At 44.3% G+C, this 204,751-nt stretch overlaps 6 protein-coding genes and 1 non-coding gene across 27 annotated transcripts; 4 read left to right on the top strand and 3 right to left on the bottom strand.

Annotated features, from left to right (window-relative positions):
- Positions 1-7,916: 7,916 nt before the first annotated feature.
- On the bottom strand, positions 7,917-102,824 carry BRAP (BRCA1 associated protein). Of its 7 annotated transcripts, none has more exons than XM_078060960.1 (14): positions 102,642-102,824; positions 90,738-90,802; positions 64,999-65,106; positions 35,154-35,315; positions 34,245-34,443; positions 32,768-32,957; positions 27,580-27,693; positions 25,787-25,935; positions 21,601-21,676; positions 21,004-21,142; positions 20,520-20,629; positions 17,419-17,508; positions 12,795-12,898; positions 7,917-10,340 (listed from the first exon to the last, which is right to left on the bottom strand). In XM_078060960.1, the coding sequence occupies exons 3-14, from the start codon at positions 65,066-65,068 to the stop codon at positions 9,977-9,979; spliced, it is 1,767 nt and encodes a 588-aa protein (XP_077917086.1). In that variant the 5' UTR covers positions 65,069-65,106; positions 90,738-90,802; positions 102,642-102,824; the 3' UTR covers positions 7,917-9,976. The 7 variants fall into 7 exon arrangements, with proteins under 7 accessions (XP_077917086.1, XP_077917085.1, XP_077917087.1 ...); XM_078060959.1 differs by lacking the exon at positions 102,642-102,824 and adding an exon at positions 93,350-93,904; XM_078060961.1 differs by lacking the exon at positions 102,642-102,824 and adding an exon at positions 92,618-92,918.
- On the top strand, positions 38,002-75,779 carry ACAD10 (acyl-CoA dehydrogenase family member 10). Of its 4 annotated transcripts, XM_078060955.1 has the most exons (13): positions 38,005-38,286; positions 42,298-42,497; positions 46,606-46,754; positions 48,735-48,929; positions 53,244-53,402; positions 54,109-54,268; positions 55,468-55,609; positions 59,434-59,502; positions 60,899-61,080; positions 65,459-65,609; positions 66,664-66,815; positions 68,288-68,461; positions 75,075-75,779. In XM_078060955.1, exons 1-13 carry the CDS (start codon positions 38,261-38,263, stop codon positions 75,242-75,244), a joined length of 1,929 nt encoding a protein of 642 aa, XP_077917081.1. In that variant the 5' UTR covers positions 38,005-38,260; the 3' UTR covers positions 75,245-75,779. The 4 variants fall into 4 exon arrangements, with proteins under 4 accessions (XP_077917084.1, XP_077917083.1, XP_077917082.1 ...); XM_078060958.1 differs by lacking the exon at positions 75,075-75,779 and having other exon boundaries at positions 38,002-38,286; positions 66,664-66,885; positions 68,288-68,431; XM_078060957.1 differs by lacking the exon at positions 68,288-68,461 and having other exon boundaries at positions 38,003-38,286.
- Positions 93,049-122,014, top strand: ALDH2 (aldehyde dehydrogenase 2 family member). Its single transcript, XM_036076617.2, has 13 exons — positions 93,049-93,255; positions 102,820-102,924; positions 105,245-105,385; positions 106,481-106,560; positions 108,875-108,986; positions 109,548-109,676; positions 110,108-110,221; positions 112,052-112,154; positions 112,722-112,906; positions 115,948-116,112; positions 117,793-117,950; positions 119,095-119,209; positions 121,590-122,014. The coding sequence occupies exons 1-13, from the start codon at positions 93,130-93,132 to the stop codon at positions 121,620-121,622; spliced, it is 1,566 nt and encodes a 521-aa protein (XP_035932510.2). The 5' UTR covers positions 93,049-93,129; the 3' UTR covers positions 121,623-122,014.
- On the bottom strand, positions 106,640-151,158 carry LOC118525750 (uncharacterized). Of its 7 annotated transcripts, XR_013443505.1 has the most exons (4): positions 150,681-150,896; positions 123,039-123,133; positions 110,307-110,621; positions 106,640-109,214 (listed from the first exon to the last, which is right to left on the bottom strand). XR_013443505.1 is itself a non-coding variant. In XM_036076627.2 (3 exons), exons 1-3 carry the CDS (start codon positions 151,156-151,158, stop codon positions 148,988-148,990), a joined length of 576 nt encoding a protein of 191 aa, XP_035932520.2. In that variant the 3' UTR covers positions 148,904-148,987. The 7 variants fall into 7 exon arrangements, 1 of the variants encoding a protein (XP_035932520.2); XR_004912291.2 differs by lacking the exon at positions 110,307-110,621; XR_004912293.2 differs by lacking the exon at positions 106,640-109,214 and having other exon boundaries at positions 110,229-110,621.
- On the bottom strand, positions 115,574-115,671 carry LOC118525763 (U6 spliceosomal RNA). Its single transcript, XR_004912303.1, has one exon. It is a non-coding gene; the product is annotated as a U6 spliceosomal RNA (small nuclear RNA).
- A 233-nt stretch (positions 151,159-151,391) lies between the features above and the next one.
- On the top strand, positions 151,392-186,981 carry MAPKAPK5 (MAPK activated protein kinase 5). Of its 6 annotated transcripts, XM_036076623.2 has the most exons (15): positions 151,392-151,660; positions 157,245-157,337; positions 163,727-163,800; positions 164,510-164,585; positions 165,165-165,262; positions 166,977-167,085; positions 168,825-168,914; positions 169,662-169,757; positions 176,550-176,630; positions 179,817-180,004; positions 182,028-182,148; positions 184,598-184,728; positions 184,994-185,115; positions 186,088-186,192; positions 186,530-186,981. In XM_036076623.2, exons 5-15 carry the CDS (start codon positions 165,177-165,179, stop codon positions 186,622-186,624), a joined length of 1,224 nt encoding a protein of 407 aa, XP_035932516.1. In that variant the 5' UTR covers positions 151,392-151,660; positions 157,245-157,337; positions 163,727-163,800; positions 164,510-164,585; positions 165,165-165,176; the 3' UTR covers positions 186,625-186,981. The 6 variants fall into 6 exon arrangements, with proteins under 6 accessions (XP_035932516.1, XP_035932513.1, XP_035932512.1 ...); XM_036076620.2 differs by lacking the exon at positions 157,245-157,337 and having other exon boundaries at positions 184,994-185,109; XM_036076619.2 differs by lacking the exon at positions 157,245-157,337.
- A 4,367-nt stretch (positions 186,982-191,348) lies between these two features.
- On the top strand, positions 191,349-194,583 carry LOC144379758 (disintegrin and metalloproteinase domain-containing protein 1a-like). Its single transcript, XM_078060116.1, has one exon. It carries the CDS (start codon positions 191,839-191,841, stop codon positions 194,581-194,583), a length of 2,745 nt encoding a protein of 914 aa, XP_077916242.1. The 5' UTR covers positions 191,349-191,838.
- Positions 194,584-204,751: the final 10,168 nt, after the last annotated feature.

Below are 204,751 nucleotides of genomic sequence, written 5' to 3'. Positions count from 1 at the left end.
ACTGTCTGGATATTCACCCTCTTTGAGTTTCTGGGGTGGTGAGGTCCATCCCCAGTCTTGGGAGATGAACCATGGTTGGCCTCATGGAAAGTGAGGGAAAGTCTCTTGGAGGGCTTCTGGACCAGGCCTTTGGTGAGGCTGTTGAGCCGCTCATTTCACCAATCCAGAAGTGGACCTACCTCCATTCTCGCCGCGTGAGATAAGCCCCTCATCATGTTCAGTTGGGATTCTGTTCCTTGTACCTGAAGGCATCTCACAGATACATTCCTCTACGACAGAATTTGCTCAAGGCAGTTTTCTCCACACGGGCTTTAGTGCTCCCAAGACAGAGGCCCCAGGGCAGGCCAGCCCACTCTGTCCTTCCAAGGTCCATCTCGATTGCCACCTTGTCCCTAAAGCCATTCCTGGCACGCTCAGTCACAATCACCCTGCCCCCTCCCGAACGCCTCAGACACTGGGAGCATTCTTCCCGTTGCCGTCCCCACTCACTCGGCAAGTGTTGGTTAAAGCCCCGCACATTCTAGGGGAGGTGCCAGGAGCTGGCATCATACAGCTGAGGTCGCCCCTTGCCCGCCTTCAGTCATGCACAGCGTGCTTGGCCTTTGTCCTTTCCCTCCTTCCTTCACTCCTTCCAACAGCCCAGCGCTGAGGGGCTTCTCTGGGCCAGGCCTTGTGAAGATGAAGGAAAATGGGCCCCACCTTCAAAATGCGGATCATCTAGCCAGGAGACAGTGACAGAGATAAGCACAGGGGCCACTAACACAGGTTGGGGGCAAGCAGGGGTGGCGAAAACGCTGACATGGACACCACAATTGGTGCCCACTGAGCTAAGCTAAGCACCAGTTCCTTTAATCCTCCCACAAATCTTCCGAGGGGCAGCTATTACTACTATCTCCATTTTGGAGATGAAATCACTGCTCAGAAATGTCACATAACTTCCCCGAGATCACTCAGCCAGGCAGGAGCAGAGCTGGGGTTCGAACCCGGGCCCCGGGCACAAACCTCTGCCCCGCACTGCCTGTCCAGGCTCGGAGGCAGACTTGCCAGATCTCAGTCGGCAAGGAGAGACCTTGAGCACATCCTTCCCGCACGGCCTCAGACAGAACCACCCCCGTAGCACCTGGATCTCAGACTTTCAGCCTCCAGAGCGCAAGACGGCGCGTTTCTGTTGTTTGAGCCATTCAGTTTGTGGCACTTTGTTATGGCGGTGCTAGCAGACGAATGCACCGTGTAGGTCTCAAGGGGGCTGGGAGGTAGTGAGAGGGAGGGAGAGAGCTGTGAGATGAGCCTGGAAAGGTAGGTGGGCCAGATCACGCAAGACCTTGTAGGCCGAGGCAAGACTTTGGGTTTTACTCTAAGATCCGGGAAAATCACAGATGGGCTTTATTACTGCCATAAGTGGGGGTGTCAAGAATGATTTGGAAGGGGGCAGGAGTAATGGTGGAAAGACCAGCAAGGAAGCCACTGCAACTATCCAGGGGAGTGAAGATTGTGGCTTGGACAGAGTGGGTTCTGCAGAGACCTGGGGGGCGAGGGGGGGGGAGGCTGCCGAAGCGGGGGAGGGGAAAGAGGGCGGAGTCAAGGGTGATGCCCAGCTTCTGGCTTGAGTTACTGGATGGATGAGGATGGTTCTTATTCTGAGACAAAAGACCAGAGCTGGGGGTAGAGACAGATTTGTGGGGGGAGAACGGAAGTGTTCCTTTCAAACGTATGAAGGTACATGTATGCACAACATCCCAACAGAGACGCTGAGCAAGCAGACGGATCTGGGAATCTGGAGCTCAGAGCAGGGTCTAGGCCACAGCTAGAAATCTGGGCACGGGATTTCAGGGCATCGAGATGGTCTTTCTCACCTAGAGAGAGAGGAGAAGGAAGACGGAGGCCGGGACTCATCCCTGAGGAGCCGTCTCCTTCTGAGGGCTGGTGGAGATGACCAGGAATGCCTCATGGCTGCTGGTGTGCAGACAACCACAGCCTGGGGAGGCCAGGCTCGTCCCGGAGACGGGGAGGGCCCTCAGGAGGACACGACGCTTAGGCAGGTGGACTGCAGGAGGAGGAAACGGCCGGGGAAGGTAGCAGCCGTCAAGCTGTCAGAGGGAACGGAAGCAAAGCCCCGTGGGTCAGTGTCCTAGGGTAACAAAGATCCACAAACCGGGGACTTAGAACAAAGAGAAGTTGACTCTCTTATAGTTCTGGAGGCTGAAAATCCGAAGGAAGCCCTTTTTGTACACAATCAACCACGGAGGCATCTGTGACTACCCTCCTTAAAGCAGCCCTTCCCTCCTGCCCCGACACTGTTTCTTCCTAGCACTTACGTTTTCTGAAATTTCATACAATTTCGTTTGTTTGTTTGAAAGGCAGAAATGCTTGGGACTGTTGTATCCGCTGCCCCCGAATCCTGACAGGGTCTGGCACTTAGTAGGCCCTCAAGCAATTACTGAGTAAACAAATAAACCATATAGAAACAATAAGCCTAGAAAACACTAGAAGAAACGCCCCAGAGTGTTAATGGTTTCCTCTGTTGAAATAAGACTGCTTTTACTTTTCCTCTATTTTCCTGCTTTAAAAATAAAACATCCTATTTTGCGGGGGGGGGGGGGGGAGATGGAAATGCTCTACATCTTGATTTGGGTGGTGATTACACAGACGTGGACAACTGTCAAAACTCATCCAACTGAACGCTTGAGACCTACACATTCTGTTATATGCTAATTATATTTAAAAAATAAACATATAAATAATATATGTGTATATCTCAAAATACAATGCTCTTGCAATTACCTTATAGCATTTAAAATATATAATTGTAAATAGGATAGTAGGTATTGTATCTGTATTCTAAATTAAATTTGACTTGTTATAATATTAAAAAAAAGAAGAAAAAGAAAAAGGTTTTGGATGACCTTTACATGCCGACACACCGACCAGTCCATACCTGCCAACTTAACACTGCTTCGTAACATCCCCCGGTAGTTTATAAAAATTTTGTTCTAGGCTTTCTCTCTCCATTTATTCTGTAATAAACTGAAGCCACAAGCTAAGCTGATCCCTCTAGAATCTGAAGTTTCCAGTTAGCCTGTTTATTCCTGTTTGTGCCTCTGGGGGCAGTAACTGAGTCTACACTCTCAAAGACAAGACTCCTTAGAGTCTAGATAGTTTTGTTCCAGAAGCAACTTTTCTAGCTGGGGAAAGCACCCTGGCTTCCATGAGGCTCTATATAAAAGAACTGAGATGTCAGCTTAAATGGTTAGTGTGGACTGGGCCCCAAGCCTCCCCGGGGTGAAGGGGCCACAACAGGCAATCAGAATGAAGTGATTTTCCAAAGCCAGCCCTTGGGGTGGTGCGGGGGGGACCACTGGAGTGGTTTTCTTCCTCCTTCTGTATCAGCTCTGGCTCAGGCCCCGCTGAAGTGGGAGAGGAGACAGAAGTCAGAAAGTTCCATGAGGAGAAGGGGAGGCTTGCAGAAGGTGGGTGTACACGACTGCTTTACTCACACCAGAGTGGTCTCAACTCCGTGCTCTGCTCCTTTCCCAAAGCAACCACAAAACGGGGACTTGGGAGCTGTGTCCTTTCTGTCCCCATGTCCCAGGGTTAGGGGGGCCAGTTGAGCGGAGTGGCCAGGAGCCCAGATTTTGGACTCAGGCAATGCTGGTATGGAGCAGTGCCCTTATCAGGGATCCGTGATGCGACCTCAGCCAGTCCTGACTTAACTCCTGCTGGGTCTCGTTTCTCAGTTTGTACGGTGGGGTGGCTCCACCTACCTCACAGGCTGGCATGGAGGACTGAACAGAACAACACATGGAAAGTACTCAGCACAGGAACTGTGGTCCGGTCAGCAGGAATTCAACAAATATGAACTAGCCCTTGGAATCAGACGCATCAAAACAGGGCAGAACTTGCTCCCGTCTCTAACGCTCAGCCAGTGGACGAGAATTCTCTAATTCTGCGCTTCTAATTCTCTCTTGGCTTTGGGTCCTACCAAAGAAAACAGAGGTTCTGGGTCTGCCCCTCTGGATTGCCTACTTGGGGGTAACTGGTGCTGGAAAAAAGCTCTCTCCTGGGGATGTTCTTCTACGTTGTTCCAAGTCAATTTAGGTTCACAGAGGCTAACAGTAACTCAATCGGGGTTCTTAGCGTCCATTACCCCCCTTCTCACAAGAATGTTATCTCGGCAGGTGAAAAGAAAACTGTTTTTTTTTTAAGAGTTCACCAAAAAGCCCTCTCCCGAGGAGGGCTCGGAGAGGAGAGAGGCAGGGCTAGGTGGAGGCTCCACTTCTGGGGATTATTCTGGTTCTGAAAAGCAGTGGAACATTCTTATTTATAAGAGTGAGGGGAAAGGGGGCCGTGGGGAGAGGGGAACCGAGCACATAGAAAGAAAGTGAGAAGGGAGAGCTTTAGCGTTACTCTGGCCAAACAGAGCTAGGAATCTCGCCAAAGGGAGAGTGCACGATTGGCGGCAGCTGAGAGAGCATGTATGGACTTTGAGGAAAGCTTCTGGGCCTCAGCACGGGGCCTCCTCCGTCGGGGCCAGGAGAGTTCTGGCAGCAGCCCCCCGGCCCAGCATGTTCCCACATAATTGAAGTCGAATGTGCTTGGGGGGAGGGTGGATAGAGGAGGCCTCCGAGTTCCTGGCTGCAGAACCTCAGCGTTCTGCAGTTGGCCCTATTTGGGATCAAAGCCAGTTAGTGTTGATTTTCTGCAGCATGGAAACACATGCGACGAAGCTGTTTTCCTGAGGCATGCATTTTGAAAAGAGGATTTTAATTTTTTTCCCCAAGGACAGGTGGGGCTGGGAGGTGGGGGGGGTTGTGACGTGGCTCTTCTATTGCTGTCTCTTCTGCAAACGGTTTTGGGCTCATAGTTTCCGTGTGAGCACAAACGAATCAGTTAGGATGTGTGAATGGGCATGGCCACGATTTAAGGCGAAGTCTTTCACAAAAGATAATTCCTGGAAAATGCTGCTGGAGGACCCTCTGGCTGTGTGTGATAAGTCACAATTTGTTTGCTCTCCGCTGGAGTGTTTCCAGGAGAGCAGCTCTCTTGTTCCTCCTAAAATTTTCCATGGACTCTCCTTCACTTCTCGGTCTTTCTCTGTGATCTTGTTCTTCTGCCCCCGAAATTAGTTTGTGTTCCTTCTTCTCAGTTAGCACCAGTCTTTTGGGGCTAACCATTATGTTAGTGATGCAAAGTGACACTGTCTAGTCTCTCAAGTGGTGGGGACACATCCTTTTAATGGCACTCGACTGTGCCCAGCCCTCTAGGGAAAGTCTGGACTCTTGGCCCATTGGGCCATACCCAAGGGATTGAGAATCTACAATCACAAATCAATTCGGCTGGAGGGGTCTCAGGGCACCCTTCCCTTTTAAATAAGGAAATGGACATACAGGCAGATATGGTCTGGGACCTTTGGCTCCTTCCAGACAAAAGATGGCAAAAGACATCTCCACAGAGGCCAGGTCAGTACTGCTTCTCCTATTCGGCATTTATGATCAGTGCTATAGCTCAGCTTTTATCTTTTGAGAAGAATTTCACCATCAGTCGTATTATACTAGGATACCAAGCTCTCTGCATTTATTTCAAGGCTGGATCTGAAAGTTTTGGGTCAGGGGATTTAGAACACGGTCTGAAAAAAGGCAAAGCAGCTTTAGTTCACTTAGAGCACTTGGTAATTAGCCTTGGAGTAACAAATGTCATCTGCACCAGCACTGCTCCGTGCCAAGTACCAAAACCACATTTTCCAGATGATTCCAGTGAGAAGTTTCTGACCCGAAGCAATTCAACATTGGGCCCCAAAGACCACAATCATCTTTTATAAAACAACAGATTGTTCATCTCTCCCCGGCCTTCTTTAGTGAGCAAGAATACAAAATCCAGATTAAGAACCAACTGCAGAGCCCCCTTCACGCTCGCCTAAGCTTCCAGAATTACAGTAAGAGATTGCTCCATGTTCATGAAAAGTATACTAGCTAAAATGATCCTGAGATAGTTTTGGCTTCTGGGAATGCAGCTTTAAAAAAAATGAATGTCTAACAGAACCTAATAGTGTTAAGTGCCTGAGCATTCCAGGGAGGGCACGAGTCCCAGGGAGGCAGGGTAAAAACGGTTACCAGGAAGTGGTAAATGGTTACCATTACCTTTAAACGATGAAAAGAAGGCATAAAGGAGTTGATTATGACATTAATCAGGATAAAGAGGCCACAAGCCCTCCCCATGCCCCCCACCAAAGAGGGTAAAAAATAAAAGTTTTATATATAAACTTCCTTGAGGTCTCCCAATGCACCAATGCAAAAATACTTGTTTGCTCCAGGCTGAGGGCAGTGTAGTGTTTGGAGGGGTGGGGGTGGGGGTGGGGGTGGGGAATGAATTTCGGGCTGCACAGGATGAGACGCTGGGCTTTGGCTCTGGGGCAAAATGGGGCGGGGAGGTTCCTGAAGGGAAAGGCTTTTCTTCCTATTACTACTTTACTCTTTCCTGTCATTTAAAAATTTTAACTTTAAAAGCTACATCTGGGGGCACCTGGGTGGCTCAGTCGTTAAGCGTCTGCCTTCGGCTCAGGACATGATTCCAGGTCCTGGGATCGAGCCCCGCATCGGGCTCCCTGCTCCGCGGGAAGCCTGCTTCTCCTTCTCCCACTCCCCCTGCTTGTGTTCCCTCTCTCGCTGTCTCTCTCTCTCTGTCAAATAAATAAATAAAATCTTTAAAAAATAAAAAATAAAAAATAAAAGCTACATCTGGGGGCGCCTGGATGGTCAGTAGGTGGTGTCCGGCTCGCAGTTTCAGCTCAGGTCATGATCTCAGGGTCCTGGGATCCAGCCCCAGTCAGGCTCCGTGCTCAGCAGTGAGTCTGCTTGAGGGTTCTCTCCCTGCGCCCCATCCCCCCACACGCATGCTCTCTCGCAAATAAATCTTAAAAAAAAAAAAGCTACATCTGTTGGTGTAGACACTATGCAGATATTCTAGGACTCCCACTTCAAGAACCTTCACAGACAAGAATGAAAAGGGCTGGCTCGAAGCAGAAGCCTGTCAGAGAACACTTGGTGGCTTCCTAAACTCACTTAAGGTGAGAGCCAGGTCTCTGAGCAGTGTAGACATCCCCCAGCACAATGAAGGAGCAGGAACTGGGTCGTGAGAGACTCCTGCAAAATTTCCCTTCCGCTGCCAAGAAAGAAATTAACGCAGCAGAATTCACTGCGGCAGTTAATTCAGCTTTTTCCTGGAGAAGACGAAATCTCTTTCCTCAAATGTGAGAGCGACTTTCCTTTTTTACCATTGACTTCATCACGTGAGCCCGTCGGCCACCAGCCCAAGCAACGTGGCAGAGTGCACAGCAGCCAAATCTTAAGGATAGTATTTGTAATTTGTGTATCCCGACTGTACCAGGAGAGGGGTTTCCAAGTGATGACAGAAGGTTGTTCATTTGTGATTTGCCAAGCTCTCCACACTCTACTGGCTGGCTGTGTGGTTTCCTACCCTCGCGCTGAGGACAACCTCCCCGAGCAAGCCTGGAGCTGGGAGTTGGGAGTTGGTTCAGGGCTTTGTCTGACCCCGTGTATCCTAACCAGTCCCATCTGGGATGGTTTCAAAAAGGAAAACGATCTCAGCTTGCAATAGGGCCTGGGAAAAAGTCTCCAGTGTGTAAATTGATTGCTTTCCATTTGCAAAAGAGTTGTGGGCTGAGTGTCAGCCTATCCCGATCCTCCAAATTGAGATAATTTTCCTTATTCTACTTTTTATTAGTTTGGGAAGTTGGAGCAAAGGGGTGGAGAGATGAATAATCTAGCTGCTCACTCTATTGTTGAGGCGATGATTTTTAATGCTTCTTTTAAATCCAGGTCATGACACTTTCTTAGGTTATTTAGATACAAGCTCCCGAGCAAATGTCAATCAGAGAGACACAAATTTCACACAGGGCAGAATCATTTCAAAGTTTGGTTGTTTTAATGCAATTTCATTGTTCAAGGTAGTACGGATATATTAAGTGGTTCATTTCCATCCTGAAGAAAACACGAACAGTTTCTACCTTATGTAATTTTGTCAAATTCAAACATGACTCTTTGACCTTTCTCAAAGACAGTTTCTTAATGTATCTTGATAAGATTCTTTATGTCTGGAAAAAAATGTTTAAACCTTCAAGTAGTTTGGAAACATCTGCCTATTTGCTCATTCCTCTGGGCACAGCCTTTCAGAGCACTTAGCCCACCTGTACTGAAGCTCTCTGTTCTCCCAGCTGGTGGTAGGGCTGCTTGATGGAGGTGATCATGGGAAAATGAGGAGCGAGCAAGCTTTGTCAACTACTTCTAATTCTCTTAATTAGTATGCTACGATCCACCCCAGCTTCTGCAAGGTCAGACATGCAAGACAAGTACTTGGCCAAAAAAGCAGGATTCTAACTAGTGTAAAAATAGATTTTAAATAAAATAGAATCTCTATAGGAAAGAGAATTAGGTTATGCTTTACATTCCCACTCTTGCTTTAAGATATCTGTATATATAAGTCCAAGGGGGACTTGTAGAGTTGGTCTGCCCTAAGTAAAAATTGAGAATGTCTGAGTACATTCATTTTGCAAAGTTACAGGTGAGGTTTTTTGGGAAATGCTACAGCACATCCCACAAAAATGGATGGTGATTAACAATACAGTTTGTGCGCTAACAAGTAACATATAAGACACTTAGGCCAAAGGGGATGACGTCTAGCCATAGGCTAAAAAACAATTCTAAAATGTGATCATTTGAAAACTCTGGCTAATTCTAAAGCAGAAAACAAACCCCATCATTTAACGGCATGTCTTGTTAACCTATCCAGCTACCTCTTTTGGAAGCTTAAATTCCAACACGGGTCTTACTTTAAGTTTGCTCAATTACTTCGTAGTATGAATTACTTGACGTTAAGGTTTCTAGAGAAAGTACACAGCCCCTCTGTTGGCTCACAACAAGCATTGCATGACTCTTTTAAAGGGGCTCTGTTAAAATTCTAATTTTCGGATTTAGAAACAGCCTTTGGTTGTATCTTGAAAGCATCATTGAAAATCTGCCCAAGCTCCCTCTAGCCGCAACCTGAACATGCAGCCCGATCTTTTGTAAACATTCAGAAAACACTGATCCCAGCAAAATACACAATCAGCTAGTCAGAGGCCTCACTCTGCATTTTCACATGGATGATAAATCTGCCTGCTGATTCTTGCTAGATGCTAGGAAATCCACTCTGAGAGTTGGGTCTTAGAGTAACCCTTCAGCCTCCTCCTTACTTGAGGTTCATAATGTGGTGTGGAGTCATCGAAAACAAAGTAGAAGCGCCACCATTTTTCCTACACTGGGTCCGCTCAGCCTGGGCGGGTTGTTTGTTTTTCCGAGCTAGCCCTGGAGCAAGAGATGGCTGCTGGTGACAGGCTAGTGACTAAAGGTTTACTGGCCCAGCCTCTTTTCCTGTGACCTTCAACCAATTCTTCAATTCCCAGACTGCAGGGAGGGAGGACAATGACAGGAGACTAACGCTAGGGAATTTTCGTAAATCCTCAGCGGCCAGTGCAAACCTCTCTTGAAAGCAGCTGCTATGACCTCAGGTAACGTGACCTCTGAGGTTGCCAAAAAAAAAAAAAAAAGTGACGTCTTGAACCGACCCCAGAACTGAATGTCAAATCCACCGACTCAATAAATACAATGGAAAACTGCAGAGCAGAGCTGGGGCTTCTGTCAAGTAGCAAGGCAAAACGGTCATCAGAATGTCTGAGGTTAGTGAACTCCTATGGTGGGAAACAGCGGCCACACCTTAAGCCCCGGCCCACTCCCATCAGCTCTCCTCGCCACGGCCACTGGCCCTCCAGGTACTACAGCGCACGCCGGCCAAGAAAAGATCCGAACAACGGCGGCTCCGTCCTCACTTGTACTTATTCAAGGTCCACCCTCACACGTAGCTGAAGCCCCAGCACACCCTCGCCGCGCCAGGGAGAACAGTCTCAGGGACACCTGTTTCCCAGAGGTCACTTGCCCCTCTTGCTGCGGCCTTTCCTGGAGGGCAGCTTCCCACTGCTGCCCGAAGAGGGGGGGCTGGAGGCTGAGGCCACGGCAATGTTGATCTGTCCCTCCTGGATTTCCTGCCGGGTCTCAGCAGGCAGGTGGTTGATCTTCTGCTGTGTCTCCAGGTAGAACATGACGTCACGCAGTTGCTCCTGGATCTCGGTGATCTGCAGATCCTTCTGGTCGCAGGTCTCCTTCAACACCCTCTCCTCCTCCTTCAGCTTGTTCTGCAGGAGGACTTGGTTGGCTCGCAAACACTTGTTCATTTCCTGCTCCTCTTTGAGCTCTGTGGTGAGTTTGGCCACTTTCGTGTTTAGTTGGGTGCACCTTTTACAAAACAAAGGAAGAAAAAAGCATGATTTTCAATTGCTGACACGGTCCCCTTTCTGCTCTGGGACTGAACAGAGGCACTGTGATCTCAGAATCCATTTAGGGACTGGACTCCTCCCCCGTGCGGTGGAAGGAGACTGGTTTGCTGCCATTGCAACAGCTTTACAAAGCAAGGATTTTGCTCGAGTTAACAGCATGGCTTCAGGACAATTTTTCTAAGCATCAGGCATTTTTCAATTGCAGAAACGATTCTGCGATTCATGGTAAAACTACTGCTTCTCTGTTTTGCAGTCTCTGGTTAAATAGGTGGCTTAGAGATAACAGCTACGATAAAGAAGTTATGAGGAAAAGTGACATTCTCAGAGAGTCAAGTGCTCTGACCTCACTGCATTCGCTGGAGGAGAGTTTCCAAGGATAGGGAGTGCCCTATTCTTGATGCTCAATCTTACTCATAAGTAAAGAATTACAAATTAAAACACCATTTGGGATACCATTTTTATGTATCAGAATGCCAAAGAGCTCAGACGTGGGGAAAGAGGAACTTCCATACATTGGCACTGGAACAGGAACTGCTACAAACTCTCTGGAAGTCAATTTGGCAATACCTATAAAAATCAAAATTTTACATGCCCTCTGCCACACCTATTCTAGGAATTTATCCTACAGAATATATCCCACAGAATATATTTCAGACTACACTGAAAGAAACATGGAGAAAAATGCTCATTGCAACAGAGTTTATAGTAGTCCAAGACTTGAGACAACTTAAACATCCATCAATAGGGAACTGGTTAAAATTATTATGGGACCTCCAGACAATGGAATACTGTGCAACCTTTATGAAGATCAAGATAGATCTAGATGTACCAATATGAAAAAAACAAAACAAAACCTCCAAAACAGAATATTTACCAAACAGAATACCTAATATTATTCTTTTTTTTTTTAGAAAAAAGATTATGTATGTGAGGTGTGAGCAAAAGATTTGGAAGAGTAAATATTCACTGGTACCATTAATTAATAATGGTAACCTCTAGATAGATAGCATGATCTACAGGGTGGAAAAAACCTTCCAGTTTTAATTCTTTCATATAATTTGTTAGGGAGCTGAAAGTATAGGAGAATATTTTAATTTCTCTTAATGCCGTAGTGTTGTTTTTACAGAAGTTTAAAACAAACAAACAAAAACCCTTGGATGCCTGGCTGCCTCAAGAGCACGTAACTCTTGATCTCAGGGTTGTGAGTTTGAGCCCCCATGTTGGGTGCAGAGATTGCTTACAAACAAAATGTTTAAAAGAAAACAAACAAACAAAACAAAAAAACTTTGGTGAAGAGTGTTGTGGGTGAAGAAAAAATTTTGAAACAGATAGTAGTGACAGTAGCAGGATGTTGTGAATGCCACTTAACGTCACTGACATATTTTATGTTATATAGATTTTGCCACAATACAAAAAAAAAAAACAAAACTATTAAAATAACCCCTGCTTTTGAATAGGGGGAAAACAGGTGAAGGGTAAATGGGAACTCTTTGCACTATCTTGGTAGCCTCTGTAAATCTGAATTTCTACCAGAATAAAGGTTTATTAAAAAACAAAACAAAACAACATTTAAAGCTATCCTCCTTAAATTTATTTTTTATCTGTTTGTCCAGAAGTAAAAAATCAGTTATTTTTGTGGGTATACTTAAACTAGAAAGTAATTTCAATCAGCAGCAACTATCTTCCCCTAACAGTAGTAGAATACATTTTTGCCACGCTGTTTTTGAGCTTTTCGCACCATATTCAACAAGTTTGGCCTTTAATTCCTGTCTAAGGCCAGAGTACACACCGTCTCCGCCTTAGACAGTCATTCTCCTAACTGAGAGTTCTCAGCCACATGGCTTAGAGAAACTGCAGCTCTGAGCACAAGGCAGTTGCTTTCTAGAGGCAAAAATGAAAGATATTTGCACATACAATAAGCAAAGACGTCAGGGGAGAGTGCTGCATTCCACATGGCACCCACCTGGCATGAAACGCTATGTATTTTTTTTACTTTTTTATTGTTATGTTAATCACCATACATTACATCATTAGTTTTTGATGTAGTGTTCCATGATTCATTGTTTGTGCATAACACCCAGTGCTCCATGCAGAACGTGCCCTCTTTAATACCCATCACCAGGCTAACCCATCCTCCCACCCCCCTCTCCTCTAGAACCCTCAGTTTGTTTTTCAGAGTCCATTGTCTCTCATGGTTCGTCTCCCCCTCCGATTTCCCCCCCTTCATTCTTCCAAAACGCTATAGTTTTTAATAAACGGAAAGTCACAGTAAGTTTGCTCCATATATAGGCAGACCCCTGAAAACCCAGTGATAGACACATTTGGAAAGTGTTTCCACCAGAATGAAGGAGATTACCTGTTTATGAGCCTGTTACAATGAAAAAGCTAATTAAAAGAGACCAATTACACCTACTTTCTTTCCACAGACTGCTTTTCTTTTAGGAGATCATTTAGTCTATGCTCCAGATTATCACATTTCTCAATTGTTTCTTTAAATTTGGTCTTCATGTTGTTAATCTGGAAGAGCAAACAGAGGTCAGTTTCACTTCACAGAGGCATAGTTGTGTGGTCTCTGGGGCTAACTTCACCACTGTTTCTTCAATCACCTGTCTATAACTTTGACAAACCAAACTAAGAAAAGGTGAGACGATCATTTGAAAGAATTTCTGTAATGGAAATAAACATTCTGAGAAATCCTTTCCCCCCCCTTATTGTTTTTGTCTATACCAGAGTGATCAGGAGCAGCTGAATGTCAAGCAGAAGACTCAAAAGTGAAGGAAGAGCTTCAGGCAGCAGAGCAGGAGATGGTCTGTCAGAGCCCAGACCAGAGCCTCCTCTTCTTAACTCATCATTTTATTTCCTCCTGAGATCACATTCCAAAAATTACTATTGAAATAATCTAACAAACTAATTTAATCCAAGAAAATGGTGATAACCGATTTTAACTGTTCGGGCCCCTCCCCCAAACTCTTTATTAATTTTCTCATGTACCACAAAGCCACATGGAACATAAGCAGTTCTTGTTTTGAGTTAATTTGTAAGTGCAATATAGAGAGAACAAATTCATGTCACATTGTCTTAGCAATTGAAGAGAATTTTAGTATATGTGCTGCCGAAGCGAGCACGCAATTGAAGAGAATTTTAAAATTCTGGTGTATTCTATGTCGGAAACCAAGAGCCTTTGGAAGTCTAGCTAAGTAGATGCTGGATTCACCCAGGTGTGACGATCTACGCAACTGAGAAATGCCTCAGCCCTACTGGGGTAAGGACACAGGGCGAAGATTAGATGGGAAGGAGAAGTAGGGAGGCTGGGTGGATCATGAGGCAGTAATAACAGGAACTGACAGGGACTGAGAATTTAAATTCTATGGCCCACATACCAGCCAGGTGTTTTGTAAGCAGTATCTCCTTTATACCTTATAAGAAGCTGGAGACTTCGATGTGGCAACCTTTTACAGAAACAGGCTTACAGAAAGGTGAGGCAATCTGCCCAAGGTCACCCAACTAGAGCATGGTGGGTCCAGGACTGGACACCCAAATCTGGATGCAGAGCCAAGTTCTAAACCTCCCTGTACTACACTGCAGGTCACAGCTGTACAGCAAAGGAAAAATGACCCTTGGCACATATAAACTCTTAGCATTGTCCTTCATGTTAGAAAAAGGGCCACTGCTTTTCATACTTTCTTTTAAAAACTTGCCACATGGCCTACCTAACAGATTTCTAACAGCACTGTTTTGTTTTGTGTTTTTAATAATAAGAAAATAACTGTAGAAATTAACTTTATAGCCAACTTCTGTTAAGTTGGAAGAACACGCAATTAGAGGAAGATTCCTCTATGTCATGAAAATAAAAATAGCTTAAGGGCACCTGGGTGGCTCAGTCGGTTAAGCGACTGCCTTCAGCTCAGGTCATGATCCCAGGGTCCTGGGATCGAGTCCCGCGTCGGGCTCCCTGCTCTGCGGGGAGCCTGCTTCTCCCTCTCCCACTCCCCCTGCTTGTGTTCCCTCTCTCACTGTGTCTCTCTCTGTCAAATAAATAAAATCTTAAAAAAAAAAAAATAAAATAAAATAAAAGACCATTAGTTCCTTTGTACGTTTTCTCCTAAACTGACTCCTGTTAGTTTAGAGAAATTGGAAAGGACGAAAACGAGTATCAAAAGGAACCAAACTGTGTATGTTTTGCTCACTGAAGATACTTAGGCCAAATGCACTTAAATCAAGATGAAAACCAAGTAACCCCAAAAAACTCTTTACAATTGCTATACACAAATGTTACAATGGTTTAAATCAGTGCTTTTTAAAACCTTTCTATGAGCCCACAATAAGAAACATTCAATGTAAGTATACACACACAACTGACGCCAAGAGCTTCACAAAACAGTATTAAATATGGCAGTGCGCTGATATTTTATACCCATCCTATCCTGTTTCATAAAAATGCCAGCTGCACTCTACCAAACTCATTTCACGATCCACAGCTGGAAAAATACTGATTTACATGGAGCTCCAGGTCCAATGAGAAAAGATGGATCTTTAGGGGAATTCACTTGTCCTGACTGCCTGCTCTATGTTCTTCCTACAAAGCCCCACTAAAACGAGAACCTTTGAGTGGGCATGAGCTTCTAGAACAGACTCTCACACACTACAGTAATCGCACTACCTAAGGCATGGTGGGTGGTAGGGGCAGGAACCGTATTGTAACAAGTCCACAATGAGGCCCATGAACAAGAATCTGTCAGTGAACCCAGGGTCTATTACTGTTCCTCCCTGCACATGGTCTCCTGCTGGAGGTGCCACTGGACAGAGGACTGATCAGAAGGAGGATAGTGGCAGGAACAAAAAGCCTGCATCATCCGTTAACTTATGGATAAGCAACATTTGATATTAGAAAACAAAACCTTTTCAAGCCCTTCCAGCTTTTATGTAGGGCTGCCCTTGCCTCCATCTTACCCCTACGTAAAAGGAAACAAAAGTTTCACTGCTTAGCTTTCCTGCCCCTTGACTTACTTTTCATGGGTATTTGTTAGGGAATGCAGATAATCCTAAAGAATCTGAAAAGGCGGAGAGGACCCTAAGCTTAGCTCTCAAGGGTCTGTGTGAAGCACTTTAGGTACAACCCCTGTGCAAAAACCCATTACTGAGGCTGCGCAGAGTTGCCAATGTTCCTCCCTGAGACTTCATAACTTGACACCAAGTGGCAGCGACTCGTGCTCTGCCTCCTGAGTGCTGTGGGAGGCACGTCCTTCCCATACGTACTCCAATTAAGCCCTATGCAGAACTAGTCCATCAAGCGACCCTGAGTGCCTCTGGAAAGGCACTTTCATCACTTGGAACATTCTTCTATCAACTACATCAAGAACTTTTAACTAAAGATCATGTTAAAGCTGGTGTTAAGCCTTAATTTTAGAGGCCTGATTTCTCCTCATTTGTAGGCATATCCAGAAACTGGGGCCAAAGGGCCTGGCCAATGTGTAAGCCTGACCCTGCTTAATTCCAGGGTAATCCTAGCTACCGCACAGATGAGACCCAAGCCTGGCTCTGCAGTCCTTATCTGAAGGTCTAGTTATTGCCGGGGACTCACAAAGTTACTAAAATAATCATTAAAAAAAATTTAAAAGCCTGTATTTAATACTAAGAGGATCAGTGAATTACGAACACTGTCCCTAGAACCTGAGAAAGGTTCTTGGAGCTCCCATTATACACGAATCCTCGGGAGCTCACTAGTTTCCAGACTCCCTACTTTGGAACTGGCAGGGTTCCTTGCACGTGCAGGAGACAATGGGAAAAGCAAGCAAATGAAGCTCTGTGCCCTCCATCTGGGTTTCCACCAAAATCACAGTGCTTTTCTCTTTCACCTGTTGGGAGTAGTGAATTGGCATCTTCTTTAAAGGATTTTGTTAAAATCCAAAAACCTCGGGGCGCCTGGGTGGCTCAGTCGTTAAGCGTCTGCCTTTGGCTCAGGTCATGATCCCAGGGTCCTGGGATCGAGCCCCACATCACGCTCCCTGCTCGGCAGGAAGCCTGCGTCTCCCTCTCCCACTCCCCTGCTTGTGTTCCCTCTCTCGCTGTGTCTCTCTGTCAGATAAATAAATAAAATCTTTAAAAAAAAAAAAAAATCCAAAAACCTCTGCCCTAGATAAACAAGGAACCACGGGAATCACCGAAGCTCTAGCACCTCTGCCTTCGTTTCTTCTCTGCAATTTCGAAGAGCTCGGCACCATCTTGCTGCCGCAGAAGCCCACACGTAGCTCCTCAAAGCAGCTGTTCCCAAGCTGACAAACCAACTGGCTGACTCAAATTACAGGCCCTCGTGTACATACTTCTATTTTTTTTAATGGAATTGCACAAGGCACTAGAAAACCTGATCGAAGTTAACAAACAAATCTCTCCCCAATCGAAAATACCAAAATACTCAAGTCTTTAAATCCAAGTTTTCTTTTTTTAGGGTATATATCAGATATTTCATTTCTTCCTCATATATTTAGTGTAATATCGAGCTCAGCATACAATTTTAATCCACTCGTCTTGATTTACTGACCCTAGGTGAGAATATATGTTGGCTTCCCTCCCCTTCTTAAATAATGCTCAGTTGGCTGCATTTGCAACAGCATATTTTTGTCTCTTCCTTCTCCTCTTTTTGACTAATTTCATTCTTATTGTGGTCTAGAATTTCTTGTTGCCTGATACTGCCTTCAGGGGCTAAGTCTGTAATATAATGATGATTCATGTTTTTAACCACTTCTCTCTGGAATTCTGATCTAAAGTTAGATTACTGGGGTGAGCCAACTGATTCCAAATTCTTGTTTTCTTTCTTCTCTCTGTGCACTGCATCTCCCCCCCCCACCCCGCCCCGGCTTTACTGAGATATAACTGACATATAACAAAGATTTCTTTTTAGAGGCAAAACAATTCTCTATCTCTGTATCAGACTAAGGAAGATTTCAGCATTCCTCTTTTCTTGTATCCTGCCTTCTCCCACCCCAACATCAGATAGCCCTGCCATGTGGCACGTCAGCAGCACCAAACCAAAAACTTACTTCCTCTGCTGTGTCCTTCTCTATCCGAACTATCTTGTTTTCCCAGTAGATTCGCTGAGATTCCAGCTGGCTTGTTAGTAAATATGAATACTAGAAACATAGAGAACAGACACCAAAACATAAATCACTGTAGTTTCTTAAATTCAATTAAAACCCAACTTTTAATCACCTACAGAAGAGTATGTGTAACCATCAGAATGTGTATTATCTCTTGGTTACACTCTCTCAACAAACCAGGGGAATACAGAGATGTCAATTACACTCCTGTCCTGGGGCTTACCATCTAGTCTGGACAAGCAAGCAGAGAAATGTACATTAACAAAGAAGTTTCTGGGGGCGCCTGGGTGGCTCAGTTGTTAAGCGTCTGCCTTCGGCTCAGGTCACGATCCCGGGGTCCTGGGATTGAGCCCCGCGTTGGCCTCCCTGCTCAGCGGGAAGCCTGCTTCTCCCTCTCCCACTCCCCCTGCTTGTGTTCCCTCTCTCGCTGTGTCTCTTTCTGTCAAATAAAATCTTTAACAAACAAACAAACAAACAAACAAATAAGTTTCTGTTCAAGCTACCTTTAAGAACCACAGGTTTTTAAATCAAAGTATAATTCAAATCAGCTCACCCCCCTCCGGGAAGCTGTCCCTGTCCTTCCCAGCCTTGGATTAAGCGGTCCTCTCAGCTCATTAACAGCACTTAATCACCAGGTCTCCCTGACTAGACTACCAACTCGTTGAAAGTGAGGGTTCCACCTTTGTTTCTGTGGCCCCAGTGCCTGGCACATGCTGGATGTCAAGAAATGTTTACTACCGGGGCGCCTGGGTGGCTCAGTTGGTTAAGCGACTGCCTTCGGCTCAGGTCATGATCCTGGAGTCCCGGGATCGGGTCCCGCATCGGGCTCCCTGCTCAGCAGGGAGTCTGCTTCTCCCTCTGACCCTCCCCCCTCTCATGCTCTCTCTATCTCATTCTCTCTCTCAAATAAATAAATAAAATCTTTAAAAAAAAAAAAAAAAGAAATGTTTACTACCTGACTGCATGAATGAAGGAACAGTGCCTTGTAACTACAGAGAAAGGACAGATGGCTTACAGCAGTAGGGTCTGGCAAGACTTCTGAGAGAAGGAGAGATTTGGGAGTGCTTTCGACAGATAGAAGGGGACAGGTAAAGACAGAGATCTGATTCCAGAGAACCCAGATGTGAGCTGTGGACGTTCAGGATCTCTTCAAGATGAAGGAGTCACATCAATGAGGCAAGGGTGCATGGTATGGACAGATGGAGTCTTTTTTTTTTTTTTTTTTAAAGATTTTATTTACTCATTTGACAGAAAGAGACACAGCAAGAGAGGAACACAAGCAGGGGGAGTGGGAGAGGGAGAAGCAGGCTTCCCGCCGAGCAGGGAGCCCGATGCGGGGCTCAATCCCAGGACCCTGGGATCATGACCTGAGCCGAAGGCAGACGCCCAACGACTGAGCCACCCAGGAGCCCCGGACAGATGGAGTCTTATGGAAGGCTCTGGGGTATTATATTGAGAAATGTGGGCCATGGAGTGGCAACATCACATCTGCATTTCAGAAAGACCATTCTAAGAGACTAAAAGAGACCTGAATGTGTTTGTAAACTAGAGAAGAGAACGAAGGTGCAAGAGAGAGAAAGGCCAGATGGGGGAACGTGTGTGTGCCACTGGAATGGGCACGGGGGCTGACCAATGCTGCACTCCCAGCACCAGGAAGACTGGCCGACAGACAGCAGCCCTTGATAAACATTTGTTGAATGAATATAGTTAGAGTTAATATGGAAGGGTTGCTTATTCTAGAAACAATGTAGAAGGTTTAAACTTTTTTTCATATTAATACAATTAAGAGTAAGAACATCAGCTTTATTTTAGATCCTTCTACTGAGTCTATTAGACCATAGAAGTCTGGAGATGAGCAAGTTTTCAAATTTCCTTCCAAGGTTAAGTTGTTTGTTTTTTTTAAGATTTTACTTATTTATTTGAGAGAGACAGAGAGGGAGAGAGAGAGCACCAGCAGGGGGAGGAGCAGAGGGAAAGGGGGGCAAGCAGACTCCATGCTGAGCGCAGAGCCCGACCCGGGGCTCAATCTCACTCAACCGACTGCTTTCGGCTCAGGTCATGATCCCAGGGTCCTGGGACTGAGCCCTGCATTGGGCCCCTTGCTCAGCAGGGAGTCTGTTTCTCCCTCTCCCTCTGTCGCTCCCCCTGCTTGTGCTCGCTTGTTCTGTCAAATAAATTTTTAAAAATCTTAAAAAAAATAAATGAAAAACAAAAACAAGACTTGTGTTAAACTTCTCCTTCATTAATGTAAAATTTACAGTACAATAATTTTATAGTAGATGGGATTTATTGCTACAGTGAAAAATCAGATTGTGCTACTTTTGTTGTTTCTTCAACTATATGCATACCCCCAAATGGCTTTATGTATATAAGCATCAAATTCATAAAATACATACTTTGAGTATGCAAATATCTAATTCATAAAATGTCTTAAGATACAAGAAAGCTTCCCGGACATGGAAGGATGCTACTAGGGTTTCCTCATTCTGAACTGCTCAATTTCCAAATGCTACTGGAATGCCATCAGGCAGATTCTTAACTTCCAGTTTTACTGCAGCCAGAGGACCACCTTAGTATTGAGCTTGAGAAAATGAGGAACATCACACATTCAAAATAATGAGGCACGGTGAGCCTTAGACTTTCAAAGAAGATAATCAGACAGAATAAAAAAAAAAAAAAATATATATATATATATTTAAGATTTTATTTATTTATTTGACAGAGAGAGACAGTGAGAGAGGGAACACAAGCAGGGGGAGTGGGAGAGGGAGAAGCAGGCTTCCTGCTGAGCAGGGAGCCCGATATGGGGCTCGATCCCAGGACCCTGGGATCATGACCTGAGCCGAAGGCAGATGCTTAACAACTGAGCCACCAGGCGCCCCCAGAATAAAAATATTTTAATAATTCTTTGCAGCAATGATAGAACTTTACATAGTTGACATACAGAGTAAATGGCAAAATTAAAAGCCCAAGCCACTTTTTAAATTAGGACAATAAAAAGCAGTAAAAAAAGGTACTTAGTAATTACTAATAATGTATCTTACCTCTAACTGTAAGGCATCTATTTTCTCTTCCTGGCAAGTATCACCCTCACATTCATACTGTACTATTTTTCCATCTGTTTTACTTGCAACCAGTCGATGAACATAGTTATCTGAAGAAAAGAATGAACGCATCAAACAAGGCTTGTTTCTTCACAATGGAAAGGGTCTCCATACACTTTTAACTTTGACAAAATTTTTGTTTTTACGTGTTCTAAATTAAATGCTTTGCAATACTTCTGTACAAGTGGGCTAAATCATTTGAATTTAAGCAAGAGTGAGAGGGCAAGTATGGAAGTGTTAACTCTCTTTATAATGTGCCAATTCAGGCCATTTGTAGAAAATAGTGCCCTACGGGGCACCGTGAGAATTTGAGTTTGCCACAGCTGTCAGGAAGATTTCAAGCTGGGAGAGAAAGTGGAGAGGTTCCGAGGGAGAGATGTTCATGCAGAATGAATCCAAATTAGAACACGAGAACAGTGTTCACCTCCAGCATAGTCCCAGACTCGATGGTTGGTGAGCTGCATGGCGTACGTGTGCTGCGTTTCCTCGAAGTGCTTATAAGCATGTCGACTTACATACCGTCCACATCCTATGTGGCCACATATTAAACAAATCCACAGGTTCTGCCAGAGAGAAGGTAAGATCTTCATTAGTTAGACAAAAACATATGATCTGGCTCACTCAGAGCGGGAAGGTGCCTGACACAGAATGAAGCTGAGTTGTTTCTACAGGAGTTTTGAAAAAACGTATGTTTAAAACCCCAAAAGCAAGGATGCTTTTATGGGTCAATCATTTTCTCGTTCTGGGTTTTAAGGAACTCCAGGTAAACAGTAAGACAAATATTCACAATTTATCAGCAAAAGTCTAGTCCTTTTCAAAAAAACAAAGAACGGAAAGCAGAGAGTATTTTGCTGAGGAATGTAAAATAATTTATACTTCTTGCCCAACCCTAGACAAAAAGAAAAAAAAAAGAATCAGCCTGAAAAGAATCAAAAAGAATTTAAGCCACACGGGGCAGAAGCAAACCCCAGACCGCGAAAGCTGAGCTCACTCCTCTTTCCCAGCGGCCGCCGGCACTTACTTCCTGCACACCGCACTCGAAGCACTTGTTCTCTTCCACGGGCTCTGGCGTTTGGCAGTACCGGCACACGGGACACCTGTCCGGGACCCCAAGTGAGAATGGAGCAGATGAAATACAAGAGATAGCTGTTACAGAACCAAAAGTCAAAACTGCATTTTAAATCTTCAGTCTCTTAACATGCTATGTGTTTATCATAACTAATGATAACATGCGAAAAACACTTGCAAGTTACTCTCAAATGAAATGAAAAAAATACAAAATCTTGATAAAGGAAGAAGAAAAGGAAGGAGTCTGGATCCGCTTCATGCCTTCTTCCATTCTTCTGCCTAAAGCTTAATCAAAGAACTAAATATGTACAAGTTAGAATTAGGGACTTGAGATAAGTTATTAATTTTATGTCCAGTTATCCATAAGGTATTTTTACGTCAAAAAATCTACCTTATTTCCCAAAGATCTAAATCACTCAAGATGTACTCTGTCTTCTCTGGGTTGCTCCCAAGAGTTAAAACTAAAATCTGTAATAAATTTCACCAAAAAGAAGTTACTATTGGAACGGACAGGGCCTGTTACCACACAATGAACATGTGGAAGAGGATACAAGTACCAAGTACTCAAGTGTCAATTTACAAAAAGTCAATTAAAATGGCACTGAAGGCAAACTCACAGAAACAGAGTAGAAAGGCAGATGGGATACCAGGGTCTGGGGGAGGCAGCAATCCGGAGATGTTGGTCAAAGGTTACAAGGTTTCAATTATGCAAGATGAATCAATTCTGGAGAACTGGTGTTCATCAGTGTGACTATAGCTGACAATATTATATTGTTTTTGAAATTTGCTTAGAATAGAGACTTTGGGTGTTCTTACCACACACACACACATGCACACACACACACACAAGGAAAATGGTAAAGGTGTGAGGTAAGATATGTTTATTGACTTGGTTGTGAACATTTCATAATGTGTATGTATAATGAGTCATCAGGTTGTACATTTTAAATATATACAGTTTTTTTAAGATTTCATTTTTAAATAATCTCTACCCCCAATGTGGGTCTCGAACTCATGACCCCGAGATCAAGAGTCGCACACTCTACAGAATGAGCCAGCCAGGCGCCCCTAAATATATACAATTTTTTGGTGATCAATTACACTTCAATAAACCTGGGGGGAAAAGGCCATTAAAAAATCCATTAATGCCTTTCTGTTATACTCAAGACAAAATAACACTAAGTACCAGTCATGAATATTTCTGTCAGGTGGGCAAAAATGATAGAAAGTAGGTTATAACTGAAGCTAATTATGAACTGGCACTAAGAAGAAAGAATGCTTAAGACATAACTAATATCCATTTGTTACCCAACTGAGTAAATAAAACCAAGAAAAGAAAATTAGCAGGAAGAACATGAATTTCTTATCACAGATAATATCAAAGAGAAGCCAGACATGCACCCCAATGTTGACAGCAGCATTACCAACAACAGCCAAATTACGGAAGCAGTGTCCATTAACAGATGAATGGATAAATAAGATGGGGCATATATATATACAATGGTATATTACTCAGCCACCGAAAAGAATGAAATCTTGCCATTTGCAACAATGTGGATGAAGCTAGTGAGTATAATGCTAAGCAAAATAAGTCAGTTAGAGAAAGACAAATACCATATGACTTCACTCATATGTGAAATTTAACAAACAAGCAAAGGGAAAAGACAGAGAGTGAGAGACGAACGAAGAAACAGACTCCTAACCACAGAGAACACACTGATGGTAACAGAGGGGAGGGGTGTGGGGGCATGGGTGAACGAGACGGCGGGATGAAGGAGGACACTTGTGATGAGCACAGGGTGATATATGGAAGTGTTGAATCACTATATTGCACACCTGAAACTAATGTAACACTGTATGTTAACTAACTGGAATTTAAATAAAAACTTAAAAAAAAAGCTGGAAGACAAACGAAGAAACCAGGAATGGCAGCTGTAGTGAGCAGCAAGCTGTCTTGTTGAAGGTACAAACTAGCTCTGTGTCATCCCTTTGGTCTGTGTGGCAGCTGTGGTAGTGGTTGGATAAAAATACATGAATTCTGAAATCTTATTTCCTACATTATGCCAAAATGATCTTTCTGAAATGTAAGTATGATCCTGAGAATAAAAAAAGGAAAAAAAATTACAAAAATCACCTTATTTCTACTATACACATAGTATTCTATGACATACCATCTCACTGATTAAAAGATAATTAACAGTTTATTAAATGCTTCCTTCTCCTTAAAAATAAAGTTTGAGTTGTCATCTTATTTTCTTGAGGAGGTATTTGGGGGAAAACTTCCCAAAATGTCCTTCTCTGACATCTCCATGTGTCAAAAAACTACCCTTCAGGACTGCATACCAATGCTGCCTCCCGCCATGCAGCCCTTCTTGACTACCCCCACTGGGGAAGCCATCTCTATTTCCCTCCGGTTTCTACCTTGAATTGTATGCACTTATGTAAGCTCCCTTGGCTGACTGAACTTCCCTGAGGAGGATCTATGTTTGATGCTCTCCCATCAGCACCAGCACTATACGGTGCGTGTACTGAGGCTCAAAACATATTTGCTGAAGAAACTATGTGTTTTTGAGGCTAGCCACCACCAGGTTTGTCCATTTAGAGGGTTGAATTCTAGTCCCAGTGCTGGCCTTCTCTGCAGGACAGCTATTTTTTCATTTCTGGGTCTCAGTTACCTCCTCTGTAAAATGAGGAAGCTGGACAATATGGTCCCCTAAACTTCTAACTTTAAAATGCTATGCTTCTGGGGCAGTTAATTTGCCCTGAGAGTAAAACTGGGGTGGTAGGGAACAAAGAAGTGTCCAAAACTTAAGTGGTGTAGCAGATGGACACAAGATACAGATAAACACTTTATGGAATGCATATACCTTAGCGTGGCTTTCTTCAAGGCAAATTTAAACCTGGACAATTCTTTGAAGAGCCCCCACATGATACCCCAGAACTGACTGAGGACCCTCTAGAATTGGGGCAAGATTCTTGTCAAGCTAAACAGGCTAGAAAAACCCAGGGTTTACTGATCTGCTCAAGAGTATTTTCTGAGCTCCTACTATGTGCCAGGTCTCCTGCTAAGGGTGAGGGCACAGCAGTGAGCAAGCCAGACAAGGTCCCTGCTCTGTGAAAGCTGGCATTCTTCTGGTCATTTGGGGGTAGACAACAGATTCCTGTGGATGTTCACCTTTCTCATTTCTGGGCTTTGGCATGTGATCTTTCCCTTCCCATGAACACCCCGGCCCTCACACTGCCTTCTCTCAGGTCCCCCTTTCCCTGGCTAATGCCTCCTCATCCTCCTGGAGACTGCACTTCTCAGGCGGCCCTGGCTATCTCAGGGCCCTTGTTCTCCAATCGTAATGCTGCACACTGCTCCTTTGTAACCCCTGTTACGGCCACGACTGCGTATTTATTTGTGTGATTATTTGATTCTGTGTCTTCCTCTCTGTAGTGGGAGACCCAGGTCAGCGTCTTGATTTACTTTTCTAGCTAAGTCCTACAGCACAGTTTACAAAGGGAGGAACAACCCTTGATTTAAAAAAACAAAAACCAAGGTACAGCTTACACCTCGGTCCTTTGCCTGTGCAACGCCGCCGTACACGTAAGGCCTCTACTGCAGTGGGAAACAGGACAGTGTAGGCATACGGGTGCTTCATGCCTACTGGCTGCTATTACCACCGGCCACTGAGTCATCAGCAACATGCTAAGTCTGAAATGTTAGACTACCATAGCCCACATGGTAAGAAAGCCAAAGTAAATGGTAAACATCCAGGGCAGGTGATAAATGAGATTTTAGACCTAAATTTCCTTTGGGTAGAAGAGCCTCAAAGCTCAGCTTTACCTTTTTTTTTTTTTTCCCCTCATCCTCTGGTTCTTGGAAGCAACAATTCATGCTGCTTTTGGAAATCCCACATAGATTCTGAATCAGCATACTAAGAAGGACGTGGTCTAAGAATGCTAACTGATTCCCACATGAACTAGTGAAGAAAAATGGAAGACCCTTCCATGTGACCTCTTCACTGTCATGGTGCCCAGGTGTATAAAGTCAAGCACTTGGAATGGTTCATTTTTGGTGGTGGCTATTTTTAATTCTGGGAAAGGGTAATAATGGGCTTTGACAGGGTGGGGGTAAGATTAGCTCCTACACTCACGTGGTGTCGTCCCAGCGCTGCAGGCACTGGCTGTGGAAGCTGTGGTTACATAACGTGGTGAGGATGCCATTCACGGACTCGTCCATGCGCTCCAGACACACCGTGCACTTGGGGAGCTCGGTCAGGTCCATCACGGGGAGGCTGGCACCCTACAGGGAAACACCTCACATAAGCTTCACTCTTCATCCACGGTTCTAATATATGTTTTTAACACTAGCTTTCCTGCTGCTTTTTGACTCTTGGCAGGATGCTCTCAACATTTTTGATCTGTGCAAATAATTTAAATTGGTAAGATGTTCATCCATACAACAAATACTGACTGAGCACCTTCTATATTCCCAGCGCTGTGCAAGGCACTGGGGATAGGCTCGCGAATAAGCCAACAAAGATACTTGCCCTCACGGAGCTGATACTCTGGAAGGGGAGACTGCTACCAAAAGCTTAACAGAGAATAAAAAAAAAACAACTCAGAGAATCAAAGCATTACCAGACTCCTGGCTCTACTTTTAAGGCTCTGTAACTATAACAGAACACAAATGAATAAAAGCAGAACAGGAATGGAACAGAATGATTTTTCCACAGAGTAAGTTAAAACTTAATGCTTCCTACTAAGTGATAATGGTATCAACAACACTGATTTATTCATTCATTTAACACACACTTATTGTGTCCTTACTATGTGTGCCAGACACCGTTCTAGGTGTAGCACAATGGTGAGCAAAGCAGATGCGCTAAGTCCGAAACAACTGAGGGCCTTGTCCTCACAGAGCTTATAATCTGCTAGAGAGAGACGAAAGTCAAATTTTTTAAATTACCAGTGCTCATAAGTGCTATGAAAGAAAAGTATAGGAAGCTATAACAGGGGGTCAAGAAAGGTACCCCCGCACCACCCCCGGGACAGTGACGTCTGACTTGAGCCCTGCCAGCTGTAAAATGAGCAGGAATTACTGACGCAAAGGTGGGGAGGCATGCACACAAGGACATGCTGAGAAAAATCACATTTATCTATGGTCCCTGAAGAGTAGCTTTTCACAGGCACTCTTTCAAGAAGCCATGTTCATTTAGAGAAAAGAATCTCTAAAACTGGCACAAAGAAAGCCTGATTTTATCATTTGTCAATTTTTATTTTACCTAATCTAATGATAGAACAATCAAATGAGAACTTATTTCCATCAAGCTGATTTCAAAGAAAAAGACCTTTAGGTCTACTTTAAAATAAAGAAAATCTTAAAAATATAACAGAGCTGAATCTCCTACTTTATAAAATGATTTAAGTGAACACATTTTGTAGGAAAAGGTCCCACAGAAGGTGGCAAATCAGAGCAATTACAGATTGTTATCCAAACAGAATTAAAAATTAGGACAGGGATTAAGGGTTGATATTTAAAGTAAAAATGCTTCTTTTAGGTTCCAGGCCATGTTTCATGGATCTGGAATAGATGAACACTCAATTTCAATAACACAGATAATTTTTTTTTAATATTTTGGGATACTTTTCAAAAATTGAGATAAAATTCATTTAATATAAAATCTGCCATGTTTAACTATACAATTCAGTGGGTTTTAATATATTCACAAGGTTGTACAACCCTCACCACTAATTCTAGAACATCCCTATCACCCCAAAAAGAAATCTCGTCCTCACTGCAGTCACTCCTCATTCCTCTCGTCCCCCAGCCCCTGGCAACCACTAATCTGCCTTCTATCTCGATGGATTGGCATACTCTGGACATTTCCATAGATAAATCTTAACATTCAACCTTATGACATTCACAAGAATGATGCACACTTACATCTTCAGATTTCAGTACTTCAGCCCTTTCCACATACACAAGCTGGCAAACATCATCTTCTATGGAGTTGAACTGGCGGCCATTGCACGCCATATAAAAACTATCTGCATCGGCCTAGGTATACCAATGGATAAAAAGAAAAAATTGAGAGAAATATCCTGAAAATATGCTTTTTATTCAAGATGCATAGCTTCAATTATTCTCTTCATCAGCATTTAAAATTTATACTTAGAGGAGAGAAAGCAACTGCCAAAAGTACCATCTAGGGAAGCAGGTTCATTAGGTGAGTCAAACTCTGCAAGTCAATATCCTGCATCTCTACAATGTTTCCTGATCCATGACAGTCTCACTTAAACCAGCAGAAGCTGCCCAACTGCAATAAGCTGACAGCCAATACGACTTTAGTATTCAACCAGCAATGGTCATCAGTTCCCTTGATATCAATATTTTTTTCCTCGAATCAGCACTTTCTCAGCAGCTGAAAGCAAACACTTATTTTTGCAAAGCTTAGAACTCAATCATAACGGACAATTGTTGGGAATGATTTCTTTTTAAAAAACATCAGCATGTATGTTAGAGAGAATAAAGGACTAGAGGTACCGGTATGGAGTGAAAAGCCAACTCCTTTTCTTCAATAAACCAAATAATAATAATATATCACAGATAAGGAAGTTTTAAACAACCTAGTAATATCGAAAGCAAAACCCTTGGCCTAGATCAAGAGGTCCAAGATGAACCAATCTTTAAAATACTAATGGTCTTGTTCCTTGGAGTAGAAAATAAGAGACAGGGGAAACAGTCCCCTGTAGATAAAACTGAAAGTTCACCTGTGCATTTGTGAATACGAACACAAGTAAATCCAACCTTTTAGTACAGCCTTAGTAGAAAGTGTTAACAAAGAGATGATTCCAGTTTTTAAACTTGGCAATTTTGAGGGGCAGCTGGGAGGCCAAGGTTTGTCTAGATTTCATTCCCACATGGACAGTAACCCAAACACAGGAAGTTGTGTGCTTTGGCCCTACCAACGTATACAAGCTGCATGGGGGGAGGAAGGGTGTTCTGTAAAAGGAAATGCCACATTGTCAACCTCTAGAAGAGTTTCAAGTCCGTACAGGTAAAAAAAAAAAAGTCTTGCTTGTCTACCCTCATAGGATTCTGAACCTTACAGCAAAATCTTGTGAGCTTCTCAGTAGCTTTGAATTTCACTCCAATGATATAATTCAAGTGTGGATTCTTGATTATTTATATTTTCTCAATATGACCAAATGAGCTAAGCAGCTGAGGAAAGATGATCAATTCTGAACCCAATTTTGTTTTGTTTTGGAGGGCGGGGGCGGGGGCTTCCTTTTCAGGAAACAACCTGTATAGGGGATAGTGTATTTTAACTTCAAACTGTTAAGAGCCAGTTAATAAATCTCTTTAATACTAAGAGGAGGCAAACTAAATTGGCTTCCCCCATTCTTCAAGAGCAATGCCTTTTTCTTGAAATGCTTTGGGTGAGTAAGCAGCACAGTGAGCAAATGGATTTGTGTACTGAAGAAGTGACCATCCGGAAGGAGGGCCACCAGGAGCTGGCTGCACCTGCGGCAGCTGAGGAGAGGCCGACCCCTCCTCAGACCTCCAGCTCTGTAAATGCTTGCTAAGCAAGCACACTTCCTCAGAGGAAGGGACAAAGTCTGTGATTCTGAGCAGATGACAGAATCTAGTCAACACCAGATAAATGGCTCTTTTCTTGGGGGACTTGTTTATCTATGACAAAGAAATGTATTTTTTGAACACATGGATCTCTGTCTTTAAAATCTCTGTATTGGAAATGTAGCTTGTCTGAATATTTACTGAGCACCCAGCATCTGCCAGGCACTGTGCTATGCGCTAGGACTAGAGGACAGAACAAAATACACATGGTTCCTACTTCAACCCACTACTGAAATGCACAAAACAAAAGCCTAAAGCTAACTGCAAAAAACATAGAACAGCTCTTTTATTTAAAATGCTTGCATTGTATAGAGCCCAACATTTTAAGAAACACTGTTTTTTTTTTTTTTTTTTGTCTTTTGTTCTAATTGTCCTCTTCCCAGGATAAACTCAGAAAAAGAAAAATCCATTATGATCAATGTTCCTTTACTGTCACAGTGATCAACTATAGTGTCAAGAACATGTTTTTACTTCTCAAAAGAGGGTCTCCTGGCCTGTCCTAAGCATGCGAGTGACTCAAGGAACTACTTGAGTCACTGAACCCCCTCCTCCCTTCTTGTGTCCCGATGAATTATAATTCCTTACCCAAAGACTAAGTTTCTTGAGGGTCACAGTACAACTGTGTAGTATCACATTAGAACACCTACAGCACTGGGGCGCCTGGGTGGCTCAGTCTTCAAGCATCTGCCTTCGGCTCAGGTCATGATCCCAGGGTCCTGGGATCGAGCCCCGCATCGGGCTCCCTGCTCGGCGGGAAGCCTGCTTCTCCCTCTCCCACTCCCCCTGCTTGTGTTCCCTCTCTCGCTGTGTCTCTCTGTCAAATAAATAAAATCTTAAAAAAAAAAAACAAAAAACAAAAAACGAAAACCCACCTACAGCATAAAGCTGAGGCCAACAGAAATTCCAGAGCTTATAGGAGATACAGAGAAGGATTACTCTTTATAAAAATTGGTGAAAAAAAGAAAGGAAAAAGAATATGGTCAGCTGCCAAGGCCATGGAGTCAGGCTGCATGGGTTTGAAATTTAATTCAAACACTTATTAGTTGTGTGGCTTTGGGCAAGTGACTTATCCATGCTTGTTTCCTCAATTATAAAAGTGAAAGTAACAACACCTACCTCACGGCATTGTTGAGAGGACTCAAGGAGCCAACGCATGAAAAGCACTTAACAGGCCTGGCATCTAGTAAGTGCTCAATAGTTGGTACCTATTTGAGCCTATTTTTTTTTTTCATTAGGGCCCAGTATTAACAACTTCAAGTCTTATGCTAGGAGGGTGTTTTTAGACCTTAGAAAATCGGACAGGATAAGCCTCAGACCCTAAGATCCAGCATTAGCAATAAATAAGACAACTCATGATTCCCAGGTCGAGGGTTCTATCCCCATGGGGAAGAGCTAGCAGACTGTTTCATAGTCTCAAAACTAACATCCATGAACTTGTACAACCTGCATTTGGTCAAAAGACAGGAGGTGGAGAGACTGCAGAAAAAGCCATTAACAGTAATAGAAAAGTCCCGCAGCATTACCTGCACACTATGAAGGGTGGCCTTTGGTACAGTTTGTGGGTTTAGCAGACTTTAGACCATTTAAAAAGTCTAAACATTTTTCCCCAATCTGTTTTTTTATTTAAATTCAATTAGCGAACTTATAATACATCATTAGTTTTTGATGTAATGTTCAATGGTTCATTATCCCCAATCTGTTTCAGTGACTCTTCCTGTGTCACTTGCTGACTGCCCTTAACTGTTAAGTAGAAACTATAACTGAAATATTGCCATTACACAATTTCTTGCCAAGTGATTATCTCCCACACTTTTATCCACTCCTACTGGAAGAAGAGTATGCCCTAGGATTAAAAGTGAGGGCTCAAATCCCAGCTCAGTCACTGAGGGCAAATCACTAACCTCTCTGCAGTCAGTTTCCTCATTTGTAAAACAAGGATAATAACAGTACTTACTTCAAAGGGTTGTGGTGAGGACTACATGAGATAATGCACATTAAGCACTTAGCAGAGAGTGGTATAGCATAAGCAGTCAGTAAGATTGCAAATTATCATCATTATCCTTGATATTACATGTGCTACCAGATTTAAAAGGTACCACTTGCCCACTGTTTGCAAAGCTCCTCAGTGACCTTGGAAGGTCTCTTGACAGTTAGTGAACACAGCTGTTTAAGTGCTTTTCCATTCTAATTGTCAACGTGTGAAGTCTAAGTCTGCGTGCAGGAAAGTTCAAACATATTTTAAATGTCTCATCTCAATGGCAGGGTATTTTGTAAAGGTTAAAGATAACAATTGTGTACCCTCTTGTACACAGAACGCTACACTAAGGGTTCCCTTTCTGTGGCCCATGGAATAGGCACAAACATAATCCAACTCTCACTTCTCTTAATTTCCTCCCCCTGGCCAACGAATGACTGCTATTGCTGTCAACTCTAGATTTCTGCAAGGAGGAAGGAGATGACAAGTGGGCCTCGTGTCATGGGCTCCCTTTCACCCACAAATTTTGGTAACAGGTCAGAGGCATGGCAAACGATCTAAAGGCGCACCCACTCTTTGCCAATCTGCAAGCTAGAACTGCTTATCTGGGCCAAATTCAGGAAGGCTGTTTACCAAGGAGGTGAGAAAGAAGTAACTTTTGACAAAGCTGCATTTCAAAACCTAATGAATGGACAAATAAAACAGGCCATTAAAAACACAAAACCAACCAAAAAACCCACCATAAACCAAAACCTACAGATAGGATGGCTCTTTAACAATCTGGGTAATAGCTAAAGCTTATCTCACTCTTATACTCATACAGAAATATGTGTATTATTAAGAATGAATATGTAAGACCAAGAGACTACCTTCCTAACATCTTTAGAACTGAGGCACACGGAAAATGCTGCTTAATGTGACAAGTGAAATAAAGCCAATGTCAAAACTTTCTTAAATCAAAAAGTATCTGTAATAATATGCAACTAATTTTTAAAACTGAAAATATCACCATCCTTTCACTGTTTCTGTCTCTCTGTTGCAGTGATGTCCAATCAGAACTCTTAAAGCATCTTTAATACTTTAAGGAACGTCCCCAAATCCCTCATCACCAAAATTAAAAGTATTAAACAGATCTTATTCTCTAAAATGTGCCAAGGAATGTCTTTTAAAAAGAGAATGAAAGAAGCAGGGGCACAGTGTTATAAGGACAGATGATAATACGGTGTCAATTTCAAAAAGTTTGGGGACTACTACTCTACTGGAATAGTGACTACTGGATAACCAAATACACACAACCCTAGATTTCATACCCAATCCACTTTATAAAAACATTATGGGTACGAGTTAGCGTTGTGTGTCTGCTAACAAATTTAGAAAAATTTCTAGAATTACAATACCCTAGAAGACAGGTATATCAAGAATCTTAAGTGCAAAATGTAAATCACACACAGCTAGCATCACACAGTTTCAAAAACACAGTTTCTGTGGCAAAGAGATTTTTAATATCTTAACTTTTACCTGTGCACTAAACTTTATCAGCACCATATATTGATTTGGAGTAGAGTCTCTGATGATTTTCATTTGTTCAATTACTTCATTAAATGGGGCGACAAACTTCATAAGGTCATGACTGGTCATTGTAGCAGGGACTGTGAGAATACACAGCATGGCACTGCGCCTCACATCTTCTTTTAAGGAGGTCATCTTACTAATAAGACAATAATTAGACTGTCTTGAATGGATGAGGTATGGTTAGTTCAGACAACACTAATTAGACAACTTTTATGTCCAAGAAAATAGAAAAAAAAAAACCTTGTTATACTTCACAGATTGATTTATACAGAGTGTTATAATACCTGAAAACCCACACGACCTGATTAATGCAGAATACCTTCAACATGTCTGCAACAGAGCTTAAGGTAAGCTGTGCAACAGTCTCGATTACACCCACCACTGAAATTTTACTGAAATATTTAACCTTCAGTTAAAGGCTTACTACAGTTATAAATCAGTGGTTTGTTTTATTCTCATTAGCTTTTTAATAATAAATTCTCATTAGGTAACTCAGAAGCACAACTCTATGTTTTTACTTTTTTTTTGCCCTTAAGTTTTAAAATCACTATTCTGGAAGTTAAAGAAAACTGCCCCCACAAAGGCAGAGAGGCAGCCACAGTATGACTCAATCTACAAGTTAATGGGCAACTCTAACTATGCACTTCTCTCAAGGGGTCTAGAAGAGGAGTGTTCTAAATATAAGAAAGAGAATTCAGAACTATGAAGATGTGATTCTGAAGATTACAGAAAGTGCTGTTGGGTTAGAATAGCTGGAATAGAGGAAAAAGAAAAAACCTCCCACAATCTAATTTGCTTTTGAAATGCTGCAAACTTACTTCAACAGGTGTGATCCCAAAAGGCGACCTGAGTATTCACTGTTTCCCAGTGGGGACCTAGCAAACACGTTAGGAGGATAGGCTTTAAAGAGATCAGCTACCAATTATCCAATGGGCTGAAGACCCAGCTTATAGATTATCCAGCCAAATGCTTCCTTCCTTTGGCTTCTTTTAAGTTTTGTGTGGACCACAAAAAAGATTAGAAGAGATGATGAAATTGTAGTCCATTAACAGACTTAACAGCTTTTTTAGTAAAGATTTGAGGGGATATGAGACTGCAATGATGTTATGAATCATTTATATATTTTTTTTCCTTTTTATCTTCCTTCCTTTTAATTTTCCAATCATCTTGCATGCCTGCCTTCTCAGGGAATATTTTCTTAGGTATTTTCTCAGTGTATCTACATGTTTCTTTTCTAAGAAGCTTTAACCCAATCTCTAAGATTAACCAAATATAAAACATCTAAGAATTCTCTAACATACAATATATGAAAAGTATTATCCTTCTGAAGCTTAAAATATCCACTGCTCCTCAGGGCAAGAAATATTTCACTGCCCTGAGACAAAAAAACAGACCAGTTCAAAAGGAAAAGGGTTTTTCTTACTTTGTCTTGTATAGATGCATAATACCATGAACTATTTCAACTGATGGGTTTCCACTAAAGAACGAAATCTGGTCTGGAAGCTGTTTGGATGGAGAATCGGGAGCAGCATTTATGCATTCTATACTTTGATCTTTACTCTTCTGTGCAGTGGGAGATGCTTCTGAAGACTTCCTTTCTTCCATTGTGGCTTTCAGCTCATCTTTCACAAATCAAAAAATTAGCAGATTATAAACTGATAGGAAATATGTGGAAGGATTCTAATTAGGTTAAAATTTTAAGTCAGAAAAATAAACTTCAACAGAGAAATTGTAACGTATTGCATTAAGAACCATATTTTACAGAACAGCCAAGTTTTAAGGGCATCTAAATTTGAAAGCAATCTTTGTCTCATAAAAATTTCAATAATACCCACAGAAACTTAAGGATGGCTCTTACATTTGGCAGTACCATAATAAAAGCAGATGTCTTCCATCATGTACTCTTAAATGGGACACTCAGGGCTATTAACTTGGAAAACCAAACCTACTAGTTCTAATCACCTCCACGCTGGAGATATAGTACACAACCAGGCTCTCAGTTGGAGTGAGCTGGCAGTGTGTGTATGGGCGGGGCGGGGGGGGGGGCGGCGGAGACACAACATGCTTATCTGGATTTATTCGTGATCTGCCACTAACCTAGATGGTAAGTAGCTCTCCTCACTGAATAAAGTTGTCGACCCACCTAGTTAGTATTAATTTAGGAGAAATATTTGGAGACGCCGAAGTGTGGCTTGACAACCTCATGTAAGGCACACAGGTAGTGAAAGATAAAAGTATGTTAGAGGTCAAAATCATGGGCTCATGGAATAACATGTGTAAGACAGGTAACCAGGGGCTTATGTTACACGAGTCTTGGGTTTTAGAAGCATACCTGGATTGGACTTCATGGTCTCAATGATCATATCTGTCATTTCTCGACGGCCAAGATGCTGATGTATGATTGCTGCTTTCTCCCCTGGTGACTTCCCTTCTAAAGAGGCTACAGCTGAGGCTAGTGTCTTCTTTTTGATCTTCTCATCAGACATTTCCCCAGCTAAGGAACACATGAATGATTAATATCTGATAATAAAACAAGTTCTCCACTTTCAATGTATCCATCGATAAGCTTCCCTTTTCTCTCTGCTGCCCTCCTCCAAGATAATATGATGCCTTTGCATCTCTCACTCACCTCTGGGGCTCCTCAGTGCCCAGCAGACAGTCAATAAACACCCAGTGCAATAAATTCAGAAATGCAGGGTTGTTCTAGTGAAATCATGCGTTTTTAAAGCAAATCACTGAGAATAAGAGCTTTAGAGAAGGTTCAACAGTGATTATGTCCGTATTGAACCAACATTTTAAGTAATCTCTGGTAAAGTGAGACTGTGCTGAGATCCAAATGAAGGTCTCGGGTCCATTAATAAAAATTCAAAAACCTTTAGCAGTAGTCTTCTTAAACACCCTGGGTTAGCCTCATGCCATGAATCATACCATGAAAATCTGTGATCACAGTCTTAAATCAATGAAACACACAAAAATGGAAAAGGAACTTCGAGACTCGATTGAAATACTCTGAACGTAAGTTCTATCAGAGCAGGAACCAGGCCTGTTCTGCCGACCACTGTACCCCCAGCACTTACCCCACAGTGCCTAGCACACCCTGGAAGGTCTTCAGTAGATCAAGGACTGACCTGTGTAGAGGTGTATTCGTGCCTAATGTCAATTTAGCTGACTTTCACAACTTAGGGATCACTTGTAGTTTTTGAAAGGTGCTTGTAACCCATTAAATCATATTCAATTTTTAATCTGCAGCTCCAAAATTCACACACTCAGGGGAGTTTCTTTTCTTTTTAAATTTTTTTTTTCAAGATTTTATCCATTTATTAAAGAGAGAGAGACAAAGTGAGAGAAGGAACACAAGCAGGGGGAGTGGGAGAGGGAGAAGCAGGCCTCCCACTGAGCAGGGAGCCCAATGCGGGCCCAATCCCAGGACCCGGGGATCATGACCCGAGCAGAAGGCAGAGCAGGCAGAGCGGGAGGCAGACGCTTAACGACTGAGCCACCCAGGCCCCCCTCAGGGGAGTTTCTAAGGACACCATCTCTACCTGCCCCAGGCCCCCTCCCCAAACCAAAAATATCCTCGTGATAGCTTTCCAAACTCTTCCTTTCCTTCACAGCTCTTTTCATGGATGTAATTCCACATTTATTCTGTAATTATTTAATTCACCTGTCTACCTCATTGAGCGGCCGGTGCCATTAAAGCAGGGACCATGTCTGATTCTGCAAACAACTAAAGTTCCAGCAGAGAGTGAGCATTCAGTAATTACTTCTTGAATAAATGTTATTGTTAGGAAATTGCTTAAGGTCCAAGGAACACAATCATAGCTGCATTCCCCACGAAGGAGGCTGTGTGTGGCTGTAATGAACAGCTCAGACTCTCAAGTCTAGCTCTGAGTTAGAATCCCAGTTTCACCACTTACAGGACAATCGTGGGCAAGTCATTTAATCACTGGGCTTCAGTTTCCTAACCTGTAAAAGGCGCGTACATTTACCTAACAGGGTTGTTGCGAAGAATTAAAGAAGATAATACACACGGGGCACCTGGGCGGCTCAGTTGTTAAGCATCTGCTTTCGGCTCAGGTCATGATCCCAGGGTCCTGGGATCGAGCCCGGCATCAGGCTCCCTGCTCAGCTGGGAAGCCTGCTTCTCCCTCTCCCACTCCCCCTGCTTGTGTTCCCTCTCTCGCTATCTCTCTCTGTCAATAAATAAATAAATAAGATCTTTAAAAAAAAAAAGAAGAAAATACACACAAAGTGTTTAGTACAGTGCTGCGACACAGAAAGTGTACAAACTTTAGCTATAGTTACCACTGTAGTTGCAGGCGCCTAAAGAGAAATTCTTCCAAAGAGGAACGATTTAATTAAACCACGAACCGTCAGCATCTCTGGGATCCAGTCGCTGCCCTCACAAAGCCTGGAGGAGAGCAACTTACACAACTTGACTCTAACCCAGGGTGGAGAGGGCGACGCGCCAGGTATAAACAGAGTGCCCGTGGGAAGGCACAAGGAGGGAGGGACCGGGAAGGGCTTCCCAGAGATGACATCCGAGAGGCCTATTTAGGATGGACGGAATGAGACGAATCTCAGCCACCTCTCAGCTTCTTCCTGACACAAAGGCCCTCGCCGCCGCCTTTCCCCGGGCGCGTACTTTGGGAGGGCGAGCCTCCCGGGCCCAGGCGCGGGGCCAGACGCAAGGCTGCGAGGCCGCGGGACTCACCGGCGGCGCTGAAGCCGAAGCCGGAGGGGACGGACGAGTGTTCCGCAAGCTCCAGTCGGATGACAACCAGTGACACACTCATAGGGCAGGCGCTGGCCGGCGCGGGCCCCGGCGGGCTCAGGCGAGGCTGGAAGGCGAGCTGAGAGGCCGAGCGGCCCAGGGTCGGCAGCGCTGCCACCGCCTCAGCGCCGCCGCCGCTGCCTCGGTAGCAGCAGCTCCGCGCGCAACCCTGCGAGCCACAACAGCCCTCACTTCCGCCTCCCGGCCGCCGTCGTCGACCCGCGAGGTTACGCGTGCGCGGAGCAGCGCGCGCTCCGATTGGATAGGGTGGCGGCCACGTGACTGGCGTAGCGACGCCGAGGTGAGTCTGCGCTCCCCGGACGGGAATCTTGAGGAGGTCGGGGAGGAGGAAGCTTACGGAGGTTGCAGGCTCCGGGTGCCCTTTTAGGCCGATCGGTGGGTTTGCGCCCAGGCCCGAGTTTACCTCTCTTGGAGGCCTTACCCTCAGGCTGCTTCCCGACGGCGAGGGGTCTCCGGGTCGGCGAGGTCTCCGAATTGTCCGAGGAACCGTGCCCTCTGGCGAGCTCTTGCCCCTTTGTTGTGTTTGACCCCTCGCTCTAGCGCTGGAGGGGTTGCTTTGTGTTAGCCACACTTTACAGATAGGTACGCCAAAGCGCAGAGAGGTGTCTTCGCCTCTCTGAAGGCCCTTGAGGAACAGGGACTCGATGGCACTGTTTCTGACGATGTCGAGGTAGGGCGGTGGGCTGGTTAAGCGCACGGTGTCGGGAGTTAAATCTGGGCCCTGCTCCCCGCTCCGTAAGTTCACAAATGTTTACTGCGAGCCTAAGCACTGTTGGGGTGGTGGGGATATTTTCGTGAATGAGATAAGCACACAGTTCCTGCTCTAATGGAGTCGACCTTGATCGGTTGTGTGACCTTGAGCTAGGTTTTTGACAAAAGTGGGATAATATACAGCCATGAGCATGAAATAGAGCCTGTGGCTCTACATATATCATTTTTTCTTAGATTCAGCTTTCTTTCCAGTATGTCAGACTGCTTTTAGCATATAGAGAGCCACAGTCAATACCTAAATGTCGCACACATGACAGGATGCTATTCCAATCATATGCTATAAGGATTTCTAGGATGCGTCACAGCACATCCTGGACTACATATGCATATAACATAACCACATGCTATATGTGTATATAGCTTGTGACTGCATCTTATGAAATATGTTTCAATACACACTGTTTATATCTCCCAAGTGGTGACAACCAAAAATGTACCCAGACCTTGCCAAATGTCCCCTTGGGACCAAAATCACACCCTGTTGAGAATCGCTGATGCATATGCCATATTCACATAGTATATGCATATAACCTATGAGACCTCATGAACTTTTTATAGTATACTACAATAGTAGATAACATTTTTATTTCTCTTTTTTTTTTTTTTAGAGAAGGAGGGGGGAGCATAGGGAGAGCGAGAGAGAGAATCTTAAGCAGGCTCCACGCCCAGCAGCAGAGCGCGACGCAGGGCTTGATCTCACAACCCTGAGACTGTGACCTGAGCTGAAATCAAGAGTCAGATGCTAAACAACTAAGCCACCCAGGTGCCACAGTAGTAGATAACATTTAATAGTGTGCCAGGTACTAACTTGAGTGCTTTACATACTTTATTTCATGTAATAGTAACTTTATGAGACTGGTATATAATTACTCCCATTTACAGAGGGAGGAGGAACCTGAGTCTCAGAGAAACTTGCTCAGGATCTCACACTTAGTAAGTGGCAGAGCTAGAATTCAAACCCAAGCAATCTGATTCCAGAGCCACACTCAACCTTTTTACTAAACCATCTTCTTTTTTCTTTTTTTTTTAAAGATTTTATTCATTTATTTGACAGAGAGAGAGATAGCGAGAGCAGGAACACAAGCAGGGGGAGCGAGGGAGAAGCGGGCTCCCCGCTCAGCAGGGAGCCCGATGTGGGGCTCGATCCCAGGACTCTGGGATCATGACCTGAGCTGAAGGCAGACGCTTAATGACTGAGCCACCCAGGCGCCCCTAAACCATCTTCTTAATACGTGACAACACACTGTGCATATTTATAAAACCATAAATTAAGTAGCAAGGCTACATTATCATACTAATCTCATTATTCTGAAAGAAGACAAATATTCTCTATGGTACAGAAGGAACATGCTAGTTCCAGAGAATAGTTAATGATGGGCAAGTTGGGCTTGTTACCGTTTTCTGTGGCTATCAACAACTAAACCTGTCCCCTGCCTTGCCCTATTTTCTGATTCATCTATTCATCCTTCCAACTCATTTATACTGAGCATCTGCTGTGTGTCTAGATGCAGTGCTAGGCCCCAGGGGGATGGGTATACACAAAGATGAAATATATACAAAGATGAAAAGATAAGATAGGCCTTGCTTTAAGGAGTTTACAATTATAGGAGCAGATAAGCATGAAAACAGTTACTGTGTAATGGAGTAAATGCTCTAGTGAAGGTATGGAGAAGAAGCAATAGGAGTTTAAGAAAAAAAAAAGTAGTACCAGAGCCTGCCTGGAAAAGAAAAAGCCTCAGGGTGCCTGGCCGGCTCAGTCAGTAGAACATGAGACTCTTGAGTTCAAGCCCCATGTTGGGTGTGGAGCCTACTTAAAAAAATAAAAATAAACAAAAAAAATGCTAAAAGCCTCTCGAGAGGACGTAAAGGTAAAGCTGAGGCTGTGATGTAAAAATGAGTGAAGTGTACAGCAGATGAAGTGGGAAAAGCTGTCACAGTGCACAGCTCCCAGAGCCTGGAGGTGGGAGAAACAGTGTTTTGCCACTCTGAACAGAGTGTTGGGAAGTGGCTAGAACAGAACCATCATCTCTAGTTGGAAGGAATAAGCAAGCTGGTCATGGGAGCATTGCCCACTCATCCATTAGTACCCTCAGTTGAGATGCAAGCCAGCCCTTCAGGCCCCAGAGACGCTTTTCATCGCCGTTAAGCCCTGACACAAAGTTTTTGAGGCTTTTAGAAGCCTATAAATAAACTCCTTCCATTATAAACTCTGGCCTTGGTGTGGGAACATAAGTAAAACTGAAAATGCAAATCAACCTTTAAGTTTTTCATTTCAACCCCCTCTCCCAGTTCTGCAAATTTCCAATTATATGAAAAAAACACTGTATCATCTCAAGGATTTACTGCTTGAGAACCCTTTCTTTAGAGTCTTCTATGGCTTACTGAATCCTGATGGCCACACTGAAGTGACTCCCATAAACTTATAGGCTGTCTTCCCAAACTATGTTGTCCAAACCCGATTTTTAGTAAGCTTTGAAGCTATAGAAATCACACAAAAAGTGCAAAGATTTTCATACAGACCTGACTGCAAATAGCATTTGCTTTCATTAATTTGTTTTTACCCCAGCTTTTTACTTCAGAGATACAGAAAAGTTGAAAGAATAGTACAGTGAATGATCTCTCACATACTCTTCATCATATGCCCTTCACCTAGATTGACTAAACATCTTGCCACATTTGGTTTATCTCTATCCCTGTATATAGGTATATGTCTATATACATATGTGTGTGTTGTGTGTGTGGGGGATGGTTTTTTTTTTTTAACTTTCTGAGAGTGTTGAGAAAAGAGACAAAGGGAGAACAGTTAGGAGGCTGTTGGTGTGATGGAGGCACCATCCGTACCAGGAGGAGGTCAGTACTGGGCATTCTGGGAGTATACAGGAGAGACTTCTCATCTGTCTTTTCTGGTAGCCAAAGGGGGTTTCCTGAAGTGATAGGTAAACTACAACCTAAAGGACAATTTGGAATTAGCCAGGTAACAGGTGGAAGGGAGCAGTCCAGGGCAAGGCAACAGCACAGGCAAAGGCATGGTAGCTGGAGGAGAACATCATGTGTTTAAAGAAGCTGCATATAGATTTGTGTGTCCACAGCATCCAGATTAAGGTGAAAAAAGAGGGAGAGTTGCTGCCAAGAGTAGGGGGCAGATCTTAGAGGGCCTCTTGAGACAGGCTAAGGAACAGAGTTTATCTTGAGGGCAGTGGGGAGCCATTGAAAGTTTTACTTTTTTTTTTTTAAGATTTTATTTATTTAATTGACAGAGACAGCGAGAGAGGTAACACAAGCAGGGGGAGCGGGAGAGGGAGAAGCAGGTTTCTCCTGAGCAGGGAGCCCGATGCGGGGCTCGATCCCAGGACCCTGGGATCATGACCTGAGCTGAAGGCAGACGCTTAACCACCTGAGCCACCCAAGCGCCCCGCCATTGAAAGTTTTAAATGGCGTTAGGATGTGGCCAAATTTGCAGTTTTGAAGGAGCAGTCTTAACTCTGCTTGAAGAGTGGAGAAAGAATGAGAAGGAGTTTGAGAAGAGGCACGGGGATCCGTTAGGAGGCTTATTGCAGTGATCTGTGGGCAAGATAATCTGGGTAGTAAGTGGAGAGAGGTCAATGGCGATTTTCAGGAGGAAGACGACAGCACAGAGCACATGGAATTGAGGTGGCCAGGTGGGGGACTGAGAGAAGTCAGGAGTGAACCCCAGATTTCTAGCTTGAGCAGCTAGCTGAATGGTGGAACCCTTTACTAGGCTAAGGAGCTTAGAAAACAGAGTAGTCCGGGAGGGTTCAATTCTGGTTGTGGTTTGAAGGGTCTGCGGGAGATAGTGGAGATGTCCGGTTGGCATGCCTGAGCTTCCGGATGGAGGTCTGGATTGGAGGCAGTGAAGGCAAGCTGTGCCCTGTGTCTTCTTCTCGTGCAGTGTTGGCCCCAACATGTGCATAAGGCAGCTTTTCCAGTCCTCACATCTCCAGTGCGCTTGGAGGGTAGCCTTCCTGAAACACATCCAGGGCAGGCACCAGCCAGCCAGGCGATGGGCACATTCTGGAGGCGGCACCTACAGAGCGGTGATTTTTGACATGGGTGGAGTTCTCATTCCTTCTCCAGGGAGAGTGGCCGCAGGTGAGCTCTACATTCTGTTTCACTTTTGGAGACTAGGGTCGGGGTAGGGGGAATGCAGTGTGTAAGGGGAGGCTGAGAGGAACATTTGGGCAGCTCTGCTGTGAGTACCCTTCATTTCCAGTTTCACTTCATGGTCTGTCTTCGCTGCTTCGCCTCCTACCATCACATTCTCATTCCAGCCAGCAGGAAGGAAAAAAGGCCCAAGAGCTGACCTACTATGGTGGCTGGTTGGGCAGTTCTCCATGCTAAGCCAACCCAAGTACAGGTTTTATATGCCCCTGAGTAAACATTTCCTATTGACCTGAAACATGAAACAGTTATTTTACCAGCAAAAATGAGTTTGTTTGGGAATAGCAAAAGAACTGCAGTTTGGGACAAGCAAGCTATGGCCAATACCATAGGCTAGTCTCACAAAGGAGAGGAACATTATTTTATGGAGAAAGAAGAGGAAATTAGGGCTTGTTTTGAACAGAAGTCCACTGGAGAAAGGCAGGAGCTCAGGGTGATGATGATTTCTCATCAGCCGAGTTGCTGGGGTAGTGAGTTCAGCATACATCTTTCTCCTGTTGAGGCCAGGAAGTGATGATCCTTTCCCATTGGAGATTCTGTAACTGACAGAGTTGGAAGGGCGCGAGAGCTCCCCCTTCTGGCCTCCTGGCTTCATTTCTGCGAGGATTCCCTTCTCACCTGACCCAGCTGAGCAAGCGGACTTGGAGAGCAGTTTTTTACCTCCCAACTGCAGCTGGGCCCTCATCCTCTCTATTCCTCTGCTCATATTCCTCTGGCATTTACTGCGGGGCTGTTCTGACCTCCCCAGCAGTCATCCTATTCCCCCCGCCACAAACCTTCATCCTTGGCCAACAGCTGAAACTCCTCTTTTTACCGAAAACAAAGATTACTGGACAGGAGTTTTCTCAACTTTCTCCAGAATATCTCGAGAACCTATTCGCTTCACTCACTCCTGTCTGCCTCGGCCCAGATTTCGATCCCTATCTTCCCCCACCTGCACCATCCCAGGAGCCTCCTAACTCCTCTGTCTCTGCCTCCTGGCACTCTGGGTTTTGTGCCACCTTCCACGCTGCCCCCAGAATTACCTTTCTGAAATATAGATCTTATCCCCTCACTCCCTTGCTTCAAATCCTTGAGTGCCTGTGCTTTGTCCCTTAGATTAAGTCCAGAAGTTTTTGCTTGGTATCCGAAGGCCTCTTGCAAATTAGCCCTCACGTCCTTTTGTCGCAGCTTTGCCCATGTTTCAGCTGCCGTGGACTACTTGATGTTCTTTAAACTTGCCAAACACATTTACACTCTTGTGTCTTTGCAAGTTCTCTCCCCTCTGCTGGCAGCTACCCTTCCCCACCCCCTCTACCTGTTCAAATCCTACTGGTACTTTTGATGGTAAGTTAAGCAGTGTAGGGACACCTGGGTGGCTCAGTCTGTTAAGCGTCTGTCTTTGGCTCAGGTCATGATCCTGGGGTCCTGGAATTGAGTCCTGCATCGGGCTCCTTGCTCAGTGGGGAGCCTGCTTCTCCCTCTACCTGCCTCTCGCCCTGCTTGTGCAGGATATTTCTCTCTCTCTCTGACAGATAAATAAATAAAATCTTTTAAAAAAAAGTTAAGCACAGTGCCTGGAGTCTTGTGTACTCAGTACATCTTGTGGTGGTTGTTAGTATTGATTTTAAGACTTCTCTTCTGTGAAGGCTTCTCTGACCTCCTCCCTGGGTAGAGTGTCCCCGGCTGGCATGTTCCCACATCGGTTTACCTCTGCCAAGGTGTGTCTGAGTTAGCAAACTTTTTCTGTAAAGGGCTAAGTAGGCTTTGCAAGCCATACCATCTCTGTCACAACTGTTCAGTTTTGCTGTTGTGGCAAGAAAACAGTGACAGACAGTAATAAATGAATGGGTGTCATTGTGTTCTAATAAAACTTTACTTACAAAAACAGATTTGGTTCCCAGGCCATATTTTGCATATCCTTGGTCTAGTTTATTTTTGTTTATTTTTTTTTAAGATTTTATTTATTTATTTGACAGAGAGAGAGTCAGCAAGAGAGGGAACACAAGCGGGGGAGTGGGAGAGGGAGAAGCAGGCTTCCTGCTGAGCAGGGAGCCTGATATGGGGCTCAATCCCAGGACCCTGGGATCATGACCTGAGCCGAAGGCAGACGCTTAACGACTGAGCCACCCAGGCGCCCCAAAGCTTTGTTGTTGTTTTTTTAAGATTTTATTTGACAGAGAGAGAGAGAGAGAGAGAGAGCAGGCAGAGGGAGAGGGAGGAGAAGGGAGCCTGTTGCTTGATCCCAGGGCTTGATCCCAGGACCCTGGGATCACGACCTGAGCCAAAGGCAGACGCTTAACGACTGAGCCACCCAGGCACCCCCTCCTTGGTCTAGTTTATACATCTGTGTAGTATTCCATTATATGGATGTACCATAGTTGATTTAACATTTATTATACATTTAAGTTTCTGGTTCTTTTTTTTTTAAGATTTTATTTGTTTGAGAGAGAGAGAGAGAGAACAAGTGGTAGGAGGGGCAGAGGGAGGGCTCCGCAGGGAACCCAACTCTGGACTTGATCCCAAGATCCCGAGATCATGACCTGAGCCTAAGGCAGACACTTAACCAACTGAGCCACCCAGGCACCCTCTGATTCTTTTGATTACAAGCAATTCTGCACAGCCTTATACATATTCTTTGCTGACTTATAGATCTATCTGTGGGAGAAATTCCTAGAAAGTGGAATTACTATATCAGATACACATTTAAAATTTTGCTATCCATAGAGGTTGTACTTTTTTCCACTCTCATCAACAGTATATGAGAGTACCAGTTTCCTTATGTGCTTGCCAACTCTCAGACCATAAAAAATGTTACACACTTGGGGCGCCTGGGTGGCTCACATGGTTAAGCATCTGCCTTCGGCTCAGGTCATGATCCTAGGGTCCTGGGATCGAGTCCTACATCGGGCTCCCTGCTGGGCGGGGAGCCTGCTTCTTCCTCTGCTTCTGCCTCTCTCTCTCTCTCTGACTCTCATGAATAAATAAATAAAACATTAAAAAAAATGTTACACACTTTAGTTCTCAAATTAAACAAGTATGATTATTTGGATTGAGCTTTAAAAGTCTTGCTATTCTCGGGGCACCTGGGTGGCTCAGTCTGTTAAGCATTGACTCTTGGTTTTGGCTCAGGTCATGATCTCACAGTGGTAGGATTGAGCCCCTCATCGGGCTCCGTGGAGTCAGCTTAAGATTCTTTCTCTCTCACCCTTAGCCCCTCCCCACTCTCCTGTGTTCATGCTTTCTCTCTCAGAAAAAAAAAAAAAAAAGTCTTGCTATTCTCGAAAGATATAGATCAGATTAGTAACATCGATTATTTCTGAAGGTTGAGATTGCTTGTCATTTTACTTTCTTTTTTTACACTTTCTATAGTCAGATATTTTCAGTGCACAAGCCCTACTTTATCAAAACAAGAAAAAATGTGTAAAGATTATGTCTTAGAAATAATTATGATTACCTTACATATTTTTGCCCCATAGCAGCTATATTTTAGAAAGAAAAAACAACCTTGTACAAGAAAAAGCAGCCCCTGTCTAAAGGTTCCCAGTGTACACGAATGTTGATCCATTCACTGACTGAGCTTCTTGTGGATAGAAATTTTCTTTAGTCCACAAAGACGGCATCCTCCAAGCGAACGTTCCCGTGTACCACCAGCCCCACTGCCATCCAGGATTACTACAGTTTACAAAATGACAGGCTTGTTTGCAAGTGCTGCCAGAATCCAGCTTATTACGCATGTATTTCCTTACCACATGACAGGACCGTGTGAGTGAGCCAGCTAATGAGAGACCCAGGAAGAAAATGCATAACGCAGTGTCCAGAGTCACGTCAAGCAGGTGGTAAGGACCTGACACTTAGCAGCTGCATCCCCTCGGTATCACTGTTGCCTTGGAGGCTTAAGGCTGAGATTTTGCATTTCCTGAATTTCTTCAGATTCCCAGCAGAATCCACCTGGCACCCCAGCAGTGCCTCGGGGACTGGTTCAGTAATTCCCCAGGGCTTCCCAAAGCCCAGCCATCTGCCAATGTTCTTCACTCATTGCATATTTTACTTCCTATAGAATGGGAGCTACAAAATCATATCCCTCCTGGAACTATACGGAAGGCCTGGATCTTAGGTGGCGAAAATGGGCCCTGGATGAAACTTATGAGGGGAAAGATAACAACAGAGGATTTCTTGCAAGAATTTGGGAGACTTTGCTCTGACATTGTGAGTGATAAACACATTTGAATTTACATACTCTTTTTCCCAAATGGGTGGATGCCATACTCACCCATTAAGTTGATTAAGCTGCAAATAAAAAAGTAAAAACCTAATAATCTATTGTAAGTTTTTTTGTGTTTTTTTGTAATATATCAAGTTTTTATTTATTTTGTTTGGTTTGGTCAGTTGGTTTTTTTCAAGTTTTTGTTTAAATTTTAGTTGGTTAACATATAGTGTAATATTAGTTTCAGGAGAATTTAGTGATTCATCACTTGCATATAACACCCAGTGCTCATCACAAGTGCCCTCCTTAACACCCATCACCCATTTATGTTACAAGTTTTTAATGTATTTCTTCCATCCCCAGGTACTCAACTTTAGCTACATATATGAATATGTAAAAGTATTCTTTACTAAGCTTCTCCATCAGCTGCTGTTCATCTGTAATAGGAGCTGTCTGCATAACGGCTTTGATTAGAAAGCTTATTTAAAGCAATAATAAGGGGTGCCTGGGTGGCACAGTTGGTTAAGCGTCCAGCTCTTGGTTTTGGCTCAGGTCATGATCTCAGGGTCCTGGGATCGAGCCCTGCATTGGGCTCCGTGCTCAGCGTGGAGTCTGCTTGAGATTCTCTCTCTCCCTCTGCCTCTGCCCCTCCTGCTCATGTTGTCTCTCTTCTCTCTCAAATAAATAAATTTTTAAAAATTTTTTTTAATTAAAAAAAATAAAGCAATAATAATATTGAACGTTTTCTCTGTACTATGCATTGTTCTAAGTTCTTTTTTTTTTTTTAAGATTTTATTTATTTGAGTGAGAGAGACAGAGATCATGAGAGCAAGCACTAGTGGGGAGGAGAGAGAGAAGCAGGCTCCCTGCCAAGCAGGGAGCCCGACACAGGGCTTGATCCCAGGACCCCGGAATCATGACCTGAGCTGAAGGCAGCTGCTTAACTGACTGAGCTACCCAGGTGCCCCTGTTCTAAGTTCTTTATTTACATTAACTCAAGTGTAAACTTCACAGTAATCCTACTAAAATATGATTTAAAATATAGTAAACAAAGTTCTGTGGATCCAGTGGTGGTAATGGTTGCACAATAACAAATGTACTTAATACCACCCAACTACACACTTAAAGTGGTTAAAATAGTAAATGTTATGTTATGTATATTTTACTACAATTTCGAATATATATGTAAAACATTGTGCTAAATGAAAGAAAGAAGCTGGTCAAAAAAGACCACATACTGTATGATTCCATTTATATGAAATGCCCAGAATAGGGAAATCTATAGGAAAAGAAAGTAAATTACTGATTTTCTAGGACTGAGAGTACTGGGAAGTGAGGGGTGGGATGGGTAATGACTGCCAGTATATATGGGGTTTCTTTTCAGGGTGATGAAAATGGTCTAAAATTGATTGTGGTGATGGTCACACAACTTTGTGAACATATTAAAAACTGAATCATACAATTTATGGGTGAACTGTGCGGTATGTGAATTGTATTTCGATGAAGCTGTTCTACAATGTGTGTGTGTGTGTGTGTGTGATCGTGTAAAATCGCAGACTTGCCTTTGCAGATTTTGAAATATGATGAGTTTTCAAAACCTGCGTAGGTTGAATTTAAAAATGAAAAATGGGTCCGAAACTGAAGTTCATAGTGGTGATGCTCAGGCAATAGAAAATCATTACATGTCTTCCGGATCATTAAGAATTAAATTAGATCTGCTTCGTGTACTTTTGGGGTTGATACTTTTGAAGATTGCCAATCCATGAGTGAAATAAGGAATTCATTTAAGTGGAATATTGATATAAATAGCTCCATTCCCTCACCAGAGGCGCTCGAAGTCAGTCCTTACAACCCTGTACACAAAGTTCTGCACAAGGGCCAAAGGAGAATTCCTTTAGGTAGCAATATTTTCTCTGTTGGTGATAAGCGGTTCCTCCTCCTCTTAATTATTGTTGGTACTGCTCTTCCCTCCCCACTTTTAGGCGAAGACTTCTGTACCTGTGGCCTCCTTTTTCTCTCTGCTGACCAGTGAGCAAGCGGCACAGCAGTTCCCAGTGATGACTGAGGCCATAACTCAAATTCGGGCAAAAGGCCTTCGGACTGCAGTCTTGAGCAATAATTTTTATCTCGCCAACGGGAAAAGCTTTTTGCCCCTGGACCGGAAACAGTTTGATGTGGTAAGCTTAAAGTGATCCAAACAATCAAAACAGTCTCTGTCCTTGCTTCCAGATGCATCATTAAACGCGGCCTTTTAGCAGGTCTTGAGTGAATGGGTTTTCTTATTCAGACGAACTTGACTAAATTAGGTTTAGACATAACAGGATGAAAAGAGGACTTTTATTTTATTTTTTATTTTTTATTTTTTTAAGATTTTATTTATTTATTTCACAGAGAGAGAGATAGCGAGAGCAGGAACACAAGCGGGGGAGTGGGAGAGGGAGAAGCAGGCTTCCCAATGAGCAGGGAGCCTGATATGGGGCTCGATCCCAGGACCCTGGGACCATGACCTGAGCCGAAGGCAGACGCTTAACAACTGAGCCACCCGGGCGCCCGAAAAGAGGACTTTTAAAAGGTTGCTGACCTCTCAGCAAAGTCCAGTATTTCTGGGGCTTGATAACTGGTTGAAATCTCAGCTTTAGAGACTCTTTCACATTCTGAATTTGAACCTTATTCCTCACATAACACACAAATTTCTATTGGCCCTCACATCTTAAAGGGCCTGTTGACCTTTTCTCTTCAAAGACCAACCCTGTTGGGGCGCCTGGCTGGCTCAGTTGGAAGGGTGTGCGAATACTGATCCCAGAGTCATGAGTTCGAGCCCCATGTTGGGTGTAGAGATTAAATAAATAAATATATTTTTTAAAGATTTTATTTATTTATTTGTGGGGGGGAGAGAGCACAAGCAGGGGGTGCCGCAGGCGGAGGGAGAAGCAGGCTCCCTGCTGAGCAAGGAGTCCAATGTGGGACTCGATCCCAGGACCCTGGGATCATGACCTGAGCTGAAGGCAGACACTTAACTGACTAAGCCACCCAGGCGTCCCTAAATAAATATTTTTAAAAAAGATAAAAAGCGGCGGGGGCACCTAGGTGACTCAGTTGGCTAAGCATCTGACTTGATTTTGGCTCAGGTCATGATCTCAGGGTTGTGAGATCAAGCCCCTGCTTAAGATGATTCTCTCTCCCTCTCCCTTTGCCCCTCCCCCCTCAAAAAAAGAAAAAAAGACCAATGATGTTGCCCTCTATTCTGTGGCATTAATCCTGAGACCAGTGCTGTCTAACAAAACTTACTGCAGTAATGGAAGTGCCCAGTATGGTTGCTACTGGTCACATAACGCACTTGAAGTGTGGATAGTATCACTGAAGAACTGAATTTTATTTCGTTTTTATTAGTTTAAATGTAAATAATCACATATGGCTGGTGGTTACTGTATTGGATAGCCTGGTGCTAGACTACCCAACTACACTGAGCACATACTGAGATGGTCCTCTGTGCCAAGAGGTTACTGTAGCTATAAAGGATTCCCCACTTCCCCAAGAGAAAATAGATCATCATCCTGGGGTAGGTAGGAATTCGTTATAGATGACCTGCTTAAACTTCAGTTAGAATATAAATTCTTACGGAGCAACGTTACTGTGTGTGGGGCGCTGGCTAGGCGTGAAGGGTTACTGTGTCAAATGTCACAGGCAATCCTGGCCCTCTGGAGGACGCGCTTGCTGTGTTTCAAGTGCTCAGTCACCACATGTGGCTAGCGGCTACTGTATTGGACAGCGCAGACACAGCATTGCCATCACTGCAGAAGGTTCTATTGGACAGTGCTATTTTAGAACATAAAATCTAGTAGAATTGACAGGCAGAAATTCAGAGCACAAAGGCTGGAAATTAACCTCCCAGCCTAGTGCTGTTTTCACCTTCCACATCTTCCTTCCTTCTTGTAGAAAGCCCATCAGAGATAGAGTCCTCTCCCCTCTGGACACCTTGCCTGGCCCCCACCTGCTTTGATTGTTGGTTTCCCCGCAGTACACACACAGACATCTTCCAGGCTCCCTCCCCACGAGCGTTTGGAACCTCAGCCAGATTCAGTCTTGTCTCTGCAACTTGCAAACCATGGACCGTGCTTTGCTGCCTTGAACCTCAGTTTCCTCATCTCTAATTCAGGAAGAGCAATTTCTTTGTTGTAGGGTAGCTGTGTGCACCCCACAGAGTAATGCATGCAAAGCTCCCTGCATGGTCCTGGCACGTGGCAGTTATTTTCAGAGATTCCTTCCATCCAGTGCAGCTATAGGAATGATATCTTCATCTGGACAACTGAAGCTGGTCAGGCTCACACTGAGCCCTCCAAATGAGGCTACAATTGAAAAGACCTATGAGCTTCTTGAAAAAAATGGACATGTTTATTTAGACTTCACAGGCTTTCTGGCATGTGCTTTCCAGCAGGTTTTCTGGTGGGTTTTCATATTTTAGGTCTGCAGGAGACCTGGAGTTTTAAAAATATTTCTTCAAGGCCAACGGTGTAGGTTTTTGTTCTCTAAAGCTCTAAGGCTATGTACAGATATACGTGCATGCGCGCACACACGTTTGATGGAATAGTGTAAGCAATCCTATAATCTCTGTCAACATTAGAGGCTGAACTCTTCAGTGTTATAGGAATCTGTCTCAGCTTTAAAAATTTTTTTCATCTAATTTTTTAATTAAAAAATTACTACATTGTTTTTATTGTTAAAACCCACATAACATAAAATTTACCATAACTATTTTTTTTAAAGATTTTATTTATTTATTTGAGAGAGAGACAGAGATAACGAGAGAGAGCACGAGTGGGGAGGAGAGGGAGAAGCAGACTCACCGCCAAGCAGGGAGCCCCACGTGGGGCTCGATCCCAGGACCCTGGGATCATTAACTGAGCCGAAGGCAGACGCTTAACCGACTGAGCCACTCAGGCGCCCCCATCATAACTATTTTTAAGTGTTCAGTTCAGTAGCATTAAGTATATTCACATTGTTATGAAATAAATCTCCAGAACTTTTTCAAGTTGCAAAATAGAACAGAAAGAAAAGACCAGGGATCTTATCAAACTTAAATCTGAAGAATTTTTTCACTTCCCCAACGCAGTGACTCTCAGCGTAGTGGCTTCTGAGAGATGTCTGCTCATGAGAACTTGGCCCTGTCCCCTGGGTTCGCCGCCCCCTCTCATCTGTCTCAGCCAGCACAGCCTCCCCTGCAGCACGGACCCTGGTCTGTGTCTGAAACACCCCTTGCTATGCACTATTAATGTCTTCACTATAGGGAGTTTGTCTTTTTTAGCTCATTCAGGTGCATAAGTAGAGAGTCCAATGTATTTAGGACATTTATTTACCTGAAAGGGCAGCTCTCACCCAACCTTGAATAATGCAGCCTGGAGTAGGGGGAGGGGCCCCCAGGTTTGTCCTTGGTCTTGGAGAGAGTGAGTCTTTCCAGGAGGGAGCAGGGATTGACATCTGTTCTCAGGGTAGACCAGAGGGTAGCGGGTCTAAGCCTCTGTGGCCATTTTAGGCCCACTTTCTTGGAGATGAAGCCCCGGGGACAGTGTGAGGACCTGCAGGGTTGCCTGGCACTGGAACAGCTTTTGCAGGGGGCTCCCGCACCCCCGGCAGCACCCCCCCCAGTTCCGGATCACATACATGGTTGAAGCAAGGTTGTCAGGACACAAGGGAGCTCTTTGCGTGAAAGGGATAGTAATTCTTTGCCACGAACAGTCTCTTTGGCATCCATCCTACGATGGGATTTATCTAAGTTGAGCATGGCTGTTTTGTGTTTTAACTTCTGAAACATGAACGTTAAGGTCATGCGTCTTTGGTAGTAGTAACCAGTGCCTTCTTTTTTTTTTTTTTTTTTTTTAAAGATTTTATTTATTTATTTGACAGAGAGAGAGACAGCGAGAGAGGGAACACAAGCAGGGGGAGTGGGAGAGGGAGAAGCAGACTTCCCGCAGAGCAGGGAGCCCGATGTGGGGCTCGATCCCAGGACCCTGGGATCATGACCTGAGCCGAAGGCAGACGCTTAACGACTGAGCCACCCAGGCGCCCTAACCAGTGCCTTCTTTCTGAAAAATCGGTGAAGTACTTTTCCTAAAGCTGAAATGTGCCGCTCTTCTGTGTAGGCACAACATCTAACATCAGTGAAATGCTTTGTCATTTTGGAACTCGCTCAACTTTCATTTAAAGTTCTCAACAACCACTACAATAGGTAAGATAGCTATTAGTATCCCCACGTTACTGATGAGGACACCGTGTCTGAACCAGAACTCTGGTTTTCTGAGCTTGCCCCTAGGTAGTAATGCAGTATTTCCACATCCAACTTGAAAAAGCAGCAACATTTGACGTCGTAACACTCTTAAGTTACTTGTTATAACAAATCTCAACTGTCCTTATAGTATTCTTTTCAAAAACTATGGCAGTACGCATGTGGGAGCACCGCCTTTTAGAGCCACCTCTCATTCCTGTCCCTCGCTCAGGTCGTGGAATCCTGCCTAGAAGGTCTCTGTAAGCCAGACCCCAGGATCTACAAGCTGTGCTTGGAGCGGCTCGGCCTGCAGCCTTCTGAGTCCATTTTTCTGGACGATCTTGAACTGAATATAAAAGCAGCCGCCAGCCTTGGCATTCACACCATTCAGGTAACGGGCACAATTTTGTGACCCCCGGCTGTGCACCAGGCCCTGGCCTAAGCATTTCTCTATAGTCCTGCTCACAATCATAGTTGTGTTTAGTGGTTTTCCCCCATGCTGCTGTAGTCTCATTTTTTTATTAATTAGGAAATTTATGTGACGAGCCACTCGCATTTTCAAAGGGAAGTAGGACAAACACATACTAAGAAGGCAGTTTGAGAACAGAATTACACAAGGAGGGTGGCTGGCAGGCTGAAGACATTTGGGAGGGTTGTTCTAGTGACGCTGTTCTGGGTGGGGAGCCAGCAGCTAGCAGCCACACGGACCACCCGGGTCGTGCCTTTGAAGAGTGAGAAGCCACATGAAAGGAGACCTCTGACTGGCTTCCCATGTTGGCGTTTTCATGATGAGGCAGCTGATGGGCCGTCGGGACAGGGTGGCACAGCATTCTGCCCTCCTGGCGTGAAGGAGCATCATGGACTCTTAACTGACACTCTTCCAGCAGAGAGCGTTTAATGTGGTCAGGAATTAAATGGGAAGAGGAAGCTCATCCTACAGCTTCCTCGTTAGCTGAACATCCTGGCCTCCAAAGCCCTTGCTCAGAGACCTGACTTCTTGGTTATCTCCCCCTAAAGAACTACCCTTTTAGAGAACAGACAGGAGGCCAGGTCAGGGTTGACTGGTGATTGATGTTCAATATTCTCTTTGAAACCAGGTTGATGACCCAGAGACTGCCGTAAAGGAATTAGAAACCCTTTTGGGCTTTACATTGAGAATGGTTATTCCAAACACTAGCCCTGTGAGAAAGACAGTGGAGATTCCACGAGATTCCTTGGAGAAGTACCTCAAAGACTTACTGGGGACCCAAAGCACAGGTATTTACATGATTGTATTTTGCTGACTCTCTCAAGGCTCAGCTTTCAGTCTGGTTCTCCCTTTCAAACCCCAGTGGAATATGCTGGAGACAGAGGCTGTGTGGTGAGGAAAACAGCCACTGGGCTCAGTGGATCCGAGTGCAGCCTTCAGTCTTGCCTGGGAAAAAGCATTAACCCCAAAAGGTCACGCGCTCCCTCTTCCACCCGAGAGTGTGGTGTCGCAGGGATCCCCCCTGGGACCTGGAGCCGGTGGTGTGTGCCCAGGGATGCTGGACTGTGTCTAATTGTTTTGAGATGACAGCCTGGTTTGTGAAGGTGACTTAAGAAGCTGCCTGAGTTGACAATGGGACAAGTTGTCTCCATCTCTTCAAAGGTCCCTCTTTCATTCTTTGAATTTCAGCCTCAGAAAAACAGCTGCCTCGGGGGCTTTTGAAGACATTTCCACCTGGTGGTAAAGTCTTGCCTCCACCCGTTAAATCCTTGAAAAAGACTTTTTGTGTGGAGCTTCACAGCTCTGCTCTCCAGGGACTGGATTGTTCTTAGGGCCTCTTGTACCGCCAAGGGGCCCTTTTGGAGCAGGCCAGCGAACTCAGGCCGACTCCCATTGCCTGTTCTCTGACCATGTGAGACAAATCTATGTCCGTAGTTCAGTCTTGTTGTGAAGCTGAGGGTTAATTAGGATGTTCCTGGGCGGGAGCCATAGAGTTCAGCCCACTGGGGTGGGAGAGCGCGTCTTGGGAAAGCACTGTGGTTCAGGCTCTCGGCCTCTGCAGAAGCTCCTTTCAGCCGTCATGCCAGTGTGAGGCGTGCTTTGGCCAAGTACGGGCTGAGGGACACACAGGGGCACTTTTCATGCTCAGGCTTAAAGCATATTCCATTTGCATGAGGGGCTGCCATGACCGTGCTTGTGCCTGATAGACAGAACCAAAAAGCTTTTCTTCGCAGAACAGGAGTTGGCAAGAGGGACAAAACTGGACACCTGTACAAAGTGAGAATGTGGTAGAAACGGAGTGGCCTTTGCCACACGGTAGTGGACCTGAGTTGGGGGGTATGCCTGGCACTCAGTCACTTCTGGTGCCGAGGAGGTGCATCCCAAATCAGAATGTTCTGCATCCCAAATGTGGTACTCGTTAGAAAGCAGGAATGCCCCGCTCTGTCCTTCAGAACTGTTTTCGTTTTCTTGGTTTTCAAACTCGCAGGCCCATTGGAACTCCTCCAGTTTGATCATGGGCAGTCCAATCCAACCTACTACATCAGGCTCGGCAACCACCAGCTGGTTCTGAGGAGGAAACCCCCGGGGACCCTCGTTCCATCCAGCCATGCAGTGGAGAGGGAGTTCAGGTAACTTCTCAGAGCTGGGGCGCCCTCAACCCCCAGCCTCCACAGCTCAGCCCCAAACTGACAAGCCCGCACCCTGTAAGAGACCATGACACATTTAAATCTGCAAGTGTGAACTTCCAAAATTATTTCCAATAAGAACATGTAACCTAATTTTATTCAGAAGTTTGTTTTCTCTTTTCTATACCTAAACCTCTAGAAAACCAGCCTTTTTTGGGAACCTCTGGGTGAAAAAAGGCATTTCTGAAATACTCATTAGTCTTACCCTTGAGTCTTAAAGACTTTAAGACCTTTAGTCTTATATTCAGTGGGGTTGAGGCCAAAACGAGTATGGCCACGAGGGGATAGTTGTTGAAACTGGGCGGTGGGCATGTGGGGTTTTTCATATGAACCTCTCTATGGAGGTATCTTTGAAATTTTCCATAATAAAATGTGTACAAGAATAAATGTATTACAACCCCTCCCAACCCCTTTGCAAATAGGAAAATTTAAACATAGTAGGTTGAAAAAAACCTAGCTCCAAACTCTTTGAGAATGAGATGAAAATTCTGGATGGGCTCCAGTGGGGGCGCCTACCGTCCTGGAAGCCTTTCTCTTCCTCTGCTCCCTTCTCCCTCCCAGCCCCGGATCCCCTGCAGGAGTGTTGCAGAGTAGTAAGGGAAATATGATGTCATCCCTTGGCCCCTTCTTGTTCTCACTGTTTACTGTCTGTCCTTTGGACTTTTTAGTTCCTGGAATCTGACTTCTCCAAGTGTTGTGGGCACTGGTGACTGATGGTTATGAAGCCTTAGGGGGTCATCAGAGGAGAAAACCTGTAGCTATTTCTGAGCATTTATATCTGTGCCCATGCAGGAGCAGGTCTGGATTTACAGGAAGGAAACCGTAAAAGTGTGAAGCCCCCCACTCTGTTCTTATGCATCCTGCTTGTGAACGCTCTCTGACCATTCCCAGAGGCACTATGGAATTCTGGGGCGCTACAGTGACACTCCAAAAATCCAGGAATGCAGAGAATTTCCATTTTAGGAAAGGAATAAAATGTGCATTCGAAGATGAAATCTAATATGGTATCTGCTTGTAAAATGCCAAATGTAAATTTGAACAATTTGGGGAATTTTGGAAAATAGCATGACACACTTTATTAAAAACCTCAGAGTAGTCACACTTTTAGATCTAATAATTCCAGTTAGAGGAATCTCTCTTTAAAAAGTAATTCTCGGGGTGCCTGGGTGGCTCAGCCATTAGGTGTCTGCCTTCGGCTTGGGTCATGATCCCGGGGTCATGATCGAGCCCTTCATCGGGCTCCCTGCTCAGCAGGAGGTCTGCTTCTCCCTCTCCACTCCCCCTGCTTGTGTTCCCTCTCTTGCTGTGTCTCTCTCTCTGTCAAATAAATAAATAAAATCTTTAAAAAAAAATTCTCAAATGGGAAAACAGCTTTATGCATTAATACGGCCACCACAATGTTGTTTATAATAAAAAATTGGAAACACCCTAATGGTACAATAATCAGGAAGTGATTAAACCTTAGCATATCTACTTGTTGCAACAATGACAACAAAAGTAACAGCCGACATTTACTGAGTGTATAGTATGCGCCAGGCACTATAATAAATGCTTTGGATGTATTGTTAACCCAAAGCATTATCACAACAACTCATAATATCTTACTGTTATGATCCCCATTTTACTGGAAAGGAAATTGAGGCTTAAAGACATTAAGCAACATCCCCCGGGATACACAACTAGCATGTGAGTGGCAGAGTTTGGCCTCACACCCTTGGGCAGTAGGATTCCACAGCCCAGCCTTAATGATTGTGCTGTTACTGCAGCCAACAAAAGTACACTTAAATAACACAAAAATGTTAAAATTGTAATAAAAACAGATACAGACCACATATAGTACTATCCTAACTACATTTTGTATTTTTTTTAGTACTCCCTACACCCAACATGGGACTCAGACCCACAACCCCAAGATCACAAGTTGCACACTCCACCGACTGAGCTAGCAGGCTTCCCTATGTTTTGTTTTGTTTTGTTTTGTTTTGTTTTTTTTAAAGATTTTATTTATTCACTCGAGACACAGGGATACAGAGAGAGAGAGAGAGAGAGCACGAGCAGGGGGAGAGGCAGAGAAAGAAGCAGGCTCCCCACTGAGCCAGGAGCCGGACGTGGGGCTCGATCCCAGGACCCTGGGATCATGACCCGAGCCGAAGGCAGATGCTTAACCATCTGAGCCACCCAGGCGCCCCTGTTTTGTTTTGTTTTTTAAGATTTTATTTATTTGTTTGACAGAGAGACAGAGCACAAGCAGGGGGAGTGGCAGGCTGAGGGAGAAGCAGGCTCCTGGCTGAGCAGGGAGCCTGATGTGGGACTCGATCCCAGAACCCTGGGATCATGACCTGAGCCGAAGGCAGACGTCCAACCAACTGAGCCACCCAGGCTCCTCCCTTCACTATTTTTTTTTTAAAAAGACTTCTGGGGGCGCCTGGGTGGCTCAGTCGTTAAGCGTCTGCCTTCGGCTCAGGTCATGATCCTAGAGTCCTGGGATCGAGCCCCGCATCAGGCTCCCTGCTCCGCAGGAAGCCTGCTTCTCCCTCTCCCACTCCCCCTGCTTGTGTTCCCTCTCTCACTGTGTCTCTCTCTGTCAAATAAACAAATAAAATCTTTAAAAAAAAAAAAAATAAAATAAAATAAAAAGACTTCTGCACTGAAACAAAAATACTAGAAAGGAACACACCAAAATATTTACCATGTTGGGGTAGCATGTTACTGTTCTTCAGCTGCAAGTGACAGACACCCACCTAGACTGACTGAAGTGTTTTGTTTTGTTTTTGAAAAGGAGAGGTAAAATGTATTGGCTTCATAATTTAAATCTTTCAGGCATGACTAGATTCAGGGGCCCAAATAATATCAGGACCCATTCATTCTCTCTCTCCCTCCATCTCTCCACTCCTTTTTCCTCTATAACCTTAGTGAATGTTCCAGCATACCTCCTGAGATTGACTCACTGGGCCAATATGAACAATCGTCTGGGGTCAGGAGGATGCATTGTTCAGATTGGCCGAATCTGGGTCTTGTGCCCATCCTTGGAACCAGGGATTGGGTCAGTCCCACCCAAACCATGTGGACTGACAGTAGCTACAGAGAGCCGTTTCCCAAAGGAAAGCCCAGGGATTATTATCAGAACATGAAGTAGGGAAAGGGACACCAGGCAGGCAAAAGCAGGAGCCAAATACTGGTGATATGACTGAGTAGTTACTTTTCTATTTAAAACATTTAAAAATTTCCTCCTTGGGGGCGCCTTGGGTGACTCAGTCAGTTAAGCATCTGACTCTTGATTTCTGCTCAGGTCATGATCTCAGGGTCATGAGATGGAGCCCCAAGTCAGGCTCCACCACAGAGTCTGCTTGGGATTCTCTCTGTCTCTCTCCCTCTGCCCCTTTCCCTGCTTTCTCTCATGCATGCTCTCTCTCAAATTAAAAAAATAAAATTTTAAAAAAGAAAAAAAAAAAGAATGTCTCCTGTGGACAGCATATAGTTAGGTCTTGCTTTTCTATGCAGTATGACAATCTCTATCTCAATTAAAATGTTTAGTCTAATTAATGTAATGTAACTATTGATGTTTGAATTAGTTCTATAATTTTGCTATTTGTTTTTTGTTTTTCCCATCTGTTTTTTGTTTTTCTTGCCTATTTCGGGGTCAGTTGAATATTTTTTAGAGTTCTGTTTTAATTTCTGCAAGTACTGATTTTAATTCAGAAAAATAGTTTCAAGAAAATCTCATCAATTCAGCCAGCGTTGTTGCTCATTTCTCTTTGTTCCGGCAGGATAATGAAAGCCCTTGCCAATGGTGGAGTGCCTGTCCCCAAAGTTCTTGGCCTCTGTGAAGATTCAGGGTAATGTTCAGATTTCTTTCTTTCATTACATATTCAAACTACAGAAGAGAAACGCCCATATAGTAGCTCAAATCCCAGTTTGTTAAAGTGAAGACAAATAAAATTTGGGTGAGAGAGAACAGAGATTTTATAGCAACCTCCCCTGGAAGTTCACAGAACTTTAAGTTATCCTGAAAGATAAAGAAATGCCTGCTTTTGTGAAAATTGGTAGAAAACATTTTTTTATCTTTTAAAAAATTTATATCCATCTAGTTTCATGTTGCTTGTTTTTGTTAATTTTTTATTGTGGTCCTTTTTTTTTTTTTAAGATTTTATTTATTTATTTGACAGAGAGAGACAGCGAGAGAGGGAACACAAGCAGGGGGGAGTGTGAGAGGGAGAAGCAGACTTCCTGCCGGGCAGGGAGCCCGATGCCAGGCTTGATCCCAGGACCCTGGAACCATGATCTGAGCCAAAGGCAGACACTTAACGACTGAGCCACCCAGGCGCCCCAGGATAAACAGTTTTAATGGTAGCCTTTTTAAAACAACGTTTTAGAATAGGAAACTGGTTTCTAATAATGACTAAAGAATGGATTAATGACATTTTGGTGTGTCACCTTAATATTACAGGGTGGTATATGTGTCACTCACACTACCAGATAATGATAGAAATAACATCAATAAGAAGAAGGGATATTTATTGAAGCCTCATTGGAACCAGGCAATCCATGTATATTTGCTCCCCTAATTCTTAAAACAACCCTTTGAAGTTTTACAGATTAAAACAACAAAACCCAGAAAGGGTTAGTAAGTCTCTCATGATCACACTGCTAGGAAGGGGCAGAGATGGGATTTAAACCTGGTTCTGTATGGCTCCGAAGTCCCCCTCTCAACATGCTGCTTTCCTCCATTATCACACTTAATCTCCATTCCCGTGGCTTCCACGAGTGGACCAAACAGAAGAGAAACATGCTGGCAAAAACGTATAGACAGGGCTGTGTGTGTGGATTGGTTTGGGGATGGGGTACTTCTAACCCTCTGTGCTGATGTATGAAGGAAAGGAAATGTCCAGCACTCTGGGTCTGAACTCCTTCCCCAGCACTTGGAGCAAACACACAGAAAGAGCAATGCTGGGGCACCTGAGTAGCCCAGTCTGTTGAGTGGCTGGCTCTTTTCAGCTCAGGTCATGATCTCAGGGTCCTGGGATTGAGCCCCACGTTGGGCTCCACATTCAGTGGGGAGTCTGCTTGAGGATTCTCTCTCTCTCTCTCTCTGTCCCTCCCCCTTCTCTCTCATGTGCACACGCTCTCTAAAATAAATAATCTTAAAAAAAAAAAAAAAAAGCAATGCCATGACTAACAGCCTGCCATATTATGAGCTGGACCACTGAAACCCCCTGTCTGTGTCCTTCCCAGGGTCATTGGCACTCCCTTCTATGTAATGGAATACTGCCCAGGCCTCATCTACAGAGACCCCTCTCTGCCAGGCTTGGAGCCCAGCCAGAGGCGGGCCATATACACTGCCATGAACAGAGTCTTGTGCAAAATTCACAGTGTGGACCTCAAGGCTGCAGGCCTAGAAGACTATGGGAAACACGGTGAGCAAGAGGCCATTTGTCTTTTGTGCTGATGAGTTCCTCATTGGTGCCCCTGTTTTCAGGATTTGCATCATGTCAGGGTATTAATGCACCTAGTGTTTGCTAAATGTGAGGTGGGCTTCTTAGCCCCCTACTTGGAAATCCAGTTTCATTTTAATGGAGGTGTCATTTACCTAGATATATTATCCTTGGATACGTCCCTTCACGGCCTACAGAATCTCTCTTCCCTGCAACTTTGATCTTGCTGGACCATTTCAGTCTTTATTTTTTCTGGTACTGGCCAAGAGTATTTAAGATACCTTCTTCTGTTGTTCACTCTTTCCCCTAAATATTCTTTCAACAGGGGATAGACTTTTAAAATGCCATTATGCCAAGGTATTTTGTTTGTAGAGTTTGTTTCTGCTTGTTTTTTTACTGTCTGAGAGTTCCAGTTGTTCTTCATCCTCATTGTTAGTGTCGTTCTTTCTTTCTTGCTTTCTTTCTTTCTTTCTTTCTTTCTCTTTCTTTCTAAGTCAGGTGTATTGAAGTGTAGCAGTCTATAAATGTGACAGACACACACAATTTTAAAACCACCATCACCAACTGTCTCCATGCACAAACTTTAGCATGAGCCAAAGAATTTCACTTTTTCTGCCCTGCAAAGCTCAAGAGTATTTGACTCTTGACCAGTATGTATTCTTGGCTATAGTCAAAAAGAATCCCCCAGCTAAGCTGTGTTTTTTTCTTTCTCTGCTTTTAACCAAAACGTGTTTTCTGTAGGACCACATCAGAGGCTGTAGTATGTCTCCTGTGTACATCACCTTCCTGCCATTTCTGCCAAGTCACCTAAAGCCCCACCTCTCCACAGGCACATTAGCTGAGTCCCCACAAGTAATCAGTTTGAAACACTTTGCTACCACAGAGAAAGCTTGCTGACTTCCCAGCCCAAACTGGGGGGTTCTCCCCATCCCTTTAAGTACAGCCAGATCCATGCCATCCCCCCCTCCATATTCTAACCTGTTGACTAGAGATACCAACTCTAGTAGTAACCTCCACCTCATTTGGAAATAAAAATTTATTTGTTGTTTATCTGAAATTCACATTTAACTGGGTATCCCGTATTTTATCTGGCAGACCTAGTCACCAGTAAAAAGGCCAGTAGGCAAAGACAACACATGTTGTCCATATTGATCCATTTTTTCAAGATGGAAAGAGCACTGGAGCAGAAGTTGGATGCTAATTTGTCAGGGACGTTGGGCAAGTCACCTTACTTTGTCATCGTTTTCTCAATAGTAAAGGTTGGGTTAAAAAAACCGTCCTTTGCTGCCATGGCTACCCCAGTGCTTTGAATGAAGATGAAGCCTCAGGCAGATGCAGTGATGGGCAGTGTGACATCCTGTCCTGGAGAGACAACAGCTTATGGAAGTCCCTCCCATGTGCTGTCTGAGTGGATCCTTTGCCTTTTATTTTTAAAGTAGACTGTTTTGATGCTCTTTCCACTGACCTCTTAGCACAAAGAGGCAGAGCAGAAATCCGATGTGATTTCATGTGACCCAAGGGCCACTGGCCGTGTTTTGAGCCTAATAGCATACAGCAGCTTCATCATGCTTCACGTTCACTGATCCAGCTACAGAGGCATCAGATCTTCCTTTTCAAGAAACCTGCAATTTCTCTGGTGGTGTCAGGGATCCAGCTGCTGGGCAGGGCATTGGCTATAAATAGCTACTACCTTTGTGCAAAGGGTGGCATATTTAAATAAATTTACATATTCAGATACATTTAAATATTTGCTTGCACAAGTGAGTATCTCCAAGAAACTGGTCACATGGGTTGCCTTTGGGTAAGAAGAGCTGAGTGGCTGGGCAGAGGGTGGGAGAAAGACTACTGTACATCCTTCTGTCACTTTATTCCAAGCCATGGGAATGTATTATCTATTCAAGAGTACACATTTGCATTTATTAAAAAAAAAGAGAGATTGCACACAAACATGATTTCTAATTAAGAGGGACTTTTGACAAAGATCCTTTAGGTACAGTCCAGTTACCATAAAGAACCTTTCTACCACCAATGACCTGCAGGGAGCACATAATCCTCTTTTCTTATCCCAGAGGGGCAGTCTGCTGGAGGAAGGATGTTTCGGTGCCTTGGCGGCCTGATAGACCAGTGGCCAATAGAGCCAGAGACACAGGGGCAGCCGTGTCTGTTTCCCGTGAGAAAGGAATGTGTGCAGCGCTAGTTGGTGTGTTTGGGGTGGAAGCTCCCAAATCCATATAGATTTTCCTGAAAGGCTCCTTTCACAAAGGCTCAACTCCTGTGTATGGTTTTTTTTTTTTTAAAGATTTCTTTATTTCGACAGAAAGAGAGAGTGTGCATGTGTGCCTGTGAGCTGGGGGAGGGGCAGAGGGAGACAGAGAGAATCCTTAAGCAGACTCCTCACTGACTGTGGATCTCCAGGCAAGGCTCGATCCCACGACCCTGAGATCATGACCTAAGTCAAAACCAGGAGTCATACGTTTAACCAACTGAGCCACCCAGGCTCCCTGGCTCAGCTCCTGTGGTTTTTGGATTTGACTTATTATTATAATAATTTTCAAACTTACAGAAATGTGAAATAGTACAATGAATAACTATATGCCCACTACTATATGGTTAACTTTTGCCATATTCGCTTCTCTCTTTCCCTCTCCCTCTGTTTCTCTCTTTCTTTAAATATATATATGTGTTTAAATATATAATAATATATATATGTATTTAACAATAATATATATTTAACAAAGTTGTAGAGACCCTAACACTTGACTCCTAAATACTTCAGTAGGCATTTCCTAAAAATAAGGACATTCCCCCATACCATTATCGCATCCAAGAAAATTTACAATTTTCCCTGAATATCTAAAACCCAGTCCATATTCAGATCCATTTCATCAGTTATCCTGTTATATCTTTTTTTAAAAAGATTTATTTATTTATTTTAGAGAGAGAGAGAGAGAGTGGTGGGGAGGGGCAGAGGGAGAGAATCTCAAGTAGACTCCACACTGAGCGTGGAGCCCGATGTGGGGCTTAATCTCAGGATCCTGAGATCATGACCTGAGCCAAAATCAAGAGTCAGATGCTTAACTGACTGAGCCACCCAGGTGCCCCTCCCCTTATATCTTTTATAAATGAATTTTTTCCCCCGATAAATCGGGATCTGATCAAGGAATCTAGAACAGTCCCTGCACAACCTGTTTTTTTCAATGAATTTTTTAACAGACCAAGTCAGTGGTTTATATATTTGTCTTGATTATTTCCTATGGTTTCATTTACTTCTGTCTTCTGTTTCCTATGATTCTGAAAACTAGAAGTTACGTCTAAAGGCTTGATTTGTTTTGGATTACATTCCTGTGGACTTTGACCTCCACTTCTCATGGCCCAACTAGATCTTGCAAAGGACAGGTGTCTAGACGTTCCAGCTGTGCAGCGGACTCCACAGAAGGAGCTTGATCTCTCTAATCTTGTCTTCAAACCCTTCAGCCTCTGGGGCCCATTTTTCTCTCAGCTGAGGGATGGAGGCTTGGCTTAGAGCCAGGGAGCTGACACGTTTATTAATTATATTAACAGTGACAATAATTGTCAGTTGACAATAATCAGGACAATAATAATGGCCACCATTCATTGAGTGGCCGTCTGTGCAGCTCAGTATTTGGCCTGTTACGTATGGATTTTGGTTAGCCTTCACAACAGTCCTATGGAATTTAGGTGTCAGTACATTCATACAGAAGAAGCAAGGGAGGCTTGGAGAGGTTAAATCAACTGAAGACCCTGACTGAGCCGAGCTGACTTCAGAACTTCTTCCAGCGTCCCGTCCCAGATATAACTCAAAAGTTTCTCAATGGTGGTATCTCTTGGGTTTCTTAGCAAACAACTGAATAATGATACAAATGCTCATGTAGTACTTACTCATGCCAGGAACATCTCCAGGGGCTTTACATATTTTATCCTCCCAACAACTCTCTGAGGAGCATCTCATTGATGAAGAAAAACCGAGGTACAGAGATGTTAAGTGACCTGTCAGAGATCACAAAGATAGAGAATGGCAGAACTGGGAATCATACCCAGGCAGTTTGGTCCCAGAGTCCATGCATTTAGCCAACCACTGTTGTTCAGCCAAAACGGGATTTCTTAAAGGCTGCTAGGAAGCTCGTAGGAAGTCTGAGAGGGCCAAGGATCAGGTTTTCGGGCCTTGTGGCTGGGAACAACACCCGCATCACACTGATCCAGCCACGGTGGCGGGAGCATCCTGTGAGAAACTCATAGGTCATCAGAAGAGCATTATCAGGGCTTTCACTGTTTTGGTTACTTTCTGGAACCTTTGGAGGATGTTAGAGTGGCATACCTGTTCGAATTCTCTTTCCCTCAGGGGACTATATTCCACGGCAGGTGCAAACCTGGATTCAGCAGTATCGAGCCTCAGAAACCAGCACCATCCCCGCGATGGAGAGGCTTATCCAGTGGCTGCCCCACCATCTTCCCAGGCGACAGAATACGACGGTGGTGCATGGGGACTTCAGGTAAGCATGACTATGAGGAGGGGTGAATATCTAGATGTGAAAAATGATGGCCAGGGCAGTTGAAGAGGGAATTAAGCAGCTGGCCTGAGCCCAATTTACAGTTGAGGAGGATTCCCTTTACAAAGGATCTACGTGTGCATGACCTTCTAAGGCAGGGTCTCTCCACCTTGGCCTGTGGACATTTGGGGCCAGATAATTCGTTATGACTGGGGGCTGTCCTGTTGCCCCCAGGTTTGAAAGTGCACACAGGTGCTCCAGTTACTATGACCACATAAAAATCTCCCAAATCGCACGGCTACAAACAACGACAGAAGTTGTTGTGCTCACGAATCTGCGGTCTGGGGACAGGATCACTTGTTTCAGCTGGGGTGGCTGTCAGGCTGGGCGCTGGGATCTCCTGGAGGGTTGCTCCTGTGCCTGGCCCTGGGGCAGAGAAGACTGAACAGCTGGGCCTTGGGCCTCTCTCTGTCTCTTTGTGGTCCCCACACGGTCTCTCCAGCATAGCGGCTTCTGGGTATCTGGACTGCTTCCCTGGGGGCTCAGAGCTGCAAAGGTGTGTGTTCCAAGAGAGCGCTGTTTGGGAGCTGATGCCCTTTTCTGAGCGAGGCTCTGGAGTCACTTGGCATCACTTCCACCTGCGTTATAATTGTTAGAAGCCTACTGCTTCAGGCAGCAAAGACTTAGACTCTTCCTTCTGTGGAAGGAGTGTCCAAGAACTTGCAGACCTGTTTTAAACCCATCACAGGGAAGGAGGGATTACCAGAACCCAGAGAGGATCGCTATGTGGAGAGGGCTACCTGACCGAAACTGGCCCCTCGGAGAGGAATACAGCGTCCCTCAGCCATCTGCCCCCTTCCCCGTCTCCTGCTGGTGTCCTCATTGGCTGAGCCCACTGGAGCCAGAGGGCAGGGGAGCTCGTGGACAGGGGCACCGAGGGGCTAAGGGGGTGCGGAGTGCATTTGGAGGGGCAAATGGAAGACACCCAGCACAGAACACGCCCCAGTGCTCAGTTTTCCTTAGAGCTGTCTCTCCATTCCTTCTGTGGCTTATTCAGGTTGGACAACCTGCTGTTCCATCCAGAGAAGGCTGAGGTACTTGCTGTCCTTGACTGGGAGCTCTCTACCTTAGGCGACCCCCTTGCGGACGTGGCCTTCAGCTGCCTGGCTCACTACCTGCCATCCAGTTTTCCCGGTTCCCTGCTGCGAGGTAGGAACTGCTCAGGGGCAAGGAGGAGGGAACGAGGCAGCTCCATTCTCAGAACACCCGAGGCACAAAGGTAGCGGTGATGGCTGTTGGTGTGGGCGCATGAAATTGAGGTCCTGGTGGTTTGGGTGGAAAATGTACTTGGAATGCATTCCTATCAGTGCGGGGAGATGGTAGGGTGTATTTTAAGTGAGAAGGATGTGTGCACAGACCCCTCTTATGTTTTTACACAACTAATTTCTATTTAATTTTCTAAATTAAAAATACAAGTTTATTTTAAAATGTTGGAGCCAACAGATAACAAAAGGAAAAGTTAAAGTCGTGGATAGACCCAGACATGACCATTGCCAACATTTTCATCTTTCTGTGTGTGTACATACGTTTGTTTAAATGAAAACGCGATTCTATGATTTTGTGGCCAGCCTTTTCTCAATTATGTATTTTGGACATGCTTTCATGCCATTAAGTATTTTTTCTACAGCATCATTTTTAATCATGGAATAGGATTTTATTGAATAGAATTAACTTAAGACATTTGATTATATTTGGATATTTAATTTGTTTCTGATTTCTTTTATATTACTTCCCCCCAACCCTCACAAAAAAGGCAGTGAACATCTTTGTAGGAATAACTTCGCCTATATTATAAGGTGTATCCTGGACAAAGTCCTAGGAACAAAATGTGTTACATGCTTCTAAGCCATGAGAAGGTTACAAATGAAGCAAATCAGTAAAAATGTTTATTTGTTGTAATTATTTTTTTCATAATTTGGCAGGATCTTTTTTTTTTTAAAGTAGGCTCCACGCCCAGCATGGAGCCCAGTGTGGGTCTTGAACTCACGACCCTGAGATCAAGACCTGAGCTGAGATCAAGAGTTGGATGCTTAACCAACTGAGCCATCCAGGTGCCCCGGGATCAGGATTTTTCTTTCAGTACCATTTTTTATCAAATGGCTGATGGAAAATAATATGCATCCACCCTGAACTATGGTCCAGATGGAAATGGAGGCCTCTTATTCCTTCCTTTACTGCCAATTTATTTTTTTTAAAGATTTTATTTATTCATAAGAGAGAGAGAGAGCAAGAGAGCATGAGCAAGGGGGGAGGGGCAGAGGGAGAGGGAGAAGCAGACGCCCCGCTGAGCAGGGAGCCCATGCGGGACTCAATCCCAGGATGCTGGGATCATGACCTGAGCCGAAGGCAGACGCTTAACCAACTGAGCCACCCAGGCGCCCTGCCTTTACTGCCAATTTAGTCTGAAACTTTGGAGGGCCAATTTGTGAATAGCTTCAAGCCGGGATCCCAGCCTTATGAGGGCAGAAGAGCTGCTGAAATAAGGAGTTGAGCCTGTGAACTAGCTGTGAAGCTCATTGCCAAGGGAGGAAATGATTTTCATAATTTAGATCCCTGCGGCCACAGGGGGGTGGGGAGGTCACTGACTGCCCACCCAGAGATGGCTCTGTCTGTCGCCTCAGGTTTGCGTGACTGTGATTTCACTCAGCTGGGCATCCCTACCGCAGAGGAGTATTTCAGGATGTACTGCCATCACTTGGAGATCCCTCCCCCTGAGGACTGGAACTTTTACATGGCTTTCTCCTTTTTCCGCATGGCTGCAACCCTGCAAGGAGTCTACAAGCGCTCGCTCCCAGGTAATGCTGCCTCAGGGTCGGAATCACAGCCACGCAGCTTCTCCCCCTAGGAACCCCCCTGTGGCCACAGAGGCTTTGGAGGGACCAGTTTGCCAGAATTCTACAAGATTCAGTTAATTCAACCATCTGTCATTAATGGCACATATATATATTCTTTAAAACATTTAAACTTTTAAAAATTATTTTTAAGAGTTATTTATTCATTAGAGAGAGAGAGCGAGCATGTGCAAGTGGAGGGAAGGGCAGAGGGAGAGAGAGAATCTCAAGCAGAATCCCCACTGAGCACAGAGCCCGACTTGAGGCTCGAGCTCACGACCCATGAGATCATGACCTGAACCTAAATCACAAGTCGGAAGCTCAACCGATGGAGCCACCCACATGCCCAAACATTTAAAAAAGTATTAACATAACATACAAAAAAATTAAAGTAAAAACCTACATAAGAATTAAATCATAAAGAAAAATACAAAATCATTTTCCTTTCTTCTCAGTATCATTTCTTAAAGATAAATACTACCATTAATGGGCCCCCCATTTTTTTCTGTGTATCTATCTTATCTCTAAGGTTTTTTTTAAGATTTTATTTATTTATTTATTTATTTATTTATTTATTTATTTATTTGCCAGGGAGAGAGAGAGCACAAGCAGGGGGAGCAGGAGAGGGAGAGGGAGAAGCAGGCTCCCGGCAGAGCAAGGAGCCTGATGCTGGGCTCCATCTCAGGACTGTGGGATCGTGACCTGAGCCAAAGGCAGACGCTTAACCAACTGAGCCACCCAGGCGTCCCTCTCTCTCTCTAAGTTTTACAAAAATGTGATCAGCCTACATGCATTTTTTGTACCTTGATTTTAAAATTTTTTATGCTTAAGAATTCCTATGAAATATTTGTGTATGTATACATATAGGATATGATGTGTGTACATATAGGATATACACATATATATGATTATCATATATATACTTTACAACAACATAAGATACATTCCTTGCTTTTTTTTTGCACTTAACAATATTTCATAGAGACCTTTCCACATGAGTATGTGCAGATATACATCATTCTTTTTGATTTCTATAGTATGTTCCATTGTATGGATGTAGCGTAATTTATTTAACCCATTCTCCTAATGACATATTTTTGGATTGTTTGCACATTTTTGCAATCACAAATGGTGGTTGGTGAACATCCTTTTTCACACGTGTGAATATACCTGAAGGATAAATTCCCAGAATTAGAATTGCTAAGTTAAACTATGTGCATTTTAAAATTTGTAATGTCGCCAAATTGCCCAGTAAGAGGATTGCTGAAGGAGAAAAAAGATAATGTTTTCTTAGATGGTGCTTCTCCATACATGGGAAAATGCTTTATTGAACTAGCTGGGAGTTAGTTCTACGTTATATCTTGTTCATCTGAACTTCTGGGAAGAAAAGTTAAGTGTCGACAGTTGAGTCGGATATGTATATATAAACGAACGTATCACCTACAGAGTGTTTACGTATATATATACACACACACATATGTATATATATGAGAGTATGGCACAATCTTACTGGTTTTAATTCTAGATCTTATAGGAGAGTAAATCAAATAATCTCTCTCCTAAATTAGTTAAGAAGATAGAAGGCAGGGGCGCCTGGGTGGCTCAGTCCGTTAAGCGGCTGCTTTCGGCTCAGGTCATGATCCTGGGGTCTTGGGATCGAGCCCCACATCCGGCTCCCTGCTCAGCAGAGAGCCTGTTTCTCCCTCTCCATCTACCTGTCACTCTGCCTACTTGTGCTCTCTCTCTGTCAAATAAATAAATAAAATCTTTAAAAAAAAAAAAAGAAGATAGAAGGCAGATTACAGTTTGCTTCCTATGTGGAAAGGAAGACGGGCAGAAAGAAAGCACATAGAACCTGCCAGAAAGTCCTAGAAATGGTGGCTATCCTAGTAGCATTCTGTACTCCCAGTTTTCCCCATGTCATAATCTCTAAATTCCATTTCCACCAAAAGGAACTGGGACTTCTTAGAGAAGTGACTGTGTTCAGGTCAAGGGCAGGACGTCTGCAGGTGAGCCTGGAGCACTTGTCATACCAGTAGGCGAGGGAGCTGTGGAAGACGACTGGGGTCACATCTACTGCACCCAGGAGTCAGCCTGAACAGGCCCCCACGTGCTAACGACAGGATACACTGAGCACCAGTAAGGATGGAGAGAAATGGATGGAAACCCATCAAGTGTGTTTACATCCATGAGTAAAGAGCAACACTTTTAAAAGAGTCAAAATCTCATTGGTGGCTTTGGAGCACACCAGGGAACCAACCCATTATTCTAAAAATTGATAAATAAAGGAGAAAAAAAATCAAGGATTTATCCTGCCTTTCGTATACAAGTTCTAGGTCAGGCTAACCAAGTAACTGATGAGCGAAAGCTTCTCTCTAGGGAAGCATCCCAGACAGAATGACAGAATTAACAGATCACCAATTATCCACCCCTAATACATTAATGGATCTGGAAAATAAGCATCAATGGTGCTAACATCAGCAAGAGAGAGACGGCCAGACATTACGTACCTCCCGGTGCTTCTCCCAAAAGTCAGACCTGGATCTGACCGAGTCTGTAGTGCTAACTACCACCTCACAGGAAATAGGGTTCAGAGGAGCATGTTAAACAGGACCCCTGGGGCACAGCTGCTCACCAAGTCCAGATTCGGGGATACTTCACAGATTCTTCAACAAATGAATGTCAGGGGGGAAGAGAAAAGATGAAAATGGAACCTGCAGATCAAAAGGGACTTAAGGGGCACCTGGGTGGCTCAGTCGGTTGAGTGTCCAGCATCTGACTCTTGGTTTCAGCTCAGGTCATGATCTCAGGGTCGTGAGATCAAGTACCAAGCACCCACATAGGGCTCCACGCTCAAGGGGAAGTCTGCCTCAGGTTCTCTTTCTCCCTCTCCCTCTACTCCTCCTTCCTCCTTTCTGGCGCTCTCTCTCTCTCTCTCTCCCCGTAAAATCAATCAATCAATCAATCAATCAATCTTAAAAAAGGGGGTAGATTTAAAAGACACATCAGCGGGGCGCCTGGGTGGCTCAGATGGTTAAGCGTCTGCCTTCGGCTCAGGTCATGATCTCAGGGTCCCTGGGATCGAGTCCCGCATCGGGCTCCCTGCTCCTTGGGAGCCTGCTTCTCCCTCTGCCTCTCTCTCTCTGTCTCTAATGAATAAATAAATAAAATCTTAAAAAAAAAAAAAAAAGACACATCAGCGGGGCGCCTGGGTGGCTCAGTTGGTTAAGCGACTGCCTTCGGCTCAGGTCATGATCCTGGAGTCCCGGGATCGAGTCCCGCATCGGGCTCCCTGCTCAGCAGGGAGTCTGCTTCTCCCTCTCCCGCTCCCCCCTCTTGTGCTCTCTCTCTCTCTCTCAAATAAATAAATAAATAAATCTTTAAAAAAAATAAATAAATAAAAGACATATCAGCCATTATAGCATTTGAATCTTTAGATCCCTATTTGAAAAAACAAATTATAAAAAAATTTTTTTATGAGAGGCGCCTGGGTGGCTCAGATGGTTAAGCGTCTGCCTTCGGCTCAGGTCATGATCTCAGGCGCCTGGGATCGAGCCCTGCATCGGGCTCCCTGCTTGGCGGGGAGCCTGCTTCTCCCTCTCCCTCTACTGTTCCCCCTGCTTGTGCTCTCTTGCTCTCTGTCAAATAAATAAAATCTTCAAAAAAAAATTTTTTTTATGAGATAGTGAAATTTGAATTCTAACTGGACAGTTGATGACATCAAAGAGGCATAGTTTTTTTTTTTTTTTTAAGATTTTGTTTATTTATTTGACAGAGAGAGACACAGCGAGAGAGGGAACAGAAGCAGGGGGAGTGGCAGAAGGAGAAGCAGGCTTCCTGCCGAGCAGGGAGCCCGACGCGGGGCTTGATCCCAGGACCCTGGGATCATGACCTGAGCTGAAGGCAGACGCTTAACGACTGAGCCACCCAGGTGCCCCTCAAGGAGGCATAGTTAACTTTTTTAAGCATGATGATGGTGTTGTGTGTTTTTAAGTCTTTGTTATTAGACATAAATGAAGTATTCATAGATTTACATCTATGATGCGATGTTTGGGATTTACTTCAGAAAAACCCAGGGCAGTGAGGATGGGGATGACAGAGAATGAAACAAGATTGGCCATGCTCTGATGATGGTTGAAGCTGAATGATAGACACTTGCAGATTCATTATACTCTTTGCTCCAGTTGTGTGTGTCTTTGAAATTCTCCAAAATGAAATGTGATTAGAAAGAAACCCAGCAGTAGGTTTGCTAGTACGCAGGAACGTCTTAGCTTTGAGGTCGTCAACACCCCAAGCCTGGTGGCAGCATGTGGACCTCAGCCAGGTTCCCATATTCTAACGAGAAAGGCAGTTGCAGTCGGGGAATTGATCATTCATTCACTAGTATCTGAACCTCTACTAAGCCAGGTACTGTGCCGGGTGATACTAGCAAAATACAAAGTTGTGAGCAAAACAGTGTCCAGAGAAAATCAGCATCCAGAGGATTTCCAGTTTAACGTTCTCTGATCTGATAATAGAGGTCTCAATAAGCAGGAATTCTTGGAAACCATATTTTCCCTTCCCCCAGGCAGCATTAGCTCTAACCACCCTTTCCTAATTTGTGTTAGGGCTTTGCAATGAAAGCTAACCAGAAATATTTAATTAAGAGAGGGCTGCTGGGTCCATGAGGTACCAAACAGGCCTGACTATCTGTAGACATTTTCTAGGGGACCACTGTGTTCTCACTGGATCCTGCTTCTGTGCCTGGGGATAGGCTGAGTAGATTCTGAATTATCCATTCTGGAATCTCTACACCCATAAACTGCATTGGATTGTCCCCAATTAACTATCAGGACACCACTTGACAGTTTCAGGATCCTGTGTGCCACGCGAGTGGCTTCACGCTCCTCTTGTGCTCCGTCCTCAGTGTGCATGTGGCTCCAGGAAGGGGGCTGTCTGGTTCCTGACTGCCCCCCCACCCCCGGGGCCCGGCTCCGTACCTAGCACCGAGCAGGTGCTGAGTAAAGACTTGTCCAGTGGCCTGCATTCCCTGCTGTGTAGCAGATGGATCTGGTTCCTCATTTGTAAGGAATAGCATAGTATCTTTAACACCAAACTTGCGTGAAAATGGCTCTCGTGGGAAACTGACCACAGCAGGGGCCAGGAGAAAAGCAGGCCTCCGCAAAGATCCATTTATTGATACAAAGAGAATGAGGAAAACACAGTCTCTTTAGAATGTGGAAAGGTGGGGTGCCTGGGTGGCTCAGTCATTAAGCGTCTCTCTTGGGCTCAGGTCATGATCTCAGGGTCCTGGGATCGAGCCCCGCATCGGGCTCCCTGCTTGGCGGGAAGCCTGCTTCTCCCTCTCCCACTCCCCCTGCTTGTGTTCCCTTTCTCACTTTCTCTCTGTCAAATAGATAAATATAATCTTTAAAAAAAAATATTTAGAATGTGGAAAGGCTAAAAATAACCTAGGAGAGCTGGCTGTAAAGAAGCTCACGATAAGGACACAATACACACACTTCATGGGTGGATGTCAGATGCAGTCCACCGAATCCCAAAAGCCGCGCTGAAAGACTACACGCCCTATGATGTATATACTTCTGTGACATTCCAGGAAAGACCAACTACAGAAATAGAGATCCAAAAAAAAGATTAAAAAAAAAAAAAAGAAATAGATTAGTGTTGCCAGAGGCTGGGGCAAAGGATTGAGTTTACAAAGGGACACCACGGAAATTTGGGGATGATGGGCATATTTTGTATCTTGATGACAGTGCTGGTTACCTGACAAAACTCAGAATTGTACACTTTTATAAAGAGGGTGTATATACACTATACCTCAATTTTTTAAAAAATGTACATGAAGGGGCGCCTGGGTGGCTCAGTCAGTTAGGTGCCCAACTCTTGGTTTCAGCTCAGGTCATGATCTCAGGGTTGTGGGATGGAGCCCCGTGTGGACTCCCTGCTCAGCGGGGAGTCTGCTTCCCCTCTCCCTCTGTCTCCCCTCCCCTTGCACGCATGCATGTGCTAGAATACGTGCACACTTGCTCTTTTTCTCTGAAATAAATAAATCTTAAAAAATTTTTACATTAAAAAAATCCTTCTCCAAAAATGCCTTGATGCATGTATTTAAAAAAGAAGGGAGCAGTGATCTGTGCAGAGCGGGGTCCAGAGACCAGCCACTAATCTGGTCCCCAGTGACCCTGTAACAGTTTTGCAGCAGGGACAGTTTAGGGTAGTGCAGGGCTCTCAATAGCCCACTGGTGACAGCAGAAGCGACCGGGGGTCTTCCTGATTTCATTAGTTTCTTTAGAGGGGAGGAGCAGGGAGCAGTCCAGCTGAGCTTGACTCCTGGCTCCCAGCCCACTGATGGAAGCGTGGGCACGCCTCCTCTCTAAGACCCAGATCCTTGTCCGTAAAGTGGGGAATAAAACCGTCGTCGTGCTTCAGGAATTCAGTGAGCTATAATCATACACGCAGAGCACTTAGCACCATGTCTGGAACGTGGCAAGTGCTCAGCAAATGATAGTCGCTGCTAATAGCATTATTAGGAAGGGTTGTTTGGGAGTAATCACTGTTTTTCTTTGCTTCTGCTTAGGGCAAGCAAGCTTGGCAGCCGCCGAACAAAATGAAAAGCTGACTGAATATATGTCTAACCTGGCCTGGGATTTTGCAGTCAAAGAAGGGTTCCGGGTTTTCAAAGAGATGCCAGCCACAAAACCACTAGTGAGGTCCTGCCACACTCAGGCTGGTCACAGCCCCTGCTGAGCACCCCCCGCGCGAGCAGTTACATCGTCTTCGCAGACTCCTCCCCAGCTCAGGCCTCAAAGGGAGCTCTGGTTATCTGTCCAGAGGGCCTTTCCCCACCACTCGGGGCTGTACCTGTGACTGCAGCACCCCACTGCGTCAGAGCTGTGGACTCACCAAGCCTCAGTGGGGGACGCACCCCTTCCCTGCCGGTGGAACACCTCAACGGAGAGTTGGTAAGATGTCATCAACACGGCAGAACCTCAGCTCCCTGACTGGACACATCTGTTCCCCTCGGAGGCAGGGAAGAGATGGGAGGGCCGAGGTGAATTATCTTTGCTTTCCATCGTTGTCGGGAAGAGCCAGCTCTAAGATGCCTCAGTTTTCACTTCATGGCTCTTTCTGTGAGACCGTGTCCTCGCCGGGTAACTCAGCCCCGGCCGAGGACCTGCCACGTCTGTGGTTCGTGCCCCGGGACACGTGGGCTCGTTATTTTATGCATATTTGTATTATGTCAATTTGAAGCCATGTGAAATAAAATGCATCAGTTCATAAAGTCTCTCTTTAAGAATCCGTAATGTCAAAGCCAGAGGGCTAGAGCCCACTGCCAGCTGTTGACAGACAGGGACACCACGTTAGTGATAATGGAAATTCCTTCTGTTCTTTGTCAGGAGGAGTCGTGGCTTGTGTGAGTTTTTAAGTTATTTGAGATCTTCAGGAGGAGCACACATTTTGCCTATGATGCAGCCACCACCTACTTTTTTTTTTTTTTTTTTTTTTTTACTTGGTTATTTCTTTTTTTTTTTTTTTTTTTTTAATTTTTTTTATTGTTATGTTAATCCCCCTACATTACATCATTAGTTTTAGATATAGTGTTCCATGATTCATTGTTTGTGCATAACACCCAGTGCTCCATGCAGAACGTGCCCTCCTCAATACCCATCACCAGGCTAACCCATCCTCCCAACCCCCTCCCCTCTAGAACCCTCAGTTTGTTTTTCAGAGTCCATCGTCTCTCATGGTTCTTCTCCCCCTCCGATTTCCCCCCCTTCATTCTTCCCCTCCTGCTACATTCTTCTTCTTCTTTTTTTCTTTCTTAACATATATTGCATTATTTGTTTCAGAGGTACAGATCTGAGATTCAACAGTCTTGCACCACCTACTTTTTAATAAAATGGCATTATCACTTTTTTCTGGTTACAAGCCGATTGCAAAATAACCAAAGCTCAAACATGACAAGAGTATAAAAAAGAGTTCATGACATAGAAAGACTTCTGTAAAATTCTCTGCTCTCTGAAATAATTACTGTCAACAGCTTGGTGTATTAGGCTCCCAGCTGCTTTTCTCTATTACATACTAACATATTCCTATGTTGTAATGGGATTGTTGTATACATTCGCATCTCCCACTTGCTTAGTTAATTTAATGACACATCAGCACCTGGAGATGGGACTGTCCAGGGTTTTCGCAGTATGGGTGTACGTAATTTGTCTATCCTCCCCTTGGCTGAGGGACACCGAGGGTGTCTCATTTGGCAGGCTACATCATTCTGGATCACTTAAGCAACAAAGGACATTAGCTAGCTGCTGACATGGACAGGGAGGCTGAAGACCCAGCTTTAGAAGTCAAGCAAAGACAGGCCACAGGGAGTGTGGCCAAGGCTATCACAAGAGCAGCTGGCTGGGAGGTTCTTTGGGAAGCTTCCTCAGGACTCTGGAGTTTGAGATGGGAATTTTCAGAGGGCAGGGGATCCGGGGAGTAGGTCCCAAGGCCATGCCTTCATTGCCACGAAGCAGGGAGAAGGAGGGCATGTCTGGCCCCCTTCACATTCTGCAGTAGGAGACTCTGCCTTGATCCCATCAAAATTTATATAGTGAGGGAGTCCTCCAGCATAAGAAGGTGATTTGGGGTGCCTGGGTGGCTTAGTCGGTTAAGCGTCCGACTCATGATCTCAGCTCAGGTCTTGATCTCAGGGCCATGAGTTCAAGCCCTGAGTTGGGCTCCACGCTGGGCATGGAGCCTACTAAGAAAGAAAGAAAGAGAGAGAGAAAGAAAAAGAAGAAGGTGGTCTGGGTCCTGTGCAAGCAAGGTGCATTGAATGTTCTTACGCATTTCTATGTACATTTACTGTTTCTCGACAGGATAAATTCTTTTAAGTAAAAATACTGGTCCAAGAATGAGACCATTTAATGTTTTAATAAATGTTGCCAAGGTTTTTAAAAAGATTTTTAAATTTTTAAGTAATCTCTACACCCAACATGGGGCTCAAACTCACAACCCTGAGATCAAGAGTCACACACTCCACCAACTGAGCCAGCCAGGCGCCCAAATATTGCCAAGTTTTGATCAGGAAGGTGCTTACTAATTTATGCCCCCATCAGTAATGCGTGAATTGCTCTTCCCACCACTGCTTCCCACCAGCATACTTCATCCTCGCGCATGTAATGTAAGCTGGTCAAGGGCACAGAAGCACTAGAAAAGGAAACACTCATGCAAACACCTCCAGACTCTAAAAGGAATGCCGAGGCAAAACCTAGAGTAGGGATCTTTCTACTTCCAGTTATATCTGAATGGGAACATGATGATAAGTAAGATTTGTGGGTAAAGTGGTGAAACTGTAGCTCATGGCTTTTATCCCAAGTGTCATTACTCCCATAAATAGGAAGATGAATTTGGCCATTTCCGGTGCATTTCACAAATCCTGTGAGGTATGCCTTGTTAACCTCAATTTAAAGGAAAAGAAACGGATTTGTCCAGAGATTTGTCCAGCTAGGAATACTAGCGTCTGGATTCCTGTCCAGAGCTCCTGGGTTCAAATTCTGTGGGTTCCCCACACATACACAAGGACATAATTAGATCCATTTCCTTAATTCTGCCTCTTCAGAACTCCCTTGCTTCTTACTCCCCAGCCCCCAGCCTACTTTATTTGTTCCAATTAATCTGCCCTTTCGCTCCTTGGTCATTGCATTCAGAGCTACTGAGCTTAATACAAACGGTGAGACCAGTGCATGTACTGATACTGAAAATACGTCATTAGACCAGGCCCGATAATCGGTGTAAAAGTCAGGCTAGCTGGACCCCTCCCCGTAAGAAGAAGTGACGGTGATTATATTCATGATCACTAACATTTAGTGCAGCCGTCGGCTTCTGTGTCAGACACTTCATATTCCCTGTGTCATCTCATTTAACCCTTAAAACAGCCCAGTCAGGTGGGCGTTGTGGACCCTCCTTAGGTCTTTGGGCTGCCTAGGGTTCGGTCCCCTTTCTCGGTGGCAGCATCCCAGTTTCATCTGGGGGCACTCCTTTCCCCCCTTTGGATACAGTGGCCAAATTTTCAGGGTGCCAGTCCAGCCCTCCTTGGCCAAGAAGTGGGCACATGCACCAAGCGAGGCCAGCCAGACTGTCCGGAATTGGGAGAGTGAACAGTATTTTCAAGAAGAAACATTGGCATTCACTCATTCCTCAGGAGGACTGCTGAGCGTCCTGTCCCCTGTGATCCTCTAGGGTGTCTGTTTCAGAGCCTCATTCTCTAACCTGAGCTCCTGAGAACCTTTCCATTCAGTTCCTTTTTTCCTGTTAGTTAGCGACACTTGGTGTTTACTGCTACAACTCAGTAGTCCTGACTGATGGATGGGTAGTTATGTCCCGTTTCACAGATGAAGAAACTGATCAAATATCTTGCCCGGCAGGTATGTCAGGAATGGTGCTAAACTGGATAATCTGAACGAAGGCCCGAGCTCCTGACCCTCAGGCTAGACTTCCTAGTTACCTGGCTAGGAGCTACATTTAGAAATCTGGGGTTACTTGTCCCCTCAGTAGGGAAGCTGGTTCGGGGGTCTGCTTGTGCACCATATCAAAGCGGCTGAGGCTGCCGCCACATGTACTGGGCCTGGTTCCTATCAGGCACGCTAACGGATCCTTCAGTCCCCTGTGTTCACGGCGCATGTTCTAGAAGATTCATTACAACCCTAGTAATGCTAACAACGGTGGAGGGTGGGGTATGTGGGGTGTCTGGGATATGGAGACTGCAGGGAGTGAACCGACAGCCACCATCACAGCTAGGACCCCACACCCCAGGCCTCCTCGTGCTCACCCCACCCACAAATCTGCAGGCTTTCTCTCCAGCCCGATGATGCTGACTCACATCATTATTTTTGGCACACACTTCGTTTCTGGCTCTCTACTTTCCTCCTTCCAATCCCTTTCATGATTTTCCATAGGCCAAAATAAAAAATCATCCACTGTAGTTCCCTGACTTATTTTTCCTGGAGAAAGCCAAGGCTGAAAGACTTTGGAAGCTTTTCCTACCCTTGGAGACGGATTCTGAGATAAAAATACGGAGCAGGACTGACCAACATTGAGTGTGCACATTTGTGTGAACTCCTGGGCATGTCTGTATGCTCCCGAGTTTCCTCCTTTACAATTATCCTGAGCGTGCAAGGATATACTAGTTCTCTGCAAGAACACCAGTCCCCCTCCTATGTTTCGGGCTTCCCTCTGGCTTCACTGGCTGCAGGAACACATCCGAACTCAAACTGCTCATGAGGGAGGACGGCTTCCAGCAGCTGGCTGGAGCCAGAGCAAGAAAGCAGCTCAGGATGGGAGTCTTCCAGAAAAGATGGGAGCCATGCGAGTCATGGGCCTGGCTGGCTTCTGTGAGTCTTTGGCCCCCCAGTTCCAGTTGGTTTTCTTTCAACAAAGGAGGTTCATGGCTGGGCTTTGGGAAGAATCTTCAGGAAGGTATCAGAGGGCAATGTGACTTGGAAGGAGCTCTGGCTCATGCTTTCAAGGTATTTGAAATTTTGAATATGGACACGGGAGTCACTGTAATGCCTCCTCTCCTTTTCAGATCTTTAATTGTTCTGCACCAGATTTGGGGAACATGAAGCTTCTGGTGCAATACGGCCCAGGAGCAAAAGGCCCACTGGCTGATTCTGTTGCCAGAGGGAGAGGCCAGCTCCCATTCGGCTAGGACTTCGCCCCCCCTGCACCTCGCTTGGGACACCACCCACTGGAGCTCCTCCTCATCAGGCCGGACCCCTGTGGGGCCCCTCCAGGCTCTGCTGGACAGGGAGCCGGGAGTGACGGGCCCTGGCCAGCTCTAGGCCGATGTGATCTCACTCAGGTCGCCTCATCAGTTGCCACCAACCTGAGTCTTCCATCTGAGAGAAGAGCTTCTACATCACAGTCACCAGGGGTGGATCTCAGGCATTCGGCCTGACATTCATTTTTCCATGACACTTCCCTGGGTCTGTGTTGATAAGCATGTCTCTCTCTCTGCCCTGCTGTTACCTGGGAAACAGGATGCAGAGAAGATTCTGTCTCTGTGCTCCCAACAGAGGCAGCAGAGCCCAGGAGAACCGGAGGTCCTACGTGGGTCACCAGATGCATCACACATGTGACGCGCTGGGAACCTCTCCTTCACTGTCCCACTGTCTTCAGTGGGCCCCGGGCATCCCCGCTGGAAAGGCAGAAGGTCACCTGTCAGTGGCTTCCCCCTCCCGTGAGATCACGTGTGCAACAGCACAGGGGCCCAGTGAGAATCCTGCCCTCCGTCCTACATTCACTCTGCAGGGCCCTCCCTAAGTGCTGTGTGGACCTCACCTCCGCAGGAGGTACGGATCATCGCACCCATCCAACAGAGCAGGAAACTAGGACTGAGAAGCTAGCCCCCTGCCCACACGTAGGGAACCGAGAACGCAGGGTTGGCCTGATTCTGAAGCCTGTGCCCCTTACGTTGACGGCGCCTGTGGGAAGAGCAGAACGGGCTGCCAGCGTTAATGTAGCGGTTTTCAGCCTCTTGTCTCTACATTATATTTTCAACTCTACGTGGTACTTTTTTGAAACAATTGCTCTTATGATGTTGGATTCATTCCTCACGGGGACAAAACCCAGCAGCTCTCATTTCTAGTCAGGAGCCCGCGTGCACTCATCTGATTACGTGAGGTCTTAGCTCCATCTGCCTGCTGGCTGTGGCTTTCCTGGGCCCGACTGCGTCTGTGAAGAGAGCTCATGGCTCCGGCGGCAGATGAGAGGGCCTGCCTCTCTCCTTTCCTCTCCATCCTGGATCCTCGCTGCCAGCTTGGTGTGTTTAGGGGAGAAACAGACCCACAGGCCCCCAGCCACTGGCAGCATCGTGCTCTCGGTTCCCATGGATACTCCGGGGACGAAAATCATCCAGGCTGTGACAGCGGACGGGCTGGAGGACGCTCCGGGGTAGCATCCCAGGAATGGCTCACCTCTGTGTGTGGCTCTGGGCCTGGGCAAGTGGCTCTGGGCAGTCCTTGTTCTGGATCGGGGTGCAAAACCTCCGTGAATATGATGACATTGGGAGGGCCACATGCTCCTGCATTTGATTTCCATACATGAGTATCAACCACAAGGCAAATTTCAGACAGGTATTTTTATACTTTCTTTTTTCTCTTCTGAACTTAGAAGATAAGCAAGAATCTGTGAGATGAGGAGGCCACGCAAGACAGAAGCAGGAGGCGGGACGTGCACTGCAAACTTTCTCTTCTAGATCCCAGTAGACAGCTGACCTCCAGGCTTGGAGCCCCTCCCACACGGGCTCTTTCTCTCTGCTAACAGCGTTCACGTTTTTATTTTCAGTGTTTCCAAAGGATCACTACGGTGTTAAAGTCACATCCCACCAAGGAGTTTCGGTTCAAGGTAGAGTCATCATGTTTTAGAAAACAAATGGCAAAATATTCATTTAACACAGCAAATCAGTGATTTATTTTCCATCTTTAATAGGCTCCTTCCTGCCCTCCCTTCCCCGTCAACCATGTCCCAGACAGAAGGCTGAGTAAAGGGCAGCAATATTGGCACAGGTGACCTGAACTGTTGCAAGGGATAAACACATCCAAGGGAAACAGGTAGACAGACTGCTCAGCGGGAATCTTTTGGGTGTTTCAGCAGCCCTGGTGAAGTCCTGTTTGAGCAGATAGGTGTACTCGAGGAGAACATGGTCTGGGTCCCTGGCCGAGGCTTCAAGATCGCCCAGGGCAGACTGGATCCCAGCAGGATCCACCAATGCATATGGCTGACTGGATCATCAGGGAGGGTCCTGGTGCTCGGAAAGCCCGCTGAGTGCTTCTCCTTGTGCCTGCTCTGACCTGGAGCCACCTGTCTGTTTTGCCTTTGGACCTCAAATCCTAACCATTTTCTGAGAGCACTTAGCAGGTGAAGCAAGATGATATTCTTGCCAAGAAGCTGTGTCCCTGTCTTTGCTTTGCATCTGTTACTTGGTGAAATCTGAAATTCAGAGCAGAATGAGTCTCCCTCTGTCGAGGTGATCAGAAGGAAAAGGCCAGCCTCTATGGCAAGAGGGGGCAAAGTTCCAAGGTCCAAAAGGCCATGGGCTGCTGAGGACCACTTCTGCTACTGGCTCATCTTTAAACATCAGCTACCAGAGAGAACCCACATTGGTGGCTTTTGTACCTGGGATTCTAGAGTCTAGCCCTATACCACCCTCCTTCCCCAGCATGTCCACAGAGACTTTATTCTTTGATCCCCTGAAAGGTTGGAAGCCCATGCAAAAGAAAGCTATATTATTTGACAGAGAGAGACCGTGCGTGCACAAGCAGGGGGAGCAGCGAGTGCCTGGCTCAGAATGGCTCTCTTCCTGGAGATGTCCCCTGACAGCTGCGTGATAATGAAGGTTCTGGAAGACTTCAGCTGGAACCATACCTGCTGTCCACTCTGCTAGGTGACTTCTGCCACCGGGAGATCTCTAGGTTAAGATTTGGGAAGGAGGCATGATTGAATGGTTAGGCTGGGACCGAGCCCTGCATCAGGCTCCCTGCTCAGTGGGGAATCTGTTTCTCCCTCTCTCTCTGCTGCTCCCCCTGCTTGTGCACGCACGGTCTCTCTCTGTCAAATAAATAAATAAAATCTTAAAAAAATAATAACGTAAAAACTGATGAGTTTAGAAAGTGGTGTGATACGACTTGAGTTTTAAAAAGATCTTTCTGTTCTCCAAAGTTCACCAGAATAAAAAAAGAATAAAGGAGGATTACAGCTGGCTTAAAGTTCCCTAACATTGCACACAGCTCTAAAAGAACCACCTATGAAATTAAAAAAAGAGAGAGAGAAAAGAAAAGGAAGTGGGGGCAGAGCCTTAAGAAGCTACAGAGCAAAGGATCCGGAGAATATAGGAGATCTAACCTGGTCCTAATCTGATGTTTTTTCTACCTCCAACAAACAGTTGATGTTTCTGATAAGCCAAATGTATTAACAAATGGGATGATGCTCTCAGCATTGTGCTTCTCTGAAATGCGAGTCAGTTGTGGTTGCGGGTGCACGCTTGGGCATGAACAAGCTTGGTGGTAATGATCTTGCCTAACCAGTTTTATTTGTGAAACACTAAACATCTTGCCACCATCCTTACATGGCTGGACCGACCTGTCTTCTTCTTAGCTGTGGGAAAGGGAGCAACATGTGATCAGAACATGCTAACGATTTTTCCTTCTCACAGGAATATTCTATCCCAAAGCAACTGAACGTTCGCACATTCCTCTGTTCCTCTCTTGACAAGCATTGGAGGCTGGATTTCTGTAGGGCTGAACCCTCCCCAGTGATCCTGTGACAGTCAAACGTCCACAAGGTTCCATCAGGAGTGAGGACTCTGGTGGGGGCTTTCAGCCCTTCCCGTTCTCCCAGCTCCTCATTCTCCCTGCAGCAACTTGTGGGCATGGCATCCACAAGCTGCCCATGCTCCCCTAAGCCCTGATTTCAGATACTATCAGATACTTCCAGAATAATCCTATAGAGGCTGAAAGAAAGACTGAATCCCAGACAACTTGCCTGGCTGGGCCCCCTCAAGACAACAGCCGGAAATGATCTCAAAGAACATTCTCCACCACATACCCCCATCTCAGAGTTTCCACTGGTAGCTCAGAGATGCCCATTGCCTGTCAGCACCGAGGGCTGCAGAGCTGCCCAGGGATAAGTGGGCAGGCCAGGAACACAGCCTGCCCTTCTGCAGTCATAGTGAAACGTTGTGTCAGCCCAGGGCTGAAACAATGGTTGAACATCTCTGAGACATGTTAGTTGGTATTTATACTGCCTTCTGTGCTGCCAGATGGCTACAGACTTGTGCCCTATGTCACCCTTGCTCATGTGTGTGAGCGTCAGAGCACACGGATGGCGGCGTCTCAGACTCCAGCAACCTGGGGTCCAGATCTGTGATCGTCTATCTGTTGGACAAGTACTCTGGGAGCAGTGTCTTTTAACCAAGATGGCTGAGTAGAGAAATGGCTTCTGGGAATTCTGTATCCTATCAGCACTAGATAGATAACACAAGGTAAAGAGCTGTCAAAGAGAAAGGCAGACGCTAATTACATTGGGAAGGACAGACATTAATCAATAATGTACTACTGCAATAGGGCAGAGGGCTCAGCATAAACTGACCTCAACCGCCATTTTTATAGTGAGCATTTTCAAGGGAAGGAGGGGTGGTGGGGGTTGTACAGGGAATTTCCTGCTGATCTACCAAAAGTAGGAAGTGGGGGCTGGTCCATGTGAAGCCCATTTGGGTTTGCTAACTGGCACTTGCTTATTGAAGTTGGGCTTGAGCCTCCCAGAGACTGGGAGACAAGTGCCCTTTCTTGGGGTGTTGGCTGCAACAGAATACCTTTTTTGGAGCAGCCTTGAATTGTCTCACGCAGCACTTTCCTGGGGGCTGAGGTCATTATAGGGATGTAGCCTTGAGTTGCTAGAAACTATGTTGCTGTGTTTTCAAATCTTTTGATGTGGTGGTGCGGGGGTGGAGGGTAGGCTAAATAAATCTTTTGTGCTGAGAGTCTGCAGTTTTTACAGGCCAAGTTTGAGGGCCACTCAAGAAGAAAGCTCAGAGGAGCCGGGCAGAATTTGGTTAAAGAGAGAATCTTTGTCAGCTACGGATCTGGATTTAAATAATAGCCCTGGGTTTGAATCCTGGCTCCATGACAGACTAGCTGGGCGATGTTGGAAGCCATTTTTCATCTGGTAGAGTTGGTTTCCTCATCTGAGAAATGGGGAGAACAGCACTTCCCCTCCAGGACTGTTGGGGGATTAGATGAGACGATGCACTGCACAGCTTGTAAGAAGCCCGTGGTATACGTGTGTGTTTCGTCTGTGGCTGGAGTCCAGAGGGGGCTAAAGAGCAGGCTGCGCTTCAGTTGATTTAGGCCTGCAGGGGCTCCAGAGTCAAGGCCCAGCTGGGACCAGCTAAGACTGCAACATTTCTCAGACTGTAATGTCCAAAGGAATCACCTGGGGATCTGGTTAAAATGCAGAGTGTAATTCAGGAAGTCTGACAATGCTGCTTGTTCGGGGACCCCATCTGGAGAAGCAAGGGTGAAGCACGTGGCTAGACTCCCCTCACTTGACCCCTGGGAGTGAGGCTGCACCACCACCAGATAGAATAATCGCTACTGGGTATTTAGTACATACTAGGTGCAAGAACCATCCATATATTATTTGAACCCTTACAATAATTGGCCGCTACTTTTTCTCTGCCCATTTTAGAGGTGAGGAGACTGAAGTTCAAAGAGACTTGTTTAAGGTCAATGAATTCGAACCTAAATTCGGGGACTGCAGAGCTCTTTCCACTGTGAGGCATGGATTTTTATGATCTCTGTGGGGCTTCCTGAGAGGTGCTGATTGCCTCACCTAGAAACGGAGGAGGAAAAGGAAGCCCCATTTAGTCTAAGAGGAGCATGTCCTGCCATAAAGAAAGTATATGAATTTTTCCCAATGATTCTACTTTCAAAGCTGGGTAGTTTTGGGAATACGTCCTTACCATGCCTTTCAGGGGCAACCAGCATGGAGCAGAGGGGTCTGCTCTGCGAGCATGGCTGCACGTGTGGCGTGGTGAGCTAGCCGTATGTGCAAATAAGGAGGGCAGCCTGGGCCCAGGGCTGCACCACATTTCCTCCTGCTTCTGAGGCAGAGTAGCTTCCTGTTTATTTATTTTTTATTTTTTTAAAAGGTTTTTATTTTTATTTGACAGAGAGAGAGAGAGCACAAGCAGGGTGAGGGGCAGGCAGAGGGAGAGGGAGAAGCAGGCTCCCTGCTGAGCAAAGAGCCCGATGTGGGACTCGATGCCAGGACCCTGGGATCATGACCCGAGCTGAAGGCAGCCACTTAACCGACTGAGCCACCCAGGCACCCCAGAGTATCTTCCTGTTTAAATGTTGCTTTGGGGGCTCCTGGGTGGCTCAGTCAGTTGAACGTCTGACTCCTGATTTCTGTTCAGGTTACGATCTCAGGGTCATGGGATCGAGCCCCATGTCAGGTTCCACATTCAACAGGGAGTCTGCTTGGGATTCTCTCTCTCCCTCTGCCCCCCCATCCCCTGCTGTCTCTCTCTCTAAATAAATAAATGTTCCTTCGAATTGCCTACCTCACATCTACTGTTTGGGTGGAAAAGAAAAAGCTTCCACTAGATAGAGTCAGTGTCCCAGGATGGATGGGTACTAACTAACCAAATACCTAAAATCTCACCATTCAGTGACTCCAAAGGACACCTTAGTTACCACCTGTTTTAGAGAGCAGGTGGAACTAGATTATTTTCAACATGAAAACACACAATTGGGCTCTAACCAGGAAATGTTGTGGAGTATTGCAAAGCTCAGAGTGTATCTGTCTTCTCAGAGCAAGTGAAAGGATTCTTGCTCAACTTGCTGCTTCTCCCAATGATCTCAGCTCAGTGGCAGGACAACACTAATTCATGTCCAAGTGTTCACATCTCTCCCTGCCGCATCGTGCTAAAAAGAAAGATCATTGTGCTTGCTTCCTTCCTCCCCCTGCTTCACTCTTCTGCCCTTTAAAGATACTTTGCTTTTGTCAGCTCAATTCCTGGCAATGAGTCCACAGACAAAGTGCAATGGAGAGCAAGAGAGAAAGATGAATCTAGAGAAAAAGAGAATTTTTTTTTTTTTTAAATAAGAACGAAGACTTAAGAGCAAGAAAACGAATTGAAAGAAAGAAAAAAAAGACCAACACACACTGTCAGGGAGAAATCTAGGTGGAGAGTTAAATTTTAGTTAATGCTCTGGACAGACTGAGCCACATGGAGGCACAAGTATATTAGGGTTTCAGCACATCCAGTTGATTTTGGTCTGTAGTGCTTGGATGACTCGAAATTGAAGACTGTCTGAAAGCAGCTGCCAAAGGCTAATATGGATATGGAAGACTTCCCTGGAGGATGGGATTTGGCCAGAATCTTGATAGGTAAGATTTCTTTAAGCAGAGAGGGTAGGATGGACCTGGGGAGGATGGGTCCCCAAGACGAAGAGACCACGGGCAGGAAAGCTGCTGGTGAGAGCTGGTGAGCACCACAGATGAACAAACTAAAATAAATAAATCTGTGAACCAATGTGTACTCTATACCAAGACACGCAACCATGCATGCTGGCAGGGACCCAAGCACGTTGCTGCCCACTCTCTCAATGTATATGAATGTCTGTAAGCTAACGAATTTCTCCTTCCTCTCCCCACAACCAAATTTATGGCTTCCCCTTCTTGGCGAACAGCACAGGGTAGAAACATCAGCACCATCTTCCAGCTCTCCTTCACTTTGATCTCCCACAGCAAACCATCAATTCTACCTCTATGTGCTCCCTCCCAGCCAACCCCATTGCTTTCAATGAGGCCCTCGTCATCTCTCATGTCAGATCTCTGCAACTGGCTTGTCTCCTCTCTACAACCAATATTCTATGTCGTCTCCAGAGGATCCCTCAAAGCACATATGCAAACTTGTCACTTCCAGGCTTAAATATCTTGGTTAAGAGAAATGATAAAAATGATACTACAGGGGCTCCTGGGTGGCTCAGTCGTTAAGCATCTGCCTTCGGCTCAGGTCATGATCCCAGGGTCCTGGGATCGAGCCCCACATCTCCCCCACTTGTGCTCTCTCTCTCTCTCAATCAAATAAATAAATAAATAAATAAATAAATAAATAAATAAAATCTTTAAAATAAAAAATATGATACTACAAATGATAGTACAAGACTTACAAGAAAGCTACAGTGATCAAAACAGCCTCATACTGGGACATAAAGAGACAGATTCAGGAAACAGAATATAGTTCAGAAATACTCAACTACTTAAGGGCACTTAGTATACTAAAAGATGGCTTTTCATATTGGGGGGGAGACGAATTAATGAATAAGTGGTGTTAGGTACCCTGAGAAACATCTAAAAAAAAAAAAAAGAATCAGATCTCTAAATCTTTCCTTCTACCAAAATTAATAAAAGAATCACATTTTATAGTTTAAAATGCAAGCAATAAAAATACTAGAAAATAAATAGGTAAACATTCAATAAATTGTGTTGGGAAAACTAGATAACCAGATGCAGAAGAATGAAATTGGACCCCCATCTTACATTGGTCACAAAAATTAACTTGAAATAGAATAAAGACTTAAACATAAGACCTGAAGCCATTGGCAAAGATTATTTTGCATATGACTCCAAAAACACAAGCACCAAAAGCAAAAATTAATAAGTGGGATTACATCAAACTGAAAAGCTTCTGCTCTGTGAAAGAATCAACAAAATGAAAGGGAATGGAATGAGAGAAAATATTTGCAAATTATATATCTAATAAGGGGTTAATATCCAAAAGATATAAAGAACTCGCACAACTCAGTGGCAAAACAAAACAAAAAAAACAACAACAAAAATTCCCTATCCGATTAAAAATATGGACAGAGGAACTGAATAGACATTTTCCCAAAGAAGACACACAAATGGCCATCAGGTACATGGAAAGATGCTCAGCATCACTCATCATCAGGGACATGCAATTCGAAACCACAATGAGATATCATCTCACACCTGTTAGAATGGCTATCATCAAAAAGACAAGAGATAGTGTGGGTGGGTACACGGGGAAAAGGGAATCCTTGTGCACTGTTGATGAGAATGTAAATTGGTTCAACTACTATGGAAAACAACATGAAGTTTCCTCAAAAAATTAAAAATAGAACTGTCATGGGGCACGTGGGTGGCTCAATCAGTTAAGCGTCCAACTCTTGATTTTGGCTCAGGTCATGATCTCTGAGCTCAGTGGGGAGTCTGCTTAGGATTCTCTCTCTCTCTCTCTCCCTCTGCCCCTCCCTCCTGTGCACACACTCTCTCTAAAATAAATAAATAAATCTTAAAAAAAAAAAGAGAGAAAGAACTACCATATGGTTCAGTAATCCTACTTCTGAGTATATATCCAAAGGAAATGAAACCAGGATTTTGAAGAGATATCTGCACTTTCATGTTCACTGTAGCATTATTCACAATAGCTGAGATACAGAAAGAACCCAAGTGTCCAGCAATTGATGGATGGATAAAGAAAATGTATATAAATACAATGGAATATGATTCAGCCATGAGAAAGAAAGAAACCCTGCCTTTTGCAACAATATGGATGAACACTGAGGGCGTTATACTAAGTGAAGTAAGTCAGACAGAAAGATAAATGCTGTATGATCTCTATTATATTTGGAATCTAAAAAAGTCAAACTCAGAAAGGTGGTTACCTGGAGCTAGGTGATGAAAGAAATGGCAAAATATTGGTCAAAGGGTAAAACCTTCTAGTTACAAGATGAATAAGTTCTGGGGGTCTAGTACAGCATGGTGATTACAATGACCAGTATTGCATTTTATACTTAAATACTTGAAAGTTGCTAAGAGAGTATATCTAAAATGTTCTTACCACACACAAGAAGAAATGGTAATTATATAAATAACATGATGGAGGTGTTAGCTAATGCAATGGTGGCCATTATTTTGCAATACGTAAGGGGATCCAACTGTGAACTTACACAATGTTATGTATCAATTATATCTCCATAAAGTTGAAAAATAACAGAAAAATAAGAGACATTTAAAAAATAATCTGAGGGGTGCCTGGGTGACTCAGTCCATTAGGGCATCTGCCTTTGGCTCAGGTCATGATCTCAGGGTCCTGGGATCGAGCCCCGAGTCGGGCTCCCTGTTTGGCGGGGAGTCTGCTTCCCCCTCTCCCTCTGCCCCTCCGCCTGCTTGTGCTCTCTCTCTCATTCTCTCAAATAAATAAATAAAACTTAAAAAAATAAAGAAGAAAATAAAAAATAATCTAAGTGGAAGAGGCTTTCTAGGCATGACATAAAAGCCAGAGACATAAAAGAAAACACTAAACAGGGGCTCCTGGCTGGCTCAGTCAGAAGACCATGCAACTCTTGATCTTGGGGTCATAGGTTCCAGCCCCATGATGGGTGTGGAGATTACTTAAATAAATAAATAAATTAGAGAAAATAAAACACTGGACAACCCCCCTCCCAAAACAACACCAACAAAAAAACCCTTAAGACAAAAACAAAACCAAAAACAGGCATCAACTAAGTAAAAAGATCAAGGACGATTGGCAGAAAATATTTGCACCATATATGAAATGACCAAATGTTAATTGCATTGACATATATATAAAGCACCTACAAATCAAATCAGTTTTAAAGAAACCAACAACAAACCAATGGAAAAATGAGCAAGGTACCTCAACAGTTTGTAGCAGAGGAAGAAGACATGACTTCATGTAAGCAAAGATGTTCAAGCTCAGTCCTGAAAAGGGAAATGCAAATTAATGAGATAGTGAAATGCTATTTTTCACCTATTTGATTAATAAAGCTTAAAAAAACTTAATAAATTGTATTGGTGAGGGTGTGAGGAAACTCATATATGACAGTGCGGGGGGAAGGCATTGTAAATTAATCAAACCTCTATGGAGGATAATACAGCAATATCTACAGTTAACCCTTGAACAATGCAGGGGTTAGGGGCACTGGGGATAACAAAATACCCCCATGCAGTCAAAAATCCACATGCAACTTTTGACCCCCAAAAACTTAACTACTAATAGCCTATTGTTAACCAGAAGACTTACTGATTGCATGCATAAACAGTCAATTAACACACATTTTGTGTAATATATGTATTATGTACTGCATTCGTACAATAAAGTAGGCTGGAGAAATGAAAATGTTAAGAAAATAAGGAAAAGAAAATATATTTACAGTCCTGTAAACAATTTGCAAGGAAGTAGACCTGCACAGTTCAAACCCGTATTGTTCAAGAGCCAACGTATAATTAATGTTGTAAGTATCCTTTGATTTAGCAGCTGTTTCTATGAGTTTCCCAAGTAAGTCAAGGATATAGACTGTTTATAATGGCAAAAGGTTGGACACTGTTTATAATGGCAAAAGGTTGGACACAACCTAAAAGCCCATCCACAAGAAATTCATTAAATAAAAATGGTACATGAATCCAATGGAATTCTATGTAACAGTTAAAGAGAATGGGGACACTTTTATTGTGTGCTGGTGCAGAACCATCTCCCAGACACATTATTAAGTGAACAAAGCAAGATGTCTTGGGGAAGGGGAAGTGGGGGCTGAGTGCTGCATTTAGAAAAGAGGGAGGTTCATTTTTCAGTTTATCTCTGCCCCTGATCTCCAAACCTACTGCCCCTTCTTCGGGGCACACATCTCATTTTCCAGACTCCCTTACACGGAGGAATGGCCAAGTGACTGAAGACCCAATGAAACAGGCTCAGACACAAAAACTTCCCCTGTGCCATCCTTAATGCTCTTTTCTCCTCTGGTTGTCTGAAATGACACCGAGCTCCACCGTGACTTTGGGAATCAGGTATTAACCTCAGAGTCATACTCGGAAAAGAGCCTGGGTCCGGGGGCTCCTGCCTGGAGGGGAACATCTGTGTGAGACACAACGTGAGCAGGGACTTTATTGTATGTAGTCACTGGAATTTGGTGGCATATCTGCTATAGCAGCTCTGTTAATTATTTTGTTATCCTTTTGCTATCACATCAGCTCTTTAAGGCAAAACAAAACACACACACACACACACCCCACACATACCTCACATACCATGTGCGTCTCCTTCAGACCTTAGAACACCTTTGTCTGGTACTTAATACCCGGCATTGGTCAACCTCTTCAGCCTTAGCTCCCGTGGCTGGAGCCTCAGTAGTAAAAACCCATACACTTGCTGCCTAGATCTGCCCCTTTCCTCTGCTCCTCTTCTGTCAAAACACAGCCCAGATCTTCCTGCCAGGTTTCTTCACCTCCTCCTCGGACTTTTGCTGATATTACCTGGTTGAAATGCACACAGCTGACCTTGTATCCATCCTCCTTCCTAGGCGAACCTGCTGATTCCTCCCTGTCTCCCCAGTGTCCAGCTCCGGGATGTTCCCGGAATTAAACAGTTTGCAAGATCCTTGTCCCCACCCCTGCTCTCTTGTAGTCCATTAGCCACAGAATGAGAAACCAGTGAGTTTAAGATGCAAATCAAGCAAGCCATCCTTCTGTGAACTCCTCACCACTCTGTGTGAGATCTTCCGAAGACAATTCAGGTCTCACCTGTCACTTCCTGACCAAAGGATTTAAAAGCAGTGCTCTCTGCTCCAACTGTGTCTTCACCCTATTCGGTATCTTCACATTCCTTACCACTCTCCGAAATTACCTCGTGTTTAGTTTAAGGTCGGCCTCCCTCACTAGAGTGTAAGCCCGCGTAAGTCAGGGCCAGGGTTGCTCCGGGTCAGGCCTGTCCACATTAGGGTTCAGGCACACACACAGAATTCGCGAGGTCGGGTTATTGCGTATACCCGGTGCGCCACGCGGGGGGCGGTAGCGGGGCACAAAGGGGAGCCGAGCGGGAGCAGCCCAGGGCCGGGGGCCGCAGTGGGCGCCGCCGGGCAGCTCCGCCCGAGACCCCGGGGGAGGTGGCGGGCACGCCCCCTGCGCCCCGCCCCGCGCCAGCCCATTGGCGGCCGCGCCAGGGGCGGGGAGAGGTCGCGGTCGCTGTGACCCCCACAGCAGCGCCAGCCGGCGGCCGGGCACACACGGTCCTGCACGCCCGCGCCCTCCGCAGCATGTTGCGCGCCGCTGCGCTCGCCGCCGCTGGCCTCGGGCCCCGCGTAGGCCGCCGTCTGCTGTCGGCCGCCGCCACCCACGCGGTGCCGGCCCCCAACCAGCAGCCTGAAGTCTTCTACAACCAGGTGAGGCCGCCGGCCCCGGGGCTTTGTTCTCTCGGGGGAAAGGAGCCCGCCGGGTGGGAAGGCCTTGGGTCTCTTTGGGCCCCAGTTTACCCACCTGGGGCTCGAGAGGTTTGCTGCGTTTGGGCTTTACGCACACCTTCCCTTTCTTCCCGCGAGCATTTTGGCCCCTTCACCGCCGCTGACAACCCCTGTTCCATTCTCCGGCTGTGACTTGGGCCGCGTATTTGTTCTCGTCCGGCCGCCGGCCGTTTTCCTGCGCCCGCTCTCGGGGTTCCATTCTCCGCCCCTCGGCCTCTTAGTCACCGCAGTGTCTGCAGAGGGCTTTCACTATCACCCACCCAGACGAGATTTCCATCAGAGTCCGGCTTAGCGGGACCTTTTCTGTCTTTTCCTTAGTCATTTCTTATCCCTTCATTCTTGCCCACGTCCAAGGAAGTCCAAAAGGAAAAACAAGAAAAGGAGGGGGCCTTCTCAGCTGAAGTTCACCCATTCGCTAAGGAAAAGGCCAAGGCCCCTCGGCCGGGAGCGCCCACGTCCACTGCTGGGAACGGGGAAAGGGTGCGGGGCCTTCCGCCTCCGGGGCGCCATCCGCAAATGGTGTCCGCGCCCTCCAAGGATCAGGTTTTCTTCCAGCAAACCAAGGAGGGGCTTTCCAGGATCATACCGATTCCCAGAGGCCAATTTCTTGCTCAAGCAGGACTTTGGAATAGTCTCTCTTTTGTTCTTTGAGTTTGGGTAAGGCGCTGGAATTCACAGAGAAGGAAATCGTTGTGAAAAGAGTTCGTTTTGTATGTGCAACAAATTGCCCTTCTGTGAGCTTACGATTTCCTCTTCTGTAAAGTGGGAAGTGGGTGAGTCAGCCAGCACGGGGCCTGGTACACTTGGTGAGCACTTAACAGCAGTAACAGCTATTCTCGGTGCACCTGGCACCATTCTGTTTTGTTGTTTCATCCTTACAACAGCCCAGTGAGGTGGGCACTGTGATCATCTCCATCATTATAGATGAACAGCCTGAGTTACAGAGAGGTTTCGTGAGTTGCCCAAAGATTGAAGCCAGTGGCAAAGTTGGGGTTCACATCTAGACTCCCAAAAGAAAGCCTCTAATCAGAACATTCTGTGCTACTATTGATGCAACTCGGGGTTGGAATAGAGGGGTCACTGCTGATTTAGGATGCCATAGAGCTGATCCCTGGCCGACTACTTTCAACAGTGGACCTGCTTGTCTGGCCCAGAGCTGGGCTGCAAAGATGCACACAGGTGGTGGGTAAAGGCACATCTGTGTGATTGTAAGGAGTTACAAATGGTCATTTGCGAGGGAATAAAAACAAAAGATAAAATTTCCTTTGGGTAACACAAGCCCCAAATGCAGCAGTTGTTGTTCTTTTGGTAGGCTGCTTAATGAGTTCATGCTTGGAAGACTTGAACATCAGAAAAATCACACAGAAATATCCTTAAGGGAAAGGTGTCAGCACCCCAAGCCTTTGTGGACACAAGATGTAATTAAGATCTTTCTCCTTTGTGGTCACATGGAAGTGAGGAAATGGCATCCAAACGTTAAGTGTCTTGTAGATAGCGTGAGTCCTGCTCTCCAGACTTAGTCTGGGGATGTGAGTTGGAGAGGAGTGCAGTGTCCCTGCAGCTTCTTTCCTTTATCACATTTTTTGAGATCATAAAAGTAACAGTTGCTCACTGTAAAAATACAGAGTACTGTAAAACTGCCCCCCATCCCCCATTGCACTACCTCCAAGAGCACTGTTAACAGGAGGTCCGTGATCTTGCATTTTCTGTGTGTGTGTGTGTGTGTGCGCGCACGCAAGCATGCACCAGATTTTTTTTTTGCATAAATGCGATACTAGCACTTACTGTTTGAAACACTGTCTCATTGAACAATGTATGTGAGTTACCTTTCTCAGTCAGTACATTCATATCTTTTTTATTCTTTCCAAGGTTGCAATGCATCGCACCATGTTGGAACTGACACTTCTTAAAGTTCCTTGGGCTGTTTTCAGTGTTGCTTTGTTGGTAATCCTGCTGGCAAGCATGCCAAAGCCTAATCTGAATATTTTGAGTCTCTAGGAGCCAAGGGCTCTAGGAACAAACTAGATCATATTCCTGGACATTTCCTGGGGTGTTACTGGGTCCTTGAAGTTCAATGAACATTCTGGAGTTGAGCTTCCCAAAAAGGAGCTCTTCCAATAGGCTTTGAAGTTGCTTCTGCAGGCTAGGTTTTCTTGCCAAGGGCATTTGCCGGTGTGTGTGGGCTTTTGGGGAACGTCACACTTCAGGCTTGTTGGGTCTCACCTGGATGGGTGGGAGGGGTGCAGGCAACAGGTCTTCTCCTTCCTACTTCCTTCTCTAAATCCAAAAGAGGTTGAGGGGGCTGGTTTGGTCCACCTTCCTGGGGTCCTCTTGCCTCTACTTGTCTTGGGTGAGGCCGCAGGGTGGGGTAAACTTATTGGATGGGTTAGGAAGATTTCAGGACATGTTCTTCTCCCCCCACTCAAAAGCAGGGACCTGTAGGGGGAGCTGATGATGGCCAAGCTTCTTGAAGATCAACATTTCTTATCCTTGGTGATTTCAGGGCCACACCTCTGTCAACAAACTGATTTTCATTTTTCATTCTGTTTTTCTTTCCTGACTTGGAGAGTAATTAAGATCTAGAAAGACAACTCAAAGGAAAACCCAAGGGACTGTGGCTTCAGCAAAGTAACCTCTCTGGATGAATGTGACTAATACTTTCATCTGCAGCATCACCAATTCATGTTGGTTGATAATAAATACCCCGAGTTAAGCTTTGCTGATTTTATTTTATTTTATTTTTTAAAGATTCTATTTATTCATTTGACAGAGAGAGAGAGGGAACACAACAAGCAGGGGCAGTGGGAGAGGGAGAAGCAGGCTTCCCGCTGAGCAGGGAGCGTGATGCGGGGCTCGATCCCAGGACCCCGGCATCATGACCCGAGCCAAGGGCAAATGCTTAACGACTAAGCCACCCAGGTGCCCCAAGCCCTGCTGATTTTATTTTATTTTATTTATTTATTTTTTTAAAGATTTTATTTATTTATTTGAGAGAGAGAGAATGAGAGAGAGCACATGAGAAGGGGGAGGGTCAGATGGAGAAGCAGACTCCCTGCCGAGCAGGGAGCCCGATGCGGGACTCTATCCAGGGACTCCAGGATCATGACCTGAGCCGAAGGCAGTCGCTTAACCAACTGAGCCACCCAGGCGCCCAGCCCTGCTGATTTTAAAAGCTCCTGAAGTTAAGCCCTACTGGTTTTCAAAGCCAGGTATTATGGGGACTTGTCTTCCCAATGTGAGTCCCCAGTGCCTGGTGTGCCTAGTGTAGGGTCTGATCTCTTGCATTTGCTTCTCCACACTTGTGGTGTCCCTCCCCTTTGTGGTTAGTCTTGCCAGGGGTTTGGTTCCCAACTGTGCCTTTGACCTTCCTACCCTTTTCAGTGTGGCCTCCTGTCCATGATGAACTGTGGAAGGTCTGTTCTACCAATCTTCAGGTCATTTTCAGAGTTCATTGCACAGATGTAACTGTTATCTTGGTATGTCTGTGGGACAAGGTGAGCTCAGGATCCTCCCACTGTGCCATCTTCCTGACTCCCACGTTGGTTGATAATAATAATGAACACCAGAATATTGTTAGAGACCACGTTGCACTCTGGACTCAGACTGCCTGCCGCTCATTGACGTTGACTTGGGCAGGTTCATTCATTCAACAGACATTTCCTGAGTACTCCCAGTTCCAATGAACAAAACAGACAGGAATCCCTGCCTGTGGGAAGTTTGTGGCCTGGATAGTAGAGACAGACAAGTAAGTGAAATGCATAGTATGGCCAAGGCAATCAGCGCTATGGAGAAGAACAAAGCAGGGAAGAGGGGGATACGGAGGGTGGTATAATTATTTAACTCTGTACCTCAGCTACCACATCTGTAAAATGGGGTAAAAATCCCATCTACATCCTAGGGTTGCTGTGAGGCTGGAGTGAGTTCATCCTTATACCGCCCTTAGAAAGTGTCTGGCTCATGGCTGTGGGGGGTGTCCATGTTCACGCAGCCTTAAGTAAAAGCTGGGGTAACAGTGATGCTGTTGAGCTTACGAGATAATGGTGATGTAACTCCATTATGTGGGTGCTGTTGTAGTTGTAATTTGTTTCCTGAAGGGGTGAGCTAGGTTCTGGTAAAGTTGAATGGGAGTTTGGGGTGGTGAATTCAATGTGTGTCTCTATTCTTAGCTTCTTGACCACAGCACTCAGGAACTAAAGAGAGAACTGACAAAAAGGAAATTAAGAAAGGATCTCCCTGTATAGAATTTTCTGGTTACAATATTAATACGTCCTCAGTACCAAAAGTCAAGCATTACAGAAGTCTGTGAGGTAGAAACGCACTGGAAATATATATCGGCATGCACAGATGTTCATTGCCCCGTAGTTTACATTAGCAAAAACCTAGGAAGCCACCTTGCCATCCATGGGGAAATCGAAGAACAACGTGTACTGAGGTTATAGGAAGGAATAATTCAGTGCATGCAGTAGTTACAGGCATTAGCTGGAGCTATATGAATAATGGGTCTCAAAAACAATGTGTCAAGGCAGGAAAGGGTCTGGCATTCTGCAGATATGAAACTAATTAAACTACGCAAACAAACTCTTACACTGCATGTGAGTAGACCTATCTCTATATAAAATGTATACAAGTGTACTGGAAGGAATATGCGCATTGGTGTGAGGGTGCTGAGTGCCTTGGGGAGGGGGGTGCTGCATAGAGAATCTGTTTGCAGGTAGTAATTAAAGGGAACTTTATTTAAATGTTTTATTTCATTAAAGCTAAGTAACCTGTAAGCAAATTTAAAAAGAAAAAAGAAAGTGACAGGCCTCTGATATCCCACACCTGCAGGTAATCACTGCTAACAGGTAGTACATACAGAAGAGAAATTTGATTTTCCTTGGGAGATTCTTACATAATGAGCCAAAACTTATGTTGGATTAAGCAGTGGTTTGAAGTGGCTTTGGGCTGAATGAATCACGTGAAATATCCCCATACTGACCATACTGGTTTTATTGCTTGTGAAAGAGTTTTAAGATCCTCTGTAGAAATAATAGATTCAGGTAACCCAGAGAATCAGAGGATTTCACCAGACCCCCCTTGGTACCTCTACTTCTAACAATATATTCTATTATAAATGAACACAAATGCCTTTCATTACCTCCTGCCTCCCCAGAATCTCTGTATCTCTGGAAACACACAGAGTTACAGCGGACTGGGCTCTAAGAAGGTTTGTGGTGTTGAGGTCAGGTGGAAAGGACAGATGTGTGTGCTGTGGACATGCGTACAGGTCCCCTGATCGAATAATTGTGATTACTGATCACTTAGGAACTGGCAGGCCCTGTGCTGAGGATGTATAACTACATTTTCCCTTTTATCCCTCCAACAACTGTATGAAGCAGGTATTGTAGCTGTTACAGATGAGGGGAACTGAGGCTCAGGGAGGTCACATTAAGTAGCAAGTATGAAACCAGGGTTCAACTCTGACGTGTGTGCCCTTAGCCACATTCTGTGCTACCTCATGACCAGGCCCTATGGTCAAAAGAGGATGTCCGTTTTTTTATTTTTTTAAGATGTATTTATTGGGACCGTCGGGTGGCTCAGTCAGTTAAGCATCTGCCTTCAGCTCAGGTCATGATCCTGGGGTCCTGGGATGGAGTCCCGCATTGGTCTCCCTGCTCAGTGGGGAGCCTGCTTCTACCTCTCCCCCTGCCTGCCTCTCCCCCTGTTTGTGTGCCTGTTCCCTCTCTGACAAATTAATAAAAATCTTTTTAAAAAAGATTATTTACTTGAGAGAGAGAGAGGTGGGGAAGGGCAGAGAGAATCTCCAAACAGACTCCCCACTGAGTGTGGAACCCAACGTGGGGCTCCATCTCACAACCCTGAGATCATGACCTGAGCCGAAGAGTCGGATGCTCAACCAACTGAACCACCCAGGCGCCTGAAGGATGTAAATATTTAGGGGACTACTGAACTTAAACATTTGAAATCAGAAGGGAGGAGCCGTGTTTCTTTTTTCTTTCTTTTTTTTTTTTTAAAGATTTTATTTATCTGAGAGAGAGAGAAAGAGCACGGGTAGGGGGAGCAGCAGAGGGAGAGGGAGAAGCAGACTCCCCGCTGAACAGAGAGCCCGATGCGGAGCTCGATCCCAGGAGTCCGGGATCATGACCTGAGCCGAAGGCAGACGCTTAACGACTGAGCCACCCAGGCGCCCCAGAGGAGCTGTGTTTCTGTTCACATGTGTATTCCCAGCCCTAGCACCGAGATCAGAAATATGATTGCTGCTCAGTAAATATTTATTGAAGGCATGAATTGTTGCCATTTATGAAACCATGTTTATAATTTTGTGTTCCAGTAGCAAGGAATGGGAACACAGTATTTCCACGCAGAAGGGGCTTTTTCAAAGAATTTGGGAGTTAACATGAATAAGAATGTGAAGACATGAGGGAGGGCTAAAAGTACCCAAGGGAAGTGACTGCAGCGAGGCAGAGGTTGCCGAAGGAGAAGCCCAGAGAACATAAACACATTGAAAGCATGACTGCCAGGCAAGCAGTCCACGGTAGAACGCAACTTCCCATGGTGAATGTGGTGAAAAATCCAGGAATGCAGAGTGAAAGGCCCTGGGTGCTGAGGAGAGGAGGCGAGGGCTCTGGTCAAGTGCCAGAATGTCTCCAGCAAGCCTGGGGGAGGTGGCTGCCTTTGGCCTTACTACTAAACTAACCCTGAGATTTAGGGAGCCTGATGAGGGACTCCATCCCAGGACCCTGATATCATGACCTGAGCCAAAGGCAGACGCTTAACGACTGAGCCACCCAGGCGCCCCCCCCCCCGCTTTTTTTCAAAGATTTTATTTATTTGAGAGGGAGAGAGTATGAGAGAGACAGAACACGAGCAGGGGGAGGAGCAGAGAGTGATGGTGAAGCAGGCTCTCCGCTGAGCAGAGAGTCCGAAGATGGGAAGGTGGGGCTCGATCCCAAGGACCTGGGATCATGACTGAGCCTAAGGCAGAGGCTTAATGACTGAGCCACCCAGGGCCCCACAAATCCCCAATTCTATCATGCATCAAAGCTTGAATTAAAATCTTTCTAGAGTGCATCCTGTCTGCCAAATTGGAGCTACTGAACACCACTGAACCTGTTTTTGGAGACCTTGCACAGATGATGACTGTCCAGTGCCTTGGGGTGGGGGTGGCACTGGAATGTCGCTCTGTCCTCGCCTTGGTTAGGCCTCCTCCCTGGGGTCCGCAGCTTCTAGGCACCCACCACACCACCCAAGTGTCTGGAGGCAGCCCAAGGATCACGTTACCCTCTAACTCAGCAGTTTTCTGATATTTATACGGTCATCTGTCCCAAGTTCGCAAAGATGCGCATCCTAGGCTGTTTGCTGCAGCAGTGCTGTCAGGAATAGTGAAATCCATCCTAAAAGGGGACGTGTGGGAAATGCTTATACCAGATTTGAGGCTGGGAAAGTGACCCCTGGTAGACCCTTTCCTAACCAGCTCCTTCCTGTGCCACCTGGTCCCACGGACACCGCCACAGCATGGCACACTTACTTCCCCCGAAGCCCGGAGCATACACCTGGAGCCCTCACTTGCCGTCTGGGTACTGCGGTGGTTCTCACTACAGAGTGAGGTGAAGTGCCATGCCCCATGTGACACAACTAGGATCACAGGAGCCCTGGATTCATCCAGGTGCTCGTCTGGACCCTGCTCTTGACCACAGAGCCAGGCCAGCCCTCCCTGGGCTCTGCTGGCCCCAAAATCTTTGGCCCTGGCCAAACTTCCGACTTTGCTTGGTGGCTTGGTCTTGTTTGTGGTTCTAGACTCTGGCCCAGAGTAACTGAAGATAACCCCCCAGGGTCCTGAGCCAGAGCCAGGCCATGTTGGGATGCTGGGGCCAAGGAAAGCCCTTGAGGAAGGAAGGCAGAGTGGCCTTGAACTGACGTTCACCCTGACTGTGACCTTTGCTCAGCCCTGGCGAAGTGACCAAGTGTCCCCGACCCTCAGACCAGCTTCCCCATCCGGAAGGGGAACAGCTTGCTGGGAGAGTTTTCCCTGGTCTCCCTCGAGGCCATTGCCTGGCTCTTAGAAGCAGAGAGTGAATTTTGGCACTTGATGAAGCAGCTTTAGATAAGGACCTTTTCTCTGAGTGAATGAAGAGGGTTCCATCCTCCCCTGACATTGGCCTCATTAAACCAGCGAATGGTCTCTCTCCAGACGTGGTTGCAGTTAATCCTCACAACAGCATTAGCAATGATTGCTGCCAGGCGCTGAACTGAGGGCTTCTTCACGGGACCTACCCTGCTCTCTGATCCCATGTCCTAGCACTTCCTTCTTGGTTTGCCAGTTAACTCTGGTCACTTTTGTTTTTCCTCAAATGCACCAGGCTTATTCCTACCCCAGGGCCTTTGCACTTGCTCTTCCTGCTGCCTGGAGTGCTTATCCTCCTACTCTTCCTGTGGCTGGCTCCTTTTCATCAGTCAGGGCTTGAGTGAAATATCTGCTTATCAGAGAGACCCTCCCGACCATTCCATCTAAAGTTCTCTGTCTTCCCCCACTTTAGTACTCTTTGTGGGTCCTATGTTCCTCCTTTGTACCTACCACTGCAATCTGAGGTTGCCTTGTGTATTGCTTCTCTACCTGCTTCTCTACACCAGAACACCAGCTCCATGAGTGAGAAAGGTCTTTATCGGGTTGGGTTGCCACTGTGTCCTCAGCCTTAGAACAGTGCCTGGCCCATCACAGGTGTTCACTACATGTTTACTGAATGGTCAAAGAATAATCTGACCCCGTTCTCACAACAACACTGTGCAGTAGTGTGCTAGAGGAGAGATGGTTGCAAATTCTTTGCTGCTCCTCCCAAGGAGTAGTGGAGGCTCTCTCCCCTCCCCGAGATCTGGACTGGGCCTGTGACTCACACTGACCAGTGAAGCTTGGTGGCAGAAATGAGGCCGTGTGACTTCAGAAGCTGGATCTTAGGAAGCCTTTCAGCTTCTGCGTGGTCTCTCGGCACACTGTCTGGGGAAGCCAGCTGTCATTGGAGAAGGCTGACGAGCCTGAGTCTGCCATACAATCAGGAGGCCCAAGCAGACATATATGTGATGCAGAACCCCTCGTGCACATCCAGCCCCGTGCACCCTTGCTCTGCAATCCCATGAGCCAGCCCAGCCAAGCCCTGTGCAGCTGAGCCTCATCAGTGGACACGATTGTGAGAGGATGATGGATCATTTAAGCCACCAAATTTTGACATGTTGCACAACAGTATGGACAACTGATATGGTAGACACATTCTCTTCATTTCTCAGATCAAAGAAACGAAGGGCAAATGACTTACCCGAGGCCGCTTGGCAGAGGGGGCACTCCAACCTGGTTGTCTCCAGGGCTGGGGCTTGAAACTTCACACCATATCACTCTGAGGCTAATTCATATGTGTTCTGATTTTTTTCTGCCACATCACTGGTTGTCAGTGTTGGGTTGAGAGCCGGTCCTGAGAACTTTCTTCCTTCTCATAGATCTTCATAAACAATGAGTGGCACGATGCTGTCAGCAAGAAAACATTCCCCACCATCAATCCATCCACCGGAGAAGTTATCTGTCAGGTAGCTGAAGGAGACAAGGTGAGAACTGGTGACCTACCTCGGGGCGGGAGCAGGCAAGGGTGGTTTCATTGTGTACTTTATATGTTTTTATGTGGTTGAAACTTTACCAGGTGTGTATTATTTTCATAACTCAAAAATGCCAATGAACATCTTTTGAGTAAATGAATCAACAAAAACTTTTCCTTCCAACAAAGGTGCTAGATTATACCCGGGTTCAATAATTCACACAGTGGTAGAATTGTAGACTTGGAACTAAATTTGGGAACATCTAATCCAATCTCTCTTTTCTAGACCTAGAAGTTGAAGGTCAGAGAAGGGAGGTACACATCTAGATGGAGGAATCTTGTGGACTAGAATTTGGGTCTTCTGAGATCTAGTCTGGTGTTGGTGGTGTATTTACATTATGTTGGAATTATACATACTTGCAATAAAAAATAGTTATAATAATTTTACAACTTAAAAATTAGACTTTTAGGGCGCCTGGGTGGCTCAGTTGGTTAAGCGACTGCCTTCGGCTCAGGTCATGATCCTGGAGTCCCTGGATCGAGTCCCGCATCGGGCTCCCTGCTCGGCAGGGAGCCTGCTTCTCCCTCTGACCCTCCCCCCTCTCATGTGCTCTCTCTCTCTCTCATTCTCTCTGTCTCAAATAAATAAATAAATAAATAAATCTTTAAAAAAAAAAAAATTAGACTTTTAGTAAAAAAAAATTTGTTTTCAAATTATGGAGCATTTATTTTATTTTTTATTTATTATTTTTTTAAATTTTATTTTATTATGTTAATCACCATACATCATTCGTTTTTGATGTAGTGTTCCATGATTCATTGTTTGCATATAACACCCAGTGCTCCATTCAATACATGCCCTCTTTAATACCCATCACCATGCTAACCCATCCCCCCACCCCCCTCCCCTCTAGAACTCTCAGTTTGTTTCTCAGAGTCCATAGTCTTTCATGGTTCATTTCCCCCTCCGATTTCCCCCCCTTCATTTTCCGTTCCTACTATCTTCTCTCTCTCTCTCTCTTTTTTTTTTTTTTTAAAGAAAAGGCCTTGAGAGGTGCCTGGATGGCTCAGTTGGTTGAGCGTCTGACTCTTGGTTTCAGCTCAGGTCATGATCTCAGGGTTGTGAGACTGACTGAGCACCACATCGGGCTCCCGCGCTCAGTGGGGGATTCTCTCTTTCTCCCTCTACCCCTCCCCGACTCATGCTCACTCTCTCTCTAAAATAAATAAATAAATCTTAAAAAAAGAGGGGCGCCTCGATGCCTCAGTCGTTAAGCATCTGCCTTCAGCTCAGGTCATGATCCTGGGTTCCTGGGATCGAGCCCCGCATCAGACTCCCTGCTTGGCGGGAAGCCTGCTTCTCCCTCCTCCACTCCCCCTGCTTGTGTTCCCTCCCTCCCTGTGTCTCTCTCTGTCAAATAAATAAGTAAAATCTTTAAAAAAATAAATAAATAAATCTTAAAAAAAAGAAAAGGCACTGAAAATATTTTAAGAATGCCTCTTGCCCTCTGCTTTAACAGTTTTCTATATTCATGTATAAAGCCCTGCTCCCTCTGCTAAAAGCAAATGTGAATATAGTACTTTTCTGGCTTATAGGGTAGTCTGATGGTAAATATGTTTTTCTTTTTAAGATTTTATTTATTTGACAGAGAGAGAGACAGCGAGAGCAGGAACACAAGCAGGGGGAGTGGGAGAGGGAGAAGCAGGCTTCCTGCAGAGCAGGGGACCCGATGTGGGGCTCGATCCCAGGACCCTGGGATCATGACCTGAGCTGAAGGCAGACGCTTAACGACTGAGCCACCCAGGCGCCCCATGAGCCACCCAGGCACCCCGGTAAATATGTTTAATATTAATGAAAACCATGCTTCCAGCCTCCTGCTACACCTCTCGCTGTATGAAAACTGCTATCTGTGTTGATTTTACTGCTTCTCCAAGGAGAGGGAAGCTGGTTAAACCTATATTAGGTGCAGACTGCCAGTCATCTTAGAAGGAATGCTTAAGTTCTCTGGGCTTACTTTCTTAGGAAGAGGGGGAAAATGGTCAAATTCTAAGCACAGAGCCCTGAATGTTTCCCTCCAAAACTCTTTGGGGGATTCCGAAATGAAAATACAGAAACGGTAACGGTCAGGATCCTCACTCCCTCCGTGAAAGGAGGGCAAGGAGAATCTGAAGCTCCACAGGCAGGGCCTTCGCGGTGGGGAAGGGCTGTTCGGGGCGAGTTTCCACACAGGCATTGACTGAAGTCCCATGGGGGTGTTTGGCAGCGGGCTGGGTGGTAACTGGAGGCAGTTAGTGCTGAGAAGGCCTGAGCTGCCTTGGTGGGTGTTTTCCAGGAAGACGTGGACAGGGCAGTAAAGGCTGCCCGGGCCGCCTTCCAGCTGGGCTCACCCTGGCGCCGCATGGACGCGTCCGACAGGGGCCGCCTGCTGAACCGCCTGGCTGATCTGATTGAGCGGGACCGGACCTACCTAGCAGTGAGTTCTCAGCCCCCTCCCCTCTCATCCCATGTGGTGAATAGGCTCAGAGCATCCCACAGCCATCCAGGAAAGGGGGCTGCATTGCCAACCTGTAACTGGTCAGAATGGCATAGGCTGGACATTTTTGGGGTATGCCCCTGTACCAACCAGAGGAGCCTCTCATTGTCCCCTATGATGGCTAAGAAAGGAGGAGACGGGGTGGAAAGGGGAGCCACAATGGGGAGCCTTCCCCGAGACCCCCAGGGATGGACACCTCCCTCGGAGCCCCTCTGTGTGGTGGGCCTTCTCTCTGGCTGCCAGAGGCAGAAGAAACCAAGAGCCAATACCCTCTCCTCTCCCCAGTCCAATCTGCAAATAGCAGCCAGAGTGAACCTTCTAGAAGGCAAATTATACCATGGTGCTCCACTCTGAAGCCTTCCATGGCATCCTGTATATCCTTAGGATAAAGTCCTATTCTCTCATCATGGTCTACAAGGCCCTGCCTGGTCTGACTCCGTCTCCCAACTAATGCTGGACCATGGCCCTCACACACACCGCTCAGCTCACCAGCCTTCCCTCAGCGTCTTGACTGCCTGGCTTCTTTGAGCCATCAGGGCCTTTGCACATGCTGTTCTCTCTGCTTGGGGTGCTTTTCATTTTGTCATCATTTGTACCTTCCCCCTTGCCTAGTTACCTCCTACATATCCTTCAGGTTTAGGCTAGAGGGCTAAGACTCTCAGACTGGGCTGGGCAGCCTGGCTTCTCCTTTCTAGCACTCTTAACACTCGTGATTGAGGCTTCATGTCATTAGTCACTGGCGCTTTGCTCTCTCAGCCCCCATGTTTGTCTCTTACCCCCAGCCCCAGATTTGGCTTAGAGCAGAACCTGGAAAACACGTGCACGTGAAGTTGGTGCACCGTTCCTCTCCCCACCCCTCGCTCTCCTGTCTTGGGAGAGGGAGGGGCGATGGGCCAGAAATGCCATGGCATTCAGTGGCACAAAGTAGCCCATCAGCCCTTCTTGGTCTGTGCTGAGCTTCAGCGTTGGTCGTCACCGATTGCTTTGATTCAATCCTGTGCCTGCATGTCTGTGCTGACTGTTCTCTTTTCTCAGGCCTTGGAGACCCTGGATAACGGCAAGCCCTATGTCATCTCCTACCTGGTGGATCTGGACATGGTTCTCAAATGCTTCCGGTATGGGCTCAGGCTTCCAGCTCTTTGTTCTGGCCGTCCCCCAGGGGAGCAGGTGTTGTAGGGGCCAGAAATAGAATAATTTTTTTTTTTAAAGATTTTATTTATTAAACAGAGAAGAGACACAGCAATAGAGGGAACACAAGCAGGGGGAGTGGGAGAGGGAGAAGCAGGTTTCCCGTGAAACAGGGAGCCTGATGTGGGGCTCGATCCCAGGACCCTGGGACCATGACCTGGGCCGAAGGCAGATGCTTAACAACTGAGCCACCCAGGCGCCCAGAAATAGAATAATTTAACAGGATCACAGGAGTTATAGAAACATGTTAGGAGAAAATCCCTCAATATCAAAGTTGTAACTTAATCATAAGCATTTTTCTTTCTTCTCAAGGCAGTTTTGGTAATTTCTATGTTAGATGGAATTTGTCCACTTCATGTATGTTATCTCATTTGCTGGCTACAGTTGTTCATATATGCTCTTTATAAGCTTTTTTATCTCTCTAAGGTTGGTGGTAATGTCCCTGCTTTCATTTTGGTTTTCAGTTGTGTCTCCTGCCTTTTTTTCTTAGTCTAGTGAAAGGTTTGTCAATCTGGTGAGTTTTCAAAGAACCCACTTTTGGTTTTGTTGATTTCCTCTATTGTTTTCCTATCTCTGCTCTAGTCTTTATCCTTTCCTTCTTGCTGGCTTTGGGATTAGTTTAATCAAACATCTTAATGCCCAAGAAATACAGGATGAGGAATAAGAGCTTTGTTAGGGTTTTTGGGGTTACAGTAACAAAGCCTCAGTCTGACCTGGGCACTGCAGAGTTGGGGGTCTTAAATCTAGAAGGCCGCTGAGCCTCACCGTGGCCCATCTTAGCCCTCTTGCTTCATTCTTCTGTCAGTTACCCCCTAGCCGCTGTCAGGGCCAGTGTGTGTGCTGGAACCTGGCTGCCCACACCTGGGCTGGCTCCTGTATGCGGGATCCTACTGACTACACTGCAGTCCCTTATCCTAGTGCCAAATGCCAAAGTCTTCATGCCAGATTCAGGGGCCAGATGCCACCCCAATTGGCTGGCCTCAAGTCTGACCAGCTGTGGTCTGGGTGGACGGATCATTGCGCAAGTAACAAGTACTCCCCTGTGACCCTGTGGACAGAGGTGAAGGGGAAGAAGCCGTGCCAGAAAAGTAGCGGTTGGACAACATAAAGGGTTCTCAACCAGGGTAGTTAGTCACGTCTCCCAGGTGACAGCTGGCAATGTCTGGAGATACTTCTGGCTGTCACAGAAGGGGGTGAGGGAAGGGTGCTACTGGTATCTAGTGCATAGAGGCCAGGGAGGCTGCTAAAAAGCCTGCAGTGCACAGCATGGCCCGCACAGCAAAGAATTTTCCAGCCCCATATGACCGTAGTGCCAAGGTTAGAACGCGCTGTGAGGGTGCCCCAGAGAGAGCAGCCTAGGGAAGCTCGGGCTAAGTCCTATGCCCTCCTGAGTTTTAGGAATATGCCGTTATGCTGATGAGGTAACCATTCTGGGGCCTGCAAAACACACGTCATACAGCCTGGGAGAAAGGGAGCGGCGCTGCCTTCCCTTGTAGAGACTGGCAACTCCCTGGCTGTTCACAGACCCGTGTTCGAAGCCAGGTCAGCGTGGGGCCCAGACTCGCGTTGCCATCCCACTCATTTCAGAACTCTTCCTTTTACCCCACGTTTCCATCTTTCCCCTTCTCTCATTTTTCCTGCTTCTCTGAAAATGTCACCATTATGGGCTGGAAACCCACACTGCTCTTTTCTCCCCCAATCTAAGGTGCTGGGCTTTTCTGTCCCCTGGGTCCCTGTGTGTCTAGATGGGAGGCTTTACGAGGGCTTGGGCCAGTTGAGGATTTGTTTCTGGTGACTGTTCCCTCAGTCGTACTTTGGGGTCTGCATACAGAAGTGCTGGCCGTTAGAGAGGTTTTACTTCCTCACCAGATCCGACCCATGGTTCGCAGATGCTAATCTGTGGTGCTGGCTACTTCAACAGTCACAATTTAATAAATCTGAATGTTTATGAAAAATACCAATTCCTGGGGATCAGCCTCGGAGCTCCAGATTGAGTAAGTTGGAAGTGGGCTCCTGAAATGTGGTATTTACAAGCATCCCAGGTGATTCTGAGGCTTAGAGTTTAGTTGTCCAGAGTGGAACTGTGACCCTAGGAAGTCTTTCTGGGACTAAGCCAAGGGCAGGGGCAATTGGGCTTGTTTGGGCCTTACAAGGGGCCTGTTTGAGCCTTTTCTTTCTGCCAGGGTGTACAGGGGTCCCTGCCAGTCATTGATTAAGCTTGGATTTTTTTTTTTTTTTAAGTTATTACGCTGGCTGGGCTGATAAGTACCACGGGAAAACTATTCCCATCGATGGGGACTTCTTCAGCTATACCCGCCATGAACCCGTCGGGGTGTGCGGGCAGATCATTCCGGTGAGTGGTAGGCTCCTAATAAACAGATGAAGGCTTATTAGGAGTGCCTTGAGATGCAGCGATCTGGGACAGGCGGATTGCACAGGTGGGAGGGTCTGCGGGCTGTTGTTGGAAGGCGGCCTGGGTGGTGGGTGAGAACACAGGCTTTAACAAAGCCAACCAGTGCTGCCATGCGTGGACTCTGACTTTGGGCAAATCACTGATCCCCGTAAGACTCGGTTTCCTTCTCTGAAAAGCAGAAGGGAACACAACACTGTCTTAGGGCAGGAGGGGTAATACGAGGCAACAACATAGCACAGAGCCTAGTATGGTAAAGCTCTAAGGAGCCTGAGTCGCTCCTGCTCCCATCCACCTGCCATGTCCATCCGTCTTCAACTCATAGCAGAGTTGTGGGAGTAGCACAAGGGGCTCGGAGAACTCAGCGCGGCCCCCCTCCCCAGGCCGCTCCCTCCTCCCCGAGCCACCCCCTGGGTGCTCCCTTCTCCTCCCCGGGCCGCCCCCTCCTCCCTGGAGCCGGTGCAGCTCCAGCTTGATTCCAGAAGCAGCTCTTGTTTATCGCAGTGGAACTTCCCGCTCCTGATGCAAGCCTGGAAACTCGGCCCAGCCCTGGCGACCGGAAATGTGGTTGTGATGAAGGTAGCTGAGCAGACTCCACTGACTGCCCTCTATGTGGCCAACCTGATTAAGGAGGTGTGTGGTTTGTGTCAGTCTTGACCTCTGAATGCCCTTGTACAGGCTGGCTCCTTGGGGGTTCTTAGGAGGGGCTTCGGGGGCCCCAAAGTGGGGCAGGTGTTTGTAGAGCAGGGACTGAACCTCCCCTGCACCCCCCGTACCTCATCACAGGTCAGCCGAAATGAACCCCCTTACCTGTTTTCTACACTGAGCTTCACTGCCAGACCCCTTTGAAGAATGCCACTGGGGAGGGACAACAGCCCCAGGGAACCCCGAAAAGTAGGTTCTCTGCTGTGCCATTTGGAATTCCTGAGCAGTGCCCCACAACTGGTGTCAGCTTGTCTGGGTACCGGGCAGGCTGCTTTAGCCTCTCAGGAGGGGTGTGTGTTCTGTCCAAGCCCTTTGGAACAGGAGAATGACGCCCAGTGTCCCTGGCTGTTTGCCCACAGGCCGGCTTTCCCCCTGGCGTGGTCAATATTATTCCTGGATTTGGCCCCACAGCTGGGGCCGCCATCACCTCCCATGGGGATGTGGACAAAGTGGCCTTCACAGGCTCCACCGAGGTAAGGCATCACCAGGACCTCAAGCTTGTGGCACATCTGGCCCAAGTTCCCACTGTCCTCAAAGGATGACACTTTGAAGATTCACCTCTGGGTACTGTGTGGAGGGTCCTCTGAGGAGCTTGAGTGCGGGGCCCCGCGTGTGCTGGCAGGAGCTGTCGGGTGGAGCCCTCTGTGGGTTGCTTGACACTCTGGCTGCTGTTGTGGGGCCACCATCCCACGTGGAAGAAAGAGGCCCAGACCTGGGGCGCCTGGGTGGCTCAGACAGTTAAGCGTTTGCCTTCGGCTCAGGTCATGATCCCAGGGTCCTGGGATCAAGCCTTGCATCGGGCTCCTTGCTCGGCGGGGAGCCTGCTTCTCCCTCTCCTTCTACTGCTCCCCTGCTTATGCTCTGTCACTCTCTCTGTAAAATAAATAAATAAAATCTTTAAAAAAAAAAAAGAAGTCTAGAGCTGACCGCCTGCCCAGAGTCAAAGCCCTTTGGCTGTGTCAGATTCCTCGACCAGCAGTGCCCTGACAGTCATAGAGCATGGGCTTCAGAAAGACATGAGTTCAAATCCCAGCCTCGCTATTATGACATGGGGTGATTCACCGAATATCTTCGGGGCTCCATTTGTTGTCTTTAAAATGAGGATGGTCATATGGAGGCAGTAGAGACAGTAGGCATGGTGTAGCGGGGAAGATCAGGTGCTCTGGAGTCTTACTATTTCAGTGGCACTTACTAGCTCTGCGATCCTGGGCAAGTCACTTAGGTTCCCGAAGCCTCTGTCTCATTGGTAAAATGGGGATGATAAGTGCACCCACCTCACAGATTGGAGTGAGGGGGATCAGCAAAGGTCTAGCTCAGAGTAAGTGCTCAGGGAGGGAATGAATGGTGAGTGAGGAGTATCCTGCTGCTCTGTGCCAGGCCCTGGAGGAACAAGGACAAGTAAGATGTCTGGTGATTCCTTCAACATCATCTCCTTCGAAGCAGGGACAGAATTCCTTCTGAAGAGTAACCTTTTCCTCTCCTTCAGTTGTTGGGAGGCTTCCTCACATGGCCCCAGAGAAAGCACACTGACTACTGTAACGAATGTGCTCTTCAAGCCGTTCCCCCGGAGATAGATACCGTCTAGCGTCCAGTCTGTGCGCCGTGATGGCAGCTCCAGGAGGGCAGGAACAGAGCCCAAGATAGCACGGTCCCAGCTCTTTCCTTGATTTGCTGCTGCCCAAATCAATGCCTTGAGGTGATGTTGAGAATCTCACAGAGGGGATGGTTTCCTGACAGAGACAGATGTGTTCGTTCAAATAGGTTCAGGGCGGCTTTGTGCAGGCTCTGGGAATAAGGATGTGAGGAGCACCCCATCCTTGCCCCCACAGAGCGTGCCATGGGCTGGGGGACCACACTCACAACACTGTGGGAAGGGGGCAGGATAGTAGTTTGACCTGGTGATGGACTCACGCTGCCCACGTGTGAATTCTGATTCCACATTCACCAGCTGTGTGACTTTGGGCAAGTGACTTGACCACTCTGAGCTGCAGCTCCCACATTTCTAAAGCAAGGCAAAGAGTTGTGCCTATGTTTGATTGAACTAAATGAACACGAAGCACTTGGCACAGTGTCTGGTATGTAGAGGCCATATTGCTCATGTGGTTATGGTCACTCTCGTCCTGGGAGCTCAGAGGGGTAGGGCAGCAGTGGTAAGTGAATAGCTAGATAGGGTGAAATTCTCCAGCTCTCTTATAATCCAGCTGCTCCCTCATGTTGTGGGGTCCTCTGTCCTGTGTCTAGAAGAGCATTTGGTTCTTCTTTCCTCCTCCTGAGAGCTTGTCTGTGTTTCTGCTTTCCCACAGGTTGGCCGCCTAGTCCAGGTTGCTGCAGGGAGCAGTAACCTCAAGAGAGTGACCCTGGAGCTGGGGGGAAAGAGCCCCAATATCATCATGTCAGATGCAGATAGTAAGGTTTTTGCGGGGAGGAGGTGTGGGATGAAGGCAGCCACTAGCTGTCCGTACTGTGGCTCCACTCACTTCTGTGAGCTTCAGCAACCTCTGGACTCAGTGTCTGCCCCCTGGGCCTCAGGACGAAGATCAGAGTCCACAGCATGGCCCTCCAGCCTGCATGACCTGGTCTCTCCCCGGCTTCTCTCCTCTTTGCTCCCCACCATCCAGCCGGGCTGTGCTACTTAGCTGCCCAGCCATACTGCACACTCTCTCGGAGCAGACTGCTCCTCCTCCTCATACCCCTTTTCCTGGTCCTGGCGAGGCGCCCCCTGATTTGCCCTTCCCTGACTGCTTTGGACTGGCTGGGTGGGTCCTGCCTCCACCCTCTTGTCTGTTACCACGGAGGGCTATGACCTCCTCTCTCTTTGTGTCTGTCTGCTGGGTGTCCACACCGCAAGAAGGGAGAGATCAGGTCTGTCCTGGTCAGTGCTGTTGGTGGCATGAACGGGTTAAGAGGATAAGCAGACACTGGGGCCAGGCTCATCCTCCGTTTCTTCTCATGGGTGCCTTTCTGCCTCCCCAGTGAACTGGGCCGTGGAGCAGGCCCACTTCGCCCTGTTCTTCAACCAGGGCCAGTGCTGCTGTGCGGGCTCCCGGACCTTTGTGCAAGAAGATGTGTACGCCGAGTTTGTGGAGCGGAGCGTTGCCCGGGCCAAGTCTCGTGTTGTTGGGAACCCCTTTGACAGCCAGACTGAGCAGGGGCCGCAGGTAAGCCCGGCTGCTGCAGATGGGTCTGGGTGTCTGGAGCCAGCGTGGAGAAGCAGAGGGGGTCTCAGACTCAGAGGCAGGCAGGCTTGGCTTCAAGTCTCAGCTCTGCCATGTGCCAGCTGTGTGTCCCTGGGAAGCCACATGCCCTCTCTGAGCCACTGTTCTCTCATCTGTAATAACCATCTACCTGAATTCACAGGCTAGCTTTGAAGTGGAAATCAAAAATGGAAACCAGTTTGTAAATTTCATACACATAATAAATATTAGGAGTATCTGTGTAAAAAGGAATGCATGCTTTCTGGACCTTGGCCATCCATAAAAATGCATCTTCCAGAAGGACACACACGTTATCTGTTAACCGTGGTTATCTCTGGGGAGTGGGGCAGAGGGCCATGGCCTGGGTAGCAGAGGGACTTTACTTCACTTTATGCTATTCTGAAATGTTGGATTTAAAATATATATAGGGGCGGCTGGGTGGCTCAGTGGTTAAGCATCTGCCTTCGGCTCAGGTCATGATCCCAGGGTCCTGGGATCGAGCGCCGCATCGGGCTCCCTGATCAGCAGGAAGCCTGCTTCTCCCTCTCCCACTCCCCCTGCTTGTGTTCCTTCTCTCACTGTCTCTCTCTGTCAAATAAATAAAATATTTAAAAATAAAAAAAATATATATATGTATGTATATATATATATATATATATATATATTTTTTTTTTTTTTTTTTTTTTTTTTTTACCATGAGCACATACTCATTTTAACCAAAACAACAGTCAATAGTAATTACAACAAGAAGAAACACAGTGTCTCTGCCCATCATTTCCTCTCATGTCCTGGGCCTTACTCCAGCATTATTCTTAGACGCCGCCTATCCTGGACTCTCTCTCCATAGGGTCCTGTGCTGGCTTCCCCCAGCCACCCCCTCAAGAAGAAAGGAGTCCACAGGGTCAGGGGTGCTCCCAGCTCCCACCAGTCCCACTTCTGGGACCCATGGGTGCCTCTCTACAGGTTCCATCCTCCTGAGGATGTCTGCTGCTGGTGTCCACTCCCCAGGTTCCAGGGCTGGCCAAGACCAGTCTATTTTTATTTTTAATTAATGGACTTATTTTTTTTCCCACCTCCCCGGCTCTAATAGACTTATTTTTAGAGCAATTTAGGTTTATAGAAAAATGAGCAGAAAGTACAAAGTTCCCTTCATTCCCCACCCCCCCCTCTAATTTCCCTGATTATTGACATCTTGCCTTAGTATGGTACATTTGTTATAACTGATGAGCCAATATGATAGATTATTATTAACTAAAGTCCATAGTTTACTTTAGGGCTCACTGATGAGCCAATATGATAGATTATTATTAACTAAAGTCCATAGTTTACTTTAGGGCTCACTGATGAGCCAATATGATAGATTATTATTAACTAAAGTCCATAGTTTACTTTAGGGCTCACTAAAGTCCATAGTTAATGCATTCTTTGAGTGTGGACAAATATATAAAGACATGTATCCACCATCGCAGTATCATACAGAATAGTTTCTCTGCCCTAAAATTCCCCTATGCTCCACCTATTTATCCCTCCCTTACCCCCAACCCTAGGCAACCACTGATCTGTGTACTGTCGTCATGGTTTTGCCTTTCCCAGAATGTCCTATAGCTGGAATCATACAGTATGTAGCCTTTACAGATTGGCTTCTTTTACTTAACAATGTGCATTTAAGTTTCCTCCATATCTTTTTGTTACTTGATAGCTTATTCCTTTTTATGGCTGAGGAATATACCATTGTATGGACATACCACATTTTCCTTACCTACTTATCTGCTGATGGATACTTGGGTTTTTTCCACTTTTTGGCTATTGTGAATGGTGCTACTATGAATCCCAACATCTTTTTTTTCTCTCCTGTTTTTCTTTGTAGTTTATGGCTATTTAATTAGTAAGGTAATATAAACTTGTATAAAAATTTTAATAAAAAGTGTTTCAAGGAAAAAATAAGACCCCCTTGGCTTCCTTCCATGTCTATTCCCCATAGATAACCACACATGCACATGCACACAGAGTTACATTTTTGTATATTTGTTTTAACAAAAACAGGATTATATAACATATTCTACAGGCTTCCCTCACCTTTACAGAATACCTTAGGCTATCTTTCAGTGTCAGTTCACAGATCAATTTTTTTTTTTTTTTTAAACTGGGCTCCATGCCCAACAGGAGGCTTGAAGTCATGATCCTGAGATCAAGAGTCCCATGCTCTACCGACTGAGCCAGCCAGGCGCCTCACACAGATTTATTATTAACAAGGACACAATATATATTATATATACAAACAGTAATTATTTTAGCCAGCCCCTCTACTGATGTATACTTAGAATTGTTTCTGTTTTTTACTTTTACAAAGTGCTCCTCAGTGAATATCCTTGTTTAGGTCCCATTGTGACATGTAGAATAAATTCCTAGAAGTTAAATACCTGGATCAAAGGGTATGAGTATTTCATTTTTTGACCAATATTAATAAAGTACCTGCCACAAGGGCTGTACCAGCTTATAGGCCTTTTTTTAAAATTAAGATACAACTGACATATGACATTGTATTAGTCTTTCTGAGAGCATATGAATATTAGAATGTATGTAACATACTCTTGCCATCAATGTATTTTCTTCTTATTATTATTTTATTTTATTTATCTAGAATGCTTCACGAATCTGTGTCATCCTTGGGCAGGGGCCATGCTAATATCTGTATGGTTCCAATTTTAGTGTGTGTGCTGCTGAAGCAACCACATTTATTTTCTCACTATTTTGAATTCTTAGTTCCTTCATAGTTGGAAAATAAAAACAATGGGTTTGATATGCATTTCTCTGAGGGCTAATGAGGTTGGTTGACCCTTTACTTACGTTTATTGGCCCTTTGTAATTCCTTTTCTGAGCCTTGCTTATTTCTAAGCCTCAGTGGTTGCTCAATTGTCTCATTCATTGCCTGTGTGGTTCTAAGCCTAAAGCTAGGAGAGGTCTGGCTCTAGCATCTCTGAAACTTGGGACTTCTTTTCCTGCAGGTGGACGAAACTCAGTTTAAGAAGATCCTTGGTTATATCAAATCTGGGAAGGAGGAGGGGGCGAAGCTGCTGTGCGGTGGAGGGGCTGCTGCTGACCGTGGCTACTTCATCCAGCCCACCGTGTTCGGAGATGTGCAAGACAGCATGACTATCGCCAGGGAGGAAGTTAGCATGGGGCCAGCATTCTGGGGAATGTTCTTAGGAGAAGTGGACAATTAAGTTTGGCGTCTTCATACCATGACCCATCCGCTGGCTTTGGGCCAAATCCTGGCTCTGTGCCTAAGACAAATTATTTACAATTCTATCTGATCTGGTCGTTCCCCTCTTCCACCCGTTATGGCTACCCACTGTTGGGGAGAACTTCCAAATTCCCTTGCACAGTTTCCAGGGCCTTTGTGTTGTGGTCCCTGCGAGCCATGAGTCAAGGAATGGTTTTGCTCAGCCCTTTTATGATCTTCATATAAGCAGGACACTGGACTAGACCGAAGGGCTGTGACTTCCCCACATGGCAAGGTTCCCGATGTTCTCCCTCTCAGCACTCATGATGAATGCAGGACAGCAGCTCTGGCTCACTCATTCATTCATTTCACAAACACTTACTGAATGCCTGCTTATGTGCCAGGCTCTCTAGAGACCCTGGAGATCCAGAGGTATGCAAGATGTGTTCCCTGCCCTCACGGGGTCCACACACGCTCCCCTTCCCCAGTGGATTAGTCCTTTAGCAGCCTCATGCACAGAAAATATTTCCTGTTCATGTATAATTCAAAATAAAATAATATGAAAATGCAAAATCAGAGGAAGAAAGTCCAACAGAGTTCTGCCTCTTTCCCCATCATGACTACTTTGATGCTTTTTTTGAAATCTCAAATATCACTTTTCCAGAGGGGTGGGGGGTGCCTCTGCTCTGCCAGTGCCCAAAGCACATGACGCCCCATCCCACAGTCCTGCTCCAACCATGATGAGTCCTGGCACTCTTCTCCCGCCTCTGCCTCGACACTCCCCAGGCAGTCCTGGAATCAGCCATTTCTTCAAGAAGTCCTGCTCCCTTTTAGGGGAAAGTGGGATTTCATGAGGATAGGTGCTGGGTGTGTTTATGCCTGGCACTCCGTTTCCCTCCTCCCTGCTCCCTGCCTGCACTCTGGCTTTGGCCAGTATCACAGCTTGGCTGTCACTTCTGCACAGCCTCACCCCTCCTCTCCGCTCATCGGTCCAGGAGCTCCCGTGGGCTCCCAGCACTCATTACACAGCCTGTATTGGTTCCTTCTAACGCCCTGATTACATCAGGACCACCTACACTGCATTCCCCCCAGGGCTCTGCCTTGATAGGGCTGAGAGCGGCCACACCCCGACAGCATCCGCACATCTGGCCCCTGTGACTTGGCTTTTGAATCTCATTCTCCACTAAAAAGAACCAGGATTCCTTGAAGAAATGGCTCATGCCAGGAATAGGACAGGGAAAGTACCAAATAAACCTGGATGTCTTGAGAGCAGAGACCCTGTTTCATTCAGTTACTTCTTCAGCTTTTAGTGTGTGCCTTGCTGAAAAAACTGATGTAAATTCTTTGAAATAATCTACGTGTAACATGCCAGAAACCCCTACCTTGCAGGATTGTTCAGAAATAAGATCAGTGGTGTAAAGCACGTGGCCTATAGAATGTAACTGATCCCCATTAGCTTCCTTCCCTTTGTGTTTCATTGAACTTGGGAGCTGTTGTCTCCCTGTGGAACTCTTAGGGTATGTCTGGGGGCTCAATCTGGAATGATCTGCTCTGCACTGTGAAAGCTGGATGGCAGGTGGTTTCTGTGTATGCTACACCCTCCCAACTGTGCACTCTCTTACCCCAGATCTTTGGGCCAGTGATGCAGATCCTGAAGTTCAAGACCATAGAGGAAGTCATTGGGAGAGCCAACAATTCCAAATATGGGCTGGCTGCAGCTGTCTTCACCAAGGACTTGGACAAGGCCAATTATCTGTCCCAAGCCCTCCAGGCTGGCACTGTGTGGTAAGAGCCTCCTGGCAACCCCTCACAGCCTAGGCAGGCATCCCCAAGCCAGGGTCTTCTGGAATCTAGTTCCACACCCTAGAATTTGGGGTGCTGGGCTCAGTTCCTTCTGGGTCAGGGTGTGGTATAATAGAGATTTCCCATCCCAAGAGAAATAAAAACCTACATCTGCACAAATAAGTGTACCTGAATGTTCATACCAGATTATTAACAATACTCAAAAGGTGGAGACAACCTAAATGTCCTTTAGTTGAAGAATGGATCAACAAAATGTGGTCTATCCACACAATGGAATGTCATTCAGCCATAGAAAGGAATAAAGTGCTGATACATTTAACAAACAGAGATGAACCTTATAAACGTGATACTAAGTGGAAGAAGCCAGACACAAAAGGCCACATACTGTGTGATTCCATTTATATGAAATGTCCAGAATAGACAAATCCATAAAGACAGAAAGTAGATTAGAGGCTTCCAGGGGCTAGAAGGGGGGGGCGGGGAGTGGGGAATAACTGCTTATTGGGTACAGGGTTCTTTATGGGGTGATAGAAATGTTCTGGAATTAGATGGAGGTGATGATTGCACCACACTGTGAATCTGCTATATCTACTGAATTGTGCACCTGAAAGTTGTGAATTTTAAATTCAATTAAAATTTAATAATTTTTAGGGGTGCCTGGATGGCTCAGTCAGTAAAGTGTCTGCCTTCAGCTCAGGTCATGATCTCAGGGACCTAGGATCAAGTCCTACCATCAGGCTCTCTGCTCAATAGGGAGTCTCCTTCTCCTTCTCACTCTCCCTCTGTGCTCTCGCGCTCTCACTCTCTCAAGTAAATTTTTTAAAAAATTTAATAATTTTTAAGAACTGCAAAAAAAGTACCTAGTTAGCAAAAACGATTCATTAAAATGGGAAGCTATGATGTGGTGCACCCTGTTACTAACAGTCATCTGTGACCACATCATGAGGGGTGATGACTTACGGCTTTATTTCATGTAGTTTGCTTTTGGCTCCTACATGGCTGGTTATAACTATGGTTCGACCTATCCATTTATCCTCAGTAATATTTTAGAGCCATTCAGGAGGTCGGAGGGGTATGACACACACATCTCCTACAAGTTACTTCTGAATCTTGTTTCATATTATAGGGTCAACTGCTATGATGTGTTTGGGGCCCAGTCCCCATTCGGCGGCTACAAGATGTCTGGGAGTGGCCGGGAGCTGGGAGAGTATGGGCTGCAGGCATACACCGAAGTGAAAACCGTGAGTATGGGCGCCTTCTCAGCTTTCCCTCACACTGGGCTCCATCAGTACTTAGTACTAGTTTCTTGTTTTAAGCCACAGAAGCTACAGGAAAGGGCGAGGACCCAGTCTCTGCTCTGTCTCATGAGAAATAACTTGGGACCTGGCCACCACTATGCCTGCACAGTCCTTTGCTAGGCTTTGTTATACGCCAAGTTCTGTAAGACTTGAGAAGAAGGGAGGTTCCTAGTGGGCCGAAGCAGTGGGGAAAAGCTTCTACTAAGAATCAAGCCGTGAGGCATTAGAGACCAAGGGCCATAAATATACCAAAATCCTAATGTCAGTGATAGGAATGTAGCCTGGAGGACAAATCAGAAATACAAAGAAAGTATTATTCCATAAATATTCATCACAGCATTATCTCTCAAAGATGAAAAAGTCAAATGTAACCTAAATGCCCAATAAATTATGGAACACCCAAATCATGGTTTACTAAGTAGCCATTAAAACTATTTTTGTAGGGGTGCCGGGGTGGTGCGGTTGGTTGGGCATCTGACTCTTGGTTTTGGCTCAGGTCATGATCTCAGGGCTGTGAGATGAAGCCCCACGTTGGGCTGCATGCTCAGCGCAGAGTCTGCTTGAGGATTCTCTCTCTTTCTCCCTCTGCACCTCCACCCCCCACATGGGCCTGCTCTTTCCCTCTCTCAAATAAATAAATAAATAAATAAATAAATAAATAAATAAATCTTTAAAAATATATTTTTGTAGGATATTTGACATGGAAAATGATCATCCTTTAAAGTGAAAAGACAGCATACAAAGTAGTACGTGCAGTATAAACCCAATTTAAAGGCTGTATATACATATATATACTCAGGTACCTTTATTTATAACTATGGAAAAGACAGGAAAGAAAGGCACCAAAGTGAAAATAATTTTCTCTACAATGGACACTAATTACAGTTTAACCAGGCAACAAACTCACTAGTGATATTTAAAGAAAAGAGTAATGGGCCAAGTTGGGCTTTCCCAGGACTGGGGAAGAGAAGGCTCAGGGCACGCAAACCAGCCAGGGGAGCAGGGTGAGAAGGGGGGACGTGGTCTTCATTCAGTACTCAGTGGTAAGCCACAACCTGTGTTCTCAAGAAGCTCGTTGGAATAAAATAAACCTGTTTGCTTGTTTATTTAAAATTGTCCCAGGGGCGCCTGGGTGGCTCAGTCAGTTAAGCCTCTGCCTTCCGCTCGGGTCATGGTCCCAGGATCCTGGGATCGAGCCCTGCGTCAGGCTCCCTGCTAAGCAGTGGAGTCTGTGTCTCCCGCTCCCTCTGCCCTTGCTCATGTGCTCTCTCTCCCTCACTCACTTTCTCAAATAAATAAAATCCTTTTTAAAAAAATAAATAAAATTGTCCCAGACAAGAGGCAAGATCCAGATTTGAACCTGACACTGGCCTATAACTGTTCATCAAAACAGTGATGAGATTATTTAGGTACGGTGTTGCGGGGCCCGTGCTAGGACTGAGCCCCAGGAGTCCCAGTATCCGGATTTCCTGGAGGGCAGGGGGAGAGAGACCCTGAAAAGAGGAGGCTTGAGTTGAGGTGGTTCGTGCAGGAATCCAAGTGTAAGCTGTTGAGTTTGGGGAACTCAAGTGATAATCCTAACAAAAATAGGATTAAAAACTTTTCAGAAAAGAAATCAAGTTTGCAAGGGGGGGGACTGCTGAGAAAATGTCTTCTTTTGAACTCATCTTTACTGAGAGCTTACTTTGTGCCAGAATCTGCTAGACTTCCTTATGCAGGTTATCTCAATCAGTGCTCACAACAACCCCAGGAGGGATATTCTGTCTTTATCCCATCCTGCAGATGAGGAATCAAGGCACACAGAGGTGAAGTCCTTGCACAGTAGGGGTAAAGCTGGGATTTAACCAAATCCATCTGAGTCTGGAATCTTCCCACTTGACACACTGACACACCTGTAAGCTTTAGCATGTTATTTTTTCCCTCACTTTGATTCTTTTAGAGGAAAATATGGGTGTAGGTCAGGGTCTCTCAAGCTCAGCACTGTTGACATTTGGGGTTGTATAATTCTTTGTTGTGGGGTTTGTCCTGTGCAGCGTGGGACGTTCCATGGGCAGCATTCCTGACTGCTACCTACTAGATGCCATAGCAATCCCGCCCTCTTCTGCCCCGTGACAATAAAAAATGACTGGATTAAGGGGAGGCAGAGAATGTTCTCATGCAGAACAGGGCCCTAGCTGTGTCCCTGGGATTGGGCAGTTGTCTATCAAGCTATCAGAAGTAAAGGAAGCCCTTGTGCTCATCCTTGGCAGCACCCCAGCTGAGAGTGCCCACAGATCGCAGGGAAGCAGGAAGATTTAACAGCTGCTCTGCTCCCCTCTTACAGGTCACGGTCAAAGTGCCTCAGAAGAACTCCTGAAGAACTGTGCTGACTCCCGGCGGAGGTCAAGGACATCAGCAGCAAAACCAAGAAAAATGACACTTGCACACTAAAAGTCTCAAAAGAGAAATTCTCTCACATAATCTCTTGATCAAGAAAATGTCAGAACTTTAATTGATAGATGGGGGTGGGTGTGAAGCAAAGAGTACCGGGAAAGCCTTTTACATGCCAACAATACTCCTAGCTTCCAGGCTGATTTTTCAAAACTAGATTCAAATGTCTTATTCTGTCCATCTGATAGATTTCTGTAACTTGCCTTTATAGGGGAACAAAAAGCCATTTTTTACACTTGTACTAACAAGTCAGGGCAACAGCTAGTGCCTTCCTCTGTATTCTGGACTAAAATTCATTAAAAACAATGCTGCTGTTCACTTTTTGGTTAACTCTTTGTCCATCTCAGTAACCCAAGGAAATACCACCACATAGGGATGTTGTCCCCTCCTGTGTGTGTGTGTGTGTCACACTGTATGTGGCTACTGTCCTGTGGGGAAATAGCTTTCATTTCTTATCTCCGTCCTGTCCACCTGTGGCCCTATGGTAGGCCCTAGGGAAGTCACCGAAATAGGACTCCCCAGGTCCTGCCCTTAGAGAGGGGACGGTCAACCAGGAAAGACACACTTCACATCCAAGGTTTGTTGTTTTTGTTTTAAGTTAAAAAACTTGGGTCAGACTAAATGAGACAGGTTCATGCTGATGAATTTCATGAGATTAATTTGGAAACCAGATGTCTGTTTATTCATCTTAAGTGAGGTCTGTATTCCTGTAACCAGACCTGGTGGATCTCCTGTCCAGAACACTGCCTTACTTTAGTTAAGGGACCTGTAATTAGGATTGTTAGTAAACGAGGAATCTGAAGATTCCTTGGTGAGCAATGGAATCAGCAAAAAGCTGAATAGCTGTAGGAGTTTGTGAAGGTTGTGATCATGTTTGGGTCACAGATTAACAATTTGAGAAAAAAGTCTGATCCTCTCCTAGGGAAAATCCACCTTCTGTATCATTTTTGCAGACAGTGTCCAGGGATTGTGGAGCACGCTGGTTGACCCCTGGCTTACTTCACTCAGGCTAAGCCACATCTTGGTCAACAATCCCTATTCCACTAAAGGCTAATCTGACTTACTTGAATAGTGCTTCATAATTTTTGTCATATATGCGTATACCTGTATCATTTACTTTTTTCTTTAAATCGACTCTTATTTAGATAAAAAAATTAAGCACTTTATTGCCATACATAAAAAAACTGCATTTAACTGCCATAAATAGAAGGCATCGTAAAAAAGAAAGCAAAACAATGTTAACTAAATTTAAGAAAATACGAATAAACTTAATCATTTAGATTATGCATATATTGTTATATATATATACAAATAAATCTACTCATTCCACAGTTGTTCATACCTGAAATCAGTGTGCCACAATGAGGAGCCTAGGATTTTATGACCAGTGAGCAGAAACATTCCCCTTCTTGTTGCTTCAGGACGAGATGGGGTTCACTGCCAATAAAATGATTCTGTATTTTAGTTTTGATGCTAAGCAGCAACACCAGTGTCACGACACATGAGGCTAGCAAAGCTTTGAACCCGCCCCTGTTCTCCCATCCTGCTTGGTGGCCTTCGGGCTGAGGGTGGCCCACTGCAGCTGGGATGGGTTGATCAGCAGAACCGGCTGTCCCTGCCCTCAGGGCACACACAGCTGATCTACCCGGGGAAGTGGCAGTAAACAGGGACAAAAGGAAGAGGGTGTTCTGAGGGTGTGAAAAGGGATGCTTGGCCCAAGCTGGCCAGCTGGAGGAAAAGACCACACCCCTGCACACTTAACCTTCCTCCATTGTAAACATTCCTTGGGAGATTACTGAGCGCCAGGTACTGGTGATGCAAGGATGAATCAGGCACACTTACACCTCCAGAAGCTCAGAATCTGGTGAGGCAAGTAAGACTCTCAAAAAAGGTGATTATAATACAATATAGGTGCCACGTGCAGTGACAGTGATAAGGTAATGGCGTCATGGAAGGCCAAGAAGGGCCCCTGCTGACTGCAGACACAAGAAAGCTCCCTAGAGGGTACTCATAGTGTCTTTTATTTTTTTCCAGGCTTCTTGCCAGAGGTTCAGTTCCTGAAGGCTTGAGCCTGGGTTATTTCCCTATTACTTATGCCCCTTATGTAAGCGGGAGTACCACTCCTATCTGCTTAATATTTACCCTAAGCTATAATAAAGGCATGTAAAAGTGATGTAGGACAAAGGCAGAAGGAAATGTAGATAAAATTAAATACCTTCTAACCTGAAGCCTGACAAATACTTGAGGCAGGTGGAATGTAACGTTCCTCCAGTAAACTCCCAACTGTCTTAACGTTAATGCTTTGCTAGAGGGAAAAACTACCTTAGCTTGACAATGGCAAGGTCTCCAGGATGCTGTGAGTCTTCTTCAGCATTGGAAAATCCTTTTGGAACTTCCCTTAGCTTCAGTTTCCCCAACCCAAAGTATATAATCAGTTGCCCTTCACAATCCTGGGGTAGCAGCTCTTTCTGCCCAGCGGTTCTGTCCCCATGCTTTAATAAAACCACCATTTTTGCACCAAAGACCTCTCAAGAATTCCTTCTCGGCTGTTGGCTCAGGCAGGACCCCAACACCACACTACTCAGAAACTACATCATTTGGCGCCCAATGTGGGGCTTTGAGTCTTTTCATCTGGACTCTGAACCTCGGTGCTAATTTGAGGAGTATTTTCTTTACTCTTCCTTTACTCTCATTTCAGGGGCTTTTCAAGCAGTATGGTCTTATTGGAACACTTTCAGATGGCTCGCTCAGGCTGCAGTCCTCTAGCCTGTGGCTACTCTACGGGGAGGAAAAAAGCCTGCCTTTTGGCTGGAAGTTAGTACTCTGGCCAGGATTGTAATAAGACCCAGAAACTTGATGCTTTCTCTTTATTCCTATCCTTATACAGAGTTGTCTGTCTAGGGCACGGGACAGTCACCTAAGTGACTAGGACAGCTGCTGATCCTAAGATTCCCGTGTGAGGTTTCCTCCTCATTGGTCTAATGTGATCCCCTCCACAACTCTGGTCTAGCTGCTTCTGGCCATGAGGCTTTCACCCAGAGCTGGCTGAAACCAGTATCCAATTGAATTAAAACCCAACCGGGGACCGTTTCCTAGAGAAGTTGGCTGTAAAGACTACATGTGTTGGAATATTGCTTAGATCATGGTGGAGTTCTGTCTTTACTGTTTTCCGTCAATGTTCTCTATTAACTACTTAAATTACAAAATTGGGTAATTTTCCCTTGTAAAACTTTTCTAATGATTTCCATGGGTTAAAAAACGGCAGGTTACTCAGTCCATATGCCAGGCACCAATCTGTAGCCTAGAATGCAATGGAGAAGTGGGATGCTAGCATCCCTCCTACAGGTCCTTTTACAGCAGGTCTGCCTTCATGACAAGGCAGGTAGCAATTTTCATTTGAAGGACGCCTCCACTCACTTTTGACACCTGGAACCTCTGACATATCCTGTGTGGGATGTCACCCAGGGAGTCAGCCTTTTTGGTAATGGACCTTCTCTCTTCTTCAGTTCCCAAGGAGCAGGGGAGCTTCTTCAGGGCCCAAGGATTCTCCCTTGGGATGCCTTTTAACCCACTGGAAACCATTCCTATTGCAAAATTTAAAAGAGGATTGATCTCCTGTAACACTACATGGCCTCAGCAGGACCTATCAGATCTCTTCTGCAGGAAACAGGGCAAATGGACAGAGGTACCCCCCTAGGTCCAGTCCTTTGGTGCTCCACATCAGGACCCCAACCGAAGGGCCTCTTGCAGAATGTGAACTCCCTCCTGATATACTGGATGATAATGATCTAAATAGGCCTCTGAATAAACCCAGGTTGCTGGAGGAAACACAGGCCATCCCTGATGAAGGGGACACTGACTCTCTCTCACTGTTCATCCTAATAGATGTGGGGGCTTCTCTCTCATTTCCCAGGGGTTAATGGCTATAATTAGAGCCAATTGTGGTTATTCCACCTCGGGACAGGACTTTAAGGAATATTCCCAAACAGCTACTGAAACTCTATTTGTTTCAGTGAAATTCTGTCTTCTCCGGGCTGACATGGACTGCTTATTTCCACTTTGGTGGAAAAACAAAAAAAACACATGGCATCTGCTCATCTGCCCGACCTGACCAGGTTTAGAACCAGGAACCCTGTCTCTGCCTTCTGGCAGCACTTCGCCTCTTCTGTCTCCCCAACCTTGGGTGCAGCCTGCATAACTGGCTTCTTTCTAGACCATCTTCCGTGCCTCTGGTACCACCGGCTCCTCTTCCCCTCGATGTCAAGGAGCTAAGAAGAGGACCCCCTGGACCTAACACCGCCCACTTCAGATTTCCCTACCAGTGTCTCAGGTAAAAATTGACAATGGGAAATAAGCTGACTGACTTTTAAAAGAAGATCCAGGTAGAACCTAATTCAGTATTTAAACTAATTTAAGTTTGTTGGTTTAATTAAGATAGACATGTCTTTAGAGTTATCAGCATTAAATATGAAACTTTTATTCTACCGAGGTTTACTGAAGGTCAAATAAGCTCGTGTTATCTCTGTTGCAATTTGTCAGCAAAAAGATGACTTAAAATAATGTTTACTTTGGGGGTACCTGGGTGGCTCAGTCGGTTAAGCATCTGCCTTTCAGCTCAGGTCATGATCTCAGGGTCCTGGGATTGAGCCCCATGTCAGGGTCCCTGCTCAGTGGGGAGTCTGCTTCTCCCTCTCCTTCTGCCCCTCCCCACTGCACGTGCAAGCACGTCCCTGCATGTGCTCACGCATGTGCTCACATGCGCATGTGCTCTCAAATAAATAAAATCTTAAAAGAAATAATGGTTAATTTTGTCTGTCTCAGAGTTTTCATGGGTAATTGTTAAGATAGCTTTCAAAGTCTTCAGTAATCTGAAACTTTAAAGTTTTGCTTGGATGACAAATGGGATTAAATTCGTTGGACATGTAGATCTTTTCCAAATAGAATAAAGTGCTAAAGCTCTAATTACTGAGCATAGCTTTGTGCTTTTGACTTATTGCAGAGAAACAGAATATTTGAGTCTGTTGGAAAATAAGCTTTGTGCTTAATTGATTCACAAATTTGCCATCTAAAGAATTCTGGTGTAACAGTTTATAATTGGTTACTACTTAGTTTTCACTGGAGACTAAGGTTTCTAAGAGTTAAAATTCTACTACATGTAATTAAGACTAATGGAAATAAGGGAAGCAATTCTGTATATAGGAAAGCCGAGGGGCACCTGGGTGGCTCAGTCTGCCTTCGGCTCAGGTTATGATCCCAGAGTCTGGGGATCAGTCCCACATCAGGTTCCTTGCTCAGCGTGGAGTCTGCTTCGCCCTCTGCCCCTCCCCCCACTTGTGCTCTCTCTCTCTCTCTCTCTCTCTCTCTCTCTCTGACAAATAAATAAATAAAATCTTTAACAAAAAAAAAAAAAGGAAAGTTCTTGGGAAAAAAAAAAAGGAAAGCCAGAGATATGTAAGAAAAATATAAGAAATGGGAATACATTTTTTGTTGAAGGTAAAAGGTAATTTTGTCCTAAAATGAGACTGGTTGTTTGGAGAGAAATGGCTTGGGATGAAATCTAAATACAAAAGAAAGTTGTAGAAGGTTTGTAAAGGGAAATCTTTGGAAAGGAATTTTATATGCATTTAGGATGGACTAAAGTTATAATTAATGGACTCTAAAAAGTACACTGGGGGGCCGCCTAGGTGGCTGAGTCCGTTGAGTGGCTGGCTGTTGATTTCAGCTCCCGTAATGGTCATGATCACAGCATTGTATGATGGAGCCCTGCATTAGGCTCAGTGCTCAGCGGGGAATCTGAAGTTTTCTGTCTCTCCCTTCCCCTGCTCCACCACCCCCAACCCCCTGCTCGTGCACACTCTTTCTCTCTCTCTCAAATAAATAAATCTTTTTTAAAAAGTATACTGGTATAAGATTAAAAGTCTGCTTTTCTCTCTGTTCAAAAGACAAAGTTTTCTTGGATTATTGGTCTGCTCTCAAAAATAAAATGTAAACAGAGTTTTTTGTTGTTGTTGTTGTTGTTTTTTCCTTTTGTCTGCCCAGAAAAAAAGCAGTTTCTATGTTTTGTCTTTCTCAGGTCTTTGATGACTTAAAATTTCTCAATATTAAAAGAGCTAAGTTTTGCTAACAACTATATAATCCTACATATGTGTCTTTGGAATCTCTTACTGTCACCTTGGTTAAATAAATTTTTAGTTTTATAATGATCTGTAATCCTATTTAGGCATGTGCTGTAAAATTTTCTGAGGCATTTAAACAAACTTCCCCAAGATTTAAATTGTAAATGGAGTCTTTTTGACCAACTGGGCTTGTTTATTTGGTATGTTAAGTTACTTGAAAAGCACTGTCAAACAAACAATAATAAGCCTTAGGTTCCATTTGGGTAAATGCTATAACTATTCTAGAGATTGTATGCAATTCCTAAAGTTTTAATATGTTCTGGTATAAGGTCATCACTTGCTATTCTGATTGTTGAAGTGTTGTGTGGCACAGAAATAACCGGATTTCCTTGCCAGCTATATTGTAACTTCTCATCAGATCTTTAGCCATGTTCATTTTTGAGTCTTTTTGTCATCTACAGTTATTGTTCTTATTCTCTTGTGAAACGTATTTCATCTTCAAGGAGATTCATAAAAAGGGCTTTTGACAATTATAGGTATTCGATATCTTTAAAATAACTAAACTTAGTAAGATTATAATTTTTGTGACTTTTGTTTGAAACATTGTTGGTTCCCTAACGTTTGCTCTTCCAGATTAAGGAAATTTTCTCTTAAGAATTCCATGATATACAAAAATAAGATAAAATATTCCTCTGTGAACAAAATGAAGCCTTTAACTTTTCTCTCTACTGAACCCTCTGAAATTCAAAAGATCTTGGTAAGTAGTCTTTCTTCTATGGCAATTATAGTCATTTGCATAAGTTCAATAAAAATCCGTTCAGTCCAGATTCCTTATGAAAAGTTCCAGCAAAGGGACGCCTGGATGGCTCAGTCAGTTAAGCGTCTGCCTTCGGCTCAGGTCATGATCCCAGGATCCTGGGATTGAGTCCCACATCAGGCTCCTTGCTTGGCGGGGAGCCTACTTCTCCCTCTGCCTGCCACTCCCCCTGCTTGTACTCTCACTCTCTCTCTAGCAAATAAATAAATAAAATCTTAAAAAAAAAAAAAAAGTTCCAGCAAAGCAAATTTTGAAAGATCTATATGATCAATCCACTATTCTTGCTGAGCTTATGTAAATAATTAGGCTAAGGTTGTTAAAACTGGACTTGTTTTTCTTTTTCTTTTTTTTTAAAGATTTTATTTATTTATTTCAGAGAGAGAGAGAGGGGAGAGGATGCAAGCATGAGCAGGGGGAGGGAGAGGGCCAGAGGGAGAAATAGACTCATCTCTGAGCAGGGAACCTAACACAGGGCTCATCTCAGGACCCTGGGATCATGACCTGATAAACTGGACTTGTTTTTCAAATAAATTTAGTCCTGATTTGCTATCTGATGAAAAATGAGGGTTATTATAGAGAAAAAATGTTTCAATAACACGTCTTTGTAAATATTAACTTTTAATACTATTTCTTATAAACCAGATTAGATCCTGAATTCTTCTGGTTTCCTCAAACATTTGACTACAGCTCTCCAACTAAAGTTTCTAATCTATCTGGAACTCCATTCTCTTGACTTAAAAGTCATTAAAAACTAAAACTGCCTTTTTCCTAAAAGTCCTAAAAACGGACACTGGACAACTTGAGATAAACTTAAGAGAAACTGCCACAACAGCTCATGTATAGACAATCTTTGTGCTTATTATTCTGTGGAGATAATGGATGGCCCCACTTTCCCTATGACTGGATTAGATGATGCACTTGGTGATCCCCTTAACTCCTGAGACAAGTTTTGTCCCACTTGCCAGGGATTCCTTGTGATTAGGATATTAAGGCTAGACTTCAAACAAAGAGGGCTTCATGATGGCTTTATTCCTTAGTGATATTTATCTTAGAAGCCACCTCTATTGATGTAAAATTGCAAGTAGAAGCATTAGCAAAGCATACAGTGACCACCTTTAACTAAGCTTGCCATGTATTCACGCACAAATTTAAAAGGTGGCCCTCCAGGGGCACCTGGGTGGCTCAGTCGTTAAGCGTCTGCCTTCAGCTCAGGTCATGATCCCAGAGTCCTGGGATTGAGCCCCGCATCGGGCTCCCTGCTCCTCGGGAAGGCTGCTTCTCCCTCTCCCACTCCCCCTGCTTGTATTCCCTCTCTTACTGTGTCTCTCTCTGTCAAATAAATAAATAAAATCTTTAAAAAAATAAAAAATAAAATAAAAAATAAAAGGTGGCCCTCCAAAACCAAATAGCTTTGATATCCTGACTGCAATTCAAGGAGGCCCAGAATTAGATACCTGGCTCCTAACGGGATCCAACCGGCTCTATCTTGTGGCCATGGCTTTTCCCAGAATGGATAGGCCGCTGTACTCTGGGTTTTCCTTGGATGCACGGATGCATTATTAAAGCCATTTACCAACCCAGCCAACCTTCCAAATTTAAAATGATGGTTGACACGTTCTGTGTTCATTTAGTATGACCACCTAGCATCCACCTTTATTCCTTCTTTAGGACTGGGGGATGTCATTTGGCACATGGAAACTCTTCATAAGTACACAGTCAAAGCCCTAAATGACACTCAAAATAGCACTTCTCTATTAAATACCGAAATAACACAAAGTGTAAAGCGATTCTATAAAATAGAATGGCATTAGATGTTTTAACTGTTGCACAAGGTGCTATCATAAAAACAGAATGCTGCACATACATTCCAGATTACCACAAAAATACTTCTCAGTTTCTAACTGACATGAATACTCAAATTGGCGCTTTAAACGATCTCTCTCTTTCCTTTAGTGATTGGTTAAAACTCTTGGACTGGAGGAAAATTATGGTCAACTATCAAAGGTCTTTTATTCAGGCTTTTCTTTCTCATTATAATATTAACCTTATTTTGTTGTCTTTTCTGGTGTCTCCCTGCCTGGTGCCAAGACTTCTTCACTGCCATAACTTCCAGCTGACAAACGATCCTTTCTACTCAAAGAGGTTCATATATGTTGCCTACCTTGGACTGGCTGCCTCTGCCTTTGGTAACTCCTATAAAGAGTAATTCCCCAACTGACCAAGGTTGACCCATAGGCACAGACATCTCTATGCCCCTATTTAGCAGGAAGAAGTTACAGAAGAGAATACCTTCCACCCTCAGCAACCTTAAAGATTTAAGGGTCAAAACTGTTCGGAGGGAATAATGTGGGAAACAAAGGCAGAAGGAAATGTAGATAAAAGTAAATGTCACAGATCTGTACTTCTGAAACAAATAATACAATATATGTTAAAAAAAAAAAAAGAACATAGCAGGAGGGGAAGAATGAAGGGGGGGAAACGAACCATGAGAGACGATGGACTCTGAAAAAAAAACTGAGGGTTCTAGAGGGGAGGGGGGTGGGAGGATGGGTTAGCCTGGTGATGGGCATTAAAGAGGGCACGTTCTGCATGGAGCACTGGGTGTTATACATAAACAATGAATCATGGAACACTACATCAAAACTAATGATGTAATGTATGGTGATTAACATAAAAATAAAAAATTTTAAAAAAAAGTAAATGTCCTTATAACCTGCAGCCCACTGACAAATACCTGAGGCAGGCAGAGTATAACGTTCCTCCAGGGAACTCCCAACTGTCTTAACGTTAATGCTTTGCTAGAGGGAAAACCTACCTTAGCTTGACCATAACAAGACTTCCAGGATACTGTGAGTCTTCTTTAGCATATGAAATCCTTTTGGAACTTTCCTTAGCTTTACTTTCCCCAACCCCAAAGTATATAATCAATTGCCCCTCACAATCCTGGGGCAGCAGCTCTTTCTGCCCAGGGGTCCTGTCCCTGTGCTTTAATGAAATCACCTTTTTGGCACCAAAGACCTCTCAATAATTCTTTCTTAGCCATCAGCTCTGGACCCCAACAACACACTCCAAACACTATGTCAAAAGTCTGATTTTCACAAGTTAAAAACATGACTCCTGAACAAATATAAAATAAGATAGGTCAGGGGCGCCTGGGTGGCTCAGTTGGTTAAGCGACTGCCTTCGGCTCAGGTCATGATCCTGGAGTCCCAGGATCGAGTCCCGCATCGGGCTCCCTGCTTGGCAGGGAGCCTGCTTCTCCCTCTGACCCTCCCCCCTCTCATGTGTTCTCTCTCTCTCTCTCATTCTCTCTGTCTCAAATAAATAAATAAAATCTTTAAAAAAATAAATAAATAAATAAAATAAAATAAGATAGGTCAAAACTTTACTCATTAATTAATGAGGGAACCAGTAAGATGAAGCAGGTTCAAAATGACGTTGAGGAACTGGCTGTGGCATTTTAGTAAAGGAATGTGAGAGTAAGATCGCTAGGTTAGGTACAAAATTGGTTAAAGTCTTACAGAGCAAGAAACAGGTAACCACAAGCATTTTGTCTTTACCAGCTAGAAATCATCTGCATAAACCTACATATTACAGGTCACTTCACAGTGTGAGCTCTTAATTAGTAAAGACCAAGTTCAAAAAATGCTATAATCTCCTAGGGGCCGAAGTGGTAAGCTTTTTCAGTTAAAGGCCAAGATAAATGTGGCTCAGTCGTTAAGCCATCTGCCTTCGGCTCAGGTCATGATCCCAGAGTCCTGGGATGGAGCCCCACATCGGGCTCCTTGCTCAGCGGGAAGCCTACTTCTCCCTCTCCCACCCCCCCTGCTTGTGGTCTCTCTCTCACTGTCTCTGTCAAATAAATAAATAAATCTTAAAAAAAAAAAATGTGCTAGACTTTGTAGGCTATGTAACACCTTTGTCACATATTCTTTTGTTGTTTTTTTGTTTTTTATAAGCCTTTAAAAATGGAAAAACTGTTGTAACTCAAGTGGCCACAGGCTGGGTTTGGCCCTTGGCCATAGTTGGCTGACCTTTTCCTAGAGAATGAGATCCTTGGGTAGGCCTGTTAAACTGTGTTTTGGCATGATGTTGAAGGAATATATATTGCTCCTCTGGCCACATTTGGAAGTTTTGGATAATTTACAAATACGCAATCAGCAAAACAAAAGCTTGCCCTTGTACCAACTGAAATTATCCCTGTGACACCACTGCTGGGTGAAGCTTAAGTTGGGAAACAGGATTACTTGCTCCCATGGTTCCAAGAATGTCTCTCCAGCAGTTCAGATTCAACAATTCCTAACCTTTGATTTGATGTGGTTTTAGAATATAGGTGAGGTTCAGTGCAGTGGAACCCGGAGCTGACGACCAAGAAAGAATTCTTGAGGCGTCTTTGGTGCAAAATCGTGGTTTATTAAAGCACAGGGACAGGACCCGTGGGCAGAGAGAGCGGCTGCCCCGGGGTTGTGAGGGGTGGCTGATTATATACTATGGGGTTGGGGGACGTAAGGAAAAGGGGAGGTTTCAAAAGAACTTTCATATGCAAAAAACTTTCACGAGACCTACAAGACCAGAGGACTTGCCATTGTCAAGTCCCCTCTAGCAAGGCATTAACATTAAGATAGTTGGGAGATTCCAGGAAGAATGTCACACATGTCCCACCCAGGAGGGGGGGTAAGGGGAGGTTGCAGGGTGTCAGCTTATGCTTTGTCTTCAGCTTGTTGTCTGTTCCCTCGTTCACTACTTCTTTTCTACCTGTGAGAAGATTTGAGACCTGCCCAAGCCACCGTGGGTAGAGGTACATGAGATGGGCTTCGCCTTGCAGCAACACTTGCACAAAGAACGCTGGGTTTGGTAAGAGCTTTTATTTATTTTTTTTGCTGTTAAGAGCTTTTAAAGTTTACTTTTTCCCATTCATTCATCTATTCCTTGTTCTAGTAAGTCTTCAGTAGTGCATTTCCTAGGCCAGGTCCTGTGCTAGCACTGCTTCCGCAGCGAGCAAGGTGGGCACGTGACCTGCCCCCACCGTGTACAGTCCCGCCGTGGCGATAATGAAACGAGTGAGTGCAATCAAGTGAAGTGTCACAATGGGATGACAAACATCCCCAGATTGTGGGATTATACTGTGTGGGGCTTTCATCACCCTCCATGGACTAAACACCCTTAATGTTTGGTTTTACTGCTTAGAAGGAACAATGTATTAGGAATTATGGAAGGAAAGCTAATGTTTATTTAGCTACTTTGGTGTCTCTCACTGAGTTACAATGTCTGACTCTTCCACTCCTTGATTTTGTTCCCAGTCCACATGTGTGGCAAAAATAGTTCAAACAAGGATAAAAGTTAATTTTTCTCTCAAGTAAAAAAAGTCTAGAGGTGGGCAGTGAAGGGCTGCTAAAGTGAACCCACAAAGTCTTTAAGGGACCTGGGCCCCTACTATTGCAATGTTCCATCATCCCTAGGGTATGGCCCTCATCCTCAAGGTTTAATGTGGATGCTGACATTCCAGTCATCACATCTGTATTCCAGGTAACAGGATGGTAAAAAGGATAAAGGAAGGGGCTATCCTCTTCTCTATAAGGAGACTTCCTAGAGGTTGCACATAATACTTTCATTTACATGTCTTTGGACAAAATTTAGACTCATGGCCACATCCGGCTGCAAAGGAAGAGGCATTTTGTCTTGTAGTTAGGTATCTGTGTGCCTAGTTAAAATTGAAATTCTTCATTATCAAGAAGAAAATGAAGATGGATTAGGGGAAAATAGCAATCCCTACCATGTTGTGAAACACCACCCTGTGATTTGACAGTCATCAAGGCAATGCCTTCTTTTCAATATTCTCTAAGCTAAAGAAAATTCCTTTTCAGAGTGATAACTCCCGGTGCCTAACCTTACCACCAACTAACTCCAAATCTCATGATGTAGGGTGAGATTATTTCTGGGAAGGTTTTCATACAGTGTACCATTTAACAATATTTTAGTTGCAAGTGTCAGAAAACCAAATTCCAACTAGTGTAAAAAATACTACAAAATCCCAGAATCATGGCTTTGCCACGGCTTGATTCAGAAGTTTGAAAATCAGTTTCCAGCTCTTGGCTCCGCCTCTGCCACGTGGGCTTCATTTTCAGGCCATACCCATTTTCTGGTGGGTCTGGATCCTTAGAAGAGCCAAGTGCCCTCAAGAACTCTAGCCTCACACCCTGCCGGCTCAAATCCACTGGCTAGGAGAAAGACCATTTTTGCTAGCTCCTGCAAGGACCCTGAGGTTCATGCTGATTGGTTCCGTTGATGTGACATCCCATGTCTCCCCTGACCAATCACTGTGGCCAGAGGGATGAGATGTGGTGATTCACTTAGACCTGAGTCATAATGGTCCACTCTTGTAGCCAAGAGTGTCCCCCGTCCAGTCCAACCTGGGCTAAGAATGAGAGAGGAGTAGGTCCCCAAAAGAAAATTGTGGAAGTAGGGGACACAGAGACTGGAAGGTTCCCTTCTGAGTTATCAACCTTTGAGTATTCCAAACGATGTTGCCAAGAACCCTTTAGGAATGTATTGAGAAAAAGAGAAATGTAAAGTTTCTTGCCCTGGGGTCCTGTGAATCAAACTTATTGTAATTTTAAGAGCATCCACACTCTAAACCGATGAAAAGCAAGGAAATGCTAGCTATGAAGACATGTCTATAATGATGAGGGAGCAGAAGGCGAGCTGAGGACAAGCACAAGCTGACATCCCGCACCCCCTCCCCCACTCCTGGGTGGGACATGTGTTGACATTCCTCAGGCACTCCTGACTGTCCTAAAGTTAAGGGAAGCAAAAACAAATGGTTAATTTATAGAGATTATAGTCCTGAAAGACATGAGTCTCCCTCAGTTTATAAATGTCTTAGTGATTTACAAGAGAAAAGCATTCTTATCAATAACTTAACTTCCAGAAGGAAAGGGTTAAGCGTCAGTCGGTTAAGTGTCAGCCTTCGGCTCAGGTCATGAACCTGGGGTCCTGGGATTGAGTCTGGCCTCAAGCTCCGTGCTCGGTGGGGAGTCTGCTTCTCCCTCTGCCGCTCCCCCTGCTCGTGCTTGCTCTGTGTCAAATCAATCAATAAATTTTTTTTTTTTAAGATTTTATTTATTGATTTGACACAGAGAGAACACAAGCATGGGGAGGGGCAGAGGTAGAGGGAGAAGCAGGCTCCCCGCTGAGCAGGGAGCCTGATGCGGGGCTCGATCCCAGAACCCTGGGATCATGACCTGAGTCGAAGGCAGACGTTTAACTGACTGAGCCACCCAGGCGCCCCAAATAAAATCTTTAAAAAAAATTAAATGCCCTTATAATCTGCAGTCCATTGACAAACACTTGAGGCAGGCAGAGTATAATGTTCCTCTAGGAAGTTCCCAACTGTCTTCATGTTAATGCCTTGCTAGAGGGAAAAACAACCTTAACCTGACAATGGCAAGGCCTCCAGCGTCTTGTAGGTCCTCTTTAGCATATGAAAGTTCTTTTGAAAACCTCCCTTTTCCTTACCTCCCTCAACTCCCAACTGTATCCTCAGTCACCCCTCACAATCCTGGGGCAGCAGCTCTTTCTGCCCACAGATCCTGTCCCTGTGCTTTAATAAAACCCCATTTTGCACCAAAGACATCTCAAGAATTCTTTCTTGATCGTCGGCTCTGGACCTCACCCTGCCAAACCTTACCTATATTCCAAAACTATATCATATAATGTTGACTTTGACGTCCTAGACATTTATTAATCTCCTTGTGTTTTCAGTGATAGGAACCAGTTCGAACCATAAGTAGCTCTCTGAAGAAAAAACAAAGTTCTCAGGTTATAAACAACCTAATCTCTCTGGGTATTTGTATATGGGTCAGTCACAGGAGTATTGGGTGTAAAGCTGCTGTTTCTGCCTTTAGTCTTGTTGAGTGTCCAAGAGGAAATGCTCCGTTTCTGGTTGAATAAAGGACACAAGGAACTTTTCGGGTAGGCTAGAGAACTGGGTTGATGTGGTGGTTTTTTTTTAAGATTTTTTATTTTTGACAGAGAGAGAGTGTGTACAAGCAGGGGAAGAAGCAGGCAGAGGGAGAGGGAGAAGCAGGTTCCCTGCTGAGCAGGGAGCCCGATGCGGGGCTCGATCCCAGGACTCTGGGATCATGACCCGAGTTGAAGGCAGACGCTTAACCGTCTGAGCCACCCAGGCGCCCCTGTTTTTTTTTTAACGTGTAGGCGCCACCTCGTGGGCCATAAGTACAACTACAGTGTCATCCTCTGCAAGAGCTGATAGGTGAGACCCACCTGCTGGGGTCTTTCAAAGACAGTGTTACAACACGACTGTACACTGGTTATGTCTGGCAGGCAATGCAATGAGGGAATCAAGAGGCCAGGGTCACATACCCCAAATAACTGAACACAGGGACTCCAGCAAAAACTTATTCACAAATGTTCACAGCAGTACTCTTCACAGTAGCCAAAAGGTGGAAACAATCCAAATGTCCATCACCAGATAAAAGGATAAACAGAATGTGGTCTATCCACATAATGGAATATATTCAACCATGAAAAGAAGGGAAGCACTGACACATGGTGCAACACAGATGAACCTCGAAGACATGTGGCTGAGAGAAAAGCCAGACACAGAAGGCCACACAGTGTAGGTTTCCATGTACATGAAATGTCCAGAACAGGCAAGTCCACAGTGATGGAGTAGACTGGTGGTTGCCAGAGGCTGGGGGCTGGGGAGTGACTACTTAACGGATGTGGGGTTTCCTTTTGGGGCGATGAACATGTTTTGGAACTAGACAGCGATGATAGTTGCGTATCACTGGTGAATGTAACAAATGCCACATTGTTTACCTTAAAATGGCCAATGTTACGTTACGTGAATTTCCCCTCAATTAAAAAAAAAATAAAGCAGCCAGAGTCACAGCTGTTTGAGGTAACTTGGGCAAGCCGCATAACCCCTATGGTCACTTACAGCGCTCATTCAGCAATTTTGTGAAGGATAAAAGGGAACTGGTATTTATTGATTCATACTGATTTTATTAACCTTTTTTCAAAAGGAAATACACATGGTTAAAAAAAAAAATCAGTGAAATATAAATCTGGCTCCCAATCTTGTGGCCCCAAGAAGAAATATTTAAGGTGCACCTATTAAGTGCCAGGTGATGCTGCTACTACTGCTGGTCTGGGGGCCGCACTTAATAAGAGAGGGACCAGAACTTCCTTTAGAAAGATTTGTGTTTGCTTGCTTTTTGCCTTTTTTTTTTTTTTTTTAAGATTTTATCTATTTATTTTACAGAGAGAAAGAGAGAACAAGCAGGGGGAGCAGCAGAGGGAGAGGGAGAAGCAGGTTCTCCGCTGAGCAGGGAGCCCTGCTTTTTGCTTTTTATTCTGAAGTTGTTTCAGACTTACAAAAGTTTTAAGGATAGTACAACAAGCTCCCATATACTTTTTACCCAGATTCAACCACATGTAGCATTTTCCCCATTGGCTCTACCTCTCCTCCCCCAACTTCTCACCTCCTATATATATTTCCTTTGTTACTGGACTTCCTAGGACTAGGTTGCAGGCATCATGCCCATTTACCTCTTAATACTTTATTGTGTTTGAATTTTTACCTTGGATATTCTCTTATATAACCACAGTTCAGTTATGTACTATTTGGGGAATTTAATTGGAAACCCATCAATACAATATTTGTGGGAGCTTTGGACAACACACTGGAAACATGTGAGGGGTCAGGATTATCCTGGGGGAAGCAGGTGACATTTCCTGGTCCTGGTCTGCCTCCTTGGAGACTCATACACTAGCTATGAACCAAGAAGAGGGCCCTCACCCAACCACACTGGCACCCTGATCTCAGACTTTTAGCTTCCAGAACCATGACAAATACATTTCCATTGTTTATAAGCCACTTAGTCTGTGGCATCTCCTTACAGCAGCCAGAACAGACTAAGATAGCACCAGACCTTCACTCATTTCTGACTCCTGCTGACTCCTCTCTTTAATCCCATTGCTGGGGGTGGGGGAAAGGATGTCAGTTGTGTATATTAACTGGTGATGGTAGATTATGATGATGATGATAAAAATGGAGAGTTTAACAGTTTATTTTTAAAATACATCAAAGTGTCATATCCCTGTACATTGGAGGTAACCTCTGTGTCTTGTTTCTCAGCTGGAAAGCGGAAATCATGGCTATCAAGTGAGATATTATAATTCTTTAGTAAGTGTGCCTTTTCTGAATCCACTTTTCCATTTGGGCTTCAAGAGCTGTTGTTTAGTAAGTACAGAGTTTCAGTTTTGCAGGATGAGAAAGCTGGGGAGACTGACTGTACACCAATGCGAATATACTTAAATCTCCTAAACTATATACTTAGAAATGGTTATGCTAAATTTTATGTTATATGTTTTTTTAATCACAGTAAGAAAATCATTTTTTAAAAAGGCTACCAAGTGAGACATCTGAAAAGCTGTCCCAGGAGAGTGATGATGTTTCTGTGGCTCCCAAAGGAGAGACCCGGGCCATTGGCAAACAGTAAGGGAAGCCAGTGGGAGTCCTCTTGCAATGGGCAGAAAAGGCTCCACGAGGGATGGTTCAGACCAGGTCAGGGGAAGTGTTCCAGCAGGGACGCTGTGGAAATGCAGGGCAGTACTGTGGGCACAGAGTTGGCCTTGATGATTGCTAGGGTTCCTTCCAACTCTGGGAGGCTGAAGGATTGGAGCTGAGTCAAGTTTAGCAAATGAGAGAATTTTCCATTCACAGACTGTAAAATCTTATGATATATTTGAAGAACAGAAGTTTAGGTAAAAACAAACAACAACGGTGTGTGCTTTCGCACTATGGGAGAATATAACCTAGTACGACCTTTCTGGTAGGAATCCACTGCTAAAAATGTATCCAAGGAAATAACTGGACAAGTGTGAAAAGCATGTCATTGCTATTTCTAACAGCAGAAAACATCAAACAACTTAAATGTCCATTAAAAAAAAAACAAACCAGTGGCCATTTGATGGCATTCGGAGGGACGAGGTGCCACTCTAAGCAAAAGGGAGATGTTTGGGGAAGGATGTGGGACAGGAAGTGCAGTGAGCCAGGAATACTGTTTCTTTCTGCTTCTCTCCACAGCCTTCTCTCTCTGCATACAGGCTTTCCCCACTTTAATATTCATGGGACAGACAATGACTGCCTCAGCCTGGACACCATGACCCCTGACTGGCTTAACGTTCCAGTCTCAACTCCCAGGAGCTTCCTCTGGGCCCGGCTTGGGTCAGATGCCCATTCCTGAACCAGTCAGCTGTGGCTGGAGGATGGGGTGACATGGCACTCAGCACTCGCTTGTAGTTAGGCCCATCACCTAGGCAGGGACTGTTGAAGTGATGGGCGCCCTTCAGGTGTCTACCCTCGCTCACCAGAGTGATCTAGGACCAGCTGGAAGCAACTGCATCACCAGGCAGCTTTGAAGCAATGTAGAACCCCAGGTTCCACCCCACACCTAGGAATCATTTTAACAAGGTCCTTAGTGGTTGGTCTATTAAAGTTTGACAGACACTGGTTTATCACAAGAAAGGAAGGTTGGCCCTCCCTTCCTTCCCTCCTTCCTTCCTCCCTCCCTCCCTTCCTTATTCAAACAATTTTATTGCTGTATGTATATCACACCATACAGTTCACCTATTTAAAGCACATAATTCAAATTTTTTAGTATGTTCACATCACCACAGCTGATTGTAGAACACTTTCATTGTCCAAAAAAGAAACCCATACTCCTTGGCTTTCATCTCCCAATCCCCTCCATCCCCCAAATCACCCTCTTCCCTGGCAATCACTAATCTACTTTGTCTCTAGAGATCTGCCTGTTGTGGACATTTCATATAAGTGGAGTCATACAGTATGTGGCCTCTTCTGCCTGGCTTCTTTCACTTAGTGGAATGTTTTCAAGATTCCTGCACAGTGTGGTGTGCGTCAGCACTTCATGCCTCTGTATGGCCGGATACTATTCCAGCATAGGGACAGATCACATTTTGTTTATCCGTTCATCTGCTGTTTCCACTTTTTGGCTATTATGAATCATGTTGCTAGGAACATTCATGCACAAGTGTTTGGGTGGACATGTTTTCATTTCTCTTGGGTTAGACTTCCATTTTTGTAGGAAAAAAAATCGCGTAACAAACTCAGGTGTGACTGGGCCCTGCTGGCAGCTTCTGATATCACCCAGTGCTAATCTTGAAACAGGACTCAGAACTGTGTAGATCCACTCCAAAGCAAATACATGCCTGAAAGCAAAATTTACTGAAGCTTTTCAGGGGGACAAGGGGGAGTGACACATCATATGGGGGTCGAACTGTCAGTCCAGTCCTTTCCCACCCCAACACGCATCCTCTCCTCGAGATCATCCCCTTCCCCTAGCCCAGGGGTTTCCTTGTCTCTTGTTCTTCACCCTCCACGGCCCCTCCTCTTCCTCTCTCCCTGCACTCCCCTGCCATCATCCTTTTCTACCACTCAGCAAAGCAGCTGGGTACAATCTGCTCCCTCTCACCCACCCCTGACCTTGGTCAGCAAATCAAAGACCTTTCCTGGAGAACAGTGGTCGTGGTCACTGATAAATCATCCTCCTGTCACAAAGAATTGTAGTTCCTGCTGGTCTGCACATCCCTATCTCACAACAAACACACATTTACAAGTGCATATAAAAACATCTGAAGTATAGAAAATTGTGTGTGTCAATAATAAACCTTTATTTCCTTTTATACAATCCTTCATTATTAATTATGAGAAACATTGCCTTTATCCAGAATGTTTAGTATCTTACTATTTTTTTTTTACTTGTTCTACTATGAGCACCTTTCATTTCGGTGCATATAATAGGCCTCTTGTCCAATGGCTACCCTATTACTTAATGTATAAGTGTTTATATGCTATTGAACAAGCCTCTACTAATGGATATTCAGGTAATACTACTTTTATAACCAGCAAACACAATAGGGAGAATTTAATTTTGAAAAATCACAGTTAAAAAAAGAAGATGCCACCACAACAGAAAACCAATGTTCCAGTGGGTTTCTCCTGCTGATTTCCACTTTGTTACTGGAACTTTCATGTCACCTGGAGGAAGAGCCCCCCTGGGGTGTGAGGATTAGTGGGCCTCTGGGCATGTTATTTCTGTAAAACTGAGCAAAGCATTTCTGCTCTGATGATTTGTTCACCAGTCTCTAACTGCCCAGAGGGATTACACAACTTGTCCAAACTCGAGCAGAGCTTGACTGCAGTGGGGCACCAGCTATCCTTGCATCTGATAACCCCACAACTTGTGAGCACCGAGTCCTGGAGCTTCTCATTCATTTTACTTGCCCTGGCAAAGACGCTGTTGGTCCCTTCACTCACTACGATGTCTTACAACATCAATGCCGGTTTCTGCCCCATGTCTTCTCTGGGATGGTACTCAGCTCATTTCCTTTAGGAGCTGGTATTCTCCTCCCAGCCCCAAGTGCACTTTGTACTTAGTCCAGACTTCTACGTGTTGCCTATATTATGCTGTACTTGATCTGTTTCCTTCTTTAGACTCTGAACTCTGAGAGTTCTACTTAAGAGTAGGTGCTCAGTGAATGTGCCTTACAATGCCTTAAGTGATATATTAAACTGAACTGGGGTGCCACTGAAGGACTGCATTATTCTAAATTCGGGAACATGGGCCTGGGACATGGAGGAATGGAAAATGGTTGAAGAGGGTGGCTAAGGGAGCACTCGAACCCTGCCAGTCAAAGGATGGGTCATAAACCAGCAGCATCGACATCACCTGGGTACTTGGAGAAATACAGAATCTCAGGCCCCAGCTCAGGCAGATTGAACCCAAATGTGCATTTGAGTAAGATTCCCCGGGGATTTATCTGTACCTTAAGGTTTTGGAAGTACTATGCTAGAAGAGGTGTTGCCAGGCCTTCAGGCCAACTGTTTATTCTCATCCTGAGTAGGTGGGAAGAATCCTGGGGAAGGTTCAATAAGTAGCACATTGCAGCAACCCTCGCCTCAGCTAGGTCGGTGGGTGCTTGGGTGGGAAATGGGGCTATGGCACCAGAATCAGGTCTGTCCTTGGTTCCAGGATGAGCTGCCACTTAACCAGCTGGGTGATCCAGCCCATTGCTGGATCAATTGGATGAATTACTGAAGATTGGTTAAACCTAGTTAACCTCTCTTAGATGACAGTCACTGCGTCCACCTCCCAGGGCTGCTAGGAGGTTAAATGAGATAAAGTAGGTGAAGGTTACCTTAGAGGTGTTAGTTCCTATCATGGAATAAAGCTTGGGTTTCTGCAGAGTTTTTGGAAAGGAGGTAAGCTGTGTTTCCCCAAAAGCCAGCTGCTGTTACAGGTGCTATGCTAGGGGCCTGTAAATGCAAACTCGGTTTCAGAGAAGGGCAGCAGGAAAGAGTTAACAAAGGCTGCCTCTGGTAGTGAGTTCGTAGATTTCCACTGTCTGCATTAACTGCTATACTGTTTAACTCTTATTTACTTATTTATTTGACAGAGAGTGAGAAAGCACAAGCAGGGGAAGCTGCAGTGGGAGGAGGAGAGGGAAAAGCAGCTCCCAGCTGAGCAGAGAGCCGCACGTGGGGCTTGAGCGCAGGACCCTGGGATCATGACCTGAGCTGAAGGCAGACGCTTAACCCACTGAGCTGCCCCTATACTGCTCAACTCTTTTTTTTTTTTTTAATATTTTATTTATTTATTCATGAGAGACAGAGAGAGAGAGAGGCGGAGGCAGAGGGAGAAGCAGGCTCCCCACTGAGCAGGGAGCCCGATATGGGACTTGATCCCAGCACCCCAGGATCATGACCTGAGCTGAAGGCAGACGCTTAACCATCTGAGCCACCCAGGCGCCTAATACTGCTCAACTCTTAAAAACTAATGACATACACAATGCTTCTGAAATTGGAAAAGAAACTCCAACTAGAGGGAAAATACAGGGGGGGGAGGGAGAAAGGCTATATGGTTTTCAACTCCTTTCTTGTCTCAAATCATCAAAGGCCCCACTTGGAACGAGAGCTATCCCAAGCTACCATGGGAAAAGAAAGCAACATGCTTCCCTGGCAATTACTCAAGCAGATTATCCAATAAGTGAGATGACTAAACATGTCAGACTCACAAGTTCACCACCCTTGTTCTAAGCACTTAGAAAATTCATCTAGTAGTCTGGGTCTGTTAATACTTTAAGTGGACTTTTAACTGTGTTATGAAATAATTCATTTTAAAAAGGAAAGATCCTTTTGAGAGTAATGGGGCTAATTTTCATATTGGTTTTTATTTTTATTTTTTAAAGATTTTATTTATTTATTTGACAGAGAGAGACACAGCGAGAGAGGGAACACAAGCAGGGGGAGTGGGAGAGGGAGAAGCAGGCTTACCGCGGAGCAGGGAGCCCGATGCGGGGCTCGATCCCAGGACCCTGGGATCCTGACCTGAGCCAAAGGCAGACGCTTAACGACTGAGCCACCCAGGCGCCCGTCATATTGGTTTTTAAATTAAGGTCAAATTCACAGATCATAAAATTGACCACTATTTTAAACTGTACAATTCAGCGGCATTCAGCACATTCTCAATGCTGTACAAGCACCACCTCTATCTAATTTCAAAACATTTTCATCACCCCAAAAGGGAATTCTGTATCAATGAAACGGTTACTCCCCATTTCCTTCTCCACCCAGGCCCTGGCAACCACTGGTCTGCTTTTTGTCTCTATGGGTTTGCCTATTCTGGAAATTTCCTATGAATGAAATCATAAAATATGTGACCTTTCGTTCTGGCTTTTCTTGTTCTGCATCATGTCTCTGAGGTTTATCCATGTGGTAGCACGAATCAGTGCTTCTTTCCTTTTTATGATTGAATAATATTCCATTATATGGATATACCACATTTCGTTCATCCGCTCACGTGTTGATAGACATCTAGGATGTTTCCATCTCTGGCCATTGTGAATGGTGCTACTATGAACATTTGTTTACAAGTATTTGTTTGAATACTTATTTTTGATTCTTTGGGGTATGTATCTAGGATAGAATTGCTGGAACACATGGGAATTCTATGTTTAGCTTTCAGAGGAGCTGCTGAACTGTTTCCCACAGTAGCTCACCAATATAAAATGTATGAGAATGTATGAGGGTTCCAGGTTCTCCACATCCTCTCCAACCCTTGCCAAGCAGGGTCACTCTTCCAAAACTGATGAAGGGCACTTGTGCATCAGAGAAAATGACATGCAGTGTCATTTGACTGCAGGTTCTCATCCATCCACCCTTACATTTCACTCATTGAGCCCCTACAAGTGCTCCTTTACCCCTAGGGAGTTTGCTCTTAGTAAGTCACCCCTGCCCACTGGGAGCTGGTGCCCTGGGCTAACTTGGGCATGACCCTTGCCGCTGCCTTCCCCTGTATCCCCCATATCCAATCACTCCTGCTGACTCCACATGCAAAATACATCTCAGATCTGTTCCCTTCTCCCTGAGGTCTGCTGCAATCATCCCAGTCCAGGTCACCACGACCTCTCACCTGCATGCCTCTTCTTCTTTTTAACCACCTGTATCAGTTATCTATTGCTATAGAACAGATGACTACAAATGTGGCAGCTTAAAACCCACAGTTTTTTTTCTTTAGTAATCTCTACACCCAGCTCGGACTCATAACCTCACAACAATCAAGGTGTTGGCTGGGGCTCCTGTCATCCCATGGCTCAACTGATGGAGGATCTTCTTCCCAGCTCACTCACATGGCTCTTGGCAGGGCTCAGGGCCTTGTGGGCTGTTGGCTGGAGACAACAGTTCTTGGCCATGTGGACTCCTCTATAAGGCAGCACACAACATGGCAGCTGACTTCCTTCAGAGCAAATGAGCAAAAGAGTGAGAGGGAGCCCAAGACAGACATCACAGTGTCTTTGAAACCTAATCCTAGAAGGGATATTCCATCACTTTGCTATATTCCGTTTATTAAAAGCAAATCACTGGTTCCAGGCCACCTTTAAGAGGGGGGGGGGTGGGGAGGGGGACTACATAGAGGTATCACCAGGCACCATCATAGAAGCTACCCTTTACAACCTGTCCTCTGGCAGCCAGTGATTCATGTCTTTCGCATATGCAAAATGCACCCTCTCCCTTTGAAGGGCCTCAAAAGCCTCATCCCGCTATAGCATCAGCGGGAAGTCCAGAATCTCAAAACTAAATCAAGTCTAGGTGTAAATTAATCCCTTAAGTATAGTTCCTTAAGTACATCTCCTCAAAATACGATCTTTCCAATCTGTAGACTTATGAAAATAAGGAGACAAATTATTTGTCCCCCCAACATACTGTGGTGGGACCAGCCTAGGACAACAGTGATGGACATTCTTATTCAAGGAGGGGGAAGTGAGAGGCACAAAGGAGTCACTGGCCCATAGTAAGTCTGAAAGCCAGCTCAGCAAATGTTGGCAACTCCTCCAGTTCTCAGAGACTGAGAATGATTATACGTGGCTCTTGGCTCCACTCTGAGTCATACTACTTCATAAAAAGTAGCACATATGTGCAGCTGAGCAGCTCAGTTGGCTTCCTGCCAGAATCTTGGAGGTCTAAAGGCCTCTTTTCAGCCTGTGCTGTCTCTTTCTCCTTCTGAGAGTCCAAATATGACTCTTTCAAGAACTCTGTGGGCTTCCTGGGAACCTTACTGGGCATTCACACCATTAGACTAAAGCCACATCCACAAATCTCCCTGAACAAGTCCCCCTCTACCTTCAGTTTCTGCTGTGACTGCTGCAGAACAATGACCTCAAGCATTCTAGAGGCCTTATGTTTGAGAGGATCTTCGAGATGCATCTCAGTCTCTGTAAAGATCTTTTCCATGACTGAATAGGCTTCTGAGGTACCACCTTTGATTGTCTGAGGTCTTCACAAACTATTATACAGTCACATCTTCTACTTTACCTTTGGGCCATGTTATGTTCCCCACCAAATTCATATGTTGACGCTCCAACCCCCACTGTGATGCTATTTGGAGGTGGGGCCTTTGGGTTGTCATCAGGTTTAGATGAGGTCACGAGGATGATGGGATTAGTGTCCTTATAAGAAAAAGAAGACACTCAAGGTGGCTTTCCCTCCACCATGTGAAGGACACATCAAGAGGGTGGTCGTCTGCAAGCCAGGAAGAAGGCCTTGCCAGGAATCAAATCTGCCCACACCTTGATCTTGGACTTCCCAGACTCCAGAACTGTGAGGAATAAATGTCTATTTTTAAGATGCCCAGTGTATGGTATTTTGTTATAGCAGCCCAAGCTGACGAAGACAGATTTTGGTACTGAGAAGTACAGATTCCTACTAAGTTTGTTCAAGATGATGTAGGCTTTCTCTAATGCACTCCTCAAAATCTTTCCAGCCTCTGCCCACTGCCTGGTTCTAAGCCACTCCCACATTTTAGCTAGTTGTTATGGCAGCATCCCACTTCCAGGCACCAAAATCCATATTAGTTTATCTATGCTGCGTGACAAATTACCCCCAAATTCAGTGTCCTAAAAACAACATTTGTTATCTCAGTTTCTGTGCGTCAGGAATTTGGGCACAGTTTGGCTGGGTGCCTCTTCCTGGGACAGAAGGCTGCAATCATCTCAAGGCTCAACCGGGGGAGGATCCATTCTAAAGTCATTTATGTGGCCTTTGGCAGGTCTCAGGTTCTCACTGGCAGTTGGCAAGAGACATTAGTTCCTTGACATGTGGGCCCCTCTACTAGGCAACCATAGTGGCTTGATTAGTATCCTGCCCTCCAAATTCATGTCCACATGTAACCTCAGAATGTGAACTTATTTAGAAACAGCGTCTTTGCAGATGTAATTAAGATAAAATCATACTGGATTAGGGTACAATGATAGTGTCTCCATAAGAGGAAAGGACAGAGAAGAAGGCCATGTGAAGACAGAGGCAGAGACTGGAGTAATGCACCCCTTTTGCCCAAGGAATGCTGAGGACTGCTGGGAGCCACCAGAAGCTTGAAGAGGTAAGGAAGGATTCTCCTCTAGAGCCTTCAGAGGGAGCACAGCCCTGCTAACACATGGATTTCAGACTTTTGGCTTTCAGAACTGTGAGAAAATAAAACTTCTGTTGTTTTAAGTCACCCAGTTTATGGTAATTTATTATGGCAGCCCCCAGGAAACTAACAAAGAACCTCACATTTGAGCTGGCTTCCTTCAGAGCAAATGAGGAAGAGTAAGAGAGGGCACCCAAGATGAAAGACAAAGTCTTTCTGTAATGTAATTTGAGAACATGACATTTCGTTATCAGAAGCAAGTCCCTAGATCAGCCCACAAGCAGGGTGAAGGGATTACACAAGATCATGAATACCTAGAGGTGGGCATCATGGATGGCTACCTTAGAGGCTGCCTACCACAGCCACCTCCCCAGCAAAAAATGGAGGAAACTTCTCCTTCCTCTGGGCTCTGCCTTCTCCATTCACTGATTCCTTCAGCAAATATTTATTAAACACCTGCAGTGGGTTAAGTGTTGAGGATGTGGCCGGTAATATGTAAGATTCTTTCCCTTGAGATTATTTACAGTCTAGTTGGGGAGAGAACACTAAAGAATAACAAACAAATAAATACATAAATAAAAACTGTGGTAAATACAAGAAAGTAAGTTATGAGACAACAAGAATATCTGACTTAGATTAGGGATAAGAATTAGGCATGTCTTTCTGATAATTTTTTTTTTTTTTAAAGATTTTATTTATTTAAGAGAGAGAGAGAGAGAGCGCGTGAGCTGGAGGGAGGGAGAATCTCAAGCAGACTCTGCGCTGAGCCCAAAGCCTAATATGGGGCTCCATCCCATGACCCTGAGATCATGACCTGAGCCAAAACCAAGAGTCGGCTGCTCAACCAACTGAGCCACTCCGGTGCCCCTAAAACGGTATTTAGAATGTGGTTGAAGAACATGTAGAAATTAGGCTGTGTGTGTGTCTGTGTGTGTGTGTGTTGGGAGGGGAAATTGTTTCCAGGTAGAGGGAAAGCGCATGCAGATAACAGCCAGGAAGTTGAGCTGCCAGACTCAGTGTATGAGTTCTTCATCTCTGCATTTCTATTACGTAAACACAGTGCCCGGCACTGAGAGGCACCTGATAAATTATCATGGAACCAATGAATGAATAAATCCAAGGCACCTTTTATTTCCTTACTGTTATGGATAATGTCAATTCATTCAGAAATTTTCTCGCAAAGTTCAATGCTGGATCACTGCTCTTATCTGTGTTAGCACAGGCAAAGCTGCTATTACAAAAAGAGTCAAATACATAAAAGTTCAAAACAATAAAAGTTTATTTTTTTCTCATGTAACAGTCCTAGGTGGATATATAAGTCAATGGAGCAGCGGTTCTCCTCTACTCAGGAATCTTCCATCTTGGAGCCTTGCCTTCTCAAGAACCTTCTCATCATCGTCCAGCTGGCAGAGTAAGTAAGAGCACCTGTTGACAAATTTTCTGGGCCGAGCCTGGAAACTGTGCACATCTCTTCTGTTCACTTTCCACTGGGGAGAGCACAGGCACATGGCCACACCTACTTTAAGGGGGCTGAGGAATGTACAGTGGGCGTATGGCCGACAAAGAGGACAACTACATCCGCACCACAACATATATCCAATTACTTGACTTATCCTCTGGTAAATCACACAAAATCCTCAAATCATCCTCGACAGAAAAAAACATGGATTCCTCATCTTCACCTGCATCAAGTCCGTCAATCACTGAACGGCACCATTGTCCCTCCAGTTGCTGAAGCCAGACTCAGAGAAGTTACTCTTGATTTCTTTCTTTCTTCTGTTTTTTAAGATTTTATTTATTTAACAGAGAGAGAGTGAGAGCAGGAACACAAGCAGGGGGAGTGGGAGAGGGAGAAGCAGGCTTCCTCCCTTGCAGGAAGCCCGATGTGGGGCTCGATCCCAGGACCCTGGGATCATGACCTGAGCCAAAGGCAGACACTTAACGACTGAGCCACCCAGGCGCCCCTCATTTCTTATTCTCACGTTCCATATCAAATCCTTCAGGAAATACTGTCAACTCTACTCCCAAAACATACCATAAATCCATCTACTCCATCTTTGCTGCCACTACCTGAGTTCAAGCATCAAAATAATCTCTCATCTGGATTATTCCAATAGCCTCTTAATAACTCTCCATGTCTCCACTTCTGCTTGCCCATATTTCTTTATCTAGCAGAATGATCTTTCAAAACATAACTTTGTTCGCATCACTCTTTGGTTTAAAACCTTCCAGTTACATAGAATAAAATCTAAAGTCATTACCATGACCCTAGTGTGTATGATACAGCCTCTGTCCACCTCTCCAACCTCATTCTTTGTCATTTTCTCCTTCTACTTGCTCTGCTCCAACTACAATGAACATTCTGCTGCTCCTTGAACATATTTAGTTTATTTCCATCTTAAGATGTTTGCACCTGCTGTTCCATCCGCCCAGAAATCTCCTCCTCAGATTTGCAACAGTCAGCTCCTTCTCATTCCTCAGAGGTCTCAGCTTCAGTGTTACCCCATTCCCTGACCATCTACTAGGAAAGTCCCCACATCCAGTTATTCTCTTATCTCAGCATCCTGTAAACTTTCTTCTTGGCACCTACAAACTCTTGTTTCCCCGTTTATTTGCTGCTTAGCTTTCCTGAAATTAAGATCCACTGAGTAGGTACGGACTCTTGCTCCTATTGTTTCCCATGTGTTGAGTAGGCCTGGTACACGGTGATGCTCAGTACATAACTGAACGAATGAAGAGGTGATCTGCCAACAGCTCGTACAAGGTCCTTGGGCAGGTAGTTGGTGTAGTGGAAGGAGCACAAACGTGGGTTCCAATTCTGACTTGACCACTTCTCAGCTGTGCCCAAGAGAGTTGGGCTCTCAGAGCCTTAATTACCTAACCTGTAAACGCGGGGTAAGAACATACTTACCTCGCAGCGCCAAATGCCTGCTTTGTAAAGAATAAAGAACCTGACTGGGGAAAAAGAGCCTCAGGTAAAATTAACCCTCCGAATATATAACTACGACTTCTATTATTATACACAACTGTTCTCTTACCGCTGGACCCGCCCGGGACCTCCGTTTCCTCTTCTTCATCACGAGTTGAAACCCCCGGCTCCTGCACGCACGCTGTTTCTGGCGGAACGAACCTCCTTCTCCGCGTCTGAGAGGGAAAAAGGGGCGCGAACGTCACTCCTGTCAGGTGGGGTTCTCCTGTGGGTCCGCCCCGTGGGGGCCGGACGCATTGCGTCATCAGCGCGGCGCCAGCGCTGCGGAGGGCCCCGGGGCCTGTCCCGAGTGTGGCGCAGCGTGAGGAGACCCTGGCAGATGCCTGCGAATCAACTGCGTGGTTTGGGGGCGCTCGGAAACCCCAGCGGACGGCGGCGAGGGGCACGTGGAGCCGTGGGGGCAAGGAGTCGGGCGGCAAGACGGGCGGCCCGGAGCTCAGGCGGGACACAGCGCCGGCGGGCGGGCGGCCGGCCGGCGGGGCTGCCCGGCGCGGGTGTCCCGGCGATGTGTGGCGCTGAAGCGGCATCGGGAGCAGCGGCGGCGGCGGCGGCGGCGGCGGCGGCCGGCTCGGGCTCGGCTTCTCAGCGGTGCCGGCGGCGGAGACGGAGGCGCAGGTTCCTCATTAGGACCTGGCGAGCCCAGGCCTAATCGGCGGCCCCGCGAGGCCTCTGCATAGCGTCCCGGACGGGGACCCTCCCCGCCTCGCCCTGCCCCGGGAGCCTGCCTCCCCGGCCGGGGATGAAGCCGGGAGGCGGCCGCACGGGGCCCAGCACAAAGGCTTGTCCCCGGGGGCCGCCGCCGCCAGCCTAGAGCCGCCCACCGAAGCGGAGCCGGCGCCGGGGCCCTCATCCCCGCCGGTCCCTGGGGACGGCTGCTGCCGGTCTCCCCGAGGCCCAGGGGCCCGAGCGCCGAGCCCCTTGCTCCCCCGGCTACGGTGGGACCGGGCACCTGTGCAGCCTCCGCCGCTCCCGGCCGTAGAGGCCCCAAGGAGCATGTCCGAGGAGAGCGACATGGAGAAAGCCATCAAGGTAAGGGGGAGATGCCCCCTTGCTCCCCGCTTTGTCCCTGTGGCATTCCTCTCGGCTCAGCCTCAGAAAGCGGAGAGAACTTGGAGTGAGAGGTTCCAGCGACTCCGGGTTTCGGTCTTCCCAGATTCCGTGGACTGCGTTTTACAGCCCTTGAGTGAATGGTTTGTGTATGTATAGGGAGGGATGTCCGACTCCCTCTAACTTCCCTGATTAAAGTAGGGATGTGATTTGTGCTCATCTAAAACGCAAGGTGAGTGGCGTGGAGATACTTGATATGAGTGGGACGGAGGGGGCCCTACTACTACACTTTCGATCACTCCCCAAGTGCCGCCAGTATTTGTTTCCGGATGATCTGCAACAGTATTTGGAGAGTTGGACTTTACCCATCGCTCTCGATTTGTTTGAAACCAGCCTCCTCGAAACCTGCAGTTTCAGAAGGGGTGGCTCGCCTTCTTACAAAATCTGTCTTTTGGCACATATTGTTCTTACTTTTGCCTATGTTCCCTCACCTTTTCCTCTTTCCTCTCCTCCTAGGGAGCATTTAATTTATTGAGGAAGAGCTCATGGTGTTCTGTGACTTACTGCTCTGTTAACAACAATAACAACAAAGCAAATATGTGTGTTCTAAAATGACCCAAATAAAGTGAAAAGTTTTTTTAAAAATCTGTTTTTTACTCTTTTTTTTTTTAAACAGGCAAACTTTGAGGTACTAATAGAAAGTCATCTAGCTGTAGCTAGGAAATTAGAGTCTTGTGTAAATTGAGCCCGAAGTTCGATATGTGTTATTTACTTATTTTGCAGTATTAAAATCAATGCATTTAAGAATTTCATTTTCCCTTGAGGGACAGGCATCCATTGGCAACTTGGGCTTATTTTCCCCTTCAAGACACAGTTAAGAAGTTACACTTAACAATAATTTTTTGTGTAGCAAAGTTTATAGAAGTCATCAGACTTCCCAAAGAAACTTCACCTTTTAAAGGAGGCATGGAAATATACATACACATTAAGGAAGATCAGATTTTAAATAATAGAAATAAAGGTTCTGAAAGACTGCATTTTTTCTTTTGGTTTGAATTTTATTGGTACGGGGTCATGAATTGTTACCTAAAGTTATATAACTGGGTTGTGAATCAAAGCATATGTGGCAGATTTTTAAATCCAAGTATTGTCTGTTTTTTGCCAGGTGCTGTCTTAGGCACTGGTGGTGCAAAGCCAAACTCCTAGATGTCCCTGCTCTCCTGGAGCTTATATTCTAGATGGTGGAGTTAGGTAATAAACATTGTCAGGTGCTTATAATTAAGTATAAAAAGGGTGGGGAGTACTATTTTAGGAAGAGTAGTCAGGGAAGGCCTCTCTGAAGAGGTGACATTTGTGTAGAGGTCTGAAACGAACAAGGGAGCAAACCTCCACTGTCGCAGAGAAGAGTGTTACAGGCAGTAGGAACAGCAGATACAAAGGCTCTGAGATAGGTACAAGTCTTGTGGGATCCAGGAACAGCAAAGTGAATGCAGTGGGTCAGTGATGTTTTAGGGAGGTGATGGCAGGCTAGAGCACATAGGGACTTGTAGACCATTGTAGGAACTTTGGCTTTGACCTTGAGTAGCAGAGGAACGCTAGGGAGTTTTGAACAGAAGAGGGACATAGTTCTAGTGGGTAAATATATAAATGGGGAGGCAATGTTACATAGTGGCTACCATAGTTTCTCTAGGTAAACTCATGGGTTAAAATCTCAGCCTTGCCATTCATTAGCTGTGTCCTTGAGTAAGTCACTTCACTTCTCAGTCCCCACTCATAGAAAGGAGATAAAAACACTCCACAGCTCATACGGTTTTTTGAGGATTTAATGAACAAATATATCTAAATGTGCTTACAATAATACCTAACATTTAGTAGGAACTCGATGAATGTTAGCTCATAGCAACTAAAGAGTCATTTAAGAAAGTCATAATTTCTTCACTTGGTCACTATGGCCCAATCTGACTTTCTTAAATTTTTTTAGCTTTTCTTCATGTACTTGACAGGTCATTGGTGAGTCTGCCTACTAGTTTGAGTGTGTCCAACCAATAAAAATAAGTGGAGTTGAAAATATCTAATCTGACAACTAGTACTGACTAGGATATACTCCCTTGGAAGCAAGCCAGCATGACATCAAATAAAACTTCTGCTCTGCGGCATTGTGTTGTATTCATTGTTTTGCTTTCTGGAGGATGTCCCTCAGTGAAGTCTGAGACCAGTGGAGTTCAGCTGGAAAAGCTGTTTTCCTGGGCTCTAATCAGACCATTTAAATTTCTGCTTCCTGACTACCTAAGAGCAGTCTGATTAGACTTTAACATCTCATCCTATTACTCTTCAAAATAATTAAGTAAGGCCAAGGCAACAACCTTAGGCTCTGTCTTCTCATTTCTGTCTCTTCTCCCATAGCCCCATGACTCACTACTCCTAAGGCACTTATATAAACCTGAAGAAAGAACATTTTGGGATTAGGGATTGCTTACATATTTGCCTTCTATTGAATATGGCAGAGTTCTTTTTTTTTTTTTTTAAGATTTTATTTATTTGACAGAGACAGCGGGAGAGGGAACACAAGCAGGGGGAGTGGGAGAGGGAGAAAAAGGCTTCCTGCTGAGCTCAGAGTCCGACGCGGGGCTCAATCCCAGGACCCTGGGATCAAGACCTGAGCCGAAGGCAGACGCTTAATGACAGCCACCCAGGCACCCCGTATATGGCAGAGTTTTTAATATTTGATGAACTTAATGAAAATTCATTTCCTTAGTTTTAAAAATATTTTTTAAATTGCAGTATAGGGACGCCTGGGTGGCTCAGTCGTTAAGCGTCTGTCTTCGGCTCAGGTCATGATCCCAGGGTCCTGGGATCGAGTCCCACATCGGGCTCCTTGCTCAGTGAGGAGCCTGCTTCTCCCTCTCCCTCTGCTGCTCCCCCTGCTTGTGCTCTCTTTCTCTGTCTCTGACAAATAAATAAAAATCTTTAAAAAAAAATTGCAGTATAATTTACATACCATAAAATTCAGTCAATGTAAGTGTGTAGTTCAAGAATTTTTAGTAAGTTTACAGAGTTGTGCAACTATCATCCCAATCCAGTTTTAGAATGTTTCCATCCCGGGGCACCTGTGTGGTTCAGTGGGTTGGGTGTCTGACTCGGTTTTGGCTCAGGTTATGATCTCCCTTGTGAGATCAAGCCCCGCATTGGTCTCTGTGCTGGGTGTGGAGCCTGCTTGGGATTCTCTCCCTCTCTGCCCCTCCCCCCCAACTCCTGCTAGCATTCTCTCTCTCAAATAAATGGATAAAATCTTTTCTTTTTTTTTTTTTAAAGAATATTTCCATCCCCCCTAGAAAGTTCCTTTTGCTTATTTGTAGTCAGCCTCTACTCCCACTCCCCACTCCAGACAGTCACTGATCTACTTTCTGCCACTAGGTTTGTCTCTAGAAATTCCAAATTAATGAAATTGTATAATACATAGTCTTACATATTTGGCTTCTTTTACTTATAGTACTTTTGAGGTTCACCCATGTTAGTGCATATATTAGGAGTTTATTTCTTTTTTATTGTTGAGTAATCTTTTTATTATTTATTCATCCCCAGTTGATGGACATTTAGATTGTTTCCAGTTTTAGCTAATATGAACAAAATGATATATAAAACTTGCCCATACAAGTTTTTGTGTAAACATTTGTTTTAATTTCTTCTGGTTAAATACCTAGGTATGGAATTACTGGGTGGTATGGTAAGTTTATGTTTAACTTTTTAAGAAACTGCAGAACTTTTCCAAAGTAGCTTTACCTTATTCATTCCCACCAGTAGTGTTTGAGGGGTCTGTTGTTTTTTGTTTTTGTTTTTGTCTTTGTTTTTGTTTCCTTCCTGACAAATATTTGGTATTGTTCGTCTTTCCCTTTTAGCCATCCTAGTGGTTGTGTAGTGGTCTGATTGTGTGTTGTTTTTTTTTTTTAAAGATTTTATTTATTCATTTGACAGAGATAGATACAGCGAGAGAGGGAACACAAGCAGGGGGAGCGGGAGAGGGGGAAGCAGGCTTCCGCTGAGCAGGAAGCCCGATGCGGGGCTCGATCCCAGGACCCTGGGATCATGACCTGAGCCGAAGGCAGACACTTAATGACAGAGCCACCCAGATGCCCCCTGATTGTGGTTTTAATGTGCATTTCCCTAATGACTAATATTGTTGGTCAACTTTTCATGTGCTTATCTGCCATTTGTGTATCTTTCTTGGTGAAATGTCTATTCAAATCATTTGCCCATTTTTAAATTGGGTCATTTGTCTTATTATTGAGTTGTAAGGGTTCTTTATATACTCCGAATAAAAACTAATTCTAATGCTCTTGAGCATCTTTTTGTATGTTTGCCATTCATGTATTTTTTCCCCTGGTATTTAACTATATTAAAATCTTTTACTCACTTTTAAATTGAGTTGTTTGTCTTATTATTGAGTTGTAAGAGTTCTCCCTAAATAAAGGTGATTTATCAGACATATGATCTGCAAATATTTTTCCCAGTCTGTGGCTTATCTTTTCACTTTTAATGGTTTTAATTTTGATGAAGTCCAGTTTATCTTTTTTTTCTTTTTCTTTTATGGATTGTGCTTATGGTGTCATAGCTAAGAAATCTTTGCCTAGTCTCAGGTTACAAGATTTTTCAACTGTATTTTCTTCTAGAAGTTTTACAGTTTTTAGTTCTTTATTTAGGTCTAATATCCACTTGGAATTAACTTTTGTGTGTGGTGTTACATAAAGGTCTACGGTTTTGTTTGTTTGTCTTTAATATGGATATCCAGTTGTTCCAGGACAATTTGTTCAAAACACTGTCTTTTGCCTATTGAATTACTTTGGTTACCTTTTTTGAGAATCAGTTGATCATAAGTGTGAAAGTTTATTTCTGGATTCTCTGTTCTGTTCTATTGATCGATATGACTATCCTTATGCTAGTATCATACTTAATTTGATTACTGAAGTTTTATAGTACATATTCAAAATTGGGTAGTATGAGAACAAACTTGGTTTCTCTTTTTCAAAATTAAGTTGGCTCTTCAAGTTCTTTGTATTTCCAAATAAATTTTAGGATCACCTTGTCTATTTCTTCAACAAAGTGTGCTGGGATTTTGACAGGGGCTCCATTGATTCTACAGGTCAATTTGGGGACAGTTGCCATCTTAACAATATTGTCTTCTAATCCAAGAACATGGTATAGCTCTCCATTTCATTAGGGCTTCTCCTGTTTCTCTTAGCAATGTATTTGTAGTTTTCAGTGTATGGAGCTTGCACTCTTTAATAAATTTATTCCTAATATTTTATTCTCTATGATGGTATTAAGAATTGTTTAATTTCATTCTTTGGATTATTTGTCACTAGTGTATAGAAATAACAGTTCATTTCTGTATTTTGATAATGTGTTTTACATCCTACCACATTTGCTAAGTTCTAGATTTTTTTGTTGTAGGTTCTTTAGGATTTTCTACATATAAAAATCATGTCTTCAGCAAATAAATACCGTTTTACTTCTTCCTTTACAGGATGTATGCTATTAATTTTGTTTTCTTGCCTTATTCCATGGGTAGAACCTCAGGTACAATGTTGAAAGAAAGTGGCAAAAGTGGACATCTTGCCTTGTTCCTGATCTCAGGGGGAAAGCATTAAAGACTTATCACTAAGTAAGTGGTTTTGTAGATGTCCTTTGTCCAATTGAGGAGTTTCCTTCTGTTCCTTGTTTGCTGAGAGTTTTTATCAGGAATAGGCATTGAATTTTTGTTAAATGCTTTTTCTTCACCTATTGAGTTGATCATATAGTTTTTGTTCTTTATTCTTAATGTGATATATAGTAACAATTGATTTTCAGGTATTAAACCAATCTTGCATTCTTGGTATAAACCCCACTTAGTCTGATGTAAAATTATTCTTACATGTTTCTGTATTCAGTTTGCTAATAATTTTGCTGAGGATTTTTGCATCTGTATTCATGAGAGATACAGGTCTATAGTTTTGTGATACCTTTGTCTAGCTTTGGTATGAGGGTAATATGTGCCTCAAAATGAGTTGGGAAGTATACCCTCCTTTACTTTCTGGAAGAATTTGTGTGGAGGTTTGGTATTATTTCATTAAATCAATAGTTCTCAATAGGGGGCAGTTTTTGTCTCTCACAAGACATTTGGCAATGTCTGGAGACATAGTTATTCAGTGCAGGTAGGGGATGCTTCTGGCATCTAGCAGGTAGAGGCCAGGAATGCTCCTGAACATCTTAACAATGCACAGGACAATCTCACAACAAAGAACTATCTGCTTCAAAATGTCAGTGATGCTGAGATGAGAAACTGCACTTTAAATGATTTGGTAGAATTTACCACCAAAACTGTAGGCCACGGCTTTGCTTTGTGGGAAGATTTTTTTGTTATTAATTCAGTTTCTTTTATAGATTTATTCAGATTTTCTATTTCTTCATGAGTGAGTTTTGGTAATTTATGTCTTTCTAGAATTTGTCCATTTCATCTAGTGGTCTAATTTCTTGGCGTAAAGTTTTTTATGGTGATCCTTTATAATGCTTAGCTTCCTGTAAGGTCAATTGTGATGTCTCCTCTTTCATTTCTAATAGTAATAATTTGTGTTTTTTCTCTCTTCAGTCTAGCTGAAGGTTTGTTAATTTTGTTCTCTTGAAGAATCAACTTTGGTTTTGAATTTTCAGTCTTCTATTTTATTGATTTCTGCCCTAGTTTTTATTATTTATGCTTGCTTTGAGTATTTCTTTTTTTGCTAGTTTTTCAAGGTAGAAGCTTAGGTTATTGATTTGTGATCTTTCTTATGTAGGGATTTATAGGTATAAATTTACATCTAAACACCACTTTAACTGTACATCATAAATTTTAGCATATAGTCCCCTCATAGCCATGGTTTTGCTTTCTGTGGTTTTAGTTACCCATGGTCAGCCATGGTCTAGAAGCAGACGATCCTCCTTCTGAATCATCAGAAGGTCATGCCTTGTCACAAAGCCTATGTCATTCACCTCACTTCATCTCATCACATAGGCACTTTGTTATCTCACACCATCACAAGAAGAGGAAGGGTGAGTGTGGTACAAAAAGATACTTGTGTGTGAGAGAGAGATTACATTCACATGACTTTTATTACAGTATATTGTTATAATTGTTCTATTTTATTATTGTTAGCTTCTTACTGTGCCTAATTTATAAATTATAATTTATAATGTTGTTATAGATTTTAAATTATTAAACTTTATCATAGGTATGTATGTGTAGGAAAAACATAATATATATAGGATTTGGTACCAGCTCTGATTTCAGGCATTCCCTGGGAATCTTGGAATGTACCCCCCACAGACAAGAGGGGGACTACTGTATTGTGTTTTTATTTTATTTTATTTATTTATTTATTTATTTATTTATTTATTTATTTTTGAAGATTTTATTTATTTTTTGACAGACAGCGAGAGAGGGAACACAAGCAGGGGCAGCGGGAGAGGGAGAAGCAGGCCTCCCCCGGAGCAAGGAGCCCGATGCAGGGCTCGATCCCAGGACCCTGGGATCATGACCTGAGTCAAAGGCAGACGCTTAGTGACTGGGAGCCACCCAGGCGCCCCGTGTTTTTATTTTCATTCGGATCAAAATATTTTCTGATTTCCCTGTTTCTTCTTTGACCCATTAATTATTTAGAAGTATTACGTAATTTTAAAATTTTTGTTGATTTCTAGCTTAATTGATTTGTAGCTTAATTTCAGTTATGGTTGAAGAACTTTATATAATTTCAGTTTTTAAAAATGTATGGAGACTATGATCCAGCATATGATTTATCCTGAAGAATACTCCATGTGTACTTGGGAAGAATGTATATTCTCCTGTTGTTGGATGCAGTGTTCTAATAGATGTCAGGTCAAGTTGGTTGACAGTGTTATCTTCTACATCCAGCTGATTTTGTTTAGCTTTTCTATTACTGAGAGTAGCGGTAGTGGAATCTCCAACTATTATTTTTGAATTATCTATTTTCCTCCTATATTCTGTCAATTTTTGCTTCATGTATTTTTGGATTCTGTTGTTAGGTGCCTCCATATATGTTTATAATCCTCGTATTTTCCTGTTGAATTGACCTTTTCATCCTTATAAAAAGTGCCTCTCTATTAATATCTTTTGTTTTAAAGTCTATTTTGTCTGTTGTCTGTATAGTTACTTCAGCTCTCTTATAGTTACTCATGGTATATCTTTTTCCATCCTTTTACTTTTTTCTCCATTTAAAAAATTGTAATAAAATTACTCATATCATAAAATTTACCATCTTAACCATTTTTAAATGTACGCTTCACTGGTATTAAATATATTTATAATGTTGTGCAACCATCACCACCATCCATCCATGTAATTTTTTTGATCTTGTAAAACTGAAACTCTGTACCCATTAAACAGTAACTCCTCTGCGTCCTTCCCCCCAGCCTCTACCAATCACCATTCTCCTTTCTGTCTCTGTAATACTGACTACTCTAAGCACCGCAGAAAAATGGAATCATTCAGTGTTTGTCTTCTTGTGACTGGCTTATTTCACTTAGCATAATATTCTCATGGTTCATCCATATTGTGGCATATTTCTGAATTTCCTTACTATTTAAAGCTGAATGATATTCCATCATATGTATATGGACACTTAGGTCCCTTCCATGTTATGAATAGTTGTTATGAACATGGATATACAAATATCTCTTGAAGACCCTGTTTTCAGTTCTTTTGGGTATATACCCAGAAGTGGAATTGCTGGATCATATGGTAATTCTATTTTTAATTTCTTTGAGGAACTGCCATACTGTTTTTCATGGCATTGGAAATGTACCATTGTACATTCCCACCAGTAGTGCACAAGCGTTCCAATTTCTCCATATCCTCACCAACACTTGTTATTTTCTGTTTGTTTGTTTGTTTGTTTTTTAAGTAGTCTCCACATCTAGCGTGGAGCTTGAACTCACAACCCTGAGATTAAGACCTGAGCTGAGATCAAGAGTTTGACACTTAGCCAGCTGAGCCACTGAGGCACCCCTATTTGTTTGTTTTTTGATAGTAGCTATCCTAATGGGTGTGAGGTTGTATCACATTGGAGTTTTGATTTGTATTTCTTCATGATTAGTGATGCTGAACATCTTTTCATGTGTTTATTGGCCATTTGTATATCTTTGGGAAAATGTCTTTTCAAGTTCTTAGCCCGTTTTTTGAATCAGGTTGTTTTTGAGTTTCAGGAATTGTTGTATATTCTGGGTGTTAATCCCTTATCAGATACTTGATCTGCAGATATTTTCTTCCATTATGTGGGTTGCCTTTTTTACTCTGTTAATAATGTTTTATGATGCACAAAATTTTTAAATTTTCATGTTCATCTTGTCTAGTTTTTCTTTTGTTGCCTGTTCCTTTAGTGTCTTACCAAGAAATCATTGCCAAATACAGTGTTACAAAACTTGTGTCCTATGTTTTTTTCTAAGAATTTTATTGTTTTAGGTCTTACATTAAGGTCTTTGATCCATTTTGAGTTTTTGTGTATGGGGTTAAGGGTCCAACTTTGTTCTTTTGCTTGCATGTGGATACCCAGTCTACCCAGCATAATCATTGAAATCCTTTTATTTTTAACTTGTTTGCTTCTCTGAATCCAAAGTATATCTCTCATAGACAGCTATGGTTGGATCTTTTTTTTAATCCAGTAAATGTTAACTTTTTTACTATATCATTATTTTTATATCTCTCACAAATATATTTTGTTTATTATTTACAAAAACAGACAATGGATAGATTTGCCTGTGGGTTGTGATTTCCTAACCCTTGGTCTAGAAGGATTCCAAAGAATTACTTCATTCCATGTATCTATATCCTTATTAATTTAAGGCAGTATATATATTTCTTTAGCAGAATTCAGTCAATGTGTTTCTCATTGATGCCTTTGAATTAGTCCGTAATTTCCTTCAGTGAAGTGTTTTAATTGACCCATCCCTTCCTATATTCTCCTTGTCATTAAAATATGTGAGAAAATAGGCCATCCACACATGGAAGAGTTGACAGATCTGAGACTGTTACTTCTCCTCCCCAGCCAGGCTTCTTGAAGCCTTAGACCAGTTAGTGTTTATGGCACCATCAACAAAGGTGTAAGAATGAAAGCTGGGAAAGAGGACAAGAGGTGTAAGGAAAACAGGGTTCAGAAATCCGGGCTGTAGAGAGGCCTGGTAGTGCCTCTCTCATCTTCTGTAACGGCACGTGGTAGAACTCCTGTCAGAGCCTCATCAGAGCCTCTACAAGTGGAACGGTCTTGGCTGTGTATTAGGTAGAGTACCATCTGAATAAGCACCAGCACAATGAAGAATTTTGTCTAACGTTATTTTCACATCTCAGGAACTGGGCAAATGAACACTTCTTTGATTTGTTCATGACAGATAATTCCATGGAACAAATCTCTCTTTTCCATGAATCTCCTATGAGTGTATGTTTTCATTAGAGTTGAGGAGAAGGAGGGGTTTAGCAAATGATTTTACTCCACCATGAAGCTTAGACTATGCTCCCAACTCCCTCTTTCCCAATCCTGTATTCCTCCCTGTCTTCTCAAACACTTCTAAAGGCCATGCAGTGGAAACATAAAGGAGGTAGGCAAGTTAAATGGGTAGGTTTGAATTCTGTTTAGGAGGTGGTGACTGGGGACAGAGCCTGGGACCTCCCTGATTGGGCAAGATCTGTCCCTAATCTTCTGTGTAAGGCAGTTAACTTTGATAGCTGGAATGGTGCTAGGGAAGAGGCCAAAGCCATAGATTCTAGTCTCATTAGTCCGTGTAACTCACTGCGTGCCCTCAAGCTCCTTAACCCCAGTGTACAGTTTTTCTGAAGGAAGTTTGTGTAATGATCTAACTGATCTTTCCCAAGTCAATATCCCTCTATCATCCAGCTTTAGTCTACTTTCTAGTCTCTCATTCCACAGTTAGTGAGCATTTATTATATGCTGAGAACCTTTATCAAGAACTGGGCAGCAGGAAAGTGGAGATGATGACTGTTGTAAGCTTATTTTGTATGCTTGCATATTAATTGGGCAGAAGCTCTGTTTTTCTGTCTCTGAACTTAGCCTGGTGTCTGGCACATACCAACTGCTCAATGAGTGTGGACAGATATCCTGTTCCCATGTACTGGGAGTCGTGATTCTATTCGATCCTCATTGCAACAAAACACTTTGAAAATCTCATGAGTTCCGGCCTAATTTCTCAGGGTCTCCATTTGGTTTCCTTTTCTTCCTGTGGAACCCTGAAAAGTGAATTTTAGCCTGCCATAACTTAAATACGTGGTTTTCATGCCTGAAAGCCTATGGCAACAGAAGCTCAGCATATAGTGATTAGACAGGAATTCCATAAAAACTTTCACTAAATCATAGAGGCTGTATCGGGAACTATTGGAAGCTATTAAAACTGTAAATAAAACAATTGAAAACTATAAAAAATATAGTTACACAATGAATGTGACGATATCTTTGTACTCAAAATGATGCTGTTGAAAATTAGATAAATTTACTATTATATTCTATATTCTATATACTACCTTATTTGAACTTTTAAGTCTCAATTTATTCAGTTATTTCAACAATTTGATCAACTTCTTCAAGGGTATAGGCCTTCTATATCATAGAAGCATGTATCAGAGCAGTCTTTCTGGAACCTCAGAAAATATACTGACCATTTCATTTTAGCAATTGAATATTCAGTAGTGAAGCATTTTGGAAAGAATATGTTCCTCTCACACTACCCCCCACCCCCTGAAAAACACTGAGTAAAATGGACCTTGTGGATGAGCTGAAGAACTTCTTCTTATCCAAAAGTGTTTGCTTTCTTTTTTGCTGGAAAACAGTGCCTAACGTAGTCATTTAGAAGAAGTACCTAATTATAAAGCCAAAAGAATGCAAAGCCCTGCTTATCAGTTTCTTTTAGAAGATGAGATAGTGAGTGATAAGGTTTTCTGTTGTCCCACCTTGCTCTATTATTCGGCTTTTTAATTGGAGAATCATTGTCTGCCCCCTCCCTTTTCTGTTTTAATAGGAAACCTCCATTTTAGAGGAATACAATATCAATTGGACTCAGAAGCTGGGAGCTGGAATTAGTGGTCCAGTTAGGTAAGAGACGACATGCAAAACTATGGCAGAATTGCTCCGCAAAGGGCCATTTGACATACATTGTACATTAGAAGCATCAGGTGTGCCAGATTTGTGAAATAGCCTTAATTTAACAAGTGGACATATTTATGTAAGGCTTTTCCTCATCCATTTAGAAATATATTTAAGTGACTGAGTCACCTGATCTGTAACATAGAATCATTTAAGATATCGAGACTGGGGCACCTGGGTGACTAGGTTGGTTGTGTTTGACTCTTGATTTCGGCTCAGGTTATGATCTCAGGGTTGTGAGATCGAGCCCTATGTTGGGCTCGCGCTAGGTGTGGAGCCTGCTTAAGATTCTCTCCTTCCCCCTCTGCCCCCACCCCCTCATTCTCTGTCTCTCTCAAAAAAAAAAAAAAAAAAAAAGAAAGAAAAGGATATTGAGACTGTGGAGCCACTGTGAGAGCTGCCAGCAGAGGCCATCCTTGGCCTTTCCTTCCTTGGCCTTCTTCAGGTTGCTCCCACATGGCTCAGGAGCTGAGGCCTGTGCCGGGAGAGTGAGATGGCTTTTCTGCCTCTCCACCTGCTAGCCCTAGGGGCAAGTTTGTTTGGATGCACCCGGATATATTCTTGATTAGAAGTATAGTTCTAAAAGAACAAACCTATTAAATTAGTTTTCAGTGTAACGTAGATGATTTCTGATTGATTTTTTTTCCTCCAAATCTAGAGTCTGTGTAAAGAAATCTACTCAAGAACGGTTTGCACTGAAAATTCTTTTTGATCGTCCAAAAGCTAGAAATGAGGTATGACCCTTTATTGCCTTGATTTGCCTAAATATTGGAAGTGCCTACAAATTATTCTTTTTACAAGTAAGGCAGCTTCCTGGAGGGAATACAGAGATGCACAAAGAATTTTATATCCATATTTACCCCTTTTCCCTATTCCTGTCATCATTACAAAGTGGTCCCATATCTATCAGTACCAAAGGCTGTCAGTCTTACTTCCTTGAAACCACCTCTTGTTCTTTTTCAATTAATGTGGTTCTTATACCCTGAAGTATTCAGGTTTACCTCAGCTTTTACTTATTGGACAAGTTCCTTGAAGAGTGGAGAATGGTGACTAGTGTCTTGTAAGTGTGCTGCAGGAGGGCTGTGAGGATGTGTTTCTAGTTCTAAAAAATACCCATTTGTTTTAAATCATCTGGGTGTGGTGATGACATACTAGTAACATGTGCAGTGGAGGACGTATTCTTTTGCTTAGAGATACATGAATAATTTCTGAAACAAAATGAGTTATTTGCCAGATTTTTCATTTGCTAATGGGTGGGGCAGTAGAAAGTAAATCTGTTGGTGAGGTGATACGTTTCCTCTGTTCTCTTTAAGGTACGTCTGCACATGATGTGTGCCACACACCCAAATATAGTTCAAATTATTGAAGTGTTTGCTAACAGTGTACAGTTTCCTCATGAGTCCAGCCCCAGGTAAGACTACATGGGGGTCATCACCACATGTCCACCTCTCTACATGTCTTCCTCTCTTTTGTGCTCTCTTTCCCCCTCCCCCTTTCTCTCCATTCCTCCTTCCCTCCCTGCCTGCCTGCCTGCCTGCCTGCCTGTTTCCCTCCCTCTTTCTCTCTTCTCTTCTTATTATTTTGGAAAATTTCAAACATTTGTAAAAGCAGACAGAATTATGTAATGAATCCCCAGGTAGTCATCACCCAACTTCAACAGTTGGGTTGGCCAACTCATTGTCAGTCTTGTTTCATCTATGCCCCACCCACTCTTTGGGACCCCCTGATTATTGTGATTACTTTCTCTTAAAAAAAAAAAAAAAAGTATGTAATGTGGAATTAAAATAGATTCTCTTTCAAATTAGTGAAAGGGGACCAGATATTACTAGGCACCGGCTTAGAGTTGATATGGCAAAAAGCTCTTATTGCTTAGTCTGACATTCCTTTTAAAGGAATAAATCAACATTATTCTTTTAGCTGCCAAATGTTTGGCAAGTCCGCTGGGTGGCATTCTAAGTGTCTTCCAGGGGATTCAAAGTTAAATAAGGTATGATTTCTTCTGGGGACTGGGATGTCAACCTATCTTCATAGCAATGTGATAGGCACCAAGGAGAGGCATCCATAAGATATTTTGAACTTACAAAGGAGAAGAGAGCTGCTAACTGTAGGCTGGGGAGGTGAGGTGTCTCACAGAGTGGTTATGTGGGGGCTAGGACTTGGTAGGGTTCTTCCAGGTGGAGAAAGAAGATGGATTTGTAAAAACAAATGGGCAATCGTAACTATTTCTTAACAACTGTGCTCTGTTGGTGAAAGCATTTGGATAGAAGCTGGAAGCATTTATATCAAAGAATGGTAACCAGAATTCCGATTTTTTTTTTTTAACAACATGAGAATTTTTGCTTTTCTTTAGTAGCTGTGTAACCCTGTCCAGCTGTCTTGCTGGGTATGCTGTGGGTCACATGGAAAACTAGTATAGTGGGGAGAAGGAGTGGAGAGAGACACGCAGACATAGATACAGACATAGACAGACAAGGAATGAGAGTGAATAACCAAGGTAGCCCACACCAGCCAAGTGACTTGAAATTCATATCCTATACAAAGTCATATTCTGTTTTCAATGCACTTTCTATCTAGCTGCCCTAAATATGATACAAAAACATGTCACTTAAAAGATCACCCCTGGGGCACCTGGGTGGCTCAGTCGTTAAGCGTCTGCCTTCAGCTCGGGTCATGATCCCAGGGTCCTGGGATCGAGCCCCACACTGGGCTCCCTGCTCAGCGGGAAGCCTGCTTCTCCCTCTCCCACAACCCCTGCTTGTGTTCCCACTCTCGCTGTCTCTCTGTCAAATAAATAAATAAAATCTTCAAAAAAAAAAAAAAGAACACCCCCCCCCCTTTAACATCTAGTAATAACAAGTTAAGTCCAGTATCTTCAAAAGGATCATTGTCTTCAAAACTTAATTATTTTACTCTCATTTTAGCGTCTTAGAAAATTTTAGGTGAGGGGTATTCCTTATCTATAGTGTCCAGTTGATAGTGACAAGGGGTCCAACTCCAAGGGGCATGGTAGGGCTAGACTTAGGAAGTAGTTACACACTTTGTAGATGAGGTATCTTTAGGTTAGCTATTTGATGTTTCAGTTTTTTTTTTTTTTTAACTTAACAAAATCAAATGCTTTCAAACAGGGCTCGACTCTTAATTGTAATGGAGATGATGGAAGGGGGAGAGCTATTTCACAGAATCAGCCAGCACCGGCACTTTACAGAGAAGCAAGCCAGCCAAGTAACAAAGCAGGCAAGTTAACCCCGGGTACCAATCAAACTGCCAACAATGTTGGTTAACAAGCACAATTTCATTGGGGGGAATAAAAGAAAGCTTGAAGAAAAGCTCTATTTGATCTCTCATTGCCTGCTTTGTTATGTAATCAGAAAAGATGCTTTGACAGGAGAAATGTGACCCCTTTTATACTTGGGGGGGGACTGTATTTTTAAGTGGTTGTCAATTGCTTGCCTATTATAAGATTTAAATAAACTCTGGAAGAAAGGTAATCTTTTAATTCCTCTGTAGACTGTAGATATCTTTGAGTATGTAGCATTCCAAGCAGTGTTGGACTTTGAGATAAATTGCTGTTGATAACACCTGAAAGATTGTATGGGATAAAAATATCTTCTGGGACAATTGTATACAAGATACTTTTTGCTTCTGAGTCACCTCATCAGATTTTAATAGAATTCTAAGGTCTTTGTAATTCTGGGTTATTCCTGATTATAGTCTCTCTATTTTGACATCACATTTTATTGCTAGAAAAATGATTCATGTCACAAACAATACTAGGAATCTAACGAAATAACCTCTTGAGGAGGTGACAAGCTAACTCCACAAGGCTTATCTTCAGGCCAAGCAAGCAAGGCAAAAAGCAGGAAATCAGACCTCAGTTGGTTCTAAATACAAAATTCTTCCAAATTTTCCATGAGCCTCAAGCATTCTTCCCTCACTTAAAGCAAGAATTCCTATCAAAGTCTCTGCTCACTGGGCCAGAGCCCCTTGTGGCATTAGCGGAAGACTTGGCCCTCTGGTAGCGCACTAGCTGAGCTTGTGAGCGCCGCGGCCAGCCAGCGGCCTCAGCTTCAAGCGCTAACAGTGTGTGGGAGCCTTAAGCATTTTTGGATGCCTCCTTTCTGGGAGGGGGGGACTGATATTTGGAATGCCAAGACAATTCCATACTGAGAGTTGAAGAACAGGTAGAATTTGTTCTATTTAATTTTAAAAATTACATCTTGTATTTTTCAAAGATTTCAAATATTAGGATGTGCTCTGAGAATCTCATATAAAACAAAAACCCTTCCAACCCACCTAAACAGGCGACATTTCATTTCAGCAAATGGGATGAGTAAATTGGAACATCAGGTGGAAAAATGCAGTTAGCAGTTTTTCCATTTTCCTTGAAGGCAGAGCCTGGACTTGAACCCCCGGACAGTGCGGTTCTCCCCGGAGCCAGGTGTTAGTGCCCGCTGTCCTGCTAGGGGAGCCCAGGCCAGCTGAAGACTGCCCGGCACAGTGTTTACGCTGCCGTGGTGGGTGCATCTCAGAGGAGTGGAATTGGAAGCATTTCGTCCTTCCCATTTCGTACAGGCTTTAACTGTCAGTTTACTTGGACAAAGAAGTGTTTTACTGTTTTATTTATTTATTTAGTTTAATGAAATACAGGTTGCAGCTAAACTAAGCTGAATTCATTTCTATTTCTTGGTACCCATCAGTTTACTTGGGCAAAGAAGTGTTTTACTGTATTTATTTATTTGTTTATTTATTTATTTAGCTTAATGAAATACAGGTTGCAGCTAAACTAAGCTGAATTCATTTGTTTCTTGGTACCCAAAGTCTTACTTAATTTCTGCTGTAAAATTGAAAACCAACCCCAGTCTTAATTGACTTAATTAAGGATTTTTTTTTTTAATATCCTGAGTTCTCTAAGCTAGGGGCATTAAAGAGCTAGCTTTTCTAAGATATGGTTGCTCCATTATGTCCTTTTCCAGATAGCTTTGGCTCTACAGCACTGTCACTTGTTAAACATCGCTCACAGAGACCTCAAGCCTGAAAATCTGCTCTTCAAGGATAACTCTTTGGTGAGATGACTTGTTTTTCTGCATTTTAGTGCTGCCACTCTCAACACAGTTCGGGAATGGGTGTGTAGGTGTAGATTCAGAGTTCTCTGAATCCATGGTGAAGAGGCTTTCAGCCAAAGTGCTTCCAGCAGCTTACTTTCCCCACTTGTTTCCTTGCTAGAGGCTCAGAGACATTCTACTGTACCCCTGGCATTGATAATTTTGGATGGTACTGATATACATTTGTAAGACTTAAAATTTTGGATATGATTTGGGGGTGCTTTGGAAAGGGGCAGGAATCTATATGCTGTTAAATATTACCTTGAAGTGTAATAGTTGTATTTGCCGTTCGTTAATGCTGATAAGGTGTTTTTTTCTCTCCAGCCCCTTGTACCATGTCCCACCAAATAAGTTGCTCTGGCAATCTTGAAGTTGATGCTAAAAGTGAAATCACACCCTGGATTGGAGATGATGGGCCAGTAGATAGAGTCAGGGGGCACTTGGTTAAGATCTTGATTTTAGTACTGCATATACCAGTCATGAAACAAGGCCAACTATGAGTGGATAGAAATTCTTTACCTCTGTGTTACTAAGAAAAATTCCTCAGTATGAATCATTTCTCCAGATGTGAGGACATGCTATTCATAGGCTCCGGTGTCAGCTGGAAACTCTTGAGAGAGAGCACCAGATAACCTGTCTTCCACCTGGATTTTCCTTTAGTGTTTACTGAGAACTCTGGAGCAATGACTCCCATTTGTTTTATTTCAGGATGCCCCAGTGAAGTTGTGTGACTTTGGATTTGCCAAAATTGACCAAGGTGACTTGATGACACCCCAGTTCACCCCTTATTATGTTGCACCTCAGGTAAGCATTTGCTCTTTCTGCCACAGGATGTGTCACCGGGCTGTCTGTAGACACGTTCTTCTCTTCCACAGCACAAGTGGGCATGTATTACCAATGGGAAGGGAAGAACTCAGCTTCAGAAACCTACAGTCTGCTTAACTAGATGCAGGCATTATATTTTAAAATCAACTTGTTTTAAAAACAAGGTATGATTTGTATACAATAAAATACTCATGCTTTAAGTACAGTTTGATGAGTTTTGACAAATAGATACTCCTGCACGGTCACCACCACAATCAAGATATGAAACATTTCTGTCACGTCAGGAACTCTTGTGTATCTTTGTAGTCAGTTTGCACCAGGTAATCACTGATCTACTTTCTGTCATTATGGGTTAGTTTTGCCTGTTGTAGAAATTCATGTGAATGGAACGCATGTACCTGTTGTGTTTCACTTCTTTTGCTCAGTATGTGTTTGAAATTCATCCATGTTGCTGCATATATCAGCAGTTAGTTCCTTTTTGTTGTTAAGTAGCATTCTATCATAGAGGACTAAGCCATGTTTGTTTATCCATTCACTGACTGATGGCCATTTTGGGTTTTCTATTTTTGGCTGTTATGAATAAAGCTTCTAGGAACATTCATTTACAAGTTTTGGGGGACATCTTTTCCAAAATGGTGGTACCATTTTACCTATTCCCCAGTAATATATAAGAGTTCCAGTTGCTTCATGTTCTTACCATCAATTCATGTTTGTTAGTATATATAATTTTAGTTTTTCTGATAGGTCCATAATATTATTTCATTATGGATTTAATTATAATGCTTTCTTAATGGTTACTGTTGAGTATTTTTTCATGTGTTTATTAGACATTCTACTGTGAAATACGGGTAAAACATTCTCTTGTGAAGTATGGGTATAAATCTTTTGCCCATTTTTGGTTTTATAATTGTGAGGTATAAAAAGTTCTTATTATTTTCTGGATACAAGTTCTTTGTTGTATATATGTATTACTTTTTATTGCTACTGTGATGAATTGCACAGACCTAGTGCCTTAAAGCAACACATTTATTTCCTCACAGTTTTGGAGGTTAGAAGTCTGAAACGGTTCAAGGTGTTGTCAGGACTGTGTTCCTTCTGGAAGCTCTAGGGGAGAATCCATTCCCTTGCCTTGTCCAGCTTCAAGAGGCATTTGCATTCTTTGGTTGGTGGCCTCCTTCTCCATTTTCTTTCTTTCTTTTTTCTTTTAAAGATTTTATTTATTTGTCAGAGAGAGTGCACAAGCAGGAGGGGGGGCAGGCAGAGGGGGAAGCAGGCTCCCCATTGAGCAGGGAGCCCGATTTGGGGCTCCATCCCAGGACCCTGGGATCGTGACCTGAGCCGAACGCAGACGCTTAACTGACTGAGCCACCCAGGCATCCCGTCTTTCTCCATTTTCAAAGCCAGTACCATAGCATCTTCCAGTCTCTCTGACTCTGACCCTCTTGCTTCCCTTTCATAATTGTGATTACATTAGATACACCCAGATAATCCAGGATACTTCCCCATCTCAAGATCCTCCATTTAATAAAATCTGCAAAGTCCCTTTTGCTGTGTAGGGTAACATATTCACAGATTCCAGGGATTAGAACATGGACGTCTTTGGGAAGCCATTATTCTGCCCACCACATATATATTATGAATATTTTTCTCAGACTGTGGCTTGCTTTTCAGAATAACAGCAGTTTTTTATTTTTAAAAAAATTTTAAATTTTTGTTAATTAATTAATTAATTATATTATTTTTAAAGATTTTATTTATTTATTTGACAGAGGGAGACACAGTGAGAGAGGGAACACAAGCAGGGGGAGTGGGCGAGGGAGAAGCAGGGAAGCTGAGCAGGGAGCCTGATGTGGGGCTCGATCCCATGACCCTGGGATCATGACCTGAGCTGAAGACAGATGCTTAACGACTGAGCCACCCAGGGGCCCCAAAGTTTATTTATTTATTTAAGTAATCTCCATCCCCAACATGGGGCTTTAACTCACAACCCGGAGATCAAGAGTCTCATGCTCCACCGACTGAGCCAGCCAGGCACCCTAGAACTTTTTTATTTTGATCAAATCCAATTCATCCCTTTTTTTTTTTTTCTTTTGAGAGAGAGAGAGGGAAAGAAGAGAGGATCAGATGGAGAGGGAGAGAGAATCTCAAGCAGGCTCCATGTCCAGCATGGAGCCTGACATAGGGCTTGATCTCACAACCCTGAGATCATGACCTGAGCTGAAAACAAGAGTTGGATGCTTAACCGACTGAGCCACCTAGGCGCCTCTCACCCATTTTTTTTTTTTAAATGGTTGGTGATTCTGTTTCTAAGAGGTCTTTCCATACCCATGTACATGAAGATTTTTCTCATGGTTTCTTATTAAAGGTTATAGTTTTAGCCTTTTTTTTTTTTAAAGATTTATTTATTTATTTATTTATTTTTAGATTTTATTTATTTGAGAGAGAGAGAATGAGAGAGAGAGCACGAGAGGGAAGAGGGTCAGAGGGAGAAGCAGACTCCCTGCTCAGCAGGGAGCCCGATGTGGGACTCGATCCCGGGACTCCAGGATCATGACCTGAGCCGAAGGCAGTCGCTCAACCAACTGAGCCACCCAGGCGCCCCTATTTATTTATTTTAGAGAGAGTGTTAGCGAGCAGAAAGGGGAGAGGGAGAAAAGCAGATTCCCACTGAGCGTGGAGCCTGACTCGGGGCTTGATCCCATGACCCTGAGATTATGACCTGAGCCGAGATCAAAAGTTGGATACTTAACTGACTGAGCCACCCAGGTGCCTCCCCCCACGTTTTTTAAGTAGGCTCCATGCCTGGCACGGAGCCCAACACAGGACTTGAACTCATGACCCTGAGATCAAGACCTGAGCTGAGATCAGGTATCAGATGCTTAACCAGTTGAGCCACCCAGGTGTCCCTATCGTTTTAGCTTTTACCTTTTGGACTGTGATTCATTTGATGGGTGGTGTCTCTGTGTGTGTGTGTGTGTGTATGTGTGTGTAAAATAAGGGTCAAAGTTCTTTTTCCTTATGGATGTCAGGTTTCCACATCATTTGTTGAAAAGAATAACCTTGTGTCATTGAATTACCTTACAGTTTTGTTGAACTGAATTATCTTGCAGTTTTGTCAAAAATCATTTGACCAGGGGCACCTGGGTGCCTCAGTCAGTTAAGCATCCCACTCTTGATTTCAGCTCAGATCATGATCTCAGGGTTGTGGGATGTAGCCCTGCGTCAGGCTCTGAGTTCATTGCAGAGTCTGCTTGAGATTCTCTCTCTCCCTCTCCTTCTGCCCCTCCCCACCTCGAATAAATGAATGAATGAATATCTTTAAAAAAATCAATTGACCATATATGTGTTAGTCTATTCTATTCTGTTCTATTCTGCTTATGTATCTATCCTTACAGCTATATCATGTGGATTACTGTAGCTTTATATTAAGTCTTGACCTCGGATATCAGATAGTGTAAGAAGTCCTTCAAATTTATTCTTTTTCAAAATTGTTTTGATTATTCTGAACCCTTTGCACTTTTCTATAAATTTTAGAATTCACTTCTCTATAACAGAAAAAATCTCCTGGGATTTGATTTGGATTGTGTTTAATTTGCTGATGAATTTGGAGAAAGTTGACCTCTTAACATTATTAAGTCTTTCAATCAGTGAACATGGTAGATCTCTCTATTTAGGTCTTTAATTTTTCTCAGAAATATTTATATTTCTTAGTGCATAGGTTTTGTACATACTTTCTTAAGTTTATTCCTATATTTTATATTTTTGGATGCTGTTAGAAATTATATTTTTAACAATTTCATTTTCCAGTTGTTTGTTGCTAGTTTGTAGAAATACAAATGACTTTTGATCCCTTGTATCTTGCTAAATTCACTTATCAATTATAGTAGATTTTTTGTAGATTTGTTAAGATCTTCTACATACAAAATCATGGTTGTCTGTGAATAATGACATTTACTTTGCTCTTTCCAGTATGTTTGCCTTTTATTTCTTTTCCTTGCCTTATTGTACTGGCTGGGACCACTAGCTGAATATAAGGGATTAGAGCAGACCTCCTTGCCTCATTCCTGATCTTAGAAAAAATGTTCAATCTTTTACCATTAACCATATTAACTTACATTTTTGTAGATGCCCTTTTTCGGGTTGAGGAAGTTTCCTTCTATTCCTAGTTTACTGAAAGGGAATGTGTTAAATTTTGTCCAATGCTTTTTCTGCATGTTAGCCTGATAATGTATTTTTCTTCTTTATTTTGTTAATATGATGAATTAATTGATTTTTTAAAAGATTTTATTTATTTATTCGTCAGAGAAAGAGAGAGCAGGAGCAGGGGGAGCGGCAGGCAGAGGGAGAAGCAGGCTCCCCACTGAGCAAGGAGCTCGATGCGGGACTCGATCCCAGGACCCTGGAATCATGGCCTGAGCCGAAGGCAGATGCTTAACGCACTGAGCCACCCAGGCACCCCACAATTTACCAATTTTTAAAAATATTTTATGGGGGATGCCTGGGTGGCTCAGTCATTAAGTGTCTGCCTTCAGCTCAGGTCATGATCCCAGGGTCCTGGGATCGAGCCCCGTGTCAGGCTCCCTGCTCGGCGGGAAGCCTGCTTCTCCCTCTCCCACTCCCCCTGCTTGTGTTCCCTCTGTCACTGTGTCTCTCTCGGTCAAATAAATAAATAAAACCTTAAAAAATATATATATATATATTTTATGGGCTCAGCTTTTGGTTTCCTATGTGTAAGAAATCTTTGTCTCACCCAAGATCACCCAAGATTTCCTCCTACAAGTTAAAATAGTTTTAGGTTTTGCATTTATATGCATGATCCATTTTGATTTAATTTTTGTATAATGTATGAATATGAATCTAAGTTCTTTTTTTTAGCATTTGGATATCCAGTTCCAGTACCATTTGTTGAAAAGGCTATCTTTTCTCCATTGCATTGCTTTTCAATTTTCATCAAAGATCAATTGAATGTGTATGTGTGGGTTTAATTTTGGTTTTTCTGTTCTGTTTCAGTGATCTCTTTGTCTTTACACCAGTACTGTACTGTCTTGATTACTGTGGCTTTATAATAACTTTTTTTTCTAATAACTATTTTTTTTTTTTTTTTAAAGATTTTATTTATTTATTTGAGAGAGAGAGAATGAGAGACAGAGAGCGTGAGAGGGAGGAGGGTCAGAGGGAGAAGCAGACTCCCTGCCAAGCAGGGAGCCCGATGTGGGACTCGATCCCGGGACTCCAGGATCATGACCTGAGCCGAAGGCAGTCGCTTAACCAACTGAGCCACCCAGGCGTCCCTCTAATAACTATTGAGATAAGGTAGTGTTAGCCCTCCAACTCAGTTCTTTTTCATAGTTGTTTTGGCTATTCTAATTTCTTTGCATTTCCATATAAACTTTTTTTTTTAAGATTTTAATTATTTATTTGAGAGAGAGAGAGAGACAGAGAGAGTGACAGAGAGCATGAGCGGGGAGGAGAGGGAGAAGCATGCTTCCCGCTGAGCAGGGAGCCCGACACGGGCCTAGATCCCAGGACCCTGAGATCATGACCTGAGCCAAAGGTAGATGCTTAACCAACTGAGCCACCCAGGTACTCCCATATAAACTTTAGAAACAGCTGTTAATTTCTACAAAAAAGCCTGCTGGGATTTTGACTAGGGTTGTTTTAGAGGTATGGTTCAATACGAAGACCCTGACATCTGAATAATACTGAGCCTTCTAGCCCATGAGCAAGCGCTATTGCTCCATTTATTTTTGCCTTTAGTTTTTCTCAGCAATATTTGTGTGGTTTTCAGTGTACAGGTCTTTCCCATCTTTGTTAAGATTTATTCTATGGTGCTATTATAAATGGTATTTTCTTTTTCAGGTTTAATTAATTCGCTTTACTCTTCTTGTATAAAAACACTATGTGGTGGCCGTAGCTGGAGCCTGGGTCCTCCGCATGGAGACTCTGATGTGGGTCTTTACAAGATGGTCAGTGAATTCCTGACAGGGAGACTTTGTGAACACAGTCTCTTTCCAGAGTGTTGGGGTAAGGCAGCTGTAGGTCTTGGAGATGGCATCGAAGGTTGCTTTGGCAAAGTTGCCCCAGGTGACACTGCAGCCCCTGGCTGAGGTGTGGCAGTTGTCAACATCTGCCATCAGCAGCTTCGTGGGCATGGGGCTAAGACCATAGCGTGGGTCTGGGTGTGAGGAGGAAGCAGACCAGTGCATAGTTGCAGCATCCTGTCATCTTGCAAGGAATCTGCGGGGTATGCCAATATTGTTCCCCCAGGGGTCTCGCTGCACAGGACAGTGGAGAGCTTGGCCAGGATGATGGCCCCATGGATGGCAGTGGTCGCCTCCTTGAACACTTAACACCCAGACCAGCATGACTGTTACAGTCCTTGATGGCAGCAAGTACCCTGAACCTGATCCACTGGCCAGCACTGGTCTGCTTTCATACAGGCATAAGGGATGTCTGTGTCTCCAGGAAAAAGTCCTTGATCTCGGATGCCTTGATGGGCAGGAAGAAGAGTTAAATCTCTTCCAAGGACTTGATCTTCATGTCCTTGACCTGGGCAAAAACTGATAAATTGCTGGTTATAGGAGGGAAAGAAGGTTTTTGAAAGTTTGTGTTTTCTGGAGGGTTGGGGTTTTTTTTTGTTGTTGTTTTGTTTTTAATTGTTAACTGCCAGTGTCTACTCTCCTTCAGCATTCTTTTTCAACATTCTTTCTCAAGTTGTAGGTCATTGGTGTGGTTTTCAGTAAATTGTCCCCTTTGGTCTGACTCTGACAGGTATTGGAGGCACAGAGAAGGCATCAGAAGGAGAAATCTGGCATCATACCTACCTCGCCAACACCCTACACTTACAACAAGGTAGGGGAAGAGATACTTACCTGTACCCTTCAGGTGTAGCCCCTCTTCTCCTGTGGGGTGTTTGTGGTTCTTTGGGAATGAATTCTTTGGAATTCTAAGGGAATTCTTATCCCTTAATATTCCTGTCCAAAAGGCTGGCAACAGCCACACATGCAGAAGATTCCTTGGAATTCAGGTTTTTTTGTCTGATGAAATATGAAATAAGTTTCTTAACAATTGAGGTTTTGCAGCAGGAACCAAAGGCAGTGGTCACCTGTAGGTTATTTATTTGGATAGTTGTAGTCCACCGACCACATTTAAAAGACGTGGTTGTCTTGCTTTTTTTGAGGTGGAGGCCATTTCTGAGAACATTCCATGGCCATTTATGGTACTGTTCTTTCTTCCTGTAAAATACCCAACTTAGAACAGTGTCTACAACACAACAGCAAGTGTTCCTGGTCTTAAAGTTCTCAGTCTGTAGCCTGCACATCAAGCATCTCTGTTCTAAAACACAAGAGGGTTAGGGCCTCTTAAAGCAGGTCCTGGAGTTGCTGAGTAGATCAGAAAAAAAAACCGATGCTTCCTGGGGACTCATGGCTGAATATAGATGACAGAGAGGGACCTGAGGGTGGTAAAAAGGCAGTAGGTTGGCTCTTCTTGGGTCCCACACTTTGGGGCCCCACATGTTCCTATAGCACGTGCACACACGTACACACAGGCAAACATCAGAGAGAACACGCAGGCTCCTCTGCCACTCAGGACCCTGTGCTCTACCCTGTCACTGGCACAGTGTAACCAAGAACCCGAAACATCTCCTTTCATGAGTAACACTGGTCAGTCTCCAAGAAATCACTGCTCCACACCTTCTTGCCCTACAAACTCAAAATCATAGTCAGCTCTACCCTTATGTAGTGAAGGTTTGAGGGCTGTGCTGATTACAGCGTCAGAGTCAGAAACTGCTTCCCGCTTCTTGATGCACGCAGGAAGTGAGTGGTAGAAGCACTTAGAGGACGTTAATTTACTTGCGAAAATTTTCTCAGCATGAGTGCAATGGATTCTTGTATGATATATTATTTTCCAGTAGTATTTTTGTCTTCCTGTTCCATTTTGTGAACCCCTAGTGGTGCTCATGAATTAGCATGACATTCATAAAAATTACACACTGCAGATGAGTAGCCTGTTGGAATAATAAACAGCTCATATTACTTTTGAATGTGTATATATGTTAGTCTAGAGATAATCCTCTTTATATTGGCAACTAAGTCAACGCTGAATGCTACATTTGCAAATAATATTTTAACAAAAATCTGTAATAAGATGTAATTAAATTTTTAGAAGTTAAATAACTACATCAGTCTTAAAAAATAGTATCAGTTTCCTCATGTGGAAAGTGAGGGATTTGAACTATTTTTTTTTAAAAGATTTTATTTATTTATTAGAGAGAGAGAGAGCGAGCACAAGTAGGCAGAGTGGCAGGCAGAGGGAGAGGGAGAAGCAGGCTCCCCATTGAGCAGGGAGCCTGATGTGGGGCTCGATTCCAGGACCCTGGATCATGACCTGAACCGAAGGCAGGCGCTTAACCGACTGAGCAACCCAGGTGCCCCAATTTGAACTATTTTTAAGATTCCTTTCACCTCTATAATTTTTTTTTTTTTTAAGATTTCATTTATTTACTTGAGAGAGAGAAGGAGAGAGAGAGCATGAGTGGGATGAGGAGCAGAGACAGAAGCAGACTCCTTGCTGAGCAGGACCCCGGGATCATGACCTGAGCCAAAGGCAGATACTTAACCAACAGAGCCACCCAGGCACCTCACCTCTATAATTTTATTTATTTATTTTTTTTAAAGATTTTATTTATTTGACAGAGAGAGACACAGTGAGAGAGGGAACACAAGCAGGGGGAGTGGGAGAGGGAGAACAGGCTTCCTGCCAAGCAGGGAGCCTGATGCGGGGCTTGATCCCAGGACCCTGGGATCATGACCTGAGCTGAAGGCAGACGCTGAACGACTGAGCCACCCAGGCGCCCCAATTTGAACTATTTTTAAGATTCCTTTCACCTCTATAATTTTTTTTTTAAGATTTCATTTATTTACTTGAGAGAGAGGGAGAGAGAGAGCATGAGCCGGGTGAGGAGCAGAGGCAGAAGCAGACTCCTTGCTGAGCAGGACCCCGGGATCATGACCTGAGCCGAAGGCAGATACTTAACCAACTGAGCCACCCAGGCACCTCACCTCTATAATTTTATAATTATGTTCTGTAGCATGGGTCATGTCGTCTACAAATACCCATTAGTATGATGCAAAAACATGGGTGGGAGTACCTGAGACATCCCGTTTTCTAGGCTTCTATCAGCAGGACAAAGCTGTGGTATGGCGAGAGCATGTGGCCACAATGGTAGACTCCCTGGGCTGCCTTTCTCAGGCAGACACTGTTTTTATCCTGTGATGCAAGACAGGCTTGAACTGAAGCCTCTGAGGATCCAGTTTCTGAGGCAGGTAGAGCTGCATTTAACTAAATTAGGAGTCCTTTATTAATAACCATGCTGTGACTGTAGCCCATGAAGGCACCTAATACCTACAGACAAAATAGTTGGTGGCAGTTTTCTTTCTTTCATATCTTCTCCAAGAATGGTGTATGGTCCTGGAAATGGGTACAGCGAGTCATCTGTGGCCAAAGGAGTGCTTTTAGACCTCTTGTTCTTCCCTCTACTGCCTCTTCCTGATCTGTGTCAAACTGCTTTGGGCCTTTACAAAATGACTTATGCTGTATTATGGGGTCAGCCTACCTGTGTCTTAGCTGCTTTGTGCCTGCACCCTCAACCCTGCCCAGATTGACAGCGTACATGCTTCCCAACCAGCTGGCTTATATCTGTTACTTCTTTGGCTGGAGATGAAGTATCCTATACCTGTACCCAAGGATCAGCTAGTAGCTTGGGCCTGAGCAGTGAGAATAAAAGAGACTGTTTATTTCACCCTAGACTGGCCTTGTATGCTGGTGTGTATATATGTAGTGTTGGTGGCATAGAAAACCTATGATAGAAAGAAAGGTTGGTTCCCTTAAGACTTCCTGAAACTTTTCCAGTCTCTGTAAAGTGATTTTTGGAGATATCAGCCTGTGTATGTTAGGGGCTGTTTCTGGGCTGGTCCTGGGGGCTTTATTTTGGGGCTGTGCCTCTGCTGTAAGTGACTATTTTCATTTTCCTTTCAGAGCTGTGACTTGTGGTCCCTAGGGGTGATTATCTACGTGATGTTGTGCGGATATCCTCCTTTTTACTCCAAACACCACAGCCGAACTATCCCAAAGGATATGCGGAGAAAGATCATGACAGGCAGTTTTGAGTTCCCAGAAGAAGAGTGGAGCCAGATTTCAGAGATGGCCAAAGATGTTGTGAGGAAGTGAGTCTCCAGGCTGTGGGGTGGGGAGGCCAAGGAGGCCTTAAGGTGGTGGATCACAAGGGAAAATCTTTGGTTTCCCAGGCATGCTCCTTCTCATTGGCGCATCATAGAAATCTTATCCCTGGAGCCTGAGATGAGAGCTCTTCATGTCCACACCTTGGTGAAAATGGAGCTTTGCTCCCTCTTGTCGCATTCTTAGAATTTGTCCCCAGGGTTGCGAACCCAGGTGCCTTGGAGCATTAATTTAGGACCTTAAATGGTAAGCCCCATGGTGTGCCGTTCCTGCATGTTAGCCAGTCATATGGAGCAGACATGGCGTCAGGAACTGAACTCAGGCTAAGATGACAAGGACATTTTGGCTTTTCATTCCTTGGCTGCTGTGGGGGATAGGTGGCTGATTGTATGGGCCTCTAGCCTCCCCAACTGCTAAGACAGATTTAGAAGATTTAGTGCTAGTGAGTGGGTGAGGGAGAGTTGACAGTCAGAGTCCTTTGGTAGCTGAAGGACTAGGTAAGAAGTCAGACCTAAATTTGACGTATATTTGCTTTTCCTGCCCAGCTGTGTGGGAGTCTCAGCTGCCTGGGATTTGGGCACTCTTCTGGTATTCCTACTGCTTGGTGTTCACTGAGTCATTTTTCTCTTTTGGTTTCAGTTTCTTTATCAGTAATATGAAGATAAGCATCAAAGGGGGAGTGCCTGGGAGCTTTCTCCTGACAGTACAGCCATTTCTCTATGGAGATTACTCCTTTTCAATAGAGAGCTTGTCCTGTTGGTTAAGGATCTATGTATATAAAGACAGACTAGTTTCTATAATATACAAGTAAAAGTTTTTAGGAGGGTGGAGACAGTGTTTAAAGCATCACTTGTCTTCCCATGCTGTTTCCACACTGTATTCTCAGCTACTTAATCAAAACATCAATATCCTCTAAGTGGTTCTTTGTCAATTCTTTTTTTTTTTTTTTTTTAAGATTTAATTTATTTGACAGAAACACAGCGAGAGAGGGAACGCAAGCAGGGGGAGTGGGAGAGGAAGAAGCAGGCTTCCCGCCGAGCAGGAAGCCCGATGCAGGGCTCCATCCCAGGACCCTGGGATCATGACCTGAGCCGAAGGCAGACGCCCAACAACACAGCCACCCAGGCACCCTCTTTGTCAGTTCTATAGAATATATTTCCTGTCCCTAGAGCGATAATATCTTCTTTCAGCTTTGGGATTCTTTTCTAAATAATCATTTCTTCAGAATCTGAAGCTGTTTGTTCAGAATGATCCAGAAGGTTGCAGAGAACCTGAAAGAGCAAGTACACATGTTGTCCTGACTGACGTTTACAATGAGAGGATGTGTAGTTGGAAGGAGGGGCTAAAAAGCCCAGGGAACATGCTGAGGTGGGCCAAGAATTGCATCAGCATGGATGGACAAGATGTGAAGAAGTAGGATCAAAAAGCAGATGGTACAGAGAAATACATTCGGCTTAGAAGGAAATGCCATCCCCTTATCAGAGACTTTAGATTTTTTGGCTTTTGAATGTTTCTGGAATAAAGGGTTTATGTCCTGCCATATGGTGACATCTAACAGTTTTATCACAAGTAGCAACCTGGATTTTCATAACCACATGACCCCTCAACTAATTTTGTAGCCACTGTCAGCCAAAAGAGCACTTTGAGTCCCTTTTGGAAATTGGAGTCCACTGTCCTAAAAACATGGATGTGGAGATTCAAGTCTCAGGAACTATAAACTATATGTAGGCTTATTGAACCTAGAACTCAGTCTGAAGTATCACTGGGTTAAGCCTTATCCTACCATTTTTATCTCACTCTGTCTAGTGTAGAAAGGACTACCAAAGGACACAGTGCCTTCACCACTAGGGGTTAGGTACTAGATCCCCACTCCTGCCTACAAATGGAAAGCCTATGCTTGTAGGAGTTGGTAGAAAGTCAGAAGTTGGAGCTGTTTATATCAGACCCAGGAATTTCCTGGCCTTCTGGAAGCAACTATGCATGGCAGCCCTGTTGGCCTTTTCTCCACAGGCTCTTGAAGGTCAAACCAGAGGAAAGACTCACCATCGAGGGAGTATTGGACCACCCGTGGCTCAACTCGACTGAGGCCTTGGATAATGTGCTACCCTCTGCTCAACTGATGATGGATAAGGTTTTGAATGATACTTACTTTGTTCACCAAAAAGGCTGTGTTGAGAAGGAATGCTGGGACAAGGCTCAGGGAGGGGTCAAAGGCAGAGCAGAGAACTCAGTCTTTCCCAGAGAGACATCCCTGCTTTCCTGAAAATCAGGATCTGAAATAAAAGCTTCTTTGTGTAAAAGACCAGATCAAGGCCTGGTAAATATACACTAAGTGAAAACTCAAACCCTCCATATTTGTGCTTCGGTGTTGGGGGGCACAGAGTACTATGAGACAACCTCCCTTCCCCCGAGGGGCTTAAACAAGACTGGAAAGACCAATTTATGTGAAACAAGGAGGGAACATTTCAGACATCAGAGCTTTGCATGCTACATTTTCTACGAATGCTATGGGAATTCAGAAAAAAGAGAACATCTTTGAAGGGCTGTAATTAGGGAAGGGTTCCCAAAGAGAAGGCAAAACCCCTCATATTTATTAATTACTGCATGGCAGTTTTTAACCTATTCACATGTTTAGGCATGAGCTGCCTTAAAGAATTTGAGTAGACAACATACGTGGCCAAGTGCAGTGAGCAACAGGAACAAACAATTACAGACAGAAGTGCATCCATGGGGAAAACCACCAGGCTTCATTAATGGGAAGTCAGTGAAATACATGTGGCAGGGCCAGGCTTTGAAAGCACACAGGGGGACTTAAGTCTTAGTAGGACATAACTGAGAGGCCATTGTCAATTTTGGGGAAGAGATTCGCCACAAGGAAGGTATTTAGGGATGGTCAGCCAGACTTGCAGACTTGTCAACCTAAGACTTCTGCAGTAATTGACAAGCCCGGGAGCAGCTCTGGGAGCAGAGAAGTAGAGACAAGTGAATAGTTTCAATATATATATTTTTAAAGATTTTTTTTATTTATCTGATGGAGAGAGACACAGCGAGAGAGGGAACACAAGCAGGGGGAGTGGGAGAGGGAGAAGCAGGCTTCCTGCTGAGCAGGGAGCCTGATGTGGGGCTCGATCCCAGGAGCCTGGGGTCATGACCTGAGCCGAAGGCAGACGCTTAACGACTGAGCCACCCAGGCACCCCGGAAAAAAAAAATCTAAGACCTCCCTTAGTTTTGTTGGAGTATGGGAAAGAAAGCTGGAAGGAACAAAGTTCTCTGCCATCTCTGATTTGTGTGTGGTTCTCTTTCTGGTTTAAATATGCCTAGTAGTCCAGAATTGGTTTGATCAGTCCAAAATCCTAAGGGATTGCTTAGATCAGCACATGAGGGTTACAGTGTGGCTTTCCTCAAGATCTTGGAATTGAAGAAATAAGATTGCTTTCTAGAGTTACTGTAGAATTAGTATATAATTAAGCCAAATATGGATATGCAGAATCTTAATGAGAAAGAGTGGCCCCGAGGCCCATAAGGTGGAACTGCAAGGTGACAATATATTCCCATTTTTAAAGAAATTATGGGGTCATGATGTGAGTTGGCTAACTTTGTAGAAAAATGGCCACATATGCAGATGTTGAATAGTGTCCATCTAAGCCCTGCCTAGGAGATGGAGCCTGAGCTCCAATAGGGTATAGCCAGAGCCAGCGATTACAGTTCCTTTAAATGAGTTCAAACTCTACCTGATCTAATCACATGCTTAACAGGGAACTACTTTTTAAAATTGTCAAGTTTTATTGCTGAAATTAATACAGAGGTATGTATTTTTAGAAAGCATAATTTCCTTTTCATTCCTCTGCCTCAGTCTCACCCCTCAGAGATGAGGTCATCTCTGGCTAAGTGTATCCTTCCTAATCTTTTTCTGGGGAGACACACATATACTCACAGTTTGTCCTTTTTTAAAATATAAACATAGGATCATCTTGTTCTTAGAAAGCTTTCTGCTGATTATTTACCTGCCTTAATTGGTCTGCCCACAGTAAGAGCTCGCACTGGTCATAAAGACACAGGCTTCAAAAGTTCTAGACTCCATGACAATTATTTCTCATGGTAAATTAATTGACTTGTAGATGAGTTCCTGAGATCTACCTGCTTACCATGTGAAGTGCTTGGGGTTCTGAGCCATCGGGGCTGAAGTGACTGTCCACACCGTGGGGGCAGTGAATAAATGCCACTGTGGGGGGCTTCTTGGGCAGCAGCTTACCAGCCTTTTCCCTGATGTACATGAATGCCTCTCTTTACCCTTGCTCTTGCCAATGACTGTGAATATGACTCTTTTTAGTATTTCTTACTTGCATTTCTGTCCCTGTGCAGGGAGGAAGGGCCAGCTGTTGTATGGCCCTTGGTTTGCCTGGTATTCCCTGGGCTTGCTGATCCATGAAGAATGCTCTGGCTTATCAAAATTTGTGTCCTGCCAGCATAACAGTGAAATTGCCTTCTTAGTTCTTGGAGCTTGTCCTTCAGTTTCTTAGATTAGCTTTTTAGGTGCCCTGAAGTGAGTGTGAAAACTGATGATAGTGTTTACATTCAGGCGGTGGTTGCAGGAATCCAGCAGGCTCACGCGGAACAGTTGGCCAACATGAGAATCCAGGATCTGAAAGTCAGCCTCAAACCCCTGCACTCTGTGAACAACCCCATTCTGAGGAAGAGGAAATTACTCGGGTAACTGAGCTTATTCTGTGGATTTTCCTTCATGGCTGGTATGGCTGAGTGCAGGGTTCTGAAAGGTTAGCCAGGGGTTTGCCCTTTTGCTGCCTCTTAAGAGGGTGGAAAGGATAAGCCCTTTAAATAGCATCAGAAGTTGGAGACACTCTATAGTTAGTTAATTATCTGAAAAATGTGCTGCCTTATGTTTAGAGTTAACTTCTGCGGAGAGTTGGTTTCTGAGGTTTCACCTTGTTATTCCCTCTCTTCCAAACTTTTAAAGCACCAAGCCAAAGGACGGTGTTTATATCCATGACCGGGAGAATGGAGCCGAGGATTCAAATGTTGCCTTGGAAAAGCTCCGAGATGTGATTGCTCAGTGTATTCTCCCCCAGGCTGGTAAAGGTCACGCCATTTATGAATGTTCCGTGTGCATGCGTGCGTGCGTGCGTGCACATGATAGAAGGAGCAGTTTAATATGAGGTGGTCTTTCTGATCTTTGTGTTATAAGAAGATAAGTACATTATATAAATTATTCTCTGCCCACTAGAAAGAGAGGGCAGTGGGAACTCAGAAAGGTGGTAAGTTCTGCCCCTCCTTTGGTTTTCTGTGAAACCGCTAGTTGAGGTTTAATTACCAGTGTCTGGTGCAGCATGCAATTTTGTGTTTTCTTAGTTTGTTAATGAGGGCACAGGACAGAAGATGAAGAATGGAAAATGTGGACAGGGTCACGATCAGCTTGTGATCATGTGACTATCATTAACTTGTGAATATAAAGAGAGTACCTCCCAGAAGTTCAGAAGTGGCCCCTGCTGCTTTGTGTATCATGGCCAGAGTGTGACTTGTACATGTCTCCTTTTGAGTGAGAGCTTTCTTTTCGTATAGTCTCTCTTCACTCAGTGGGGTGTAATGGGCTCCTCTCAGCAGATGAATGAGATGCCTAAGTAGGAAGCCAGAAAACTGTCTAACTTCCTTAGGTTTTCAGAGAATTCACATAGTGCACTTCTCCTAAGCATGAGCTTAGGAGAAAGAAAGTGGTCCACTCAGCCTTGTTCTCCCTTCTTCTCTTGGTCTCTTAGATTAATCATGTGTTTTTGCTCAGCAGCAGAGTCTGACTCTGCCTACTTCCCATACCCTAGTGCTAAGTGCTAAGACCCCGGGGACATCAGAGGATTTGTGTGAGGCTGTCAGAGTAGAAGAGTGCAAAGCCCAGAAGCGACCTATATGTAATGTAGGGACTGGTAGTAACAACAGTGTCAAAAGTTTGCACCTTTACTCATCACTTCTCAATAAGTTGGAGATTGTGTCCTTCCATCTCTGACACTTAAAATCCCATGATGCCACTGGAAAACACAACTTCTTCATCTTTATCAACAGGAGAGAATGAAGATGAAAAGTTGAATGAAGTAATGCAGGAGGCTTGGAAGTATAACCGGGAATGCAAACTTCTAAGAGATACTCTGCAAAGCTTCAGCTGGAATGGTAGGAAAATACTTCTTCCTTTCTCCATGGATGCAGAGAAGTGATTATATGTAGAACATGGATGATCTCTGGGGGCTCAGCTGGGGCTGTTTTGAAGTGAGTGAGGCTAGAGAGTGAGTGGGGTATTATGGGACGGGGGTTACTCCTACATTAACTGCACAGGCATATCTGGACGTCTGGCCTTTCACTTGTTTTCCAGAATTCAGATAAACTGTGTGCTGCAGATTCAACCCTGCAGAGCCCCTGTCATACACCATATGGGTACCTTATTGGGTCCCTGTCAAGAATCTCACCTCCACACGTTTGGAGACTGACTTTTTTCTTTTTTGCATTTCAGGTCGTGGATTCACAGATAAAGTAGATCGACTAAAACTGGCAGAAATTGTGAAGCAAGTGATAGAAGAGCAAACCATGTCCCATGAATCCCAATAATGACGGCTTCAGACTTTTTTTTAACAATTTGAAAATTATTCTTTAATGTATAAAGTAATTTTTATGTAAATTAATAAATCATAATTTCATTTCCACATTACTTAAAGATGCGGTATAGATTTAGATACAGGACTTATTCATAGTATAGTTCATTTGTTTGTTTTTAAGAAAAGCTCAGTTCCTAGAGATATACTATTACTCTAGGACTGTTTTCTCATGTTTGTAAGATGACAGATGGTATCGTCAAACAAGATTGTTTTATTTGTAATAAAGTGTACAAAAACCATTTGCCAGTGGTAGACAAAGGACTGACTATACTGACCTGTTTAGTAAACAGTTGAATCAAGTACTGTGGAATCTGGTTTCACTTGCCCTGTGTATTTGCTTTCTGCACGATTGGTAGATTACCTCTGTTGCCAAAAAATTTTTGTGGATCCATACTGCAGACTGCCTGCTGGAACCCACAGGATGCCAACTCCCATGATGGAGGAGGCAGGGATCTGAGTCCTCATTTTTCTTGTCCCTGATTATTTCGAGAAAAGTGGTAACATTTCTTTTTTGCCATATCTTTTAAAAGGTATTGGTGTGTTTCTTAAATCTAATGGGATTTTGAGTTTATTCTTTTCATGCAGGACCAGAGCTTCATTCTGTTCATCTGAGGTCCCGCTCAGTCCTCTCCCCCCTTCCCCGCAGACCTCACCAAGCTCTGTTGCTTTTTCATCTTTTTCTCTGTTCTCCTGGCTCTTTTTATTGGATGATTTTTTTGAGAAAGTTACATATCATGTAAACTGAACTATTGGGTTAGCACCTAAGGTGGTCCAGTTTTTTTCTCTGAAAGCTGCCGTTTTACTGTCAAATGCTTTGGCCTGTGCTTAACATTGGCATCCCCAGGCTACATTTATTTTGTTCAGTACCCTTCATTTTCAGGAAGGGTGGTTTTGGCCCAGAGATCAGCTGTTTGAATAGAAAACAAGGCTGGATGCTTTTTTAGTTTTCTGTTGTGCACATGGGCTTCCATAAACCATTTTTATTTATTTATTTATTGTAGCAGTTTTTGGTGGATGCCTGTGTTGGTAAATAGAAGGGCTAGCAGGCGAATTCCAATTTACAGAGCAGAGGAAGACGATGTGTAGGCACAGTTCTTCACTTTCAACTCATCACATTCTCTTCAATCAAAATCGATCTCACAGAGCTCACTTACTTTGTAACTCTTCCACTTTGCTTAGCATGTCTTCAGGATGACATTTGGTTAGTATGCCCCATATGTATGTGACTGACTGGAAATGTAGGATAAAAACACAAAGTATTTTGTAAGAATTACCTTATTACATTAGGTAATAGATATTTTTTGAGGTAAGGCTCCCTAATCTTAGGTAATGAATAACTGTTGTAAATGGATACTGTGTAAGGAGAATTCAATACTTTTTTTTTTTTTTTTTTTTTAAGATTTTACTTGAGAGAGAGAGGGAGAGGGAGCACGAGCGGGGGGAGGGGCAGAGGGAGAAGCAGGCTTCCCTGCTGGGCAGGGAGCCTGATGCAAAGCTTGATCCCAGGACCCTGGAATCATGACCTGAGCCGAAGGCAGACGCTTAACCGACTGAGCCACCCAGGGGCCCGAGAATTTGATACCTTTAAACATGGCAAAATCTAAGAGTTAGGCAGCAGAGGAAAACAAAAGGTTTTCGTATTTACTGACCAGAAGACTTAGCTAAGAGTTGAATTAAGTGTTGAATCAAATTATTGTGTTTTAGTGAAATGCAGGCAGAAGTATTGGTTGGAGAGAGGAAGGCTGTAGTTAGCTTATGTTACTCTTTTTCTTCAGAGGAAACTTCTGGTATGCCCAGTCTACCATTCTCTTCTCAATTTGTTACTTAGGTGTCTTCCAAAGGCTCAGGATGATTTTTTTCCTTTGTGTGTGGTGAATTTTAGGCATGATCTAGGAGGACATCCAAAATAGTGCTTCCTGGGCACCTGGGTGGCTCAGTCGTTAAGTGTCTGCCTTTGGCTCAGGTCATGATCCCAGAGTCCTGAGATCAAGCTCCGCATTGGGTTCCCTGCTCAGCGGGAAGCCTGCTTCTCCCTCTCCCACTCCCCCTGCTTGTGTTCCCTCTTTTGCTGTCTCTCTCTCTGTCAAATAAAATCTTTAAAAACAAAACAAAACAAAAATAGTGCTTCCTTTAACTCAAAGCAGCAGTTGCCCATGTCTTAGTCTTATCAGGCTGAATTAATCTGGCCCCCAAAATAAACGCTATGTCCAGACATGTCCATATGAGAGTACCATGCTGGAAGTTTGTGAATGCCCTGGAGGATGGTCCAGTTGTTGTTGTAATAGAAAAGTGGGTCCTACTCTGGACTCTTGACAAAAACAGTAGTTCCCAAAGGACTCAGCACTGTTTGGTCTTCCAAGTGGAGTTTTATTTGGAGTTTGTAGGCTAGTAGCAAATTCTGCTTTGACATGCCAGTCAGGTTGACTAATAGGGCAAATTCCGCATGTAACTGGAAGTGAGACAAAATCATCCTCATCTTTTCCAGACTCTAAATGCCTACACCTGCAGGAAGTTCACATTATAAGAACAGTTCCTGTAGGCAGGAAGTTAAGAGTCTCCAGTTTTCCCACATGATTTGCTAACCCTCTGTTTAAAACCATTACTTATCACTCAAATGCCTATCAACTTCACATATAGATCGGCTTGATGTAAAACAATTTGTGTATCTTCATGGTTTTAATATATTGTATGAGCATAGGAGAATACCTGTCAGAAATTTATTGTTTGAAACATAAGAGGATAGCTTTTTAGCTTTTTTTTTTTTTTTTAAGATTTTATTTGAGAGAGAAAGAGAGTGCAAGCAGGGGGAAGAGCAGAAGGAGAGGGACAAGCAGACTCCGTGCTGAGCCCAACACAGGGCTGGATCCCATGACCCTGAGATCATGACCTGAGCAGAAACCAAGAGTCAGATGCTTAACTGAGCCATGCAGGCACCCCACTTTTTAGCTCTTCAAAGCCAAAAATAGATATGCTTTTTAGGGGCGCCTGGCTGGCTCAGCCGGTGGAGCCTGCGACTCTTGATGTCAGGGTTATGAGTTTCAAACCCCATAATAGGCATAGAGCTTACTTAAGAAATGAAAAATAATTAAAAAGATAGGACAGCTTTTAAAAAAAAGAGCTTGTTGTATTCATGGGAGAAAGAACAAATTGAAGGAATTATTGGTTAAAGAGTTTAAATGATATAAATCAGATTTTACGTGTGAATGCTTATGTGCATGTGTATTTTTTGAAGAAAATGTGTTTCAATTTGAGAATTGGAAAATTGGATATACTTATATTTTTATTTATTTAAAAAATAGAAGTGTTCTTTCATTATTGATTTATTTTATCCTACAAAATGACTTAACCTGATTTGCCCTGCCTGTTTGTGGTTAAAATAAGGGAAATACCTTAAATCTGTGATAATTTTCAAATTATATAATTTTGAGAGGCTTTCTCCTCTTATATAAAATACAAGAAGAAATCTAGCTAGAAATTACTTTTGCTATAAAATTTTTAATGGATTTGTGATATGACAGTACAAGTTCTATTGCCAGATGCTAATGATAAATTTTAAAATCTGTATTAGGAATTAAATATTATTGAGTTGATCTGCTCTCCTGCTCATAGCTGAGATCTTGTGGTACTGAACCATTCCTTTTTTTTTTTTTTAATTAATTTATTTGATAGAGCAAGTGTGAGTGGGCAGAGGGGCAGAAGCAGAGGGAGAGAGAGAATCTCAAGTGGTCTCCTCACTGAGCACAGAGCCTGACGCAGGGCTTGATCTCACAACCCTGAGATCATGACCTGAGCCAAAACCAGGAGTCAGGACGTTCAACCGACTGAGCCACCCAGGTGCCCCTGTACCATTCCTTTTTGAATTAGATAGGGTGTATCCCCATTTTTTAGTGTTACTTAGAGTCATATCCTTTATTTTAAAGGTTTTATATTGTAAATATTTGACTTGATATAAAATTACTTTTATGCAAGATAAAAGATGTACAGTCTTATTTTTTAGTTCATCATAGAATGTACAGGAGAATAACTGCAAGGAAAGTGGATAGTGTTTTTTTCCCCTTTGAAACTACTGCTAAAAACACCAGGAAATTGACACAAAACCAAATCCAAGGACTTATCCAGACATTACAGTTCAATTTTAGTTACAAGAGTGAAGAAATCTTTAAAAAAATATTATACAGTCCATTTTTTTCTTTATAATAATTTTTTTTTAAGATTTTATTTATTTATTTGACAGAGAGAGACAGCAAGAGAGGGAACACAAGCAAGGGGAGTGGGAGAGGGAGAAGCAGGCTTCCTGCTGAGCAGGGAGCCCAATGCGGGGCTTGATCCCAGGACCCTGGGATCATGACCTGAGCCGAAGGCAGACGCTTAACGACTGAGCCACCCAGGCGCCCCCATTTTTTATTTTCTTGATGAAATGGTAACTAGATACCTAATCAGAGTTTGTTTTTATGTTGGGGCAGTTGGGAGGAATTGAATGTTGATCCTAGTCACTTGTATACTTCCATGGTAAAACTAGGCTTTATTTCATTTATCACTTAATATGTGCATTAGGAAAACTTCATAGTAGGGAAAAGTTATGTTTACATACAGATACAAAATGTATAAACTCATCTCTCATGAACAAAGGCTGACAAAGGAGGGTTGGGCTGAGAAACAGTATCCTGAAAATTATGGAAATGAGGAAAGGAGGTAGTGGGCACAGAGAACATTGTCCTGCTCAGAGATCCCCAAAGAATCCCCGTCCCCTCCCCCTACCTCCTGCCAGAATGTTGGGTTTCAAAGAATGAGCAGATTAACGGATATCAGGAGTAGTGTGGCCTGGGCTGAGAATAAGGATAATTTAGGCAAATTGTGAGTTATAGTATTGTCTGAATCATTACAGTCTGCCTACGGGGCATATCTGTGAAGGTAAAGGGAACTTAGCCAAGGAACATTAGCGCTTCTGCTGTTGGAAGAAGTCATATGGTAAGGGAACTACCAAAGGCCAAGAGCTAATAGAAATACAGCCCCAAAGTCTGTATTACTCAAGAGCTGCACAGCAGCAACCCCTTAGGGAGCCGGCCTAGATCCGGGGCTAATACCTGACTCCCTGAGTCTCACCATGCCAGGGAGAGCTGTTGCTGTGGGACAGAGGCCACGCAACATCAACTGATCCACAACGGCCATGTCAATGGTAGCCTCTTCGAGACACTCCGCCTCTACACTGCCTTCGCTATGGAAAATCCAAGGGCCCTTGAAAGAGGGTAAGATAACGTTTCAGACTTGGGCTTGGCAAAAGAGGGACTTCAGACTGGGACCAGTGCCAGTATCTTCATGTGTCAGGTTGAGGATTGTGTTGCTGTTGGTGATTTTCCTGCCAAGCTTGTACTGTGACCCTGGATCTGTATATTACTCTTCTTATGAAACAGTCATCCCCAAGGGTCTGGCAGTCAAGGGAAGGGAAGACCCAGGGGAAAAGGCATCCTATATGCTATTAATGCAGGGCCAGAAACAGGTGATTCACCTGAAGGTGAAGAGAGACTATTTTGTGAATAACTTCCCAGTCTTCAGCTACCACAATGGGGTCCTGGGGCAAGAAACGCCTTTCATCTCGCATGACTGTCACTATGAAGGCTACATAGAAGGAGTCCCAGGTTCTTTTGTTTCCCTCAACACCTGTTCAGGCCTCAGGGGCATCCTGATTAAGGAGGGGAAACCCTATGGCATTGAGCCCATGGACACTTCAAAACGGTTTGAACACGTGTTGTACACCATGGCACACCAAGCTCGAGTCTCCTGTAGTGTCACCTCTGAAGGCAGCCAAGTGGTGTCCACCGGCCGGCAACAAGGGAGCAGGAAGCCTCGCAGTCTACAGGCACTGTCCTCCTTTTGGTCACACACCAAGTACGTGGAGATGTTTGTCGTGGTCAACAACCAGCGGTTCCAACTGTGGGGCAGTAACGTCAATGAGACAGTCCAGAGAGTAATGGACATCACTGCTCTGGCCAACATCTTCAGTCGGGAAATAAACACCGAGGTGGTGCTGGCTGGAATGGAGATTTGGACCGAGGGGGACCTCATAGAAGTCCCAGCGGACTTGCGAGTTACACTCAGGAATTTCAACAGCTGGAGACAGGAGAAGCTCTTCCATCGTGTGAAGCACGATGTTGCCCACATGATCGTGGGACATCATCCTGAAGAGGATGTGGGACACGCATTTCTCAATGGTGCCTGTTCAAGAGGCTTTGCAGCAGCTGTTGAAGCCTTCCATCATGAAGATGTCCTCCTGTTTGCAGCGCTCATGGTCCATGAGCTTGGGCACAACTTGGGTATTCAGCACGACCACTCGGCCTGCATTTGTAAAGATAAACGCTTTTGCCTCATGCATGAAAATATCACTAAAGAGAGTGGCTTCAGCAACTGCAGCTCTGACCACTTCTATCAGTTCCTCCGGGAACACAAAGGGGCCTGCCTATTTAACAAGCCTCGGCCCCGAGGTCGCCTGCGTAGGCAAGCCACGTGTGGGAATGGCGTGTTAGACTACAATGAGGAGTGTGACTGTGGACCTGACTGTGGGAACAACCCATGCTGTGACCAAACATGTAGGCTGAAGGAGCATGCAGAGTGTAGTGATGGACTATGCTGTTTTAATTGCCAGTTGAGACATAAGGGCTTCATGTGTCGTTCTGCTTTTGGAGAGTGTGACCTCCCAGAGTATTGTGATGGTACTTCTGGAGAATGCCCTAGAGACCACTATAAGCAAGATGGTACATCGTGTGATATAATTCACTATTGTTTAATGGGCCGGTGTAAGAACCCTGATACTCAGTGCATGGGTATATATGGGTTCCATGCAAGGTCAGCCCCAGAAGACTGTTATATTTCTATGAACACCAAAGGGAACCGGTTTGGAAACTGTGGCTTTGGGGCCTCACCTAGTTCAAAATATGTTAAGTGTTTTGATGAGAATATATTTTGTGGGAAACTTGTATGTACAAATATTAGACAGATACCAACAATCAAACGCCACCATACATTGATCCAGGTCCCTCATGAAAAAGACTTCTGCTGGAGCATGGATGCCTATAATGATACTGATATCCCTGATGACGGAGATGTGGACACTGGCACCCTTTGTGCCCCACACAAAGTCTGCGTGAATTACTCCTGCATTGATCGTGCTGTGTTCAAGTATGACTGTGAACCGAAAGAAATGTGTAATGGGAGAGGAGTTTGCAACGATTTAAGGCACTGCCATTGTGAGGAGGGCTATGCCCCCCCTGACTGCAAAGCTCCAGGAAATGGGGGTAGTGTGGACAGTGGTCCCCCCGGCAAATCACCTAATGAAAATCTAAGTGTAGGAGGAAGTGGCATTACTAGTAAACGTAAGAATGAAATGAACATTGTTGGCAAGGTAATTTTCATACTCCCCGCATTTCTTTTACTATTATTGTTGATTTTAATACTTTCCATTAGCCTTAGGGCTGGAATTGAGTCAATAGAGACGCCAGGAGGATCCTCAGAGGAGACCTCAGAGACCACGGAGACTACTGAGGACACACAGGACTTAGGAAATAAACCCGCGGATATTTCACAGATGGGTCCAGAGGAGGCTCCAAAGGAAGCCCCCCCACCGCAGGAGGAGCCCCCACCGCAGGAGGCCCCCCCACCGCAGGAGGCGCCCCCACCGCAGGAGGCGCCCCCACCGCAGGAGGCGCCCCTACCCCAGGAGGCCCCTCAACCACAGGAGGCCCCTCAACAACCGGAAGCGCCACCCCCGGAGGCCGCCCCACCCCCGGAGGCCCCCCCGCCCCCGGAGGCCCCCCCACCGCCGGAGGCCCCACCCGACCCGGAGGCCCCTCCGCCCCCGGAGGCCCCACCGCCCCCGGAGGCCCCACCGCCAGAAGTCCCAGGAGGGCCTGCACCATAAGAGGTAGCAGGTGAAGGACAGGAATAACCGAAGGCAGAGGAATAGTGGAGGAAGAAGCCAAATATATCAAATACCTCAAGCACTGAGTGGGAATGAGAGGCTCATAGAGGCAAAGGTGAAGTGAGAAATGATGGCTCCAGTGGCTCTAACTGGACTATGTAGTCTAGAGAAACACAGTAATCTGGGAGGAGGAAACCAGCTTTCAATATTTACTTTAGCAATTTGGTTATACATCGATGCATGAAATCATATACAAAATATTCTGTAGTATTGCCTTTTCTCATTTCATGAAAAAATTTTATTTAAGCTTTTCTCATGGATCATTGCATCAATATCCTGTATCACTTGGTTCAATTTCTGAGCTAAAATTATTTTTCAGGGCATACCATCTTCCATCTACATAGTTTCACACAATTGTATTATCTGTATCTATATTATTACTATCCCAGGATTATTCACACAAGTCACATCAATGCATTATTTTAGGAATGTTATCTACTGAGTACTCTAATTTACCATGACAGTTTCTATTAATGAAATAGAGGTAATTTAAAATAAATAAAGGCAATTTTTGCATGAAACATCACTTCAGACTCGATGCAGCCTAGTAATTGGGGCTTTTATATATTGGGGCTGTCTGGAAGAGGCTGCATCTGATTCAGGGATCCAGTGGAATGGGGCAGGGTGGACAACTGAGGCCAGTGGACACATACACAGTGTTGAATTCATGTTTGAGTTTTGCTTATTCTCTTGGTTTCTTAATTTCTATATTAAAGTTGATATTTTATCTACTGACAATTCATGGGAACCTCTCAAATTACAGGTAACAATACATAAACCTTGAGGTAACTGATCTGTCATGGTTTAAGGAAAGCCTACAGACAGGATATAAATCTATTTATAAATCTGTTGCAACAAAATGATACCAGTACATCAGATCCCCCAACTATTCAGAGTCTCTATTGCAGTATTTACATTTTATGTAATAATGTGCCTTAAAAAAAGAAACTGTTTCTCTTATTCATGATTTTTTTCCAAAACAGACACAATCTTTAATCATCTTTATTGTCACGTTAGCTGCTTTTATGACCCATGTCAACATCTAGTGGTGTTTTACAAAACAACTCAAGCATCAGAGAAAACAGTAGGCTACCTTTCCTAAGCACCGTGAGAGCTCTTTTCTTCTCCTTGGCTGCTAAGAGCATGAGAGCTGTGTAAGCTTGGAGTCTTGTGTTCTCCTAGCCTAACAAATCCAGCCAGAAAGGATTTTCTGAGAGTAAACAAATAACCTTTTTAAAAAGAAGAGAGGCACCTTTCTTCTGGTTGAGGGGCTTTCATCTTCCCTGTCCCTAAATCCCAGGTGTCACTTTCTGGCTGACTGGTCTTAGACATCGACCTTTACTTCCTCAGGCCTAGGTTTCTGCTTCAGTAAGATGGCCACACAAAGGACGCCTCTCACGGAATGGTTGAGAGATTAAGTTAGGTAACGTGTGTGCCGGTATTGAGTGCACTTCTTGGCATACAGCGGGTGCTCAGATCAACACTGAGAAGATCTAAACTCAACTGTGTCGATGGATCTACGATTGTATGAATTGTATGTTGTTCAGCAATGGTAAGATCTACCGCTACTGAGTCACAATACTGAACTTCCTTTATACCTATGGCATTCTGACCTATCATATATATGGTCATTTGCAAACACATTCTACTTCCCCTAATAAATTGAAAATCTCTGGATGTGAGGAGGAGTAAGATTTGGTTGATGTGGCAATCACTACCTTGGGCCCAGTTACGGGTAACTCCTTAGAGCCCCTTTCAAGACCATGGTGGCAATAAAGGCAATCCTGCTGCTTGGATCCTAAGTCAAGGATTCTAGCTTTCTCTCTCTTCTGACTGTATCCTCAGTCCTTAATGTGCAAATGGCTCAGGACAGGCCGACTTGCACATTGGAAGCATGCTGTCCAGCCCTGGTGCTTTTTACAGAAGCCTAATTTGACAGTGAAACTGACACATTCCACCTCTCCTCATTCGTTCGTTCATTCATTCATTCATTCATTCCACCACTTATGTATGAACTGTTGTACTAGTACTAGGGACGTGGTAGAAAATAAGACAAAGTCTATGATCCCATGAAAAGGAAAAAAAAAAAAATTACAAACCTGACACAAACAAAAAGATAACTACATGATGTGCCTGGTTGTAATATGTGCGATGGAACAGAATGAAGCAGTGCAAGGGGAACAAGAGTGAGGTTAGGGTGGAGTGCTATTTAGAGCCAGGGGTCAGAGAAGGGGAAGAGGAAATCAGGGAGAGGGAAGGCTAAGTGGAAGAGTCCGGAGATGGGAGCATGCTTGGCATGTTTGAAGATCAGCAAGGAGGTCACCATTATCTGGACAGAGTGGGCATTGTGGAGTGGCAGCTGAGGGCTGTGGGTGGAGACAGGTCACATGAAGACTTGGTAAGGATCGGTAAGGAATTATGTTTCTTTTTTCTTTTTTAAGATTTTATTTATTTATTTGAAAGAGAGAGAATGAGAGAGAGAGAGAGAGAGCACATGAGAGGGGAGAGGGTCAGAGGGAGAAGCAGACTCCCTGCTGAGCAGGGAGCCCTATGTGGGACTCGATCCCAGGACTCCAGGATCACGACCTGAGCCGAAGGCAGTCGCTTAACCAACTGAGCCACCCAGGTGCCTCAGGAATTATGTCTCTATTTCAGTGGAGATGGGAAGCACGGAAGGGTTTTAGCAAAGGAGTGACCAGAGTTGAGAAGTCCTGAAGGATCACTCCATCTGCCACATGATCCAAGAACAGGCAGGGGTAGGGCGATGGGCCATTGCATAAGCAGAGAATCCTTAGAGACCTTGTGATGTGCCAAGTGGGAGATGTTGGAAGCTTTTAGGAGGGTGGTTGAAGTGGTAGCGGTGAGAAGAGGCTAGAATCTGGGTATATTGTGAGGTAGAGCTCAAAGGATTTGCTGACAGAGCAGATGTAGCGTGTAAGAGGAAGGCGGCAAAGGAGGATTCCAGTAGCCCTGCCCTGAGCAACTGCAAGAACAGAGTTGCCATTCACTGAGGTGCAGATGAGTGTGGAAAGAGCAGGCGTTGGACGTGTTTAGCTTGAGATGCCTATTAAACCCCCACGTGGGCATGCCAGCTAGGCAGCAAGAAGACTGAGCCTGGAATTCAGGAGAGAAGTCAGCCACAGATGTCTATTTGAGAGTTGCCAGTCTGGAGATGATATCCAAGCCATGGGACCGGCTGCCACTGCCCAGGGAGCAGAGCCAGCAGCTAGAGAAAGGACCAGATACGAGGACTGGGTGAGGACTTAGCTCCAGGGCGTTCCATGTATAGGTGTTGATAAGATGAGGACTCAGGAAAGAAGTGGGAGAAGGAGTGGCTGGTATGTAGGGGTACCACCAGGAGAGAGCATTGTCCTGAAAACAAAGAAAGAAAGCGTTTCTAGAAGAGCCTTACACTACAAAGCCAGTCCATCTGCAAATTCTCTCGGCCCTACCTTAAACATATATCCAGAATGTGACCTCTTCTCACCACCGCCCCCGACCCCCACTCTCCAGCACACTGCAAGCCATCATCAACTCCCTCTTTTCTTCTCCAACTGCAGAAGTCTCTAACTGGTCTCTCTGCTTCCACTCTGGCTCTCCCAATAGCCTATTTTCTAACCAGTGAGCAGAGTGATTATTTTCAAAGGTAAGTCAGAACATTCCGATCATCTTTTAAGTGTTGCCAGTAGGTCCAAGGTGAGGACCGAGTGTTGATCATTTGATTTGACAACGGAGAGTTATTCACTGGTATCCTGGAGCAGAGCAGTTTGGATGGATAGGTGGGAATGAAAACTTATTCTACTGGAGTCAAAATGTAAAGGATGAGCCAAACAAACATCTGTGAGGGTGTTCAGTGTCATCGGGATTCAGAGAAATACAGATTATATAGCCACAAAGAGATGTTGCTACACACCCACAAGATTGGCTATACGAAACTGAAAATGCCAAGCATTGCTGTGGAACAGTAGAAGCTCTCTAAACCGCTTCAGAAACGTAAAGTGGCATGCCACTTTGAAATAACACTTTTAATTTTCTAGTTAAATTTTATTTTCTCAAGTACCCTATAACTTAGCTAGAAATTTCTGCTTATTTGCGTCATGTTACTGGACAATAATGGTCATAAGCACTCTTCATAATATTCCAAAAGAAAAGAACCCTGTGTTCACAGATAATACAATGAATGTTGTGACTGATCCACACAGAGAAAGACAAGTGTAGAACAATGTGGCAGGGAATGAACTATGGCGGCACGCAAACAGAGTAAGTGTAAACGTAAATACCACATGGAACAAAAGAGGCCACACTGCGTTTGTATGGATTCATAGGAAGTTAAGAGGTAAAATGGGAAGCACTCCCAAAATGTTAAAATAAGGTCCTCCAGAAATGCCCTCCTCCATAAAAACAGTTACAACACAGGCAAAAAGAGTCAAGGAGAGTGGTGACGGTGGCACAACATTATGAGAGAAAATATTAGTGGATCATATATCTGATGGGGACTAGTACCCAGAAAAAATTGCTTGTTCAATAAAACTGCTGAATCTTGGTAAGAGCAGCGAGCTACGTGAAGTTTTAATTGCCCTAGTCCCATATCCCTCTCCCTCAGGTCCCCACTAGCCTTGAAAAACCACATCCTAGCAACTAGGGTAGCCGTGAAAACAGGTCGCCTAGCACCTAGTGGAATGGGCAGAACAGTTTACAGCCTCCTCACGAGCACATGGCCATAGAACTGTTACAAATTTTACTCCTGGCAGTCCCCCAGAAAAATCCCCCTTCACAGGGCTTGCCTTGCTATAGAAAACTCTCAGAAGAAAACATAAGGCAAAAGTTTCACGGCACTGGATTTGGCAAAGATCCCTCTGATGCATGACACCAAAGACACAGGTAACAAAAAAACAGACAAAATGGACTTAACGAAACTTTAAAAATTTTCTGCATCTAAAAACACTCTTGACACAGTAAAAAGGTTACCCACAGAATGGGAGAAAATATTTGCAAATCAAGTGTCTGTCTGATAAGGGATTAATATCCAGAATATACAGAGAACACTCCTACAACTCAACAACAACAACAACAAAAGAAACGACCTGATTAAAAAAATGGGCAAAGGACTCGAAGAGACATTTCTGCAAAGAAGATACACAAATGGCCTCTGAGCACATAAAAAGATGCTCAACATCACCCATCACGAGGGAAATGCAAGCCACAACTACAGTGAGATACCACCTCCCACCCATGAGGATGACTACTGTCAAAAAAAACCAGAAAATAAGATGTCCTGTGTTGGAGAGGACGTGGAGGAAACTGGAACCCACGTGTGCTGCCGGTAGAAATGTAAAACGGTACAGCCGCTGCGGAATACGGTGTCGTGGTTCCTTCAAAAGATCAAAACTAGACTTGCCATATGACCCGGCAATTCCACTTCTGGGTATACGCCGCAAAGAACTGAAAGCAGGGTCTTGAAGAGCTGCTTGTATGTCCATGTTCACAGCAGCACTATTCACAATAGCTAAAACACGGAAGCAACCTAAGTGTCCATTGATGGACGACCAATGGATAAGCCAAATGTGGTATATACTTGCAATGAAACACTACTGACCCTCAGAAAGAAAAGAAATCCTGACACGTGCCACAGCACGGATGAACCTTGAGGACATTATGCCAAGTGAAAGAGGCCAGTCCCCCAAAGACAAACCTTGTATGATTCCACTCACAGGAGGCACCCAGAGTAGTCCCAATCCTAGAGACAGAAAGTAGAATGGAGGTTGCCAGGGGCTGGAGGCAAGCAGGCAATGGGGATTTACAGTTTAATGACTATACAGTTTCAGTTATAAGTTATAAGATGAAAAGGAGTCCTGGAGATCAGAGTGGTGACGGTGGCACAACATTATAAATGTATTTAATGCCACTGAAGTGTGCACTTAAAAATGGTTACGATGGTAAACTTTATGCTATGTGTGTTTCAACTCAATAAAAAAGATTGGAAGGAAAAATGAAATACTTCTCTGCTCTGAGAGAAAACACAGCACTGAGAGAGTGAAAAGACAGCCCACAGGATGGGAGAAAATATTAGAGGATCATATATCTGATGGGGACTAGTACCCAGAAAACATTAAGCACTCTTAGAACTCAGCCAGAAAAAGATGTCCAATTTTAAAAGGGCACAGGACGTGAATAGACATTTCTCCAAAGACGAAATAAAAGATCAATAAGAATATGAAAGGATGTGCAATATCATGAATTATCAGAGAAGTGCACATCAAAACTACAATGAGATACCCTTTTACATCCACTGGGATGGCTAAAATCGAAAAGACAGGCAGTATCGAATGTCAGTGAAGATATGGAGCAACTGGAACCCTCGTTCACCCCGGCGGGAATGTAAAATTACGTAGCTGCTCTAGAGAACAGTTGGGCAGTTCCTCGAAAGGCTAAACATAGAGTTAACACATGACTGAGCAATTCCACTCGCAAGCACCTACCCAAGGGAAAGGAAAACATATGTCCAAGCAAAAACTTGTACTCCAATGTCCATGGCAGTATTATTCACGATAGCCAAAAAGTGGAAACAACCAAAATGGTCATCCACTGATGGGTTAAAAAAATAAAACATGGTATATTCCTTCATTCAAAAAGAATCCATTATTTGGCCCAAAGGAAATGAAGTTCTGACACATGCTACAACATGGCTCATCCTTGGAAACACGCGAGGTGAAGTAAGTCACAGAAGACGACAACTTGTAGGAGTCCATTGCTATGAAATACCCAGAACGGACAAAGTCCTAGAGCTAGAAAGTACACTAGTGATGGCCAGGGGCTCAGGGGAGGGCGGGGGGGGGGAATGAAGAGGGACTGCTAATGAATAGGAGAGTTTCCTTTAGAGGGTGAGGAAGATGTTCTAAAATCAACTGCAGTGATGCCTGTATAATTTTCTCAACATACTATAAACCACTGAACTGGACTCTATTTTTTTAAAGATCTTATTTATTTATTTGACACAGAGAGAGTACAAGCAGGGGGAACGGCAGGGAGAGGGAGAAGCAGGCTCTCCGCTGAGCAGAGAGAGCCGGCTCGGGGCTCCATCCCAGGACCCTGGGATCATGACCTGAGCCGAAGGCAGATGCTTAACCGACTGAGCCACCCAGGCGCCCATGAACTGGACTCTTTAAACAAAGAATATCATGGCCTGTGAGTTGTATCTCAACAAAGGTGTTATTAAAAGACAAGTAAAATAAAATTACACAATTACACCGGGATGCATATTTAGGAAGCAAAACGATTTTTTTAAAAAGTGAGAAAGTAGTTCTCATAGGAGACAGGATCATGACTATCTCTGAAGCAGGAGGATTTGTGATTGGCAATGGCACATGGGTGACTTCTATGGAGCTAAAACTGTTGATTACTTCATTGGGGTTGTACTTACACAGCGGTTGCCATGCCTCAGTAAAATATACATCACATAAAATTAACCATCTTACCCATTTTTTTAAGTGTACGGTTTAGTGGCATTAAGTACCTTCGCACTCTTGTGCTGCCTTCACCACCATCCATTTCCAGAACTTGTCATCATCCCAAACTGAAACTCTGTACCCATTAGACAATAATAACTCCCCGTTACTCTTTTCCCCAGCTCCTGGTCAACTCTATTCTACTTTTTCTCTCTCAATGAACTTGACTTTTGGAGGAACCTCACCTAAATGAAATCACAGAGGAGGAGTTAAGATGGCAGAGGAGTAGGGGACCCTAATTTCATCTGGTCCCTGGAATTCAGCTAGATAATTATCAAATCATTCTGAACACCTGCAAAATCAATCGGACATCTGAGAAAAGAATTGCTGCAATTCTACAAATAGAAAAGTGACCACTTTTTGGAAGGTAGGAGGTGTGGAGACGTGAATCCAGGGCAATATATAGGTAGACAGGGCAGAGGGGAGGGCGCTTGCTAAAGGAGGCTACCTCAAAGTATTATAAGCAGGGGAGCACACAATCGGAATCTTTAGAGTTCTGCTGCAGTGGGGGACGTCCCTGGCTTAAAGATGCTCAGGTGGCAAAGAAGTGGGGTGGACTCCCACGTCCGATAGCGGATAGCGTGGCCCCAGGATCCCCAGGGTCACAAGAAGAACGGGGGGGGGGGTGTCGGAATGTGGCAGAGTTTCCAGGCATCACTGCCGGGAAGTGGGCTGAAAATAGCAAGCCTAGGAGCCAGCTTTCTGCTCCGTGCTGCCATAAACTGAATTGCTGCATGCTCGCATGACCGCTCTCTGGGCAGGGGCCAGCAAAAGGCAGAAGCACAGTGAGACCCCCTCTCCCTCCCCCGGAGGGAATGGCATGGGTCTGCACCACAGGAGTCGGTAAAGTTTGGAGACTCAAAACTGGGTGGGGTGCCTGAGATAAAAATGCTCGGTCACAGGCCGTGTGAACAAAGAGGTTGGTCGGAAACCAGGGAGACGAGAGTGATTCACTGCATTTCTGTGAGGGCTCCCTGAAGAGAGGGGGGTGGGGGGCTAGAGATCGGGGCACCGCCATTTCCATACCCCCCACCCCATCGGTGCTGAAAGCCTTCAGAGAACAAAACAGTACGCAACAAAGTACAATCTGGAGCTGCTTGCACTGAGCCCTGCCCCCTGGTAACAGGAGTGCAATTCCACCAAGCAAGGACACCTGAGAATCACCGCAACAGACCCTTCCCCCAGAAGACCAGCTGGAACAACTCGCTAGCACCAAGTTTACCAATCATAGGGAACTGCAAAACTTCAGCTTTTGGGAAAAACAGTATATAGCATTCACGGTTTTTTTTTTTTTAAATCATTATTCTTTAGTCTTTCAGTTTTATTTTTTTCAGGTATTTTATTTTTTTAATTCTTTTTTTGTTCTTATTAAATTTTTTTTTAAAGATTTTATTTATTTATTTGAGAGACACAGAATGAGAGAGAGAGAGAGAGCACATGAGAGGGGGGAGGGTCAGAGGGAGAAGCAGACTCCCTGCCGATCAGGGAGCCTGATGCAGGACTCCATCCCAGGACTCCAGGATCATGACCTGAGCTGAAGGCAGTTGCTTAACCAACTGAGCCACCCAGGTACCCCTCTTATTAAAATTTTTAATGTATACTTTATTTTTGTTTCCTTCCATTGTATTTTATTGTATTTTTATTATATATCTTACATATATTATTATAGTATATATTTTATATTTATATATGTTATATATACATTTATATATAAATATATATATTATATATATTTATATATAAAAGCTTTTGATTCTTTCCTATTTTGAGATCTATATGTACACATTGAGATACACACACACTATATATATATATATATATATTCGCATAAGTTTTTCTTTTTTTCCTATTTTTGAGATCTAGTTTCTTTTAACAAACAAACCAAAATACACTCAGGATCTAGTTTATTGTTTTGTTCTGTTTTACTTCTTGTTTGACTTCTTCTTATTTTTCTTTGTTTCTGTTTACTTCTGGTGAGCTTTGTTTGTATTTTTCTGGTGTTGTTATTTTTGTCTTTTCTCTCTTTCTTCTGTTCTTTTCTGGACATGATGATGAGATGGAGAAACTCACCCCAAAAGAAAGAACAGGAGGAAGTACTACTCACTGGCAGGGATTTAATCAATATGGATATAAGTAAGATGTCACAACTAGAATTCAAAACAATTATAAAAACTATGCTTGAAAAAAAGCTTAGAAGACACTAGAGAATCCATTACTGTAGAAATAAAAGAGCCAAAATCTAATCAAGTGAAAATTAAAAATGCTATTCCTGAGATGCAGTCAAAAATGGAGGCTCTAACAGCTTGGATAAATGAGGCAGAAGAGTCAGTGACAGGTAAGACAAAACGATGGAAAACAAGGAAGCTGAGAAAGAGAGAGAAAAACAGCTACTGGATGATGAAGGGAGACTTTGAGAAATCAGTGATACCATATGGCGAATTAATATTTGAATAATAGGGGTCCCAGAAGATGAAGGGGGGGTGCAGAAGGTTTATTTGAACAAATTATAGCTGAGCACTTCCCTAATCTGGGGAAGGAAAGAGGCATTCAAGCCCAGGAGGCACAGAGAAACCCCCTCAAAATCAATAAAAACAGGTCAACAT

This window comes from Halichoerus grypus, chromosome 13, assembly GCF_964656455.1.
Source record: "Halichoerus grypus chromosome 13, mHalGry1.hap1.1, whole genome shotgun sequence".
Classification (NCBI taxonomy): Eukaryota; Metazoa; Chordata; class Mammalia; order Carnivora; family Phocidae; genus Halichoerus; species Halichoerus grypus.
Note: the sequence above shows the minus strand (reverse complement) of the source record. Positions and strands in the feature narration are given on the sequence as shown.

Coding starts and splice junctions, on each gene's coding strand:
- LOC118525750 (XM_036076627.2), bottom strand. CDS start 151,158: ATGCCGCTTCAGCGCCACACATCGCCGGGACACCCGCGCCGGGCAGCC. Junction 150,594..150,680: donor GGTCCCGGGCGGGTCCAGCG/GTAAGAGAACAG, acceptor TTCCCCAGTCAG/GTTCTTTATTCTTTACAAAG. Junction 149,046..150,553: donor CAGGCATTTGGCGCTGCGAG/GTAAGTATGTTC, acceptor TTACTCTGCCAG/CTGGACGATGATGAGAAGGT.
- BRAP (XM_036080572.2), bottom strand. CDS start 37,617: ATGAGTGTGTCACTGGTTGTCATCCGACTGGAGCTTGCGGAACACTCG. Junction 34,444..35,153: donor GACCATGAAGTCCAATCCAG/GTATGCTTCTAA, acceptor GATTTGTGAAAG/ATGAGCTGAAAGCCACAATG. Junction 12,899..17,418: donor AGAAGGACACAGCAGAGGAA/GTAAGTTTTTGG, acceptor TTGCTCTTCCAG/ATTAACAACATGAAGACCAA.
- ACAD10 (XM_078060955.1), top strand. CDS start 38,261: ATGGCACTGTTTCTGACGATGTCGAG. Junction 46,755..48,734: donor GGAGACTTTGCTCTGACATT/GTGAGTGATAAA, acceptor CCCCACTTTTAG/GCGAAGACTTCTGTACCTGT. Junction 61,081..65,458: donor AGAAGACTATGGGAAACACG/GTGAGCAAGAGG, acceptor TCTTTCCCTCAG/GGGACTATATTCCACGGCAG.
- LOC144379758 (XM_078060116.1), top strand. CDS start 191,839: ATGTCAATGGTAGCCTCTTCGAGACACTCCGCCTCTACACTGCCTTCG.
- MAPKAPK5 (XM_036076619.2), top strand. CDS start 151,625: ATGTCCGAGGAGAGCGACATGGAGAAAGCCATCAAG. Junction 163,801..164,509: donor GGAATTAGTGGTCCAGTTAG/GTAAGAGACGAC, acceptor CTCCAAATCTAG/AGTCTGTGTAAAGAAATCTA. Junction 185,116..186,087: donor TCTCCCCCAGGCTGGTAAAG/GTCACGCCATTT, acceptor CTTTATCAACAG/GAGAGAATGAAGATGAAAAG.
- ALDH2 (XM_036076617.2), top strand. CDS start 93,130: ATGTTGCGCGCCGCTGCGCTCGCCGCCGCTGGCCTCGGGCCCCGCGTA. Junction 117,951..119,094: donor CTCCAGGCTGGCACTGTGTG/GTAAGAGCCTCC, acceptor TTCATATTATAG/GGTCAACTGCTATGATGTGT. Junction 119,210..121,589: donor CATACACCGAAGTGAAAACC/GTGAGTATGGGC, acceptor CCCCTCTTACAG/GTCACGGTCAAAGTGCCTCA.